Source organism: Rhincodon typus, chromosome 20 (genome assembly GCF_021869965.1).
Source record: "Rhincodon typus isolate 14 chromosome 20, sRhiTyp1.1, whole genome shotgun sequence".
NCBI lineage: Eukaryota > Metazoa > Chordata > Chondrichthyes > Orectolobiformes > Rhincodontidae > Rhincodon > Rhincodon typus.
Window position 1 is genome coordinate 18,695,696 of NC_063351.1, and position 215,860 is coordinate 18,911,555.

At 39.5% G+C, this 215,860-nt stretch overlaps 1 protein-coding gene across 1 annotated transcript; it reads right to left on the reverse strand.

Annotated features, from left to right (window-relative positions):
- Positions 1-14,066: 14,066 nt before the first annotated feature.
- On the reverse strand, positions 14,067-156,555 carry LOC109917655 (inositol polyphosphate-5-phosphatase A). Its single transcript, XM_048609176.1, has 7 exons — positions 156,458-156,555; positions 153,046-153,133; positions 81,518-81,581; positions 78,354-78,457; positions 54,648-54,700; positions 48,934-49,053; positions 14,067-14,238 (listed from the first exon to the last, which is right to left on the reverse strand). The coding sequence occupies exons 1-7, from the start codon at positions 156,481-156,483 to the stop codon at positions 14,067-14,069; spliced, it is 627 nt and encodes a 208-aa protein (XP_048465133.1). The 5' UTR covers positions 156,484-156,555.
- Positions 156,556-215,860: the final 59,305 nt, after the last annotated feature.

Here is a 215,860-nt window from a genome sequence, read left to right on the forward strand (position 1 = left end):
ATCAACTATACATAATTTTGATAGGGTCAATATGCAACAAGCAGCTAGACTGAACAAGATAAGCATTCACTGAGATACATAATGTGTTACATTCAAAAATTTTACCCAATGCTCAAATTATCACTTTTGCTGCAATAAACAACAAGTGAAAGCTTAAAATAATGCCACTGCTTCTTGACAATGGCACAAAGCAGATGACAGAACCATTTAAAATATTTTGTGTGGTCAGCGTTCAAACAGGAAACAAACATTGCAATAGAGTTTCCAGCTACAGGTGAAATATAGCACCCATTAAATTAAGTCAGACTGTCAGCATGGGAACAATTAACATTCCACATCATTGCTGCTTTTAACCTGGTCGCACATGCTAAAGAAATTTAGAAAACTAAGTAAGCTAAAATAAGGCAATCCTTCATGTTCTTATAGCAAATGCATTAGCAAAGTACCATAGAATTCATTCTTCCCTCAAAATACACTACAGTCTACTAAATAGTTATGACACATGGCCTATACAAAGAATAGCACATTGCAGCATTAATTTATCTGTAACTCTTCCAATACTGACATCTGCAAAGGAATTCAGTGAAAAAATTCAAATAAATTGAACCTGCATGTGCATGTACAAATTTACACTCCAGTGATGGCCTATGATACCATTACATGTGTTCTCCACACTTCCTGACTGCTTCTTTGCTTGCACAACAAAATGGCACATTAATCTAAAATAAACAAACATTGACGAGAAGAAGGGTTGTTAATGTAAGGAACTTTGAGTTACTTCAAAAGTTATACATTGGAAATCAATGGCAATGAGATCCATAGTGGGAAGATGAAGCCCCTTCTTTAAGTTCAGGACATTTTTGGCTTTTTCATGTACTTTCTCATCACTCTGTTCACTCTTCTCACTCGGGATCCATTTAAAACATTATACCATAAACTCACACTGTAATCAATATTTAAGCAACATTATATTGCATGTTTCTTCAAATACTTCTATGAGCATCTAACAAGAAGCAATGCCACAAGGAGTCAGCACCTTACAAAGTGTTGCGCCATTCTTTGCTGAAGTGCCAACATGGATACATTTACCTGGGGCAAGTCAAGTAATGTGTTTTACAAAGGACCACAGGGTGCAGGATTGAATATGAGTTTCGAAGACCAAGTGCTGCTGCAAGTGGAAAAGAAAGAAAGGGCTCTGTGGAAGGCAAACCTGCCTTCTTCTACAGCAGATGAAATCTTACAGCACCAGCACTTAAAAGAGCATCAACATAAAAAACAATAATGAGCGATTGTGGTAAGTATCCTGCAAAGCCCGATACTAAGTGTGGAGAAGTCTACTAGTTGCATCAGGGCAGTTCTGCACACGGTCTTTTCTGCACTGTGATCTGTCATGGTACCTTAAGTGGTATCCTAAGTGTGGCTCCCATTTCAGTACTCGCCCTAAGGTGCAGAGGACTACAAACCCAAGATATGCCCAATGATACGTAACAACAAGTCATCTTCTTCCGTCATTGCTGAAGCACCTGGAAGGAACAAAACCTTTGGAAGCAAAACATGAAAAATAAGTGATTGCACTGTGTAAGACGACTGCTACTTTTCTACAATGGGAAAAGTTTATAATGGGATTTCTAGTTTCGTTATCAATTCAAAGATCTTCTGAAGTGCTGAGTGGGAGAAACAAAACATCTCTTCCAACAGATCTTAATGGGCAAATTGAAATGCTATGATCAATAGTCTGAGACTCAAGACCACAATTTCATAAGATCACCCTCACCTTCCATTTATGGAGCAGTTGGCCACTCAGTCATGCCCTGAACAAATTGTGTGGTATCCATTACCTTCTGGGAAATAGAAGCTCAGGACCTCTGCTGTTCAGTTAGTGATTAGGTGTCTTTTTTTAAGCTGCTAGTGTATGACTATTATTTCCATCTTGATATGAGCTTGTACCAGGTATATGGATATTATGAGTGACAGTTGTAACTTTCAGCACTTTCTCAGTAGGTATTTCAAGTCTTTGTGAGTGACTTTTTCCATCACTGAGCTCAATATACCATCACAATGAATTACAGACTGGGAAAATGTGGGAGTTACACGGTTGTATTGTTTAAATGATTTCTGTGTGTCAAACAGCCTTTATCCGTAGTTCCAATATTGTGATAACAAATAAGTGAAATATTTAAAATTAGATAAGAACAAAAAACAATCATTCATTAAATTGTGTTCATTAAATTGAGGAAGGAAACTAGCATTGGGAGCCACTCATTTGGAATGCACTTAAGCATCCCCAGTACTCTTTTTGTGGTAGAACTTAGTAAAATATTGTGATATTTGTGTAATGATTGAAAGATCATAAAATGTCGCAGTATTTGTGGCAGAAGACTAGACATTCCAGCAAGTTTACAGACCAAATTCACCCTTTTGTTTTGACTTTTTAACTAGGGTTGGTGATATGAGGCTGACAGGTGAGACGCGTGTCTGTGGTGCCACACAAGTTTTTTGGGTAAATGCCTTCCTTTCTTGAATGTGATTTACTCAAGTTCTTACCCAACAGTATCATTCTTAAAGATGGTGACACAACTGTCTTATCAGGATTGGAGGAATCAGGCCCAAAAGTAGATCCAGGTTACTGGTAGGCATCTTATCCACTTCCTCTAGCACTGGTGGCTGTGTCAACAGCACAAAGTAATCAGTGTAGATAACTTTCTATGATTTTCCGTAAAAGGCCGTTATAGGTACCCACCCCTGGAATGAATTGCTGAGTATCCATTCTTGTCACTAAGGTAAATGAGGAGCTTATAGTTGGTCATTGGCCTTTAATGATTGGCCTAAGAAATGTGTGGCATTCATTGATTGACCTACAGTAGGTCTTCACACAAGATTGCACGTCATGTCAATGAGAAGTATGGAAAAACAAACCCAATATTTAGCTAATTCTGGATTCTAGTCCTAGTCCATGAGTGCAAAAACTTAAACAGAACAGTTTCTGCCATTTCTCGAGGCCATCGTTGGTCAGTTTTCCTGTCTTTGGGGGTTAACAACTTCAGAATGACACAGGACTCCTGGGATTATCCAACTTTCCATGATTTTGGAAGTGAGTTTGACATGCCATATCCGCATATTTGCATCCTGGTTCTTGATGGTTTCTGGACAAACAGCATTGATCCATGACTTGACAGCTATCATCATTATTGTCCACCACTTCAGTGGTGTAGTCAATCAAAATGGTGCTGTTGAAGGTTTCCTTGAAGAGAAAGCTTAAGCGGCTTTTTTTTTCCACCCTTGGTTTGTTTTCTGTCGCGTTGCCTTTCAATTGTTCAGGAGCCAGGTTGCATTGTTATCTGCAATGACCTCTGGCAAGTCATGTGGGGCTTGTGAGGCAGTTCCTGGCTATATATAGCATGATTTGATTTGTAAATTTGGCTTGAAATACGTAATTGCATCGCTCTTCATTTCTGCAATGTGGCCCAGAGGATAATGTGAAGATCAGTGCTCGAATGAGATTAAGAAGTATGTAATGGGCCTTTGAGCTCTTTGAACGAGTTATCAAATTTATCCCAGTCCCCTGGCCCATTTCCATGGCTATCGATCCTTCCCCCTTCAGGAGAAGAAATAAATTACTATTATAGCATGATAGAATCTCTGTGCGTGGAGGCAGGCCATTCGGCCCATTCAGTCCACACTTACCTCCAAAGTACATCCCACCCAAACCCACTCCCCAACCCTATCCCTGTAACCCTGCATTTCCCATGGCCAATCCACTTAGCCTGCACATCCCTGGACAAATCCCTGGGCAATTTAACATGGCCAATGCAACCAACCTGCACAACTTTCGACTGTGGGAGGAAATCGGAGCACCTGGAGGAACTCCACACAGACAGCAGCCTGAGGCTGGAATCCAACCCGGCTCCCATGCACTGTGAGGTAGCTGTGCTAAATACTGAGCCACTGCACTGCCCACTAATGTAGTGTCATTAGCATTGATAAAACTTTCGTCAGTCCACTTCAGTCAGCTTTTCTTTATCTGCTCCATGCTTAACACCTTTTTGGATGAGCATTGAGCTGTGACATTAAAACGTTCATGAGATTGCAAACTCTTTCCAAGGCATCAGGTTGTGGACTGAGTTTACATACTGTCCTCTGGGAGATACTATTACCTCCTACTGTAGGATTTGTGAAGGGTGTTTTCTCCTTCCCACTTCAAATTTTCTGAAGCTGTCAGATATTCCCCCTTCCTCCTCCCCCAGGAGAGGTTCCTCCTTATGCCAAATAAATCAATCAACAAGTAAGAACATCTGCCTGGACAGCACAGGGGAAAGGGCACTACTACATGTTAAAAGAACAAAATGACAGCAAGAAGCAAACACTGATCTGTGGGCTGCTTTCAAATTTCTGAAAAAAGGTCATGACCTGGTCTCAGCTGTAACACATACACATATGCATAAAAACAATAGAATAAAACCACCAAAAAAATTGCTACACTTCATTGAATGCGTTTTCATGTACTACCACACAGAAATTTTTTTTTGCTTCAATAAGAGTGAGGATAATAACTATTCTTAAAACCAGATCTATAGCACAGTTGCCAAGCTTTCATTGAGGACAAAGGGAACAGCAGTTCATCAACAGCCTGCAAGATCCTGATCTCAGCTGTATAATCAAGAGGAGGCTTAGGCTGCAGGTTGGACATGGCTCCATAAGAAAACAGGGGAATCAGAGGCCACATTAGCCTCACTCATACTCACTGTCCTCTTATTAAATGGCAAACAAACTGGATTAATTAGTGAAATAACATGGAAGTCTTTAAAGAGAGCACTTTTTTGAAATGAGGAAAAGACAGTACAGAATGAAATTGGAGGGTTCTTCTGGTGCAGTAGTAATATCCCTAGCTCTAGAATCCGGAGGCCCAGGTTTCAGTTCCGCCTATTCCAGAGGTGTGTGACATAACCACTGAGCTGGTTCGTTAGAAAATGTCTAAAATGAGGGCTCTTTAGTAGGTACATCCCTACATCTGGGTCAGAAAGGCCTGAGTTCAAGATCAACCTGCTTTAGAGGTGGGTAATGATACCTCTGAACAGGTTGATTGGAAAATATTTGGAGAATAAAATTAACAAGACACGTATTTACATATCTACAGGACAGCCCCAAACCAAACCACAGCTAATAACTTGCTTTCAAACCGCTGAATGCAACTTAATTTGTACACAGCAAGGTTTCACAAATTCTAAAAGGAGTTGGGTTGTTTTGTTGATGTTGCTTGAAGGAAAAACAAGTCCCCTCTCCCCCATGAGCATTTATGCGCAATGAACAGAGAATTGTGACCAATAGTGGTCCTGACAGGGCATAGAACATAGAACATTACAGCGCAGTACAGGCCCTTCGGCCCTCGATGTTGCACCAACCTGTGAAACCAATCTGAAGCCCATCTAACCTAAACTATTCCATTATCATCCATACGTTTATCCAATGACCATTTAAATGCTCTTAAAGTTGGCGAGTCTACTACTTTTGCAGGCAGGGCATTCCACGCCCTTACTACTCTCTGAGTAAAGCACCTACCTCTGACATCTGTCCTATATCTATCACCCCTCAATTTAAAGCTATGTCCCCTCGTGCTAGCCATCACCATCCGAGGAAAAAGGCTCCCACTGTCCACCCTATCCAGTCCTCTGATCATCTTCTATGTCTCTATCAAGTCACCTCTTAACCTTCTTCTCTCTAACGAAAACAGCCTCAAGTCCCTTAGCCTTTCCTCATAAGACCTTCCCTCCATACCAGGCAACATCCTGGTAAATCTCCTCTGCACCCTTTCCAATGCTTCCACATCCTTCCTATAATGCAGTGACCAGAACTGTACGCAATACTCCAAGTGCGGCCGCACCAGAGTTTTGTACAGCTGCAACATGACCTCATGGCTCCGAAACTCAATCCCTCTACCAATAAAACCTAACACACCGTACGCCTTCTTAACAACCCTATCAACCTGGGTGGCAACTTTCAGTGATCTATGCACATGGACACCGAGATCTCTCTGCTCATCCACACTACCAAGAATCTTACCATTAGCCCAGTACTCTGTATTCCTGCTACTCCTTCCAAAGTGAATCACCTCACACTTTTCTGCATTAAACTCCATTTGCCACCTCTCAGCCCAGCTCTGCAGCTTATCTATGTCCCTCTGTAACCTGCAACATCCTTCCGCACTATCCACAACTCCACCGACTTTGGTGTCATCTGCAAATTTACTAACCCATCCTTCTACGCCCTCATCCAGGTCATTTATAAAAATGACAAACAGGGCAAGAGACGGGGAAACTAAAGGTCAGACGACGGGGCAGTGGCACATCACTCCACTCCACATTCTGCTGTATCTGCAGTGAACTTGCTCAAATTCCTTCAACGTGTGCCCTTAGATAACACTCCATTATTAGTGTTGGACTCTCATCCACAGAATGATACTTTACTTATTGAAAGCAAGCAGCAAAATAGCAGTACACATTTGTATACGCTGTGGTCAAGCCAATTCATCAAAGGTGAGGACAGGAATAATCTACACATGGCTGAAACCTGAGATGTCTGAATGTAAACTCTATCATGCTCACTTAGTCATTACACAGCTGCATTACTGACCTGACCCATTCACATTGAGTATAATTACTGAAATATAAACTGTTAAAGGGAAAAGTATCCTTGATCAGTCCAAAGAGCAAGAGTTTAGTGAGAAATTATTTGAGATGGCCATCATAACACAGGAATCTGATAATAATGAGGGAAATGTTCCAATAGTGTGCTAACCTTTGACCTGGAAGCAAGAGAATACAGACAATTTGTAATTTCTTTAAAAAAATTTGTAGAATGTTTGAAAATGACTTTATGACTCAGCAACAATTATAAAGGATCAATGACTGTATAACTTCCTTGGTTAATAAAAAAGTACTCCTACATGCAGCATGTAAAACCTTGATCTGGAAGCAGTATGAACAGAGAGAAGTTAACAGTTACATGTTACATAATATGTGTGACCAGACATGCAGAAGAGCCACGTGTAGAGAAGATGGCTGGTGAAGTTATAGACACAAAAAGATAACAGACAGATACAGAAATAGGAAAACACTGGATTCTTGTAAGGAGAAGAAACAAATGTTTTATGGGGAATAGTCTGATGGAAAACAATACAGGTACTATGCAAGCTGATTAGAAAGATCCAAAAACTAAATTAATAGCTCAGACCTAGGAAATTTCCCAGAAATAACCTGGATGTTATTATTTGGTCAGTTGAAACAAACTCTGGGAAGCTACTCCACTAGGATTGTCATATCCGAGGGAGTGAATGTTCATGGAAGTGTGTCCTGCTGATGATAATTGCATGCATGAAATTTAGAGGTAAATGTTGATAGTCTAGTAGAACTCCTGACTTATGCTGTGTGAATAAAGAATTGCCTTTATGGAACTCCGTAGCTCTTTAAATCCACGTTTCTGTGAGGAGTGGTGTCAGTGCTTGTGGTTATGTCAGATATATCTTTGTTGCAGTGACTAACTATTTAAAGTGATATTTACCTTTTTATTGAAAGTATCATTTGCCTGTTAATTTATGTTGGTTCTAATTCATGTTAAAGTAAAAGTTACAGACTGAAATCATGTTGATGATTTCTTAATTTTGGGGTCGTTCGATAAATGTGATTATTCTGGTTTATGGTTCCCCCATGGAGACTTAATCAATAGTTAAAATGGAGAGAGAATTACCCACTTCCTGATTCAATCTATTTACTGACATTTTTAAAGTATAGCCAGTAAGCATGCTTGCTTGATGCCAGCAGGGTCATTCTCTAAAAGTAGAGATTGAGTTCTTACTGCATCTAGTAACCTAAGCCTGACCAGGACACCAGTTGTAGCTTTCCCACACAGCCAAAGCTGCCAGGACCTGCATCATAATTCGTAGGAAGCTCCGAGAATTAATAATGTTTCAGTTTAAGGTTTTCTTGTAGGTTGACGGGGCTGGACTGTTTCCACTTTCCTGCCAAATCTGCCCCACTTACCTTTCTCCTGGGACGCCATCCCTGATTTTCTGCCTGGGCCTAGTAAGGTAGTGGCAGTGGCTAACATTCCCAGTGGCACTGCCAGGTGCTGAGGAGCTTCCAGCTTCAGATTAGTGAAGCAGATTTTCCTGTGGGTGGAATATCCACTGCTCACTAGATAGTACAATGGCACTGGTGAAGCTGGGACCTTGGGCATCAAGGTTCCAGTTGTTAATTAGGCGTTTTACTTTGTTAGAGCCATGGAGTTAGGGTCGGGGTGGTGCCACCAGTTTTCAGCTCAGAAGTTAGAACCCCTCCACCTGGGTTAAATTTTGCCTACCTTTTCTGCAATGTTCTGTTCCATAATTTGTTTATTTAAAAAAAACACAATGTCATAGCCTTCACTGTCCAGCTCTAGTTACTCTGAGGACATTTAAGAGTCAGCCACATATATGACTCCTGTCCCACAATGTAAGGCCAGAACAATTACGGATAGGAAGCTTTCTTCCTTGAAAGACACCAATTAGAACAGTTTTCTATCATTATCTGCTTCCTGCTTGCCAGCTTTATTAAATGCAATATAATGACTTGCAATGGTGGGATTACAGTTTGTGACCTCTGATCTACCGGTTCAGTACTAAGTCACAAAGCTACAGTACCTACATCATGGCTATTTCACAACAAATTGAGTTTCTGTTGTCGTCCCTATCTCCTTTCCTCCAGCCATGGCCCAGCTGGTGACACTCATGTCTCGAAGTGTCAGAAGGCGATGAGTTCAAGACTCACTCTAGCAACTCAAGCACACAAGTCTCAGTTGACATTCTTTCAAGAAAAGCAGAAGAATTCTCCCTATTGTCCCCAGTGGCCTAGTCAATATTTACTTCTCAATCAACAACATGAAACATAGATTATTTAGATATTGCTGTTTCTTTGAGCTTGTTGTTTGAAAATCGGCTGTTTTGTTTACTACATTCCAACATGACTACATTTTGAAAGTACTCCACATTTTGGAATGTCCAGAGGTATGTGAAAGGTGCTACATATTTCTTTATATGCCCAGATTTGGTCAGAGAAGTAGGGTGGCTCTCTCCCTGGCTATTATGATGCCAACCTACATTAGTCATCTGCAGGATTGCTTCGTGGTAAACAATTTTTCACATTTGCCCATCTCCATTCCTCCTCCCTCAAAATAATCGGCAATGCCACCATGAGAGCTCCATCTAATAGTCCAATTGGGAACTGGCAAGACTCAAAAATGTTCTGGATTTAAACATTTTACATTTTGGTAACTGTTCATCAGATTTAAAGCAGTTTCCTCAGGGCTGTGCATCATCTGAGCCACATGTAGCTTCTCGTCACTTAATCTCAATGACATGGGTTGCAATGTAGGAATGTTAAACATTCTCAAACACTATTTCATCTGGGTCCCAAATCATAGATGTCTGCTACATTTACTCCTGAGGTAAAACTACATGTGACTTTAAGTAAAGTTGCTGAAAAATTCTCTGACTCTTTTTGCCAGCTGATGTGTACACCCTCCCACGCTCATTAGGAAACTTCCTCTTTTATGGTGGGATTGTCCTGTATTTCCCTTTTGTTCTCTGTGGAAGATATAGTTTCTTTCAGGACAGCATTTTTTCCTTCTGACTTTCTAAATGAATTGTATCCCCATTCTAGCCTGCACTATAATGGGCATAAACATCAGTGGTAACAATGCAGTTTCTGAATAAACACAGCTGTGATGACTGTGATTACATGAATAATGAGCTTGAAATCTGCATTATCTCAGTGGCGACAAAGAAGCACCAATTACAAGTGTGCAGTGGCTCCAGCAATTGATACTGATTAGCTGTTCAGGGCAACAAGGCATTGAAGTGATGTTTGCTCTTCAGTTCTTTAAAGTAACAAGAAAACAAAGGAAGCAAAGCTTGGCCCTTTAAAACCCTGAACAGATTTGCTCCAAAGTAATAAATAAAATGTAATAAAATGAGTTTGAGCCGGCCTCAAAGAACCACTTGCACATCCTGGCCCCAGATTTCCATGCAGTTTCTGCCCCCACCTATTTTAAGAAGGGTTGTCAACCTTCTAGGAGTCTCCTGTAGGAAATAAAGATTAATCTCTAGTAATGCCAAGGGGAAAAAAAATCAAGGAATGTTAAAGACTTTTTTCATTTTCTCTGTACTGTTTCTTCATTAATCTTAAAAGTGTCATCAGTAGCTCTGATAGTCAAGGCTCTTCCAGTCATTAAAATGAAGAGTTTGCCTTTCCTTTCCAATTTGTCTAGGAACGTTGAAGACTTTGAGGATAAACATGTCAGGAAATTAATGATGGGAGTGTGGGGCAGAGGGTTGGAAGGCAAGTAGTCAATAGAATTCCAGGAAAATGGGAAATGGAAAGGGAAACTCTAACTTTGCAATGAAAGAACTGACGGAACCTACCAAAAAAATTACACCTTACACTGTGTTTCTGCTGTTTCTAGCCTGCCTTTAAAGACTGCCTCAAGATAATCAGTGCTAGTGAGGGGAGAGGTTTTGAAATTTGGACAAGAGATTTCCTTAGATCATGCAGGATTGGCTATAGTCCATGAAGCTGGTATACCAAGTGAGATGAACGAGACCAGTCTCTTAATACACATAGGCAGGTCCAGCCTGAACTCATACAAAACGGCAAACAAATCTCCAGATTATGGTGGGCATGCACTCGTGGATTGTCAGGGCTCTTATTTGTTGGAAAAAATCTCAAGAGAGGCCTAGCAACAAAATGTATCTATTTAATCTCAGAGAATGGATGTAAAGTTGAGGTACAGCACCTTTTGTGCTTGAATTACTTTTGTAGTCTCTTTCAAAATCAATTCAACACAACTGTTCTGCTCCATATTTCAGGTCGCCTCTACATTACACGCATCATATGTGTATTTTCTGCCTCTGAAATGTTCTGCCAATTGTAATGGAAAACAAGGACCATTTTTTCTTACATCCAAATGGAAATGCTCATAGCAAAATTGACCCATGAGAAAACAGTACAATATTTATCAAATTGAAACAAAACTGACAATATTTGGATATTCACTATCAATATTACATTACTGTGGTAGAACTCCGAAAACTATAATGATTTAACTTGCCAGTGAATTATCACATGCCAAAGACACTTTAACTCCAGATACAGCAATAAATTCTGCAAAGACATTTTAAAATTACAGAACAGGACTCCATATTGTAGTATCATTAACATCTGATTACATAATCTCAATTAGTAATTAATGGGTGGAATATCATTCCAAAGCTTGATTAATATGGAAGCACCCCCAAAGGAGGAGACAAATATATCCAAAAGATTACAAAAAAGTAACTGTAAAATACATATTCTGCCCATGGAATTTGAGCTCCAAAATTAGCAGACTAAAGTTAGACTCACATCAGAAGTCCATTCAAATCTATTCTGAAAAAATGGTTATTTGAAATAATGAGCTCAGTATCTATTCATTGCCAGGAAAGGACAAGGGTAAGTAAATCTAATTCTCATGCAGTTGAAATTGAACTAGGCTAATATTAAATTACTAACTGAAATGCCCATGAATAATGCAGGCCATGGTTCCTTATAAATGCAGCCAATGGATTTTGAAACTTTGCTTGCAGACTAAGCAGTTTTCCAGAGATTTTCAGGTGGGCAGTTCTTTCAGCAGCTGGGTTGCATCACACATTTTTCTTGAACAAAAAAGGGTTTTCTTCTTCATTATCTGTATTATGATTACTTATTATTTGGAATTTAGAGAAGGAGATGGTCCAGTGGTATCATCACTGGTCTATTGATCCAGAGACCCAGGCAATGTTCTCTGGACTCAGGTTCAAATCCCGCCATGTCTTGTTGGTGGAATTTGAATTCAAATTTTAAAAAAAATTGGAATTCCGAGTCTAATGATGACCATAAATCCATTGTCGACTGTCAGAAAAATGATCTGGTTCACTAACATCCTTTAGGGAAAGAAACTGCCATTCTTACGTCATCTGGATTACACGTGACTCCAGACCCACTGCAATGTGGTTGACTCTTAACTGGCCTCTGGGCAATTAGGGTTGGGCAATAAATGCTGGCCTAACCAGCGACGCCCTCATCCTGTGAATGAATAAAAAAAAAATTGCTGATCAGGAAAGATTCCTGAGGCAGTATACTGTTGTTCAAAGAGGCTGGAACAAGCATTAAATTTGGCAGAGATAAATGAGCTCACTTGGGTACCTTGCCTACCTTGTGTGTGATCATCTTATTCACTGATGGATTTGAAAAAAAGGAAAATGCAGAAAAGGAAGGTAAGGTAATTTAGTTGGTATTAATGTCAATATTGATTCCTAATTGATTGTGATTTGTATTACAAATCAAAGTAAAACCAGTAAAGTGGACACTCTGTGAGTGCATAACTCTGTCACTCTGTGCTAACATTGGAATTAAGCAGCTCTTTCTTGAGACTTTATTTTCTCCTTGGTTCATGTTCCAAAACCACAAATCTTAAAATAAACCTTTTAATAAGAGCTTTCTTCTCACTGAAAAAGCTTCAAGCAAATCACATCCAACAACCTGTTCTGAAAACTCTGCTCACATTTGACAGCTGTGAGAAATTCCACAATAGCATATTGAAAAAGTCACAACATTTCAAAGCATGTAACAATGTTATAAAGTAAAACAATCCACAACATCCAGTTTTCTAAAAAAAAGGTCAATTTGCTCTATATGCCAAAGGAAATGTAACTTTTGACAAAAAATCCAGGATTTGGATTTGCATGTTTGCTAATAATGAATTAGTTTTTCTTTCTTTTCTTACAATCAGCTATTCTGTATATCAAATTCCATTGAAATTCAGCTATTGAAATATATATTTGATAGATAAATAGATTAACAAACAGTGCTGAAAACATTAATTCTGCCCGAATTCGATGGTGGAGATAATTATAGTAAAACAATTTAATCTCAATAACCTCTAAAGGAAAGAAGGAGAGAGCTCCTCGTGAGCAGAAGTCTTGAACAGACAAAAAAAAATACGACACCTTTCCAATTGGAAGTGTCTTCTTAAAACCTCAAAAGCAGTTTCTCTGACTTCTGGGACATATATTTTACCATGACAATTAACACTTATTCACAGATCTTCCACTTGCATCAGTTCATTTCAGTCAATCACAGAACTGGACGTATTCAGAGGTATGGCACAGCAGGCAATAAGGCAATAATTATAACCTGGGCTGACATTTCCAGACAGTTTCTAATATTGGGCATCAAAGTTATTTCTGGTCTTTGTTTACATTTAGGGTGTTTGACATTATAACTGTAGCATAGGTGTGAAACTATTACCTTGAGGTTAAGGTCTAAGTGCAATTTGCACTTGTCAAAGCTTGTCCTGCTATTAAGCTTTGTTTAAATTTTAAACCAGATAGGCTAATAGATTGGTCAGGGCATTACCCAGTGAAATAAACCAGATAATGGCTGTCACCTATTTTAATGAGTTGAAACAGGCAGGTTTTTCTTTCTGCTGCAAAATACAGACCCCTGTGTATTATTATATTATCTTCTGGTACATGCACATGTCTCACACTGTGCATGCTGATTGACAATCCTAAATCAGTTATCAGCATATCATTTTGTAAAGTCAGGATTATTTAGCAAATGTTGTTCAGTCATGAAATCACATTTGTTCTCAATAGCAAGATACTGGCCACACCCAACCAGTCTGCATTTGCAAAACTCAGCCACCATTCAGACACACCCACCATTGGGAACATTCTCCCTGCATCTACCCTGTCCAGTCCTGTTAGAATTTTATATGTCTCTATGAGATTCCCCCTCATTCGTCTAAACTCCAGCAAAATGCACAGTGATGAACAGCCATGCGGAGATTGTTTATTTCAATGATACCTCTGTAATGTGGTTAATTGAGATAAATATGCTCCAATGGAGTTCAAATTCCCAATCTCTCCTCAAGAATTTTTATATGATGTTTCCTGGCTCTAATATTTCAACTTAACTTTCGCAAGTGTTTTGCCCTTTTCGGAAACCCAACCCAATTCTTCAGAATGTTGTGAAACTAGAGAGTAAAACCGGTAATGTTGGTGGAACTGGAGTCTGGTAGAACTTCTGTCCATCAATAACACCTACCTCTATCACACCTTTAGAATCCAACCTGAAGTTGAAGTCACCAAACAGGAAGTGTGGTACCTTCTCATATCGTTGATCTGTAATCCTAGAGTGAGGGATGAGAAATTTATTTGCATTTTCTATATACTTTTGGCTTAAGTTTTTAAATTTAAAATAACAAAACAGTGTTAAATCAAGGATACAAAGACAAATCTTGAGTGACTCCTGCCAGAAGCACAGGATTGGTGAATTTACCCTTAAAGCTGGATCACTTTGGGTAAAATTACACTAAATATCAAAAGTTACATCATGAACAAACAGATCACAATTATATTTCTCAGGGCAATTCAGATAGTATAATGCTTTCTAGTGTGTGTCTTGATGAACAATGAAAAATATATTATAAGAACTTTTGGTTTACAATGTGCAGGTCAAGAGACATTTTTTTACCACATGACATTCTGCCGTTTCACTAAGTCCTTTGGAGAAATAATATACATGACAGAAGGTACAGGTAAGGAACATGTTGGAATATTCTCCTTTTGCCTGAACGAGTCCAACTCAAAACATGTGACCCCATCCAGGACAAATTTATCTACTTTAAAGCCATCCCTCCACCATTTTAAACATTCATTTCCTTCATAACCAGTGCCCCAACTGCGGTAGGAACCAATTACAATATGCACTACAGTAACACACAATTTTTTTTATAATAGCACCCTCTAAACCCATGACATCAACTACCAAGAAGGATAAGGGCAGCAGGTATAAAGAAATATGGCCTACTGCCAGTCTCCACCAAGACAAACACCATCCTGACTTGGAAAGATATTGTCATTCCTTCACAGTCCTGGGACTCCCTTTCTAACAGTACTGTAGAAGTATCTGCAACACTGGGCTGCAATGGGTCAAGAAGATAGCTTACTGCCACTTTCTCAAGAATAACTAGGATGGACAACAAAATGTTGGTATTGCCAGCACTGCTCACATCCCAGAAATGAATAAAAATGTACGAACTGGAGGAAAATATTTCATATTTGCCAGCACCGTCAAAGGATTGTGAGTTCAACAACGTAGATAGGATCTGGCATTTGCAGGCTTTGATAGCACTTGTGGATTGTCTTGAAGTTTCAGAATACATTTCACAAGGCAAGATCTTCATGTCTGCAGTCCTAAAAATCTTCACTTTACAGTTCAAGTCCTCCACAGCATCATCTGCACAATACTCTTATACCCTTTGGAAGGTGTGTCCTGGAGTAGTAAGTAGAGTTCTCAACAAGCTCCTGTACACCAAACCTCCACTTTATTACATAAAAACCAAAAGAACTGCGGATGCTGTAAATCAGGAACAAAAACAGAAATTGCTGGAAAAACTCAGCAAGTCTGGCAACCTCTGAGTAACATTCTGAGGAAGGGTCACTCGACCCAAAATGCTAACTCTGATTTCTCTCCACAGATGCTGCCAAACCTGCTGAGATTTTCCAGCAAGTTCTGTTTTTGTTCCACTTTTTATTATGTATCAAAAATGGATTTGATTCATAATCCAATGTTTGGACAATTAGACTCCATTTTCTGTCTTCATATTTATTGTGTCAGTCACAGAATATTTGTCGCAATGCTTTTTTTCAGCCTAACCATCTGTAACAAAGACTTTAACATGCATGGGTGACACTTCTGTATGACAACTTTTTAAATGCTATCATCTCTTTCTATGTTATTATTTGTCCATTTTATACTAATTTTAGCTTTCAATAGGTGTCCACCTATTTGTCCCAAATGTACATTTCTTCTGAAATATTGTTTCCTCATTACCCCAAAAGTCAACAGAATCTTTCTTCTTTCTGTGATGTTCAAAATTTGCTGTTTGACCCAGTAATGGTGGGTCCAAATCAATCTTTACCCTCCTATTGGTTTGGATTTAGGAGACCAGAATCTGGCAACTGTCAAGCAGTAAAAGTGCTAAATCCAGATTCTGTTTTTACTCAATATCTGACACTGAGACAATTGAGAAAGTTTGATGCCGAATTGATAAAGTGCTTTGTTCCCCATTATACCAATGAAACCCCTCTCCTTAACACAAATATAAGTAAAGAAACCAATTATCAATGGCCACTTGAATCCTGCGTTCAAATAAGAAGTTCCGAAAGATAACACTGTAGTGAACATTTTCTGGCTCCCGCAGATAAAATAGTTTGATGTTCAGATTGGACCTTTCCGAAAAAAGTACCATCACTTACATCACTTAGAAATAATTCTGCCAGAGTTGTCTTTCAAAGGTCAGGCAGTGCTACTAGGATAATGGAACAGCTTAGAGCCGTATGTTTTTTTCTCCTAAATCAATACTCCTGTATTCCAAGAAGTCAAAATCAGGACAAAAAGCACAAAAATAGCCATGTCAGACATTGCAGTGGTAAAACGACAAAGAGGCTGCATCCCTTGATTTGCTATAACATTTCATAGCTATTCTGTGAGGAGGATCAGTCCCCCTTTCAGTTAATTGCCATGCCTAATACGATAGCCTGTATCATTCAGTTGTTCTAAGTCAAGGTATCAGCTGCAGGTCAGAAGGTAACATTTTGTTTACAAGATTATTTCCTAAAGTACTTATCCCACATTCCCTGTGAAAGTTGACTTTGCTTTTTGTGGAGGAAGAATTGGGAATAGAAAATTATCCACAGTGGCTGGATCTGAATGGGTTTAGGTGGGAGGTCTGAAAACTGCCTGCCATGACACCCAGCAGGATGCCTTATTAGCTGCGTCATCACAGTTCATTCAAGCAAACCATAACAGTGTCACCAACATTCCCACACAAAGACAAAGTTCTTCACACAGTCTATAAACATGCTTCTCCTGGCCAATTCATCCCCGGCTGACATCAGTGAAAAGATTTTAAAAATAAGCTCTGTCAAGCAGACTGAATGAGCTGACGATTCTTCAAGCTTCCTGAGAGGAGATGTTCTGGGGGTCAGCACATAATTTATCACTGATGAGAAGAGTTTATTCTTCCAGCTATTCTAACTCTGCAATGATATTACACAAACTAACACTTACCATTAGAGATTTTTCAAATGCAATATGAAGCTGTTAAGAAAGAGTTTTTGTCAGAACTGTCACTAATTTTTATAAAGCACTTGCATCGTAGAATATTCAAACAAAAGGGAAATTTACATACGTTCCATATGAAATAAAAGTCTGTGTGACCTCCCGAAGCACAGAATCCAGAATGGGAGTCACCACGAGCAATGCAAACTAACAATAAAGGTCACTGAAAGGTTACTGAACACAGCAGAGAATGACAGATACCGTCACACAAGTGCTCCTACTCTGTCAATTATCCAAGTGGTGAGTTTTATGACAATCAAGCTAAATGTCTAAAGACTATTGGCATTGAAGTAGTCACCAACCACTTGCCATTTATTCTGTGTTACTGTTCCTTCTTAAAATTCATACTACTTTTGCGTTCTCCCATCTTATAGTTGGACAACACAAGTACCGCTTTAAGTGGATATTTTCCAGTCCTGCGACGTTGGTGTAAGGCAAACTTCTGGTTTTCCTGATGATCATTTCCCATGAGCATCAATTTAGGGCCACATCCAGTGGATCAGGACTTCAACCTGCCTTCGGAATACTTTCCCACTGTCTAAGAGGCTTTTTGACTCTAATTTATGTGTGGTGCGGAATCCCTCTCCTCTGCTGGGATTGACCAGGGCTAGAGCCTTGTTGTGCTAAGCTTGTGGGAGATCGGAAGGATCCAGTCAAGTATGTCGAACATTACATTTAAGTACAATTAAGTGCAGGGGCAATTAGGAAAATGGGAAGTTGGTTCCAAATTACCTCAGTATCCCAGTCAACTTTAGTGGATATCTGTTAGTAGATGGGAGTTGGAATGACAGTGTGATTTGGTCTCCATTTGTTTGTCTTCTGAGGTAAAGATAGTAAATGCATCTTCTATACCTTGACACTAACATCAAAGACAGACGTTATGGCAAGATGTTATCATTTGCCAGAAGAACCTCCAGTCCTGTGTCTATCGCCCCCAAACCATATACATATATGATAGTTTAAGCCTGCAGAAATGGGGCTCATCAAAGGCTGATTTCCTTATAATGGCTAATCACAAAGCAATTGGCCGTTTGGCAGTTACTATGAAAAAAATCAGCATGACTGTAAAAGAGTTTTTCTGTCCTGCTCTTTCAGCCAAATGTGCCCGTACTTTTCTCCAGTGGATGCTCACTTGTTTCTTAACTTAAATGACTGCTCTATGGAACTCAGTTGGACTTAAAACACATCAATATCAAATGCTGAGGAAACCTTGTGAGACCATTCTAACAGTGGCTGATTGGGATTGTGGCTGTTTGGCACTCAAGTCTTCGAATCAACAAAACCATTAACATTCTGGGATTTATCGCTGATCAGAAAATGAGCTAAACCATTGATGTAAATACTGTGGTTTTAATAACTGAGAATTCGCCAGTTGGAGTAACTCCTCTGGGCACCCTGTGAGGGGAGGGAGAGATCAATGCTGAAATTTCTTCTCCAGTCTGGCTGATCTACAAGGGTCTGCAGGTTGGGCTGTTTGCAACAGGGGTTGGTAAGTTATTTTACAGGGTCTGCGACCCACATAACACGTTCCCAAAGCCACCCATTCATCTGCACCCCCCTCACGTCCAAAAACTTATTTGGCAAACAAGTAAACTATCCATTGCTGGCACTCACACTGCACATGCTCCAACACTGCTGGGCACTGTACCTCCACACGGCTCTCCATCACAGCAAATTTGTGTAACAGCAAATTGGTGTCAGTGGTGATACATGCGCAAGCACAGGAAGCCACTTTTACCACCTTTGCATTCACTACGCACACTGTGTACGGAAATGCCACCATTTGCAAGCTCCCCTCCATACCATACATCATCTTAGGATGAAACTATATCACTGTTCCTTCACTGTCGCTGGGTTAAAATCATAAAGCTCCTTTGCTAAGAGTTCTCTGGGTGCCCCTACATTATTGCATGGTTCAGGAAGGCAGCATTATTACCTTCTAAAAGGCATTTAGGAATGGGCAATAAATGCTGACCTAGCTACCTACATTCAAATCCCATGAATAAATAAGAAAAAGCACCTTGATAGCTCATTGTGATCACTCTACCTTAATTAGTTTGTGCAGTTTTGGATTACTTATTACTTTGGTTTGACCCTCAGCATGCGACTCTTATACCTATCATGTTATTCCAGTCATTTGGTTTGTCTTCAGCACCTTATTTTACATTTTTTGTGATTATCTCTCTGCCTCAACTAATCGGATTATAGGTAACCCTTCACATGTTATTCAGCTGTTGACACTTTACTCACACTGTCTGACACTTTTGATCACCTGCAGAGACTTATTATTTGGCCTGTCAACACTCCACTCACACCACTTGTATGACCTCTTCGATTATAACATCTGTGCCTGGGTGCTGTGTTCACTTCACTTGATGAAGGGACTGCGCTTTGAAAGCTTGTGATTTCAAGTAAACCTGTTGGACTATAACCTGATGTCGTGACACTTTTGACATTGTACACCCCAGTCCAACACTGGCACCTCCACATCAAAATTAGTGCTAACAGCAATCATATGTAATTCCTGTGTCAACCATTTCAGAGGTGAATGTATTCTTGACAGTAGGTAAGAAAGCAAAAAATATAAAAAGCATCAACTAAATCTACTCTATTGGTAGCCATTAATGTTTAATTTATTCCAACAGGAATGAATATTATATTTTCTTATTAATCATATGATATGTGTCTTTTTAAAAATAGAATTACCTAGCTTTTTACAGCACAGAACCAGACCATTTAAGTGTTTATGTTCCATGCAAGATTGCTTCAAATGTACATTATCTTGCCCTACATGACATTCTACAGTATTCATAGCACAGAAGCAGGTCATTCCACCAAACCAGTCCATGTCAATGTCCATATTCCACATAAGGTTCCTCCCTTCTTTCTGTATCTATCTCCATCAATACATTTCTTCCACTTTCATATATCTGTCTGACATTCTATTAAATGTAAAACACAAACAGAAAGTGCTGGAGAAACTCAGCAGATCTGGCAGCATCTGGCGAAACAGGGTCACTAGACTCAAAATCTTAACTCTGCTTCTCTCTCTGCAGATGCTACCAGATCTGCTGAGTTTCTCCAGCACTTTCTGTTTGTGATTCAGATTTCCAGCACCTACAGTTCTTTGTTTATATTCCCTTTAAATGTGTCTATTCCAGTTGCTCTGTGTGGTAGTGATTCCACATTCCAACCACTCTCTGTGTAAGGATCTTTCTCTTTCTCATGAATTCCATTTTGGATCATCAAGTGACTCTTCCATATTTATTACCCCTCATTCTGCTCTCTGCTGAAAGTGGAAACATTTTCTCTACAGCTAGCCATTAAACCCTTTGATAATCTTAAAGAGCTCCAACAGGTCACCCTTGGTTCTTCTCTTCAGAGAAAAGAGCCCTAACCTGTCCAGAATGACCCCAATAAACCTTTTCTACATCTTTTCTACTTCTATACAACATACCATCACTTTCAGATGATTGTCTACCATTTGTAATTTTGTGTTAGCAACTTCCAGCAGGGAGATAGTCTTTTGTGGGGCAACTGTGAGGTAAGTGAAAGGCTAACAGGGACAAGTGTTTTGGTTTTACGAACAACATTTTGCTTTTGATACTGTCGCATCTTTCTTTCCGAAAGGAGATTAATATGCAATCCAACTAAGATCAAATAACATATTGAATGATCAATGTATAAAAAGTTAATATTTCCAAACTTGTTTGCTGCTAATTACAAAACACCATCAGAACACAACAGTGGAACGATGGGGGTGGTTAGGATATTAATTATTCATTTAACAACCTAAAAGTGACTGAACTGCAACAGCTGTTTAAACTTTATAAAACTTTTGAAAGCAGCCTTTAGAGTATTAAGTGACCTCTGAGGTCTCACTTGGAGCAGTTACAATATACCAAAGTTTTGCAAGATTCTCAGTAAAATGACTGAATGAGTTGATTCTGAGGATATGAGAATCTGAAAGTGTGAATGAATCAAATTCTTGTCAGTAAAATTTGTCCTACAAAAGTAATTTCATGCAAAAGTCTCTAAAAGCTATCATCACATATTTGAATTCAGTAGGCTTACTTCTATATAAATGAAACCGACAAATGCTTATGCCCTGTACAAGAACTGCAAGAGACCAAAAAAACCTGCAAATTCTGGAAGTGGTAGACAAACATGAGGCTGGAAGAACACAGCAGGCCAGGCAGTATCTGGAGGAAAGGAGCAGTCAACGTTTCAGGTATTACTCTTCATCAGGATTGAAGAAGGGTAATACCTGATATATTGACTGCTCCTTTCCTTTAGATGCTGCGTGGCTTGTTGTGTTCTTCTAGCCTCCTGTTTATTTACAAGAACTGCAAAACTTTATTCCCATAAACATAAATAATACAGGCATTTCCCATAATCAAGAACTATGCAGGATTATTCCCACACACATATACAGGAACTATATAGGTGTATTCTCATTTTCAAAAATTATGTTGGGAAGTCTCCTTTTCTTGAACAATCTAGGCATATACTCATAAACAAAAATGGAAAAGACTTCGTGATAATTGTAAAGTCAAACTGATTTTGAAAAATATACATGTAATATTATGTAACAGCTGATTCTCACGGTATTTCTCACAAACAAATAAAAGAGTACTTTTTCCACACTTTATGCTCGGGTGGATGTAAATCTGTCAAGATAATTAAAGCATGTTTAAAGATGTAATTTTTGCAGGGACTGATTAATCTTAGGGACATAGGAACGGGAGTAGGCCATTCAGTCCGCTTTGCTATTCAATAAGATAGTGTCTGTTCTGTTTCTACATTCCAGCCTAATTCCATATGCTGGCCTTGGGCCCATATCCCTTGATATTTTGGCTTACTAAAAATTTGTCTATCTCAAATTTAAATTTAACAACTGAATTAACATTGACAACCATTTGAGGAGGAGAGTTCCAAACCTCCACTATTCTTTTCATGTAGAAGTGCTTTATAATATCTCTCCTGAATGTCCTGGCCCTAATTCTTAGACTGTGTGCCCAGTTCAAGAATCTTCAACCTGTGGGAATAGTTTATCTTGATCTACTCAGTCTTCCCCTGTTAATATCCTGAAAACCTCAACTAGATCACCTCTTAACCTTCTAAATTACAGAGAATAAAGGCCTAATTTGTCTAATCTCTCTTTATAACTTAACACCTCAAGTCCAGATACCATCACTGTAAGCCTGTGATGATTTCCCTCTAGGGCCAAAACATCCTTCCTGAGGTGTGGTGACAAAAATCTACTCATAGTACTCTTAAGATGGATGTAACTTGTGTTTTGTATAACTGCAGCATAATGTCTGCATCCCTGTACTCCAGTTTTTTTATGAAGATAGGAAGGCCAGGATTCCATTAGCCTTCCAGATTATTTTTGGCACTTGTTCAAGGCATTTTGAAGAACTGTGGAGCGGGGCTATTGTCAATGACCATGTGAAAGAGCAGACATACTGAATGATTATTTTGCTTCAGTATTCACAGCAGAAGAGGAGGATAGCTTGCTGGAAGTCTCAAAGAAATTAACAGAGGATCAGGGACAGAATCTAAATAAAATTAACTTAAGTAAATCATCAATAATGGGGAAATTAATGGAACTGAAGAGTGACAAATCCCCAGGCCCTGATGGCTTCCATCCATGGGTAGTAAAGGAAGTGAGAGAGTACATTGCCGATGCCCTAGCTGTAATCATTCTGGATTCAGGAGTTGTACCTCTGGATTAGAAATTTGCTCATGTCACTCTGCTTTTTAAGAAGAGTGAAAGAGGAAAACCAGGGAATCACAGACCAGTTAGCCTGACATCTATGGTGGGGAAGTTGTTGGAGTCTATAATTAGTATAGGGTAACTGATTACCTCAAAAAATTTCAGTTAATCAGGGAGAGTCAGTGTGGATTCATGCCTGACAAACCTCATAGAGTTCTTATGAAGGGGTGACAAAGGTAATGGACAGAGTTAAGCAAATGGATGTTGCTTATATGGAGTTATAAAGTTCCACAAGGAGAGTATTAGCTAAGGTGGAAGCCCACCGAATTGAAGGCAAATTACTGACATGGTTAGGAAATTGGTTGAGTGGCAGGAAACAGAGAATTGGAAAATTGAGTAAGAAATGTTACAACTCCTAAATTCAGGGAACTCTGAAAGGTTACAGTTAGGGCATCAGTAATATGCTCTCCTACCTCCTTTACCACCCTTGAATGGAAACCATCAGGTCCTGGGGATTTGTCACTCTTCAGTTAGGTTTGTTTAGTTAGGTTTAACACGTAGAAATTCTGAGTCATTTGACATTTAAAATTTACTGTTTAAGCATCAGGAATGTTAGATCATTTTAAATTGATATAAAACCTTTCAAATAAAATGTCTGGCTTCAGCAAATAGTTTACACAAATAAATTGCAAAGCTCCAGCCTGTTATTTTATATTTATCAACTGTAAGTTGAGGGGAGTTCATTTTTATTTCGGATGATATTATAAAATAGATGTTATGATACGAGCTGTTCATTATACATCACTTCTGATAGTTGTTTCCTTTGACTACTATTGTGAATAATGTAGTGAATGATGAGATCCTCGTTGAACTGTTGTTGCAATGGAATTTCAAAGCTTGGAGCTGGCTGACATTGGCAGTGCTTTTCTGTGGATACAGCAATTGCTAGATTTCCAGAAGATGACTATAAGGTACCAATAAGCCTGGAATTCCATTCATTGGGCAAGGAGTGTGTATGTTCTGTCAACAATTGAGGGAACAAATAATCAATTCCAGGCTGGAATATATCTAAATATCATGATTGAATTTTACCAAAAGTTGGCTAAGTGTCGGTGAGCTTCAAGGAGGGTTCCTCTCTGTGAACCCGAGCAAGATTTCTCACGCTACCTTCCTAAGTTCATATCACTATCTATGCACTAGTCCCTCATGATGCCCCACTAACCGTGTCCTCCCTCTTTCCAAAGATGGGAGTACTGGCCACTGCTGTACCACCAGGACTTCTGGCACCACCACCACCTTTGAAGCCTAGCTTTGTATGCAGTCAAGCATTGGCAGTATGGAACAACCCTTCACAGTTCCTTTCAACAGCCCCAGATATGTTGGACAGAGGGAAATTGGTACCCTGTTTATTTCCGATAGAGGCCTGAATGTCATGGTGGATGTGATTGCTTGGATTCATTGTCCATAGAGCTAGCCCTGAAATGTTAACAGCTGGTTCTCTAAGATCGAGGGCCAGAGGAGCAAGCAGAGAGCTGGAGTCAAGAAATTACTGCTCTAACTTTCATGATGAGAAATGTCGTCATTTACCTTCTATCCAGTGGGTGGGAGAATGGGAGACTGCATATAAATAAGGTGACATTATATTACAGTAAGATGTCAATGCATGGTAGTGCTTGCAAATAAGCCTCTTGTCACTCATGAGTGAGAAGCTCATCTCATCGTTCAACACAGTTGTAAAATGGGACTTTGTGCTCTCGGTGTCAGGAATCTCCTTACTGCCAATTTCATGGGATTCTCTTGACATTCTCGTGAATGTCTATGTTGCTCTGTGGCTAGGAAAATTCAGCTCCAAAGGAACCATCATGGACAGGCAGAACATTGAATATGCCTAGATGCCAAAAAATCTAGCATGCGCACATGCACACAAAGATTATGAAGGAGAATCTAAAAGCTCATGAGGGAAACCTGAGGTAAAATATCCAGACCCGATAGTGGAATAGCACCCAATATGCAGCTTCTTAGAGTGCTGGCTAGTTATTAAACATAACAGGAGAGGAAAAGGAATGGTCTGTTGTAAAACTTAGGAGATCAGGGCTGGTAAAAGATCAAATGGAAAGATCAAGAGATGGGGGATGATTATCTTAAAAAAATTAGGATTACATTTTACTGAATTAATTTATTTGTTACACATTGTGAAATCCAAGTACTGTAGTTAGTTTTTAATTGTTTTTCTTTAATTCAACTAGCTCTCACTGAACACTTTGTCGTATTTTGTAGATGTATCAGGCATTCTCAAAACTTCAAATTCCAATTATTTTTATCAGTCATACACATCTGACAAAATTTCCAAGCAATCTATTGAAAAAAAGGCATTTTCATTTGTATAACATGCTTTGCAGAGAAGGACTTTTGAAGTATAGTCATAATCTTAACATAGGAAGTACGGCAACCAAGCTGTACACAGCAAGCTTCCACAAATAGAAATGTGATATTGATGAAATGATCTGCTTTAATAATGACTAAGGGATAACGTTTGTTCACAATAGCTGCTCCACTGTGCCGTGGGACATGACTCAGAGGCAAGAGAGCTATTAAGCAAGGCACAGTTAACCTTGCAGATTACAGAACCAAAGTAATAATCGAACAATTATTTAATTGCACTTCAACAACAATGAAGTACATTGACTTGCTATCAGCACGAGCAGCTGATTCATTTCTTGCTTAAAACAGAAACAAAACTCAATAATGCATTCATCTGAAATGGAAAATATACACCTGCATAATAACCGCGAAATAATTCCTAGGTTGTATTTCAAAGTTATAATTTAAACACAAGATTCATACAGTGATCATCCAACCACTTTTGCGATTACAACATCATGTTAATCCTTTAATTATATTGACTGCATTGTAATCATTTCCAGGTATTCATCTCCACCTTAAAAAGGAAATGTCGCAAACCACAGGGAGTTTGTGGAGGGATGGGGGCTGGGCACAAATGTATGGCTGAGTCATTTGTGTTAAAACCATTTAGAAAGTTTTTTGATTGTTATATAACTGCAGGCTAATCTCGAGTACATGGTCGCAATCATGTAATCAGAACTGAAATGCCTTACTGGCCCCACTGATAGGGTGGAATTATAACTAATAATAGCTGTGATAATTGCTCTGTTAAAAATGTTATTAAATATTCTGAATCTCACTATCTGAAAATAAACACTAAATAACAATTGATCAAATATTCCACACAGGCTTTCAAATGTCATTGTAATTTTGCAATTGCACTTTAGCTTTTCATTAAAAACTGAGGCTTCTTCAGTATTCATTTATGCCAGGGCAAATTATAAAAGAAAACAAGGTTGCATCATGGCTTGAGTCTCATCATGTGCTGTACAAGTTAAATTGTAATTGACAGGCAGCAATGAACTAGCACACAGCTAATCATCAATCTTTTTTCTTTCTCCAACACCAGTTTGGCAAATACGATTAGCGCACACACAAAAAAAATTGTTTGGGCCTGTCCAGCATTAATTGATATCACAGTCACTGAATGTTTTCTCATCTCACAATCCACCACACAATTTCCTTCTTTATTTTACAAGAATGATTAAATTCAGGGACATGTGTATTATCTGTTGTAGTGCATCTTCGCACTTCAAACAAATTGTCCGCTTATTATGCAGTATTTGGATTACAATCTTGTGAACAGCTCAGCTGTTGCTACATTACCATTCCAGATGCTGAAGCAAAGCCCAGATTCACTACCACATTCTCAACTTTTCACCTTGAATCTTACAAGCTATGATTGAACATAAAACTATTAACCCTAGACTTCTACTCGTATTTGCCATATGAAATTATACTAAAACAGTGTTTGATGCCAGTGGTTCTGTGCCACTATATTAACAAGCCATGACTTCAATTATTAGTTCAGATATAAATCCACCATGCACTGAGGCCAGTACAGTTTTACTGTGCTTTCATGCCATAAATCACTGGGTTCATCTAAACACGGGTGGAAATAAAATATATTCATTGGAATCACTTTTTTGTTTTTTTGAAGTGCATCAAAATCAGAGTAAGATATTAATGTTCAATATCGTGAAGATTTACATGTCTTGTAACTAATGCCGAAATGCTTATACGAATTCTGGTTATTAATATTGAAAAGGTGAATTCTATTAGAAATAAGTGATTAGGGGAAGAAATCTCAAACAAATAGAGCCCCATTCTTTGCTCCACGGTTGAGCTAAATTAAATTTTGTCCTTTGGGTTTCCATCTGTTTAAATATTTGAAATACACCATATTTTGGCCTACCACTTTTGATCTAGTCAAACTAATGTAATCCACATTAAAATAATCTGGAAATTGTTCAATGCTGAAGGAGCTAAACTATTTTGAGTATGTTATGAAATGTTAACTGTTTATTGTATATACTTATTCCCAATTAATACAAAATTCAGAAATACAGGTTTAATGATGCTTCTATGGTAAAATTGTTATACATAATTTCACATGAGATACAGATTGAAATGAATAGATCAGTATGTACTTTTTTAATCCTGTGTCCAGGTTATATATCCTGGCAAGTATTATTTTGAAAGCTTTTGGAAGCTGTTACCCTCAGAGAGTAAACTTTCCCTTTTTCTCTTCGATAGGAAGATGAATGACTTAGGGAAAAATGAATACACTAAAACTTGGGATGGTTCTTTGTAGACAAACTGCTACCTCTGTCTTTCCTTTCCCTCCTGTCCATTTTTCTCCAAAACAGCACAATTTGGCTGCTGGCAAAGTCTTCCCTGGTGAAACCTCAGAAGCCAGGCATTCAGCCACACTTTTAATAGCAGCAAAGAAAACAAGAGAGCAATACAGCTCAGAAAACGGGAAGTAGGAGGGATGAATGTTCCTTTACATTTTGCCAAATTGTGAAGCAACATGCAAATGTAATTTAAACACTGACTGGAGAAAAAAATCAGAAGAACTTGAAAATTACTGCAAAATACTTTACATATCTCACCCAGAATGGAAATAAATTTATCATCTGTACATGGATATTTTTTCCTACTTTGCATGTAGGTAATTCTGGTTGTTAATGCAGTAAGGGTGTAATGTTTGCTGACTCGTGTGACAAATTGCAACAATTATTTAATCATTAGTAGGATAATGTGTATGTTTTTCTTGCTTTTCATCGTATTTATAATTTTTCACACTGCATGGTGTGTAACATCTCAAGACTCCAGCCATGCATTATATAATAGTGCATCATCCAACTAAGACCATGATCCAATATGAAACTCAATTTTTATATATAATTACTTTGAAATGTAAAATATTCAATTGTTGTATATTTTTATGGTGGAAGGTGGCCTTTGATGGCCTGAATAAATTAAAACATTTTAATGAACAGTAACAATTATAATTAGAATGTAGAATGTAAAATTTAATGAATATTTGCCAGACTTTCATTCTGACAAGAAATTTAAATTTCTGGTATAAATGATCACAGAATGAAGTTGTCTAATACAATTTCTGCAACGATTCTGATAAATGCTGAGTCTCCCTTTCACCATTCCAAGTTTTGCAAATCTATTTCTTTTGAGGAAAAGTCTCTGCTTTCACTTCAGTCTTTTAATAAAGCCGTTCGCCGTTATCTTTTAAATAACTAAAAATGCACTCACAAAGAATGCATTTTCTGTGGCGTTCTCAGTGCCATTTGTGTTGCTGCCAGGGAGCTTTGTAAATTGGCAGTTGGGACTAAATAGGGCCAAGATTGTTTTAAGAGGTTTTCAAATAAATAAATCCAAATACCATCACGTCACTCCTGGCCAATCAAGTGTGATGTTTACTTGCACAGAAAGACAATATTTAATTGTTGATAGCTGCCAGTTGATCGGACCATCAAGCAGCTGTGGCCTGCATAAGCTAACAGTGACTGTCGAAAGCAGCAACCTACTTGGAGAAGGGGCTTTGATCTAACGGTTACAAGTTTACATATAAAACTTTAACCTGTTGGCTCCTGAGAGATTTCCTCCTCTGCCCAGTGAATTAATGGCTTATAAAAACTTTCTAATTATAAATAGAAGTCTTATAGCTGTAAAACAGAAAATTATTTTGTCAGTAAATCACTTCCTTTGGGGTCACATAAAATGATGAGATTTTATTTCCCAGTAAAAGAAAGCACTCCCACAGCTGGTCTAGTGTCAATCTCATTTTTGAGAAACATATTGTTTCCTGTCATAGGTTGCAAAGGCTAATAGAAAAATTTGATGATTGCAATACCAGTGACAAACTAGGAATTTGCTGAAGTAAATGGATGGTGAAAAATTTATACAATTTTGAAAGGCTGATTAATGAGGGATAAAAGGACAACTATTTATTACAGCACCATCAAAACAAAGTGTGCAAGAGGTTTTCCAAAGAGATGAGTTTGGGCATTTACAGCCAAAATCATACTAAAGTCAAGGCAACAACTCAAAACTGACCACTAGTTACAACCCAGGAGCAATAATTTTGCAATCTATTCAAGAAGCCACAAGTTCAACACGTGCAAAATTTCAGACTGGTGCAGTTGGGCAAGGATGTCTGGCCTTGGTCTTAAGGATATGTTACAGCAGAGCAGAAAGAATTTTCATCTTCAGCTGTCTGAGTTACATCTGACACAGAGGGTCTGATCCACACATCAATTGCCTGAAAAAGAGAAATGTTTCATTTCTCACCTTTATGAGCACAAAATCTTATCACATTCTGTGGGTGACCTTCCTAAATTAGGCAATCTATATTTAATAAACATCAGCGGCCTCTGCTGCGATTACATCAGCAGAATGAGTTACTCAATCAAAACACTTCATAATTTAGAACATGAAGTAAAACCAAAACTGAGTTATCTCATGCAGGAAGTAAAATATTTGCATTCTGCCAAACTGTTAATCACACTTCCCTGACCATTCAATGTTGAAATTTAAGCAAGTTAATTAAACAGCCCAGGGACAGAGTAAATATTCCTCTCCCCAATTTTATTTTTCTTTCTCTCTCTTCACATGAATCCATTAGCTTTTGCAACAGTGCAATTCCATAAATTTGACAATTATCTTGTGTGACTATCCTGACTGTCAGCAGAGAATGTGTTTTGAAGCACCCCTGATCTCACTTACTGGGTGGAGTTTAGTCGTGGTGACACAGCTTCAACCCATTGGCTGGAGAACTGGAGGCAGCCTTGTGTTGCCTCGCTGTCAAAGACTCAATACTATTTCAATGCTTGCTTACCTGCATATCCTCGGGCTTCCCACCAAATTAAGGCCCAAAAGGGTGCAGATCCCACCCCCTAAATTTCCAGTGAATCAGAGGCCAGCAGCTCTCCATTACTGACAGCACCACCAGGAGAAGTGGTTGCTACCAATAAATAGAGGGGCCTTCACCAGAGCTTCCAGTTGCCTGCCAATTCCACAAACCACCGTGCTGCCTGGCCAACATCTCTGTCTCAGGCTTCCTACAATGCTCCAGCGAAGCTCAGCGCAAGCTGAAAGAACACCACTTCATTGTGTGCTTGGGAACCCTGCAACCTTCCGGACTCAAATATCGAGTTCAATAATTTTAGGGCCTGAGCACCTTCTCCCATGTCCTTACCTCAACCTCCAAACACCAGGCCTTGTCATCATATGAGCTGCTACCACAACCATCCCATTGTTAGCCACTAACGGTCCCCATTAACAGCTATTCATTCTCCCAGGCTGACCATCACCCATTCCTTTGTCTGCCTAACCAGTTTTCTCTCTCTCTGGGCTCCATTGCCATCTATCACTTACTTCTTCTCCCTCCAACGTCCCCCCCAACCCTTCTCTAGCATATGTATACCAACCTTTTCATCGCTACAATTAGTTCTGAAGCAGGGTCAGTGGTCCCAAAATGTTAACTCTGATTTCTCTCAACAGATGCTGCCAGAGCTGCTGAGTTTTCCCAGCAATTTTTGATTTTGTTTCTAATTTCCAGTATCCAGAGTTCTTTGCTTTTTTGTTTAGGCCTTCACCGCTACTTTCCACAGTTTTTCTAGATACAGGTAAGTGGGATAGAATGGTAGTTGCAGGGAGGAGATTGCTGGATGAGATGAAAGGGCAGAGACATTGACATTCACAGACTCTTCTCCTTCCCAATACTGGATCTTTTGTTCAGGCATTGAGTGACTATGACCATGTGACCCTCTGTTAGGCTGCTGGCAAACATGACAGGATTAACAGAATGAGGTGCTAGTTAAATCCCTGAGCCAGCGTGAAATCCTGGTATGCTGGAGGATTATTGCTGTCAAGTGGCTCATTAATGAGCCTGATTAGCTTCCTACCATCAGTTTCCCATGTCGGACCCATGCTACTCTTCACTAAATGTGGGCCATGTTTCCCACCACAAAGAGATGAATGTGCACCCTCCCAAGGAATTCTCCCACTTTGCCTGTCACCTTGCCTGCTACATCAGACAGCCCGCAAAACAAAAATGCATGGGAGCCACACTACATGGGAGGTGGTGATTTTGGCTGCTACACCCCTAAACTCAATGAAGAAGTGTGTGAAGAAGAGAGATGTCCTGTAACTGAAGAGGCCTCACAGACATGGTCGAACAGAGAATGTGGTAGCAAAGAATCTTGGAGATCATTTCAGGAGTCAAGTCTTGAACTGGATGCAGCATCACAAAAACTTCAATTAGCCTCACACAAGAGGTCAAGGGTCAGTGAAAGCATCCACAAATACCATGTCCAATCAACTTATTCAAAAGCCACTTGACCCACTTCTCAAATCAATATATTCCAGTCATTCGGCTTGGAACAATCTTTATCAGTCAGGAATCCATACCTAACATTCACGTGCCTCACATCACCCTCACACACTTAGCTACGTTGCAAGCCTTGCCCCAACTGTGCAAACTTCAATCATGACAGGTATATATCACCTCCAAACCATAGACACCAGGACTTTCTGCATATCCTGACATCCAATAGGGAAATGGTATGTTATCATTGTAATGTTCATTATTAATATTATTCCAATACCTAGTCCTTCATCTCACCTTCTATTTCCCCCTCATTCCACAGTTTCTTCTGATTATCAAGCTGTAGAAATGGTAGCATGCATCTCTAACTCCCTTCCCGACTCTTTCCCTTAACGCAGACTTACTGCTGTCCCTTTATCTTATCAGAGGTACAATCTGGCCAGGCAGTGAAGGAACACCAAGGAGAGAGCAATGAAGATAAGACAGCATCATCACTTGGTTTCACAATCACTGCTATCATCTTCAACTGACAATGCACATACAGAGGTTAGATTAGAGGTAGGAACTGCACTGAACACGAGTGCACTGCAGTCAGAACAAGGGGAAATGATGCACAGACTACCAGAAGGCCAAGTCAGATAAGGGGCCTGCTGCAGAAGACTCAAGGTGACAACTTTGATCAAGAAGCCTGCAGAAGATTTGCATGTAAAACAAAACAATCATTATATGAGGATGCATGCAGTCAGTGTTGAGGAGCACTTTGGAGACCAGCACAAACCTTGCACAGTGCTTTTCTCAAAGCTTGGAGAGCACTCATTGCAGCGTGAACATGGTGATCAACTCCACTCACACATACACGTGGACCTAAACGTGAAGACCCTCAGCATCTGAACTCTGAAATGAAAATTCCACTGTAGCATAAGTAAAAGCCACCCAATGTCTGACTACTGCAGTAAAAGCTTAGACAGTGTTAAGCAAGGATAGCTTGTTGCTTTAAGAGGTCAAATTGCTGCCATTACAGCCATGCATACAGGACTTTGCAAGTTGTCACAACAATCTTCCACACAGATTACTAGGTTTACTAAGGTGTGGCCTCAGAGAAGAGCAATGATTCTGCAGAGCAGAAATCAGCTCTCCACTCTCAGGATGGCTCCACTGCCACTTCATCAGTACCCTTCCTTCTTGTTGCCTGTCAAGGACATCCTCCAAATGAATTTGCAATCTACTCCGCCGAAGTTCAACAACCTTCTCAGCCATGTTTCAGCCATTGGGGTGGCACTGTGAAGGAGCACTAGCATAGCCTAAGCACATCGAAGCCGAGCTTTAAAGTAACACATTAAGGCCGTTAGTTTGTTTTGTATTTAACATGACATGCTGTGATTTGTAAATTTGGTTTATTTGTGTTGGCATTTATTTTTGTATTGTGGCCAAACGGGCACAGTCAGTGATCCAGAGAAGGTAAGCTATGAGATTACTGGTGTATGGACATACAAAGATTAGTGCTTTGCGGATAGTCCAGAAAGAAAGGAACTGTTTCAGTTGACACCTCCCTCCCTCCTCCTTGCTGACCATAAAGCTCGAGGCAGGAACTGACCCATGATAGTGAGATTGAGCAAAATGCAGCAAATCAGCATTAGTCTTGATGCCCGTACTGCCAAGTGGGGCTCTACTGGATAAAGTCAGGCACAGTTGTCACATTTCAAGTGGCAGCACGGTGTTCGCTATTAGCCTGCTTTGTATCTGTGCATGGGTTGCACTCCAGCATTGACAGCCACACAGTCAGTGGATAACCCTCATATGCGGTCCCTGAGCAGCACTCACAGTGTCCAAACTGGTACTTTCCAGTCCAATTTGTCCTCCATGTAAGGACTAATTGTTGTCAATAGGACAACTCTGGCTGTTTCATTTCCCTTCTTAACTCAGGGATAGTGAAGACAACCAGAGCACCTGAGTTGTTGTTGAAATAAGAACATGAGGTAGTGTACAATCAGCTAACCCCATTTTAATGGATGATGGTGACATATAGGATGCAATCACAAAGACTTACAAATGACTACATTACCAAGTAAGTGCTAATGTTACCTTCTCAACTGGTGGTAATATTCAACAAATCAGATCCCAAAGTAAAACCTAGCTTGATTGGTCATAAGTTTTACTTTTGCAATTTGGTTTCTAAGAGCCAGTCACTGAACATCTTCCTAAAAGGCTGTCAGTGTAATTTTAACAAAAGAACAAAAAATAAAATCAAAGCTATACGTTTACTTTAGACAACTTGGAAAGATCTTATACACGGAAAAAGAAAGATTCAATGTTTTTCCCCAGCAATATTCCGAATGGACATTCAACCCCAGTGAAATATCACTCCTTAAGTTCTTTCTCAACTGATGAAATGATAAGCATTTCAGCGACTTTCTGCGTATTCACCAGATGTGATTTGCTCCCCAAGACACAGAGACACGTGCTAATTTATTGGCTTTTCTTACTGAACTCTGTTTTATTCCAGTTACTTTGATGACTTTTAGACTGCTCAACAGCACATCAGCTGTCGTGTATCTTTCCTACTGAAGTGAACCTGCTTCTGGTCTCTGGCCTGTCCATCGTTCTCTTTCTAGGTTATAAAAGCTCTTCTCAGTAAATACTTCAACACTTATCCCACCAGGTAGTTTGTCTAATAATTTAGCTTTTTAAGTCACATGATTTATTGGAACTACTGTTTTGAACCATTTCTTAATAAAAGTAAGTTTCTGATTCTTAAAAAGAACTAAGAACCTGCTTACCTAACTTAGCACCCAAATTCCCAAAATAATTATCGTAATAACATATATTACCTTCATCACATTAGCAACTGGTGAATGCTGAGAGCTTTTATGCAGCTGTACCTTCAAAATGACTTAACAATGGGAAGTAACAAATGTTGTTTTTGGACAATTATTTCAAAATTCTGTTGCTTTATTAACAATATTGTACAAAATAATACTATTATTGTGCTTAAAAGCATTTTGATTAGTAATTGTTTGCTGGAATACAAATGAGGCCTGGTGATTATAATTTGATGATGTTTAGGAATTGTGAAAGGTAGAAGGAAGTATGGTTCATCAGGCAGAGGTTGATGCTCTCCACTACTCTACCTTCTTGAATCTAACTTACAGTTAAAATAGAGTCATAGAGATGTACAGCACAGAAACAGACCCTTTGGCCCAACTTGTCCATGCTCACCAGATATCTTAAATGAATCTAGTTCCATTTGCCAGCATTTGGCCTGTATCCCTCTAAACCCTTCCTATTCATATACCGATCCAGATGCCTTTTAAATATTGTAATTGTACCAGCCTGCACCACTTCCTCTGGCAGCTCATTCCATACATGCCCCACCCTCCGTGTGAAAAAGTTGCCCCTCCGCTCCCTTTTAAATCTTTCCTCTCTCAAGTTGAACCCTATACCTTCTTGTTTGGGACTCCAAAAATGTCCACTAATATCATGTAATTGACAATGGGTTCATTGAGAACATCTTACTCTGTTAAGGTCCTGAAAGATCAGACCTGGAGATAAACTAGCCATTTATGTAGATTGGAGATGAAGTTGCAGGATGGCAAGGGACCTCTTTGGAAAAAAAAACAAAGTGCAGGTTTCACAACACATTGTGGAATTTCAACTCCTTGATAGGTTTCCTGCTTAAGAGCCAGCCTGACTGACAGATTTGGATTGCAGTTAGGTGGGAAGCAATGTGCAGTTGGACACAGGACAAAGTTGACACGATCCACAACCCCAAGAGAATCTAATCTCTGACGCCCTAGTGTCATGGTGGAGGTGGGGAGGAGGACTTCTAATTTTGGAGGAGAATGTTTGGTGAATAGGGGAAAACATTCCTACTTTTCTGAACCATAAGCCGTGCTGTGAAGGCTCTCCCAAGTCTAACCTTTCAACCTGGAGAAATAGGAGCAGATGCAGACCATTCTCCCCATCAAATCTGTTCGACCATTCAACAAGATCATGGGTGATCCTCTAATTCAACACCATTTTCCTGCATTATTCCCATATCCCTAGACATCTTTGCTTCACTTAATTTACTGGGTTTCATGAACAACCCAGTGTCCCAGTATTAAACCTATAAAGAGGGATAACTCTGAGAGCCCAGTTTCATTAAAATACTGATTTTGGCAACAATTTCCCTGAGAGCTGGTTTGCTGCCTGCCTTTAGTTTTATTGTTATAAATTCTAGGAGTGAACAGCTTGGAATTTTTGTTCAGAATTGCTTTTCAATTAATGTGACTTGGATCGATCCCACTCATCTTTATATGCTAAAATTCAGCAATTCCTTTATGATTTTTTTTCTCCCCATTGGATGGGGGCCTTGCTGGCTAGGCCAGCATTTATTACCCAGAGGGCAGTTGAGAGTCGGCCACTTTGCTGTGGGTCTGGAGTCACATTTAGACCAGACGAGGTAAGAATGGCAGTTTCCTTCCCTAACGGTCATTAGTGAACCAGATGGGTTCTTCCAACAATAGATTCACAGTCATCATTAGACTCTTAATTCCAGATTTTAATTGGATTCAAATTATATCATCTGTCGAGGCAGGATTCAAACTCAGGTCCCCAGAACATTACCTGGGTCTCTGAAACAACAGTCCAATCATAATAACATTATGCCATCGCCTTCCCTATGATAGTTGTTAAGTGACCCATTTCAAAATATTTACCATTTCATGGTTATTACTATTAGTTCACTGTTTCACGTGTATCAAAGCTGTGATATTCCACAATAATCCCACAAGGGGCCCTCAGTAAGCATATTAGGTTGAAAAGTTCCAGTAATCCTTTCTAGTGGGACAGAAATGTGGTGGGACAGGACTTCAGCCCCTTTTTGCTGTTATTGTCAGCGGTGAGGGTCAGTTAAATATTTGCAACGTGCCCATATATGTGGCCTTGAAACAGAGGCACCTACCCTGCTCGGAAACTCTGAAAGTGGCAGCCAAGACTGAGAATGGCCCAAAGAAAAACAGCTGGTTTTCCAGGTTATTTAATCTCCCCTTCAGGAAGCTAGAGCAGCTAGGAGAAGTCATGACGTGACTAGTACTCATTTCAAACTGTGTGGAACATTCAGGGCTAAACAGAATCTATGCATAAAGGATGTGAACCGGTCAGAATGAGCAAATCTTTGGGATAGCCTGGGACCTCCCATGCACATACCCCCAAAATCAATCTGCAGTACAACAGGGGTGGATCTAAAAAACTACACCTCGAAATTTAATCTGAAAAGTGAAAACCCTGCAAATTAGGATTTTCCCAGACTGTTTCCATTCCACTGGGATTATATCAGCAATCCATATTTCTCTAAACCGGGATCTCAAATCCTATTTTGTCCAAATTCATCACATTACAGAATGTCATGCAATTTGGTTAAACTTGATTCTGATATTGTGCATTGTTTCTCCTCCCTAAATAAAGTTCCTAACAGAAACAATTAAATACACAATTTCAAATCTAATAAAATAATCCCACAGATGCATATCATAACATATCCTCTATACCAATAAGCAATTATAAAGATAAACAGTATAAAAGAATTGGTATGCAAATACAGCACTCGTACTGTAAAAGATTTACCATTCAGTCATGCTTGTGGTTTTCTCAGTTAGTCAATGCAATCTTGTTTAACAAGATAGTTTCCAGACACCACTGCTTCCTATGGTGTATCATCATGTTATATAAAGAAGCCTTTCATGTCACACATTTGTCTGGATTTTCAGAATGTTCTCTGCTATATGTTTACGAGTTATTGAATTAAATATTGTAATTGTTGAAAAGAAAGCGGGGGGGCACATTTCCCTAAATCTCTGAAACTACTGGGCAGTGGGGGAGGGGAGCAGAAGAATGTCGCAAGGCTAGATAGTCAATCCAAAAAACACCAGCGGAAAGCTAGATCTTTAAAGCTGCCTGTGTCTTTGCCTAGAAACTGAGTAGCTTTTCTTCCCGTATTCAGCTACCAGTTCTGGGAAAAGCCAAAAGGGAAACATTTAGATTGGAGAGTCTTTGAAATGTGGTGACAGGTGACTGATGAGCATCCATAAAATGACAAAGAATTGTTGTGTGCAGCCTGTGCATCACATAGCCTCTCCCTGGGAAACTAATTGCTTTGAATTGTTAATGGTAACATTATTTTTCTGGCAATCATTTCTTTAGAATACGCAAAATGAGCATGAAACAGTTCTTTTGACTAAACATAAAAGTTAAATGTCCCAATGTTGATCAAATTAACTTCAGCTATGTGACAATGGACTATATTTGTGAGACAATAATGGCAAGGACAAAGAGCTGCTTTATGCCAAGATTTCACAGTTGTAATGTAAAAATGTTGCAGTTGAACTAGGCCAGAGAACATTCAAAAGGCAAACAGAAGAGTACTGTCACTTTATAGAAATCTAGCTACACAGACCTGAATACACAGGACAATTTCAGGAAGTTTCAATAGTTGGCACATTGAAGTCAGCAAGTATCCTGGGTTGCTCTGTTATTAGAAGTATGATGCAGAATGAAACAAGTGCAGAGCAAAGATACAGGTGAATCAGAAATCTCAAGTTCATAATCTCTGCTTCAGTGGTACCAGTAGTCAAGCATCTTAAACGGTTTTAAACTAAAAGGCTCAGCTGAGCCAATGTTCAAGAGCTCAACAGCAAGAAATAGAATATTTTAGGTTCCCAAGTTGTCCAGGCATTACATTGTTGTAATAGCCCCTATAGAAATCTGCTTAAATTACCTCTTCTAAAACTGTTTATACATACACCACTAGCAAGAAGAACTTTGGTGCTAAAACAGTGTTTTACGCAAGTTGAAAGGATTGAGAGAAGACAATCACTCCTTTCTGAATAGGGTTAAAGCTGCCATAGTTCATGCAGATAAGTAATTCAAAAGCCCAGCTTGAAACTTCTCTTGTGTGATTATCTGACATCACATAGCTACAGTAGCTCAGCTGGAAATGTAGATCTACACAGCTTTTAAGAGAGATTAAAACTGAAAAAGAGGTTTACACCATAGATGGTCTCACTTTCTCTTTCCTACTGTTGGCGGGAGTAATAATAAACAATGGCCAAAGATGGTTCCCAAAACCTCTGAATGGCTACACTGTTGGTGGCAGGATTCATTCAAACTGAGCCCAGTGTATTGTCCCCTCTATCAGTGGATCAGAATAGAGTTTGCTGGTGGCTGCCAAAAGGTTAGCTGCACTGATGAAAGGGGTTTCCCATTATTCACTGCTCTACAGAGCTTTCCTATTATGTCTCCCTGCCACCGTTCATGATGGAGGTCCGGATCCGCGGCTGGATGATCAGTCAGAATAATTGATTTGTGCAAATGAAGCCCACAATAGTCGGGCAACATAAAATCTACTTTCTCCAAAGACAAATGATTTTGCCAGATCTGGTGCTGTCACATTCTAATGATATACATTATAAAACTCCTGACCCAAAAGTGAAAAATACTACAAACCTCCGAGTACATTGTGGGAGGTCCTAAATGGGGAGCCATTTGTTAAAAGGAGACAGCACCATCGTCTAAACTTCTTTAGCCTGTCAATTAATCTTTTGCAATTCTTTCACAATTTTGGTCAGACACTTGGAAATGCTTCCAAATATAGTTCTGATATGGATACTTCTACTCTCAAGAAGTATGAGAGCATTGTTCCTCTAACTCAATTACCACTTGATTACTGGAGAGTTCTGTATAATTTACACCACAGTTTTATGCTGTACCATTGACATTAATGCAATGCAATCGATTGCACAGCACCACATGCAAACCTTATGATTTCAGAATTTTTCATTAGTGAAGTGATGATCCCTCACCACAGCACATCAACAGGAGATAGAATATTACACTGTTCAAATGGGAAATAAAGTTTAAAAAGTACTGAGGACTTTTAAACATGGTTTAATTCCCTTTGGTTGAAAAAGAATGATTATCAGGTCAGCTCATTCCTATCACTGAACAGAGTCAGAAGCAAGTCAGCAGACTTGCAACCTCACGTTCAATTGCACTTAGATGTATCTCTGCTTCTCACAATGTAAGCACTCTGAATATGCAATATTGAGGCCCAAAACTACTCCAGTTATTACAACAGTGTATATACAGGAGGATCTGGAATAAAGTTTCCTATTTCCTGCCTTATATATAAAACTTACTTCACTAAATATTAAAAAAAAATGTACATTTAGCGACATCTAACAGGATTTTTTAAATTACTTAATCATTACTATTCATTAAACCATTTGAAAAAAAATCAATTTTCTCCATTTGACAGGTACAGAGCAATCAAGCAATTAAATTTGAGTGGTTTCATTTCTGTTCTTGCCAAGTGTTAATCTTAATACTGCTACATTTATGTGTAAATGCTAATTAAAATTCTATATGATCGATTGGACCCAATGATAGTGATACTTTGGTAGTGAAGGTAAGTTATCAGTCTTGCAGGCTGTATAAGGAAACTTTAATCCTCTGCTTCCTCAGGTATCTGTCCCACGCGGGAGACAATCCACTTAGTGACCTGACTATTGTTTTTCCCTGTTCTGTGCTTGGACTATTTCTGGCTGTTCTTGGGATCAAATATTAGATTTTCCCTTTCCCTCAGTTCTGGCCATGTTGAGACAACCACAGAGTAAAGAGATACCAGAGTCAAATGCCCGAGTTAAAAATTTATTCCAGTGAATTGTTTTGTGGACAATCTTGACTCACCCTGTTTCCAATGAAAATCCACCCAATTAATCTTTAAAGTAGTTTCACCATGGCTCAGTTGGTTGCATTCTTGCCTCTGAGTCATAGAATTCCAGCTTCAAGATCACTCCAGGACTTAAGCACAAGATCAAGACTGATGTGCCAGTGAACTATTGAGAGAATGCTGCACTGGCAGAATTACAGTATTTTCAGATGAGTTCTTCAATCTGATGCCTGTCAGTGTTCTCAGCGGATATAAAAGATTACATGACATCATTCTGAAGAAAAGCAAGAGAGCTATCTCTGGTGCCCTGGACTATATTTATCTCTCAATCAACATCACTAGAATAATTACAGCAAACTTTATATTAACAGGCACTGATGATACCAGGAGTATGCCAGTTGATCAAATATTTGGATCATCAACAGGTCCAGATAATCAATGTAAAAATACACACTAAGTGATAGAAATATAATTCAGGGGGTTGCATCACTGTTATACTTTAGTTACATCATAAATCACTTAAATAATAAGGCAACTTTGCCTTAAATAAAACCTACCAACAGAGACCCTTCTCACTTGCACCCTCAACTGACTACTCAGGCATCACAGTAGATTGAGGTATTTCATAGAGCCATAGAGTTATGCAGCATGGAAAAAGACCCGTTGGTCCGACTCATCTGCGCAGATCAGATGCCCTAAATAATTGAGTCCCATTTTCCAGTGTTTGGTCCATATCCCTCTAAACCCTTCTTATTTATGTTCCTATTCAGATGTCATTTAAATGTTGTAACTGCACCCGCCTCCACCACCTCCCTCTGCAGCTTGTTCCATACATGCAGTACCCTCTGTGTGAAAACTTGGCCCTCAGGTCCCTTTTAAAACTTTCCCCTTTGACCTTAAACTTTGCCCTCTAGGTTTGGATGACCCTACCCTGGGGAAAAGACCTTGGTTATTTGAGGTGAAAATGACTTGAAATTGAATCATTTGTTGATATTTTATGTAGCCATTCAATTGAACAACAAATATATTTACATTGAGGTAAATACATTACAAACTATAATAATTGGACAAAATAATAAAATAAACTTTGCGGTATTTGAGGTATATAATTTTTTATTGGTTTATCAAGCATGGCAATTCATAACGTGCCAGCTAAAACAAAGTTTGCTGTACTTGGTCACTATCACATCGCTGTTTTTGGGAACTTCCTACACACCAAATTGCTGCCACATTTTTTACATTACGTAAGTGACTATACTTCAAAAGTGTCCTTTAGTGCTTTGAGATATCCGATGGCTGTGAAATGTGCTGGCTTAACGCAAGTAATTTTTTTCTTGACATGTTTGCATTAAATATAATTTATTGACAAAGAAGGCAAAAAGTCCCAAACAAAAGTATAGACCAAATGGAGTGTGAATATTATTAGCCATAATGTTATGACAAGTTTTCACATCAACTTAAATCCATAAACCAGTGAGATTGCTATCATTTATACATCACATCACTTGATTTGTATTTGGGTTGTGTAATTTGTGCCTGCAGCAGTGCTATACATTTGAGACCTGCTTGTCAACATTGACTGTGTGCTCCAAAAGAAATACTGGATTAGAGCTGGGCTGCAGCATTTCAGGCTGCACAGATCAGATGTGTATCAGATTTTGTATGACTTAATTTGAGGCTAAACACAAGCAGCGATAATAAAATGCACATAAGATATTAATAAAGAATCCTTCTGACTGCAGCATTGCCAGTGCTATGCTAATTAAACTGACAATCCTGAATATCCAACAGCTACTTATGAACAAATGCTGGATAGAAATGGATAGAATTACAGTTGGTGAATAGTTTTGATGTCAGTTGCATAATTATCACACTGATTGTAATTGCAGCTGCCTTCCACTGTGTCATTTTAACGAAAAACAATTAGTGGTGTAGAAAACAGTTGTAGGAAATTCATGGTTATGAACTTACTAATATTAACAAAACAACAGCTTTTATTTCACCTAAGTTAACAATAGTTAACTCAACAGCACCAATATCAAGATAATACAAAAAGCAGGTTTTTGTTTTAAAACATCTGCATCTGCTGCTTGTAGGCACTGAAGCAGTATGTTTTGAAAAAAATAACAACAGATGGATATAAATCTTAATAAAGCGAAATGTGGATCCGGTTTGCTCCTCGCACACTAAAAGAAGAAGCTGCAGAGATAATGGACGCACTGATAGTAATATTTGAAAAATCCTTGGATTCTGGAAAATTCCTAGATGATTAGAAAACTGCCAATGTAACACCTTTTTTCAAAAATGGACACAGACATAAGCAAGGAACCAAAGGCCAGTTAGCTTAACATCTGTCATTGGGAAAATGTCAGCATCTATTATAAATGATGCAATATTAGAACCTTTAGGAATGCATAATATGATCAGGTAGAGTCAGCATGGCTTCATGAAGGGGAAATCATGCCTGACAAATTTGCTAGAATTATTTGAAGAGGTAGCAAGCAGAATAGATAAAGTAGAACCAGCAGGTGTAATATATTTGGATTTCCAAAAGGAATTTGATAAGATGCCACACATAAGGCTACCTGATAAGACAAGAGCTCATTATGTTGGGGCTAGTATATTAGCATGGATGCAGAATTGGCTAAGTGATAGAAGATAGACAGCTAGGATAAAGGGGACATTTTCAGAATGGCAACTAGTTAACTAGTGGAGATCAGTGCTGGGGCGAAATTATTTATTAACGAGATGGACAGGGAAATAAAAATACTATAGCTAAGTTTGTGAATGACACAAAATAAATAGGGAGGCAAGTGGTTTAATAACACAAAGAGCTACAGAGGGGTACAGACAAGTGGGCAAAATCTTGGCAGAAGAAATATAATGGAAGAAAATGTGAAGTTATGTACTTTGGCAGGAGGAATAGAGGAGTGGAATATTATTTAAATGCAGAGAGCTGCAGAACACAGGTCTTGGGTGTCTGTGTGCATGAATCACGATCAAGTCTGAATCTAGCTTCTACTTTAATGCACCAGTACAAGCAGCCTTGGCTATTCCTTGTGATTAACAACTTCCACATTCTAACCATTCTCTGGATAAAGAGGTTTCTCCTTACTAATGATTTGAAATAAAACCTATCTTCCAGCTCTGACTCCACTCAAACTCAATCCCTTACATCTCACAATTTCTGAGTGTGGCTTTAAAGGGAATATTTCCTGTTGATTTTAAAGTGGATGGAAGTCATTCTTAGTAATAATGCTTTGAGATGAGACAACGAGGCATAAATACATCAGTTGTGGCAATCAACAATCTAGTCCATTTGGTTTGAATGTATTCCTTCAAGTTCTGCAGCTTTCAAAAGTACATTTCAAAGTACATTTGCTTTGTATTAAAACCTAATACTTTACCATAATTCAATCACAAAATCCTTGGGAACAAAAAAGTCCTGAAAGTCATATATTTACCTGTTCATCAAGTCAGGGAGTATTGATTTCCAGCTCTAATGGCCCAGCCTCAATGAGTTTATGGGGAGAGAGTTCCAGATTTCTACAGCTCATTCTATGAAAGAGATGTTTCCATCCTTTACTTCTGCACGGCCAAGCTCGAATTTTGCACTCCGTTGCCAACTCAATTCCTCCCCAATTACACAAGAATGTTTTAATCAACAACACAGCATTTTTATCGCAGGTTGCACATCTGGAAGATGCCTGACTGACAGATTTGGCTCCTTGGGGTAAGGGGGCTGACACCTGAATATAAAAATGTTTTGATTCAAGGTAGGGTAAAGTGGAGAATGGTCATGGATAAGCAAAAACAGTCCTGCTGCTCTTGGCCCACAAGCACTGCTATAAAGGCACTCATTTCTTCCTGAAGATATCTCCACAGAAGTATTCTGTCAGGTTTCTCAGGCCCGGGTTGAACCTGCTAAGCAGGTTAGATTTAAGGCACTGGCCTCATAAAACACGTACTAAAATTGCCAACTCTGTCCTGATTCTATTAAACCGAGAACTGCTTACATAAAATTCAGGTTAGGGTCAAGTTTGAGATTTTTATAGTTTTGGGACCTTACTTAATTGCAATTGCCCATATGACACATGAATTTTTGTGTCAGTTTGTACAAGAAATCCCAGAACAAAGGGAAAACTGGTTGCGAATAGATCTAAGTGATAAATAATCAATCGTGCCATGAACAATTTTAGTTCAATACACATGTATAGTTGTCACTAGTTGGGGTCAACATTGCACATGGCTTGATATGCTTTAACACCAGTTCAAACAGTGCTATGAGTTGAGAGTCAATTTCCTACAAATGGAGGCAATACTCACCATGTAGTTCAATAACACTGAAAGTGCTCTATAATCACCATATTTTGCAGAACAGTTTCAATCAAGTTGTTTGGGGACATCTCAATCCATATAATTATGAAATGGACACGAAAACAGAAATTACTGGAAAAACTCAACAGATCTGGCAGCAGCTGTGCAGAGAAAGCAGAGTTAACATTTTGAGTCCAGTGACCGTTCCTCAGAACACGGATATGAAATGGATGCTTTTGGAGCTGACAGTGGGAGCGAGAGAGACAAGAAAAAAGAAAAACTTGCATTTATACAGTGCACTTCATGTCAACCAGATGTCTCAAAAGTACCTTATAACCTATGAAGCAAGTACATTTTTGAAACGCAGTCACTTTTGCAATGTGGAAATGAGGCAGCTAATTTGTACTCTGTAAATTCCCACAAGTAGCAGTGTGATAATAATTAGCCAAACTGTTGAGTGGTAAATATTAGGCAGGATGCTGGGGATAACTCCCCTGCTCTTCATTGAAATAGTGCCACATGACCTTTTACATCCACCCAGGCACACAGATGGGTCCTTGGTTTAAGATATCATCTGAAAGGTGGCACCTTCAACAGTGCATTGCTGTTTCAGTACTGCACTGGAGGATCAACCTTAGTTTTTGAACTCAAGTTCTGGAGTCAGATTAATCCTGGAATCCTGTGATTCGGAGGCACGTGTGTGACCAACTGAATCATGGCGGCGGAAACATAAACAAAATCAAGAAATAAAACAAATTAAGAGGAGAATGAGAAAAGTAGAAGCTAAACAAAGCAGGAAATAGCACAGCATCCACCGTCAGGGGAGCGACCATCTACATACTACACTCTCTGAAATCTGAATGATAAAGTCTCACACGACACTAAAATGATCAAATATCAGTTTGGGGACTGGATTATGTTTTTGCAGCAGTAACATAATTCAAATTTGTCTGTTGCTGAAACTCAGGACTAAGATTGGCTCTTTAGAGAATGATTGGCCTCTTTGAGATTAAGTGCTGTAGATTAATCATGTGACTATAGTAATGAGCAGCAAGTCAATGCTGTCCAAGTGGAAATAAGATGGAGGGAGGTAATCTCCCTTAATACTGCATAAAAGAGAAACAAATGAGAAATTTAGGATGCACAGACTATACTGAAAGGCCAGGAATTCTATAAGTACTTCTATGTCATTAGTGCATCTAGCACCTTTCTCTAATATTTATAGGAAGACATTGAAGAGAGTGAAGGAGAGTGAAAGCAATCCAGGAGCATGGAAAGGCAAAATTTAATGGCAAGGCCACATCAGCATATCTCAATTTCAATTCCCAGCCAACAGCTGGTTGACAGTCTCCGGTGTGGGGCTGCTGGCTAAACCCGGCAGGGGGAAAGAGATAGAGAGGTCACAATCAGCAGAGTGATGGCTGATGACGACGTCCAGGAAGCACGCATGGTCCTCCTGGGCCTACAAGAATTGCAAGAAAAAAAAAACTTAGCTTCTAGAAGGGGCAGCTATCATCTCAGTTTTGCTGCTGAGTTTTGGAAAACCTGGTTTGTGACCAGTTAAAGCGAAGTTGGGCTCCCAGTCAATTGGTAGGAGACAGATTTAATTGCATTAATGAGGTGCTCTGCATATCCAAAATGGAATTTGTGCACTTTGTGCCTCGCAGCCACAAAAAAATAGTGAGAGCTGTGCAGCCGCTGGGGTGGGGTTGCATCATGTATTTTCTGGGAATTAGCATGCCCTCCCACAACGGTAGGTTTAAGATCAAAGCCTACAATGCTACGTGAAAAAAATACTACTGATAAAGATTCTGGAGCAAATGCAAGCAACTCACAGAAGAAATCTAACAGGTTCTGATCAAAGAGGATATTAAATGCCAGTGTAAGCCCATTCATTTCACATTGTACAAAGAAGCAACAGTAGGTATGCACATTGTCAACCATACTTCATTATCGTGGAGCTCCACAATAAAAGCGAATATCAAATTCTCAGCATCTTGTACGTGGAGACACATAAAGATAGAAATTTTCTTGCTCTTAATAGAAGCATTGGATTATAAACCAGCTAAATGTCCCAATTTAACTAGTGCAAGGGCATTCAATGTTTAACCATTATCATCACCTGAGGTAGTCTAAAATCACAAAAGCAAAATGGATAAGAGATAGTAGGATCTGCAGATGCTGGAGAATCCGAGACAACAAGGTACAGGGCTGGATGAACACAGCAGGCCAAGCAGCATCATAGGAGCAGAAAGGCTGACGTTTCGGGCCTAGACCCTTCATCAGAATGGACTTGAGAGATAGAATAATTCATTTAGAAAATATGTGGCAGAAATTAAGCTGATCTTAACAGGACCAGGACTGTCTAAAGTTCTGCAAAGAAAACCTTTGGTAGGTTGTAGTCATGTTGGTCCTTTTTAAAACTGAGCCTTTTTTTAAGTTGCTCTTAGCAAAAAAAAAAGCTAGAGCCAAGCATCAAAGTTTTAAGGCAGCTGATATTATTAATTTTAACACAGTTCATTACCTTATGCTTATAGTCATTCTACTCTGTTAAAATTGAAGCTGCCCCAAAAGAATTCAGCTTTTTACTGGTTCATTTCCAAATTTAGAAGGGACTCAGCTTAATTGTTTGCCAGACACAAAGTGAAGGTTAACACAGTAACCTGGAATTACTGCTCCTTCAAAAATACTTATGTTGTACTCATTGATAAGGCTGTGTTTACTGCCACTACTACTACAGGGGAACACTCACCACTCAGGCAGGTCATAATGCCTATGGCAGCGCTGCCAGAGATGCTCCAGATAACTTCCTGCAAAGTCTAGGACTATCCTTACCATTGAGCAATTCAAAGAAACAGTAAAATGTGACCTTTTTCAAGTGTTTATCTGATATGCACACTTGTAAATGTTATGTGATCTTATTGTGCCAGCCTAATATCTTAGCTCAGAATCAAAGTTTCACATGGCCAATTAGAGCAGAGAGTCAAAAGACGGGATGGGATGGGATGGTGAGCCAGTGGGGCATTGGAGCACTGAGAGAATGAGAATGTAGAGCAGTGAGACAGCAAGACAACAGGCCACAGGACAGTGAGACAGCAATCAGCAGACAGACAGACAGTGGGGCAGAGAGAGACACAGCAGGACAACAAGCTATGGGGCAACAGGGCAGCAGACGATGAGCCAACTGAGTAGTATAGTAGTGAACTAGAAGGTAGGGCAGTGGAGGAACATTGGTGCAATGGAGCAACCAGGCAGCAATGCAGCTGTGTAGCAAGCCAGTGCGTAAGCAAAGTGGTAGAGCAGTGGCACAATGGAGACAAAAGCCAGTGGAGCAGCAGAGAAACAGGGCAATGGAGCAGCAGGCCAGAGGAGAAGTGGAGTGACAGCGCAATGAACTGGTGAAGCAGCGCAGAGGCTGGGCAGCAGAGCAACAAGTACAACAATGCATTTTAGGCACATACTTGGTGCCACATCAGCAGAGAGGGTGCTGAGTTCTTGTTCCAGGTGGACATAAATGATGTCAGTGCCACTGATCCCTACACTACACCCTGCATTGATAATACCATGATATACTGGGACTTCAGAAAGAAAGCTTGACAACAAAGCTTTAAGACCTCAGGTGGAACTTCCAATTATAGAGGAGCATGAGACAAGCAATGGCTTGATCTGTTTTACACTCTGTTTGATTTTTGTACCCATTAAATCTGCTGAGTGTATGACAGGCAGTCAGTCCAATACAAGTCTGAAGATGTTGAACTATTTGCCCCTTGCAGCCTTTCAATTGGCAATTTGCTGATTATATATCACCAGTACATTAAAAATTACGTCCTGTTAAAGGGACACTGTCTTCACGAAAAGTAGTTGGCAACATCTGCTTTTTTGTTTTGGTGAAGGGAAGAGGGCATACATTATTTTCATCTCAAGGCATCATACACAAATAGAGAAATGATGAATTTCAATGCAATTTTCCTCGTTATGCTATGTGCTTCTAATCAAATGAAGGAACACATGCTGAATGCTTATTAGGAAGATGACATTCTTTAAGAGTAACTCCCAGTACTGGACCTGATCCAATCAACAGCGCAAACCAAATAAAATAAAGACTTTTAGGTGCTGGCTATCACATCCAAGCAAATAATTTTCTAAATTAAGAGGTCACTTGGTTTCAGTGTATAAAATGTAAAGTATATATCCTTCTTACCTATCTAGTACGTAAGCGAGAGCTTTCTGTCGGGTTCCTGAGTAGACAGATGGGCTTGTTTCCCAAGCAATTAAATTGGAAGCATCATGGAAAAGATGAATGTTCACCAAGTCAAAGGCACTGTCAAGAAAATAACCATCACACAAGTGAATCATCAGGCAAGTGCTCTTACGATCATGACAGAATTTAGAAAATGGTAGCATTGCATATCAAACTGACATAATAGGAGCCTTACAAAGACATTTGTATTTTGGAACATTCCCTTTGCACATATGGAGATTAAATATTATGGTTAATAAAATAATAAAATTCTTTCAAAAATAATGCTTGCCCAATTACAAAATTCATATTTGCTTGCTAAGCATACTGCCTCTGTTGTTTTAATGGAGAATTGCTTTTAAACAATACATTGTAAGTAAACTCTGATATCTATCACTCCACAGATGGAACCTCATTATCCCTGTCAGCTCACACCTTATATATTGAATGCTATTGTCATCTAATCCATGAAAACTAAACAATGCACCCCCATGCACATGCTTCAGGAGAGCAGCTTCACAATAAGAACAACACAATCATAAAAATATGCCATTTCATGCATTAGTTTATTAAGTGTTATTAAAAATCTGTAAAACCAAGCTTCATTATTTTAAGTGTTTTAAAGCCAGCATTTGGAAGCACTCGGAGAAGAAGGATTTATGAGATCTGAGGTAAAATTTTCATACAAAGAAAATAGGGAAATAAAATCATTTTCACCTTGCAGAAGAAATGTCATTCATTAAGAAATTGCCAACAGCTGAAAAGAATTCCTTTTAGTCTTTCATTTAATATCTTTCTATAGTTCATTGAGAGCACAGATTAACATTAACAGGAGCTCCAGATCTGAAAGATATTAACTGAATTCCAAAGTTAAATGGTAGGGGGTACAAGTGTATTCCTCTTCTGACCAGGTGAAGATCCTTGGGAAGAAAAATACTTAATCACATCACACTTTAACCACATGCAAATCTACTCAATATTGTGATCCTACGCTGATATTTGTAACAACACTGTGTTGAAGATTGTTTCATCTATTCAGAGTTGATTATGAAATTGTAATATGGGATGACGGACTAGAGAATGATCAGACCTATAAAACTAATTGATGGATTTCTCCCCCTAGTAAATATTCTACAAATTTAACCAATAACACATTTTTAAACAAATTAAAATCAAATAAATGAGAGTGGGGGCACCATTCTCACAAAGACATATTTAGTGCATGCATCGCATTGTGGTTAGCTCAGCCACCCAGAGAAGGAAGCTACAAAATCCTTAACCCATTCAGACTTAATTCAGTTCAAATGAGTTGACAGTGAATGGCTTTGGCTTTGATGTCACTGGCACTGGTGCTGTGGGAAGAAGAAAAATCAGGCTGATTAGGTCCTGGTGGCTACCCAGTTGTCCTTGCTGGAAAGCAGACATTAGTATATAATAGGCACAGTCCAGGATGGCCTACTGTGGCATGCTGTTTTAATGTGAGAAATTGACATGTAGCAAGCCATTATTTTTGCTAGACCTGTGGAAATAGATATGCACCAAACACAGGGTAACATAATGAAGAAGGTAAATGGTATGGTGGCCTTCACAACGAGAGGATTCAAAACAGGTGCAGGAATGTGTTGCTGCAATTGCACAGCGTCTTGGTGAAACCACACCTGGAGTACTGTGTGCAGTTGTGGTCTCCTTACCCGAGGAAGAATGCTCTTGCTACAAAGGGAGTGCAACCAAAATTTATCAGGGATGGCAGGGCTGGCGTATGAAGACAGGATGGATCGGTTAGGACTATATTTATTGGAAATCACAAGAGTGACAGGGGTATCTCAAAGAAACCGGTAATTTTCTAAAATCACTAGACAGAGTGAAGGCAGGAAGGATGTTCCTGATGACTGAGGAGTCCAGAACAAGAGGCAGTCAAAGATATCGGGTAAGCCATTTAGGACTGAGATGAGGAGAAGTTTCTTCACCCAGAGAATGGTGAGCCTGTGGATTTCTCTTCCATGAAAGCAGCTGAGGCCAAAATATTGAATAGTTCATAGGGCTAAAGGGATCAAAGGGTTTGGGGAAACAGTCGAATCAGAGTACTGAGTTAGTGATCAGTTATAATCCTATTGAATGGCGGAGCAAGCTGGCCAAATGCCTTATCCTGTTTGTATTTTCTATGATTCTTTGAAATTGTTCTTGAAAGAAACTAGTCATTTTCCCCCTCCCCATGATTTATTGAAATTAAGTTGCACTTTTAGCAGGTCATAGAAAAATAGGACCATAGAAGATAGGAACAGGAGTAGGCCATTCATTCCCCACAGTCTGCTGAGCCATTATGATCATGGCTGACCTTCGAGCTCAATATCCTAATCCCACTCTCCCCACATATCCCTTGATGCCTTTAGCAACAACAGCTACATCTACCTCCTTCTTGAAAACACATAATGTTGTGGCCGCAATCAATTTCTGTGGTAGTGGATTCTACAGGCTCACCACTCTCTGACTGAAGAAATTTTTCCTCACCTTAGTACTGAAAGGTTTACTCTTTATACTTAAACTATGACCTGGACTCCCCCAATATCCTTCCTGTATCTAACCTGTTAGAATTTTAACGGCTTCTATGAGATACCCCTTGCTCTTCTAAACTCTAGTGAATACAAACCTAACTGACTCAATCTCTCCTCATATGTCAGTCCTGTCATCTCAAGAATCAATTTGCTAAACCTTCTCTGCACTCCCTCTATAGCAAGAACATCCTTCCTCAGATAAGAAGGCCAAAATGGCACATAACATTCTTGGTCAAGTTTATCATCAGGATTGCAAGTTGTTGCCCATTCTTTGGGCAACTTGCAATGTCATGTCAGAGACCTTTATAAGGCAGCCACATAACATGGGCTTATTGTCCACACAAAGACCACATTTGGCAAGGTAACAAGACCTCTTCCCCAAAAGATATTAATGAACCTGTGAAGGTTTCTGAAGAAGGGTCTAGGCCCGAAACATCAGCTTTCCTGCTCCTCTGATGCTGCTTGGCCTGCTGTGTTCATCCAGCTCTACACCTTGTTATCTTAGATTCTCCAGCATCTGCAATTCCTACTATCTAATGAACCTGTGCAGCTGTCATAACAATATGGTTTTTCTTCTGCTTTCCCAAAAGTTCCCAAATTTATTGAATGAATTTCCAAAAAAGGCCATGCTGGGACTCAAGCTCAGGAGTTCAAGCTTCTACTCCGGTTCCACAAATGCACACTTACTAATCTGGAATGTGTACTGGGCCTTGTCTCGATGTCAGGACCAAGCATTAGTGGGAAATTAATGGAATTCCTGGAGAAAAGGGAATTAAGCATTCTCAGATGTTGACTCCAACTGATACCTGTCGATGTTACAAACAGAGATTGAGGCAGCTCTCTCAAAAGTCATTGTCTTTAGGAAAAGAAGAAAGAAGAAAGGAAGAGAATAAAGAAGAAAGAAACAGTTCACCATGAAACACACCATGAAAATTGTCCATTCCTTGCAAGGTTAGATGATTGGCCCTCATAGGTGATGGGCAATGAGTTTACTGTTCTGGCTATAGCCCATTCATGTCCTGTGTCTCATCACACACAGATCTCATCACTAATCTATTGCTTAAGCACAAGTTCATCAAATGATCAAAGCACAATGATCTGTATCTAGATCATTGCGCTTTACCTCCTGATATTGTCCCACACAGCTACCTGTTCTCATTATCTTTTGGCCATATTTCTCAAGGGCCTGTTCCCCTATCCCTGTAGGTGCATGACATCTCAGATCATAGATCATAGAATCCCTAGTGTAGAAACAGGCCATTCGGCCCAACAAGTCCACACTGACCCTCAGTGCATCCCACCCAGACCCATCCCCCTATAACCCTACAGGCAATTTAGTACGTCCAATCCACCTAGCCTACACATCTTTGGACTGTGGGAGGAAACCGGAACATCTGGAGGAAATCCACACAGACACAGGCAGATTGTGCAAATTCCGCACAGACAGTTGCCCGAGGTTGGAATCAAACCCGGGTCCTTGGTGCTGTGAGGCAGCAGTGCTAACCACTGAGCCACCGTGCTGCCCTCTACTCCTCTTTCTTCCCTTTCTAACAAAGCTTTTTGTACCATGTTCAAAAGTTTTGGAACCTCGTCTCTTCCATGTTCTGCACTCCTCATTTCAGATCTGACTGTCTTCAGCCATGACATTAGCCACAATGCAGACTCTACTTAAGAGGTGAAGGTTAACTTTCCATCATACTATCCAGATTAAATGATCAATCTAGCATTGAACAGCACTGGTCTATCTGTTGTCAGTAGTTAGACCACATTAGGAATGCTTGATAGTTTTGTACTGTTCAATCTTTCTGACATGGTCCAAGGAAATGACATAATGAGCCGAAAATGATCGACCTGTTACATTTAAGGAAGAACAAAAATCAAGGAAGTTCTTTCAGTCCAAAGTCTCTTCGGAAAATATACAGGAATTGAAACATGTTGTCAGTTTGAGAGGCTCAGTGGCCTGAACAGTGCACTTTTCTCCCTATTTTAAAAGAGGCCAGCATTGTGAATGTTCCTGTCTGCTCCAACAATTTAGTGACCTCAGCAATGGGAAGGGGGTCACCTACTAGCAGGAACTGAATCACCACTGATATCAATGGATATCAACAATACAGATAAGACCTGTAATCAGTCTGAAGGGACTCAAAATCACTTGAAACATACTTCAAAATCCCACAGAAGAAATATACAAATCACTGATATTAAAACAGATAAGGTTATTTTGTATTTTGCAACATTCTAGAACTATTTTATTCTTAAATGGAAAGTAGTAAAATATTATTTCAGGATTTGTTTCCTTTGTAGTTTATGTTATCTTACTCCAAGGGTATAGGTCAGTCCAATACACTGGGACTATCTGGGGCTAATCGAAACAATTACAGATGGCCTTCAGAACTCTATCGCCCTTCTCAGGATGAATATATTTATATCACAAAAAGAGGAAAAGCTTACTGTAGTAGCAGTGCACTTACCTCAGGGGTAAGAAGAAAATCATGAGGCAAACCAACTGCCGTCAGGTAATCTCATTTTCTGGGTCATAAATACTTCTTACCCTTATTATTTTTATTAGCAGTGACAATTTTTTAAATCCAAATTTACCACCTTATCTTCACATCCCTCAATATCTCGACTTCCCAACAAAGTATCTCCAGTTTAAAGATCATTCCATAACTCAGAAAATCCTACTGTCCTTTCTTGAAGAAGGAATATCACAGATGTAAAGCAGCCTCAAGATATTTTGGCACTACAGTAGTGTTAATAGTCCAGATCATTTCTATGGTTATCAGTGGAAGAAATCTTCATGGATGGTCAGAAAAAAAGTTATGCTAAAAAGTCCTAACTTGATATTTCCATATATATTCTGTCTTATTAAAGACAGATAAACTAAAATATAAATTGTTGGATGAAAATACTGTAGTATAGTGTAAAATAACGGCAAGGTTGATGGATTAACCCTTTCAAATATAAATGCATTTCCAAGGACATAAGGTGTGGCAGATGACAGTGAAGTGACTGACAACGGTCGAAATGTCAAATCACAACTCTACCTGTTTTGTACTTCTACTGCTATTAAATAAATTGCAAATTAATGTAAAAGTTAAAATCTAAAGGACTGGAACATACCAATCAGTGACACTCCATCGTGTTCTGATGAAGCCTTTTCTGGACCACTTACACTGTTAATAAAAAACAAAGGAAGATGTCAATTTTACATCGTAAGGAGGAACAAAGTACAATCTTCACAATGTGGCAACAGAGTCTGAACATCAAACAAGAGCTTGCATCTCTTCCTAAACAAATTCTGAACTATCAGATATTGTACACGTCATTTATAACACAAGCATAGTGGAAGACTATCAAAATGCAGCGGAAAATTACTGAACCTGAAAAGAAAAGGCATTTGATTTATTTGTTCGGCAATAATTTATCTTTGGTTATAAATCACTGTAATCACGCTCAGTTCATTCCACTAGATGGAAGGAAAGTAACAGCTCGGTAAAGAAATTAATCACTCTTTGCTCACTACACTTAAGAGAAGATGCAACTGCAACATACCTCAATACAAATGTTCACACAAAACTGACAAGGAGAATGAGAGGCTTATATTGTACTGTCAGAATATTGTGCATTACTCCAGAGCTCTGCAGGATCGAATTTTAACCATGAAATTCACAGGCCACTTGTCACCTGCCTCATAGCTGGTAGCAGTTAAAGGTCAACATTCAAACCATTTAAAAATTTATTTATTTCAGAGAAATACAAATCGCAAGAGAGGCCCGAGTTGTTTTTCAACCAGTAGCTAGGGAATGAGGAGAAAATCTGTACAGTCACTTAGTTCCATCGGTTGTGTGGTGCAAACATTTTCCTTTCGTGAAGTTGCATTTTCAGTCCACCAACTTGTTAACTACTGGTTTCACAAGTGGATCAGGACTAGACACTAAACCTGCAATTAAATGAGTCCTATGTATATATTGCTAAAATATAGCTACTATAGTGGATGCCTGTGAAACTACATCAACCCCAGTAGCTCAAAAGATCAGTCTAACTGACTGGCCAGTATATCACAAGATAGTAATCCATGATGTGTGCTAGTATTCCTATGATCCACAGCGTGAACTGTAGTGCTGAGCAGTGGTGCTTGGCAAACACTGACACTTTTAACAAAGGATTAAAAAGCTGCTGAACCTCCCACGCTGATGTGCTGGTGAGAATGTTAGCGCTTTATAAGGAATATGAGTGTTTTTACTATGCCATTGCTCTCAACTGAAAAGCGATACTTTGCATGGAGCACCGTTCAGCTGTTCAGAGTACTGGTGACTGGACATTAGCATTGCATTGAGTATTGTTCACTCACTACCTTATGCTCAATCATCTATACTAGTTCCTGATTTTAAAATTGTTCTTAAATACTTCCTGGGCTTCTCAGCTCCCTATTACTATAATTGCCTTCAGACCCACAATCCTCCTTGAGATCTGTTCATTTCTAATTCTGACCTCACAAACATCACTCATTTCAATTGGCTCAACATTTGAGGTTGTACCTGGGCTCTAAACTCGGGGATTCCTTCTCTTAACTTCTCCATATCTCTACCTCTTTTTCCTTCTTTAAGATGTTCCTTAAAACCACTTTTGACCAATCTTTAGACAATCTGCTCTCGTATCTCCTTACGTGATTCATTATTATCTTTTGTTCAATAACAGTGAGGTGCCTTCGTATATTTTAACACATTAAAGGCACTCTAAATCTATGAGTTGTAGTTGTACACTTCATGTTCGGCTGGTCAACTTCTCAAGTGTTGTTCTCGAAGCCTCCATCCTCTATTGACCAACGGGCTGTAATCCACATCTTCACTCACATAAAACCCTGCCTTCTCACGACCTCTATGTTTACAGTCATAGCGTCATACAGCATACGGCCTATCTACAGTAATCCCACTTTCCAGCACTTGGCCCACAGCCTTGACATTTTAAGTCCTCATCCATGTACTTTTTAAAAATTGTGAGCTATTTTTGGAATCTGTGCATTCCAGATTCCCACCACCATCTGGGTGAAAACATTTTTTCTCAAATCTCCTGTAAACCTGCCTGTCACTTTAAAATAATGCCTCCTCTAAATCACCCTTCAACTAAGGGGAATACTCCTGCATTTTACTTTCGATGAGGAACCAAATCAAGAAACAGTTTGAGTGTTTTGTTAAATTATACATATATAACATATAATTATTTTTCAATGTGATTTAATAGTCATTCAAATTTATGAAGTCTCATCAAGCATTTTTGGGGATATTTAGAGTAGTGTAGCTTTTTAAACCCTGAGAAGGGAGTTCAGAATTCCCAATATATACAATACCAAATGGCACAGGTCTCGCTACAAAGCTGAAATAGGATGGTGCTGCTGTCACTCTCCACTGCTGTTATTTTTAGTTCTCTTCTGATAGGCAGCATTTTCTCCTCCCTGGATGTGGCAACAATTAGAATTTAAAATTAGCTTTATTGTCACATATACTCAAATGAAAAGTTTACAAATCGCCACTTATGGCATCATCTTAGGTACAAGTTCCTTAGGTACAGATTCTTCTAAACTCTAGTAAATAAAGGTCTAACCATGTTTAGCTGTGTTTGGTAGGTCCATCCCTTCATTCCAGGAATCAGCCTAGTTAAACTCTTTTGAACTGCCTCCAGTGCCAATATATTCTTTCTTAAATGCAGGGACCAAAACTGTGTGCAATATTCCAGGTGTGACCTCATCGACACCATGTATAATTGTAACAAGACTTCCCTATTTTTCAATTCTAAATACTTAGCAATAAAGGACAAAACTCTATTTGCGTTCTAAATTACCTGCTGCACCAGCTTGCAAACCTTTTGTGTTTCATGCAGACGAGTACACAGATTCTTCAGTGATGCACCTTTCTGGATCTCCCTCTATTTAAATAACAGTCTGCCTTTTGATTCCTCCTGTTAAAATCATGATCTTTCATTTTTCTATATTAATCTCCTTCTGCCAAGTTTTTGCCCACTCAGTCAACCTATTTATATCCCCTCGCATATGTTTTATGTCCTTAGCACAACATGCCCTCCCAAGTATTTTTCTATTATCAGCAAATATGGATTTATTATACTTTGCCCTTTCTTCTGAGTAATTAAAATGGAGATTAAAAAAATTGAAGACCCATGACTGTCCTTATGGTAGTCCACTAGTTAAATCTTTCCAACCTAAAAGAAAAACCCATTAATCCTGACCGTCTGTCTTCTTTGTGTTAACCAATCTTCATCAAAGCAATACATTGCCCTCAATACCGTGAGGTCCTATCTTATGCACTTATGTGGCACCTTTTCAAATGCTGACTGAAAATCTAAATATGCTACATCTACTGGTTTCCCTTTATCAATTCTACATGGAGATTTGTCAGACATTATTTCTCTTTCACACAATATGCTTAATTGCATTAAGCAGTTCTAAATTCTCTGCTATTTATTTGCTAATGGACTCCAGCACTTTCCCAATGACAGATGTTAGGCTAACTCACCTTCAGTTTCTTGCTTCTTCTTCAATGATGGCATCATATTGGTAGTTTTTTCCAATCTGCTGGAACCCTCCCACAATCCAGTGACTTCTGGAATATATTTTATTCAATGCCTCCCCTATCTTTGCAGCCATTTGTTTTAAAATCCTTGAATGCAGACCATAAGGCCCTGGTGGCTTGTTTGCCTCTAGTCACATCAGTTTGTCACAATATCACTCCCATTAGCACCTTTCTTATCTGATATCTTTGAGTTGTTTATAGTGTCCTTCACCGTGATGACCAATTAAAAATGTTCATTTAAATTATCTGCTATTTCTCCATTTGCACCTTCAAGAGACCCGCACTTACTTTAGCTATTATTTTCTCATAGCAATATCAGAAATTGCTGGAGAAACTCAGCGGATCTGGCAGCATCTGTGGAGAGAAAGCAGAGGTAAAATTTCAGGCCCAGTGACCTTTCTCTCTTTTTATATACCCATAGAAGCTCTTGTTGTTTATTCTTATATTTCTTCCGAGTTTACTTTCATAATCAATTTTTTTCCTTTTTATTAGCTTTCAAGTCATCCGCATGCTGGTTCCAAAAAAAAACTCCAATTCTCTGGCTTACCATTTGTTTTTGCCACTTTGTACACCTTAGTTTTTGACTGAATACTTTCCTTGACTACCCTGGTTAATCATCATGGATGATTCCATCCTGTCCCTGCATCCCTCTTTTTCATCAGAATAATTTTTTTGCTGAGCATTATGAAATATCTGCTTTAATGCCTGCTGCCCATCCACTGACTTATCCCTTAATCTATTTTCCGAGCCTTTAGAGACAATTCTTTCTTCCTATATCTGTCATTGCCCTTACTTACATTTCGGACACTGGTTTGAGACTTGAGTTGCCCCCACTAACTGAATTTGAAATTTTACTATATTGTGATCACTCCCTTCCACCAGAGGATGTCCAACTATCAGACCTCTTATCAATCCTACCTCATTACTCATGACTCAGTCTAAAATATCCTGTTCCGAGGTAGGTCCAGCAACATATTGCTCTATCAAGCAAACACTGATGCTTTCAACAAATTCATCTTCCATGTCACCATTGCCCTTCTGATTTGTCCAGTTAATATGCATTTCAAAATCACCCATGACAACAGTAGTGCCCTTCTTTCAAGCCTTCATTATTTCTCAATTTAGAATTTTCCCTTTGAGGGCCTAGAGATGACTCCCAGTTGTACTCATTCTGATTCCACACCTAGACCTACTGCAACTATATCACTATTCAGCACCACACTGATACTACCCTTTATTAACAAAGCCACCCCACCTCCGTTTCCATTTTCCCTGTTCATCTGGAGCATCAAATACCCTTGAATATGTGTTTCCAATCCTGGTCACCCTGCAATCATGTCTCTGTAACAGCTATCAGGTTACATGCATTTATTTCTACTTGTTCTGTCAACTCATTTATCTTGTTACAAATGTTGCATGCATTCAGATAAAGAGCCCTAATCTTTGACTTTTTACCATTATTACTCTTTCTGCTTCTGTATTTGTGCTGCACTCTTCTGTCTGTAATTTTTACCCGCTCCTGTCACACTTCAATTATAGTTTGCCTCTTCACTACTCTGCACCTCTGCTCTTTAATTCCTTTTTGATTTTTTAAATCTCTGTTCAATTGAACCCTCCCTCTAATAACTCATTTAAAGCTACACTCCTGGTCAAACGATTTGCCAGGACACTGCTCCCAGCATAATTCAAATGAAGCCCATCCCAATACAGCTGCTCTTTCTTTCCCCAGTACTGGTAACAGTTCCCCATGAATCACAATCCACTTTTCCCACATCAATCTTTGAGCCACACATTTATATCTCTAATCTTATTTACTCTACACCAATTTACACATGGCTTATGCTCAGGCAATAAACTGGAGATTATTACATTTGTGGACCTGCTTTTCAATTTAACCCCAAAATGCTCATAATTCTTCCAAAGAACTTCTCTTATTGTCCTACCTAGCTGCTGGTACCGATGTGGACCATACCCACTGAATCCTTCCCCTTCCACTCCAAGTTCCTCTCATCAGAAAAGATGCCCTGAACCTTGGAATGAGGTTGCAACACAACCTTTAGGACTCTGTCTTTGCTGCAGAGAGCAGTATCTATTCCCTTAACTATGCAATGCCCCATTTGAATGGCACTCTGGACTACATCGCTGAGGTCAGTTCACTCATCTTCCCTGAAATCTGTGCCCTTGTCTGCACTGATAGCAAGAACCTCATGCCTAGTAAGTAATGGCAGTAGCCAAGGCTCCTCAAAAGCTAAATTCTGGGTGCCCAAAACCTGCCTTACTTGCAGTCACAGCCTCATATCCCTGACCACGGACCAAATTTGATGTAACTCATCGAAGGTATTTGACGATCTCCTGAAACACAGTGTTCAGGTAGCTCGCCTTCTCCCTGATGATTGGCAGTGCTGGTAGCTCAGACTCCAGCTCATCAACTCTGAGCCACGGTTCCTGGAGCAGCCAACACCTTGCAGCAGATGCGATCATTGAGGATCGCACTGACATCCAACAGAAAATGATCATTTAGTGGCTGATTAAAGGCCTCAGCTCATCACTTCCTCAATCACTTGCCTTCCCAATGGGTGAGAAAGCGTCTTGACTGGGTTATCTGGGTGATCTGCCTGTCGAGTTTGTGCAGTGAGGGAGTGCAAATCGGAGGCACGAATGATGGGCAATAGAGTAGGCTCTGAAAGTCACTCCTCCTCGCCCTTGCTTTTGACTCCCCTGACCCCTTTCTGACACAACCTCAACCAGCGACAACAAGACAAATATTGCTTACCATCTCCCCTCCTCAGTAGGACCCAACTGACAGTCCTTATGAAGCAGAGGTTGCTGATCTCTGATTGTCATGTTAGTGTCCAGGTGCCTGATTGGGTTACAATCACCTTTGTGTCATCTATCAGTTCTTACTTTGCCTGGGGGAGTCAGACTGCTCATTGCCACCTAATACATTCACCCCTCATGTCGGGGGGAAATAAAAGAGAAAATTGAACCATTTCTCCTGCCTGGTTTTAGGACAGTTCATTTAACGTTGGAGGCCACTGTTGAAAGATGAACTGTAAAATATATTTATGCACCAAACTTTCAAGTTTCCTGAAGAAATGAGTCAGACACAAGATAAAGCCGGTAATGGTAAAAGATGAAAAAAAATATAATGCTGTAAAAGTCACTTACAAAATGAGAGTTCAGCATTTTGATTGCAAGCTTTTATTGAGTGCCTTTCAAGGAAGGATATTATTAAATTTGAGAGGGTTCAGAAAAGTTTTACAAGGATGTTGCTGGGACGAGAGGGTTTGAGATATAGGGAGATATTGGATAGGCTGGGACTTTTTTCACTGTATGGAGTGCAGGAGGTTGAGGGGTGATCTTATAGAGGTTTATAAAATCATGAGGGGCATAAATAAGGTGAAGAGTAAAGGTGTTTTCCCTAGGGTGGGGGAGTTCAAATCTAGGGAACATACTTTTAAGGTGAGAGGAGAAAGATGTAAAAGGGACCTGAGGGCAACTTTTTCACACAGGGTGGTTTGTATGTGCAATGAACTGCCAGAGGATGTGGCAGATATAGTACAGTTACAAGATTTAAAATACATTTGGACAGGTACATGAATAGGAAAAGTTTAGAGGGATATGGGCCAAACGCAGGAAATTGGGACTAATTTTGTTTGGCATGGCTGAATTGGATTGAAGGGTCTGTTTTTGTTGACTCTTTTGAGTGAGATAGTTATACATGTATGCACAAAGCTATTAGGTTTTAATATGTGCCTATTATCATTGATCGTACCAGAATAATGTTATTTATTGTTCACTTAGTCAGCTTTAATAAGTAAAATTTTACTCAATACTTTAAAGCTAAAGTGAAGTCTCACATTAGAATGTTCTACAGATTATTAAAGTACCATGGCTACAGTGCACACTGTCAGCAGAATGCACCATAGCAACTCACCAAGACACCATCAACTGCACCTGCCAAACCCAATAAGGATAGCAGCTTTGATAATACTGTCACCTTCACATTCTGCTTCAAGAACTAATGTAAAAGATAATATATTGGCATTTCCTCATGTTTTGAATAAAAATTCTGAAATCCCACCTGACAGCATTGTGGGAATATTTTAATATACACAAGAACACCACCGCATGCTCAAGGGCATTTAGGGAAGGGAAATAAATACTGAACAACATCAGAAGTTGTTGGAAACGCTCAGCAGGTCTGGCAGCATCTGTGAAGAAAAAATCAGAATTAACGTTTCGGGCCTGGTGACCCTTCTTCAGAAGCCAGTTTGTTAACTGATTTCTCTTTACAGATGCTGCCGGACCTGCTGAGCTTTTCCAGCAAATTCTGTTTTTGTTCCTGATTTACAGCATCTACAGTTCTTTTGGTTTTTATTCAGGAAATAAATGCTGGCCTACTTAGCTGCCCATATCAAGATAATTAATATATATAATTCCTAACAGATGGGGCATACCACAGTTGACATTTCACTCTTAATGAGAAGAAACCCTGGAGACAACCATAGGCCAGGGGATGGAGGGTGGTAGCCAAGTTCATGGCTAGTTATCATTTCACTGCTCTTCATTCATATAATTTTCTCCCTCTGCCACTCCTCTAAACACAAATATAGCAGCAGTTCACTCTGACATGTCAAGTCATGTAAAACAATGTTTCAAAACTGAATTGCATGAATTGTAAAATAACTGTAAATGAAGTCCTCTGTCCCCTTATGAAAAATGAAAGAAGTAACACAGCACAATGGATATTCTCAATCAATCACTCCTCAGACCTTCTTCAGTTGCTGAATCCAAGCATTTGGAGCTCAGACAATCTACCTACAAATATGTACTGACAGTTCAACAGCAGAATTTCATACCTCACGGTACCACTTGAATGCATGAAGCAGCTTGTGCAGTTTAAGTCTTTTAAAGGAGTATATTATAACCAGAGATAACACAGTGTGAAGCTAGAGGAACACAGCAGGCCAGGCCAGGACCCATTTCTGAAGAAGGGTCCCAACCCAAAACGTCAACTTTCCTGCTCCTCTGATGCTGCCTGGCCTGCTGTGTTCATCCAGCTTCACATTGTGTTGTCTCTGACTCCAGCATCGGCAGTTCTTACTATCTCTGAGTTTATAACCAGAATCTATGCAACAGGATGCAGTCCATGGAGAATGTGACAGCTGCACAGAGCCCTCTGCAGTGAAAATCCAAGTTCAAGTATTGCTACAACCATGACTAAGGCACTGCAGAATACAACAAACCCATCACTGTGTCTCTTCTTTGAAAGCATCATGTTCAGGGATCAGATTGATGCACAGTAAAAGTACTGATCCAACAATTTCATTGCAGAACAACAATCTATTACACACAAATCTGTGGCAATGCTACAAGATTGTTCAGTGGTTGGAGAAAGGCAGGATGAATATAATTTCTCTTGAATTGACACTATTACCAGCAGCCATTCACCTTACTACCTCTTCCTGCTACAGAACACACTGAAATACTGTGGATGCTGATAACTAGAAATAAAAATATAACATGCTGGAGATATTCAGCAGATCTGGTAGCATCTCTGGAGAGAGAAAAACAGAGTTTTGTGTTTCTCCTTCAGTAAAAAACACATTGAGAAGGTTGAGAAGAAATTCACCTTGGACTTTTATTAAGCGTTATCAGTGAGACAAAACTTATTGATTATCTTTGTCCACACAAAACAAAATTTAACCTTAACACTGGTATGTATCTTAGCAGTTCAGTTTCTGTGAGGCAGGGCAAATTTGTTGGGGGAAAATTATATAGCATTTAGGGGAATCAAGTTATGGCTGGGCCCTATTCAGTAAGCTTAATTTGGCAAGTAGGATAGTTTTGTTGCTGGAAGTAAATGTTTACTGAGTAGAACATAGAAACAGGAATAAGAGTAGCAATCCTTCGAGCCTCAACATATTTCCTACGTCCGAATACATTTCTATAACTCTTCTAAATTTACAAATTTGCAGCTGGACTGAACTCTTTTTCTTAATTTCAAAAGAACGCTTTGAGTATTTCTTATTAACCGAGAATTGAATATCATCGGATTTCCAGGAAGCTCACCACTTGGAAAGCAGTAATCAATGATCTTTGAGCACTGTCATGCACTTAGACACCTCACCACAAATTAATCTCCATTGGAAATAAATACATAGGTGTTGTCTTGTGCATTACACACAAAGGGTGTGTTTAATTGTCTCTTGTCAAATCATACGTTAGATAAAAAACATACATTTAACTCTTACAGTAGGACATATGTAAATAAAAAAAACATGCAAATGTTAAGACTTTTGAATCAGTGTCTCATTAATCTTTTGGTAAGCATGAGATGATACAGTGGTTTCAGATATATCACGTGCAAAATCATGTTAAAGTAGGCCTCAGGCTTGAATAAAATATCTTACTGACCTTTCAAAGAACCTCCATAAACATCACCTACATAAATACATCAGCTACACGGGGTAAAACCTCTATGCAGCATCAACAAGGAGACAAAGGTTACAGAGGGCTAATGTCAGAATGCACTGTGAGTAATAACCAATGTTCACAACTTTGATTGATAATGTTCCATGCAATGTCTCAATTCATCTTTTGCATCGTTTTGCTGCGGGAAACCATATCAAATTAAACAGCAACACAGCAGGATTGATTCCACTGAACAAAGCAGGCAGGGAAAGAGACACAGGAGGAAGTGTCAATGGCTCTGTCAAGAGTTCATACCTATTATTAAGAAACAGCATGAATGTGAAGGGGATTGGGGAGGTGCTGCTAGAAGCTACAATGATATAAATGCATATTAAAAGGATAAGCCTAATGAGGAGCGAGTATACTTTGCACCATCTCTTTCTAAAACAAAATCACCCGATCCACGTAAGCAGGAGGAAACATTCCAATAAGAATGTTAGTTGTTTAAGCAAATCATGTTTCAGTCATGGACATGGAAAACAAAACAGCCTACTAAGGTGAGCTATCTGTGAAAATATACCATGGAGGGAAAGAGGGAAGAAAATTTGTTTCCCATAGTCCCACAGCGTTAAAGCTATATCTGGTTTAAAAAAACTGGAATGCTCCTGCACCATCATTGGTGCAGTGAGGTGGCACTTTATCACCAAATTTTTTTTTATTTTCAGTGACAGTGAAGACTGTTTTCAGCAACCGGGCTATTGACATTTCTGACAATGTGGAGGTAGTTTTGAATAGCGCCACGGTTATTGTGAAGGAGGAACATTGCAAAGGGACTTTAAACACATCACACTGGAGCTCAGCTTTCTTGGTAAGAAAGAAATATCAAGTGGATACATGGTTGTGTGACAGTAAAGAGCTGGCCATGGTGTAGACAATCTGCAATTATGAACAATACATGATCAAGGGCATCACTATAGGTTTCTCCTACAAGATGAGATCATTGTATGCACATTCCCCATTAAAGTGGTTTGTCAGCAGACAGGAATGTGGGGACCCTCTTGGGAGAAAGCATCCTCTACAATTCTGTATGAAGCCACATGTTACAAGGATGTTTCCCAGGCCTAGAAAGAAATGCTAGTTCTTCTGCTGCCCTGATCCAACAGTCAAAAACAATGATAACCAAAAGTCCTCAGATTTTATTTGTGTGCCTGGGAAGATTGCAGTTGATGATACGTTAGCACAATCGTAATGATCAACAAGTAAAAAGAAATAAGGATCTACATAAATCACTAGATATCACCTACATGCTAAAAAGAGCTCTGGTGATCCACAGTTCGTCAAATAACAAACAGTTCTTTCAGAAATTCAATTCTTTTGGATTATAACATTTCATCACAATTTATGGTCTAAGAAAAAAAATTACTTCACTTGATTGTGACTCCTTTCCACATCCTACAGCAGAGTCATTTAACTAATATTGAAGGAACCCACTCCTGATGCCCCAAAAAGAAGGAGCCAGAGTCAGAATTGGGTCAAGTAATAATTCAGATTTCTCTTTTCTCTTTTTACAAGTCAGAAAACCACATGCAGGGGTTATTAATCCTTGTGCAGGGACTGATAACTGATCACTTCCTCATTGGCAAGGCTTATTTTTGAAATAAAACACTACCTGATACAGGATGACTTTCCAGTGATGAAGGTTATTTAAGATTACAAAGAGATTGATCAATTGGGTCAATGGGCTGAGGAGTGGCAGATGGAATTTAATTTGAATAAATGTGAGGCATTGCATTTTGGTAATACAAACAACCGCAGGACTTATACAATTAATGTCAGGGCCCTGGGTAGTATTGTAGAACAGAGGATCAAAGGGTTCAGGTACATAATTCTTCGAAATTTGCATCACAGGGTAGACAGGGTGGTTACGAGGCATTTGGCATGCTTGCCATCAATTCTCAGACTTTTGAGTATAAGAGTTGGGATGTCATGTTGAGATTGTACAGGACATTGGTGAGGCCTCTTCTGGAATACTGTAAGCCCTCTTATAAGAAGGCTATTATTAAACTGGAGAGGATCCAGAAAAGATTTAAATGGACGTTGCTGGGAATGGATGATTTGAAGTATAAAAATGGACTGGAAAGGCTGGGACAAATTCCACTGGAACCTAGGAGGTTGAGGGGTGACCTAATTGAAGTTTATAAAATCATGAGGGGTATAAATAAGGCAAATAACATGGGCCTTTTCCCTAGGTTGGGGGAGTTCAAGACTAGGAGGTATATTTTTTAAGGTGAGAGAAAGAAGATTTCAAAAGGGCAACTTTTTCACACAGAGCGGTTTATGTGTGGAATGAACTGCCAGAGGAAGAGGTAGAAGCAGGTACCGTTACAACATTTAAAAGGTATTTGGATAAGTTCCTGAATAGGAAGGTTTGGAGGGATATAGGACAAACACAAGCAGATAGAACTAGTTTAGTTTGCGAACATAGACTGGGTGGACCGAAGGGTTTGTTTCCATACTGTATGACTCAATGAATCTGTCTGACAAAAGACACCAGACTGCTTGCAAAATAAGATTGGACAGATCCTAAATAATGTTGGGGTATAAGGGGGACAGACACAAAGCCCATCTGTCCCCTCTCTGCCCATGCCTCCCAATGTCACGCCACATTGAAAGTGGCCAATGATGTGTGAATAGTGAATCCAGGATCAGTCTTGTTTCCTGACCTTCCATTCGGCCATATTTATGATACCAAATGGTAACATATTTCTGCATTAGATGTGGTTAATTCCACTGCCTATTATCCAATCACAAATGGTCCTGTGTCATGAAACAAATCAGGCCAATACCAGACAGCTCACAACAAGATTTCAGTTATCAGAATTCCAGAAATTCACATTAGTTATATTATTGAATGGATGTATACAGATATCTATGGGGAACAGTAAGCCATTCTGTGGTACCAAAATACGTTTTATATTCAAAGATCATCAATAATTGAGTCTGATGCAGACAGAATAGCCCCAATGGCCTCCTTCTGCACTGTTATTATTCTATGATAATCAGGAAGTCAACCCAAGTACACCAGAACATAACTTTAAGTTATTTAACGGAAGCTGGAATAAGAACAGTAAACATCCAGTGTTTCAGAAGGGAACAAAACCAACATGCCTAATGAGGGCACTGAAAGGACAAACGAACAAGATGGGTTAACTTTGCAAAGGAATAGTAATCAATTAACTTTCATTTCTCAATTCTGCTGATGCTTTAAATCAATTGCATTGGATACATCAGGTGGCACTGGTTACATAAGTAATATAATGCAAGATGGCGGCAGAGTGGGATGCTCCAGTCGGAGCTCCTCTGCTCGCCAGACCCTTTCCCTTTTCTTTCTTTTCTTTCTCCTCTTCATAGCTTTTTATATCTTCATCACACCCTCGTCACTTCTGCCCTACCTGGAGACTGACGTCAAGGAGCGGAGCAAGCACGGAACAGGTCCCACAGCAGTGCGGAGCAAACGGGCTGAGCCCTACAGTGGAGTGGAGCAAACAGGGGCCGAGCCCCACTGCACAGTGGAGCAATCAGGGGCCGAGTTCAGCAGTGGGGCAGAGTGAATGGCCGAGTCCCGTGGTGGAGCAAATGGGTCAATTCCCAGAGCGGACAAGCCCTGGATGGAGGCCAACGCGCGGAGGCAGCATGGCCTCATGCTCTGGGGCGGTTGGCACAGACTAGAACTATAGTATTTATTGTCACTTATTATCATTCTGGACTTTTCAACCATTCCCATGCTAATCTATGTCTTTTTTAATCTGTAACAACACTTTTTTTAAACTCTGTAACTACATTTTAGTGTATCTGCACCTAGTACCCTCTTGTACCTAAGATGGCAAACTTCTCACTGCACTCATTCAAGTCCACTTGACAATAAAGGCCATTGTATTCTATTCTATAAGTGAATATAACTAATTGTAACATATTCATGCAGCACCCAAACTACTGATTAGATACGGTTCAAAACGTCACGCAGAATGAAATCATGCTTCCAGCCAAAGTTCAAGGTTTAAGTTCATGGCCATTATGTTATGGTACTGTTCGAACTAAATACCATTAAAAGAGGAAAATACCAGCGCAGATTATAAGTAGCATAATTTCTTTCCATAATTATCTTCACATTTTTCTGTTGCTTCCTATTTCTTCAGTTTAATGCAAAGGCAATCATTCCAAATACAGTTTGGTGACTGCCTTTATGCTAAAAGTACTAGGGCAGTCTACGGGCATTAATGAATAATGATTTGCATGGTGTGAGCACGAGGCAAAGCCAGCTACCTAAATTAAAGTCAAGCTATATTATTTACCAATAATGAACTCATCTAAGATCATTATTGCCATTATATTGTGGCATGAATGATAAATTTCATTTTATCAATGTTCAAGATTTAAAAATAAACCAAAAAGGACAGTATTTTTAACAGTGAACAGATTGTTATGTGCTCAAATTGGATTATTTAGAGTTCCTTATAATCTTTCTCATATATTTCATGTCATAAGGCATCTAGTGAACATTTATAAATTGAGTTGAATTAGTATTTTCAGAGATTTGTAGCTCTTGTGCATGAAGAATGGATGGCAGCTCACATTATTTAACAATTAGTCCTCCCCTTTCACCAGTTCCATTGGGAAGGGTATCACTGAAGCACAATAAAAGTAAAAATTAAGTCAGGTCTAACGAGTTCTATCTTTGTTGTGTTTTACAAAATAGTTTCAACTGAAATGAGAGTGGATTTTTGCAGAATATTTTCTTGCCTCCTTACAACTGCCTTCCAACAGTGACTGTGAAATACTTATGGGTTTCTTTCTCTTTAAGGTTAAATCTATACAAGCAACATTTTCTTCCCATGCTACCCATGCTGATCCTCTCCTCCTTTACAATTTCACACCCAATATCCAAGTTCACCTGTCCCGGAGACCTGGCTTCTGCTCCCTGACTGTTTCCTGAGTCAACTCTTGACTATTCAATTAGCTGCCATGCATCTGGAGAGTGTTGATGGTTCTCCAGCCTCAAAAATTGTCCCTCTGCCTTTCAAACATAATGTCATTGACCCCTCCATAAAGTACCTGACCTGCGACCCAACTCCCTTTACTTTCAAAGGTCTTTCATGTGCTTCCCGGCTCCACTGTTCTGTATCCAAAAGTACCGGTATAAATTCTTCCGGGAGCAAAGCCATTACATTTATTGTAGATGAGCAAGTTGAGAATGAGATGAAGATGGTAATTGTTCCACCAATGGTGGCTGTGCCTTCAGTTTCCCAGGGCCTGAGCTCCAGAATACTCTCCTTATAACTCTCTGCCTTTCAATCTTTCTTTTCTTTTAAACCACTCGGAGCACCCTGCTGAGCTTCACAAATTGCAGCTTCTTCACTACTTCCATGAGGTTCAATCTTTTGTTGCTCGTTGTGCAGTATTTGATCTGATTGATTATTCTTCCATCACCTCTCCTGAGTGACCCAGTTCCACTTGTACTTTCATATTTGACGTAAGGGGCACCTGACATCACAAAAGTCACTTATCAAGATGCAGACTGCTTTGTGTCTCATCTTGGGTCCCTACAACTTGCCATTGCTTCCACTGAGGATGCAATAATACTTCACATCATCCAAATTCAAAATTCATGCAATTATTATCCCTCAGCACAGGAGGCTGATTACTTAAAATCCAACGTCTGCAGCATCTGCCTAGCACCCAGATCCACCTATGCACATGTAGATATTCTCCTGTGATGCGTTTTTGAGAAGGAAAAACATATAAGATGAATGAGGGCAGTTTTCAGCCAGCCGGTGAAGAGAGGTGGACAGGACAATCAGTCTGGACTCCAGGATCCCACTCACTACACTGTAGCGCACTGCATTATCAAATCACCCAGGGAAGAAAGGAAAAAGGAGTCAAGCATACTATCTAAGAATATATTCTATAACACACTGCAAAACTCTGACCTCTGTTTACATTGCTAAAAAGTCTTTGAATAGTTGCTGTCAATGTATTATAAAACACACCTTTCATCAAGGCTTTATTTACATTTGCATGTATTCAACTCTTGAACAGAATGTTGGAGTAAAACTTTTCCCTTCCTTGGCATGTGCCGCAGCATATATTGCAAAACTGTGCATTCAGTTATTAACTTTATTAGACAGAAAATTGAGTCATCACATTTGCAATATGCTCTTCCAGAATACAACAAAAGACCAACAAAACAGATTATTTTACCTATAACTACTTGTTGCACAACCTTTTTCTCACGCTCATTGTGAGCTCAGTACAACATTTTGGTGTCGTTCTGTGACATGTTAACTGAATACTTTTCATTTTCTTTCTTTAAGGCAGCAAAGGAGCAGAGGGGTATAATATACTGGAGGTAGCTGCAATAAGTTTGAACCATGGTGCCCCTATGAGAAGGAAGCCCTGCCGAACTCGGGAGCAAGGCCTTTGACATGTTGTAGATGAGAGAGTTAAGAATATGACGAAGATGATAATTGCTCCACCAATGGTGACTGTGCCTTCAGTTGCTTAGGCACTAAGCATTAATATTTTTTCTATGGCTCTGCACTTATATACCTTTCTTTCCTCGTTGAAGACACACTCTGTAAAACCACTTGCTTTGACAATTGCTTATTCTCCTGACAATATCTCCTTATGTGCCTTAGTGCCACATTTTATTCAATAATGCTCTTGAGAAGCACCTTGGGATTGTTTTTATGTTAAAGCTGCTAGAAACATTAAAGTTGTTGTTTGAAGTCTAAGATAAAACATGTCAGCTGAACTTCAACAGGGAATTCTGAATCTTCTATTCTTAGTGTGAACTACCTACAAATGCACTGTAGAAATTCACCAAGATTCTTTTGATAGAACTTTTCCAATCCATGACCATTACCAAATAGAAGGACAAAGGCAGCAGATGTATGGGAACACCACAACCTGCAAGTTCCCCTTCAGACTGCACACAAATTACTATTTCTCAGTGTCACTGGGTCTAAATCCTGGAACTCCTTCCCTAACAGCATTGTGAATCCAACTATAACAAGTTGACTACAGCAGATCAAGAAGGCAGCTCATCACTAACTTGCCAACAGCAACTTGAGGGGAGTGATGTCTGGTGGTATTATTGTGAGACTGTTAATCCAGAGGCCCAGGGAATGCTCTGGGCACACAGGTTCAAATCCTGCAAGGGCAGATGGTGGAATCTGAATTCAATAAAAATCTGGAATTAAGAGTCTAATGATGAGCAAGAAACCGTTGTTGATTGTTGGAAAAACCCAACTGGTTCACTCATGCCCTTTAGGGAAGGAAACTGTCATCCTACCTGGTCTGGCCTACATGTGACGCAAGGCTCAAGCAATGTGTTTGACTCTTAAATGCCCTCTGGGCAATTAGGGATGGGCAATAAATGTTGGCCTAGCCAGTGTTCATTCAGGATGGAGGCAAAGAAAAAATGAGGAATGGGCAATAAATGCTGACCCAGCCAGCAACACCCACATTTCATGAATAAATACAAAAACTAGTCATTGGTGGGGGGATTGAATGTTAACATGATGGATGGGGTGCATATCAAGTGATTCACACTACTTTGCATTATGCCACGCTTCTTCACTGGTGTTGAACCTGCATGCATCCAGTTGAGCAGAGATTATTGATCACTGTCCTGACTGTGCCTGGTAGGTGGTGGAGAGACACTGGGGAGTCAGGAAGTTAGCTATTAATCACAGAATACCTAGCCTCTGACCTGGTGTCATGGCCACAGAATCCATATGGCTGGTCTGGTTAAAGTTATGATCAGTGGTAAGCCCCAGGATATCAACAATGGGGGATTCAGGAATGTTACTGTGTTAGAGAGATGGTTGGATTTTTACTCCTTTGAGAGATGGGGATTACCTGGCACATGTGGGCACGGTCAGTGTGTCAGCTCCCAGCAAAGTGAATATTTGCTTGCATGATAATGTCCTGCTGATTGCTAACAAGCTGCTGACAGACAGTTAGTGCCCTTTCCTACAGGCATATACTGGTCAGTGATAAAGGGCCATGTACAGCCAAATGAGTGTACTCCTTTGACCATGGCATTTCAAGACATGATGTATAGCGACAGTGCTCTACATCACCACCATGATCTTCCATAGGGAAGCTAATGAAATCTTCAGTCCAAGATAGGGCCTGCTCGATCTGTCTGTAGACAGCCACTTGTGCCATGTGACAGGTGGCTATGTGGTTGCCCTGAGTAACATAAATGCTTTGGATGGTGATGACCCGAAATCCACTGGCAGAACATGTTGCAGCACGTGCTGATGCTCCTACATAAAATGAGGCTCAACAGGTATCACATTACACAGTTATAGACTTTTTGGGAAGCACTATTGAGAGCCCGTCCTCTCTTCTCTCTCTTGAGTGAGTGGTGGGCACGGGTGTGCACTGGGCTGGGGAAAATAAAGTATAATTGTAAGTTATGACGAAGTGAGACTCGTATAAGTAAGGTGGAGATAGTGTAAAACGGATGGCAGATATAACCGTGTTATTCCTTCCCCACTTAAATGCGATTGACATTAATATCATAAGCCAGGATTCAGGATGGATACTGATGCAGGCACAGCATTAACTGCCATGGCTGGCAACACGAAATCTTAGACTACCTACTGCCAAATACACATAAGCAACTTGATAAACCCTACTGCCCGGTCCTCCAGCAGATTTAACTACCTATTCATTCAAACAGCAAGAGTGAACAGCTTGTTGAAATAATGTTGCACAGTGCAAAGAATGACAGGACATTTGTCCTCAGCAACAGTTTCCACAACAGATTTTTACTTTTGAACTGATGATCACTTCATTTTGTGTAAGTTTTTTTGCTCATCTGAGAAAAAGAAAACTGAAAAGGCAAGACAATCAAATCTTTACTCATGCGCCTCGTAGTGGTTGGTCAGAGAGTTACAGACGCATTAATGGCCTATATCTTATGAACTTATTATGGTCTTAAATGAACTTCAAACTGGCTGTTGTAGAATTACAACGAAATCGACAAATCCAAGATCTAAAGTAGTCATTTATTGTGTGTTTACTTCTTCCTCAGTTTTATAAAAGACTGTGGAGAAAGAAATGGAGACTAGCGAACTCAGGGAAATAAATACTAATGTTTTGAAAACAGTTCACAATACAGAAGAGGAATTACTGGATGTCTTAGAAAATGTAAAGGTGGATAAATCTCCTGATCCGGGGTATCTCAGGGTATTGTGAGAAGTTAGGAAGGAAATTGCAGGGTCCCTTGCAGAAATATTTGTATCATCTATTACTATAGGTGACGCGCCAGAAGACTGCAGAGTGTGCCTTTGCTTAAGAAGGGATGTAAGGAGAAGTCTGGGAACTATAGACATTCGAGTCCACCTTCAGTGGTGAGTAAGTTGTTGCAGGTGATTCTGAAAGATAGGATTTATTTGCATTTGGAGAGACAAGGACTGATTAGGACTAGTCAGCATGGTTTGTATGAGGGAAATAGTGTCTCACAAACTTGATTAAGTTTTTTGAGGAAGTAAACAAGAAGATTGATGAGGGAAGAGCGGTAGACATTGTTTACTTGGAAAGCCTTTGACAAGGTTCCACATGGTAGACTAACTGGCAAAGTTAGATCACATAGGATTCAGGGTGAGGTTTCCAATTGGATACAAAATTGGCTTAATGACAGGAGGCACAGAGTGATGGTGTGGAGGTGAAGCCTGTGCTGAGTCTACTTTTGTTTGTCATTTGTATAAATAATTTAGATGAGAATATAGAAGGCATGGTTAGTAACTTTTTGGATGACACCAAGACTGGTGTTATGATGGACAGTGAAGAACGTTATCTAAGATTGTAAAACGATCTTGATCAATTGGGTCAATGGGTTGAAGAGTGGCAGATGGAGTTTAATTTGGATAAATGTGAGAAATTGCATTTTTGTAAAACAAACAATGGCAGGATTTATATAACTAAAAGTAGGACCTTATGTAGTTGATTGATTGATTGATTGATTTTATTGTCACGTGTATCGAAATACAGTAAAAAGCTTTGTTTACAAGTGGTACAGGCAGATCACAGCAAGCAAAGGATGTATAGATCAAAAAGACTAAGAGGCACACAGGTTACATTATTTGAGGCTAGAGTCCAATCAACAGCCTGATAACAGCTGGAAAGAAGCTGTTCCTGAAACTGCTTGTGCATGTGTTCAGGCTTCTGTATCTTCTGTTGGACGGAAGAGGTTGTAGGAGATCATTACCAGGGTGCGATGTTGTCGAAGCAAGAGACCTAAGGGTTCAAGTACATAATTCTTTGAAGTTTGTGTCAAATGTAGACAGGGCGGTTAAGAAGTTGCTCAGCATGCTTGCCTTCATTGCTCAGACCTTTGAGTATAGGAATTGGTATGTCATGTTGAGGTTATACAGGACATTGGTGAGGCCTCTTCGGGAGTACAGTTTAGGTCGCCCTCTTAGAAGGAAATTATTAATCTGGAGAGGGTTCAGAAGAGATTTACCAAGATGTTGCCAGGAATGAAAGGTGTGAGTTATAAGGAGAAGCTGGATAGGCTGGGACTTTTTTCACTGGAGCGTAGGAGGTTGAGGCTTATAAAATCATGAGGGGTATAGATAAGGTGAATGGAAGGTGTCTTTTCCCTAGGGTGAAGGATTTCAAGACTACGGGGCGTAATTTTAAGGCGAGAGAGGAAAAAGATTTAAAAAAGACAATCGGGGGCAACTTTTTTATACAGACAGTGGTTTGTGTGTGGAATGAACTTTCAGAGAAAGTGGTGGATATGGGTACAGTTACAATGTTTAAAAGTCATTTGGATGAGTACATGAATAAGAAAGGTTTGGAGGGATATGGGCTAAGTGCATGCAAGTGGGGCTAGTTTAGTTTGGGATAATGGTTGGTATAGACTTCTTGGACTGAAGGGTCTATTTCCCTGCTGTATGACTGTATGACTCTAGTCAAAGCTGAAACAGAGAAATGGCCCCACAAATTTTTATTCCATACATTCAGTACTCTTCTGGAGTAATCCATCTTTTTGATGTGAATTACAGAGGAAGGTGGGGAAGGGGTTCAGTATAATTTAAAGCTGGAATTACAATCAATTTAGCAACACTGAGTGTAAACTGGGCTATATTAGTCTTCCTTGAAGCCTTTCATCAGTCTAGAGTGTGAAATAAAAAGGGAAATGAAAAATCCCATGTAGCGTAAGTCAGAATCCCTGCTTTGCACGGCAGATGGATTATATACAGGCTGTTTCCTTTATTAAAAGATGACATAAATCACTATTGAGAAACTGGGGACCCCTACAAGGTTATCCTTGTACAGCTTTGTTCATGAAAGGTTCACATTAAAGCATTAGTGAAATTAATTCATCTTTCATAAGAGCTTTGAGCAGTATCTATGATGTATGATAACAACCAATTTCTCACTACTGGCAAAAAATTATTCAGGTCTGATAGACTACACAAATCTGTTCTTTTTAAATAGCCTAACATTATCTCAAGTGCTGGTCCCAAAGGCATCATTTAAGATTCATATACAGCCAAGAGGTACAATAAATCACCATGAAAAGTTTTGTTAGTTTTATATGCAGTGAATTGTAATTATTTTGGATTGCATTATACCTCAATCAATGTAATTACTTTTAGATCATCTTTAAGCGGCAGTAATAAAGAGAAAGAAATCAGTCTTAAACCAATTGAGAGGATCGTTTGCATATCTATCAGTTCCAGAATGGAACAGGTTATTACTAAGATGGAGAACAATGTTCTCTGTCTGATATATTTACCAGTTATAATTATTCTGCCTTATTTATTGAAAACAATATTCAATTATCGATATAATAGGACAATTTTTGATTTATATGGTACTCTAAAATGATGCAAGAGATTTTTGGACAAATTTAAAAGCATAGTGTGGAAGTTTTGTGAAAATGTAATTGGCAAGGAAAGGATGCCAGGCCTAAATTGTAGAAGCATGTTCACTGCAGATTTCAATTAGCGAATGCAGTTGAAAAAATATAAGCAAACAAACAAGTACTGTATTTGTATGCACAATGTACACATGCTATCACTTTGGTCTCCCCAGTTATGCTGCTGTGAGTTACTGCATGACCCACAAAACAATGTCATATGACCTCAAGTCAAGGTCTCCAACATCAATAGATTTTTAAAACAGTTTTGTTTTTAGTGATTTTTTATTACTACTATTTTTCAGTATCCAAGTTAATGCAATAGAATACAGGCTGTTTCCTTTATGCGAGTTACACAATGTTACAAATTCTGTACAGACTGATAACTTTTAGTAAGGAATTTGAACTTCCAGTCATTAGCTGAAAGAGGAAGATTCCATATATCAAAACTTTTATTATAAAAGAAAAAATGTTGGCTAAATCCTACTTACTTTTTTGTACATGCATTAAACTACAGAAATGAACATTCTGCTTTTATACTCATTTATATATTTGGATGGGCGAGGTCTCATGGAACAGGAGGTAGCATTCATACCTCTGAGCAAAGACGTCTGCTTTCAAGTCTTACTCCAGGACATGATGGCCACAAACAGTGCTTTAATAACAAGGTCAGACTGGTTAAGTATCAATCTTTAAATGCTTTCAATCTGACAATGGCAGGCACTAAGATTGTGAGTCTCATGGTCAGCCATGCATGTTATGGAAAGGCATGTCTCTAGATTTAGCTGCGGGTGACATGTTCCAAGAAACAGCTAGCTGTTGAAATAGATGTAAGTATGTGCTCTGTCTGCTTTATGTATCAGTAGACAGAGGAAGGATCCTAATCCCCATATATTTATATACATATGTGTGTGTTAGAATTCACGTATAGCTGGAGGATGTGGCTCTTCGACTCAAGACTGTTTGCCTCCTGCATCCAGCTGCAGTAGCTCAAAAAGCCAAGCAGTTCCTCTCTCTGCTGTCTTTCTGAAGATAAACAGTGATTTGAAGGGAAGCCCGTAACCTGATCTCAAAAATGGCTTCCGCATAGCAATGTGAACACATTAATCTTGAATCCTAATGCTAATTAGCTATATTTGTTCTCAGCTCTCTTTCATCTTAGAAGCACATGGACAACATACAGTATAACAGCTTACAATCTGATACTTCAGCACCTTTCTAGAAGTTTGGAAAACTCAGAGTTTATTCATTACAAATCGAGAAACTACAGACATTGTTTCCAAGTACAATTACCTTGCAAAAGAACAACTGAGAGAACTGAGGATGGTGTAAATCAGGAACAAAAATAACATTGCTGGAAAAGCTCAGCAGGTCTGGCAGCATCTGTGAAGGAAAAAAACAGAGTTACCGTTTCGGGTCTGGTGGCACTTCCTCAGAAGAAGGGTCACCGGACCCGAAACATTAACTCTAATTTTTCCTTTACAATTCCCTTGCATTTTCTTCCCAGTAAAATGTTACAAACCTTCCTTTCATCTCTAATAATCCAACCGTCCCAACTTACTGTCAAGTAGACTTCAAAACAAGTCATATAATTCCTTTTGTTAACCCTAAATTTAAAGCTATAGTCCCAAAAACAATAATCTTATAAACCTCATCACTGTCACAATGAAAATAATTCACAGGACAATGGCAAAACAAACTTAAGTGATGTATCCTGCAGCTCTTCCCAAACTTGCAGCGCAAATCATCTTAAGGCATCTATTTTATTTGACAGACCATTAAATGACATGATTTCCTGGAGGTACAGGGACAATGATAATTTTTTATGACTTTACAAGTTGACTTTGTGTATTATGTGATTCAAAAAACTGAGCAACCTACCTCGGGGAAGTAATCTTGTGGAAATTTCTCTTTTTCCAGCATGGGTGTGCTTTCTAACGTTTCTGAGTAGATTTCTTTACCCGTTACTTTCTTGAACTTTTTAGCTTGAAGAAAAAAAAAATCACACAATATAAATTTCACCTAAGAAATGGCTGTTTTTAAATGAGAACTGTATGTTTGATTATTCTTAATGGAACATAATTCGTAGATTCTGTTGTCTGTCTACGGTATACTAGTGCTAAAAAAATCTTTTATGATGCATGATGGTGTTTGTAAGGAACATGCTGTAGATATTTTCAAATTAACATGCTGTGTACACAGTTTGAACCAGCTCCATATGTTCGCTCATAGATCCCAGCTTCAACAAATGTCAATACTCTTGATATATTCTTTATTCCTGCTCAAAAGAAATTCTCTACAACAATTGAGTTGAAGAGGAAACTGCCTCTTCACAATCAGCAGGAATTTCCTTTGAGATTCCTCCACTCTCTGCTATATCTTTGCCAAAAAATTGGTACACATCCCACTTCCTATGCAAGTAAAGTTCCTGCCAAAGTTACAGCAGTAGTAGAGGAACCTGGAAGAAATTTCCAGTCAATCCCTACAGGTAGGGTCAGTTTTATTTTAAACTACTAGTTAATCTTTTCTTCACATGAAGTCAGGACGACCCTTGATGCAAAGCCTTTTTCTTTCAACAGAAAATATGGCTGAAGAGAGAAGATGCCTCCCTGTTTCATTGTGATTCTAAGCATTTTAGTGTCAACAAGATTCCTCCTTAACATATAGCTGTATTTTTTTTATCTCAAAATACAGTTTTAACAACACACTTTAGACATTACAACCTAGGAAGGAAATTACGACTGGCTCAAATATCATACAGATAATAGGGTAAGGAGGCTAAATTTGATCACCCTCAAGAATAGGCACGGTGATTGTGATGTGTAATTAATCTGCATCTTTTGATTGTAATGCAGGTTGCAATGCAAATTTTGGGCTGCCTTCTTATTTCAATGTTTTCAAAATCCAGCTTGTGCTAACAACGCTGTTGATGAGTCTGAATAAAATGCAGGCAGTCAGTATCAGGAGTGGCAGCATCACAAGGAGGTGAGGTGTATTATGATGCTTGGAGCATGTGCTGGGAGTTACAGTTGAAGAGAATCTGACTTGAGGTATGGGGTAGGATAACATACTCAAGGGGAAGCAGATAAATAATTGAACTGGTACGGGAAAAGTGCAATGAAATTGGCCATCTAATAGTGATTGGAACCAACGGCTCACTTTCTGTACCATAAAAAAAGGGTCATATGCATTGATTGTTGATGTCATTAATGTAAGAATTTAAAAAAGAAACATACTTCTGGAATTTCACAATTAGATTAACTACTAACATAACAATATTTAAATTGACCATTAGTACATCTTATGTGATGCAGAGAGAAGTTAGATTGCAAACACACAAACTATTAGGTGGCACCCTCAGTAGATATGGCAATAGAAAGGACCAATAAATTTTTTTTTGTTTATAAATTGCCTAGAATATTTCCATGACTGGAAAATGACTGCTATTGAGGGGGGCTTTAGATATTAGGAGCTTTTTTATAAAATGTTGAAAGGCTGACGGACACTTTGATAAATAACATTTTCCCAACTCAACACGGTTGGGAAACTGGCAGGCAAGCTCTGGTGGCATTGCAGCAGGTTCCAGGACTTAGTGTGACCCCACAGTAGGTTACAGTATTCCCAAACCCAAGACACTGCCTCTCCAGGTATCCATGCTGTAGCTACTGAGCTGACAACCCTCCGATTAATTGATAGTCACCCCAGGGTCAAGCTGCTGCTGCTGCAGGTTTGACTCCCACTTTAACCCCACTTTTCACAGAAAAATTCAGCTCTTCAACATTAAGAAGGGTTATAAGCGGATGAATTCTTGACTGCACAAAATAAGATCTCACATAAGAAAGCTGTTTTGGTTTACGCACCAACAATGAACAGGAGAATTTGTTTGCTTTGCAACAACCATACATTCAAATATTGGATCTTGATCTGCAGTTCTATTTATTGGATGTGAATGAAATGTCAATTCTGTACGTATCAATAATTGGTTAGTAGATCATTCCAAATCATTAGACCAAAAGGAAATATCCATATTTGCTGAAATATTATACTTTAATATAGAAGTGGCAATATAGTAAATTTGAATCTGCAGTGTTCAGTAACAAAACAAATCAAACCAACATCTTATAATTTCATTTTACAGTCTTGAAACGTTACATTATGGAATAATAACAGGGCATGTAACAAACATTTGCAAATCACCAGAATTTATATTAAAGTGAATTCTAATTGATTTTATAATATTATCTTCATTTCTGATGCTTAGTAGACTAAAGCACTTTTTTTAATGCCAGATGGAATGATGTTCTTTTAAACTAAAACATCCTTTTTAATCTCTGTTGCGTTACAACTTCAAGAATCAGTTCACTCATTTTAAAAATAATTGCCTACACACATTGTTCCAGAAAATATTGTACGCTCTCGGGTATGATGATATATTGGTTATACTAATAGAGTGGTAAACCTGGATTAATGACCTGGACACGAGTTCAAATCCCACCACAGCATCTGGGAATTTAAGTTTGATGAATTAATTAAATCTGGCATAAAAAGTTAATATCAGTAATGATGACTATGAAGCCTGAGATTGTCATAAAAACACATATGGATTAGTAATATCTTTAGAGAAGCAAATCTGCTGCCTTAACTTACCTGACCTTTATGTGACTTTCAAACCCACAGGAACCCACATGTAGTGCCCTCTGAAATAGCCTAAAAAACTATTCATTTGTAAGGAAGTTGGTTCGTTATCACCTTTTCAAAGGCAATTGCCGTGACACCCGTGTTGTCCTGTGAATATATGTACTATTTTTAAAAATGTTCATGAATGTATGTGAGGAATGTAACTTATGCTTTGAGCAGCTATTGTTTCATGATGTTAAGCAATAAGTCAAATGTCAGAAGTCAATATAAGTTAAAGGACACTGATCCACTTAAACTGAAGCCAATTAAAACACCAAAGTCACCAGCTGCATTAACTTCAATGCGAAAATAGAATTGGGCTCACTAACTATGTGCTATCTTACAATAAGTAGTACAGTAAGGATTACCTTTAAAATCAAATTGATAGGTATTTTTCAAAGACTCGTGAAGAAAGTAAAGATTTCCTAAAGCCTGCAAAAGAAACACAGAAGTTTTATTTAACACTAATTTATGCAATATATTTGCAAAGGATGAATTATGCTTTTGCAAATCTAAACGTAAACTACAGCTATTAAAAAAAGTTACCTAATTGTTCCTGCAATTAGCAATGTACTTCCACTTACCTAAATCATGAGTGTCTGCCTGTATTTTCCTTTATATATCTAAAAAAAAATCTGTATTATGCATGCCTATACTATGCATATCTCAATCATACCTTGGGAGCCACGTATTGGTTTTTTAGCCACACTTACAACTGATACAAAAATGGAATCTGAGCTAAAGGCAGCACCACATCAGACCTGAGCAACTAAGCATGGTATCAGTCAGGAGACAGCAAGTGAAAACCATTCATCATGAAGCTACAAATTATAAATTGGTAGGCATCAAGAATAATGAATAAAAGTTGAAACAATTACATTACTTTCATAGGTTGTTTATGCTTTGCAAACTTATGTTTGGAATTCTGAGATGGTTGATTAGGCTTTGCTAACCCTTATTTCTGTGAATCCTCTGATGCTTCCTGTTTGGCTACTATCTTTGTCAATCAAGTTGAGTTCCTCCTCTCTTTAACTTGGCTCCAGAATCTAGCTTGCTGGAACCTGCTGCTACTAACCATATCTCCTTGCAGTGGAGTTCTAAAGCCCAAAGGTCTATGAGATCAACTTTGGTGTTTCTGAGTTTTCCTGAATGCTTTATAACTATATGGACTTTTGTGCAACCAATGTTCATTAGAGTAATCATGTGTTTGTTTAACACAGCAAATTCTGCAAGACTGAAGTATAAGGGTAGTGTTTTCCTAGATGGAAACACAACTTGGAGATAAGATGATAATACTGCAGTACCAATTCTCACATCTCATTTGAATGCAACAAAGTACTCAAGAAATATTAATAAATTACCCTCCTACTCTTCACTCAGTCATTTCTATCAAAGCAAAGCATTAACTGATCAAATTCTTCTGAGATGATTTTCTTGGAAAAATAATTTCATTTACAATTGCCAAGATTTATTTGCGAAATATATCTTTAGTCTCTCTGATATATCAGAAGTGGCCCAATAGGGTTTTGGTAGTAATTGGATAGATGCTGGGTTCTAGCAGCAATTAGAAAGGCATCCCAGGATCAAGCAGTTTGGAATCTTGGGACACATGGTTCTGGGACCTTATAGTTTCATGGCAAATCTTGAACAGTGAAGCACTCCCTTAGTGCTGCACTGAAGTGTCTGCCTCGATCATGTGCTCAAGCCTCTTAAAACCATAACCCAAGGCTAACATCATAAGCACTATATTGCATAAACTAAAAACACTTAATAAAATGTCTGAAAGTTAATAGTTTATGCAATTGCCCAGTATTTAATTTCTTCAAATTATCATTTAATTCATAAAATAGACTAGAAAAGAAACATTATTTTACCGTATTTTCAACATTTCAATTGCAGAAAAATAACTTGTTTATTAATAAATAGTCATGTTGATTGTTGGAAAGGAAAGTTGCAGTCAAAAAAAGCATGTCTGTATACTTCATAACAGAAAAGTTCATATTTTCAGTAACTCTTGCCCAAAATAAATGCTTGATAATTCGATCTGTAAATCATTTGGAAGTTTTTTGGAGGAGGTAAATCCTGACTAGATGAGGTCAATATTTCTGCCTCAGATCATACACTTTATAATGCATACAGGGAAATTCTACAATTGATATTTACTCAGAGTGCACGGAATGCTCAGAATACACTAATGTGATCAGAAATTCTATACAACTTCTCTGATTTTTTTAAATTCAAAGTTCAAGCTTTGTAGATAGCTGGAGGCTTGAAAACCAAATCTTTAGTGGGTACGTTAAAAGACCATAAAAAGTAGGAACAGGAGTAGGCTGTTTGGCCCCTCGAGTCTGCTCTGCCATTCAAATGGATGATGGTTGATCCGACACTCCTCGCATCTACCTTCCTGCCTTTCCCCATAACACATGATCCCTCTACCGACCAAGAATCATATCTATCTCAGCCCTATGACTCTGGCCTCACAGTTCTCTGTGGCAAGGAGTTCCAAAAGCATGGAAGACATTCATTTGAATGGCTATATTTCATTACATAAATTCACTAAACACACTTTTTTGGTCAAAAATCTGTGGACATTATAAAATTCAGAGAAAAATGACATGGAAAGGTTTACAAGAAGAAGTTTTTTGATTTGTTTAGTTCATCACTAAACCATCATAGCCAACAGTTTACATTGAAAATTACCATTATAAATATGAGCAAATATCGTGACACAAACAAATCATTACCTGGAAAGTTCGAGGCTTGTGTTGAATGCCAAGAAACTTGATTACCAAATTAGGGCATCAATTGGCATTGATGTAAAATGAGGAGTAACAGATTACTCACCCAGAAAGCACATTCTGCTTAAATTAGGCAAGTGTATAACAAATGGCCAATCTGTCCTCCATCACTGTTGAAACTAGCTCCACGTTTTCTAGATAGGAAGAGTTTTGACTGTTCAGTAGCTGGTTTTCCATCACCCCAGTGAAATCAAGACCAAAAGCATAACTTCCTGCTGTAGGTTCCTGAACTCTACTGTCAGGCTGAAATGTGGAGACAGTTTGACAATAAGGGATCTCCCATTTAAGTCAGAGATTGGAGGATTTCTTTTTCTTTCTCTCACCAGATCGAGTGTCTTTGGAACTGTTTTTCCACCACTCCCTGAATATTTTTAAGGCAGGGCTAGACATATTCTTCACTAACAGGGAAGTCCAAGGTTATTGGGGGTAGGAAGGAATTGAGGCAACAATCAGCTCAGCCAAGATCTTACTGAATGGCAGATCAGTCTCAAGTGGCTAACTATCCGACTACTGCTCCTAATTTCAGATGTTTATATCTCAAGCTTGTCCTGTGTTAGAAACAGTCAGTCAGTCATTTCCTTATGGTTGCCAATTGTTGCCCAGAGGATAGGGTGGGGGCTTGCAAAGCCTGAGGGCCAATCAGAGGCTTTCCTGCTTGGAAGTAGCAGCATTGCGTGATGACAGGTTAGCAAAAAAAGATGGTGCTTCAAAATGGAGGCACCCTTTCTTCAATGTTTTTCAAATTTTTAATTAAAAAATGGTTTTTACAGCCAGGAAACAGGTGTCCAGCTTGCCTGGAGCATTGGCTTCGAACCTGCTGCCAGGAGGCCTCCTCCCAGCAGTTAAATTGGCAACCACTGTCTACGGAACACAATTGGAAAATCCTTATTTGTCCCTTATCTACTTTAATTGATCACCCACCCATACTGTGTGTGTGTGTGTGTGTGTGTGCGTGTGTGTGAGGGGGGGGAAGAAGAGAGAGAGGGGGAGAGAGAGAGAGAGAGACACAGTCACAGGGGCCATGGAGCTATTTTTAGTGTCTGCCTTCGTCTGATCCCAATCCCATTGGTATTTAAAATCAAACGCCAAGTATTGTACTCAGATGTTTAATTAAATAGCAGTAAACTGGGACAATCTATTCCATTATGACTCACAATAACTGCACATCAGTTCTATTTTTGAGACTTTAAATGGCGCCATAAAATTTCCAATTGCATTCAACTCAGCCTACAGTCATATACTTTGAGCCTATATTTATGTACTACTTAAATTCTTCAAATATCATAGGATTCAATGGGCATACATTGTTCAAAAGATTAGAAATCAAGTTTCTTGGCAGTCAACACAAGCCTCAAATTTTCCAGGTAATGATTGATGTGTACATTACTTCCTTGTGTGCTTCAAACAGTAAACAAATCTTAGGTATATCATTATGAACACAATGTGTTAAATATGAAGGAACATTATTATTTTTTGTGGATACTATCAAATAGGACAAGGTGAGACAGCACAGGATAGAAACGTGGAACTTGTGCCCACCCTCATCATATTTTGAGTGACCGTCTATTTTAGAACCAGGGTCAAATGGACTGTCATTTATGTAATGCTAACTGAAATGCCATCTCATTATTTCACTAGGACATTCCATTGACCCTACTGACATTATCTCTCATGATTGCGTTGCAGTTGACTGCCTAAGAACAACTTCCATGCTCTTGCCTTCAAATCTTGCACTCACTTCTTGAATGATGGGAAGAGAGCCTGCACCTTGGTAACAGACATATTTACACATACTGTACACACATCACTGAAATTTCTTCACTGTTCACACGTCTGCAAATCCCATGTTGTATGCTCTCACGAAGCCCAAACTGAAGGGATAACTACAGCAAACGATTCTGTGAATCATAGTGCTGTAGTTCTTTTATTATTTCCTTGTGCATTGGTGCGGATTCAGAAAATGCGTATTTTGCAAATGAAAAATCCCTGATATATTTCCACATTGAGCAACCTAAAAATAAAATGCAAAGAAAACAATCAGAAAAGGTTATCACCGCATCTGAGGCAGATTCTGATAAACTGGAAACGGCCAAAATATAATTTTCTTTCCAAAGTACGATGTCAGGGATTCCTTTGCTAGGTGTTCTGAGATAATGAAAGTACAAAACAAAAAATTGGCTTCCTAAGGATGCAACCTGAAAGCAAGTGATTTTGTCGACTTTACTTTCCCAACTGCAGTTCCTGGGAAAAGATTCACACAGAGTTCTATCTCAGTAATCGCTGCATTATTTATGAGAACCGGCACATTTTGAGATTAAACATTTGCTGATTTGTCAAAAGCCCAAACATGAGGTCCTGCCCATCTCCTTGACATATTAGTTCATCCAATGCAAAATACTATCATACATTTAATTGATGAGCATTCCTCCTATGACCCAAATACTCTGCACCAGGCTTTCTGAAAGTGGCAAATGAGGTAGGCCAGCAAGAGACGTCCTTTCAAATAACTCAAGGTGAACTGCCTTTATGACAAGGACGCTCTCAGTTTTGGAAAACACTGTTCTGTGGCTGATTTTAGCTATTTTAATTTCAGAAACACTACTGTATTAACAGAGTAGATTTGGTATCACTTGGCATGACAGAATAGTTTTATGAAGAGGTCCCAGGTGTCGAACGTAAAGTGAAGCTACTAGACAATGTTACCGAAGAGGACGCTAAGAAAGGTTCTACAAAGATCACTATGCTTGGCAAATCAATCTCTGCAAGTTCTGCTAATTCTCACTGCTCACAAATGTCATGTCACTCTTTGGAGCATAGGTATGCTATCACTATAGGAGTTAGGGCTTCCCTCAATCAAATAATTTAAGCTGTATCTTTGAATTCAATCCTGATTAAATTACAGAATGCAGCATTGGGAGCAACCTCAGGGTTATGTGTCCCACACTAATTGGACTTCAGATTGTGTGGAGAATCACTTGAACATAGCATTGTGATGGAGTTTTGAAAAATAAAGTGATTTGAGCGAAGCATATGAGATCCTGAGGGGTCTCCACAGTGTAGATGTGGAGTGCATGTTTCCTCTTACAGGAGAGTCTAGAACTTGAGGGTCATAGGTATGAATGGATTTCTATCCATAAAAGACAAGGTGAATTTTGCTCAGAACAGGTCAAGAAACATTGAAACTTTCTTCCTAAAAATAGCCATGGAAACAAAATCCTTAAATATTTTCAAGGCAGAGGTAGGTAGATTCTTGTTAAGGGGGTAAAGGGTTATTAGGATAGGCAAGAATGCAGATTTGAACTTACAATCATATTAGCCATGATCTTATTGAATAGCAGATCTGGCTCAGGGGACTGACTGCTGAATTCTAATTTGAATGTTTGTGTGTAAAAGTGGTCAGGCAGTTAAATTGAATTTGATAAACAGAGTTTTATATGATGTCCTAAGAGAGTGGGGAATACCAACTGCACTAGTGACATGAGAGCTCTGCATGTGTCGAGGCAGAAATTTCATAGCTGTCTCTTGAGTTAAGAAACAATGCTTATAGCCTCTGGTTTAACTTGAGTGTTGTTGGCTAAATGACTGTACCAAGAATATGAAGTAAAACCACAGACTTTGTCAGTTAAGCTTATGTCTAATGTACTGATTCTATCCTGGAAAATGTTAAAAATATACAAAAAATATGGAGAAACTGAAATTTTACATATCAGAGTAAAATGAATTCCATTTAATTTTCTGGGGTATTAATTTGTTTTCTTCACTTTAATTATTATGTTTATCATCTCTAATCAACAAGGAAAGACTCAGAGGTTCACTAAGCAATTTGCACTGACAGAAAATTATTTAATTGTTTGTGAGACATGATCAATATTGTTTGGGTAACATACCTGTCCACCTCTAGACACCCTGAGTTTATTAAGAATCCACTACCTGATTTCAGTTGTTTTGGTAACAGACTTGCCTTTGAGTCATGATGTTCCGCATTCAAGCCTGATTGCAGAGCTTGAGCATAAAAACCAAGGCTCACAGTCCAATGAAGTATTGATAAAATGCTGCACTATTGGAGGGCTGTTTTTCAGATGAGCTATTAAATTGAAGTTCCATCTGCTTGCTTGGCTGGATGCAAAGGATCTAAAGTCACTGCTTTGGAGAAAAGCAGGTGAGTTAGCACAAAGTCCTGAGAATTTATGGTCATCCTCATATTGTTGTTTGAAGGAGCGTGTGGTGTATAAATTTGTTGCCATATGTCATATACCAGTGACTAGGACAACTTTTTCATGGAGAGGGTGGTGCATGTATGAAATGAGTTGCCAGAGGAAGTGGTGGAGGCTGGTACAATTACAACATTTAAAAGGGTTTAAAGGGATATGGGCCAAATGCTGGTAAAATGGCATTAGATTTATTTAGGATATCTGGTCAGCATGAACAAGTTGGACTGAAGGGTCTGTTTCCGTGCTGTACATCTCTAGGACTACACTTCAAAAAGTATTTCATTGGTTGTGAAGCGCTTTGACTTGTCTGTGAAAGACTCTACATAAATGCAAGTCACAAGTAGATCACACCAGAGTTTCTTCCCTGAAGGGTATTAGTTTCTTGGTATTAACCCACAGATTATCAGTATTTTTAAAATCAAATTTACAACTTGATTTTCTTGATCTGTTGTATAGCAACTAGGCTGCCACACCCACCACGGTAGAAATGTCCAACATTCTACATGGAAACTAAAACAAAGTTGCTGGAAAAGCTCAGCAGGTCTGGCAGCATCTGTGAAGGAAAAAATAGAGTTAACGTTTCAGGTCCGGTGACCCTTGCTCAGTGCTGAGCAAGACCTGCTGAGCTTTTCCAGCAACTTTGTTTTTGTCCCTGATTTACAGCACCCACAGTTCTTTCAGTTTTTATTCTAAATGGAAATGCCATCTTAGATCAACACTCAGTTCTATTGGAAAGAACACACCAACCCAGAGGTGACACTGCTACCCATGGAGCCAAACTAATATTTATAGCTTAACTTGTTCAGATTTTCCACATTAAGGCAATGAATTAAATGGAACACAGAATTTACTACCAATATGGAGACATTATGGAAAAGGCTAGTTGTTAAGTAAAGTTGTGCATTTAAGTTTGTAATCTTCACATGATCTTTAATTAAATTAAAAATCATGGACAGAAAGTAACAGGGATCTTACAGTTGCTCCAGAGACTGCATGCTTACTTCTAGATTTCTTTAGTTATTATGATTATATTTCTTATAGTTAGTACATGACAGTAGTATAAGATTTTTTATTTTGATTCATTTTGTTCAAAAAACCAGAAAAAAAAGCTCATTTTTTCCAAATGGAATTGTGTTTATAGAGCTTTGAAAGAGGCCTACATGTGGATGGTTCAATCCTTTTTAAAAGTTATACCTTAAAAAAGACAATGCACGGACAAGGAGAGTTTTTTTTAACATCACTGAAGAGGTTTTTCTAAAATCACAGTTTTTTTTAAATGGAGTTGTGTTTATGGAGCTTTAGGAGAGGCTTTTATGTGGCTAGCTCTGGAGTGAGATTTTTTTATATGAGAAGATTGAAAGCTGTCTGCTAGACGACTTGAGAAGGAATCATTTTTAATTCGATTGTCCACCTAAGTGGTTGATTTCACTGAAGATTCATACATTTGATTTTTTTTATATTTTGCATGCTTAATATTAATTCTTTTGGTAAAGTAATGTAGTTTAGATAGAGTTAGATAGCTCGTAGATTTGGAGAAGTGATTACACAGCAGGATCAGTCAGATAAATGGGTGACTGTCAGGAAAGGTAAGAAAGTATTTCAGAAGTCTACTGTGGCTATTCCTCTCTCAAACAGATACCAGTTTTGGGTACTGTTGAAAGGGATAGTCTCAGAAGAAAGTAAAAGAGGCAGTAAGAGCTTGGCCACTAAAATGAATCTTACGTTGGGTGGAATTTGACAAAACTTAAAAGAGTAATTGTTATTGGGGATTTTCCCTTCAGGGGCACAGACAGGAGATTCTGCAGCAGTGAATGTGAATCTAGGATAGTGTGCTGCTTTTCTGGCGCCAGGATTAAGGACATCTCAAAATATTTGAAGCATATTGTTAAAGGGAAGACTGAGAAGTTAGAGGTTACCGTACACATTGGTAGGAATGGCATAGTTAGGGAAAAGATTAAGGCTTTACAGAGTGAATATGAGAGGTTAGAAAGAAGATTAAAAAACAGAACCTTAAAAGTAGTAATCCCTGGTTTACTCGCAGTGCCACAAATGGGGGAGAGGAATAAAAGGATAACGGGGATAAATCAATGGCTGAAGAGGTGGTGTAAAGTGCAGGGATTCTGGTTTTTGGATCATTGGGATCTCTTCTGGGGCAAAGCAGCCCTGTTTAAGAGGGATCGGTTGCACCAAGGCCGTGTGTGTGTGTGTGGTCAATAGAAAGATAGAATATCTGAAGAAACAAGTTAATTAGAAAAGACATGAGCAAGTCAAAGAACTACGTTGCTCTGATGAATTAAACTGCAATTATTTCAATGCACGGGGTGTTACAGGTAGGGCTGATGAAGTCAGGGCATGTTTGGGAACATGAGATTGGGACATTCTAGTTATTACAGAAATTTGGCTGAAGGATGGACAGGACTGGCAGCTCAATGTGCCAGGTTTCAGATGCTATAGGAAGGATAGAAAGGCAGGCAAGAGAGGAGGGGAGTGGCATTTTTGATTAAGGAAACCATTAATGCTGTAACTAGAGAAATCGTCCAGTGGAAACATATGGTTTATATTAGAAATATGAAAGGAATGATTATCTTGATGACATTGTAACAAGGTTTTGGAGTAGATTTGTAGCTTGGGTTGTGGGTGTTGAGGTTGGTTGGCTCGCCGAGCTGGTTTGTTGTTCTGCAACAAACAACAAACATGCAGAACAATAAACCAGCTCAGCGAGCCAACCAACTTCAACATTGTACTATAGGCTCCCCCAGTAGTCAGAGAGAAATTGAGAAACAAATATGTGGGGAGATCTCAGATAAATGTAAACATAATAAGGTTGTAATAATGGGGGATTTTAATTTTCCAAACATTGACTGGGACGACGTAGTGTTAAAAGTTTAGAGGGTGAAGAATTTGTTAAATGCGTTGAAGAAAATTTCGAAAATTTTCTTCATCGATATGTAAATGTTCCTACTAGAGAAGGAGCAAACCTTGATCTTCTCTTGGGTAATAAGGCAGGGCAAGTGACTGAAGTGATAGTAGGGGAACACTTTGGGACTAGTAATCATAATTCTAATTGTTTTAAAACAGTTATGGAAAAGAATAAGCCTTCCATAAAAGTTAAAGGTTTTAATTGGACTAAGGCAAATTTTAATGGTATGAGACAAGAACTGTTAAACATTGATTGGAGCAGACTTTTCACAGGTAAAGGGATGTCTGATAAGTGGGAGGCTTTCAAAAGCATGATAATGAAAGTTCAGAATTATTTTTTCCTGTTGGAGTAAAGGGTAAGGCTGGTAAGAGTAGAGAACAATAGATAAACAAAGATATTGAGATTCTAGTCAAGAATAAAAACCAATCATATATTAGATATACACAACTGAGTTCAAATGAATTTTTTGAACTGTACAAACAGTGTAGGGGCATTCCCTACACAAACAAGGGCAGGACTTACATCATTAAAAGTAGGGCTTTGGGTAGAACAGAGAAACCTGAGGGTTCAGGTGCAAAGTTCTTTGAAGTTTGCGTCACATATAAACAGGGTGGTTAAGAAGGTGTTTAGAACGTTTTACCTTCATTGCTCAGAACTTTGACTATAGGAGTTAGGACATGATGCTGAGCTTGTACAGGGTGTTGGCGAGGCCTCTTCTGGAGTACTGTGTGCAGCCCTGTTATAGGAAGGATATTATTAAACTGGAGAGAGTTCAGAAAAGATTTACCAGGGTGTTGCCGGGAATGGAGGGTTTGAGTTATAAGGAGAGGCTATATAGGCTGGGTCTCTTTTCACTGGGGCATAAGAGTCTAAGATGTGACCTTATTGAGGTTATAAAATCATGAGGGGTATTAGTAAGATGAATAACAGGTGTCTTTTCTCTAGGGTGGGTGATTTCATGAGTAGGCATCTTATGTAATCTTATTCGAGATATGGGACAATCTGAGTCATGAGCAGATATTGAAAATGTATATGTGCCACTCATAGTAGTTATGAGATTGAAGTAGCTCATTTTATGAGAGGAGAAAGATTTTAAAAAAGACATGAGGGGCAGGGTGTGGTTCATGTGTGGAATAAACTTCCAGAGGAACTGGGGGATGCAGGTACAGTTACAACATTTAAAAGACATTTGGATTAGTGCATGAATAAGAAATGTCTGGAAGGATATAGGCCAAGCGCAGGCAGGTGGGACCAGTTTAGTTTGGGCTTATTGTTGGCATGGACTGTTTGGACCAAAGGGTATGTTTTCATGCTCTTTGGCCCTATGACTCAAAAGATAAGTACCAAATATGCATGTAGCTGTATAAATACTTAAAAGTCAGAGCTCAGATCAAAATTGAGCAATGAAGTCTTTTTTATGCTGTTTGTGTCATTACCAATGATGAATGAATTTGCAATCACAATCAAAGAATATTAATTGGAAAATGCTCCGCTGACAGGAAATCTTGATCTCTTAACAATTGCATACGTCAACTGTATGTTTGTCATGTCTCATTTTATTGATTTCCTGCCATTTTCACTTAAAATAATTAAAACTATATTTTACATATTTATAAACCTCACTGTCAGTAGCTCTACTTAATTTTCCATTAGTAAAATGCATCTATTAACTTCTGAATAGGACCCAAAGGAGCAAATGAGTAATTGCATTAACTGTAGACAGAAATAAACACAATAAGCATATGGCAAAATTATGTTTTCCAAGGCATTATGGAAAAGTATATCTTATCTGGATTCATTCACTTTGTCCCACTGCTATACAATCACACTCACCAAAAGGTGGGAAGCCTCCAAGAGGTAAAAGATTAGTTGAACTCACTTCATATTTTAATGAGACTTTTTGTGAATACTTGTTTTATTTGGCTTATGTAATCTTAGCCAAGATATTTGGACAATCTGAGTCATTAGCAGATACTGAAAATGTGTGTGTGCTGTTCATTTAGGTGTAGTTATGAGATTGAAGTACCTTATCTTATTGTCTGACAGAAGTGCTGTATTGCTGCTCAAAACTCAATCAATCAGTACAAAAACTGAAAAGGAGCAAATATGACCTTTGGTTAGAAATTCATTGCTTTACTATTGAATTGAGCAACGCAGTCAGTCAGTATTAAAAATGCTTGCTTCTTTAAATACGAACTGTATTTTTAAACAATTTAAACACTGCAAGCTGATCAAAATGTTTATCATTTAATAAATAGTCCAGATTAAGTAAGTCCTATTGCATCCACAAGGTATTGCTATTTGTCGCAAAGTCATCCTTTACCCACGAATACTGGAACTGCCAGTGACAAGATGTGGATTTATACTTGCAGTTGTCCAATTGTTCCCTGCCTGATTTCCAGTACACCATGAAGGGAAGACGGAGAGATCTGTGAGGAGATTCCCTTGTAGAGGGACTGAGCTCCTGAACTGAAGTCATGGGCATGAAGGCATTGGCTACAGCTTTAGTAGCAGGTATTTTTTCTGACTACTCAAAGGAAACAATTTTTTTGAAATAAAGAGGTAATTCAGAACTTAAAGGCTTTCAAATATCAAAGACTATATTCAGATTGGTTTCATTTTCAGCACAACATTTCTATGTATGAAATCCATATGCAGAATTGAATTACTGCACAGCTAAGGTAATTTTCAGCTGACATTAAATATTTGTTTAAAAGGCTGCAATAACCCTCAGGAAAATTTCTAATGCTAGATTTAAAAAAAGTATAAACAGCTGTTTAGTCAACTGTATAGTACATATGAGAAACTGTTCCCATAATTACAGACTAAATATTGAGCCTTGGCATCTATTACATATTAACAACAAGAGGCATGACAAGCAAACAGACGGAGCTTACACTTTTGTAAATCCATCATTTTTAATTTGGAAAATGATAAGCTATTTGTTGGATTGAACTTATTAGACAAGATATATATCATTAGAGTACTACTGACTGCACTACACAAGATCTATTTTGTGCAAATAAAGTATATGAAGAAAGTAGCTTTGAAAACATCACAGAATTTCATTTATTTTCATTTCTTTTCGGAGAACGTCAAGTATAAAGTTCATTTTATTGCCCATCTCATTTCATTTCACTGCAGTTGATTCTCATACGAAAGGGCATTACATTGTAATAGGATACAGTGGGCATATCAGAGCACATATTAAACTGTTCTGAGTTTCAGAGATTCTTTGTCAATGTCATACATTTAAACATGATTGATTTATAAACTACAGAAGTTTAAAAAAAATGGAGTTCAAGTAAATATGAAATAATTGAACAAAGCAGAACCCTAGACTGACCTGCCACCATAAAGCCCTTTCAAGGTTGCCTGCATTACTGAGAAATATGTGCATAATTTCATTTTGTCTATCTTCCAACATACAATGTTAGAAGTTAATTAAATTGCATGTCCATTGTGTTCATCCACTTACAAAGTTAATGATATTCTGCTCCTGAATTGAAGAGCATTTTATAAAGCATACACTATGGGACCTGGCAGACAGTACCTAGTGCAGTTGAACTCTGTCATATTCCCCAATTACAGATCTCCTAATTAGGGCAGAAATGAATGGGTTTTTGTTTGACAATTCAGAACGTAACAAGTCACTCTGAGACACAGGGGCATGTGCTAAGCTTAGTTTAATAAGCTGTGCTTGCAATGCTCACTGCTGTATTTCCATACAGAGGAGTGTATTGATTTTTGTAACAACATAAAATAGAAAGGATTCTTTTCCCCATGAAGACCAAACTCACTCCATGTTTTGAAAGATACGTATTGGCTGGAGGTCCTGCATATTGCTATTTGCAGATTTACATTCCAGCAGAGCCTAGAGCTTCATTATGCAGATGAGGATATTTAGCAAAAGGCATAGTGCTTTCAATAACAATTAATAAGATCATGTGAAATGACTATGGCAAAGCCAGTTGGAAAGTGGGTCTACTTCACATCATGCTGTTAATGGATATATAGAGAAAGAATTGCTTTCATCTTTTGTTGTGTGGTTTTATGTCCACATCCATGATTTTAATTCAAGACAGGCTGGTGGAAGAAAAGGTCAAGAACTGTCTTCAGACTTGGGCTTATTTATAACACTATTACATACTAAGACAAAATACTACAATACATCGTATTCAGAGATATACTAGGCTCCAATCTTACTGTTACACTATTGAAAGCATATTTTATAAAGTCTACTCCACTTGCTTTTCCGCACATTTCAAACACCCATCTGGCTAAACTTCAGGCTTCTGTGTGACTCACCATATGTTTTTCTCCTCCCTTTACTCCAGCCACATTGTGCTTTTTATGCCCAGTGAGAAACAGCTCAGTGACATCATCACAAAGTTGCTCCAGGGTTCTCAAGGCCTTGCACAACACCTTTCACAATCCAAACAGTATCCCAGCTATTGAAATTAATTTAAAATGCAGTCATTCTCATAATGTAGGAAATGTAAGACTTGAAAAGGAAATGTTTGCAAGCGAGTGGCATTAACTGTATCGCTTATCAGAAAACGAGCACATGATAGACCAAATATTTTTCCCTTGTGATGTACAATTCTAAGAGAAACAGTGCACTACAATGTCATCATAAGTGGTAACCTACCAGAAAAACAATCTTTGCTGCAATATATTTATGAGAATTTTACTTTTTTGCAAAATACATCCATTTTCTGCCTCAGTACATGTGGCACTTCAATTTTGAATTGGGTAACAACAGTTCCCAGCCTGACATAAAATGACAGGAGTCTCAGCTGAGTATGCCTATATGGAGATGAAAACTTCCTACATATTAAGAAGCAGTGAAGGCTTTGACAATGTGCAGAGATAGCAAGACCTGCAGATGCTGGAGTCAGAGATAACACAGTGTGAAGCTGGAGGAACACAGCAGGCCAGGCAACATCAGAGGAGCAGGAATGTTAACGTTTCAGGTCGAGACCCTTCTTCATGAATGGGGAGGGGGAAGGGAGTTCAGAAATAAATAGAGAGGAGGGGTGGGGCTGAGGAAGGTAGATGGGATGGTGATAGGTGAGTGCAGGTAGGGAGTGGTGGGGATTGGTCAGTGAGGTGGGGGGGAGGTATTTGGGACAGAAGATGGACAGGTTGTGTCAGGTCAAGGAGGTGGGGATGAGAGGGAGGGTTGGACATGGGATGAGGCCAGGGGTGGGGACATTTTCATCCCCGTCTCATCCCCGCCTCCTTGACTTAGTCCTCACTGAATTAAAGAGGATCTGTTTTAGACCTATTTGATAAGCAAAGTGTTTATTTCCCATTTACAATTGTTTGTAGAGTTTTTTTTCTCTTTTTTGTGGCTCCTAAATGAGTCGTCACTGTCTCAAGCTGCTAGTGCTGAGCACCACCGTAATTCACAGTCGTGTCAGGAAAAGTTGCATCATTGCAGCAAATGCCCATTGCCTGTTCACTTTTAATTTGGAGTAAGTCATGTATTTTCCACTTATTTTTGTTTAGAATCATAGACTCCCTATGGTGCAGAAGCAGGTCATTTGGCCCATCGAGTCCTCACCGACCCTGTGAATAGCATCCCACTTAGACCCACCCTCCGACTCTAACCCTACATTTCCCAGAGCTAATCCTCCTAGCCTGCACATCCCTGGACACTATGGGGTGATTTAGCCTAGACAATCCACCTAAACTACACATGGGCAGCACTGTGGCTCAGTGGTTAGCACTGCTGCCTCACAGCGTCATGGACCTGGGTTCAATTCCACCCTCGGGTGACTGTCTGTGTGGAATTTGCACATTCTCCCTGTGTCTGCGTGGGTTTCTATCCGCAGTCCAAAGATGTGCAGGTTAGATGGATTGGCCTTGTTAAATTGCCTGTAGTGTTCAGGTGTGGACTTGTTGGGCTGAATGGTCAGTTTCCACACTGTAAAGATTCTGTGATCTTTGGACTGTGGGAGCAAACTCGAGCACTTGAAACCCATGTAGACACAGGGAGAATGAGCAAACTCCACACAGGCAGTTGCCTGAGGGTGGAACTGAATCCCCAAGTTCAGTATATCAATGAGGTAAAATATATTACTTATATACCCTATCTAAAGTATATTACTGGATGCTGACGTTGCAGCCTGCTGTTTCTCAGAATCGTACATCAGAAGGGATTACTATACATTGCCGTATATTACTGAGGTAAAGTTTCCATTCCAAACATTGCTTTTCTCAAATGTTTTGTCTGTCTTTGAGGTTTAGGTGATGAAGTATTTCTAGAATTGAATTTAACAGGGAATAACATCATGAATAACATGATCAAAAACTGATCTAAGACATTTTACTCATAGAAATTAGGAACTGAAAGCTAAATGAGGAACTCTGAAGAAATTTTTGGATGAAACCCAGTCTGAAGAAGTCAATCCATTGCTACATGACATAATGCCACATCTGGTGATCACAGATAATAGTAAATTTGAACAGTATGCTGCATTAAGAAAGTGCTTTTGCTGATTTACTGTAGCAAAGTATATAATAACAGATGCAGTGATTTCAATTTTGAGTTCATTGTTATTTCTGATTGTGAATGAAACTACAACAAAGAATTAACCCACAGAGACAGAGACAGAGACAGAGACAATCTCCAGCTCAGAGTACCAGCTATTTGCAAGACTTTAGCAGATATCAGTGTTCATACAGATCAGTCAGCAGGATTATCTACTTATTGCTTACATGCACCAAATTTTTAAAATTACAAAGGAAGTCAACACATTTTGAGATTTCACGCAAAGTGTCTGATGCAGAGGGGGGCAATATACCACTGCCAAAATTGCTCAATTTACTTTTTAAACACATTAAAGCAAGCCTGATTGAGTGGAATGCATTAACTGCCTCTTAGATTACGAAAGTAAGCATCATTAAGATGAATATATCACTGAGGTAAAGTTTCCATTCCAACACTGCCGATCTGAAATGTTTTGTCTATCTTTGTGGACTTTGAATTTTTTGCAAGCTTAGTAAATTGTGAATAATTCTTTCCTACAGGCCTCAGAATTTTTAGATGTGTCGTTTAACTACCGCCAAATGAATCTAGCGTATGAAATGCAAGACACTAAATAATTCCACGGGCATTTTTTCTTGTACCACTGAGATCATTATCAGCCCTATGTAGCAATGGAAATTAAGAGTCAATGAATGCATTCACCATGCCAGCAATAAGATTTTACTGACAAAAAAATCATCTTCAGTTGCCAGTGATCACATGGTTATTTTCAGCTGAATTTTCCCAGCCCCTGTAGGTAATGATGAGTCAATTGGAAAAATTAAATTCTTAATTCTCATGAGATTTTACACTCTTTTGAAAAGTATGATGGGAAATTTACTTTGTGACAAGAAGTCCACTTAAGTGCATTAACAACTCATTACTACCTATTATTATCTCATTTACGTCAGTTTGTTTCTCTCCTACATGGCAGAGAGAAACTAGATGGTGCAAATTACTAACATGAAAGTTCAGAGCAGGTAGATGGCAGCTTGAGCTTGCTGCTTGCTCCTCCAACCTTCTGTCTTGGCAAGTCATCCTAACACTTCATCTGCTTCAACAATATGGCCATGGTCAAGTCAAGATGGTCTACCATCTTAAAGGGGGTGGAGCAGGGGTGTTGTATCCAGGACAGTAAATCATTAACATTTTCTAAAATCAGTCTTGGGCTTGGTCACTGTCAATCGGGCACTTTGAGTAGGTAGAGTCAAGGATTCCATATCATTTCAGCCCAAGGACTGGACAATAGTTAAGTCTAATGGAACAGGACAGGGGATTTGCGGTAAGATAGTCGGGAGTTGCTCAAAGACCAAAGACCAGTCAGGGAATAAAAGTTGTCAGCTGATATGCCAATGTCAACCTTGCAAAGGCCAACTCTCAGACACTTCGTCTTACTTTCCCCTGGCCCATGACCCCATCACTGAACATCAAGCTATTGTTTACAGGGCTGTCACTGACCTCATCTCATCTGGGGTCCACCCCTCCACACATTCCCACCTCATGGGCCCCGACTCCATACAGCTCACTTCTACCTTCTTCCCAAAATCTGCAAACCAGCCTGCCCAGGCAGATGCGTCAATTCAGCCTGTCCTTGCTCCACTGAACTTACTTCTTTCTATTATTTACTCCACTCATCCAATCTTTTCCAATTTACATTTGTAATTCCTCCCATGTTTTACATCAGTTCCATAATTTCCAGTTTCCTGGACCTAACTGTTTTATTTTTACCTGTGCAATCCCTCTACATCTCCACCCGACATTAGGAATAATTTAAGGCTCTCCGTTTCATCCTTCAAAGTGGGACTGAACAATTCCCATCCATCACCACGCTCCTTCATTTGGCTGAGCTTATTCTCAATTTGAACAGTTTTTCCTTCAACTCATCTCAATTTCTCCAAGTAAAACATGTGGCTGTAGGTACCCCAATGGGTCATAGTTATGCCTCTCTCTTTATGTGATATGTGGAATGTTCCTTGTTCCAGTCCTACTCAGGAGTGCACCCACAACTCTGTCTTCAGTACATTGATGACAGCTTCCAGCTGTCACCCAGAACTGGAAAACAAAATCAATTTTGCTTCCAATTTCCATTCATTTCTCACTTTCACCTGGTCCATCTCTGATTCTTCTCTTCCCTCCTTGGCTTCACTATTTCCATTTCTGGGGATAGGCTGACCACTGACTTTGATTACAAACTCATTGATTTCCTAGATTAACTTGACTACACTTCCTCACACACCAATGGTTGTAAGTACCTTATTCCATTTTCCAAGTTTCTCCTTCTCTGTCACATATGTTCTGATGATGCTATATTTTGCAGGGGGGCCTCTGATCTGTTCTCCTTTCTCTTCAATCAAGGACTCCTCCTCAAAGTAGCATTTCCAGCAATTCTGCCATCATCTCTTCTCCTTTCTCTTAGGACAATAATTTGGTTCCCTTGTCCTCATTTCTCCCCTACTATGAGTACTGTGAAGGGTTATTCATAGCTGGCAGTGTTTGATCTGCTACACAGTTGGTGAATGCACAATAGTGCATGAGGGTGCTATAGAGGCAATTTCTCCATGACTCTCTGAAATTGATATTTAGCTGATTTTTGATAAAATCAGTATTTTGGGTGCAATTTAACAGTAGGTCAGTAGGAGGCTTTTCCTGCTTATAATGAAGGATGTTGTTGGATCTGTGCCTTATGAGAAAATGAAAATGCACCAGTGAGAACATAACAAAGAACTGTTTGAGTCAGGAATTGTCCCTTAATTTTTGGTTAGACATCCTCAAGTTCAGCCTCATGAAAATCTGTGCGGATGGAGTTCAGCTCACTAGGTTGAATTTTCCCAGGCTGCCGGATATAGTTATGGGGTCAAGTCGGCTGAGACAATCTGAGAAGTAAAGGATGGATGATCCCGACACGACGCTGCCCACTTTCAGCTTCCCTTATGCCCACTTAAAGACCTTTGAGGATCAGCAATGAAACCCTCTTCGCGGTGTTGCGTAAGTACTTAAGAGCCTGTTCTGCTAAGCAATCAAGTATGAATCAGCTCAGCCTTTATTCCTGGATTTTGCATGCAATCCGCTACCTGATCTGTCAGTAACTCACCAGAATCACTGAAGTGAACGCACAGCAGGAAGAGTTTCTTCAGTGAAATTGACAAGCCAAGAAAGTTTTGGTCAGTTATGATGAAGAGCTCCAGCCATAGCCATTGAGATGCTGTTGTACAAAGTATCTCTTCTCTCAGAAAGTAATTTCTCACTACTTGACAGGTGAGTGCCAGCTCCTTGGTAGGCACTTCATCTGTCCGTCATTTCACTCACCTTTAGCCGCAGTTCTCTGCTCCCAGCCTTCATTATAGAATGGGAGTGGAATATGCAGCTGTACCTTGCACCTTGGCTGAAAGACAACAGCAGAAACTTCTTCAACATCAACTGCTCCAGCAGCAGAAGAAGCAACACAACAGCAGTATCAACTGCCTCCTGCTCAAACAGATGCCTCTGCAGAAACTTCCCTAATTCCCATGTAACCATTAATGTGTGCCAACTATGAAGCGTGCTGCTGCGTTTAGCTCTCTGACTAAGCTAGTCCCAAGAAATGACAATTATGTACACATGCATAAAGTGAAATACCTGTCATATCCAATATTTACAACTGACACTTCAATGTGAAAAATGCCAGTGCCACCTTTGTACTTTCAATATATCTCATGCTAATGACTGGGGCTGTAAGTGATGGCTTAAAACTTCTAATTGTACTCCAATGAGTACATATGACAATAAACCTAATTCATTCATTCGTTCGAAGTTGGAGAGTTGTAGCTCTGATGTAGGGTCTCCTTAGTCAGTCAGAAGTCTCATTTACAATCCACCTATATCTGCTTCATTATCATATGATAGTGGCTTTCACCACAGTTAAATTCCTCTGCCGCGTAATCGCATATGTTTTGCTTGCACATCATTAGTACCTAGAATTTTAATTGAAATCATGTGGGAACCAATAAAAAGCAAGAGAGTGCTTATTAGGCCTCTTCCGATTCTGCCATTGGGGACAATGCGCCGCAGATGAAATACCACCCTCACTAGTATATGCAATCAGCCAGTATCCATATGAAGAGCGACAATCCTCATTAATAAAAATATCAAATGAGTAGATTGCAAGTTCCAGATGGGAGGCATTAGGTTCCAGTATTCAGGTTCACAAGTTTGCTGCTGCATGCCACAATTTTGGAGCATACTATTACACATATAAATTTCCAATATTGGAATTACAAATTCTGAGCAAAAATTATAGCTTAATTCTTCAGTTTGCATCTCCCAACCCCTCAACCTTGATTGCAAATAAAATCCAATTCAATTGTTCAGTTTCCGAAATTACTGTTAAGTTTTGCTTTGTAACTACAAGTGATAGAAATAGAAGAGAAACACACAAAAAATTGAATGATTTTATTATAGGCCAAACCTACATCTACGCACCATTGTCGAACAATCTCTGTTTTCTAACCCAATACTTTACCTGAAGACTAGAGTTAGTTCCAACTCTGTTGCTGGTATTTAAGGTAGGCAAGAGGGGTCTTAGCTGCAGGTTAGAGAGCCTGCAATACCAACAGCTGTCTATCACCAGGTGAAGCAGAGGGTGCTGCCAGCAATGTGTCCAACAGTGACCCAGGATTAGGCCAGCGACCCAAGTCCAGAGACAGAATAGGTCATGTAAAAGTGGAGAATAGGGGTTGGCTCCAAGGACAGGAGGATAGCTTTCAGGAGCTGGCTGGTTGAGAACGGTTGCCCATTGAGAGCTGCACTCCCTGTGTGGCTACTTCCTTATCTGCCAATTAATGGCCACTTAATTCCTGCCTGATTTAGTGCCATCTGGGCCCAAACCTACCCTGTTGAATGGCATTAAATTCTACTGTGAGCGTGCAACATGATTGAAAATGAAATAATTTCAAACATTTTATTTGGGTTGATCAGTGATAAAGGAGAATCATATATTCGTATGTACTTTAAGGATAATATGTCGGCTTTGTTGATTTTTAGATTGCTATGCACACACTCAACAAATTGAATGCTGTATAGGCTACTTGGTGCTGTATTTTACCGTTTATTATTTGAGGAACACGAATTGTTCCCTGTGTTTGATTACTATTGCTTTTTCAGCCATATATATCATAACAGAAATGATTTATAAAAAATAAAATTGTCACTGTGTAGCTGCCAAATTCTATCAGAGATTTGAATAACTTGATGCTGACATTGATTAAACATCATCTATGATATTGCTTGACAGCCGTCAACATTATTTAAGCCCAAACAACATTTCACTTCTGCCGTTTACATTAAGGTACGGTACTTCCACAGTGCTGTAGTACAATGAAGTTTCAGTGAAAATAGTGAATTATCCACACTCGGTTTCAAATCTATTATGCACTGATGGTTGTTTGGCATAAGAGGAAGGAGGAACACTAACATGGAAGAGCGTCATGAATCAAATAACACAACGCTTTACTCAGCTGGAATCCGTGATTTCCTGATTTGCTGATGACTTCTGTATTGTCTGTTATCCCAGTATTCCTTTCAGGATATCAGAATAGCAGGAAAATACAAACTATTGCCGATAGGAATGGGTAAGATTCAATGCCTATCTATGCTAAATCTTGCTTCTCTTTTCTTTGCTAGGTAAACTTTGTCCCTATTATGCTTATCTGGTCTACTTTTGAAATCTTTGTTGTTCATTGTTACTAAAAATAAAATAATATCCAACTGATAAATCAGGCCATAGGACAAAGCAAAGAGATGATAGGCAGCTACCTTTTAAAACAGATTTGTTAAGGGAAAAAGGAGGCCATTTGTGGCCTATCACATCTGCATCAGTTCTACAAATGAGCTTCTCATCTGACGTCATAATCCTGCCTTCCCTCCATGATCCTGTACTTTCTTCCTTTCAAGTAATTATCTAATTTTCTTTTGAATCCCTCTGTTGAACCTGCATCCAACACACTCTCAGGTAGTGCAATCCCAATCCTAATCGCTCACCATAATGTAAAATGTAAATACTGTTTTTCTTCTTGTGATACCTCAGCTTTTTTTACTAATTAATTTAATCTTCTCTCTCCTGGTCCTTGTATTGCTGGCAACATTTTCTCCCTATTTACTCTGAGCAGATATCTCATGATTTTAAACACTTCACTCAGATTTCCTCTCAGATATCTCTTCTCCAAGGAGAACAGTCTCAGCTTCTCCGTACCTGATGTTCCTCACCCCAGGAAGCTTTCTTTAAAACTTGTTATGCACATACAGCAACACATTCAGATCTTTCCTAAAGTGTAGTGCCCAGAACTAGACATGACACTCCAGCTGAGACTGAACAGGTATCACATAACCTTTTTGTAGTCTATGTATTAGTCAATAAAGCCTAGGGTACTGCATGTTTTATTAACCTCCATTTCAAAACCGTCTTGCCACCTTTAATTTTTATTTTATTCTTGCCACTTTTAATGACTTATGCACATATACATTTGGGTACCTTCACTCTTATACACCCTTCAGAATTATAACCCAAAAAAAATTAAAATTTAAATGTTTAGTCACTTTTAACTGGTTACTGATCAAAATCTATTGGTAAATTTAATTCATCTAGTGACAAAAAGCAGCCATTTCTTCCATCATATCCTCATTGGTGAGGTATAATGATTCTGTGATGGCACATAACATAATTAACTTCATGTAGTCAACAAAATTGTCTTTTTAATTTAGAAGCAGTGTTTAAAATCCATCATTTCGAATAGGGACTAAAGCACAAATTTACATTGAACCTGAAGAATGCATCATAGTATCATTTGTTCCCATGGCAAAATTAAACAAAAACTATTTCAATGATAAGTTTATTTGTCCTTAGGGTGCTCTTCAAGTATTCAAAACAAAGCCTGTGGAATATTGCCTTCAACACATGATAGTTCACTAAAAGAATATCACACGTCAGTTCAAAGCCATAACGCCTTCTTGGTCAATTAAAGTATCATTGAAGCAGGCAAACAATAACTAAGGTCTGTGAAATTTACTAAACTCTGCGTAAAGTTCTGCAGGAGAACTGTTCAATATCCTCAGGTTAGGAGGCAGATGTGCAATTAAAACTGAATGTCTGAACTTGCAAGCCGTGTTACACTACTTCATCACTAGGTGCTGGAAACGTGCTCAGATTTCGTGGGTGCTCAGCATCAAAGGCAAGGGGACAGGAGGGCTGGACACCTCAACCTCACTTCAGGTGCTTCTTCTTCAAGGATCATGGTGGTGACAGCAGGTACCTACAGGTAGCAGGGGCAACAGACAGGCATACTGGTCCTGCTCCTCTACCTCACCTCTGTCATGTGATCCCTTTGCTTGCAAAAGATTAGGCTGAGGAGATTGCAACCATGCTGGAGACTATGACCAGCCTGGGTGCTCTAGGCAAAGTTTACATAGTCACCAGCGCAAGCCAGTCAGCAGGCTCTGTCCGCCCCAGCTATGGATGTTGGGCCCATAAGTCGACATAGCGGTAGGTGAAAGAAGAGGAAATATTTTTGATTCACTTCAGTTGCATTGGTTTAATTGATGTAAAGAAAGAGTACACTTGTAAATGTACATGTTCTTTCATTGTTTGAACATTTGATGTAGTCGCATTTCCCTACAGGGTGCCTGCTTGCGTTGTCTTCAGTGAAAGCCATGAAGCAACTTCCCCCTTTACAACAAGACGCTACCTATTGTTAGTACATCTCTGATTGTCTCACTGCGACATATGTACCTGTACTCCCTCTCATGTATCAGAGAACAATGGAACTGTCACTTTGACAGTGCAGCCAAAGCTGCAGAGGCAGAGTTTAATGGCACATACTTCGGCCCATCAGTTCAATGGCAGGACATTGGGCCTGGAACTGCCAGATAGTGAACCCTATTCAGGCAATTGATGAAGGCTACACTGAGAGATGACAAGCAGACTGCTCCACAGCCTGTCCCAGTATTCTCACTAAATAAGACAAGCAAAGCACGCCTAACCCTAAATCTAACTCTCACCATTTCTTGTGGAGTACAATGGGGGAAACTGTTAGCATTCGTGCACCTCAATATATTGGAAAGTAACTCACCAGGAAGGTGCAACCATTGCAATGGTGCAGTGTAGAATCCCAACTTTCTATTGGTGTGCAGTGAGAGAGAGGACAGAATGACACTACTTGTATCAGGTAGGATGTCAACAACTTCCGGAATCTCTGAGATTGAATTCAATCTGCTCAGCCTACTCTTAAGTAGAGGGGTGGCCCAGAACATCACAGTCCCTCTGTAAGCCCCTGTTTGGGACAGAACCCACTGTTTTACAAATGCAAGCATGTGCAGTTAACAGAGCATAGAGGTCTCTTAGTTAGGCTACCATGTCAAAATTATCACATCACAGGCAGATAAAAGGAGAATTTTGTTTTTATTCTAAACAACAATGCAAAATGAAATGGTTGCCAGTCAATGACGTATGATTAATAGTGAATGCAGCAAATCCATTGATTTCCTGATAGTCCCTAGCTAAGGGGTACTCTTAGACAAGAAGAATAATGATGGCTTATGTTTCAGGTAATTAACACCTACATAAGACAGGTAGAAAGATAACCACAGAAAAGGAAAACTGAGCTGGAAAAACATTGCTGTATTGAAATCAGCTGCAGTAAATTACTTCAACCTTTTAGTGAATCATAAAGCTTTTATATTAAATCTATTATCTTCATCACTAATTGCATCAAAGTTCACCACTTACCATAATGCAAAGGCCAAATATCCAAACCTGAGCCCATGGGATTTCTCACAGCAATTAAGTTTATTTTTGTTATTTATTCTATTGTCTGAAGTTATTAAATAACCAATACCATCATCTCATTATCTTAAAATACATCAGAAGAATTATACTTCATAAATAGAAAAGAGAATAATTAGTTTAAACCACAGTTTTATCTGTAGGACCAATAAAAAAAATCTGCATCTATTCTCTACTGGTTGGTTGTGAAATACACAAAAAGTACAAATGAAAAACTACGGAAATTGCACTGCCACAAACTGCTTACAGTAATAAATTTTGCAACCATAACACAATTATAACGAAGACCTCCAACATAGAAATCCACGTACTTCATTGCTATCATAAAATCCATATTATTAACTGTGTCAACTTAATGACCCCACAAAATACATTTCTTGAGCAACCAGAATTTAGGTCAAAGGAATATGACAACAAAAGGAATTTGGTTATAATATGTCTGAGTGCAAACTGCAGTGAGTAGAGTATGGCAGTTTAGTAAGTGTGGGAGTTAGGTGAAGTGGGAGAGAATAGGTTTTCTTTTATTCTGCTGTTTTCTTCCCCTAATTATTTTCACTGATCAATGGGGTAGGAGCAGACCAAGAACCAAGAGCTGAGATATTTTTAAGGGGTTTACTGAAAAGCACCAGGGATAAGCAAAAGTCAAAAATAAGAGGAGACTAAAGTTATAGTAAAGTGGATATCTTTAAGATTCAGTAATTAGAAAAGTTAGCAAGTTGAACTCAGTTTAAGTTTAAGTCACTGTAGGTGAGGTCAGCCAAGTGGAATGTGTGATTGGTCATATGTGGGAAGTCATGGACCCTACTGGCATTCTAAATGATCACATGCGCAGAAAGTGTCCCAACTGCACAAAACTGAGCTCCAGGTTTTGGAGCTCGAGTGGTGGATGAGATACTGTGGCACTTTAGTGAGGACCAGAATTATGAGGATAGCATGTCTAGAAAGGTGGTCACATCACAGCTGAATTGAGTCAAGGAAAGAAGGGAATGGGTAATCACCAGCAGACCGTCAAAGAGAATGAGGTAGATAGCGCAGGATCCCCTAGACCCTACTCACAAATCAGTTTTCATTTTTGGAAGCTGGTGAGGGGTTCCTCAGCGGAGTGCAGACAGAACCAAGCTTCTAGCACCACAAGCAGCTCGACCGTATAGGAGGTGAGGAAGAAGAAAGCAGGAGCGATAATAATAGGGGATTGATTAGATAGGAAGACAGACCTTAGGAGCTTGTGTGGCTGCAAACGTGACAATGAATGGTATGCTGCATCCCTGGTGCCAGGGTCAGGGATGTCACTGAGCAGCTGCAGAGTATTCTGAAGGAGGAGGGTGATAAAATAGAGATCATGGTACACATTGGTACCAATGACACCAAGAAGATGAATAAGGTCTTGTACAAAGAATTTAGACAGATAGGCAGTAGACTAAACAGAAGAACATCAAAGGTTCTTGAATACACCTGGCACTACGCACTGGCTAGTATAAATATAGGAGAATAGGACAGATGAATGCATGGCTCAAGAGTTGGTGAGGAGGGAGGGATTTAGATTCCTGGGCAAGGTGGGACCTGTACAAGTGGGACAGTCTGTACCTGAGCCAGAATGGGACAAACATCCTTGTAGGTGGGTTTGCTGGTGTTGTAGGAAGGAATTTAAGCTAGCTCAGCATTGGGGAGGGGTGGGGGGTTGGTGGTGAGGAAGGGGAGCACAGTGTACTTTAGCGAAGGAACTAAAGCACAGGCCATGTTGAGTTTCAGGGGAGTGACGCGAGGCTGGATAGTGTTTACTTTAAGACTTGGAGTACAATAGGAAAGACAGAGGAGTTAAGCATGTCAATCAACACATGGAATTGTGATATTGTTGTCATCACAGAGATGTGGTTGAGGGAGGGTCAAGACTGGCAATTGAACACTCTGGGATATCAGATCTTCAGACAGGACAGGGGAAGGTGTAAAAGAGAAGTGGTGTCACATGATTAATTACAGGGTTAGCTACTGCAGAAAGGTGGGACAATATTTTGGAAAGGTTTTCAAATGAGCCTTTGCGGGAGAAGTTTAGGAATAGAAAGGGGGCAGTCAAACTCCTGGGGGTGTACTGTACACTACCCAAAGAGTCAGCAGGCAATAGAGGAGCAGCAATGTAGGTAATTCACTGAAGGTGTGAAAAACCATATTAGGAGATTTCAACATACCCAACATTAATTGGGGTAGTTGAAGTGTAAAGGATGTTTTGAAATGTATTCAGGAGAGCCTTTCATGTCAACATGTAGAAGGCTCAACAAGGGACAGTGCACTCTTGTTAGTGATAAAAACCATAAACTGTACGTTTTAAGCTTTAGTGGAAAAGATGATCTGAAAGAAACAAAAGGGATTTGGATTGGGAAGGCAGATTATATTAAAATAAGACAGGAAATGGCAACAGGAGACAGGGAACAGCTACTTCTGGGTAAATGCACAGCAGAATAGAGGTCCAACATGTTCCCTTTAGGGTGAAATATAGGCGCAACAAGCCCAGAGAACCCTGGATGTCTAGGAATAGTCAACACAGAATAAAAAGGAAAAGGGAGGCTTTTTACAGGTACAATGGGAGCAAATCAACAATGACCCGAATGGAATACAGAAAGTTCATGGTGGAAATTAAGAGAGCAAAGGATGGGGGGGAAGGGGCATAAGAAAATACTGGTGGGTAAGATTAGGGAGAATCCCCACATTTCTATTAGAATATCAAGCAGAAGAGGACAACATGGGCAAGAGTAGGGTTAGGGACCAAGGGAGCAATCTGTGCCTGGAGCCAGGAGGCATTGGTAACTTGTTAAATGAGTACTTTATACCTGTCTACGTTTTGGAGAAATATGGCGTAGGTACACCATTTGGCTAGAGGGATTGTGAGGATCCTAAGCAGTTTAATATAGGGAGTGAGGAGCTGGTGGAAGTTTTAATGGGTTTTAAAGTGGGCACATCCCCAGGTCCAGATGAGTTGTATTCCAGGCTGCTGTGGGAGATGAGGGAAGAAATTACAAGGGCTCTGAGCCAAATTTTTAATTCCTCTCTAACCACATGGGAAGTGCCAGAGAACTGGAGGACAGCTAATATAGTTCCAATTTTCAAGAAGGGTGGTAAAGATAAACCAGGGAATTACAGACCAGTGAGTCTCACATCAGTGGTAGGGAAATTATTGGAGAAAATTCTGAAGGAGGGAATTACTATCCACTTGGAGAGATGGTGTTTGATCAGGGATAATCAACATGGCTTTGTCAGAGGGAGGCCATGCCTAACAAATTTGATTGAATTTTTAAATAATGTGACCAAGCATGTAGATGAGGGTAGTGCAGTTGATATAATTTATGTGGATTTCAGCAAAGCCTTGACAAGATCCCACATGGGAGACTGACAAAGAAGGTAAAAGCACATGGAATCCAGGGTAACTTAGCAAGTTAGATCCAAAAATGTCTTAGTGGTAAGAGGCAACAGACGGCGATGGAAGGCTGTTTGTGTGACTGGAAGCCGGTGTCATACTGGTGTACCACAGGGATCAGTGCTGGGTCCCTTATCATTTGTGATATATGTAAATGATATGGAAGGACATGTAGGGGGATGATATGTAAACATGTGGAAGACACAAAGCTTGGCCAGGCGGTTGACAGTGAGGAAGAAGAACTTAGCTTATTGGAAGAGATAAATGAATCGGTAAGATGGGCAGACCTGTACCATGTCAAATTTAACCATAATGATAAATGTGATGGGATGTACTTTGGAATAAGTAACAGGTCAAGGGAGTACTTAACGAATGGCAGGACACTAGGAAGCTCAAAAGAATGGAGGGATCTTAGGGCGTTTGTCCACAGATTCCTGAAGGTGACAGCACAGGTTAGTAGGGTAGTTAAGAAGGCATATGGGCACTTGCCTTTATCAGACATTGCACGGATTATAAGACCAGGGAGGGTATGTTGGAGCAGTACAGGACTTTGGTTACGTCAGAGCTGGAGAACTCTGTGCAGTTCTGGCCACACTGGAGTGAGTGTAGAGGAGATCCACCAGAATATTGCCTGGAATGGTGCATTTTAGCAATGAAGAGAGGGAGGCTAAGCTTGGGCTGTTTGCTTTAGAGCAAAGAAGGCTGACAGGTGACCTGATAGAAGCATGTAAGATTGTGAGGGGCATGGACCGGACGGATAGAAAGCAGCTGTTCCCTTAGTTGAAGGGTCAATACCAAGGGGGGCATAATTTTAAGATGAAAGGTGGATGGTTTAGAGGGGCCTTGTGGAAGGATTTCTTTTCATCCAGATGGTGGTGGGATTCTGGAATGCACCGCCATGGAGTGTAGTCGAGGCAGCAAACCTCACAATCTTTAAAAGGTACTTGGATGTGCACTTGAAATGTTGTAACATGCAAGGCAATGGGCCAAGTGCTGGAAAGTGGGACTTGTGTCAACTTAGAGTAGTTTTTTTTTGTCAATGCAGACTCAATGGGTCTCTTTTATATGGAATGATTCTATGATTCTATATGCAATTACAAACTATGCCCTTACTAGATGTAGATTTGATTGAGTCCTTGTGTGTCTATGTTAGACTATAAGAGTCTACGATTCTTCACACAGATGGAATGTGAATGGGCTGAGGATTGTGTAAGAGAAGGAGAACAGACAGTTGGAATTAATGGGCAAATATGTCACTAGAGGCCTGCCTCAACTTTTTACAATTTACATTAATAACTTCAATGAGGGCACAGAGTAAGATATACTCAAATTGCTGATGATGTGAAAATAGGTAGGAGGTCATGTTGTGATTAGGGCATAAGGAATCTGCAAGGGGACATATATAGATTGAGTGAGTGTGTAAAAATGGAGCTGAATTTTGGAAATGGTGAGGTCATGTACTTTGGTAGGGGAACTCTAAAGGCAGACTTGTTATTTAAATAGAGTGAGATTTCAAAAATGTGCAGCACAGGAGGGAGCTGGGTGTTCCTGTGCATGAAGCACAAAACATTAGCACAGGCGTGGCAAGTAATTAAGAAGACAAATGTAATTTGACCTTTATTGCTAATGATTTGGAGTATGAAAAAAGGGAAATCATGGTGAGGCTGCACCATGAGTACTGTTACAGTTTTGGTCTGTGTGTTTAAAGAAGGTCATACTGGCATTGGAGGCAGTTCAAAAGGATTCAGTGGGTTTTTTTTCCCTGGGATGAAGTGGTTGATTTATCAAGAACAGCTTTATCAAGATTAGGCCTTTCTTCATTCGAGTTTAGAAGAATGAGGGGTGATCTGATTGAAAGATACAAGATTCTGAGGGGCTTTGCAGGATAGGTGTTGAGATTATGTTTCCACTACTCAGGGGATCTTGACCTAGTGGACGTAGTTAAAGATTGAAAGGACAATTATTTAAATCTGAGACGTGGAGGAATTTGTTCTCCCAGAGGATAGTGCATGTCTGGAATCCTTTACCACAGAGTTATGGATGTTAGATCACTGTATGTATTTATCACTCAAATGCATTTATCAAGGGTGACACAGTAGCACAGTGGTTAGCACTGCTGCCTCACAATACCAGGGCCTAGTTTCAATTCCAGCCTTGAGTGACTGTGTGGAGCTCACATGCTCCCCTCATGTCTGCATGAGTTTCCTCTGGATGCTCCAATTTCCTCCCACAGTCCAACGATGTGCAGGTTGGGTGGATTGGCCCTGCTAAATTGCCCATAGTGTCCAGGGATGTGCAGGTTAGGTGGGTTAGCCATACTTAAAACAGGGATAGGGAGAGATGAGTCCAGGTGGGATACTCTTTGGTGGGTCAGTGCAGACTCGATGGGCCAAATGGCCTCTTCCACATTCTATGATCTAAAGAGGAGTAAGGAAGATTTTGAAAGCGTAGTTCAGGCCTGGGGTAGATCAGCCATGATCTTATAGAATAATGGGGTAGGCTTGAGGGCTAAATGAACTGCATCTGCTCCTATTTCAAACACTCTTATTTTCAGCCAATCTGATGTGCTGCAGAGTCCAAGTGGAAATGTGTTAAAGTTGCTGTGTTGTTCTCACATCGTCACTTGTACATTGATAAATTTTTGTGAAGTGTTTTTAAGTTGTCCTACACCAGTTTAAAAAAAAATCAAGGCACTTTGAGAAAATTAGTTTTGTATGTGGCTTACAAAGAGTGAAGATTGATTTTCTGGTGTTTAAATTCTTGAATTCATTGGTGATGAGAAAGAAATACAGAATCAATGGTTTGTGATGTTAAAATCCTATTATAATTGACTCAGAAACAGAACACCAGTAGCAGTATTTCATGTCCTACAACTTTTACCTTTCCTCTTAGCCCAGTGTATCCTTCTTGTGCCCAGACCCTACTGCTCTGCACTGGCATTACCTCTTTTTGCATTTAGTCATCACTCCCTCTTCTGGCCTCTTCTTACTGCACATATAATACTTCAGATAAAATCTTGTATCAAAACTGGACATCTTTAGATCTCTTGCTCTAAGAAGTATTGCTCCTTCTAAGATTATGTTTCTGGAGATATTCACTGATGTATCATTTCCTGGAACCTTCCTTCTTGTGTTGGGGTGATGATGGCTTCGTGGAAATGTCTCTACTCCAAACACTCCGGTTAATGCCCTGGAAACATGAGTTCAAACCCACCATTGCAGCTAGTGGAGTTTTGAAGAAAAAGTTTGGAATGAAAGCCAGGAGACCATGAAACTACCATTAGATTATAAAAACACATCCGATTCATAAATGTCCTTCAGGGAATGAAATCTACTTGTCCCATAACAACATGGTTGGCACTGTAATGGTCTGGTTAGCCAACACACAGGTACAATCAGCGATGGGCAACAAATATTAGCCTTGCCAGTAATGCCTACATCCCATCAAAAAAAATTGCTTCAGCCTCCCAATGCAGTCAGAAAATCAGTTCCAGAACTCTTATTCTCTTTCCTTTGGTTATAGTGGTGCCCCTTTCTCCACCCTGGCATACAGTGACAGCCGCTGGGTCTCTCTTTTCCGTTGCCACAGTGATCAATGCTGGCCTTCAAAATTGAGCCATGTTCTTGAACATCTTTTTGTCCTGCAACATGCCCTGGGCAGAAGGTCAGAATTACCTCATTATTATTGAATGTATCCCAGCTGGAAAGCGGGTACAATCACAAGCTTTAACTTGGAATTTGCATGCTCACTCGTTTCCCTTGCATGCTTATCGACGAGAGATTTGGTGGCCAAGTAGTAAGCAGTTGTTTGCCATGAACAATTCTGTTGGGTTTAGCCATTTGCTAATGTCACAGAATGATGGCTTTTATATATATATGTATATACATATTATATAGAACTCCTTATTTCTACATCAGATTCTTTACAGATTTTATAACTCACCCTCCCCGTCCTTAAACAACTGTACCGTCATTATCCTTTTTATCCTTGGATAATTCAAATATTCCTCCTATAAAAGAGAATGTTCACTCTCTAACAATATTTGTTTCTGGTATGCTTTGGAAGCTAAATACAGACTTCAGATGTTTCCACTATTTGGGATCCAGTTTTCTGAATACGGCAATAGAGGGAGATATTTTCAGCTGGGATACATACACATATCTTTTCAATTATAATGAAGTAATTCTGACCTTCTGCCAAGAGCATATTGGAGGCCAAAAAATAAAATCATAGTTTAATCATTTTTCTTTCTATTTTGCACACTTTGAAAAGCCCCTGATGATTTTAGCAAGGTGTTCACTCAAACTGAACTGCCACATGCTTTACATAGCTTATTCTCATTTTGTTATTTCAGAATTCATATGCTCTTAATTGTAATTGATTTCTTAACTATCTTCTGCCACAGTACAAAATCAATTGCCTTTCTTGATTTGAGTTTTCCAGCCACTTTTCTTAAGTATTGTTATATTATTAGGTTGCGGATTTTGTATTCTGTAAGTTTGTTCCTCAAGTGTATAGCTGGATAGTTGGCCAAAATGGCATTAACACATTTGTTTGTTTCTGCTTTGATGCTTTGATTTGTCCCTACTGGCATGCCAAAGCTTTTTCTGATACAAGGACTTCCTTGCTAGGAAGTACATTGCATACAAGAATATAACATCTAAAAGCAAAGCTTTTAAATGCCATGAATTAATGAACCAATACCTTAATAGAATAATATAAAACTTACAGCTAAAATTCATATAGAAAGAGTTGTTAATAAGATACACTTGAAATTTCACAAACCTGAGCAACAGCAAGGAGGTCTTGTGGCATAGTTGTGGTTGCTGCCTTTGATGCAGGAACTCCAGGTTCAAGTCCCATTCCGAGACTTGATGGCCAGGGAATGTGACCGAACAGTCTGAGTATTAATGGATAAATCCTTCCGACACATGTCAATGCCAGATGGTAAGACCAGGAGAGTTCCCTGGTAAGCTGTGCAGTAGAAAGATATTGGATCCTCTACCATCGCTATCCATAGGTCCTGACAAGGGATAGGGACAAAAGTCACAAGCCCCTGGCCGAGCCCCTAGCCTGAGAACAGCGAGGAACTGGATATTGGGCATCCTGTGCTGGGCCCAGCTCTAAGCTATAACATGCATATAAAAGTGCAGCAACTTGGGGATTCAGTTGGCAAGGCAGCTGGTGTACACCACATTGATGCTGACCAGACTGAGTTTGATCCAGTCCCAGCTAAGATGGGGTTAGGATCTGCCTCCCCGTGGTGAAGACTGTGGTGCTGTGGGTCAGACCTGCCTTTGGAGATAAGAAATTTGCTGCAGAATGCTTGATACACTGTTAATCATCAGGTAGAATTCAGGGAAATGGTCCATTGCTCAAAGAAATGGGCTTTGTGGATACTTAAGAACCCACGGTCCTCCAAATCAACTGCGCTGCTGCAAGTTAGTTTGGGAATACTCAGAAGACTGAGTGAAGAAACTTTCAATGCACACCACTGAAAGTGCACTAATATGGCAGGGAGAAGGGAGCCTACTGAAATGCCAGGAGGGATCTGGAACTGAATCTACTAGGTTACCAAAACAAAATTGCTGGAAAAGCTCAGCAGGTGTGGGTACATCTGTGAAGGGAAAAACAGAGTTAATGTTTTGGGTCCGGTGACCCTTCCTCAGAACAGACCTGCTGACCTTTTCTGAAGAAGGGTCCAGACCCGAAACGTTAGCTTTCCTGCTCCTCTGATGCTGCCTGGCCTGCTGTGTTCATCCAGCTCTACACCTTGTTATCTCTTCATATACCTATCCAGATGCCTGTTAAATGTTATAATTGTACCAGCCTCCACCACTTCCTCTGGCAGCTCATTCCACACACACCGCTCTCTGTGCAAAAAGGTTACACCTTAGGTCCCTTTTAAATCTTTCCCCTCTCAGCTTAAACCTATTCCCTCCAGTTTTGGGCTCTGCCACCTTGGGAAAAAGACGTTGTCTATTTACTCTATCTAGTCCCTCATGATTTTATTGACTGAGGGTCACCCCTCAGCCTCCGATGCTCCAGTGAAAAAAGCCCCAGCCTATTCAGCATCTTCCTATAGCTCAAACCCTCCAACCCTGGCAACATCCTTATAAATCTTTTCTGAACCCTTTCAAGTTTCACAATTTTCATCCTATAGCAGAGAGAGCAGAATTGAACACATCATTCCAAAAGTGGCCCAACCAATGTTCTGTACAGCTGCAAAATAACCTCCCAACTCCTATACTCAATGCACTGACCAATAAAAGCAAGCATACTAAACGCCTCCTTCACCATCCTGTCTACCTATGACTCCACTTTCAACGAACTATGAACCTGCACTCCAAGGTCTCTTTGTTCAGCAACACTCCCCAGGACCTTGCCTTTATGTGTGTTAGTCCTGCCCTGATTTGCCTTTCCAAAATGTAGCACCTCACATTTATATAAATTAAACTCCATCATCAGGTGAAGATCCTGACAGATCAATCTCCTGATCAAGAAACCGATGGTGGATAGACAGTAGCAGGTACTTGTTAGAGGAGTAATGTCCAACTCAGAGTTAGGTAAGACAAATTGCATGTGGGAAGAGGAAGGGAAGAAACTAATTATTGCTGTTTGGAACTAGGTATCTTATTTAGCTTTAACAGTTTACTTTCAGAAGCTCAAATGTAATTTTTTCATATTTGCAGATTTTGTAGTGTTTGCTCTCAAGGCATCTCAAACTGTAAAACCAATTTGTTACTTCAAATGTGCAGTCCTGTTGTTTTGGCAGTAAATATGCCAGATGATCTGTGCATAATAAATGCCATAAACTAATTGAAATGGATCAATTCTCATTGACAACAATTGAGAGAAGAAAGGTGGGTGGGAGACTCCTTACAGTGCTTCCAATATTGCCATGGGATGTGTTTACTTCTGCCTGAAGAAATAGGCATGGCTTCAATTTAACATATCATCCACACTAACCCCATTTAAAAATACTTCCTCAGTACTTCACAGACTCAATGATTCAGGTTTCATGGTCAATTTTCTTTCTTCATTCACATGATGTGAGTGTCGCTTGCCTGGCCAGCATCTCTAATCGCCCTGGAAAGGGCAGTGCTCAGCAGCCTTCTTACACCATTACAGTCCTTAGGGTAGTGGGGCAGCCACAATGCTGTTAGGAAATGAGTTCAGGGTTTGACTCAACAACAGTTCCAGCATATACTTCAAAGTTAATATTGAGTGTAGCTTGGAGGGAGACTGACAAATGGTGGTATTCTCATGCATCAGCAACCCATGTGCTTCTCGACAGCAGAGGTCTGGGTTTAGAAGGTGCTTTTGGAGGAGTTTTGATGAGTTACTGCAGTCCATTTTGTAGGTAGTACATACTGCTGCCACTGTGCATCAGTGGCAGTGGAGAGTATTTCATCACAAACTTGTTCACTGTTGATGGTGGAATGATTTGGGGACACAGGAGGTGAATTACTCACTGCAGCATACCTTGCCACCAAACTGCTCTTGAAGCTACAATATTTAAATGGCTAGTACAGTCCAATTTTTGGTAGATGTCAACCCCAGGTTTTTGAAGCGATGGTCATGTCACTGAACATCAATAAATACATGAATAGGAAGGGAATAGAGAGATATAGATCCTGTAAGTGAAAACAGTTCTATTATGGAAGGGCAAAGTGCGTTGGCACAAGCTTGGAAGGCTGAAGGGCCTGTTCATGTGCTATATTGTTCTTTGCTCCTTGAATGAAGCTTCAACTCTTAAATATTCTTAATTGTAAATAAGAATGGTGGATTGGCCACACTAAATTGCCCTGTAGTGTCCAGGAATGTGTAGGCTAGGGGTTTAGCCATGGTGAGTATAGGGTTTGAGGGATAAGATGAGAGCGTGGGTGTGGGCATAATGCTCTTTAGAGGGTTGGTGTGGACTTGATGGTCTGAACGGCCTATAGCTGATCTGTAGGAATTCTATGAATGCTACCACTAAGTGAACTGGACATGTTTTAGCAGTCATCCTACCCAGCTCCAATGTCTTTGCCTTTCTGGTATTTTCCAATACATTCAGTATTTGGATTTTTGGGTTAGAGGGGAATATCAAATACCTGAATAAAATATCTACACACAGTTTAGGGTAAACAAAGATATTATTCATAGTGTCATTGTGTGATCATTTGATTTGAATTTAAAACACTGAAATGTTGATTACATTATTATAGCAGCTGTTCTAGTGTAATTTCACTATCATTCTGAACTCAAGTGCAAATGAAAAGATTAATTCATAGAAAGAAATCACATAATTTACTGCATCATTTTCAATAATTTTGATATACCATGTCCTCATTTTATTTTCACTATATTCTTCCTAAATAGAGCATTTGTTTGAACTCATATTTATCAGAAATCTTCATCTGTAATTTAATTTCTAATTGATTTTATACTTCCTACATAAAATTCTAAAAATTGGAACATTCTAAAAATGGTTGTTTAGAATTGCTTACATTCCGAATTAAACAACCCACCATTGTGTGTTATCAACTACAGACCAAACTACATTAAAGAACTTTGGCAAATAGAATAGATAAACGTTTTAAGGTTGATTTAAATCTGTGAAAATCAATGAAGTATTACAAGAGTCAACAAGGACACCAATAGAGTTTTTATTTTGTTCAGAAAGCACAAGGCTAGACCATACGAGGCTTATTCAGTTGTTTATGAAGAGGAGTATTGATATGTTTGACACTTGCTGTATTCAGAATAGGAATGAGTCCAATTTAGCATTCGACATATGACTGATATTTCCAGCATGTGATTATCTCAATGTTACAATGAGCTTTTTATAATCTTCCATTTGGACATAAAAAAGAAGCTTTTAATGAAAATTAGGAGATATTTGATTACATCCATTTGATTTTAACACACTGAAAAACAGATTTTCAGAAAAATGTTTTAGACAGCAAATGAAGAAATTGAAGACATTGTTAAAAAAAAGGCATAATGCGAGAAATATACATCTCGAACAAACTTCTGAGTGTGGTTTTTCTGTCAAATATACACATGTGCATGATGAACAATGATCTGAATGGCTATAATCCATTCATCTGGCTGTGATTACCAGAACAGATTTTACATCAAAAAGTATCACAAGTACCTTTTCATTGCTATTCAGTAAACATCCCATCCGCCATAAAAAAAAATAAACAGAGCATCTTAATTCAAACCACGGAGCCTAAAAGATGAACTGACATAACTCTAATATAACTAGGATGTGGGATATGAAAAGGTAATTATCAGTAAGGGCAATATAGGACTTTTTCATTACTTATTCTTTATTAACACCCACAGAAGCTATGCTAATATATTTTTCATGTTACCTAGCATTAATCAATAAAACTGGTGTTCTTATAAATTGTTGAATTTTGCTCACTTCACATTTTCATAAAATGAAAGCATATTTATTAAAATAAAGTGCAATATTGATTACAGCTCAGGTTTTCCATAAAAAAAATGACTTCATGAAAACACATTGGAAGAAGAAAGGCAAAGTGCCATCAACTTGCAGAAGCATTTAATATTATTGTCTGCACTTAGAGTGGCAGGGAGATAGGAACTTGAGAGAAGAAATTAGAGAAAGGAAGAAAGATGGAAATGAAAGACAGGTAGAAAGCAAAAATGGAAGGCAGAAGTCAGAACTATCAACAAATATGTCTGGAATCCAAAAAGTAGTCTAATTGTCAAAAAGACAAGTCTAAAGTACTATATTTGCATGCACAAACATTCGTAATAAGGTACATGAATTAACAGCACAACTAACTGTGAACAGGTACAATATGATTGTGATAATGGAATTATGGCTGTGGGGTGACTAAGATCCTGGAAACTGAACATCCAAGTGTATTCAATCTTTAGGCAGGACAGGCAGAAAAGATAAAGCAGGTGGAGTGGCATTGTTATTGAAGGAGGAAGTTAGTGCAACAGTGTTAAAGGATATTAGTGCAGGAAATCTAGGTGCGCATTCAGGCTTTGTGGAGCTAAGAAGCAATCAGAGGCAGAAAACATTAAGAGGAGTTGTCCATAGGCCTCCAAATGATAGTGGCATAGTAGGGGGTGGCAGTAAACAGGAAATTAGAGATGCATGTAACATGGGTGCTACAGCAATGTTATTTTAATATAAATAGAAATTGAGTAAACCACATTAGCAATAATACTGCAGTAGGTGAATTCCTGAAATGTGTGCAAGATTTAGGCAAAAGATTTTTCTAGTTTTGGTTTTGTGCAATGAGAAGAGATGAATTAACAATCTTGATGTGAGAGATCCTTTAGGGAAATGTGACCGTAACATGATAGAATTCTGAAGAATTGGACAGAAAGTGATGTAGTGCAATCCAAAATTAGTAATCCAAAAAAAATTAGAAATAGAAATAGATCCAAAGATGAGTCATGTAAAATTACTAGAAAAAAGTAGCAGGCCTGAGGACAGGAAGTAATTTAAAGTCAGCAAAGGAGGACCAAGAGTTTGGTTAAGAAGGGAAAATACAGTGAAAGAGTAAACTTGGAAGGAAGAAAGTGTACTAGAGGAACTTCTATAATTATGAAATAAAAAGTGAAAACAAATGTAGACACCCCTAACATCCCCACCCCACACGCCAACCACACAATCCCCCACCCCAAATGATTGGAAGTGAAATCACTGAATATAGTTAAGAAAGAAACAGATTGATTTCTAGCAGCTAAAGGTGCCAAGAAATTAGGCACTGTGATAAAGGATCGCCCATGATCATGTTGAATAACAGAGCAAACTCAATGGGCCGAAAGCATACTCCTGTTCCTATTTTCTGTTTCTATGTATCTGAATGGACTGAGGAAAGTTCAACAAGGTAGGAGCTTAGCATTTCAACTTAATGCTGGGGTATCAAAATGACATTGTAGAATGGCTTGCCATTGTAGAAATCACATAATTTTCATTTCCATTGATTGCAAATGGGTGAGAAGTACAAAGGGCAACTGATCAACTATCAGACATTTTTTTGCCTAGCATCCATTGAGAAAATCTACATTATTTTTATGTGATGAATGAAGTTGTGTCATAGCTTTTATAAGATTCTGTAAATATCTGCAGATCCTCCAATAAATTCCTGCAAGGTTGCTTTGATTTCAGCTTATTAATCAGTCAGTCAGTTGCAGATTCTGCTCTGTGAAGCCAGCACTGCAGATTTCTCAATTTAGTTCCGATTGACAGACAAAAAAAGGATCAGTTGACAGAGATGGGCAGAGTTTGTCAACCAATGATTTTATCAAATATTATTGTTCGTTACAGTTATGCCTAATGCTTATAGATAAGTATTTTAATAATTATTCTGTGGTTCAATGAATTACAAAGTGGATGGTATTTTATAAAACTCTGCCAACTTGTGAACAAGGACCACACCAACAATAACATTGGCATGACTGCAAAATTTACTTAGTTTATGAGAAATGTTTAAAATAATGTCACTCTAGTCAGGTTGACCATAGCTCTCCAAGGTGATAAATGTCCTGTCATATTGCAGCGAGTGTAAACATCATTGTCCTGCTTCGTAATTTCTGTTGACAGCTTGATATTCATTGTGTGCATACGCCAATAATCCTACAACCTGCACATGTAATGCTGGCATTGCAGTAATAAGTTTGAAGCCTGTCTCCTGAGTTCTGGGATTCTTAACTGTTCATTTTGTTGGTTGAAGTGCCAGAATTACCTCTGGTTAATCATAATCTTAAAAGAAGGTGGGAAAGTTAATCATGTTCTCAGATTGAGAAAGCAGAGGCTAATCAAAGGCACAAATTTGGAGATATACAGTTTAGACAACAAGCAATTGTGAATTAAACTACACTCATTATCACTAGGGTCATTGTCAAAACAAAAGGATTGACATGTAAGTCTACTATGACTTGGATTATAAAGTACAAATGCACCTTGAAACCACAGTTATAAATGGATGACCAAAAAACAAATTATTTTGGGACACACAGCTGAATTTTAGTACAGGAAAGCAAGCAAACGCATCAAGTCACCAATAAATCTGTCCTTCCAAACCAGGTTAAAAAAATCATAACATCAAGTCTCTTGGCTGCCAAATTACTAAATCCTGAAAAGGGACAGGAGCATTGTGATTGGTGATGGTCTAACACCCCTCATTTCCATCACAAATGTTATACTGTGTGCTCATTTAAACAAATGCAGCATTGTCACATGGCTGCACACCTGAGCAGGATATACATGGTTGTGAAACACTAGCACCAGGTCAGGTTAACCTGCACTAGCTGCTTAAAGCCAGACTGCATCTCTTAAATGGGAGATACATTTTAGCTGCAGCAGGTATAGGCAATCACTGTCAGAGTGAAGTTGACCCAGAAAAATCAAACAAGTGACACCATATTGACTTGGAATGATCATTAAGGATAGAAACTTGTGAGCTCTTTCGTGACAGGTTTTATGGCAGTGAGACGATTACTCAGGCTGAAGGTGGTCAATTAAGACTCTGCCCACCTTCTCAACGCCACCCCAATTAAGTCCTTGGCGGGAAGGCTCATGGATAACCTTCCAATGTCTCTGCCAATTGAGGCCCTCAAGTGGGCAATGGTCTCCTGATGCTGCTGATATTAACCAAGCAGTAGAAGTATTTGCTTGCCGTTGGGAAGCATAACAAGCAAACAAGCATGACAAGTTTGCTCATGGTCTTCTTACATTGGCAGTAGTGTAACGGCTGGAAAACAGAAAACATGTTACCTATATAGGCAAATGCTGCAAAGCAGTGGGGCCAGATAACCATAACAGTCAATGTCAACTTAAGAATCGAGTGATGTTAGATGATGTATCATAAGTGTAACTTCTTCACTTCCACAAATGTTGGATACAATTTTTAGGGCCAATATAATGCCATGTATGTGGGGTGCTCATTCCAATAACCGATCGATCGTATCAAGCATTATTAATGTTGAAACCCAAAACCCTATGTCATTTCTCCAGGGGTTCTTTGAACCCCCTGCCAAGTTGTATCTGAAAATTAAGTTAAGATAACCACTGTGTTAGTCAGAAATTTGTGTTACTTGGGCTTAAGGGAAGAGGCACTAATTTAAAGTCTATACTGAGAGCGGTCAATTTGTTCATTTGCCCTGATTTAGTTCCTACCACATTGAGTGCAGAGGTTTGTAACTATGGATATTGCCGAACTAGTGATAATGAATTACTAAGTGAACAATAGGTGAATAATTATATCCCTGAATTGCACAGAACAACCAGTTTGACATCCTGATCCCATGACAAGGGCATCCATCAGGGCCAAATGATTGTAGCCCTGGCATCTGGCAGGGTGGGAAGGGAGTTTGGTGAGTCTCTGCCACTTGGCCTGAGAGTGTACTAGTGTGGTCTGTATTTCAATGGGCTAGTGTGAGAAATCCAGGTGGGGAAAGAGCAACTGGTGATTGCTGTTTTATTTATATAGTGAATTTAAAGTTTTTGAGAAGATTTGTAGCTCGGGTTGTGGACGAGGTTGTAGACTTGCTTGCCGAGCCGGTGTGTTTGATTACAGACGTTTCGTCACCCTGACAGGTAACAACGTCAGTGCACCTCCGGTGGAACGTTGGTGTTTTGTCCCACTTGTTACCGAGGCATATAAATAACAAGCGGGACAGAACACCAACACTTCACTGGAGGTACACTGATAGTGTTACCTAGCAGGGTGACGAAACGTCTGCAAACAAACACACTGGCTCGACAAGCAAGTCTACAACCTCTATAGTGAATTCTTGTATATTCCATTGTTTAGAATTGCCCATAATTTCAGCACTATTCAGGGACTTGATAAAGAGAGCACTTAAAACTTGAGCTTTCTTCATTCAATTGTAAGATTTTCACATGCTGGCGAGGTGAGCATTTATTGCCCTTCACTCCCACTGTCGCTGAGAAAGTTGTAGTGGTGAGTTGCCTTCTCAAACTGCTACAGTCCTTGAAGAGTAGGTACATCCTCAATGTTAGAAATAGAGTTCTAATACCTAGTGACAGTAAAGGAACAACAATGTAGTTTTGAGTCAGAATGATTCTCGGTTTGGGGGGGAAATCTTGTTGGTGGTGCTGTTCCCTTGCATCTGCTACCTTTGTCCTTCTAGGTAGAAGAAATCACAGGTTTGGAAGATCCTTTTGAAGGAGGCTCGGTGAGTTTCTGCAATGCATCTTGAGGATGGTATCCACTGCTGATATTGTGCGTTGGTGGTGAAGGGAGTGAACATTGAAGGTGGTGTATGGGCTGCATCCATCCAAAGCAGTATGGTGTATTCCCTAACACTCCTGATGTGTACCTTATGCCTTGGACATATGTTCATTAGTCTACAGCAGAGCTTCTCAAAGTGAGGTAATAAGCTGAAATCTTGGGTGTCCCAAGTTTTGAGGAAGTAATGACTGCCATGGAGCTCCAACTGAGTTTTAACAACTGTGGTCTTACTCTAATAGGTTTCAGCTCTCACAACACCTGCTACTGCTCTCTCTCAGTTTTCACTGAATGGCCATGACAATTTTCAAGCTTTAATATAGGGTTGCAGTCAGAAAAAATTTGGAAAGAACTGCCCTCGGTCTTTGATAATGGGGGAGAGAGGTTGTAATGTCATTGAATGTCAAGGATAAATAGTAAGATTCTTTCCTGCTTGTGATGGTCATTTCCTGGCAACTGTGTAGTGCAAAGTGTTAACTGGATACTTGGAATTGAGTTCACTAGTGCATGCTCATACTATTACACACGATTGCCATCTAAGTGAAGGCAGTCATTTGTAAACATACAAACCCAGACCTATGTCTAACTCACGTACATTCAGGTGGATAAACTGGGCAACTTGATAACACCAAATTACTAACATTTTATCTTTATGGAAAAACACTTATCAAATCTTCCAAAGGTGCTACTTGATTAAGGATAATTGGTATTCTGAAAAATGCAGGAGAAATCAATTAAAATGCTATTAAGATATGAGCTTAGAAAATGTAATTAATTTGCATTTGAAGAATAATCAGTTTGCAAACTGATTTGTATTCATGGATTACATGTCAGGCGTGAAAAGTTGCAGTTTACACTGTGCTGGACCCCTGGAGAGAGATGACATTTAGAACATCTCTGTTAGCTTGAGGTTGTACATGTCTTCACTATCACGCTCAAAGTTTCAATTTGTCACCATTGAACAGCATTTGCAACTTAATCAACTTGAATTTATGCAAAAACGAAGTACTATAAATACTAGAAATCTGAAGTAAGAAGAAAAAAATGTCAGAAATATTCCACAATTATCTATATATATTACAATTTTAAAATTATTTGCTTTATAGGGTGAACCACCGACAACGAGCCAGGCCAAACTTCCATGTTGACGTTGCTGGATTTACTTCTAATGGGTTGAATTCAATGGGTTCAAAAGGTGGTTGGGGACACATTTCTCATATTGGCCTTCCCATCACCATCCTTGTCTGCAGTTTTACAGTGGGAGAGACTAGGCTGACTGCCTCCTTGCCCCCACCGGCCTACCAAACAAGATTCCTACCTGATTCTCCTCACTCTCAAGGTTTCATTTTCTCAGCCTGTCCACAAATTGTACTTCCTCATCATGATGTTGAGCCACATTGCTTTTATCAACAAGCAATAGTGTATACTTATACAGGAAAATCCTGACAGGAATGTTTCAGTATCATGGTCTGTTGATGAACCAAACCAATACCCCGAGAGATTTTGAAAACAACTTTTGCCAACAATTTTGACACAGTAACAAGAATCAATAACAGGAATGGTTATACTTTTGAACTGTCAACACAAAGCTCAGGTATTGATGAGAACTGGTCAGCATTTGTATTTTGACATTTTTTTTTTCCCTAATGATTGTCAATTAGAATAAGGGAGCTCAAAAAAATAAACAATAAATTACATAACTTACAATAACAGGATCAAATTTGTTTGTTGCATTTTTTTTGTTCTTCATTGTCTTCATTACAGATTTATTTGAACATCCTCCAACAACCTGAGTGCAGGCTGGATAACTTTTGTGCAGATCAATGATGATATTAACTAAAGTCAGATTCTACAGTAAACACACATGCCGTTTCCCAGAATTCATCCATTGTATTTAAGCCAGACACATGATTGATAGGGTTTCCTGGTCACTGAAAGAAAAGCAATTTGGCTGCTTTTCAAAATTATTTACAGAAAAACACCAGAGAAGAATTTTCAGAAGTTTTATTCAGGTTACGTTTATGTTGAGCATTTTGATTTTAAAACTGAAAAGCTGTATGCGTATGTCCCCTCACAGATACAAGACAAGAAAGAGACAGCAGTAACAACATTGACGTGATCTAGAAACTAAATTGAGCCCAGCTCAAGGAGTTCTCAATACTGCATTTGCTGAATGTGCACAAGGAGGATTATTCTTTGGCAATGAGTGGGCTGGTGATTTACCCAACATTTCTTTCTTAACGAATGTAATTGCAAAACAGACGGCATGATAATTAATTTTAAGTGAAATCTTGCTACATATTCTCCCTCATATCCTCCTGTATAACAGTAGGGCCTGCATTTCAAAAAAAACTGATTGACTGTGATGCTATTGGGTCATCCAGATGGCATTAAGGCACAATGGCCTGGATTTCAGAACAAGTGAGTAGTTCTGCATAATCAGGAAAATGGCATAAGAGGCTAGAAATCTGAAGCCCCATCCCTGAACACCATTACCCTGTGGCTGGGAATGGGGTTGGGTTGTATTTCCTAAATGCATGTTTTGTGAGGGAAGCTGTCTGTATAAACCAGCAGCTAGCCTCACTGATTTCTGATTTTGGTGACCAAGGTCTATGAAATACAATGTGGGCATTCAAGAACTGGTAGGTGCAACTCTGAATTGTGAGGTTTCATTTGAACAGCCAGATTATTCTTTGGATTTCAAAGTGGTCCCAGGGCACCCATGGGAGAGCTTAAAGTGGCCTTTGAAATTGCAAAAAGGAGACATAAACGTGCATTAAAATAAACATAATCTCATAATGGTTAAACCTAGTGGAACTGCTAGAGAACTTCTCAGAAGTGTCAAGAATAAATGTCACAAAGCTCTCTCAAAGGTAATTGTCAAAACTGTCAAGGCATTTAAAACTCCCATTCTTTAAATCTTTGGGGAAAAATAACTGGAATGTTACATCATTCCTTGTTATTTATCCCTGTCAGAATAGATCTGAGGACTGCCATTACTGGGTTAGTGCTGTGCATCTGACTTCACAAATCTTCCATCATCACAGAATAGTGTATATATTATTTCACAGTTTGATTGACAACTTCAAATGGTTATAGACTCTTGAAAGTGGAACAAAGATTTTAAACGTTTGTCTTTAGAAGGAGTTGTGACTTGAATTAAATGATTATCATTTTAAGGGATAATGTAGCTAAAGGAAATTAAATATAGCAAATGTCTTTTAATGATCACATGGATTTTTTTTAGATAAAGCTGCAACAGACATTTGGAGCTTAAATCTCAGGATCAGCTCCTGAGGTCTGTACAGGGTGTGTTAGCAGTTTATTCATAACGACAAAAGGATGGCGAGTGACCAGGTATAGTTTAGCATCAGTTCTGAGGAAAGGTCACCCGAACTGAAACATTAACTGATTTCTTTCCACAGATGGTGCCAGACCTGTTAACCTTTTCCAGCAATTTCTGTTTTTGCTTATGGTATAGCATGAGGTGGCAGTAAGTAGCATAGGAGCTATAAATGGTCATGAGGATGGGTGGGGGGGATACGCTGGCATGGAAGGTATGAGTTATAATGGAGGGCTGAGAGGCATCAGTCAGCAATGGAGGAAGGATCATGATGTGGAAGCAATGGTTAGAATGGATGAGACATGGGTGTGCGTAATGGGGGTGGTGAGGGGGGGTGGTCAGTGAGAGGTGACGGATAAGGGATGGAGGGCTGTTTTATGGGTAATTGTTTTATCTACTCTGACATAGTGCCAGAGCATTGACAGGTCTTCTGTCCAGCCTACCTCCACAGCCAGCAGCCGTGCACTTGTTTCAGGGTCATCCAGCCTGGCTGTCAAGAACCCAAATACCCAGGATGGAAAATTCCAACTTCTGAGGCACTTCTACTTATGTCGGGTTTGTAAAGCCGGGAAATGTCCCAAATCTCCTTCTCTCAACTGTTGTCCAGTTCTGATACTGAAACTAAAACATGTCGTTTGATGACTTGTTGTAGAAAGGATTTAATAGAAGTCAAAGTTCTAAACAGAGTTCTTCAGATATAACATTGTGATGCTGAATGGATTTACATTTTAACTCATTGATCTCTCGATTGTTCATTCGAGGGGAGCAGAACCTGGTATGCTGTCAGTTTTCCAAGACACTGAAAAAAGGTCATTGCTTATTTAATATCCATAAAAGTCTCAAGAAGTGACAATAAAATGGCTAACAGAATTAGACAAAGGGGTAAATAGTCTTCAAATAAATTTTACAGTGGTTATCCACAAAAGAGGCCTCAGTGGTATAATTACAAGTGTGCACTATGATAATGTAAACCACTTCTAATTAACTATTGAGATGAATGGGATCAGCTAAAGAAATAGTTCCTGCAGCAGTAACAACCAACATGACAAGTCTGCAGCTGAGCTTTCAACAAGCTCTCCATGGTGCTGAAACTGCTTGACATTTTTCCAGCACAACACTGCTTTTTGCATGGGAAGAAGATTAAGGGTGTAAAAGAAACTGCCCTGTGACTTGAAAAACCATTGATGGGCCACAGTCTTCTGAATGAATAGTGACAGAATACATTTTGTGTGAAGAAATACTTTTACAGCTGATTCATATTCACTCTTCTTTTAAATCTGAAAGAATACTCCAAGGTAAAGCTTTATCATGGCCATTTCTTTAAGCATTTCTTGTTGTTCTAAAAATGTAGCAATTGTAATATTTCACTGCTAAACTAATTAATAACTGTTTTAAGCATTTTAGATAGGCCAGTGACTAAGCATCATTCTTTACCACCAGCATGAAAAGCAATATATCAACTATCCATCATAACACAGTAATACTTCCTTTATAAAGCGGACATTCTTTTCATGACAAGTAGTGGTTCACGATTATTGGAGGATATTTTCAGGATTTTTTGAATAGGATTAATATAAGAATTTATTTGCAAATTGCATTGGCAATAGAGAAATTGCTAAGGGAACATTCTCAGAGTATCACTGCAACTATTACATTGGCACAATCTAACTTCAATAAAATCTTCAGGTCAATGCATACATGTCCAACAGATGTGCACTTTAAAGATCCTCTGCGTTAACAGCACACCTGCTATAAGCCCCTTTCCCCTTTCTCCTCTTCCTCACTCCTCTGGCAGCTTTCCTTAATCCTGGTGATATCTGATCATTGTAGACATCATTCTTAATGGGGGATTATTCTATGAGAGAAAGTGGTGTAGATTAGGCCCTTGTTTCCTTGAAAATAGATGAATGAATGGTGAACCAATTGAAACCTACAAAATTCACAACAGGCTGGTCAGACTGGGGATTCTAGAAAATTCTAACACAATCTCAGGATAAAGAGCAAACCATTTTGGACTGAGATGGGGAGAAATCTCTTTACTGAATAAGCCTTTGAAATTCTCAATCCTCAATATGTTCAATCATCAAGCGTATTAAAGACAGAGGTTGAATTTTTTTGGTCCTGAGTAGATTGAAAGATATGGGGATTGTCCAGAAGTTGGAGTTGAGGTCAGTCAACCATCATCTTGTGGAAGGGATGAGTAGGTTCAACAGGCCAAACGGCCTTCTCCAGTTATTACCTAGCTTCTTAAAAACTTGTCCAAACATTTGTGATTTCAAGAGGAAGGCTTACCAGGCTTCCCATTTGTGGGAGCAATATTTTGTGCAGAATCCTCGACATCAGCAATCACATTTCTACACCTGTCTATCCAATCCTGCATAGATTTCAAAATGAAACAAGAATGGGGAGTAGCAAATACTTTTTTTAAAATTTAATCTATTTTTCTGATCAACTTGTTCAGAGATGTTACCACATATCTCTGGAGCAGGTAGGACTTCAGGTCCCTTGGTCCAAGGGTAGGGACACTCCCACTGTGCCACAAAAGGGCCCCTAAAGCCTACTGCCCCTAGTATTCCCAGTCAGTCTCTCATCCACGTACTAAGCAGGCCTGAATCTGCTTAGTTTCAGAGATCAGGCGTTTTCAGACTAGTATGGCTGTAGGCACGAGCAGAATTCTACCAATAATCAGGATAAATCTACCACAAATAGTCTATAATTAACTGATAAGTTCTTCAAATGGTGCTGGCTGCTGTTGTGTCTGTTTTATTCATTCATTCAGCAATGGGCTTTGTTGATTGGGGTCGCATTTGTTGCCCATCCCTCGATGCAAGAAGCAAGTGTTGAACCACTTTCTAGAGCTGCTGCAAAACATTTGGTGAAGGCACACTCTCAATGCTGTCAGGGAGGGACTTCTACGATTTTGACCCAGCAGCATTGAAGGATCAATAATATATTCCCAAGTCATGATGCTGGAACGGAACTTGCAGATGGTGGTGTTGCCTTTGTCCTTGATGGTAGTGGTTGTGGGTTTGAAAAGTGCTATCTAAGGAGCATTGGTGAATTTCTGCAGTGCGAGCAGTAGATGGTACACAGCGCTGTTACTGACAGTCAATGATGGAGGGAGTTTGTAGAAGTGTTTGTAGAAGAGGTACCAATCAATCCTTTATTCTGGATAATGTCAAGCTTTTTGAATATTGTTGGAGCTGCATTAATCCAGGCAAGTGGGAAGAATTCCTTCATACTCCTGACTTGGTCCTGGAAGGTGTGGGCATTCTTTGTGGGGGTAGGAAATGAGTAACTCACTGCAAGTTTTCGAGCGTCTGGATCTGCTTTTTTGACTACAGTATCTGTATGGCTAGTCCGGTTCAGTTTCTGGTTAATAGTAACCGCCCGGCTGTTGATAGTGAGGGAGTACAGTGTTGGTAATGCCATTTAACATCAAAGGGTGATGGTTTGATTCTCTTGTTGTTGGACATGGTCATTGTCTGGTACATGTGGTATTAATGCTACTTGCCACCTTTCTGCCCAAGCCTGAATATTGTCTAGGTCTTGCTGGAATTTGACAACTGAACTTCAAAATGACAGCACTGGTGTCAATCAGTGTTGCACATAGACTAGTACTATGCCTACTGTACATATTCGTTGTGGACATTAGTTGGAGGCATACCATATCTTCATGAATATGGTGCTTTTCACAGCAGAATTGTGCACCTTCTATTCTCCCAGTGATGGCATGAAGTACACCAAGGTGAAACCAGTCTAGGTCCAGGAACTCAATGTACCTCAACCCCATGGGCCAAAAAGCATTTCTTAATGACCCAACCAAAACCTTCATTCTGTACATTCAGGCAGAATGATGACATTAAGAGTTATCAATCTTGATAAATGAATAACCATTATCTTGGTCTCTTTGAAGCCATGTCACCATGGATATCATTATTTGTTGAATTTGATCCACAGATTTCATACGTTCAGTGAACCAATTGCACACTGTTGCATGCAGGGACTACACAGCTGAATCATTGCAATTTGATTGCCCTTTGAGGGCATCATAATGTGGCGAACGTCTATGCAAACTGTGTTCAAGAAAATATTAGGTTTGTCGAATTATTCTTAAATCAGAATAGACTGAAATGTTTGTTTTCAATTAATGTTTCTATTAATAGCATATTTAGTGACCTCTGTGTGTTCTATTGGCATAGGTAAAATAACTTGTAGGCATGGTATTAAAGTGTAAGGACTGCAGTGCAACACATAAAAAAAGTAAACTTGAAGAATTTTTAAACTAATGACACTGCTTATTGACACGCTATGACTGTTGTTGACAGCAGATTTTTCCACCTGCAATGCCATCCTGAACCTTCATATAAAATCTGCTCAGTTAAAAGGTCATATACAGTAACCTGAATTCACTGGATAAATAAATGCAAGTAAAGCAGATGAATCACAGGAGAATTGGTGCATGGCAGTGAATGAATAACCTGCAAATGGTTCCCAAACCCCATTATTTCCTTTTTTTTTCAGGCCAAAGATTCATGTCCCTGCATCCTGTCAGTTCATTACAGAGAAATATCATTCCTCTCATGGCACATTCTGGACTACCCTCTCAGCCCCATGAGGACCCTTTAATGTTTAATTCCCCATCATCTGCTTCAGTGAACAGTTTAATCTCTGCTTGTATGATCAATACTATATCAGTGTAAATTAAAATGACAATTTTAAAGTAATTAAGCCTGTTAATGCTCGATCCAAATATCATTATTTGTAAAAGGGATATGGAAAAAATTACACAGTGTCTAGGGTGACAGGCAGATGTTCTATCATTGCAATCCTGTTGCAGTTGTAGACACTGAAGGCTTAGGGAAAGCAGATTAACTTCTTGCTTAGACTGCCAGGATCCTATCCAATTTCAAAGGGTATAACACAATTTGATAAATTTAATTTATGGGGCAAACGCAATTATTTTTCATATTAAAAGAAAACTGGGCAGACTCCAAAAATGACACAATGAAAATGCACTTAACTGGAGAACAAAATCCAGAAGTAATTGTGTTATTTAATTTCCCAAAACCTTTCTAAAAACCTTTAAATAATTGTAATGCTAAGATGAATAGCCAAGATTCATTTATAGACTGTGCTCCGAATTTAATACAGTTGTTAATAAAAAGGTGCTGTTCACAGTACAAATGTTCTTTCTTACTCGCACTTGGCAACACATATTACACTTGACTCATTAGGTTATTCAATCTCATAAATAGCTCAATACCATTCAAAATACTTCAGAGCATATTTTTGATTTTGTCCAGTATTAGTCTCTGAATATAAGTTTACAATGATGATGTATCTGTAGTGGATTACTCCATTTCATTAATTGATAATTGGCTGATATGAAACACTGAAGGTTCCTCGTTTGTCAGTGCTGGGCTGTTTTGTGTCTTCTTGACATGTATGTTCCATAGTTTATTTTAAACGTACAAGGTTATGCAGTAAATGCAAATTAGCAGGCTCTCAAACATGAGGTCAGACATGAAGATCAAAGTATTGGCTATTTATTGCAGGAAAGAAAAAAGGCCTCAACAACAGAACATGACTCAAACACTAACAAATACAGAAATAGCTAGAGAAACTCAGCAGGCCTGGCAGCATCTGTGAAGAGAAAGCAGATTCAAAGTTTCAGGTCCAGTGACACTTCTTCAGAATCGAGACTGGGATTCAAACCCACATGTGTAGAACGTGTTGGTTAACTTTTCAGTTACCTCATCACCTTTTAGATCACTGGACCTGAAATGTTGACTGTACTTTCTCTCCACAGGTGCTGCCAGACCCACTGAGTTTCTCCAGCTACTTCTGTTTCTGTTCCAAATTTTCAGCATCCACAGTTCTATGTTTTCTGTTTAATTAATCAAACACCTTATCCGGGCTTATCCATTTTTGTTGTAAGTGTGGAGCTGAGTATTTTAAGTGGTGACTAACACGCCATCCCCATCGTCAAGAAAGCTCAAGCTTATTGCCCACACATCAAGCTCATCAAGATAGGCAGGAAGACTTCTTATAGCAAGAAATCAGGTCTTTATTTCCTTACTGTAGCAGGTGGGATCATGGGAGAAGGTGGGGTTTCAGAAGCAAGGTTAGGGAGGATGACTTCCAGAAGACACTTCCTTGCACAGCATCTCTGGCTCTGACAGCCCTAGATTTGGGAAATAGGAGCAATTCCCAGTTCAAGACTCTGCAGAGTAGTCACCCTGGTTTCTCAGTCAGAAACTAGCTACCCTTCTCAGACATTGGGAAGGCAGGTGACTGGGGAAATGGTGAGCCTTAAATGACCATTAATTGACAAAGTATGGGCCTTAATTGACAGCGGGTTGAAAAAGCTGACAATGGACATTCTTAACCAGCATTTAATTACTGACGTCATGAGAAGGGGCCAAGTTTCTCACCAGGGCAAACTCACCCAATTACTTCTCCTCTCGCCATCTCCAGGGAGGGGAAAAATACTGCCTATTTATTCTACCAAAAGAAGTGGTTATTAATCTGACACAAAATGACGACTTAATGGATGTACTGCTGAATATGATGAATTTCATTATGTTCATGACATCTTAAGAATCTTGCGGGCATGAGCCAAGAGTTTCTCCTCTGCTCTGATGGGCCTAACTGTGTGATCCCTCCAATTTGTTCACTTGATTTTATGTCTTCAAGGGCGCCCTCATTTTGAGGTGCCATCGCTGAGGCAGCCTCAGCTATGGCCAATTCTACTTGGTGGGCTGCTGGGATCTAGATCATTCAAACTGTGATGGAGAGAGCTCTCCTGATCTTTAGCAGGAAAATGAGTGATGAGCAGCCAAGTACCTCCAGAAAGACAACTGCCTTGGTTTGGCTCTCACTGAGTGTGGACTCTGGATCCTCATTTGGTCCCATGTCAGGTTTGCAAATTCTGTGGGAAGTTTCTGCCCATTATTTCTGATTTTTAACAAGATCATGATTAGCCTACTGAGAGTCATCACTCATTCTATCATCTGAAACCACCCTCCACCTCACTCCCACCCACCTCTGGCCAGCGAGCACCACCCTCCCTGCAAGCCATCATGTCCTCTCTCATACATGGCTTGTGTCTTTCACTGATTTTAAGTCTCTAGTGTGTACTACTAGTAGCAGCCACTGCTCACAGTGGTGCTGATGAGCAAGGAAGAGATGCTTCCACCTCCAGGGTCCCAAATCCCATGGAAAGGACAACGTTGGCCACTTATGTGTACATTAGACATTGAATTCCAGTGGAAGTGATGTGAGGCTCACACTAGTCCACCAACCAGCAAGTACAATGGCCAGTGTTAAATTCTGCCCTCAGTTACTGCTGAATGGGTAGGGAAAAATTAAGTAGCAGCAAAACATATGAATTTAATAGTTTGGGTTTTGTCATTCACACTATTTAAACAGAACAAAAAAAAACTTGGGGTAATACTTACTTTCTAGTCTGTCAGATTTTTAGGCTTCCGGAATACAGTAATTAGTTTTTGTAATTTCTGTAAAGTATAAATTTCTCTAAAGTTGAGTGAAATATATCCAGATGCAATGGTCAATAGTTGTTCAAATTGACAAACTTCAGAGTTCTTGCAATTTCACATTCTGTCCATGTTGCAGTTTCTCAGGATGGGATCTCTGTGTCCCCCGGTATAACAGCACAGCTTAAGCTGCAACCCACAGAATAATTGTGTACAATTAATTTAGCTACTAAATCACTTTTAAATTCAATAGGATTTAACCAGATTAGTCACAAAATTACTCCAATGACTTTACGGATAAATATATTCTATGGTGTGCTGGGAGCCATAAATCCCAGGGCATTCCCAGATTGGATTCACAGTCTGCATGGTTAGTAGACATTGCTTAGGTTACCGGGTGCTGTACAGCATTAAAATTACCCAAGATACAGATGCGCCTTGCAGGAGAAATACTCACTCTTAGCATCATACTACTGTGGATTAACAATCGTTAAGAACAGAATCAGCTTTAGTTGTGACGCCTAATTCAACTAACTGCCAGTACTTAGAATGAAACCTTTGCCACAGTCAATTGGCAGAAAGAAGCGTACATTTACTAGAAGCATTTTACTCCAGTACGAATGATAGATCCAAGACAGAAAGGAGGAGATAAGGTGGAAGAAGATCCACAGAAGACTGATAGCAAGGTTACATTGACCATCTTAGAAAAAATATCAATAATTTGGTAGTACAAAGATCTCACACAAATGAATGGTAAATAGTCAACTTTAATACAATTCCAAAACTTCTCAGTTCAGATTCTTTTACATACCTATTATATATTTTAAAAATTTGAATGTTACAGTTATACATTTTGGGATAAAAGAGTAAATCGTTGGGTTAGATGAAAATGTCAACTAGGAGCAGGAGGAGGCCATTCGAATCCTTGAGCCTACTTCACTATTTGCTCTGATTGAGACCTCAACTCCACTTTTCTGATGACACACACCCCCATCCCTGATGCTCTTTGACATCCATGTCAACAATTGATCTAACTCAGGCTTTAAAATATTCAATGACCCTCCATCCACCGCTCCCTGGGGAAGAGTTCCATAGACTTATGACCCTCAGAGTAAAAAAATTCTTTTCATGTCCATTCTAAATGGGAGTCTCTTTATTTTTAAACTGTGCCCCCTAGTTCTAGCCTCTCCCACAAGGAGGATCATCCTTTCAGCATCCACCCTGTCAGGCCCCTCAGCAACTTACAGTTTCAATAAGACCGTCTCTCATTCCATTAAACTCCAATGGATGCAGGCCCAACCTGTCTAACCTTTCGGCATTAGATAATCTCATTCCAGGAATCTGCAAAGTGGACCCTCTCTGAACTGCTCCTAATATTATCGGGTCCTCTTTAATTGAGGAGATTAAAATTGTTGTTGTTTTACAAATGGCCTATAAAACTGTAGGAAATGCCTACTTCTTTATGCTGCTTGATCCCTTGATTTTGGAGAATTCTGCAATTTCTCTCCATTTAAGTAACATACAGCTTTTTACACTGCTCTTCCAGCCAAATGAAGAACTTCAGATTTTCCCACATTATACCTCACGTGCTAAAATTTTTCCTAATTCACTGAACCTCTCTATATCCTTTTGCAGACTTCTTTTTGTCCTCTTCACAACTTACTTCCCCTACAGATCTTTGTGACATCAGCAAATTTAACAATACGTTCAATCCCTTCATTCAAGTCATGATATAGATTGTAAATAGTTGAAGCCTTGATGAACCTTGTGGTACTCCACTTGTTATGCCTACTTTGTTTCCTGTTAATTAACTAATCCTTATCCATGCTGATGTGTTACCCTCTACATAATAAGCTCCGATTTTACGAAGCAATCTTTGATGTGGCATCTAATCCAATGCCTTCGGGAAATCTATGTACACCACATTCCCTTTATCCACGCAACTTTTTACTTCCTTAAAGAACTCTAATAAATTAGTCAAACATAACTTTCATTTCAGAAACCATGTTGACTCTGACTCTATATTAAGACTTTCTAAAAGAGCCTCTACAACCTTCTTAAGTACAGATTCCAGCATTTTCCTTATGACAAGGTATTAACTTAACCACCCTATCTTTTCTTGTTTTCTATCTCCCTCCCTGCATGAATAAAAGAATTCTATGAGCTATTTTCCAATCTGATGGGACTTTTCCAGAATCTCAAGAATTTTAGAAAATTAAAATCAGTGCATCTACTAGCCACTTTTGTTATGACCCTAGGATGAAGTCCATCAGAACCGGGAGACTTGTCAGCTTCTGGTTCTAATAATTTTCTAAGTACCTTTTTGCTGACTGATTATGCATTGTTTTATATTCCTGCTCACCTTTAACCTCTTGATTTACAATTATATCTGGGCATTATTTGTATCCTCTACAGTAAAGGCAGACACAAAATTTCCATTCAATTCATCTGTAGCTCACCTTGGCAGCTGCCTAAAGAAAACAAATTGTATTAATCAGCTTTTTATTATTCGTTGTCATCTCTGGGCTTAGTTTATGACTTTGGGTTCTTCATTATCCTGACAAATTAGATTAATTTTCAGTTTTCTTATACATCATTAGTCGAACAAAAGCATTTAATTTTAAGAGTTCCGTTTATTTTCAGGCTGACTTCAAAATCAGAACACTGTAGCTTAAAATAATGTAATGCAGAGAAGAAGATTAATGTTCGGCTTTGTGTCAAGAGAATGGAAATTCAAATTCATCAACAAAGCAAAGCTTTTTCATTTACAGTGGTGATGTATGGTAATTGGGGGTTGATGGGCAGGGAGGAAACTCCCATGATCCTCAAAACAACAAAAAATGTGTTGAAGACTTCAAATACAAAAGGAGTGCTTTCTTCTAAAAAAAAACATGACTTTCGGATCTAGCGCTCCTGAAGGAATCAAAGGCGACTCATCATTTACGTTGTACAAGAGCTGGCAGAAGATGGCGTGCCCCCATTAGGACACTTTAAATATACTCTGGGTCCAAGCCTCCAGTTCCCAATCTACTTGAGGTTATTTTTCCTAAGTGACAATTTAAAGATAAATGGCAACTTTCAAGAACATACATTATCTATAAGAATTATCTAAAAGTACAACTTAAAATTCCCCAGACATCAATGCAACAATGGCAATCAATTATTGAGTCTGGTAGTAGCAGATTGCTACCCTGGGCATTTAACTACATTCTTACCATGATTCAACAGAGATACCATTGATGATGCAAACATGTCAACTGTTAGTGTCCTAACTTCTAGTTATTCATTGTCACTTTGCAGCTATATTAAAGTGTAGTAGCACATTAAACAAAATACAGTAAAATAGAAAAAACACATACTATATAAGCTAATAAGCTTACAATATGCAAGCCAGAGCATTTCCCTCCCAACATTCCTATTTGGTTCTTATTTTAATCGCTGTTGCCTCTTCGATCTTGAATTTAAGTCTTGAGTCCTGATCTGAAATACACCTTAGCCTACTTGAAATGCACAGAATCAAAAATAAAGCAATTTATGTGGCAATTGTTTGTCTTGTGTTTAATAGAGTAATGTCATCTCATCTGTTACATGGGAAATAAAAAAGTCAAGCTTAAATGTACAAAAAATTATGATGGAAGCTCTAAATAAAGTGAAGTAATGCAAGTTTATTGAGTACAGAATCAATCAATCAATGCACAAGTGGATTAACAACAACTCATCGACTCGAGAGAGATGATTTGCCAAAATATCAAGAAGATTGTGCAATTAAGGACTAAAAATGTTGTCTGCAACATTATGGGATGTAAATGATGAGAAATCAATTTGCAAAGGAAAAGAACAGATGCACCTCCCTCCCCCAAATCCTGACATGCTGCTTTATTTATTGCTAAACAACATTGCTGGAATGACCTGAAACTTCTGTAGGTGTTTATTTACTCTCAACACATCAAATGATCAATATTTTTAATTTGGGTTCAAGTTATTATTTTTCACATCACAGCTTCAGGAGCAAAGTAAAGTGGCTCATATTTTAGCGCTAAAAAGATCGATATGACAGATTCACCTTCACTACAGACCCTGCCAGTTGACTACAGCACATCATAATGTACAGTAGGTGATGTAGGTGCAGCTGCACTGGAATCACATCATTATCCAGACATGGAGCCAGACAGGAATGATTTAGCCCATCATGAAGCGCCTGATGCCCTTAGTAAACCAATCTCAGCTCATACAGTTTATCAGACCTGTCTTTTATTGAGCAAAGGACGGACAGTTTCATAAAGCAGATTACGTCCCTCATCATAAATGCATCCAATTTTTGCTGAGCCAAGGAACATCTGTAAACTATAATTAATTTTCCATAAATTTCCAAACAAAATTATTCAAACCTGAAACCATGCCCTGAAATACACAGTTATAATTCATTTACTATGGTGAATTCATTGATCGCCATTCAGTATGTCTGTGCGTACAGGAAGAAGAATTACAGCACAGCGTATTACCTCAGTGACATGTACTTCATTTAAATGATTTGGGACTGGTCTGCCTTTCCTGAGTCAAAATGAAAGGTGGCTGGATGGCTTATTCTATCTCAGTCGCATTTTGTCTAAGCTGGAAATGCACTCACAGTTTGTGTTTGAAATAAATCCAAGACACAATTATCAATCAAAAATTTATTCCCTGTTTAGAGGATCATACTTCTTAGCTCTAAGCAACTGGCTGCTTTTATAGCAGTTTCTCTGTTAAAGAGTTTGCACAAAATGATTTGCTTTAATAAGCCAAAGGTTGATGGGGAAACCACGCTTACAGTCAAGTCCTTTGCAGCTTATTAAAGAGAAGTTAATTATCCTTGATAATTGCTGTAGTGGTTTTCCAAGTGATACACTTAGAGGCCACATATACCTTTTTGGTGAAGATTAATATTGTGTTGATTGCCGTTGGGTGCAGAGGCATGGCAGGCAGGAAAGTCAATATAAAAAGACTTAACGAAATGATGCATCAAAGGTTAAATGGAAATGTTACAGGTATGGTGGCCAATGTGTATATCAAATAATCCAAAGATACAGAAAATTTTCAGACAGTAATAAGTATAAATTTAACATGGCTATAATAGATCGGGAGACATTCCGGCATCTCATGGCTTCTGGGTGAATTTGGCTGTTGATGCGCCAATATTCCCAAATTACTCCCGTCAGCACTGGGACTCTTCCCAACTATGTCTCACCCAGACTCATCTTAGGCAATTTGCATATATTCAATATAATTATTAAAAATATCAACATTTTAGCTATATTGAGAAAATGGTTTCAAATATAAATCCATATATGGTAGAATGTCTCTATATCAACAGCATGAAAGTTAAGTGAACAGCCAGTTAAGGTTGACTATTTCATTGCAAGGAAGAAAACAGGGATTACATAACCACATACAATTTGCTTTTCACCTCTTGCGTCTTTACAGGCGATCAGCCGTAAACTGCAGGCTGCCTGTGATGCCATCAGTGACCATCAATTCACTGGTGGAGCTCTGGATGATTTTGGGATGAACAGGAGAAAAACTGACTGCACACAGGCAACATCCGTTAGCCAAGCTGAGAGGTCAAGAGGGGCTCTCCAGCTGGCTCCACAAGAATCATTTAGAGTAAACTTACCTTTTGTAGGCAGTCAGTGCTTAGGTCACAGCACCCAATGAAGAATCCTGATCAAGGCAGGCCCAATGGTGCTCCAATCAAAGAACAGTCTAGTTTGTGGAGAGGGGTAGGTGCGGGTGAGTGGGGGGTGAGGGTGGGGTCCTCGAAACAGGTCAGAGAGTCACAGAATCCTGCAGCAAGGAGACAGACCTTTGGCCCAAACTGGTCCATGCCGACCAAAATGTCCATCCACACTAAGCCCATTTCCCTGCACTTGTCCCATATCCTTCTAAAACTTTCATTTCTATGTATTTGTCCAAATGCCTTTTAAATGTTGTTAATGTACCCGCCTCAACTACTTCTGCTGGCAGCTTATTCCATATGCATACCAGCCTCTGTGTAAAAAATTTGCCCCTCATGTTCCCATATATTCTCTCCCCCTTACCTTAAACTGATGCTCTCTAGTCCTCTATGTCCTAACCCTGGGAAAAGCCCTGAGTGCATTCACTCTATCCATGCCTGTCATGATATTATACACTGCTATAAGAACCTGCCCCCCTCCGCAGTCTCCTTCGCTCTAAAGAAAAAAGTCCTAGCTTGTCTAACCTCTCCCCATTACTCAGTCCCTTGAGTCCTGGCAACATTCTTGTAAATTTCTTCTGCACTCTTTCCAGTTCAATAACAGCCTTGGTCCTAACTATAATTTCTGTATCTAAAGTGAGGAGTGGACTGATGTAATTCCGGCATAATTGAGGGACAGGATGCTGAAATTGAGCTGCATTGCACTAGCTGTAAAGTAGTTTTAATGTCCAATTTCTTCTGCCCACTCTGCTACAAACAAATCACTGAAACACTTGTGACATTTGCAAGGTTGGGTTGTGCAAATATAAGAAATTTTGTAGCTATCACCGTGGCAGCGAAGGAAAGTGGGAGTGTAATGCCAGAGAAAATGAAGTCAAGTAATTATTAGTTCGTCCATCTTTCTAAGACAGAAAGGGAAGGCAACTCAAGAATGCTGAGGAGCTATAGAATTCGAGAGTCATAGCAGCCAGTGCCTTTAGCACTGTCTAGTGCAGCAAACCAAGCTATCAGAGCAATGTAGAAGTGGTTTGGGCTCACCAGGAAGGTTTTCACTGAAGCACTGCACATACTCCAAACATGCTGGATTTGTGAAATAGAAACTGAAAGAACTGCGGATGCTGTAAATCAGGAACAAAAACAGAAGTTGCTGCATTAGCTCAGCAGGTCTGGCAGCACCTATGAAGAAAAAAATCACAGTTAACGTTTTGGCTCCAGTGTTCTGAGGAAGGGTCACCAGACCCGAAACATTAACTCTGATTTTTTTCTCACAGATGCTGCCAGACCTGCTGAGCTTTTCCAGAAACTTCTGTTTTTGTTGTGTTGATGCTGGACTTATGGTCTGTGCAAACATTTTGTTTTGTTCCTTGTGAGTCCTTGTTTATTATCAGATACGATATTCTTGTATCAGTTCCATGAGTGCCTGGTGCACCATGATCAGAAAGAAGTTTCATATCAATGCTGGTTAAACAGCATCCCCAGGAAAGATACATTTCAAAACTGTACTTCTTTACTTTGTGGGATGTAAACACTGATTAAAAAAAGTCCACCTTTTCAAGAACAGAAAACAAAAGTACACCACATTTCATGGTTGGCTCCTGTTTTCATCAGTAACTTGGCAAACTGTTGGGCTTATGTAATGATAGCCTGTTGACTTGTGTCTTTAAATTCCAAATGACATTGTGGGAATTCCAGTGAGGAAATGACATGCACGTCCCAAGACAAAGAATGATTTGAGGCTTCCCAATGCACTTCCTATGATCCAACACATAGCAGCCTCAACAGACGTTGGTGCGCAGCCAGCACTAGCTGTGCTTATAAATGAAGACTGAGATTTTGGATAAATCAAAATGATTTAAGTTTATTCAAAAAAGTATTCAAGCAGATGCTAATGCACTCATCATCACCAAGCTCTAAAAATCAAGATATCGACTTGGAAACGATGTAAGAAAACCAAGGCAGGACGTGGGCATTTTCTAATCAATCTGTTGAGATGTTACCACATACCTCAGGTGCCCGACTTGAACCAGGGCCTCCTGTCTCAGAGTTAGGGGCACTATCATTGCACCACAAGATTTCTCAAAGTGAGGCCTGCCCAACAATAAAGGACACAGCCTACCTGATAATGTAAACTTCTCCCGAATCATTAGCATAGGATGAACAAAATAACTAGGATTTGTGTATAACTACACCAATGTCGCATAAAGGTCACTCAGTCGTTCATGGTGGACCAGCACCCACCGACTCAAACCCAGCAGAATCCCAACTTCCTCCTGGGCCCCAAAAAGTATGATACAAGGTTTGAGCTCCTGGTACTTTTGCGCATCAATCCAAGCTCAATTATCTTCCCTTCAAGATCTCCCTGACCCGTTCCTTTGACCTCAGAGAAATTCCTGCCAGGTTTCGGCAGTTATGAGGTACACCGATGCTTTGTAAGGTCAGAAGGAATGGCAGTTCTCAGGAAAGTCGAGGAATTCCCTCTGAGGCATGCTCCTCCCTCAACAGGGAGTGAGGGGGCTGGTCAGTAGATCCATCTATGGTCTACTCAGGAAAATTTAAAAGACCATTGCCAAATGAGACAGAATCCTCCAGGAGGATGATTCCCCCGAGTGTTCCTGTTTCCTCAAGGTTGAAATCAGGCTGTCAGGTTGAAGTCATTTGGAACTCAACACAAAAGTACCTGGATCCTAAATTCTGAACAATTTGATGGCTTTGGCATTTTCTTTTAGTTGCTTAAATCAAGTATCCCTACAAATACAATCATCCATGCAGTTATAGGAGAGACAATTAAAATCAGTTGACTGTAACAGAAAGGAGAATAAGGTGTGTTGTATAATCAGCCATTCTCAGAAGTCCAGTAATGGACTTTTCATACATAGCACAGTGCCTATTGAATTAAACCTGTCAGGTGAGATTTTCATCTTCGCAGCCTGCACAGTATTCCACTGGAGCAGCTCACCATCAGATTTTCATTCTTTTAATTTCATGGGGTAGAGCAGATGGATTCTACACCAGCTGGATGGATCCAGAATACCAGCCAGACAGCAGCAAAGGTAAAAATCTACTTCTGTATTACTACCTCTCATTAGACAATGCACAGTTATATTAAAATGGAAACCCTTGCTGAAAATACTGAATGTTAAATGCTAGCAGTGCTTTGATTCCAGTACTTCTTTCCAATCACTCAGTCCCTAGAGGGACTGGATGGTTGTGGTGTACAGTTAGTCATGGTACCAGTAACTGAGGGCTGAGCTTTTTACAAGCGGTGTGCCATCATTTATTTGCTCAGCATTTCTGGCTCAGTTCTGAACATGTTTCCACTGATCCTAACAGAAATCATAATTCCATTGTATAACTCACAATTATTCCACTGATTTGTGGCACCCAGTGCAATCACTCCAGACTTCATTAATTTGTTACTTTTGGTCATCCTGTGGACTTTTAACATTGGAGAACATGATGGACATGAGGAAATGATCTTATACATTCCAGATTGTTGGACAATATCATCTCCTGTCAAGTAACTCCACCAAAACTATCTTTCACAATTATGAGGATATATAAATGTTTCTCTTTAGTAAAGCCACCTGCTCTCTCATTGGAGAGAGAGAGAGCGCGAGAGAGAGAGAGCGCTGGTGGTGGTTTAACCTGAGAGTTAGTATACCTCAGGTGAGAGGGGGAGGTTGAGAAGCTTGGACCTTCAAGGTGACCTTAGCCAATGTAGGAATCAAACCTGTACTGCTGGCTTCACTCTGCATCACCAGCCATCCAGCTAAACAATCCCCAATGTTTCTGTACAGTGGTGGACTGGTGACATGGTGAAGAATGGGCCTTGCAATTCTAAACTGAACTGAACTTAAATTTAATTCCCTTAAAATTATTACATTGATGCCACCTGAGCTCTTGCACAGCTGAATTTTGTTTGTCACCTCTAATCTCTATTGCTACTGAAGACCTAGAAGCAGAACAACCTGAAGACACCCACTTGAACAAAGGGCTTGTGCTCTAATTCCAATTGCAGCAGGACTTTCAGCTTATCCACTGGTGTATGAGTATAGCAAAAAGCCTCTCGCAGAACTGCAATCCTAGATAGAAAGATGAAACCATGTGGCCACAGAAATAGAGATACAAAAGAACATTTTCCTCATTGAACAGTGGATAAGTGGGAAGATTACAAAAAAGGGAAATCCGACAATTCTAATAAATCGTAAAAAGGATCTGGAAAATGGCTCTGCACATTCTGAGAATAGATGTAGACTAAGATGACCAGACAGTCCATGAGATTCAATGTTTATTCTGTTAAAGTCTGAAGGACAAGAATGTTTGTGGAAAGCAGTGGTCCAAAGCTGGACAGACGAGAACATTGTGGAGTTTTTCTTGATTATCGTTATGTGTTGATACAAGGATACTGTAATGTTGCAGTTGTGTTACTGGGTTAGTAATCGTACACAAGGAATCCAGAGAATGACAGTTCAAATTCCACCATGAGTTTGAAAATTTGACTTTTGTTAAAAAAATCTGTCATTGGTAATAGTGACCATGAAGTTGTCAGGTTATCATTAAAACTGAGCAGATACTGTTACAAAGATGCTTTACATTTAATATTGCTTGGAGGACTGAGGTTTTGAGGATTATGGAACACAGATTTATTTCAACAATTGTGGAAACTCCTAGAGTGGTTTATTTGGAAAAGGTAGTTGAAAATTCACTGTGGATATTGGAGATCTTTTTAACAAGGCTTCTTGTAACTCAGATAACTTGTGTTAACTGCTTTGCTGTCGACCCGTCTTGAAGAAGTGCTTATATATCTGATTCACTTGGAGGGATGGAGTGATTATAATGAGGTCAGCCAGGTGGACCTCATAGAATATGAGCTCCCTGATTGGGGCTGTTAATCCAGTTAACCTGGCTGATAGATAAGAACAGGAGTGTCAGACATCCTGTTCACTCTGAAAGCTGGCTCCAAGGGAGCTGGATTAGTGTCAAGGATTCTCCATGTGTAAATAAAGGGTGACCTGTTGACAGGACACTGATCTCTGTGGAGTTATTTCAGGAAGCCTGCTAAGAACAAGTTGCTCAGCTGTTCTCTCATTTCTGAAACGAAAAACCTCTAGATCAGTTCAGGGTGAAACTTATTTGTTCTTTTCAAAGAGTGATTGAAGAAACAAATCAAGGTTGTAATGCCTGACCAATTGTATCTGTAAGGCTTCAGAGGCCACTATCCATACTTAGTGACTCAACTAAGCATACCGGAACACCAGAGCAATCAAATGCAGGACATTCTATGCCTTACCACGTTTGACTTTGAGAATATATGTAAAGAAACCAAAGTCTTATTGGACCATAAGGCTCCTCTCTCATTAGACAAAGAGAGAGAGAAAGAGAGAGAGACATAGACACTTCTGGTGGTGGTTTAACCAGAGGGTCACCACGCCTCATTCAAGGGTCGAGGTTGAGAAGGAGAGTCCTTCATGGTAACCTCAGCTGTGTGGGAATTTAACCCAAGCTGTTACATCGCAAAACTGCAATCCAACCAACTGAGCTAACTGACCCTTGATGTTCACTTTGAGAATAACCTATTGGTCAAAGTGTTGTTTCTTTTTCAGAAGGCCATTCTTGATGGAAAAATCTGCATTTTTAACCTGAAGACTGTGTTTGCATGTGTTTTGGGGGGATATTTAGAAGGGTAAGCATTTATTTGTCTGAATTACTGATGTTTACGTTAACCAATTACTGCATCTTTATTTAATAAGTTTTGTTTCAATAAAAATTAATTATTTTGCTTATAAAGAAATGTAGCTGGTAGAACTTTTAATTTAAAACCTAATATAGAAAAGGTATTTAATTGGAAAGTTTAATAATTGGAAGAAGTATTTATATTATCATTTATGACCATGGAAGTAGTGGGACTAGACCAATGGTGCATTGCCAGTAACAATATTAATGCTCTCAAGGAAGGAGTCCTGCCCAGACTACTGAAGAATCTAATCCTACGTCAACATGGCTGGCTTTTAACTATTCTCTAAAATGGCCAGGAAGCCACAAAAGAACCCACTGTTCATTGAAGGATAACTAGGGATGAACATCTAATGCTAGCCTTGCCAGCAAAATCAATTTCTAAGAATGAATTAAGAAAACCTTTTCCCTCAGAAAATGAAATGGTCCCTGATCAATTGTCCAGGTATATAATATATCAGATATTTTACTTTGCTTAAGATTTAAGTGATTTAAATGCTTCAGAAACCCAGCTCTCCATCCCACTGTCATCACTCTTGACCTTTCCATTGTTGCCATGCTGACAGATTATTGTCCTGGTTAAACTGCAATTTGCTCCAGTTAACAGTCACAGTCAACAACTTTGGCCCTGCCAGAAACATTGTACCTTTGCCATCACTTTGACTCTATCCTGACTGTTGCCTCAGTCTGAACCAAACTGTTTGCAGTCTTGGCGACCTTTTGTTTCTGAGCTGAATTTTGGGCCTCATGTCCTTTACATCACGAACACCGATGACTTCCAAATCTGTGGTGTCAGCCACTTTAAACGTGTCTTAGCCTATTGGCTGTTAAAACTTCACTCCTGCTTTTATTAACTCCAACATTCAGTGTCAAGACCTCCAATCCAAAATTCACATTCCTTTTTTTAAAAGTCACACCTCAATCTTATTCCTCATTATCAATAGAACATTCTCCAACTCTGTAACATCCTTAAGTCTTATTTCTTAGCTCGATTAAATTTCTTTACTCTGCATTCCTCCAACTCTGGCCTTGTGCATACTTTGTCTCATCATTACTGATTATGATATGGAGGTGCTGGTGTTGGATTGGGGTGAACAATGTCAGAAATCACACGACACCAAGTTATAGTCCAAATTTATTTTCAAATAAACACAAGCTTTCAGAGTCTTAATCCTGAAGTAGGAGTAAGACTCTGAAAGCTTGTGCTTTTAAATAGACCTGTTGGACTGCAACCTGATGTCATGTGATTTCTGACTTTATTACTGATTATGCCCTAAATTATCACAATCTCAAACTCTGGGATTACCTTTCTTCAATTCCACCTTCAAAACAATGTGCAACCAAGGTTTTTGATATTCCCCTTAATTAGTGCTCTTTTGATTCAGTATCATTTTTGTATGATCACATTTCATTGAAGTGCCTTGGGATAACACCCTCCCATCCCTTACACCTATCCCACTCCTTCTATTGAAATACTGTCATCACCCACCTTAGCTGCCCTGTGCAGCCCCTCAAACAGTTTCCTCCATAGGGATCTAAGAAGTGATGGATATTGTACAAAGTGACACAGTTGGCACAAAGGAACCAGCAGAATGAAAAAGAGATAAGGGCTACATCATTTCCAACTGGAGCCTCCAAAGAAAATGACCTTCAACTGAACAGGCCAAGGCTTAGGACCTTAAGCACCTCACCATAAAAAGAGAAATGTTTGACAATTACACGTTAAAGCACTTAGGTAATTCTTTCAGGACTTGGGCATGAAGACAACAGTACTAGTTTGATTCATAATCTTTAGTGCAGAATCTTCAGGGAAACTTTCCTATATTGCAAACAGTAATGGAACCTACATCAAAACAAAACATCAGCCATCTCCATCAAATGTCCCTGGTAACTGATCTGGAAGAGCAAATGCTAAAACGCATGATCCACTTGTTGAGCTGTCACTGGTCCTGACCTCAGAGGACCACACTTAGCAAGACCTACCTCCCTTCCTCTACCACTGGACCTGATCACCCCTTCCCAATCTCCTACCGCAAACTCCACAGCCACTCTTCCTGCCTCCTGCTAGATCGGATTTCTCCCACCCATTCTGACTGACTCTACATCATTTGCCACTTGCACACTGGCACCCTACTCACTCAGCACCTACTGCTTTGACATCCTAACCACCTGGCATCCTTCTTTACCTGGCACCCTACCCTCTCAAAAGCCTAACACATACCCACACACTTTCCTTACACATTTACCATTTGACAGTAGCTAGCAAAGTGGTTTCTGGACCTTTGAATGTCAGAATACAGCAGCTGCCCGCTGTGAGAAAGGGACAGTGTTTATATTGGTCTGACAGTTTTGTGCCACTAAACAACTGTCAACATAGAAGTATGGCTGTGCATTTCTGAGGAAACAGTGAACAGAAACCCCTCTCAGCAGTGCAGAGCTCCCTCCTTTCGTAAAAAAATACTAGGGCAGAGTGACAGTGTGAAGTTGCTACTCCTCAGAAAGTCCAGTGTATTATGTTTCTCATTCAAATACATTTCAGGCGCAGGGTACAATTAATTTTCAAGCCTTTGTTTCGGACTTCAGTTAAACTGGACAATTGGTGAACACCTGGAGCAACTTATAGTATTCTAGCCTTTTCTATTGTTCTAAAACCCAAATATCTAAAAATACACAAATTTTGCTTCAAAATACTGTTCTGTGATGATTGATTACTTAAAGTGATCTCTCTCTGAAAAATATTTTAATAATGATCGTGATAATTAATTACATTATATCCTACCTGGAATCTCTCTCAGTAAATAATTCAGCCATTCCTGACCAACAGACAGAGCAACAAGTCATCCCACATTTCCTTTTTAGATTGTTATGTGCTGAATTTCACCAAATGAAAGCTCCTTTTAAATATGAGACACTGGGAGATTGTTAAATTTACCAGGTTCATAATTCACTCAAAGCCTTTTGGGACCGATGTGTGCATCACAGGATTGCTTGCCTTGCTGATTCTGATTTGATGACTGTCTTCAAATTAGTTGGCACTAATTAATCTGATTAATGGCAAGGGGCGATTGTGTAGAGCTAGATAGTTGGTAGTTTGAAAATAACTGCTTTTTGTTGGTGATGCATTCCTCCTAGCTGTCACTTTGCTAAATTCTACTCATCGCTGGTTTGTACAGAGTCGATTTGACAGAAGTTATCGTGACTCTTTGATTGAATTTGCCAGTGAATTATTGGTAGCATTATCTAATTTTCAGGCAATAGCAATGCTGCATTTTGAATAAATTCATAGAAGAGCATTTTGAGATTATTGTAATCCTTCAACCATCGCTTCTCACCTACAAACAGTTAAGATATTTTTATTACCATCAAACATCATTGACCTTTATTGCAATGCCAGGTAAATAAAGGCGTGTGCAAAACTAGGCACGCTAAGCACAATAGTCTAATCAATATTATTTGATGACATAACTAGCAAATACCAACAAATTCATTAATTACTAGTAGCAAACAATTTGCAGTTATGTTTATATCAGATCATGTCTAATTAATGAGCTGTTAATAGCTCAATCTAACAACTCCCTGTAATTAGATCCATATTTTTTATTTCACAGTCCTTTAGTAATATGTTGACTTTTCATGTATTATATCTTTGTTTATATGAGATAACATTAAGTAGAAATTATTTTAATATGTAGATAACTAAGGAATAAAGAATTCTTGGGGGATTGTGGGATGATTGAGGAAGGACAATAGGAGAGCAGAATGGGGGCAAATGAGGGGCGAAGTGGGGTAGAGTGGGCGTGTAAACATTGAGTGTATGCACAGAAACACAGGTTATTGCAAAGTTTCTTTTCAAACTGGCAAGTGTTTTGAAATTAAGTAAAATTGAATAAACCTATAAGTTAACAAGGGGCAAGCAATACATTGTTCTCTGTAACACAAGCTACAAATTAACATGAAGATCTGACTTAAAGTGACTTAAAGCAGTTGAAATATACCAACGGATCCACCAGTCAAAGATGCCAGGATAATTCAGAGTAGGGAGTTAAAAGGTTTAAAGCAGACCACATTAAATAAAATGGAGGAAGTCAAGCAATGCAATAGAAGAAAAGGAATGAAACTGACATTTGGGCTTCATTCCCAGTTTTGAACACAGGTATTAAAACATGTCTCTTTGACAAAGCTTTTGGTCACCAGTTCCAGGATTGCTTTATGTAATTCAGTGGCAAAATTTATTTGCATATGCTCCATGGAATATTACACTATATCGAAGTCACTATAAAAAGGTTACTGCTGTATTACGGTGAAAACTGTAATCTAGAGAGCTGTGCTAATGTTTGATTTTATCAAGGTGAAGCCTGTTAAGGCTGGTAGATTGAACAGCCTACACTTTGGGGTTCAGCCTTTCTGCCAGGCAATGTCCAATCAATAAAAGCAGAATACTGATTCGATGACAGTCTCAGCAACAACAGCCGAGATCATCTGGTGTCTGGATAGTGAGACCTGACAAAGCCTGGAAGATGTGCATGAGGACCATGAATAAATCCCAACTCGCTGACTATGTTGTAGTAGAAAATCGGGGCCATAGAAAAATGAACTTTCAATACCACAGTGACAGTTTTCCATTTCCTGCACCAGCCTATACCTCGCATTTCGGGGTAACACTGACAATTTAGCGATTAATTTGCCATGTTTTATATATGTTGACTAGGAACTGATTTGAAACCAAACAAACCCATTTATTGTGTGTGACAAAAGCTTGGATTGGATTCACAGCCAGGCCTACAGACAAAGGTCCATTGTTTATAACACGCTGAGTTACAGAGCTCCTACATCCTTGAACACGCATATTGCTGAGTTGAAAGTTCAACTCACAGATTGACCATGTCACTATTTTAAAAAAACACCAGATATTCTGATGATAGAAACATTCCCATGTCGTGAAAATGGAACGTAACTTGTACGTTTACAGACTAGGAGACCTGACTGCATATAAACTTGATAGGGTTGTAGCTTTTTCCAGTTGTTGTAATGATTCGTTCTTATACTCCCGAACTGAAATCAAGAAATGTTGATTTTTGGGGTCTGACGCATAAAACTGTCTTCTTTCCCAAGCGAATTGAATGCATTTCCTACTTTTTTTCCAGTCTTTAATTGCAGCCAGTATATTTCTGATCCTTAGAAATTCCTGCTGTTGGATGCCATCTAGTGTAACAACTTGGTACTTGTAAGTAGTTTGGTTTCCAGAATAAATATTGTTCCCATCTAATTAGCACAATCAGGGATGTCTTAAGAATTGTCTCTCAAAAACAAACAAAAATTTATTGCGTGGTATTATGCATATAAATATTCATTGAAGTACTCTATGCTTCTGCATATTTCCCAAACTTCCCAAACATTCTATCTTGCAGGATGTCGACACTTCATTCATGATGCAAAAGTAGCAATGGGGAGGATAGCCACATATAGCCTTTCAGACCAAACCAATTTATTAACAGTAGTTTCTAATGAGTACTAGGCCCTTATTCATTTGGGAGAAGGCCTACTGCACATTTAAGGTGCAGGCTCCGTTTCTTCATCTTGTACCAATATGACTGGCAGAGAACCTTCTGTACATGTACATCGTGCACCATGGGTGTCCAAAATTACATCTTTTAAGTGCCATTAAATTTCTTAGCCCTTTATCCTGAATCTTTGATATCCCTCATTTATTGTCATATTGTCAAATAGATGGAATGCCATATTTCATTATTTAAGAATTACTCCCTCAACTTTTTTTTTATAGAATTCTTACAGTGTGGAAACAGGCCATACAACCCAATGAGTTCACACTGACGCTCTGAAAAGCATCCCACCCAGACCCATTCCCCTACCCTATCCCTGTAACCCTGCATTTCCCATGGCTAATGCACCTAACCTACACATCTCTGAACACTATGGGTAATTTAGTACGGCAAATCCACCTAACTTGCACATCTTTGCACAATCGTTTGTACAACATACTGCAAGGAAAAAGTGAACACTCCACAGGATCATGAAGAAGCAAAGCAATGCCATGTACTGGGAGCAGTCCCATTCTGGTTTCTGTAAGACTCCAAGTTTACACACAAACACATCTGTCTAAGCATCTACAATGAAGTCTCATATAGAAGTCACTGCTACTGAAAGCTGGATTTCTTAATGCAGATTGTGATCATTGTAGGCAGTCTTATTGCTCAGGTTCGTCTTGGTTACATGGATGCTTTGTCACATAGAATAGAATTAACTTGTCAACTCTGGGCTGGATTTTACAGAAAAACACCTTGTAAATCTGTTCCTGCCAAATGCAACAGTTTTAAATGAAAGACCACCGTATAATATTCAATATAACATTCAGAAAAGAGAAAAGATAGCTGTGTTACTCTGTACCTCGGATACCAGTGCTGCTCATCAGACTTCTGAAATTCAGTCTTGAGAGTCGTAAATTTCCATTTATTGTGCTGGAGCTGGGATAAAATTACTATTCATGCCTACACCATGAAAACAATAAATCATCTAATTTTTGGACTGCTGAAGTCTTTGTCATTGATGTAATTAAACCTCAAAATCAAAATCTTCATGTTCTTGTTGCACATTAGACATGTGTATGTGAGAAAACTTCTTGAAAATTTTAATTAGTGAATCACAACCGCATAATTGACAAGGAAGTTCCTTCTTACCGTAAAATGTTCTTGCGATTTGTAATTTTCATCCAAGTACACTCGTGCTCGATTATACTCGTTCATTTCATCACTCGATAGCAATTCTCTATAGTAAAAGAATGAAAATTTATTTCTTTCTCAGGTAATCTCTGAGATAATCGATGGCTTCCAAGTATGTCTTTCAAACATTTAAACTGTTAAGTAATATAATGGTTTAGAATGTTGTCCTTTCATCTCCTGTGACAAAGGATCAAATGCAACATAGTCTCACTGGACAGAATGCTTTCTCTTATTGCTAGAAGGTGAACTTCAGGCAATAATCCGAATTCAAAGTTTCCCTTAATTGTCAACAAATGGGCAGTCTTGAAGAGGTTAGTTGGTATGGGGAGTCCAAATCTGCAATAATGCAGTGGCGATTTTCATTCTTAGCTTGCAAGGGCACATTTCTTTGTGGTAGAAAACTTGGTGCTGCCATTTGGTACCAAAACTTCTGAAAAGTTTGTAATATCCTTCATCAGAATATCCTTCACGTTAACATCCCTCAATACTCCTCATTATAATATTTCTATTATAATATCTCAGAAATTCACTCACTTTGAAAACAGAGGAGTAAGAAGGATCAGATTAGCGAGTAGTTAGCCAAGTAATGCCATGATAACATCAATCTAGTTTGAATTCTCTATTAATTAGCTGGTAGTATTACTCATTGTTTGATACTGCAGCCTCTTAAATTTAGGCTGACTCTCTAAGCTGGAAGTAGGGTGGCTTGTGAGGTCTTGTGGGGAGGCAAGGAGAAGTGATCTTTAAAACTATGAGCAACATCTAGAAAATTTATGGAAAATCAATGACAACCTCTTTTTATTCAAGAAACAACAGTACTGTAAATAGAATAATATAGAAATTAAATGAGAGGTTGAGGTTTGGCATATGAACAGCTAAAATAATAATTGATACAAATATATTTTCTCAAAACATTTTTTTTTAACTTTAGGTTTTTAAAAGAGTTTTTTTGAATGTAAATTGCTTGTCTAAGGCAAAGAAAAGCAGTATTCTTTCCAGTATGATCTTCAACATCTAATTCCTGGATTTTTGTTCAGAATTATAAACTCTTTACAAACTTTTAAAGACAATGGCACTTCTGCTGATCCTATATCTTGAACAGAGCTCAAGTATCAACAACATAGGGTTTCAAAAGGACTGAGGCCACTCACAAATGACATTTCATTGCTATATTCAAAATTTGCAAAGAACGCAAATATCTTTCAGACAACAAAAGCCCTTTCAGTGCAACAATATATCCCCTTTTCAGAAATCAATCCCAACAACTACCTCCTCAATATATTCCTTAATCCCTTCTCTGCAAAAACATCTCTAATTGTCTACAGGATCCCAAAAACTCTCCCTGGTAACTTACTGCTCAATTCTCTGACGTACAATCTTTCGGATAAAATCATTTAGTATGAGTTCCCTCTTTACTCTTAATATCTTTGTTTTTTGTTTATGTTTCATGGTATTTTAACATTGGTGAAATCTTTCACTCAACCATTGTTAGCACAAAATTATGCACGGTTCATAATCATACAATCTTCATTGATATCATCCTTAGGATACCATTGTTTCTGAGGAAAATAAGGATCAACAGGAAAATGTATAATCACTTTATCTGGCCATTATTCCAAATAAAAGTGGGATACAGCAGTACAAAATGACCTGGAAAGTGCTTAAATTGAATGCATTCATAACTGGGATTTTGAATGATGTTATATGTGGATTATTTTATGATACATGCGCCAAATAACAGTTTGAAACATGAACTATTGATGACCTTGTGAAGAGATAATCTTTGCAACCTCAGCTATTATGATGTTGGTCCTACAATTGACACAATCTGATAGTCACAGTACAGTGGAAATTCTTCCATTTATATTGAGGATAACTCCATTAACCCCACCACAAGATAAAAATAGCTATGTGTGACTGTGCATGCACAGTTGTTTGTCTTGAGTAGAACTTAATTTTCTGGCTCTTAGGTCATTTCCATGGGCTGAGGCAGAGCCTATTTTGGACCAAGCTAAGTTTCCTTCCGGCAGTGGCTTGCATGTGTGGGCTAAAAGCTCACTAGTAACCAGAAAGGATGGCATTAATTATCTTGCAGCAGAAATGTTGAGGTGGGGGGGCGGCGTGGGGGGTGTGGAGTTGGTGGGTGGTGGGGGTTGGTTGTGGAGGTACTATCACTGCTGTTCCTTGAGGCACTTCTGAATCCTGTCTCTTTAAATGGGTCTTGGTCCTGCCAGTATTAAATTTGGCCGTAATGTTCTCCAGAGTTGAAAAACCTGCCAATGCTTAAAGGATACTTATGCCCTCCGAATCACTACCAAGCAAACAGTCAATGTTTTCAGAGGTGGAGGTGTGCAGAGCTCAAGGAAGGGAGAACATTCTGAGAAACTGTCCGAAATGATTAACAATCCTTTATTCCTTTCCTATACATCACATCATTTTTTACTGGCTTGAAGCTGAGTGTTAAATGTGTCACTTAACACTCCTCTTGAATATCAGCAAACGAAGATAGAAAAGAATAGATTAAATAAGAACCATGAGTGATTACAATAGTTTTACAGAGTCCTATCGAGATTGAAAAGCACTCAATGCATGCACATCTTGTCCTGTGTCAGCAGGGGGAGACACTGTCAAGGACAGATTATATACACTGATAAATATTGTAAATATGCACCATTTGTACCAGGAGAGGGAAGCCTACCCTGTCTGGAACGTAATCTGTGCAGCAACAACTCGAAGTTTTGATCTTTCAATAATGGGTTTGCCATAATGATAATACCAAGCAGATTTTTAAATGCTGCATGATGATTAAAATAATTTTAACAGTGAAATGTAGTATTTAGTTTGCAAACCTGTACTAATGAATAAAGAAATAATCAACGTTACCATTATTAAGATTACTGGCTGTAATATGAGGCAGCAAGTTAGAGCACAATTCGAGCAGCCTGGTTAACACACATCACTACAGTGGCTGGAAATGGCCTTACTGTCACATTGTAACACTGGGGAAAATGGTAGTTTCGTAATGACTTCTTGGACAGTTACTGATTTTTGAAATGAATTTGATCCTTCATGGAAATTGGTTGTTGTATGAACTTTTGGTTGGTGACAGTTTTAAAGCTGACATTTGGCAGTGTTCAACTGCCTGTTAAAGTCAGGATTCAAGCTTTTTTTTGTTGTCATTCACTTTGTGTTACAGTCTGCAAAACAACAGAAGGGAAAATGACTTAAATTAAGCGAGGCTGACTGACAGCCAAATGACTTGAACTAATGCAGCTTGATATTGTACCTCAATAATCTAACATGAGCTTTTCATATTCTTTGCAGTGGAACCCCAAAGGAACGCATGCAGCAAATTATACTTGGGACTTACTTCACAAACTTGTCAACATGAGACATTGATGCTTCATAGTTCTTCCCGCCAACCTCTTGGCAATGCAATGCAATAAAATGAGGCTTGTGCGTATGCACAGTCTGCAAGGAAGAAGAATACATAATCAGTGCCACACCAGAACAACCTGTACAATTCACATGGAGTACAACAGTTGTCAGCTGATAAAATGCTTTACATATAGCCTTGCGTGCTCTCATGTCAAAATGGAAATGATTGTCAAATAATTTGCTGTGCTTCAGCAAAATTTTCTTTGCGCATTTACATACAATAAAACTGATCCACAGCAACTTTTGGCAAGCAGAGAAGCCATGCATGACCAATTGACTATTGTTAATGTTTTTTTAAACTAAAAGCTCTGTTTTGCCCAATTAGGTTTTGCAGCTTATTTCAGCAGAGATCTAAGCTCCAGCTTCTTGCTCATGTCAGCCCCACTCCTTAAACTGCAGGCTTAGCCTGAGGCTGCCACTAAGGCTCGGAACAGAATGGTTGGGCTTGCACAAGACTATCAGCAGACCTGCTGTCCCATGTGTGTCTTTTTTTTAGTCCTTTGACCCAGTTGGATGAAGGAGAAAGCCACAATTTTCTGTCACTACTTCCCACATCCTCTTCCTCTCCAGCGCTTTGAGGAATGGACTTCTCTCATTATTCAATGCACAAGTTGAAGGGCAGTTTGGTAATTATGCATTGCAGCATAATTAAAATCAGACACTGGGATAAATGGGGAAACCTCATCTTTATTATTTCATTAAAAAACAGTAGTTTACTGTTTAAATAAGAACTGCTCTCCCCTTACTATATGCCAAAGTAGAGGAACTTAATCAGTAGGGAAAAGGCAAATGCCAACACTGAGAATAATATTAAGCTAATTTAATGGTTGGAATCTAGGACAAGTTTCTGAAAAGGTTATATTTATCTCCTGAGAGCTGATTTTTTTTCTATCTTGGTTTAAAACTGGTGCTGATTGTATTATTTTGTTATGCCTTTTGCTTTCAGCTGTGTCCTGGCCAATACAGTCATGGAGTCGTACAGTATGGAGACAGACTCTTCGGTCCAATTACTCCATGCCAACCATGTTCCCAAACTAGTCCCACTTGCATGTGTCAAATATTTATCCTTAATCACCATCTTCTAACATGGATTATATAATCATTTTCATATTGCTCTTTGTGTAATCTTGCTGTGTATACATTGGTTACTGCATTTCCTACATTACTATGACTACACTTCAAATGTATCTATATGGCTGCAAATGACAACAAATTATACCTATATTACACCTTTAAGTACTAAAACATCTCAAAGGCCATCACAGGAGCATAATAAAAGAAAATATGATGCTGAGCCACATAATGAGATATTAGGTCAAATGTACAAAAGCTTGGTCAAAGAAATGGCTTTTAAGGAGTTTCTTAAATAGGAAACCATAGAGTTGGGAAGAAGTTTACGAAAACACATTATGCAAATAAAAGTCTTTCTTCTTTATTCCAATCTAGAAACTGCCATTTGTGATATCGATGCTCATTCTGATCCTATTATGAACCAGGAACACAGGTATTAATCCATTTAATTTAAACAAGTTGTCAACTCCACTAAAACAGCATGCCACACAAACTTATTAAGCAGATGTCTAACATTGCCAAAATAATTTATATTATTCATAAAAGGTAAGGAATAAAGTTTTAAATTATTATTATTAATAAGAACACTAATTTCAACCATGATGATGAGTTCTGAAGAGTGTCTCTGGAGCAAAATAGAACTAGAATTGCAAGTTCCTTAGTGAGAATTTTATTTATATTATGATTATATTTTCCCACTGAATATTATTGAGCATTATTATATTGCAAAGACTGTTTTATCATACTCCACAATCTCAGGAGACTGCTTTCACCTTATTTCTCTAGAGCAGAGTTAGCAACTCTCAGAAAATGATAATGGGAAGCTAGAGGTTTGGGAAATCTTTCAAGGCCAATAGAAAACCACGAGAAAAGCTATGAAAGGAATATAAGATAGATTATTAGGGTAAACTAGCTCAGAATATAACAAAAAAAGCAGAAATTTCTACAAATATATAAAACAAAAAAGAGTGGGTAAGGTAAACATTGGCCCTTTAGAGGATAAGAAGGGGGATTTAATAATGGAAAATGAGGAAATGGCCGAGCTGTTGAACAGGAATTGTGTGTCGGTCTTCATAGTGGAAGACATAAATAACATTCTAATAATGATGACAAGGAGGCTACTGCAAGTAGTGCAACTAAAGAGATGGTGTTGGGCAAGCTAATGGGGGCTATAGGAATGCATCCTAGGTTATTAAAAGAGATGGTGGGGGAAATAGCCAATGTGCTTGTGATAACTTACCAAAATTCGCTGGACTCTGGCCAGTTCCAACAGGTTGGAAAAACAGCAAATGTGAGGCCACTATTTAAAAAAAGAGGTAGACAAAAGATGGGTAACTGTAGCCCTGTTAGCTTAACGTATGTAGTGGGGAAAATGCTTGAATCTATAATCAAGGGAGAAATAGTAAAATATCTGGATAGAAATTGTCCCATCAGGCATGGGTACATGAAAGGCAGTTCATGCTTAACTAATTTACTGGAATTCTTCAAGGACATTACAAGTGCAGTGCACAATGGGGAACCAGTGAATGTGGTGTATCTGGATTTTCAGAAGGCATTTGATTAGGTGCCACTCAAAAGGCTGCTGCACAAGATAAAGCTGCACATTATCATGGGTAACGTATTAGCATTGGTAGAAGATTGGTTAACTAGCATAAAGCAAAGAGTGGGGATAAATGGGTGTTTTTGTGGTTGGCGATCAATGGCTAGTGGTGTGCCTCAGGGATCAGTGTTAGGATCACAATTGTTTACAATTTACATAGATGATTTAGAGTTGAGGACCAGGTATAGTTCATCAAATTTTGCAGATGACACTTCGATGAGTGGTAGAGCAAAGTGTGCAGAGGACACAAAGTCTGCAGAGGGATAGAAACAAGTTAAGTAAATGGGAAAGGGTTTGGCAAATGGAGTACAATGTTGGAAAATGTGAGGTCATCCATTTTGGAAGGAATAACAGTGAAATGGACCATTATTTAAATGGTGAAAAAGTGCAGCATGCCGCTGTGAGAGGCACCTGGGTGTCCTTGTGCATGCATCACAAAAAGTGGGTTTGCAGGTACAGCAGGTAATTAAGAAGGAAAATGGAATATTGTCCTTCATTGCTAGAGGGATAGAATTTAAAAACAGGGAGATTAAGCTGCAGGTGTATAAGGTGCTGGTAAGGCCACACATGGAGTACCGTGTACAGTTTTGGTCTCCTTACTTGAGAAAGGATGCACTGGAACTGGAGGGGGCGCAGAAGAGATTCACGAGGTTGATTCTGGAGTTGCGAGGGTTGGCTTATGAGGAAAGGTTGAGTAGACCGGGTCTATACTCATTGGAATTTAGAAGAATGAGGGGGAATCTTAGGGAAGCATTTAATGTTATGAAGGGGATAGATAAGGTAGAAACTGGGAGGTTGTTTCCACTGGTGGGTGAAACTAGAACTCAGGGACAGTGGGACTGAGTTGAGGAGGAACTTCTCAGGAGATGGCCTACTCCTGCTCCTATTTTTTATGTTCTTATGTTCATTAAAAACAGCTCAGATAGCATGTCTTTCCAACTGTAGTTACAAATGCAAGACTTCACAAGGCGTTATGTTTAAAATGGTCTCTTAAAGTAAGATAGAATATCATAGAATGAGCTTGGTGAACTCATTTTGTAGTCCACCTAGAGACAGATCTACTGGATTTGGTTGTCATGGGAGCAAAGGGCCAAGCCAAAACCCATGGAAACCCCAGGACTAGTGTTCACACCTTGACACAAAGGAATTGGTCTCTCTGGACACAGATTCATAGACTCAGAGAAACTGGCAAGAATTGCGATTGTGAGAAGCAGACGGGAAAAGACTGCTGTTGCATTAGCCACAAATAGAATGCTGGTGGGAAATGGTTTTTCATTTGAAAAGAAGGAATTTGTGTAAGTTTAACAATCAAGGAGTAACTGGTTGTCTGATCTGGAAAACTTAAAGAAACAACTTTCAAAGAAAAGCAAGGCTGCTAAAATAAAAATTCAGGATGGGGTTTAACTTGATCTACAAAGTTACACATCTCTACTGAGAGCATGGTGTAACATATCATTGAGTCATGAAGCATTTTTGCTTGTGTTAATTAGTTAATAAGGTAGTGCCTTTTTTTAGATTGGTATGTTAGCCACCTGTTAAATAACGCTTAGTCTTTGCTGATTTTATTTGTTTGCTGATTGAATTATTGGTAAAACATTCAGTTATTTGAAGCAGTAGTTTTATTGAGCAGTTCCCAGTTTTTTTCTTTAATATTTTTCTGCCTAACTGTCCTCTGCTCAGGGCAGCAACCTACATCAAGATGTTACTTTAATAGAGACAGTTAACCCACCCAGGAGTCTGGCTGGTGAGTGTCATATATAAGTTCATTATATACAAGTGTCTTATACAAATTCCACCTCCTTGCTCTTGTACTCTATGCCTCTATTAATAAAGCTGAGGACCATGTATGCTTTAAGGAATGCTGAGGGCAGCACAGTGCATCAGTAGTTAGCACTGCTGCCACAAAGTGACCAGTAAAGAATTCTTATTGCAACTGTGGACATCAGTGAGAGCAACGTGCAATAAGACATCTTTACTCTTTTATTCTGCTCCCTTTGTAATAAAGACGAACATACCATATGACTTCCTGACTGCTTGCTGTACCTTCATGTTAACTTTGTGTGATTTGTGTACAAGGATATCCTAGTCCCTCTTAAAAAATGAAATCCAGTCTCTCATCATTTAAAAAAAAAATTCTACTTTTTAATTTTTTATTTTGTCCAGAACATTTCCTGTAATATAACATTAACTAGATCCAGGCCAGACAATACACAGTCAGCAATAATGACTTGTTTTATTAATCATTTATTATTTATTTTCATCTGTTACATTTAATAAGTACACTGCTCTATCTTTTTAAATTGGACTGCATTTTGACTGAGCAATGGAAGTCATTGGGTTTATAATGAATAATAGTTCATAACCTATCCCCAGAAACTGGGGCAGAGAAGTCAAGAACAAATTAGGAAGAGTTTGGCCTGGATCCTTTGAAGGAGAGTGAATAGTGGAAGCAAAATTGATAATCTTTTCTCATTCAGGCCAAGAGCAGGAAATAGTACCAGTACAGTCATTCATTTAGCAGAAAAAAAGAGGTGAGGGAGTGAGACTGAATAGAATTGGAATTAGGAATAGGCCACATATCCTGCAAAAGGGCAGGTAGAACTAGGGCCCATGCAGGTATCGATAGCAACATCTTTTCCTTGGAATGAATGGGTGAAGTTCAAGAAGTTATTCAATGTGAAAGCAACTTCAGCCAGACGGAGGAGTTTGGTGGACAATGGGGAAGCATTGGATAGATCTCCAAATAAGTGGAGAGCTCACAGATTTTTCTGGTTGGGGACGAAAGCTTAGAAGAACAAGTCCTGAAGAAGGTCCTGAAATGTTAACTCTGCATTCTGTCCACAAATGCTGCCAGACCTGCTGAGATGTTCTAGCAATTTCTGTTTTTGTTTCAGATCTCCTGCATCCACAGTTCTTTGTCTTACATCGGATGGGATGATTGTTTTTTGAACATTATTTATCAGTCTCCGAGTGTAATTCTGGGGTCCAGTCAACTACCATCTTAATTCTTCATCTAGCTCTGTACCCTCAGTCTGTAGCAGCACTCCAATGATGTGAAACACCATATTGAGGAGCAGAATCTTAACTATTGATTAGGCACTTTGCAACCTTCCAAACTCAATTACAAGTTCAACAATTTCAGACCATAACCTCTGTCCCCATTTTGTTTCCTTTTGCTTTGCAGATTTTGGTTTCACTCTCATTTTTTTTTAACTCTTATTGCTTTTGGGAGGGGGCTGTGAATCTGTCTGCCATTCACACTTCCTCTAGACAACTCTTTGGTTTCTTTACTTGCCCTGTTGCTATTCCCGTTGATCTTGCTCTTTCACCATCTCATTATTTATTCTCTCCTATCTTCTATGCAATCACAGATCCCCTTTTACACTTGCTTCAACCTATTACATTTCTAACTTTTCCTTATTCTAATCAAAGGTCATCAACCTGAAAAGTGAATTCTGTTTTTCTGTATAGATGCTGCCTGGTCTGCTGAATATTTCCAGCATTTTCTGCTTTTATTTCCAATTCCCAGCATTCACAGTATTTTGCTTTTGTAAAAGTAATTTTTAGATTGACTGGAAATGATGTGCCCTGAAGAATCAAAAAAGGCTAGAAGCAGCTACTAACTTGGCGGGTATTTTGCATGGTAAACAGCTGATTATATCAGAATGGAGAAAGATGATGAAACTAAAATCAGAGATGGCATCTAATCTTATCGATGTTCTCTTTCCACGGCATTGTGTGGGAGGTAATGAAGTGGAACTTATTACATTGTACCTATGGTATAAAGCAACTTATAATGTTCATCCATGATCACATCCTTGTATGGCAATCATAACCTCATCAAAATACTGTGGCTCAGCTTGTGTGTCTTCCTCAAACTTCAACTTATTCAAACCTTTACGTGAATCTTGTCCCACCCCAAGTCACCTTATCCTGGTTTTCTTACATTTTCTCCCAGATATGACAATGTCTCCAATTTAAAGTTTTCATTTTGATTTTAAATTCCTTTCATGGGTTCTCTGTGCAGTCTCCTCTATCCCTATACATGCTGTTTTCCTTTGATTCCGGACTCCTGTGCATCTGCAAATCATTGTCACCATTGGAGGCCATGCCTTCACCATCTATGTGCCATTCTCTGGAATTTTGAAAATCCCTCTGTCTTTCCATCCCATCTTCCCCAAAGGGCATAGATTTAAAGTGATTTTCAAAAGAAGCAAGTTGGTAAGAAAAATATTTTTAGGGCCTGGAATGCACTGCATGGAAATGTGGTGAAGAGAAGTTCAATTGAGGCATCCAAGATGGCATTGGATGATTATTTGGATAGAAATGATGTGCAAAGGAGGGGCAACAATCAGGAGACTGGCAGTAGGTAATGTGCACATTTGAAGAGCCAGTGCAGACATGATGGGCTAAACGATCTCTTTCTGTATTGTGACGACTGTCATTCTCCTCTCTGACCCATCTTAAAATCTACCAAATATCTCTTCCTATATCTCAATGCCCGTTTTCATCTGACTCACATCTGTGAGGTTGCTAGAGACATTTTACTACATTAAAGGCGCTATACCAATGCAAATTATTGTATTATTCTTCTACAATCAATAACAATGTAAGATCACACTGCACCTTTCACAGCTGCTGTCTAATCTAAGAAGCTTTCCTGCTCCTCTGATGCTGCTTGGCCTGCTGTGTTCATCCAGCTCTGCACCTTGTTGTCTCGAGTACTCCTGAAAACCTGTTTCCTGTGTTAAATAGAGTAACAACTGTGCCAGCCTAACCGATCCTTCCACGTAGCATTTATAGCCTTATTTCCAACAATGTATTTGATCGATGAGGCATTTGTGGTTTAAGACCAAAACGCTTGAAAAATGATACGCATTAGCAAACATTTAATTAAGACAGCAGGGGAATAACAGTGTTTTTGTTTCTTAATGTGGCTGCCACATTTCAGAAAATTACAGGAAGATAAAGTCAGCACCTCAATAACCACTATTCTTTTCCAATTGTGTACAGAAACCATGACATGAAACATTTCAGAGACACCGATAATTATGAGGAATAATTACCAATTCATGCAGACTTTTTAAAAATATGTTTTTCACACTTACAAGATGGATGAACAGACAGAAAAGATTCTGTAGTCTGCCATAAGGAAGGTAATTCCAGAATGCTAGAAGAAAATATTCCTTCTGGTAAATATTTATGTTTGCCAACACAGTATAGAATGTAAGTAGCACTGAAGCTGCGCTTGTATTAATGCAAGAGGTATGACAAATGAGGTGTGATCTTCCTTGCTCTTTGCATCATAAACTTACTATTTGTTGAGATTGTTTTAAAGTCTGTCCTCAGTATGGTGGAGTTTGCTGGACAAGGTGAGTGGAACACCTAGCAGCATTTACAAAGTCGTGTATTTTCACCAACACTAGATATATATAGGTCGCAAAGTGCTGCACACATACAGACCAATCAGTGTCTATGTTTCACAGAATATTCTACCATCCTTTTTCATCACATCAGTCAACATAACCCTCTGTTCCTTTCCCCGTTCCTTTAAATACATTTTCCAAGCTCTATTGATCTATCATCATAATATATATCTTTTACATCTCAGGATAATGCCAAGATAGTTCTAAATTTGAATAGTTTATTTACATATCTTAAACAATTTTAGAACTTACAGAACTTTCAGAACATATTCAGTCATAACGAGGAGCAATATGTTCAATTACCCCTAGAACTTTCACTTAACACACTGGCTCCAGCCATAGGCTAAAGCAATCAAGCCCTGTTCAAGGATCTGTGACCAGATAAGTTTAATCAATTCCGACATTAAGTACACTCCAAATTGATTAATTAGGACTAAAACAACTCAAAGAACACGCCAATCTGAGTCCAAATTATATGCCTTAAGTGTAACTAAAGCATTGGAGTCCCAAAGAAAAATATGAAATTGAATATGGTATAAGAACACAAAGATGAATAAGAATATTTTACTTATGTTCAGAATGAAATTGAGTATTGAGGAGGGGCTACTGAAATGGGTCAGGTCAGGACACGTCAACTGATGTGGCACAGACTTCAAAAGTACTCAGTAGGTTTTTTTGTCTCAGCCTTTACCAAGAACACAGGCAACTTCTTTGTTCTAGAAAGGAAAATGGAGAGAGCTACATAGGCAAATAGTGATATTATTCACGTTACTGCCAGGATGGCTGTGAAAATTCAAGGCAGATAAATCTCAGGGTCAGATAAGATGCTTCCAAGGATCCTTAATTCAGTTAGGGAGGAAATTGCAGGAACCTACACATATCTATTAGAAATTACTGGAAAACAAGAACTGGAGAAAGGCAGATGTTACTCCTGGTTTGAAAAGGTCGCAAAAGTGACTCAGGAAACTGTAGGCCAATGTGTACTTTGATGTCCATTATGGCTATAGCTACTGATACCCTTCTAAAAGATCATCGAATAGCTTGATGGAAATATGGCATCATAAAGGCAATGTCTTGTCTATCTAATTTGCTGGTAGGTACAGCCTGCTTGGGAAGAGCAGAAGAATTTGGATTTAAGATTACAAAGCTTCCCTCTGCTGCATGTCACTTCAGATCTAGAGTTTTCTAGATTAACTAATTGAGATTGAATGTTATGATTAGTCAACAAATTCATTATTACTGCATCCTGCAAGTACTAGGAGTGTCAAAGGTAAGTTAGGTGAACCTTCCATCCAATTAGGCATCTTCCATCTAGTAATTTCTATGAGAGTTTGATGCCAGTTCCCTAGTTTTCTTTAAGAAAACAAAAATTGGCTGAAATGACCACAAATCTAGGATTTCCATGTTTCACAGCCTGTGTCCTGCTGCTAAACCTTGTGGCTCTCAGTCTGTTTTTTACTGAATCGAAAGTGCATCATCTATTGGCTACAATGTAACTCCTACAACCTAAGCCATATAAATCACTGAATTGGCAGACAGTGTATGCAAACCAAATATAAAGTTGGATACACTGGTCATCTTCTTATCTTACACAATATATAAAATCCTACTCTGCAATAAATAAAGTCTTGTAATATTATAACTGGCTTGCCCCTCGTTGAATATGTAATGATTGTTTTATTTATTACTTAGTAAAATTGTTGGAGGTACATCCTCCTAAGCCTTTCCAAGTTAAGACCGGCAGATTTAGAACTATGTGTCAATTTGTTAAATTTTGAGATGAAATACATATCAATGACGACTGGTCTTTGATCTTTGATATTTGAGAAATATCCGTTTATAAAGTAAACAAGTAAACAACTTTAGTCTAAATAAGCTAATTTTAAGAGGCTAAAATAACTTCTTCCACATATGGAATTAACATTAAAAGTTGCTGCTAATGACAAGAAATGAGGTAAATGTGCAGTTCTTGACTAAGCTCTTTTATTTAATAGAAGTTGGTAAAGCTCTGTCACCAAAGTTAGAGTTATCTTTTTGATTCAACAACTGGCTTGGATTAAGTTTACAGCAACAGTAGCATAATGGTTTAGCAGATTGCACTTCATTTAAGCCAAGAGACGCATTGAATTTCATGATGTTATCTTGAAAATCTGTTATACCATCACTGTATTTTGTTACAAGGATTTCATTAAAGTTGCTATATAAACGCAAGCTGTTGTGGTTACATATGATTTAGAGAATGTGTTGAATTGATTTGCACCCTAGTTGACAATGTATGTGATGAATTACAGGCTTGTCACTGTAACCAACAGCTTTAGTGAGGTGAGGTTACAAGTTGTGAAGGAACTAGCACTTCCTGAAACATTCATAAAGAGTTGATAACTTGCCCTTTTAGTTTTAGATTGCACTGTCTTAAGCTAAAAGTCTAAGGATATAATTAAATTGGAGAGATGATCAGAAGAGCTTTACAAGGATGTGGCCGGGACTGGAGGGTTTGAGTTATAGCAAGGGGCTGAATAGGCTGGGATGTTTTTAACTGGAACATAGGAGGTTGAGGGGTGACTTTATTGAGGTTTATGAAATCATGAGAAGTACAAATAAGGTGAACAACAAAGCCTTAACCCTATTTGCCAAAGCTTTTTCATGTCCCCTTTTTGCCCTCCTGATTTCCTCTGAAGTATACTCCCACTGCCTTTGTACTATTCTAGGGATTCACTCAATCCCTGCTGTCTATACCTGACATATGTGTCTTTCTTTTCTTGACCAAAGCCTCAATTTCTCCAGTCATCCAGCATTCCCTACCCTACCAGCTTTACCGTTCACCCTAACTGGAACACACTGTCTATTGACTCTCGTTATCTCATTTTTGAAGGCTTCCCATTTTCCAGCCATCCATTTACCTGTGAAAATCCACCCCCCAAATCAACATTTGAAAGTTCTTGCCTAATACCGTCTAAATTGGCCTTCCTCCAATTTAGAATTTTAACTTTTAGATCCAGTCAATCCTTTTGCATCACTATTTTAAAACTAATAGAATTATGGTGCTCCCCCACTGTATTGGTGCCGGGTCCACTGCTTTTTGTCATTTACATAAATGATTTGGATGTGAACATAGGAGGTACGGTTAGTAAATTTGCAGATAACACCAAAATTGGAGGTATAGTGGACAGCAAAGAAGGTTACCTCAGAATACAGTTGGATTTTGATCAGATGGGCCAATGGGCCAAGGAGTGGCAGATGGAGTTTAATTTAGATAAATGTAAGGTGCTGCCTTTTGGAAAGGCAAATGAGGGCAGGACTTATACACTTAATGGTAAGGTCCTGGGGAGTGTTGCTGAACAAAGAGACCTTGGAGTGCAGGTTCATTGTTCCTTGGAAGTGGAGGCACAGGTAGACAGGAGTGAAAACATTTGGTATGGTTGCTTTTATTGGTCAGTGCATGGAGTATAGGAGTTGGGAGGACGTGTCACCTGTACAGGACATTGGTTAGGCCATTTTTGGAGTTTTGTGTGGAATTCAGGTCACCATCCTTTAGGAAAGATATTGTGAAGTTAGAAAGGGTTCAAAAAAGATTTACAAGGATGTTGCCAGGGTTGGAGGGTTTGAGCTATAGGGAGAGGCTGAGTAGACTGGGGCTATTTTCCCTGGAGTGTCGGAGGCTGAGGGGTGACCTTATAGAGGTTTATATAATCACGAGAGGCATGGATAGGTTAAATAGGCAAGGTCTTTTCCCTGGCGGTGGGGAGTCCAAAACTAGAGGCAACAGCTTTAAGATGAGAGGGGAAAGATATAAACGTAAGGGGTAACTTTTTCATGCAGAGGGTAGTGCACGTATGGAATAAGTTGCCAAAGGAAGTCGTGGAGGCTGGTACAATTACAACATTTAAAAGGCATCTGGATGGGCATATGGTTAGGAAGGCTTTAGAGGAATATGGGCCAAATGCTGGAAAATGGGACTAGATTAATTTGGGATATCTGGTCAGCATGGATGAGTTGGCCTGAAGGGTCTGTTTCCATGCTGTACATCTCTGTGACTCTATGACTTTTCCCTACGATGGGGAGTTCAAAACTAGAGGGCATATTTTTAAGGTAACAGGAAAAAGATTTTAAAGGGACCTGAAGGACAGCTTTTTCCACACAGAGGGTGGCTTGTATGTGGAATGAACGGCCAGACGAAGTGATAACTGCAGGTATAGTCACAACACTTAAAATACATTTGGACAGGTACATGCATAGGAAAGGTTTAGAGGGATATGGGTCAAATGCAGGTAAGTGGGACTAGTTTAGTTTGGAAAACCTGGTCAGCATGGATGAGTTGGACCGCAGGGTTTAGTTCTGTGCTGTATGACTTTATGACTCTATAACAATCGGCTACTGCTGGCTTGTAAAAGCAGATGATAATGAGGATGTCAGATGAGCAGAACAGACAGAGAGAAAAACTTTAGAATGCACAAACAATTAAGAATAGATGTTACAAAGATATTAAAAATACTAAAATAAAGGCTCTGAATGCAGGAAGCATTCTTAAAAAAGGAATCAAATTGATAGCACACATTTAAGCAAATAAATATGATGTGAAAGCCACTACAGAGAAGTGAGTGTATGACAACAAGAACTAGATCCAAACTGGCTTAGTGGTAGGAGACAGAAGAAAGGAGTCTATTTGAGAGACTGGTGGTCAGTGTGCAGTGGCATATCACAGGGATCAGTGCTGGGTTCCCTATTGTATATTGTATTGCATAAACAATATTGAAGACAATGTGGGGGGTTTGGCTAGTCTGATGGGCAGATCTGGGGCAGATGGAATTGAATCCTCAAAATGTGAGGTGATGCACTTTGGAAGAAGTAACTAGACAGGGGAGTACTAAATAAGTGGCAGGACACTAGAAAGTTAAGAGAGATAGAGAGATCTTGGGGTACTTGTCCACAGAGCACTGAAGAGAGCATGACAGGTTAATAGGGTCGCTAAGAAGGCACACTTGCCTTTATCAGTCATGGCACAGATTATAAGACCAGGGAGGTTATGTTGGAAGTGTACAGGACTTTGGTTAGGCCACAGCTGGAGTACCATGTGCAGTTCTGATCCCTGCACTGCAGGAAGGACATGATTGCATTGCAGAGGGTGCAAAGGAGATTAATTAAGATGTTGCTTGGAATAGAGCATTTCAGCCAAGAAGTGTAACTGGATAAGCTGTTTTCTTTAGAACAGAGAAGGGTGAGGGGGGACCTGATTGAAGAGTATGAAATTGTGAGAGGCATGGACAAGGTGAATCCAAAGCAGCTGTTCCCCTTAGTTGAGGAATCAATAACAAGGGGGCATAATTTTAAGATCTTCTTAGGGTTTTAAAAGAGATTGCTCAAAGTATTGCATTGGTGTTTATTTTCCAAAATTCCTATATTCAGTAAAGGTTCCATCAGACTGGAAAAGTAGTAAATATAACTCCTCTCTTCAAGAAAGGAGCGAGGCAGGATATAGACACTTTCAGTGACACAAAGATAGGTGGAGGGACAGATAGTGTTGAGGAAGTGGGAAGACTGCAGAAGGACTTAGACAGACTAGGATAGTGGGCAAAGAAGTGGCAGATGGAATACAAAGTGGGAAAGTGTGATGTTATGCACATTGGTGGGAAGAATACAGGCATAGATTATTTTCTAAACGGGGAAAGGCTTGAGGAATCTGAAGCACAAAACAACTTGGAAATCCTCGTTCAGGATTTTCTTAACTTTAACATGCAGGGACAATTCGCATTTAGGAAGGCATATGCAATGTTAACATTCATTTCAACAGGGCTAAAATACAAGAGCAGAGATGTACTGCTGAGGCTGTATAAGGCTCTGGTCAGACCACGTTTGGAATATTGTGAGCAGCTTTGAGCCCTGTATCTAAGGAAGGATGCACTGGTGTTGGAAGGGGTCCAGAGGAGGTTTGCTCAAAATGAACACAGGGATGAAGGGCTTGTCACAAGAAGCAGTCGAAGACTCTGGGTCTGTACTTGACGGAGTTTAGAAGGATGAGTGGGGGGGGGATCTGATTGAAACTCACAGAATACTGGGAGGCCTGGATACATTGAACATGGAGAAGATGTTTCCATAAATAGGACAGACTAGGACCCAACGGCACAGCCTCAGAGTAAAGGGATGACCCTTTAGAACGGAGATGAGGAGGAATTTCTTCAGCTCGAAGAGTGGTTAATCTGTCATTGCTGCAGACAGCTGTGGAGGCCAAGTCATTGAGGGTATTTAGGACAGAGATAGATAGGTGTTTGATTAGTAAGGGGATTAAAGATTACAGGGAGAAGCCAGGAGAAAAGGGTTGAGTATCCTATCAGCCATGATCAAATGGAGAAGCAGACTGGATGTGCTAAATGGCCTAATTCTGTTCCTTTATCTTACAGTCTTAGAGTCAGTGAGTGGGCAAAGCAAGTATAATGCGGGAAAATGTGAAGTTGGTCACTTTAGCTGTAAGAATGAAAAAGCAAAATTTTATTTAAATGGTGAACCGCGGTGGAATTCTGAAGTGAAGAGGGATCTGGGTATTTGTGTTTGACGAACAAAAAATTAATTCACAGGTAGCTCATGTAATAAAGAATGCTAAATTATACTGGGCATCGGCTGGATCAAATCTCGAATATAGCATGCAATTCTGGTCCCCTTATTTAAGGAAAGATGTAAATATATTGGAGGCAGCTCAGAGGTCACGTACTTGATTGACACCTGGAATGAATGGGTTGTCTCACGAAGGTTGGGCTTCATCCAGTGGAGTTTAGAAGATTCAGAGGTAATGTAACTAAAGTGTATATGATCCTGCATAGTCTTGACAAGGTGAATGTGGAAAGGGCATTTCCTCTTGATGGGGGTCCTGATCTCAGAAGCACTGCTTTAAAATTAGGAGTTGCCCTTTCAGGCCATAGATAAGGAGAATTTTATTTTCCCTCAGAGTCATAGAATCAATGAATCTCTTCAAAGCAGAAACAGGCCATTTGGCCCATCGAGACTGCACCAACTATCCAAAGAACATCCCACTGAGACCCACTCTCCTGTCCCATGTCCACAATTCCGCATAGAGTTTTATCCCAACTAACCTACAGGGCAATTTTTTTTTCTTAACATAGCCAATCCACCTAACGTACACGCTGTGGGAGGAAACCCACTCAGTCATGGAGAAAACATGCAAATTCCACACAGACAGTTGCCAAAGGTGGGAATCAAACCCAGGTCCCTGGCACTGTAAGCAGCATGGTTAAGCGCTGTGGCACCACACCATCCATAAATGTTGGAAGCCTCGGTCTTAAAAGGTAGTGGAAGTGAGGTTATTAAATATTTTTAAGGTCGAAGTAAATAGATTCCTGTCAGCAGAGGAATCCAAGTTTATGAGGGATAGATGGGAATGTGGACTTCCAAACAAACATTATTGAATGACGGAGAAAGGATTATTTTATTTTGTGTGTTGGTATAAACATGTCATATTATATATAGATACTGTGCTGAGCACAAAAACCACAAACAAATGGCTCAGGATAGAGACAGTGCTGGTCATGGCCAATTTTTAATCCTAGCCCTCAGTGAAACATTTCAATGCAACTCCCCCCTGTGACCTGAGGGTGGTGGTGAGCAATGGTCACAGACCAATGCTGAGAGTTAATAAAATGGTCCTCTTGGAAGTGAGGAAAATAATGGAGGCAGGGAATTTCTGACAATTATGGTCAGGTTAAGGGGATGGAAGCCAGGGACTCACATTCCTCTATGTTCCAAATCTCTCTATGTTCTGCCTGCAGCTTCAACTTGCTGCTTTCAGATTGCTCCCTATGTACTTGAGGTCTCTCTCTTGTTCCTGGGTGGGTCCTGTTCTTCCTGTCACGTTCTCATTGCTCCCTGGACATTCTCACTTCACCTGATAGATGCCTGTTCATTTCTGCTCCTTGTTCCCTCGCCCATAAGCTAATCTTAAAAGAAGTGATTTGGGGTTCTTTTGGCCCTGATCCTGCTCGTTGCCAGCTTTCACTGGCAGCCCCAGAACACAATGTCATTTGCATATTTCACAGTTAAAATAGCAGCCGGGTTTGAATGATGATAAATTTAGGATGTTTCTGCCCGTTTGCAATTTGTGAAATCTGCACTCATTAGAAACCAGGGGTAAAATTCTAATGATATAGTAACAGGAGATAACACCTGAATGCTACTTTAAGCACCTGCCTTCTCACCAACACCAGCCACCCCTTGTTGCACAGGCAGGATTAACACTGGGGCATTTGCCTCTGTCTGCATGTGAGCACATTTTCCTAATTAGTGTAATCTCAGCCTCTTTCAAATTCAGGTACAAGACCCTAACCTTAGGTTCACAATCTTTTTAAAGTATACATTAAGTTTTAGACCACATCCATAGTCTGAACAGTCAGTGAATATTGCACTGAGCATTGAACAGAATGTGTTCATTACCATGTGACAAGGAGAGATACAGCAGATTCACGTATTCTGGTAATAGAACTACACCAGGGTTTAGCAAACTATCAAGCTGATTGCTCAATCCGCAAACTGTCCTTATAGTACATCTCCTGTTAGGGTAACATTTTGTAAAAGCAAATAAATATTCACCATAAAAGGAGTCAATTGCATAGTAAAATTGACCAGCATGAACAGTTCAAAAATTGGCAATCCTCTTGTCACAGTATTTCTCACAATGTAACTGATGTAGCCAGATGAGTAATTCTGGGAAACTGTGACTTACTTAGATCTGACATGTGATAAACAGGAAGTGCTGCCTGAGTTTGTACACCTATGTTTATCAAAATTGTCAGTAATAAATTCTTCACTCTGCAGATATCAATGCAATCATTTTTAAACATCAACATGATGTTCCTTTGTGTAAAATTCCTTTAATGATCACGATCTGATAGTTGACTGATAGTTTGATGGAATCGGGCATCTGTTTGCATCACTATATAACCCTGATTCACAAGCCTCCAAGTTTCTGAACCTCATTAGCAATGTATTGCTTTTGGAAAAAAAACAAACAAACTGTGAAGAAAGTCCTGTAGTGATTCTGTGTCTTATTGCAAAGTATTCCTCTCAATCTGAGGATATAGCATGTTTAGTGATTCCTCAGACCAAACGAAGACTGATGTGTTTAATTGTTTCATCCCATCCGTTGAGATTACATCTGTAGGAGTTCTAGCATTATCCATCATGACTAAAAGGAAGGTTGTAAATAACTTTTAGTCTAAACTAAATGTTATATTTTATATTGAATATTAAATAGAAATCACAAAACTATTTTTTTTTATTAGGCAACTTCAAGATGATGACATGTCTGCTGGCCACTTTCAACAGGTTGGTTTACATGCAATAAATTGAATGTTAACCATATTTATGACTGACAATGTCTACTTGATCATATTTTGTTATCCCTTACTACTTTCTTCTGAATCTCATTTGGCACCAACTCATATTGAAGTGTGACTGCACAATGTCTCAACACTCCCTCCCTTACAACTTTTCAGGGAGACCGTCTGTTGACCTAGATGATCAGGGAACCAAAGTACAGTGATGAGGGCAGGAAATGTTGTTATTCTATGCCTGATACCAGACTCCTGAAGTGAATGGTCTGCTCAAAATTCTGTCATGGCAGTAGATTCCCACGAAAACAATGCAAATACATTTGGGATGTTCTCAGCGCACTCTGAACAACATTTCCTGCCCAATGAACTTTTTGTCAGATATTTTCCTCGAATTTGTGCTGTTCCCGTATGCAGATTCTGCCTCGTCTATCAGCTAGACAACATTTTCCACCACAACATTGAGGTTTGAGATTCTGTGGTAGAACAGAGAACCATCACTATACTAATTACGAACTTGTCAACTCAGGAATAACAGATGGTAGTTCTAAGGTACCTTTGTGGGACAGTTGTCAAACCAATATCTTTAACTTGATCAATGCACTGTTCAGCTTTAAATTTGCTGGCAAGTTATCAATCATGTTCAAGTGTCAGAGATAACAAATTTTTTCTGATGAAGGGTCTAGGCCCGAAACGTCAGCCTTCCTGCTCCTATGATGCTGCTTGGCCTGCTGTGTTCATCCAGCTCTACACCTTGTTATCTCAGATTTTCCAGAATTTCCAGTTCCTACTATCTCATGTTCAAGTGTCACTTCATTTTGAGAGCTTTGATTGTCATCTACACTCAATAAGACATCATTTTTCCATTTGAAATTCATAGTAACTGCATTAAATGCAGTACTTCCTGTACAAAGGCAAGATAGGAATTTAAACACCCAATTTTAAAATTGTCCAACTCTGATTTCCTTTCAAACCTTCCCTTCCCATGCACAAGAGGCTTTGTCAAAATTCCTGCATGTTTGACAGAGAAACTGACCCATTTTCTACTCCATGTGTTGTATTTTATTCAGTAGCCAACCTGTGGACCATTTCAAGATTGCTACTTTTGGATTTAGTGTCATTCAACTCTTGTGATCCTTAGGACACCTGCCCATCACCCAGAGCAAATTCCACAGTTCTTCTACTGTGTCCAGTGTCCAGGACAGCTTTTCAAGAGCAAGATGTCACAATATTGGCTTAGACAACAACAACAAAAAAAACAACCAAAATGAGTTAAATGATTTGTTTCATATGTCTCCTATTATTGTTAGTTGTGCATTAGTTACCCACAGGGGATTCCTGGTTTACGAATGTCCAACTAACAAATGCTGGTATTACAAATGTGATTCCATACAGGGATGAAATCTTAAAGACCTGACACACAAACGTTTCCTATACTTATGAATAGCTGCTTTACATTGTCCTGCATTGTGTTCCAACTTGAGTGTAAATCAACTTGCAAACGGACTCCAGAATGGAACCTGTCAGTATTGCACATACAGGTGTTGGACATTAACAGGAGATTCAGGTATATTCCTATAAAAGACAGCAGACTGAATCAGGTGGCTGACTTAGGAGTTGCATGTTTGTAATGTTCATCTCTGTATATAAACATTCATTCAAGCGCATAAATCATGCCTCCAGTTCTATCCTTCATTGCCTAGCTTTTTGAAATATAAAAATATGAGGATGCGACACATGTTTAAAATCTTTCAAAAACAGTTTCAAAACACAGTTACTCTTTTTGGGTGTATTCACACTTTTTTGTGCAATATTCAAACATTCAATACATTTTGGAATGCAGAAGACAATCATAGCTTCTTCTGCAATGACTGATAGATGTGGTTATCCCTGTGTTTCATTACAAGTAATTACTAATAATGCTGGGAAGTCATTTGAAATAATCATTTGTCCTATTGCATAAGCACCACAAATAGGTAATCTATCCAAATAGGCAATCTATCCATTGGATCATTCATCAGTGCTTTATAGTATTCAACTCCTCTATGTTGAATATTTCCACAAGGTCCCTAAACATAGCATGTTACAATACAAGGCAGAACAACACTGAAACTCGCAGGAATAATAAAACATGCAGAAAAATTAAGCATTCGCATAATCAGTAGAACATCATCCAAATTCTTTACTCAAAGAATGGCAAGAATACAGAACTCAATACCACATGAAGTTATTGAAGCAGTTAGCATAGAAACATTGAAGGTGCAGTTAGATAAATAAATGTGGGAAAAGGAACATGGAGTCATAGAGATGTACAGCATGGAAACAGACTCTTCAGTCCAACTTGTCCATCCTGACCGGATATCCTAAACTAATCTAGTCCCGTTTATCAGCATTTGGCCCATATCCCTCTTAAACCTTTCCTATTCATATACAATATTTAAAAGCCATTTGGATGGGTAATTGTACTAGACTCCACCAATTCCTCTGGCAGCTTATTCTATACACGCACCATCCCCTGCATGAAAAAGTTGTCCCTTAGGTCCCTTTTATATCTTTCCCCTCTCACCTTAAAGCTGTGGCTCTAGTTTTGGACTCCCCCACCCCTGGGAAAAGACCTTGTCTATTTACCCTATCCATGCTCCTCATGCCCTGTGGCGGCATGGTGGGTCAGTGGTTAGCATGCACGCTAGCACAGCGCCAGGGACCCAGGTCCGATTCCACCCTCCAGCGACTGTCTGTGTGGAGTTTGCACATTCCCCCAGTGTTGGTGTGGGATTCCTCTGGGTGCTCTGGTTTCCTCCCACAGTCTAAAGATGTGCAGGCTAGGTAAATTGGCCATGCTCAATTGCCCATAATGTTCAGGGATGTGTAGATTAGGGGGATAGTTCTGGGTGGGATGCTCTGAGGGTCGTTCTGGACTTGTTGGGCCGAAGGACCTGTTTCCTCACTGCAGGGATTCTGTGATTTTATAAACCTCTATAAAGTCACCCCTCAGCCTTGGACGCTCCAGAGAAAATAGCCCCAGCTTATTCAGCCTCTGGCTCAAACACTCCAACCCTGACAACATCTTTGTAAATCTTTTCTGAACCCTTTCAAGTTTCACAGCATCCTTCCTATAGCAAGGAGATCAGAATTGCACACAGTCTTCCTAAAGTGGCCAAACCATCTCAATGTCCTGTACAGCTGCAACATGACCTCCCAACTCCAACAGTCAATGCACTGACCAATAAAGACAAGCATACCAAACGTCTTCTTCACTATCCTGTCGACCTGCGACTCCACTTTCAAGGAACTATGAACCTGCACTCCAAGGTCTCTTTGTTCAGCAATACTCCCCAGGACCTTACCATTAAGTGTAGAAGTCCTGCCCTCATTTGCCTTTCCAAAATGCAGCATCTTACATTTATCTAATTTAAACTCCATCTGCCACACCTCGGCCCATTGGCCCATCTGATCAAGATCCCGTTGTACTCTGAAGTAACCGTCTTTATTGTCCACTACACTTCCAATTATAGTGTCATCTGCAAACATACTAACATACCATCTATGTTCACATCCAAATCATTTATATAAATGATGAAAAGCAGTGGACCCAGCACCGATCCTTGTGGCACACCACTGGTCACAGGCCTCCAGTCTGAAAAGCAATGCTCCACCACCACCCTCTGGCTTCGATCTTCAAGCCAGTTCTGTACGCAAATGGATAGTTCTTCCTGTATTCCATGGGATCTACCCTGGCTAACCAGTCTACCATGAGGAACCTTGTCGAACACCTTACTGAACAGAAGGACATGCTGTCAGTCTCAGATATTGCAAGACTGGAAGAGGCTCATGTAAAGCATAAATAAACACCAGCATTGAACAGTTAAGTTGAATGTTCTGTAAAATTCAAAGTATTCACAGCAGCAATTGTAAAATTTGAGGATTGTGATGGAATTGCTATTTTACACCATTGATACGGTATTTGTGTTGCAAATCAGTGCTGTAAGAAATTTGGAAATTGAAGTTTTCTTAAGTAAAAGGTTTAAGACTGAGCCAAGGTATATGGCCACATAACGCGAGGCAGAGACATTTTAGCGGGACATTCTGCAGTTCTAGTGCCACAAACCCAAGCCGAGAAGGCTGTTCACGTGGATGTTTCGTGTGTGAACCAGAAGCTTCCTACCCGATCATATTATGATGTAAAACGGTTTGTCCTGTCTGATCTGACACATGATTTTCAAGTTTGGACCACACATGTCCATTAAATTTATTCATTTCTCCCTCACCAAAGCACATTTATACAGCTGCCAGAGGGAGTCAAGATATCTATTATTTAAAGGTCCAGGCACCAACTCGCTGGTAAGCTAAATGAGACTATTATGCAATAGAAAAGTTTTTGAAGGTCTAGTGGAGCGTTTTTGAAGATATTATGGAGAGTTGCTGGATAAGCTAGAGAGCACTGCTCTATTGACACTGAGAGCCATGTGGAGGAGGAGGGAGAGGTTGATGGCCTAGTGGGTGTTATCACTAGACTACTAATCCAGAGACCCAGGTAACGTTCTGGAGAACTCAGGTTTGAATCCTGCCGTGGTAGGTGGTGCAATTTGAATTCAATAATTGAGAGTCAAATGACAACCATTAAAGCACTGTCTATTGTCAGGAAAAATTCATCTGGTTCACTAACATCCTTCAAAGAATGAAACAGCCATCTTTACCTGGTCCGGTCTACATGTGTCTCTGGACCCACAGAAACGTAGCTGTTTCTTAACTAGCCTCTGCATAATTAGGGATAGGCAATGAATGCTGGCATATCCAGCAACAGCCTTATTCTGTGAATGAATAAAACTTTTAAAAAGACCACACAAAGGCTTCAGAGATAACAAGGTGTGGAGCTGGATGAACACAGCAGGCCAAGCAGCATCAGAGGAGCAGGACAGCTGACGTTTCAGGCCTAGACCCTTCTTCAGAAATAGCTTCAACACAAAGGCTTCAATAACTTTGGGAATTGGAATGGCAGACATCATCAATAACTTCGTCAAAATAATAAAAAAAATGCCATATTTTTTCTGGTAGGTTCTTTGAACAGCAAGGATGGTACTTGATCAAATTTCCTGGCTCCTTCATTGTCTCTTCAACTTCTGCTTCCTCCATCACAAATTGGGCACCAAACCTCAATCTGACCTTTAGTGCCACAGACATGCCCTGGTACTTCAATCTGGATGTAACAGTTATTACAATTATCCCAATTTCTGTTAGCCTACAGAGAAGTGGCCACCACTCTCCGTTGTTTAATCTCAATGTTGTACCTCCACTTGCTGTCTCATCTCAGGCATAGGCTCCACTCTGTTGAATCTTACTCTACATCCTGCAGTCCCTGTTATCTTACCAATTGAAATTTTTTTCCTGCGTGAGCAAATCTTTTTAAACACTGACTCATGCCTTCCTAAATTAGTTTAGAGTAGACACACCTGACGTTTTGATTCCTAACCAATAACATTCATTATCCAGATGCCCTCTCTAATTTGCACTCAACCCACAGCCTGCACACTGCACAGTTAACAGCTGGCTTCTGTGAACCAAGTAATATCACAGGTCAACTAGATGTAGATTGAAATAGATAGAAGTGACCACCTTTAGTTAAACCTTTCATCTCTTTGGATCTGAGGGAGTTTGAAAGGACAAAGGTCATTTCCTTCAAATTAGGCCAGTAGCCTTTAGTAACGTGGCGCAACAACATCTGTCTGTTTATTGCTATAACTCTTTTACACCATGGGCTGTATTTCCAAGCAGACTTTTCTTTCAGAATAATAGTTTGCTGCATGTTGCTACATTACTGTGCAATATCACAGTTCTGTATTTTAGAAAAAAGAAATCAACCTGCCTTTAATCAGTAGAAAAAAAGTCTAAATGTATTACCATTTCTAGAAATTATGAGGCAGGTAAAATGCACCATCAAGTACTTTTAATTGATAAACATCAATTATCTGCATCATTTATTAACCTCTAAAAATGTTTTCCCATTGCAGCAAACAGATGTTGCTTGTTTTTCGAACGCAGTCTTCATTTTGCTGAATTGGAGATGTTCCATCACTGGGAGAAGATTTGGATAAACACTTCAGACTAGCAAAACTAATTAATTCCACTGGCGCAAAAACTTGAATATTACTATCTCTAAGGGGTCTCCTAATGTGCTATGGTAAAACACCTTGGATATTTTAGTACTTCGAAAGATGATGATTTAACTCTTTTTGTTCAATCTGTAATTTACTGTCAGTTCTTTTATGCCACAATTTATAATAATACCAAGAGGCAGTGAAAGTGGTCTGTAATTGCATTCTCCAAAATAGAAACTGGGGTTCAACTTTACCACTGTTTATATGGAGAGCAAATTGCATATCAACAGGAACATAACAGCTCCCCAAAGAATTAATATTCGCTGATTTCCCATCTTGGAAAATCCTATTTCCTCTTTTTTGGGGAATTCTGTTTTATATAAAGATACTTTCAGATTGATGCTTGTTTGATGTCAGATCACAACAGAACAGTATACATCCACCAGCCTCCTGACCTCACACCGCATAAAACATCAGGTCCTTAAAAAGACAGCTTTTACCTTAAACCAAGGTAGGGCTGATATTAGTTTCAGAGATAGTAGGAACTGCAGATGCTGGAGAATCTGAGATAACAAAGTGTAGAGCTGGATGAACACAGCAGGTCAAGCAGCATCAGAGGAGCAGGAAAGCTGACGTTTTGGGCCTAGACCCTCCTAGGGCTGATATTCATTCATCATTGAGGATTTGATGATCTTTAACTATAACAGAGTGAAAGATTATTTGTGTTCAGGTGACCCAAGTCAGGGGAAAGTGAAAATACTACAACCTGACACTGGTGTCAGCAAAGGACCATTGATCACCATCCAGCGACTGACTCCTGCTGATGCTGCTCAAATGTGGCAGGTATTTGGTGATGATAGAATCGGGTTCGTTTCTGATAGCCTTCCAGTGAATTAATCAGTCAAAAATTACAGAAAAGATTTGCACATTAAGGCCATTTGATTGAGGTAAGGGAGAAGGAAGTGATGCCTGTGCCACATCATTAGCCACAATCATTACTGCTCAAGCAAAGTAGCTGTGTCCTTCAAAGACAGAACCAAAAGTTGATCTCCGTTGGTAATCTTGAACGTGGGGCATTGCAGTGATCTGTAGCTATTAAAAAGGAGTGGTATTTAATCTGGTCCATCCCTTTTAAAGTCTACTGTTTGGGTATTTTCAGTGTAGAAGTTCAATAAATAAACGAGAAGCCAATTGATGAAGGGTGAATCTGTCAATGGACTGTTCAATATTAAAGCTTAACTCCTATCTTAAAATTAAGATTAGGAAAGCTTTTGTTTTTGATATCAAAGCACAATGCTGTGAAAGCAGGGAACCTGAAATGATAGCAAAAATACAACAGAATTAGAGTTAAAGGTTTAGCTCAATAACCTTGTTTTTGATATGTTTGAAACTTATAAAGCGTGATTTCTGAACTGTGACAGATAGCTGTTAAATGCAAGGCTTAGATTAAGCACATAGATTTTGTATTAAAAACAGTACCGGGTTGGAAAATACAGATACATTAGGGACATTTAAGCGATTCTTGGATAGGCATATGGATGATAGTAAAATGTAGGGTATGCAGGGTAGTTTGATCTTAGAGTAGGACAGTAGGTTGGCACAACATCGTGGGCTGAAGGGCCTGTACTGTGCTGTACTGTACTATGTTCTATATAGATTAGTGATTAATATGCAAGACTGCGACCACACACATAAAAAGAAGGGGCATTGAAAATGAAACTGAAATCTATCAATATCTGGAATTGCTTTTACAACCAGGTTACACCATTGCAGCATTGTACTCAAGCGCAGGTGGGACAAGGTGAGAGGAAGACAATGATGTAATAAATAAATATTCTACAATTAAATGGAATAGACCATTCCATTCTCATTGTAACTTCCATTAACTCAATTGTGCTGACCTAACTGGAAGAACTTGACACCTATCTTTACCCTCCAACTAAGGGCATTAACCTCCCCCACTCTCTTACTTTGCATGTCCATCAATAAGCTGAATGATCACCAAGACAGTACAGCAAACTGTTTGCTCCGAACTATCTTAACTACCACGTTGCTCCACCACATTGAGTTCATTAGCTCCATTGAGATTTAATTTTCCTTTCCAATGTGGAATGATACTCAGCACGTATCTAGACAGGCAGGGATTTGAATGGTGCATGACAAGGCCTGAATCTGCAGTGGCCTGCTTCATAGGGTCATAGTTTTCTGCTCTGTGCAGGGTGTCCATGCCTCTTATCCATGTTTTTTTTTCAACATCAATCATATACCTTTGAAAATACTATTGCGTGTTGTGAATATAGCCGGGAGTATATAGATATTAATTACAGCAATTCTGATGTAATTATAATCCATTAACGTGCCCTCTATGCCAACAAAATACTTCAAACTGATATAATCCTCCAAAATTATACAGCAAGTATTATTTTCCAAAATGACTCACCAAAGTCATGAGATAGGTTTCCTAGATTGTGTAAATTAATTAATTATTCATCAACTTATGGAGAAGAACCAAAAGTCAACATTGCATGGGCAACAGTTATGCATTCCTTGATTTCAAGAATAATTGTTAGAAAGACTTGATAAGCCCACCAACCGAAATGTCCATATCTGGGCAAAGATTTCTCAAAGTGGCTACAAGCACTGACAGAGTAAATGTAGAATTAATCAATTTTTTCTTTCTGTAAGGAGTTCCATTTTCTGAAAACAGATTTGCACAATGAGCATGCATCTTATTTTAAAACATTATTGTAAGATCATAGTTATTGTTCATATGTAGTGAACCTCAACATTTCAAAACAAAAACACCGGCTAACAATAGTAGCTAAAGCATCCTGAGGTCATGAAAATGCCTCTGTTCTCAATTATTCTCAAGCTACAGGATTGGCAACCTGTCCTGAAAGATAAGCTCTTCTGTGTGGACAGTTACTGCTGAAACTATCAAGGAATAGATTTCATCCACAGGCTCCTTTCAGTTAGCTCCATTAAGGAAGGCAGAGGAAAAAAGAAACTCTCGAGATTTGGAGAATCTGCCTGTGATAAAATGCATTGACAGACATCCCCTGTTGTTTAGTTAAGAAGATGAATTTCGACAACTAAAGGAGTTGGAGAAACAACAATAATTTCCAGTTCTTACCTGACAACAGAGTTCAGTGTTTACTTTTTTTATTCATTCATGGGTTGTGTGTTTTTCACTGGCTGGACCAGCATCTACTGTCATCCCTAATTGCCCAGAGGGCAGATAGGAGGCAACCGTATTGCTGTGGGTCTGGAGTCACATGTAACATATAGGCCTGAACAGGTAAGGTTGGTGGATTTCCTTCCCTAAAGGACAGATGGGTTTTTCCCTTGACAATCAGCGATGCTTTCAAGGTCATCATTAAACTCTTATTTCCAGATTATTATTGAATTCAAATTCCACCATCTACCAAAGTGGGATTTGAACCCAGGCCCCCAGAACATTGCCTGGATTAATCGTTCAGCGATTGTGCCACAACACCATTGCCTACTTGTGGGCACATTTCATTCTGATGCTGTGTGTAACTCAAAGAAAAGCTAGGCATTAAAAATGAAACTGCAATGTCCCAATATTTGGTGTCACTTTTAATACCAGCAAAAGTAATGGCCCTCATGTGACTGTATCATCAGGAATGGAGGGAATTTGCTTCCATTAGCAGGAATTTTACTTGTTGAACCAATAGATTCTTCATTCTGGAGATAACAAGAACTGCACATGCTGGAGTCAGAGTCAATACAGTGTGGAGCTGGAGAAACACAGCAGGTCAGGCAGCGTCAGAAGAGGAGAGTCGATATTTCAGGCCTGAACCTTTCATTCGGACAGGAGAGGGGAAAGGAAGCTGGGAAATAAATAGCGGGAAGACGGGTGGGGCAGGGGGAAGGCAGATGGGATGGTGATAGGTGGATGCAGGTAGGGGTTGTGGGGATTGGTCAGTGGAAAGGGAAGGGAGGATAGGTGGGAGACAAAATGGACAGGTTGTGTCGGGTCAAGGAGGCGGGGATGAGAGGGAGGGTTGGACATGGGATGAAGCTGGGAGTGCGGAGATTTTGAAACTGCTAAATTCTATGTTCAGGCTATTGGGCTGTAGCTTCCCAAGGCGGAATATGAGGTGTTGCTCCTCCAGTTTGCATGTGGAGTCACTGTGGTGCTGGAGGAGGCCCAGGATGGACATGTCACCCAGGGAGTGGGAGGCGGAGCTAAAATGGTTAGCGACCAGAAGGTGTTGTTAGTTATAGTGTACAGAGTGCAGACACTCCACAAATTGGTCACCGAGTCTACGCTTGGTCTCACCAATGTAGAGGAGGCCACATCAGAAGCAACAAATACAGTAGACCAAGTTGGAGGGTGTACAGGTGAACCCCTGTTGGATATGGAAAGTTTGTCTTGGCCCTTGGACGGAGGTGAGAGGGGAGGTGTAAGGGCAGGTGTAGCACTTCTTGCAGTTGCAGGGAAAGGTGTTGGGTGTGATGGAGTTGGTGGGGAGTGTCTCTGCCTGCTCCTGCCTCACTGAACTTATCTCCACTTACCTTGACTCTGTCTTTCCCCGCCGGTCCAGGAAATCCCCACCTACATTTGGGACACTATTCACACCCTCCACCTCCTCCAAGAATTTCAGTTCCCCTCCCCCAAAACCTCATCTTCAGCAGGGACATCCAGTATCTTGTATCCCCCATGCAGATGGCCTAAAAGCCCTCTACTTCTTCCTCTCTTGCAGGCCCAACCAGTTCCCTACGCCAACACCCTCATCCGCTTAACCGAAATCGTCCTTACCCTTAACAACTTCTCCTTTAACTCCTCCCACTTCCTACAGACTAAAGGGATGGGTATGGGCACCTGTGTGGGTCTGAGCTGTTCCTGCCTCTTCGTAGGATACATGGAACAGTCCCTCTTCTGCTGTTACACCGGCACCATCCCCTCTTCTCTGCTACATTGGTGTCTGTATCGGCGTTGCCTCGTACTCCCATGAGGAGCCTGAACAGTTCCTCAACTTTACCGACACCTTTCACCCCAACCTGAAATTCATCTGCACCATCTCAGATACCTCTCTCTCCTTCCTGGACTTCTCTGTCTCCACGTCCAGTAACTGTCTCAGCACTGACATCTATTTCAAACTCACCGACTCTCACAGCTACCTGAACTACACCTCCTCTCACCCATCCTCCTGCAAGAATGTGATCCCTTCCTCCCAATTCCTCTGACTCCGTCGCATCTGATCCCCAGATGGACTGATCCATTCCCAGACATCCCAGATGTCCTCCTACCTCAAGGACTGCAAATTGCCCCCTCCATTGATCCAAAAATGCCCTCAACCGCATCTCTTGCATTTCACACATGTCTGCCCTCAAACCCCCTCACCCCACAAAGATAAATACAGAGAACCCCTGGTCCTCAATACCACCCCACCAACCTCCACATCCAGCGTTACTCTTCACCACTTCCGCCAACTACAATCCGACCCCATGACCAAAGAGATATTTCCCTCCCCAACCCTATCTACCTTCTGTAGGGACCACTCACTCCATGACTCCCTTGTCCGCTCCACACTCCCCACTAGCCCCACCAAACCTGGCACCTTCCTCTGCAACCACAGGAGATGCTACACCTGCCCCTACACCTCCTGTCTCACCTCCATCCGAGGTACAGAACAAACTTTCCCAATCCAACAGGGGTTCACCTGTACATCCTCCAACCTGGTCTACTGTATCTGTTGCTCCTGATGTGGCCTCCTCTACATCGGTGAGACCAAGCGCAGACCCAGTGACTGATTTGCGGAGCATCTGCACTCTGTACGTTATAACCAACAACACCTTCCGGTCGCTAACCATTTTAACTCCCCTTCCCACTCCCTTAGTGACACGTCTATCCTGGGCCTCAATGTCACGATGACGCCACACGCAAACTGGAGGAGCAGCACCTCATATTTCGCCTCAGGAGCCTACAGCCCAATGGCCTAACCGTAGATTTCACCAGTTTCAAAATCTCGCCAGCCTCATTCCACATCCAACTCTCCCTCTCATCCCTGCCTCCTTGACCTGACACTACCTGCCCACCTATCTGCTCCTCCCACCTCACTGACCAATCCCCACTACCTTCTACCTGCATCCACCTATCGCCATCCCACCTACCTTCCCCCAGCCCCAACCCTCTTCCCTCTATTTATTTCCCAGCAACCTTCCCCCTCTCCAGTCCTGAAGAAGGGTCCAAGCTCAAAACATTGACTTCCTGCTCCCCTGATGCTGCCTGACCTGCTGTGTTCCTCCAGCTCCACACTGTGTTGATTCTTCATCCTACATACCCTCATCACACAAGTGCATGTCTATATGACAATATGTAAAGGCCATTCATTAGAATTGTAATCAAACTCGAGAACAGACTGAAAAAATCCTTCTTCCTTTCAGAATTGCCATCTTTTCACAACAGTTATTCATAATGAAAGATTCGATTCACAGACCAAGGATTCGACAAAAAAAAACCATTTTCTCAAAGGTTGAGAATGCTGTTTAACTTTTTAAAAGAATGTAATCTGTCTACAGGGGATCTCCAATTTATGAATGTCCAACTTACGAACGAGATCTTATATAGGGATGTAATCTTAAGGTTCTTACATACAAACATTTGACTGGATTCATTACATTGTCCTGCACTATGTTCTGACTTGCATACAAATTGACTTGCGAATGGACTCAATGATGGAATCCATTGCAATCTGGGAAATGCCTGTAAACATAAAACTACCATAATCCCAGAGGACCATAGGGCGGCTCTCTCATTCGAAAGAGACGACTGATCGTGGTTTAACGTGAGGGTTACCTTGTCTCAGATGCGGGGGGAGGTTGAGAGGGTGGGATCTTCATGGCAACTTCAGTTGGTGCTAGAATTGAACCTACACTGTTGGCAGCACTAACCAGCCATCTAGCCAACTGAGCTAACCAATCCCCAGAAGCTGTACAGACACTTGTAGAACAGATTTGCATATGTGCTACAGTACATATTTCACAACACTTGCAGATAAACAGCAGAGGTGACATATGGATAGGGATTTTTATGCATTCAGCTTAAGAATACATGATAGCAATGACACAGTTATCCCTGTTTGTGGATGCTGGAGGGCTTAAGAATTTAGAGTTCTCGTCAGGGTTATTTGGTTTACAGACATAAATGCCAGCATTCTTTGAACCATTGTTGATTTAAATAAAATACGTTTTTATGTCAGGAGTCTTACAAGTTCATGAATATCTTTGGTTGCATCAGATCATGATGAAAGGGTCTGAAAGAAGTTCCATTTTTAATTTAAAATTGTCCTTTTATTTGCCACTAGGAACAATTATCCACAACATTTCCATAAAAAATAGAATAGAAAAAGCTGGAAACACTCAACAAGTTTAATATTGTCAGCAGGGAGAGGAAGTTTCTGTTTATAGACATTGACTTAAGATATTAACCTCTCTCTCTCTTCTTAAAGATGCTGTCTGTATTGCTGAGAATTTGAAACGAATTCTGTTCTTATTTCCACCATCCGCATTATGTTGCTTTCAAGCTTTTGTTTAATGTTGTTACAAAGGTCAACCTTTGAAGATTTGAGAAATCTCTCCACAAATAGGGCCAAGAATAAAAGAGAACCCACAGCATGGTCATGGGTCATTACCATTTTGAAATATCAATAGAATCTGATGCAAAACAGTGGGCACGTCTTAAAATGCCCTGCCCCTGAGATCCTGAGGGTACCTGACTGTGTGGAAGTTGAATTGATGCTTCCCTTAGAGGAGAATCTAGAACTAGGGTCATAGATTTAAAAATAAAAGAGGGTGCCCATTTAAAACAAAGATGAGGAAACATTTCTTTCTCTCAGAGGGTTTAGAGTCTTTAGATTGAAACCCTTTGCCTTCCTAAAAACGCAGTGGAGACAGAACCTTGAAGTATTTTAAAGGCAAATGTAGATAGATTCTTGATTACCGAGATTATCAGGGATATGCAGGAATGAAGAGATTAAAATCAGATCAACCATGATCCTAAGAACTAGAAAAAAATGAAATAACGCATTACCAAATTAAAATTGATCTTATCGAATGGTGGAGCAGGCTGGAAGGGCCGGGTGGCCCATTGTTTTTCCTTGTTCATTCGTTTGCATGTTTGTAAAACAGTCCATATTGCCTGCTTGATCTCTTGTATCCTTTATGGTAAGTAAACATGTATTTATAGGGTGAAGAATTGAGGCTGACTTAGTAATGCAAATGTAGAGCACTGTGGCTGAAAATGGGAGTTGTCTTTTCCACCAAGTTATTTTTGCGGTTGGAAAAAAACGTCTCATTTGGACGGTTTTTATGATTTATGGTAAATTAAGGGGAAATATTTAAATAAAACAAAGAACTGCAGATGCTGGAAAACAAATAGAAACAGAAATTGCTGGAAAAACTCAGCATCTGCGGAGAGAGCAAAGTTAATGTTTCAAGTCCAGTCACCCTTCTTCAGAAATGTATGTTCTGTGCAAGGGTCAGTGGACTCTAAAAGGTGGAGTCCTGCTTTCCATCCTCGGGGAAAATTTTAATTTGGTAATGCGTTATTTCATTTTTTTCTAGTTCTTAGGATTATCCTGAAAGTTTAGAAAATTTCTCAGCACATCTTTGAAAATAAAGACATCTCTGCTCACCATTACTATTCACTTCTTAGTTTAAGCCTTCAGAGCTTCAAGTTAAACAAATTTATCCATTATTATTCAAATCTTCAAAGGATGCCCTTTACATCAACATTAAATAAAAAGATTAAAAGTAAAATACTGCAGCTGGTGGAAATAAAAACAGAGTATGTTGGAAATGCTCAGAAATACAGGCAGCACCTGTAAAGGTTGATAGGGTTAACATTAAGGTAGAGTTAACATTATAAGCCAATTTCTATCATTAGAATTTTCCTCACATTCATACATTATTCTTGAGCACAACAATTCAAATAATGGTATACCTGTGCTATTTTACTATAGTTTTCTGTACTGCTATTTTACTATAGCTTATGCACCAAACTTATCAGTGGAGCATTTCTCAGTGATTACATTTTGAAAGATTAACAACTGGGTTACCACAGTTACATTTTCACTCATTCTCTGCACTAACGTTGCTAGAGGATTGTTGATCTTAGTGGTGAGACAATGTGAAAAGTTGTGAAGAATTATTATCAAGACTGTGGCCTTCAAAGCATACTTAGGTTACAGAAATTCTTTGCCAATTTTAATTCCTTAAGAAACTGTTTGACCCCTATGTCTTCAGAATGAAATCACAGACAAGTGAGTTGAAAAATTATTTTGAAATGGTTTTTCCTCCCAGTGTTGTGGGTCACACTAAGCAACGTTAATTCAGCTTTTCACACATATTGGCCCATAAAAAGTGATGTTACTTTAAATAATCCCTGCCTCCACTTCCACCTCTACCCCTACAGCCTTGCTGAAAAATGTCAATAGTATCCATTGTACATGTCACACTAGCAGACAGATTTATTCCCAGACCAGACCACGTGGCAAGTCAAATTTTATGCCACGACAATCATAACATTCCTAGCTCTCATAAAATATCATGACAGACTTATGGACTAGTACAATCGGCACGTCCCATTTTATCTTTTAAATTTTTTTACAGTATTTTGGAAATGCCTAGAAAACAAAAAGTCCTCTTCTGACCAGTTTTCACAGCAGAATCTGGACTGTTTTCCATATCTTCAGAACCCGCACACTCAACGAAGGTAAACATGCCCAGGGAAAATTCATGAACAAAAACAGAAGTTGCTAGAAAAGCTCAGCAGGTCTGGCAGCATCAGTGAAGAAGAAAATCAGAGTTAACGTTTCGGGTCCGGTGACCCTTCCTCAGAACGGGAAAATTCATCATTGTCTCCAAAGTGCGACTTCAACCTATGTCCAACTAAGGAAGAGTTTTCAAGGACCAGAATCTCAAACCTGAGACTAAAGTCATGGCTTACTGGATAGGAATGACTCCTGCACTCTTAAGCAATGAGAGATGTCATTGCATCCACAGACTTTGTTTTGGATTGATAAAAAATATATGCAAAAAAGCATCATTATATTAAAAATTAACTGCACCACAAGTCTGTGTTTCTGCAAATACAACCATCCGCTTAATCTTTCTTCAAGCTTGTATTGTTTAGATTAGAGTTAAGTTCACTTACATATTTGGCAAGTATTTTTTTAAACAAATATTAAAAATAGCTATCCCACTAAGGCATAGAATGTTTATCATCTTTAAGACGAAGGGGAAGGGAGGGCTTGTAAACCATCATTCTGGCTGTTCTGTAGGGAGACGAAACCGCATAATTATCAACCAGTCAGGCCAATATCAATTGTACCCAAACTCTGTGAATTGAGAAGTCAAGATAAGAGTAACATCATTTAGAAATGTAGCAATTAATCGAGCATAGTTGACTTTGGCAATTTAAAGGCAAGTGGCGTAGCTGCTCAATTTATTGACATTGTCAGACTTTTCACCACTTCCCATTGTTTCTTTCTCTGTTACATTGTGTTCTGTGCTGTGTATTTCCGTGTGTTGCTTTTTTTGTATTGACAGCAGATGAAATAAACTTGTGTTATCAATGGCTTTAGTATCAGATAAAAGGGAAGAATGGGCTGGGTGAGGACAAATTTGTGATTCTTCCTTCTCGAGTGCCTCTTAACAAAACATGATGTTCTGTAAAATGTGAAACTATTAAGAAGCCCCACCTATTTAAGAACATATGCAATATCTTTCTGTAGACTTTTGATGAAATGAAGTGGTTAAATCTAATTTAAATTGATACTTCTAACTCAGTTTACAGTATTTCCCGCTCGTGATGTGGCATCCTTTACATAGGTGGGACCAAATACAGACCATGTGACTGCTTTGCTGAACACCTGCATGCAGTCTGCAAGTTTGATTCCAAGCTCCCAGTCACTTGTCACTTCCTAACTTCTCCTTGGTATCAAGCACTGTCCCAATGAAGCTCAATGAAAGCACAGGGGAAGTGATGGCCTAGTGGTATTATCGCTGGACTGTTAATCCAGACACCGAGATAATGTTCTGGGGACCCAGGTTCAAATCCCGCTATGGCAGATGGCGGAATTTGAGTTCAATAAATATCTGGAATTAAGAATCCAACGATGACCATGAATCCATTGCCAATTGTTGGGGAAAAACCCAATTGGTTCACTAATGTCCTTTAGGGAAGGAAACTGCCATTCTCGCCTACATATGACTCTAGACCCACAGCAATGTGGTTAACTCTTAACTGCCCTCTGGGCAATTAGGGATGGGCAATAAATGCTACCTAGTCAGCTGGTGAATGAATAAAGGGGAAAAAAAAGACTCAGGAAGCTGACACCCAGATCAACTCAAGGTCCTGACTCTGCATCACATCAGTGTCAGTGACCTAAGTATATTTGATAGCTCTATCATCAGGAAACTCCTATCCAATGTCCATGTCGGTTATGCTGATGCACCTGCCAAGGAGTCTCCTTGTCTTTCCCATAGGACCAGCTTTAGTGGGGGGGAAATAAAGTGATTCTGCAAAGACATCTTCGGGCTGTCTAGTTCAACTGTCCTCACAATGTCTCCATACCATCTACCTAAAGGGCTGAGGCAGTCAAAGAGGCTTATGACAGGATCTCCGCTCAGGAGACATCAGTGCCTTTCCTTGCCTCTTCAGCCCCTTCAACTCAGGAACCAGCCATGTATCAAGGCAGAGAGACAGAGAGAGACTGTCACTGCAATGAGCCAGGTGCAAAGGCTGGTGGCCAGAAACCATGGCTATCACAGTCTGATGAAGATGAATTGGAGCAGATAGCCTTCACCTCACCCTCAACCTCAGGGGCACACTGGGAGGTGTGAGTGAGAGAACGCGAAGTGCCATATGACCAGTTAAACTTTACGAGTCACCCGGGTGATGTTCTGTTAACTTACTGGTTCTTTAAATTTTCCCTTAATAACTTATGCTTTTGATTGGAGGTTCATAAAAAGTCATAGATTCATAAAGATATACAGCATGGAAACAGATCCTTCGGTCCAACTCGTCCATGCCAACCAAATATCCCAATAGATGTAGACCCATTTGCCAGCATTTGGCCATATCCCTCTAAACCCTTCCTATTCTCATTCCCAACCAGATGCCTTTTAAATGTTGGAATTGTACCAGCCTCATGTGAGATATTAATGCTTGATATGAAAAGGAAATCAGTGCCATGGTGTGCATGAAGTGGGAGAAAGTTAGCAGTGGAGACTCTATTCTCAATGTTTTGGGCAATAGTGGGATTCTTCTGATATGGATGCTTATTGGCTGATTTCTCCCTCGAAAGAAAGCAAGTCATAGAGTCATTTGTTATAAGGGCTGAGAATTTCTCAAGTCAAGTCTTGCTGAATTGGCTTTGACCTTGTGGTCATACCTGCCTCCCAATTATTGATTGAGAGGCTTGGGTCCACTTGTAGCTGCTGTATAAGGGTGTAAGGACCTGAAAGGGTTAAACACTACCCATTATGACAATGTCATATGGGCTTGGTGTGTAAATACCTCAGGATCTTGAAACAGTAGGACCCACCACTGGGGTCTTCCTCATTGTCTTTGGAATGATGTCTATCATACTAATGTAACTTGTACCTGGTGCTAACATGCAATAAACTCCAGCATTTTTATGACCGGGAGCTGTTCTTGTTTGAGTGCTACATGGTTCTCTGCCACAATAGACCAAGCAGGCCCCACAGAGCTGTTTCAGGAAAGAGGAAGATGGAGACAAATCTACTTCATAGTGAGCAGTGCTGATTCTTTTGTACTGAGCATGCTTCTTCCTCCTATTCTTCCTTCACCCTGTCCTCTGACGAGGAGTGACATTCCAGGTTGTCCTTTTTATCCAGCTCCAGTTTTCTTGTTAGTATTGTGTGGCCCACAGTGGACAGCCACAATATGGGATTCACTGGCTAGATCACTCTGGTGGGGAGCATCCACTGAATAGTCAAGACAACACTGCCGTATGTTTGAATGTCAATGATTTTGGTTCTGGCTCTTTCCAGCCTCTGAATCTGGGGAGTAGATGGTCATGTCCCACTTCCTAAGGGGATGACCTTTATCCTCCAGCAGCCACCCATACAGTCTGGATATTGTCCTGAATAGGTAGGGTACCTGAGACTCTTACAGGATGAAGGAATCATGACAGCTCTCCAGGTATGAAGCACAAAACTGCAAGATGTGTTTCCTTTAGTCACAGACTAGCTGGACATTCAGTAAGTCTTTTCAGTTGGAGAATCTGGCCAGGTGCTCTGTTCGTATCTTAATGACCACATGGGTGCAATCCATCTGCCAGGACCTGAGGGAATCTGTTGATGTTTACAAAGCCCCTCTGTGCTTGTGCTGGCTTGCTGGCTCAAATTGGACGTATTTCCTGCCCTCCGGAATATGGGATCTGTGACCTACCCCATGGTCTCGATGAATTACCAACTGAGATCCAACCAAGACATGTGGCTAATCCTTGGAATAAGCCAAAAGCATAAAAGTGCACCACTACAGTGATCTGGTCAGCTGCAGATAGGGCCATGATGTCTCTGCAGACCAAAAACTAAATGTCTGAGGCTAAACTGGCTAGATATTGGACCGGAGAGTCCAACCACTTAGTGCTTATAAATGAAAGCCTCCCAGCTTCAGTGGCAGCAGCTCTAGTGGCACTGGCTCACTTATTTTATTCAGCACAGTCATTGGTTCATTTGGTTGCCCACAGTGTCTCAGAGGCTGTGTATTTCCTGTGTCCCCACCCCCGATCACGAATTTAATATTGCAATTCTGAAACCTGTTCATGAGCTCAGTAAGAAGTTAATTGGAGGTGTACAGATTTATGGCTTCTCCTTTCCTCCCTGTCTTTGAATTCCTTCACATTCCAGAAGATTCAGGATCCATTGACATCTTCTGGGAATGCAGTCTTTAGTCTTTGTCTACATGAACATTAAAAAATCCTAATCTGCAACCTTCAACATTCAAGTCACTTAGATGCAACACCTCCAATTACTGTGTACAATTGTCCCCTTTCATTTATACATGCTTGACTTAAACTATGTCACACGCTTTACTTTTCATTCTTTCGTTGTCACCACACCCACAGTCTTCCTTTATCCGCTGAAAGGATTTTAGTCTCTAACATTTTTGTTTTCTTGAAGAGACGTCATCAATGTGAAACATTAACTCTGTTTTTCCCTCTACAGGTGCTGCCTGACCTACTCAATGTTTTCAGCAATTCCAGTTTTCATAAATGGATAAAATGAGATTGAACCATTTCAGATGTGGTGAATGACAAACAGACATGTAATTGCAAAATGCCTGAATTATTGGACCAACTGAAACAATTTAAAAAATTCACTCTTCTATAACACACCCAACACAAATTGTTCACTTTCTTTGTAGTCTGCTCTTCTTAAAAAAAAAACTCATTCAAATAAAACTTACTACCACATTGTGGTATCCAGTGGCATCCAATATTAAACCACATTGCCACAGATCCCCATTCCATGCAACTTTCTGATGTGCTTTGCCCTTGATGGTTTCAGTCTGGTGTTCCTCTGCTAGATCTCATGAGATCTAAGATCTTATGATGGCAAGAATTGCCACATTTTATTTATTCACTCAAAATAATTCTACTGCAAGTTTCAATGCGTTCAGATGAAAAGTAAATATGGAGCTTGTGAATGTTTCTTCAGGCAATATTAATACAGAGAACAAAATTATAATCATCAGCTTTACCAGGAAGTTATGAGCACAAATGAACCCAGGAAACCTACACATAGCAGCCTTTATGTGCTAAAGTGGCAGCATATTTCATAAAAATATTCAACAAGTAACACATGGGCTTAAAAACCTGTGCCATTCAGTAATAGCAAAAACATGCTCAGCTTGTGTCTGAAATTCCATTTTGTTATCTTAACAAAGACCCATCGACTCATTTATTTTGATTTAAATAGGTTACAGTCTGATAAAATAGCAGAGGAATATTACATGCATGCTGTAGAGGTTTGCTACTAAAATTGGATAGTAAGTCCTGGACAAAAAGCACTACTTTTAAGGGATTGTATTTTTTTAATAATGAGTTATAAATAATCACATTTAAATTTGGAAGCCTTCATCATATTAAAATGCAGATGTCCCATATGGATAGGAAGAATAACTAAGTAATGCACACATTTGGAAGTTTAGCTCGGACCTGAGTCATCTCTTTACAGATTTATTTTAAACAGACAGCCTATTGGCAAGACACATTTGTTATTTTAATTCTAAATTTGTTGTGGTGCTGCTACCGGTTCCTAGTTGCCACTATTCAGCCAACAAGTGGAACTGAAGTGTAACATGACCAGAATCATTTGGCACAACAGTAACAAACCCAGCAAATCCAGCATCATACTAAGCAAGTAAGGGAGGAGTATACATTGAGACCGTTTCTGTCACATGTGCAGCATATTCCAAAGTGCTCCAAGGCAGTCCCTCATTTATGAACATCTGACTTACAGACACTCCGTTTAATAATAATAATATTCATTTTAAAGAACCAACACGCAAACATTTGCTCATACGTACAATTTACTATTTTTTACTGTACTGTAATAAAACAAAGAACTACTGATGCTGGAGATCTGAAATAAAAACAGGAATTTCTGGAGAAACTCAGCAGGTCTGGCAGCATCTGTGGGAAGAAAGCAGAACTAACATTTTGAGTCTGATGACTCTTCATCAGAACCGGCTGAAGAGTCAGCAGACAGGAAACATTAACTATGCTTTCTCTCCACAAGATTCTGCCAAACCTGCTGAGTTTCTCTAGCAATTTCTGTTTTTGTTTTATATTTTGCTGTATTGTGTTCTCACATGCGTGCAAATTTGCTTACAAGCATACTCAAGAATGGAACCCATTTGTAACCCAGGGACTGCCTGCAAATGACTCTGGAAGTACTTCATTGTTGCTTTGTATAGAAATATTACAGTCACTTTTTTGTGTAATGGAACAAACAGCAATTGATGAACAGTAAGACAAACTGTGATGAATAGTACTGTTTCAGAGGTGAATGTTAGTCAGATATTAAGAGAATCCTTACTTTTCCTCCATAGTATCATAGGATTTTTTTTGTATCCATTCGAGCAGGAAGTGAAGATTTCATTTTAATATTAGATCAAAATAAGGCAACTGCAACATTTTACAACTCCTTCAACATTGCACCGAAGGGAAAATGATAAGAATTATATGCTACACTCTGGATTGTAGCTCAAGCTTACAATCTTCTACCTCAGAGGTAAGAAGATTGCCTGCGGAGGTTTCCTCCAGGTGCTCCGGTTTCCTCTCACTGTCAAAGATGTGCAGGTTAGGTGGATTGGCCATGGAAAATGCAGGGTTACAGGGATAGGGTAGGGGGTGGATGTGGGTGATATTCTCTTCGGAGGGTCAGTGTAGACTCAATAGGCTGAATGGCCTGCTTCCAAACTATAAGGATTTTACATTAACAGATCATTGACAAAGTATAATAGACAATCAAAGTTCTTCTCACTTTGGGCACGGAAAGGTTAAAAAGAATAAAATCCTCCAGTGTCTCTGCCAATGATCATAAAGATCCTTACAAATATATTAGATTTTAGAATGTCAACTGAAAGTTCAAGTCAATTTCAAGAGTTTGCATCATACTGACAACAGCCAAACAAATTGATCGACCAATTCATAGGCACGTGTCGTGCAAAAGTTCAGAACACAGATTCACTAAGGATCATGGAACTGGTCACTGCATCTACACCCATCACATCTTTCAGAAAAGCGCTTCTGTAAAAACCCATTAACATTCTAATGTATAGAGGACACAAGTACAAAGCAGGTCAGCCATTACTCTAGAACAATAATTTCAGCTGTCAATAGGTTCAGTAGAACATCTAACTTGTGTCTCAGGTGTGGTTTAGCTCACCCCCAAGACAGGACCCAGCAGTTCATGATATACGCAAGCTACATTCTTCAAGAGGACATTGGATTCAAGGTGAGAAATGTGCCCAAACATTCTCAGGAAGCAGCGTCACTTCATGTGGACTTCTGATATCACACATGTGTGGACGTTCATCACTGCACATGTGTGGAAAATGGGAAATTCTCTCATTATGCAGCCTGCTGGTAGTCTGAGCACATGGAATGATCAAGGACCATATTTCCAGGTTAAGAAGGAATGCTGCATGTGCAGAAAAGAGCCCGAAATTGTTAAACTGACCTGCCTGTCTGACACTTCTCCACATTAGCACAGATTCCAAGGTGAATATTTTTGGAATTTCTTCTTGTTAAGCCACTGTTAAGTCTTAGAATAGTTTCCAATAAGAAATGCATAGGTTTCTTGTTAAAACAGGTGTTTCCTTTGCTAATTTGGTCAATTAAACATCAGGACCCCCAAAAAGTACAAGAAATATTCACAGACAGCATCATGAGCACCGTCCTCATGGAGACGTTATTTATACCTTACCTGAATGCTTCAAATGCAGAGAGACATTGGCAAAAACTGCGATGGTACCAATTAAGTTAACTCACCATTAATAGGCAAAACATCCATATCTTGGGAACAATAATATTCAGTATTTCAAGAAATTGAGAGAACAAAACATCAAGCAGATCCAACAGGTGTTGGATAAAGATGAAGAGGCGAGTGACCTGGTGGCTGAGCTTCTAGCAAAATCAAAGAAGCCCCATACCATTGCCAAAACCTTAATCAAGTCTGCATGTATAAATACTGTAGGTGTGATCTTAGGGGCAGCTGCTGCAAAAGAGATTGACAGAATTCCACTCACTGATAATGCACTTAAACATCAAATGACAACATGTCGGCCGATATTGACGTGCTGCTGCAAGAGAAGTTAACTACCAGTGGGATGTTTGTTTTGCAGATTGATGAGTTCACCAATATAAGCAGAAAATGCCAGCTGCTGGCCAAAGTACATGACTGGTGATGTAACACTTCAGGTAACTTGAGGGAAAACTAACTCACCTGGGTCATGTGTTGGAGCATAGGCACTGATGGAGCATCCTTCATGATGGGGAGAATGACAAAGGATTTGTTAATAGGGTGAAAGAGCAAAATCCTTACATTCAAATCACTGCATTCTTCACTGTGAAGCTGTCATAGCCAAAATAATGCCACCACTTAGGTCAATACCTTCTGATTTATCACAAAAGCTGAAATTAAAGGAAAAAGATGTGATGTGGAGGTGTCGGTGTCGGACTGACGTGGACAAAGTCGTAAATCACACAACACCAGGTTATAGTCCAACAGGTTTATTTGAAATCACAAGGTTTTGGAGCCTCAGTCCTTCTTCAGGTGTTAGTTCAGATGTTAGAAAAAGAGGAATACACAGAGCTATGGATAGACTCCACATTGAAGCTGAAGTTTGAAGAGGTGTCTTTGTGCATGTTTTGGATGACTGCTCTACACAAATATTTGATAATCTCTGCCTATGTTGTAACTGTACTCTTGCCTTTTGACATACATGAGAAACAACAAGAGGAAGGGTGCTTGTCAGTGAAGGAAGATTTGTGGATGGCTCTCTCATCGATTCCTCCGTGGATCAAAAAGCTCTGCATGCACCAGGTCCAGATTTCCCACTGACCCAGTAAATTGCAATTTATTCTACTTTGCATTTTTCTCTGATCCGTTGTTTATGACCAATTGGAAATAATGGAGTTGAGTAGATTTTGAAAACGTGGCTGTGCTCAATCAAAAATAGTATATTTATTCCGATGGATTGAAACATTAATGCTTTTCTTCGTTCATTTTCTTGCTGTATGCACTATGTTGCAAAACTCTCTCATAAGGCTGCAACCAACGTAAATGCAACGGTCATGAGCAATCAATTCATCTGAAAAAGCAAGTGTACTCATTGAAATGTGTAAGGGTTGCGGACCAATGGGCTAAAATGTACAAGAAATCCAATTGCCCAGAAAAATGCAGCACAGCAGCACATGAAGAGGAACCAACCAGGGAACAATGCCATAGAAGCTTTCAACATTCTCTTCAGGGCACATGAGCAGGTCAACAAAGTCCAAGAAATAGCTACAATATTACAGCTTGCAGACTCAAACAGACAGTACACATGGTAACCTTGACACACCCCACGGACATATCAGAAAAGCTGAAGCTTTTACTTCCATCCAGTGATAGATCCCAAAAAGAATGGTCAATATGCTTTGTATGCCAAAGTTGGCTTTGGTGTCAGTGCAAGTATCATCCCTTTATTCATCTTACATGAGATGTACTCAGGAAGCTGGCACAGCACACTGCAGTCCACATTCAATAAACTAACTGCTTACAATAGCTTTAACATCTCATGCATTGGTACAATTTGAGATTGGCATCTAAAATGAAAATTTGGGTTTGAGGGATGGATACCTTTTAAATCACTGAAACAGATGGACCAGTTATTATCAATCTATCTTTATGCACAGATCTAGATGTCTTTATAATCTAGGGGGAAAGAAATTCATCAATTGCAACACTAAAGATTCCTGGTCACAACACTGGGTGTATCCATCACCTGAGTAACTTTTAACAAAATGGATTTGATATTTTTGGCAATTTAAAGGTGATGCTTTATTACATGTTACATTCAAGTTGAGGTAACTGTCTGCATGCTCATTGATTGTTTTCTTGTAACATTCTTTCCAATAATGGGTCGTTCACATGTGGCGATTGGTGATGAGATTGTGGAAGGGATGAACTGTCTGGCTATCACATCCCGAAGGATTAGTGCCCCATGATCTGAACTACCTCATCCACAATACCATTGCTGCAATGCGGACCTCTTCCTAATACTGTGATCTCCTCTGGAATGATCCCTGCCAACAATAAGCAGTCTGAATATCAGGCTGGTTTCTGGGATGGGCAGGAAACCTATTTTGAAAGAAAAGACTTTGCGTTGAATTCAAACTGGGTTTGTGAAAAAGTCTTGCCCATTATTTGAGAGCTGCTGGCAAGACATGCATTTTTTGGCCATCTCTAATTGCCCCTGGGAAAGAGATAGTAAACTGTCTTCTTAAACTGCTGCAGTCCACCTGGTGGAATAACACACACAGTACTGCACTCTGACCAAAACATTAACCTCCATAACAACCCACATTCATAAAGTGTACCTCAGTAAAAATAAGATTTATTAGTTGCTTCTCTCTCCACAGATGCTATTTGATCTGCTCAGCATTCCCAGCCTCCTGTGTTTCGCTATCAGATTTCCAGCATCTGCAATATTTTGACTTTGATATTATTTAACTTCCTCACTTCAAAAGCACTGGGCTATCCTCCCCTGCCACAATCAAAGGAGTCACTGCTCTAGAATTTTTCTCATGATGTATGATGTCTGAGTCACTACTTCTTAAGGAGCAAAATCACTGCAGACTTGTAACTGGCCAACGCATGAATTAATCCACTATCTATGACATAATTTAGGCATGTTTTTAAGGATGCAAATGTAAGGGTTAGGGAAACTGTGATGGAAAAAATTACAACAGGAAAAATAATCAAGGAGAAAAGAACTCGGTCAGAGAATATAATGGAATAGATAATTGGAGGAAGTTAATTTGTTAACTGGAAAATGGAGCTTGGAATTAGACACTTCCGGAATGGTGAAAGTCTGTGGCAGGGACCTTATGCCTGAGGCAAAAGCACAAAAAGATGAGTTGGTCATTAATTTCCTTTTCTGTTTGAATGGTTTCACTATGTGCAAATTGGTTGCCATCCATTTCTGCAAAAAACCATGACTAAGCTTTGAAGTCCTTCATTGGCTGTGAAATGCTTTGGAATGTGAAAACTTTTATACAAGTACAAACGTTGTTTCTTTCCTAGTTCTTTGCTCTGCATCATTCACATTCTTTTCTGACTTCAAAAAGTAAGGAAATTACGTTCAGACCTCCCATGTAAATATGTTTTTTTTAAACCAATTTTACAGTCTCCATTTCAGTCAAATTTGATTTTTTTTTTGTTCTTATTATTTCTTTTCAAACTCTAAAATGAGCTTTCATTCCAATCAAATATCAGCACTGGTAACACACTTCAAAATTCTGTGAAATTTCAGATTTGCTGTTTTTCTTTCAATTGCAAAAATTATTTTTGAACTGTTTGGAATGCTTACATTTTCTATCTTGAAGTAAAACAAACAAAATAGAATAATGATTTTGCTAAAGAGAAGTTGTCCAATCATGACTATAAGTGCAAGAACATGTAATCAGTACTTCAACAAGCTGAAGAGGTTAAAATGGCTCATTCAAAATGTCATCCTGAACTATTAGTAACAAAGACAAAACAAAATTTTTTTTAGCTGATAATGCTCCAATTTGTCTGACAACATTCAAAACTTTTAATGGAGATCATGTTTCAGACAGGAAAAATAATCAAAATCAGCCCAAGATTTTTCCAAGTTCTCTCAAAGATTTGTTTTTATATAGTTTTCCAAATTATTGCAAAGGCAAACTATATTTCAAAACATCCAGTGTTTTCTGACAATGTGAAGCAACGGGAAAGGCAATGCATGCTTACATTGTATTTAAATATCAATGTGGCTTAATAGCTGCACACTTAACTTTGAGTCATTAAACTGTGGATTGAAACCCCACTCCAAACATTTGAACACAGCATCCTGACTGACACACCTACACGTGCAGTTCTGAGGCAGTGTTGCACCATTGGAGGTGCCAACTTATTAAATGAGATGTTAAAACTAAGGTCGTAAATGACGTTTCAAGTGGATGCATACCATATGGTCCTAAAGCACTATTCCAAATGGAAGTTCATCTGGTACTATCACCAACATTTATTCCTGAGGTAAAAGCACCAATGAAATAATCTAGTCATTGATCTCCTTTCTATTCATATGGCCATACTATGTGTAAATTGGTTGTCACCCTTTTCTATAGTACAGCCGTGATTAAACTTCAAAAATCCTTCATTGGCTATGAAATGCTTTGGAATATGGAAGGTTTTATACAAATGCAAATGTTGTTTCTTTCCTTCATTCTGGATCATCCACATTCATTTTGATTTCAAAAAGTAAGCAAGTTGGGTCATTTACTTAGTTTAAAGGTAAATTCTTTGTTTGGTGTAGAAAAGTCAAACTGTCAATTCCATCCTTATTGCTGCTGAGCTAGATGAGGCTTTAGAGGTGTGCTATATTTGATCTTAGATTGACATGTGAGGAACCATGGTACAAATGAGCATTTCTGCTAGACCTATGGTTGATTAGTATTCAAAATCACTTTCTAATCCAATCTAACAAGGACCTATTACCAATACAGATATCAATGCTGAAGTGTGTGGTCAGAATCACCAAAGGTTTTCATATACAAGAAACAGCTTTTACTCAACAATCCAATGGATTAACACTTGCCAGGTTTTACACCCAGCAGACATTTGGTACGGTTTATGTTTGATTTTAAGTGAAATAGTATTTCACTGGTGAACCTCCTTCAATCTCAACTTTTGAACTCATAGAGCACTTTTTTTACTAATGTTAAATATTTCTACATTAAGGCAGTGGAAAGGCCGGCAAACTCAGGAAGTTGAGCCTGAAGTGTGTCTGGAGATATTAGATACTTCTTTCTATTGATTTCATCATTAGGATATGTGCAATACTCTGGCAAGGCTAGCATTTATTGCCCATCTCTAATTTGACCTCGAGAAGGTGGTATTTAGCTGGATTAGATCGCATGTCATCAGACAATATTGTCATTTTTCATAGCTGAATGCATACAACTCAACTCATTCATTTATTTATCATGAAGCATCAAGTAAACTGAATTCAGTAAAACAGTTTGATAGTAGTTCCAACATTGCTGACTCTGAAGTAGAGAAATTCTAAAGTTCCTGTCACTGACTTCCTGTTCAGTGAAACAGCCAGTCATTGATTCAGTTCAAGCAAACAGGTTGTCCACGTGACTTCCTCAAGACTGTATCCCTTGAAATGAGGCAGTACCAGCAAAAACTGAATGAGACGTAAGTTACCTAAAGTTTCTTTGCGGGGATAAGGAATTCCAATATGATGATGAGGGAGTAGTTGAGAAATTTAAAAGGCACAGAACTTTCCATTACAGAAATTACAGCTCATCAATTTCAAGAGAGTCAGGGCATAAATAAAAATTGTAAGTATTTTTCAAGGCAACAGCGATGTCATAGCAAATTGAATAGGCACTGCAAGGAACAACGGTTTAAGACATTTACAGACCATTCAGTCTTTCATGTCCACATTGGTCAACAAAAAATCTGATTACACTAATCCTATTTTCCACCTGTTGGCCCATCATCCTGGTGGCTATGACACAACTGAATAACTAAATACTGCTTAATTATTACAAGAGTTCCAGACTCGCACCACACTCTGACTTATTACCTTATTTTCAACTCTGCTCTTAGTCTTCTACCTTTTATCTTAAATCATGCCTCCTAGCTATTGATCCCTCTTCTAATGAAAAAAGGGCCTTCATGTCCACCCTATTTACGTTCCTCATAATCTTATGCACCTCTATGAGGCGCATTCGTTACCTTCACTGCTCCAAGGAAAACAAGCCCTGCCTACCCAATCCTTCCTTATAGCTCAGGCCTTCAAGCCTGGGCAGCATTCTGATAAATTTCCTTTGCACTCTCTCTACAGAAATAACATCTGTCCTATAATGTGGTGGCCAAAACTGCACACAGTACTCCAGGTGTATCCAGCAATTTATACAATTCCAGGGGAACCTCCATGCTCTTGTAATCCATGCCTTTGCTGTTAAAGGCAAATATCCAATATGCCTTCTGAACTGCCTTATCTACCTGCCTTGCTACCTTCAGGGATTTGTGGAAATGCACACCAGATTCCTTTGATTTTCAGCTGTTTCCAGGGTTCTACCATTCATAGTGTAATCCCTTGTCTTGCCAGCCCTCCCCAAAAGCATTATCTCACTCTTCTCCAGGTTGAATTTCATTTTCCAAAGCTCTGCCCATCTGAGCAGTCTGTTGATATCTTCCTAAAGTTTATGGCAATCCTCCTCACTATTTACCACTATATCAGCTACAAATCACTCTCTGACAAACAAGCCAGAATCAACAGGATTCTCACCATCAACCTCTTTTAAAGGGCATAACATTAGAAACAATACTAATTTGTTCTTCTGCTGTTATAATGTGAAAAATAGAACATAAAATAATAATCTTTCTGAGCAAAACAGCAACCAAACAGTGCTGTTTCTGTCGAATTACATACCTCCCTGTCACATGCAACAATAATGGTTCTTGCTGATGAATAAGCACATCTTTACTGAACGGTTAAATAAAATAGAGGACAATAGTTGGTCTGTCTTAGCCATTTCTCTAGTTATCCAGAAATGATTGGGGGGGTTGGCACGAGGGGGCGAGGGGTGCAGTTCCTGTCACCAGGCATGAAGGGCGAGGGGGTGCAGTTCCTGTCACCAGGCATGAAGGAAGTTATGAAGGCTGGAAGAAAACAAAGAATACCCCAATTGATATCACAACCAATTTTTCTTAATGTATTGACTTACAGTGGACACATCCAATTTACACACAGCAAGGTCCCACAAATAGATGATGCAAGTAACAAATGAATCAGATTAGGGTTGCTGGATAAAGGATGAATGTTGAACAAGACACTAGGACTCTTCAGTTTAGCACATTATTCAAAATTATAGAACTTCCTTCTCTTTCACAGATGAACAACTCCTTCAATACTACATGAACTGCTAGTCTGGGTCACGCACTCAAAGTTGTGGATGGTGTTGGAGCTCATAACTCTGACTTAACCAATTTGGCAGCACTGAGCCATATTAACAATAGATTCTAAGTGCTGAATGTGATTTATAATTTCAAGAAACACCAGACAATTCCTATGCAATGAAGCTCCACCTCTTGACTTCATATTCCTCCTTGAAGACACTTTTTAAACATAACTGTTTGATCAAACCTTCCGTTATCAGACCAAATGTCTCCTGATGTAGCTGACTGCCTTATGGTGTTTAAAATATTCCTGTGGAGCACCTTGAGATAGTTCATTACACTAAAAGGTGCTAATCAAATATGTTAGTGTCTGTTTCTCATTGGGAGGTCAAAGGACGTCACTGTAAATGCCAATGTAAAAAAAACATCACCTTGTGCATTGATGAAAAAATGAATGCAAGAGCGTAAACCAAGAAAGCATTGTCCACCACTTTAGGAAGGGTGACCTACAAGAATGGTGTAGGAGGGAGCTGGAATTGAAGCTAAACAAATACAGGATGTGTTAGTACCATTTCCAGTAAATTGAATGCTGAGTAATACTGAAGGATAAGCTAGGGAAAGTAGAACAAAAGTGTTAAGGCAATGCTCATCCCCTAGAAATTTGCCTTTGATCCTTATGACGATTGAAAGGGAACTGCAACAACATAGAACAGTGCAGCACAGGAACAGATCCTTCGGCCCACCATATCTGTGTCAACCATAATGCCTTTCTAAACTAATGGTCAGCACACAGTCTGTATTCCCTGCTTGTTCATGTGCCTGCCTAAATGTCCCTTAAATGTTGCTGTTGTATCTGAATCTACCACCTCCTCTGGCAGCATGTTTTAGGCACCTACACACCTTCTGTGTAAAAGAAACTTTTCCCCTCTCACCTTAAACTTACACTCCCGAGTATTTGACATTTCCACCCTGGGAAAAAGTCTCCAACTATCTACCCTATCCATGCGAATCATAATTTTATATACTTCTATCAGGTCACCCTTCAGCCTCTGATGCTCTAGTGAAAACAATCCAAGTTTGTCCGAACTCTCCTTATAGCTAATATACTGCAATCCAGGGGCAACATTCTGGCAAGCCTCTTTTGCACCCTCTCCAAAGCCTCCATATCCTTTCTATAGTGTGGCGCCCAGAACTGCACACAAAACTCCAAATGTGGTCTAACTGAAGTTTTATGCAGCTACAACATGACTTGCCAACTTTTATACTTAATGCCCTGACTGATGAAGGAAAGCATGCCGTATAGCATCTATATCACCTGATCCACTTGAGTTGGCACTTTCAGAGAGCCGTAGACCCTACCACCCCAAGATCCCTCTGTATATCAATGCTCCTGAGGGTCCTGCCATATACCGTATGCTTTCCTCTGATACTATGCATCACCTTACACTTGCCCAGATTCAACTTCATCTACCATTTTTCTGCCCAAATTTCCAACTGATCTATATCCTGCTGTATTTTCTGACAAGCTTCCACATTATCAATAACTCCACCAACTTTCATGTTGTCTGTAAACTTACTAATCAAATCACCTACATTTTCATCCAAGTGATTTATGTATATTACAAACAACTGATCCTTGTGAAACACCACTGGTCACAGACCTCCAGTCAGAAAAAAAACACCCCTCCACAACTACCCTCCGTCTTCTAACACCAAGCAAACTTTTTATCCAACTTACCAACTCAGCGTGGATCCCATGTGATTTAATCTTCCGAATCAGCCTACCATGAGGGACCTTGTCAAATGCATTAGTAAACTCCATTTAGATAACACCCACTGCCCTATATTCATCACTCATCTCTGTCACTTCATCAAAAATCTCCATCAAATTTGTAAGACAAGACCTCCCCTATGCAAAGCCATGCTGACTATTCCTAATAAGTCCATTCCTTCTCCAAATGTGAGTAAATCTTGTCCCTAAGAACCTTCTCCAATAATTTCCCTACCACTGATGTGAGGTTCACTGGCCTATAATTTCCTTGATTATCCTTCTTAAACAAAGGAACAACAATGGCTATTCTCTAATGTTCTGGGACCTCGCCTATTGATAAAAAGAATACAAGGATCTCCGTCAAGGGCCCAGAAATCTCCTCCCTTGCCTCCCTCAGTATCCTGGGATAGATCCCATCAGGCCCTGGGGACTTATCTACTTTAATGTTTTTTCAAGACACCCAAAACCTCCTCCTTCTTAATATCGACATGTCCTGGAATAGCATCATAGCTGTCACTAATCTTACCATAATCCATGTCCTCCTCCTCATTGAGTACTGCTGCAAAATATTCATTAAAGACATCACAGACTTCCTGTAGCTCCATGCATAAATTCCCTCCTTTGTCCTGGAGTAGACCTACCCTTTCTTTAGCTACCCTCTTGCTCCTAATATACATATAAATTCTCCTTAATCTACTCACCAAGGACACTTCATGGCCCCTTCTTAACCCTCCTAATTCCTTGTTTAAGTTCTTTCCTGCTTCTTTTATATTCCGCAACAGTGAAATTAGTCAGAATTGCAGATAGTACTTCTAAGCCTGCAATGTGCATGAAAGCTCACATTGATGTCCAATTGGTTTTGACTTCAGCATTACAGGTTGAAAAGAGATTTCACATTGAAACAAAAGCTTAGTGTTCAAGCTAACATCTTTAATATTTCAAAAAAAAATGAAGCTACTCAAAATTGTCCTATAATTTAGAAGTGTTGCCAACCGTTACACTGCTTTTTAGTGCATTATGACGTGGCCTTTGATCAAAAAACAATTTTAGATTTGTGTACAATTTATTACATCTTTGGCCATTTAGCAGGATGAACAAATAACTTTGAGGAATTATCCAGTTACATATGAAGTACAAAGCACCTCACTTGCCCATAGTGACTCAGGATTTGCCAGCTAGGTGGATTAGCCAGAGTAAATGTAGGGTGACAGGGATAAGGTAAAGGGTTGAGTCTGATGGGATGCTCTCCGGAGGGTTGGTTTGTACTCAATGGGCCTAATGGCCTGTTTCCACACTGTGGGGATTCTTTGAGACCTATCCATTGGAAGATCAGACAGTGCAAACAGTACATGCTTTTAAAACATCTCCAAGTTAAAAAAAATTAAAATATGCTTTATCTCAAAATATTGTTATTGCGAATTAGAACTGAGCTTTAATGGTAAATATGGCCGGAGGAATGGAAAAGCTGTGCTCAAAACAAGGTTATGTCATGTTAAATAAATTTATAATAAATCAAATACTGATTGGTGTGCTAACAAACCATTATCTGGTCAAATATATGTTCTCCCATTTATTGTGTGCCTCTACTAATAGCACCTGAACTGTAATCCATTTTTTGTCTCCATTGATGAGCGCAGTTTAAAAGCCTTGACCATATTTGTGGGCAAGACATTTTGACAGAACACATACTAAAACAAGCAGAATGCCACAACTTTCCATTACGTCACAAGAAAAGCCATAGACTTGGCTGCCTGCCTGTTTGAGATAAAGCAGCTGCTTTCATGCAGTTAGAAGGCAGCACAAGCCTTTTTAGCAAGTCTGCCTGCTGCAGTCGAAGTACACTTAACAGTAATTGACACCAAGCTGAAGCCTGTGTTCAAAATACTAAGTTACCAAAATTAAACTTTGCATGAATTAGTTTCCTTCTAGGATTCACGTTTTCTCTCATTCTGTGCAAAATTGCATTCCCCACAATTATTTATATGTGTCCCCAATGGAAAGTGGAATAGAAATGTCAGAAGTGCTACTTTTATGTGTGAAATTTCCAAACGTTCTTAAAAATATATTATGCAGGTGCTGAAAGATAAATGGAGGGCTTGATTCTGCAATTTTCAGATTTCTTAGAAACCAGAATATCCACAGCTGGCCTGAAGAGCTGGCAAAACTGGAGAGGTGCTAAATAATTTTAGACAATTTTGGACTGTCTGAGTAATCCTTCTGTCAAAAACAAGTGGTTCTGCAACTCTGACTGAATAATTTATTTTGCACAGATAGGAGGTACGCTTAGTAAGTTTGCAGATGACACCAAAACTGGAGGTGTAGTGGACAGTGAAGAAGGTTACATCAGAGTAAAACGGGACCTGGATCAGATGGGCCAATGAGCCGAGGAGAGGCAGATGGAGTTTATTTTAGAAAAATGTGAGGTGCTGCATTTTGGAAAGGCAAATCAGGACAGGACTTATATACATAATGGTAAGGTCCTGGGGAGTGTTGCTGAACAAAGAGACCTTGGAGTGCAAGTTCATTTTTCCTTGAAAGTGGAGTTGCAGTTAGATAGGATAATGAAGAAGGTGTTTGGTATGCTTGTCTTTATTGCTCAGTGCATCGAGGATAGGAGTTGGGAGGTCGTATTACGGCTGCACAGAACATTGGTTAGGCCACTTTTGGAATACTGTGTGCAATTCTGGTCTCCCGGCTATAGGAAGGATGTTGTGAAACTTGAAAGGGTTCAGAAAAGATTTACAAGGATGTTGCCAGGGGTGGAGGGTTTGAGCTACAGGGAGAGGATAAATAGACTGTGGCTATTTTCCCTGGAGTGTCAAGGGCTGAGGTGTGACCTAACAAAGGTGCCTCAAATCATGAGGGGCATGGATAGGGTAAACAGCCAAGGTCTTTTCCCCCGGGGTAGGGGAGTCCAAAACCAGAGACCATAGGTTTAAGGTGGGAGAGGAAAGATTGGAAACAGACCTAAGGGGCAATTTTTTCACACAGATGGTGGTGCGCATTGTGAATGAGCTGTCAGAGGAAGTGGTGGAAGCTGGTACAATTACAACATTTAAAAGGCATCTGGATGGATATATGCATAGGAAGAGTTTAGAGGGATATGGCCCAAATTTTGACAAATAGGACTAGATCAGTTTAGGTTATCTGGTTGGCATGAACGAGTTGGACCAAAGGGTCTGTTTCCATGATGTACAGCACAATGACTCTATGAGAGATAATATCATGATTAGCTTAATTTTATCCCTCATTTTACTGTGGGAAGGAAAAGTGCTATTTGGAAATGAATGCACTAGTCATACTAAATCTCACTTATAGAGTATACCAGGTGAATCTAAGCAGTATGTGTCAGTCTCAAGTCTTACAGGCTTATTTTTAAATTGCGAAACTCTGCTTTATTCATTTTTAAAAAATCTTTATTTCCATATACAATGTACAAAACAGTTCTAAAACAGAAGTTGCTGGAAAAGCTCAGCAGGTCTGGTAGCATGTGTGAAGAAAAATCAGAATTAATGTTTCGGGCCAGGTGACCTTTCCTCAGAACTGCAACATTAACTCTGATATTTTCTTCACCTGCTGAGCTTTTCCAGCAACTTCTGTTATTGTTCCCGATTTACAGCATCTGCAGTTCTGTCTGTTTTTACAAAACATTTCTATGCAGTCTTTGCATATATTAAAAAAAAATTGGAGTTTGATATCCCTGCAGTTGCAATCCTACTCATACAGAATACTATTTACATACATTAAGGCACCAAGAGGGTCTGATAATGACTGGGCCCTCGCATACTATGGCGGATTGTGGTCTTTCTCCACTTCGCCTTTATGGCAGCTGCCCCAAGCTTTAGTCCATCCCTCAGTACGTATTCCTGGACCTTAGAATGTGCCAGTCTGCAACACTCTGTCGAGGGCAACTCTTTACACTGGAAGACTACCAGGATTCAGGAAGATCAAAGAGTGTCTTCCACCGCGTTGATGGCCCTCCAGGTGCAGTTAATGTTTGTCTCGGTGTACATCCTGGGGAACAGCCCACAGAGCATACAGTCCTGTGTCATAGGGCTGCTTGGGACGAATCTCAACAGAAACCATTGCATCTCCCTCCAGACCTTCTTTGCAAAGGCACATTCCACAGGGAGATGTGCGACAGTCTTAACCCCCACTGCTGCTGTTTTGAGGGCAGCATACGGTGGCAGAGTGAGTTTGCGTGTACATGAATAATCATGCAGTAGTGCCCTTCTCACCACCAGCCAAGTGATGTCTTGGTGCTTGTTGGAAAGTTCTGACAATGAGGGAATTTTGTCAAATCACATTGATAGTCTGCTCAGGGAAACACATGACAGGATCCACTCTCTCCTTTTCCTGCAGAGTTTCCAGGACACCGCATGCTGACCACTGCCTGATGGACCTGTGGTCAAAGGTGTTTTCCATTATATATTTTTCCATAAGGGACAGCTGATACAGAACAGTCCAACTACTTGGAGCATTCTGTGACACTGGTCAGGGGAAACCTTCATAACACAGGGGACAGGTAGAACCTCAGTACATAGTGACACTTAGTACTTGAGTCCCAAGTGACTACACACAGCTTGATGCAGCTGCACACAAAGGTGGCCATCACAATGAGGTTAACATTGGGTACATTCTTCCTCCTCTTATCCAGAGCTTTGTACATGGTGTCCCTCCATCTTAGACCTCCAGATGAAGTGGAAGATAGCTCGGTTGACTGAAAAGGTGCACGTTCGGGAAATAGGCCAGACCTGCACCACATGTAACAAACACCGAGAGTACCTCACACCTGATGACCAGGTTTTTACCCACAATGGAGAAGGAGCGGTGCTCCCATTCTGCCTATTTTCTGCCTCACCTTGGCAATATGCTCCTCCCAAGTTTTGGCACACGCCCGGTCCCTCCGAACCATATTGCCAGCACCTTCAGGTAATCTATCCTGATGGTGATGGGGATAAGGGATCGGTCGGCCTGGTTCTCAAAGAACATAGCCTCGCTCTTGCCTCGATTTACCTTGGCTCCCGAAGCCAGTTTGAACTGGTTGCAGATGCCCATGTGTCTGCACACTGACAGTGGATCCGAGCAGAAAATGGTGAAGTCTTCCATGTACAGGGAGAGTTTGGCCTGCAGGCCTCTGCTGCCTGGAACAGTCACCCCGCTCAGGCTCATATCCTTCCTGATGGACTCAGCAAAAGGCTCTATACAACAGATGAACAAGGCAGGAGAGAAGGGGCAGCCCTGCCTGACTCCACATCTGATTGGGAAACTTTCTGATTTCTGTCCATTGACTAAGACTACATTCACGGTGTTGGTGCAGAGCAGTCGGATCCAATTTTGGATTCCCTCCCCACAGCCCATTTTAGAGACCACATCCCTCAGGTAGGTGTGAGATATCCTGTCAAAGGCCTTCTCTTCTGGTCAAGGCTGATGAGGCCAGTATCCATCCCTCTGTCCTGCACCTAGGTGATTGTATTCTGGAGGAGCGCGAGTTTTACAAGTTTTACAGGTTTTTCCGTCCTGGCAATTCCTCGTTGATTCTCGCCTCATCCTTGTTTGCTTTACCATCCGAGTTTATGACCTAACTGTTGTGGTAAACCTTGAAGTGGGTGTGGCTATGTTTTCTTTGTTAATCACCAGAGAGAAAATGATGCAGTTTAATATGTGATTCAGATTCATCTAGCACTGAGGATGATCAGACAAGTGGGCAAGCTCTCCAACGTTATACGACTATTATCAACTTCTTAGTAAATTAACAAAACCTTAGTAAATGAATCTACATATAATCCTGTTAACCAGCTCCTTATAAATGGTTGTTGCTTTGATATTTATCTGCTAATTAAGTAAAAGAAGAAGAAAAATCCCCTTTCTTTGTAACCACCCTGCTGTAACAATCCTACTAGCAATTCACTAGCATTGTAAAAAAACAGGTCAGAATCATTATTCCATCCTTCTGAAACCACAGATAACTTAAGAAATAACTTTTCATCAAATAATGACAACAATGTTATTTAGTAATATATCATTCTCCCATATTTTTACTATTATCAGTTGTCAGAGGACAATTTGCAGATGTTGGTGTCTTCTTGTACTACATCCATGTGGTGCAAATATCCAGTGCTGGTAGGTGCTGGGAGAAATCACAGCTCAGTCCTCTCTCGTGGGATATTTGCAAGCACACTTCCAACTGGTAAACAGCAATCAGAAGTTTGGAATTCTTGTTCTACTGGATTAGGAGGGCCCAGCTTATTGACAGTGTCTGATGGGTATCATCTTCTCAGATCCCAGCAAATGATGAGCGCTAACACTCTGTCATTTACAATTCAGCTTTGATTGCTTTAATCCCTTCAGAAATAACAAAGGGAATTACAGAAATAACTAATGTTTTCAGCAGAAAGGTGCTAAAACTACTTTGTCAATGATTTTAAACAACATGTTCTGTCAGTTCTTTGAGTTAGTAAATATACTTGTTGCTTCTCAAACTTGAAATAAGATCCAAGTTTCCTATACAGTTCAATATTTCATTAGATCAATGTTGGAAGCTTATTGTGGCTAAACAGATAGAAATATTACTGTTGTTTTAGTGGCGGGGATAGAATTAAAACTGAAATCACAATCACAAAATGTAGTTGTGAAATCTGGGATGGAGTATTTGCCTTGAAATACCTCCTGTGTCAGATTTTTTTCTGGAAATGTGGCTGACAATTGCTTTATCTTCAATCCATACAGCTCATTCCAATTTAATGATGCCTCAAATACGAAACTGAACCACCAGTAACAATTGTGGGAATTTTTGTTAGTTAGTTAACTTCCCAGCTCAGCCTGACCCAGTAAGGAAAATGTCTTGCCGTTATGTAGAAACCTGATGATTGAACTGTCAAATTACTGAAAGTGAATTACGTCCATGTGGTCAGTAATTAGGCAACTTTATATAAATCATTGTAAAAGACTGATCTGCAATAGTAGCTAGTTCAATTTGATCAGTTATTCATGCCCAACGATCTATATATCCATTTTGAAATAACTCCACAGAGGCCAGTATCCTGTCTCAAAGTCACCCTTTATTTACACGTGGAGAGACCTTAACACTGATCCAGCTTCGTCAGAGCCAGCTCTCAGAGTGAGCAGAATCCGTGACACTCCTGTTTATATCTATCAGCCCGGACTCCCTGATTGGACTGAATTAACACCCCAATCAGAGAACTCCTATTCTATAAGGCAAACCTTGTTACAATCACTATACGTTTCCAGTTCAAACCCAGTGTGAGATCACATTGTTGCCATCTAAGCCCTCTGTTCACATTTAGAATCTCACAGTTTTCAAGCGTTGTGTCCGATCCTGTATCTTTTCATTTCTTGTTGGAATAAGGGAAAGAAAGAACATACTTTTATGTTAGAATTCACAGCTGCAGGGATATTTATCCATTCTCATCACCTGGGGACCACAGTTCTAAGAAAGGGTTTTTTCCCTACAGGTCCGCCTCTAAAGCCTTCTCTTTCATCCTATCATGTTCCAATTAAAGAGAGCAATGAAACTTCTGGAGGTGCCCCATGACCAAAAGAAATAAGGATGAAAGCAGAGAAAGAGATATAATGAGGGTAGATGAGAGGAAAGACACTGATTTAATGTAATTTGTTTCCTGGAGCACGTATGACAGAATCTGTGCTTTAACAACGCTCACTTTTGGCATCAGTCGATGTCTTGGGCTCAGACCTGAAAATCTCACATTTTGGATTTGGCCAACATCAACTCTGTGTAAACAGAAGTAATGTGCTTGCATAAGCTTGCCTTTCATTGGGATCATTGACCTGAGGCAATTTTGTGATAGACGCACATTCCTAGGTTCTATTGTAAAGTGATGTTAAATATCCAATCTTCAGATTTTTGTTTAAGTTAAATGGGCGACAATCTGGTGAGTGTTCCCTTGCTGCTATGATATTACACATTTGAATTACTTGGTTTCATAAATGAGCTTGGAAGAGCTCAGGGGAATGGCCATTCTCAAAGCACTTTTTCTATCAGTGCTTTCCTATAGCAGGTGAAAATACTGAATTATCTTTGTTGAGTTTATGCCTAATCACTATTTTGTACATGATAGGTTAGAGTTTGTAGCATTTTCAATACTCATAAATTTCCATCAACCATCTTCTACTGGCAGGGCTAAAGCTTTATCCTGTATCTTGCCCAATTTTTAAATACATACCTACTTCTGTAAGACTGCATTTTCAATTTATAAGTCTATCATAAACTAAACATTCAGAAAACTCTGAACATACAACGTATAAAAGATATTCCATTGAACATGCTCCAACAGTCGTTTACCCCATTCAGGTTCATTCATCAGACTCCAATTATTTTGTGATAATAACAAGTGGGTAGCTCTATTGAAAACACCAGAATAAATTGAGCTCTGAGGTTTTTTAGTCATAAATCAAATACATAATCTTACACTGCAATTATTGCCACTACAATTGCAAGGGATGCACTTATTGCCAATGCATTCATAATCCCTGTGCACCATGACATTACTGCCAACAACACCTCAATGAAGAGGAATAAAATACGAATGCTGTGTAAATGCTTTAAATTATTTCAGATTCTGGAGTCATGTTTTGCACACTGCCCCTCTCCCAACACAGCTCATTCCCAACTCATCGATGCTTCCCCCTTGGGATGGCACAGTGGTTAGCACTGCTGCCTCACAGCGCCAGGGTGTCAGGTGTGATTCCACCCTCGGGCGACTGTCTGTCTGAAGTTTGCGTGTTCTCCCCATGTCTGCGTCAGTTTCCTCCAGGTGCCCTGGTTTCCTCCCACAGTCCAAAGATGTGCAGGGTAGGTGGACTGGCCATGCTAAATTACCCATAGTGTCCAGGGATGTGAAGGCTGGATGGGATGGCCATGGGAAATGCAAGGTTACCCAGTTAGGTTGGATCTGGGTGGGATGCTCTTCAGAGTGACAATGTGAACTCGATGGGCTGAATGGCTTGCTTTCACACTGGAGGGGTTCTATGATTCTACTTATCGCCACACAACCTCACTCTTCACCGACCCAGACAGGGAAAGTCCGGGTGAGGCAGACAGTGGTCAGAAGTGGGTAACCAGGAAGGTAGCAAATAGACTGACAAATGACTGCTAACGGGAGCACGGGGTGCCAAAAGAAGAGGGAAGTGGGACAGCAGGGCACTGAGGGAAGTGGAGAGTGGAGAGCAGACACCGGGGAGAGGGGAGAGCAGACACCGAGTGAAGAGGCAAGCAGCATGGCACTGCACCTGCACCTACAAGTGGAGCTACAGGCAGCGTGGCACTGCACCTGCACCAACAGGTGGAG

Excerpts from the sequence above, each read along its gene's own strand:
- LOC109917655 (XM_048609176.1), bottom strand. The coding sequence starts at position 156,483 with ATGTCTCATGTTGACAAGTTTGTGAA. Across the intron at positions 78,458-81,517 it reads CTATCAATTTGATTTTAAAG|CTAAAAAGTTCAAGAAAGTA; the intron begins GTAATCCTTACT and ends TTTTTCTTCAAG. Across the intron at positions 54,701-78,353 it reads CACAAGATTACTTCCCCGAG|TGTAAGTGGTCCAGAAAAGG; the intron begins GTAGGTTGCTCA and ends TTTTATTAACAG.